The sequence below is a fragment of the Pagrus pagrus genome, assembly GCF_965226575.1.
Source record: "Pagrus pagrus genome assembly, chromosome: 8".
Taxonomy (NCBI): Eukaryota; Metazoa; Chordata; class Actinopteri; order Spariformes; family Sparidae; genus Pagrus; species Pagrus pagrus.
This window is the reverse complement of record NC_140192.1, coordinates 31,543,314-31,778,720: the sequence shown is the minus strand read 5'-3', so window position 1 is coordinate 31,778,720 and position 235,407 is coordinate 31,543,314. Positions and strand designations below refer to the sequence as shown.

Here is a 235,407-nt window from a genome sequence, read left to right as displayed (position 1 = left end):
TTGTCCTCCAGATATTCCTGGGGGGATGCTGAGGTGTTTAATGACCTGATTGATCCACGTGATAAGGCAGCCTAATTGCATGCTCAAACCATCTCGAATCAGTCTTCTTTCCATGCAAAGCAGCAGTGGTTTGCCACCTAGCTTTTTCCAGATGACTCCTCACACTGTCCCTGAGGCTGCTGTACCTGTGAGGCGAGAGCTGAGCTTCATTCCAACGCTCACATGCAGTCACAAACTTTTGGCAGTGAACTTAAGAATAAGGTTGTGTAGCCATGTGGCAGAATGCAGGGTGTAAAAGTTAACTCTGTGGTGCTTTGATTTAATGCAAACATTTGAGAATGCACAATGTAAAGTGAACTGATAAGGCCTAAAAAGTAGATGCTGAGTTTTTGCTGTTTTGTGGAGGGCCTCTGTCTCAAAATCTACGATTATACACTGCTGTAAAGAGTACCAAAGTCTCATACTTGAGTAAAAGTGTCAAAATTATATAAAAGGAAAAATTACCCATACACACTTGAGTAAAAGTCTTAGGGTATCTGCATCAAATGTACTTTTCTGGTAATAAATTGACGTAATCATCAAAAGTGCATTGTACATAAATGAACCTGTATGTATATACTGTATACTGTCCAGTGGTCAGATCCAATTTCTTTTTATGATTATCACAAACAGTATTTGTTTATCTGATTGCCCATTAGATTTAAAAATTAAAAAAAATTAAAAATTAATTTAAAAATGTGCTACTTTGGCTCTGATGCAGCAAACTGCAAAGTAACTAGTAACTAAAGTTATCAAACAAATTCAGAGAGTAAAACATACAATATTTGCCCCAAAAATGTAGTGGAGTGGAAGAAAAAGTTGCATAGAATGGAAATACTATAGTTTAAGTTCTCCTCATTATTATTATTAACGTATAAGCAACAGGATATATACACAATGTTGTTTGAGGAATAGTACTGCAAGTCAATAGGAGGTTCACAACTAAATCTTACCTCCTGATGGGTTAATGCAACCCTGATAGCTGTCATTAAATGCAGTACAATATTGGTGTAAGTATAAAGTAGTAGCTTAATTAAAGTACCAGTTCTTCAACTACTGCACTTTGTTACTTTTCGACATTGGTGTCTTTTCGTTATATATCTGCTCAGGAATGCTGGTTTAGTCATATCAAGGCAAACAGATGTGCACCATAGAAAAATATATTATGGTCAGACCTGCTTTGAGTCTTAATGGTATAAACCTGCATGAAGATGACATTTCCATGAAGCCACTAGAGGGAGCCTTTGCCAAGCACTGATGAAAGCTGTGTGTGTGGCTGATCTTTCATTATGAGAGCGCTGAAGCGTGTGAACTCAGCTGTGATAGAATAACTATTTTTAGAGTCATTTCCCACTAAACCTGCATTGATGTTTTGATCATGATTTATGTGGCTAAGGAGAGAGTGAGGGGTAAGTCAGTGTACAACAACAGAAATCCTCATCGATCTGTATTCTACCAGCCCAATGAATACCATTCTGCCTGAGGAAGAAGACATTACATTTCCTTTCAGAAGTCTTGTGGGAATAACACACTGCTATCTTTCTGGTAAAAGCCCTGTTTATGCAAGGCTGTAGTCCACTCAAGGCCGCAGGCAGGGAGGTACTATAAGAAGATAATTTCAGTGCTATGGAAACCAGTATTTACCAGAGAGCAGCTGAACACTTGTCTACCTCTGCTGAGGTACACAACACAAGCTTATATAACCAGAACATCTTGTCAAGTAGAGGGAATCCCACAAATCTCTCTCAAAGGTGTGTTTTTTCTCATGAATTGCCATAAACAGTACGTCTCTGACAAATGAGCTTTACAGGAGTGCGAGTGTAGTTAAGATCCTGAGGTTAGAGTGTGGTGCTTTTGTTCCAGTCTTGTATTACACAGGAGCTTAGTATTTTTCACAGTAAGACACTTCACAAGATGTTCAACAAGTTCTGTGGTCTTGTCTTGATCTTTCTAATCTTGTTTTCATCAGAATACAATCAATTAATGCACTGAACAACAGATTTTATATTCCCATTAATTCAAGATTTAAGATTAATTTGCCATTATTCAACACAAGATTGTATATTGTGTTGCATAGATATTGTTTAGATCAATGGCAATGGCGGCTGATGCTGCTGGTAGTGCTTTCATATTTCGCTATACTTTTTTACACTTTTTTAATCTGCTTTTTTTTGGCTTTCAGGTTTGGCTTGCTGAAAACACATCTTGCCTATGACAGAAATTAATTCAACAGCATTGGAGAGGAAAGCATCTTTCAACCATTCAGCCAGACCCGCAGGACTGCCCCAGAGATCATTCTAGTCCAGCTTAGACTTAAAGCAGCTCCTGGATAATATCTGACTGCAGGAAAAATAAATGGAAAACTCAGGATGGCCAAGCAACAGGCATAATGTTACTTATTTCTGTTTAATTCCCTGAGCTACATACACACACGCTCTGTCTCTCTCTCTCTCTCTCTCACACACACACACACACACTCACACACATAAATATTGCTAAGAGTGGACTATATGTTTACACTGACCAGGAGGGGACTTCTGTTTCTGGTCATTTTGAAAAAACAAAAATAGAATAGAAAACTTACTTTCAAGGTCTTTGACCATAATATTACTTCAAATGTGTTTTTAAATTGTTTTTTAAAAGAAATTGCCAAGAGGGGAGTCGCATCCTTCAGTGATGTCTACCTATCAAATGGGGGGCACACCACTTACAGGATCGTCCCTGTATTAAAATGAGGGGCCAAGCAGAAGGACAGGGAGTAATAACTACTTCCAATAAATGAAATCCAATGAAGGATAAAATTATCAGTATAAAATTAGGAGGAAACAATGCTCAGCAGGAATATTGTTTCCTTTCACTTTTAATTAATTGCTTAGAATGGATGTATTATCAGGCTATTTTAGACCTTTAAAATTGTACAGTCCCTAGAAACTCCCCTGACAAGTATTTACAAGCACAGGATACATTTCACAGTGTACTTCTGTTCTCTACAGAAGACTATTAGGGCCAGGGATGAGGAAAAAAAATGAGAGGAGGAAGTTTTTTTTTCATTATGCACTTCATTATGCAAAAAAGTCAAAATGTTGAGAATAAAGTTGAAATGTTGAGAATAAAGTTGAAATGTCGAGAATAAAGTCGAAATAAAAGTTTTTGAATAAGGTCGAAATGTCGAGAATAAAGTCGAAATACAATTTCGGGTATAAAGTCGAAATGTCAAGAATAATGTTGAAATATAATTTTGTGAATAAAGTCGATATGTCCAGAATAAAGTCCACTCTTCTGGTCCCTCAAATCTAGTTAGGGGAGCAACCTGGGAGTGACTGACAGCTGTGCGAGCTGCCCGAGCATCCGGTCTCTGCCATTACTACATCCTTTCAATTTCAGCTTGCATGAATGCGGCCACCTCTTCCATGCTTGTGTGGTTTCTCCTTCTGAACAGACAAAGTTTTCGGCACAATCTCTTCAAAGTCCTAATACTGAAACAGAAAATCAAAACTGATGTTCTTGTGAAATCCTGGATACATTCAGTGACACCTGGGCAACATTATATTTACATTCAGACATTAATCTGACATGTTTCAGACCTGTTTGAGTCATATTGATATCTGTACTTTGATGGACATTTCAGATGATTAAAGCTATGGTCTACGATTTGAGAAAGATTTGAAAAAAGCATCCCCCCCCCCCCCCACACACACACACACACCCCTCCCCTCTGTGCTCCTTAACCCCTCCCCTCCGAGCTCGTATCTCTCTCCCCTCGGAGCCTCCCGCGACACACCCCCTCCCACAACAAGCACCAAGAGCAACAAGCCGGCAGAAACCAAATACAGCCCAGCTTTGAATGCGGAGTAACGATGACGGATTCACAGGTAAAGTTATTACAATGCACGTTGAAACTAACGTAACTCTTGTAAGTCATTACAATGTCCACAGCTAAGCTCCACAGCCAAGCTAGCGTAACGTCATTAGCATGTTACAGCTACGTTACGTTACAGCTACGTAATAAGTTCCAACAGCTAAGTTAGCCACTTCTAAAAGTTATTGAGAGCCAAGAGACTAACAGATGCTGCCGTCAGCTTTCATCACATTGTGGCTGAAAACTAAACCTGTGTGAGCCTCGGACCAGCTGTGTGTGTCCCAGCTGTTGTCTGAGTAGCACCAGACCGTGACACAAACGTGCCCGTAAACCGTAATCTCTTGTTTATGACAGATAAGACACACAAATACACACATCGTAATGCGTTTATGATAATCCATCATATTGATTTAGCAAAGGCTTCGTTGAAAACAAATGGACAAGACCGGGAGGAGGGTTAGCAAAACAGCTGAGTAGTGACCGGGCGAGAGGTTGTTATGGAGAAATAAATCCGGACAAATAAAATAAAAATCCGGAAATAAATCCGAAACCCCTCCGCTTCGCGTTGAGGTTTCATTCATCCATTCATTCATCTTACGTGCATTACTTGCTGCTTCATTTAGCTGCCACGAGCAAATAAATAGGCTGATTTGATGTAAACATGATAGCAATGTTAGCTTGTTGTTAGCTTACAATGCTAACATAGAGGCTAACGTCTCCGTCGAACAAATAAACAAGTGTTGACAATACTGCAGAGACAGATAATGTCTGGACACCGTCTTATAACACAGAAACAAACTAACGGCAGCTTTCACAGTCATAGGCCACCCAGTGAGCAAAGAGTGGTCTAGATCACGTCTTTTAGACATCATTTAAGGACATCCAAGACGTCTAAAAGACGTCCTCTGGGGAGCCAGAATGAAAGTTTTTTATACGTCTTTTCTGGACGTTATATGGACGTTTATGTGTTGTTTATTGACTAATTCTGGCTGTCAGTGGATGTCCAGATCATAGCCAGTATGAACGTCTATTATCAACTAATTCTGGATGTCAGTGGATGTCTAGATTATGGCCTGACTGGACGTCTTTTCTCAACGTCATTTATCGACTAATTCTGGCTGTCAATGGACGTCCAGATCATAGCCAGTATGAATGTCTATTCTCAACTAATTCTGGATGTCAGTGGATGTCTAAATTATGGCCTGACTATTGACATGGCCAGGCCATGATCTGAACGTCCATTGACAGCCAGAATTAGTTGATAAATGATAAAAAACTTTCATTCTGGCTCCCCAGAGGACGTCTTTGAGACGTCTTGGATGTCCATAAATGATGTCTAAAAGACGTGATCTAGACCACTCTTTGCTCACTGGGCAGCATCAGCATGAAAGTTATCTGTGTCACAACATCTACAATAAAGACGAAAGATTACCTGCTCAACAGAAACGCTGTATCAGCATCGGGTCATCGGGTCTTGGCCATATCTTCACGGACCTTTCGCCACCGTTCAAATGATGACCCGATGTTTATTCCGGTTTGAGCCCCCTTTATTTCACATCTCCGCTTTGTGTCTTTTCAGTGACAGACTTTCTTTCTTTGACTCTTTGTCAGTGGGGCAAGCAGAGGCAGCTGAACTGCTCAGGGCAAAACAACTGCTCAGGGCAAAACAAAGAGTGAGTGAGGGGATTGGATCGGAAAATTGATCCAATAGGAACCAATGCGGGCCGCATGGCTCCTATCCTATCGCTAGAGAGAATGGATTTATTTGGTTCCTTTTATTCTTCATATTGTGTGGGTCGTACTATTGGGCCATAACCACCATCTAAATGATATTAATAATAATGACAAATCTTTCAAATCGTAGACCATAGCTTTAAGTTATAGATGCAAAACTACAGAAAAGTAAAAGAAGTAAATTACATGAAAGTTGGTTTGTGATGTCGTAGCTGTGTGCTTACCTCTGCTGACCAATGGCATGCAAACAGAGGTTTTAGTTTGCTCCAGTTTTCATTATAGACCACTCTGCTGAAAGGTGTTGAAAAAGACTTTAGACAACTCTGCTCACTGTTTGAATAATTTGACTGATCTTATAATAGCTACACCTGTGGCATGTACTATGTGACCTGTTATCATTAGCAGCAACTGCAACTTTCAAATATGTAGACTAATACTAGACTATATAGACTAATGTTTTACATCCTGATGACATTCGATGGATCTTTGCCTGATATGTAGTATGGCAGACCAAGCAGAAAAACAAAGAAACATGCAGTAAGATGAAAATGTTATAACAAACATAACAAATGGTGCCTAATTTTCTAGTCATCCCCTCTTCGACTTACATCTCTCGCAAGGCAGTCCAAAATGTCTTTTAGTGACTGCTTCTTTCCGGACTTGGTTGCTGCTTTGTACGCCTCCAGCAGTCTTGGGACCAGACCATCAAGTCCTTCGAGAAAAAATTCCAGGAGGTCTACGGTAACAATCCTCTTGAATTCTGCCATAATCTGAGGACACAGACAGAAAATACTGATCAACATATTTCTCAATAGGACACAGTACAGTGTCTGACATAACATAGTTAACCCTTCGGTTGTCCTCAGGTCAAGGAAGGAAGGGAGGAAGAAGGAAGGAAGGAAAGAAAGGAAGGGAGTAAGGAAAGGAAGAAAGGGAGGGAGGAAATGAGTGAGGAAGGAAGGGAGGGAGAAAGAAAGGAAAGAAGGGTGGAGGAAGGGAGGAAGGAAAGGAGGAAGAAAGGGAGTAAGGGAAGGAAGGAAGGAAGGAAGGGAGGCAGGGAGGAAGAGAGGAAAGAAGGGCAGAGGAAAGAAGGGACAGAGGGAGGAAGTGAGGAAGGAAGGGACAGAGGGAGGAAGAAAAGGAGGAAGGAAGAGAGGAAATGAGTGAGGAAGGGAGGAGGAAGAAAGGAAAGAAGGGCGGAGGAAAGAAGGGAGGAAGGAAGGAAAGGAGGAAGGAAGGGAGGAAGCGAGTGAGTGAGGCAGGAAGGGAAAGAGGGAGGACGGGAGAAAGGAAAGGAGGGAGGGAGGAAGGGAGGGAGGAAGAAAGGAGAGAAGGGTGGAGGAAAGAAGGGAGGAATGAAGGAAGGAAGGAAGGAAGGGAGGGAGGGAGAGAGGGAGGAAGAAAGGAAAGAAGGAAAGAAGGGCAGAGGAAAGAAGGAAGGGAGGAAGGAAGGAAGGGAAGGAAGGAAGGGAGGAAATGAGTTAGGAAGGAAGGGAGGGAGGAAAGGAAGAAAGGAAGGGAGGGAGGGAGGAAGAAAGGAAAGAAGGGCGGAGGAAAGAGGGAAGGAAGGAAAGGAGGAAGGAAGGGAGGGAGCGAGGAAGGGAGAAAGGAAGGGAGAAGGGTGGAAGAAAGAAGGAAGGGAAGGGAGGAAGGGAAGGAAATGAGTGAGGAAGGAAGGGAGGGAGGAAGAAAGGAAAGAAGGGCAGAGGAAAAAAGGGAGGGAGGAAATGAGTGAGGAAGGAAGGGAGTATGGAAGGAAGGGAGGAGGAAGGAAGAAGGGAGGATGGAAGGAAGAAAGGAAATAAGGGTGGAGGAAAGAAGGAAGGAAGGGTGAAAATGAGTGAGGAAGGAAGGGAGTAAGGAAGGAAGGGAGGGAGGAAAGGAGGAAGGAAGGAACAGTGGGGTCAATTTGACCCCGGAGGATAATAGGAAGGTTAAAACTCTTTGTGAAATACAATTTCAGTCATGTGAATACCTGTCTCTCATGGAACAGAGCTGGCCATCGGGGAATTACTTCTGTGATGAGTGGCTGATCTCCAATGATCTCTACTGTGCGCCGAGAAAATGTGGCAACCATCAGATTCTCCAACAGCTGGTGATCATGGTGTCGTTTTTGCATTTCAGCCTCATTTTCTGGCATTTCTCCTCCATGTTTTCAGGACATTGTCCTTCAGGTGGATGAGGACAGTAATTCACCTCACCCTTCTTGGGCTTCTTGACACATTTTCCCTTCGAGCCTCCTCCTTTTCGTTTGTTTATGACCACTTCAGGGCATCCTGCTGCACTCAACTTTTGCCGGTAGTTTCCAAACTTAAATTTCAGGCCGTGAAACCGAAATACCATCCCTTTTCAGACCCTGGCTCTTGCAGACAGGGATGCTTCTCCACCAGTGCTTTGGCTCTCGTAGTGGTCCCTCTCAGGATAAGCAGTAATCTTCGACATACTGTCTGCAAGTATGTCAAGGATATCAGTCTTTAAACCTTTAGGAATCACCATCACAGATCCATCCTTAGTTTATCTACAGTTTACTTCTCTCAGTTGCAGCTACACGTCGTGTGAGAACTGTGGAATTGGGAAAGGGTCAGGCCATTTGACAGAATCCCCACTACTGATAGCAAAAACCTTTTGGCATCATTTTGGCAAGATAATGGCCAGGCTTCCGGGCCCTAAATGGCCCAAAATAGGCAAGCCAAAATCAAACCAAAAGGAGGCCAAAACTCACCCAAAACTAATTGTGGCCTTCCAAAATACAGCCATAATTGTCCCAGAAGAGCCCCAAATCCCCACAATCCAGCCAAAAAGAGGCCAAAAGGAGGCCAAAAGGGGGCCAAAAGGAGGCCAAAAGGAGGCCAAAAGGGGGCCAAAACTAATTGTGGACTTCCAAAATACAGCCATAATTGTCCCAGAAGAGCTCCAAATCCCCACAACCCAGCCAAAAAGTAGCCAAAGCTAAATAAACCCGCCACCCCCCTGTGTCTATCTCTGTGTGTGTGCCTATTTGTCTGTCTGTCTCTGTCTGTCTGTCTGTCTCTGTCTATCTATGTGTGTCTGTCTGTCTGTCTCTGTCTATCTATGTGTGTGTGTGTGTGTCTGTCTGTCTGTCTGTCTCTGTCTATCTGTGTGTGTGTGTGTGTGTGTGTGTCTGTCTGTCTCTGTCTATCTTTGTGTGTGTATCTATTTGTCTGTCTGTCTCTGTCTATCTCTGTGTGTGTGTGTGTGTCTGTCTGTCTCTGTTTATCTGTGTTTGTGTGTGCGTGTCAATGTGCTCCTGGCTTGGTCTTCGCTTGGTCCTGGCGCTTCTTCCTCCCGCCGTCTCTGTCTCCAGCCCAGTACAACCATTTCTTAATTGATTTGGCAATTTCATCGTCGGTGGCTGAAGAGCAGGCGGGGTTTCTTCTCACAGCGGCTAAAAGTGATAGTATATACAAAGACAACATAAACAGACTTACTAAATCCACTATAACCTTGGAATGCTTCATTAAAACTTTAATACAGTTATTAAACTTACCCACTACCACAGCTTTTAGCTGAAGCCTGTCAAAGGCCAGCTTTTGATTAGCACCACTCCAGGTAATTTTCAGAGCCAGATCGTTCATCATGGCTCGTCTGAGGATGCCCCAAACTGTGTCTTTCACAGTTGCACCTCCAGCAAGTCCTAGAGAGGTGACCTGAAAATAGTGAAAGAGAATTACCAGCATTGATTTGCATTGAACTACCATTACCTTACCCTACACCAAGGGTTTCAAACTCAAATACACCGTGGGCCAAAATGTAAAATTCGGTACAAGTCGAGGGCCGGACTGGTTCAATGTTTAAAAAGGATGGTTGCTCTCTCCAGCCGGTCTATCTGTAGCTCCTCTGACAGCTCCACAGAGGAGCTGTCAGAGGAGCCTCTGCTGTTCCTCTGGATTTGGATTTTGGCCGGATTTGGCCTGCGGGCCTTGAGTTTGACATATGTGCCCTACACAAATCAAAGGCAGTTTACCAATTCTTTTGTCAGTCCAGGAAGGGACTGCAGGTCTCCCTCCAGGGCCATCAGCTGCTCGATGTTGCGAAGGGGGAAATAGGAATGGTGACGCTCCATGTTGGTTGACCTTCCATCATGCTATGCATGGCAGCATGGAGGTCTTGGACCATTCTTATAATGATTCCTCTGTACAGGTGGATCTGTCTGTTTCCCAGAAATATAGTAGGTAAATGACATCATCTTTACCTCTTTCCAACGAGGGGGACCGCAGACACCACAGAATGTATGATTATATCCTTTTATGATCGTGCAATCAAAACATGCGGTTATAATGGCAATCTATGGGACAAAAATGTCCCCTAACAGTAAATTAAGGTGAAAAAGTTCAAATCTAATACTACACAAAAATGAATAATGCATAAAAAAAAATGTTTTTTTTACTAATCTTTGACATATCCAAGACTGTGATAACAGGTCAAAAATCTCTGGTATATTAATCTGATACAGCCATCGTTTTTAGAGGACGTTTTCGTCCCTAATAGTACAATAGGGAGTTTCTTTTTTTTAAACGATACCATGGCTTAAACAGATTAATCAAGGTGTAGTAGAGGGAAAACAACAAAGCTGCCCCTAGTCTCGAGTGGAATCCTAATATATTTTCTCATATTACTGTCAAGCCTTGCACATTTTAAGTCTGATGACAGACCTGAAACAACAAGGATTCCAAAGTCAGAAGGATACATGAAAAAAAATCTCCTTTTTGGTGTACTCCTTATACACTACATAATAAAACCCCTCATGCAGAAGTATATTTTGTACCAAAGCAACAGCACTGTTAATTCCAATGCAGTTATCACTACATGAAGTTGTGATAGTCACACCATCAATCAATAAGCGCTTAAACTGTTTTACAGTGTCCATTAAATGAGGCACAGGTCCTTCTCTGTGCTGCCCCTTTGCTAAAGTTTTCTGTTTCTCAGTTATGGTTTCAGCACCGGTGCTGTCCTTTTCTGAGACACGTCGGATTATCTGACTCAAAGGACTGTGTGGTTTCCTGACCATTTTCTTTAATTTATAGAGATAATTTTCAAAAGGAAATCCAGATATGAGATCTAAGTGGCCCTGAACCTTAACATCTTCACTGAGGTGGACTAAACCATGAATGTTGTACACAACAAACTGAGCGCCATATAGCTGACTGAAATGGTCCACAAATGAGCACAGTAAAGCCCTGGCAAAGTCATTCATCACTAAACATAATGATGGGCTAGCTAAAATGTGAATGGCAACTGAAAGCAGCATGAAGTTCTTGTAGACCTCCTCAGCCAAAACACCCCTTAAAACAACTGGACCTGTGTATAATAGAAACCGTCTCAGTTCGGTTGCTTTCCACCTCAGTCTCTCTTTAAGTGCTCTTGGTTTCCTGGCAAACTCAGCTGGTATAAAGGCTTTCAAACTGATCAGTTTTTCCGATATGACACTGCACTGACCAGCAGATATGCGGCAACATAGAGGTCCAGCACTTCCCATCCATAGATCTAAAAGCCTGCGTACTACACCAAGACATACCAAATGCATATAGTCATGGGGGAAACAGCTCACCATGCCAATATTCAATTCAGTAAAAGGTGAGTGCCCCACATGATGATCTTCATCACTACAGCATTTGAAAAGCTCGTCAGTCCTAGGAGCAGCATGCATATCTGGGAAAGTCATACGATGGTTCATGTAAAGACCTGACAGAATACATTTGTCACATCCAGAATACCCTGTGTGAGACTTAATGGCTTTAATGTAGGATCTAGCGGGAGCATCACATATAACTGAACTCACTTTCACAAAAAAAGTCTTTGCACCAATGAGAAATCCATCTTTCAACTGTTTGAGCTCATTTACAAGAGCACCCAGGTACTCAGGCAAAGAAGTTGGTTTGGATACACCACAGAACAATGCAATCAGTACAGGTCCTTTCACACAGGCATGTTGTAACATGCCCAAGATGGGCCAGAACTGCACAGAGGAGCTTTTAAAAAGTGGTAGACCATCAATGTTCAGCTGTAATTTGAACACGTGTCTATCTTGGACTTTGCTTGACAGTTGCATTCAAGTGCATTCATGACACCAAAATAGTGAAAAGAGCCACCTGCTAAATTTTCCACCACATAATGTGTCTTGGTTTTCAGCAAAGAACGACCATCCTTTGGGAGGCTAGGATGGTAAACCCTGAGAATGGACAGCAGCGCTGAAAGAGCAACTAAAGAGACACCATACTTAATGGCCCAGTCTGATAACACAGATGCCAAGCTGGGATGAGAATCATTATCATCATCGAAACTTTCATCAGTTCCCACTTCACTGCTTAAATTCTCCTCCTCAGACATGCCCATATTACAATGAGAACTGTCAGCTGTACAGTGTGCCACATCATTTTCCTGAGCTAGCTCTATCCCGGAATTCTCAGGCATTTCATTTTCCAAGGAGCTAAGCTTAAGATCGACTCCTTTCAGGGCCCTCTTGCGAATGTTACACTCATCACTGTATGCCATTCTGCACTGAAAACAAAAAAGGAAAATAAAGGGAAAATGTAATTAGTTTTATTGAATGAAAAACAAACAAATTAAAAAAAAATGAATCCATGAACAATGTCAAAAATAGTATAGAAGATGTATAATCTGCTCAGTGTATTTTTTTAGAGAAACATATACTAAAACTACCACAACCTCATGGTGAAAGAAAATAAAATAGTGGAGGTTTGCTCCTAAATATTTGAGAGAATTAAAAGCAATTTGGTAGCAAAATGAAATGTTTAACCTTTAAATAACGATGAGGGTCAAACCTGACACATTTTTACATTTGAGAAGTAAAAACATTCCTAACCATTAACAAATAGCCTAATCAACATTGAAAATCAGAGAAGTGATGTAGGCTACAGTATGCAATAATTAAAAGGACTACAAGAATTTTTGGAAAGCGAGTATACCAGAATATTTAATTATTTATGTATAATTTATTTTATAAGTAATCCTAAAAAGAGTTATCATAGTTTAGATGTCTTTCTTTTAATCCAATGTTAGCCGGCTATATTTTATATAGTATAAATACTGCAAGAAAGTTGTAGTAGTGATGGTAGTCCAGTGGTTAGTCACTTTGTTAAATGTTTAGTTTTACACCATGGGTTTGCCAGTTCGCATCCCAGCCCCGGCACCCTTGCTGCTTTCATAATATGATTAGTGTGAATGCTGAAAGCATTTTAATTACTGTTACAGTAATAGAATCTGTGTACCCAGCGGATATTTTTATTGAAACGTGTAACAAGAGATGATGGGTAAACATACGTGATTAAATGTATAATGAAAAATACGCCATGATGATAACGATAACATTGGTGCGTGACACCCGGGGTCAAAGCCAGGGGGCGCACTACTTTGGGTTAGACTGAACGGGAGACAGACGATCAGCCACCATGAATGGTCAAAGTCTTCAAGTATGTTTATTGTTTAAAGTTGCTACAACTCAAAACACATCTTTCATATCATAGTATTACCATACTATAACTACAAATTGCATATTGAAACGATATGAAGGATGTGTTTTGAGTAGTAGCAACATTAAACAATAAACTTACTTGAGGACTTTGAGCAGCAAGGGTGCCTGGGCCGGGATGCGAACCGGCGAACCCATGGTGTAAAACTAAATTACTAAAACTACACAGCTGTCTTCTCCCTGGACTGGAGGGTGTACTTGACCGTTTGAATGGCATTGAATGTTGAAATGTTCATGTTTCCACTTCTATGGTCAATGACCTTATTCATCAAGCTAAAAGAAGACTCGACTCTGGGTCCATGAAAGATGCTGTATACATACTGTATCCAACGTCACCATTTTAGTCGACGAAAAGTCTTGGCATTTTAGTCTAGTTTTAGTCAAAGAAAATCCAAAGTATTTTAGTATAGTTTTAGTCAATAGTCTTTTTTCAGTCTTTGAAAGCAGATTGACAGTAATGTTAATCACAATTAATCTAGTCAAACCAATAGATTCATTTTAGTCTTTTTCTCACTCAGTTTTATCAGGCAGGAATACATTTATTGAAACACGTGAAATTACTCTGTAGCTCGTTTCACCAGAGAAGCTCTGTTTGTACTCGCCGCACTTAGCACAGAGCACCACACACACACACACACACACCCCTGGCAGCAGCGCAGGATGAGAAAAAAACTGACGCGCATCCAGTGAAGGCACTTTTTGGATTGTAATTTAAAAGTCTGTGACGAAAAAAGAGCCACATTGTATTAAGTTTGTATTTGATTAAGTAGATTTCGTCTCGTCTTCTTTCGTCAACAAAAAATGCGTGTTAATTTCGTCACAGTCAGTGTTTAAGGGCATTGATTTCGTCTCGTCTTCGTCTCGTTTTCGTCATGAAAAAAACCATCGTTGACGAATATTTTTCGTCTCGTCTGACGAAATTAACACGCGTGGTGAATCGATAAGACTGAAAGAGCAGGCACTCTTTCAGTCTTATCGATTCACCACGCGAAAAGCTCCTTCTACTTCTTCTTCTTCTTCTTCCTCGTGTTTAACGGCGGTTGTCGTCCAGCCAAAGATACTACTGATTACTACTATCCAGCCGTTTTGCCACACACACGCCTCTAGCGTTATGGCGGTGAATTGCAAGTCCTCTGCTCCACGCTCCCAGGTATAGAAATCCATATCCGCTCCCGCTCCGCTCCGCAACACCCCCCCCTCCCAAAAAACATTTTGTCATCGGTTCTACACGATTCACGTGGATGACCTATGTTGGATTCAAAACGGCGAATTTCGCCGAAAGGTGAGAGATTTGCATGCCTGCAGGCTAAGGAGTTGTTATCCAAGACATGAGACCTTTACGTCATCACCTTCCCAAATATACTTTAAGGGAAGCATCTGGTCCTGTCCCATCCTGTCCTGTCACTCAGAGCTCAAGAGGTATAAGAAACACACAGACACTACACCACACAAAACCTGCAAAATTTGTCCACATTAAAGGACACCTGGAACCCACCTAAGGAGTGTGCAGCCAAGTTGTCAGCAGCCACATACAAAATGGTCCCTTTTACATTACAAGTAAGTTTCTCAACAAACACACCAACAGTTTCTCGATATTGAATGTCTTTTATCAGTGGCTCCAAGACACTATTATACCCATAAATTTGATATGCTCAGTTTTGCACAGTAAAGCTAGGTAAATTGATAGTGACAGTGATGACTTGTATCTTCTTGGCAAATTGGCAAGAACCCAATACACACCACAAACTCTGTGTTTTTTACTGGAGGTGCCCAAGGGATTACAAATTTCAAAATCGTCAATGTACAAAGTTATACATAAACTAACATCTTCATGTGAGAGAATTGGATTTCTTTTAAAGTAGTCACCATCCAGACATGATGTGTAATGTCCAGACTGTTCAACTGGTCTGTTTACTCTCAACTCATGCAATACCTCCCTCTCTTTTCAGAAGTTCAGAAAGTAATTTTAGAATAGGGACATAAACAACAGTATGAGACCTTTTTTGTCTACTCAAAACATATTCAACAGGCTCAATGACAGTAAAGTTATGTCTATAAAATGCCTGCCTTTTAAATTCAGTGCCAAGAGACCCCTCTCTTGAAAGTAAAGAAAGTGGGTTGGCACTCTGTAATGCTTCAGTCAATGATGCTGTTAATTCCTCCGCTGTGCAATTTTGCTCCTTCAAAATACTTTCAACTGTCTGTCTAGTTATTTGTCCCGCACATTAACCAACATCAAATAAGTCATCAACAATTTCTTGAGTTGCTGTCTGTGACACATGAAGGACTGCTTGCAGGTGAAGAAAAAGGGATGCAATCCGCCGCTGAATGGAATTCTGTACAGGCTGAAATTCAGATTCAGACAATAAATCCGATGACACTAAATTGTTCAAGTCTTCCTCTTCATCACTTACAAAGGCTTGACTGTGACATTTTACAACAAGGTCAGGTTTTAAATCAACAAACTTAGCATCATGATGATATCGACTACTGTGGGCAGTAAAAGTTGAAAATACACTTGACTTAAAAGAGCACCCCTTAAATGGACAAGAGTTCTCAAATGTCTCTTTAAATTAAGAAAATATTGCTTTATGTTGGTTGGTGTGGAAAAAGTACAAAGTTCACTGCATAGTCTAGCAACTGGATTTGATCATTTTTTATGCTCCTTGATATGTTTTGCAAAATCCACATGGGATTTGAGCACAGTTAGACAGCTGGGGTAAATGCAGCTCAAGCCCCGTCTTCCACGTCCATGTCCGCCTTTGTAATGGCTCACTATTGTTCTTTCACTGTAAGTGGCAAAACTGCAAAACTTACAACTCCACTTCATCCACAGTCGTAGCCAAACTTCAATGAATGGACCAACAGCACCTAAAACACACAACATACATTATTAGAGTATGGTATAAAAGCCTTAGTCATGTGAACTAGAAACATGAGCAAAAACATCACAGGGATGGTTCAATTTTTTTGAAGTGGGTTTGTATGAGGTTCTAATAGCGTATTAGAGACAGTAGACAACTCTCTGCTCTCCCCCAGTACGTCATACCAGCGCACAGTGCTGGACAGATGTAACCCAGATCTCGAGTTTAAGGGTGATAAACTAATTACTAAAGTGAGACTGGGCTTGAGTTCGTATTAAAACAGGGAAAAATGATTATTATAAAAATATCTTAAATGACTCTAGGTCAGTTTTCTAAGTAAATTTTAAGGACCACCACGACTGTGTTTTTTAAAGACAAAACCTTCACAGGTGTTTATTTACAAAGGAAAATAAATCAAATAGGTGTTAGCTTCTCTCTCAGGAAGTGAAATATAAAATAAAATAAATGCACAATATACATACAAATGAGAATTTTCTTTAAAGGCAAAAATAAAATACAGACCCTTTAAATTGTTTTAAAATTAAATGAAATCGTTGCCTTTCACAGTTTCTGGTAAACAAAACAAATACTATTTCTATTAACTTTTAGGCATTCACATTTACCACATGTGGGCCCACACACAAAAGACAAACTCAAAACTGTTGCAGGCCTGTGATGACGCTCGGGTGCGGTGAGGCCTAAAAACTGTTAGGGCCACTTCACTCAAGAGCAGAAAAATAAAAGCACGTGCATTGTCATGTTAGTTCGATACTCACAGATCCAAGCGACAGAAAAGGGGATAGCAGGGGGACATAAGGCAATAGCAGTCACAGATGGGGTGATGGCAGGCACAAGTCCAAGCACAGCAACACACGGCGAAAAAATCCCGGGAAGAAGACAACCGCAGAGAAGAAAACAGCAGGGTCCATCCACCAGCAACCGTCTCAACCTCTCTCTTCAGTGTCCGTCTCCTTTAATTACATAAACTCTGTTGAGCCATAATATCATCACGCTATATCATATTGACTTAACGTTAACTCATTTTAGCATTTAGAGATTAGCAACATGCTAAAGCTATGCTATCAAACACGGGATGCTACGCTAGTTAGCGGGTGGCTAAATACATTGCACTCCGGTCTTTTCACTACAACATGAAGTTACAGCTTACAAAATCACGGCACATACATTATATTTACCTTCTGCGAGTCACATAAAAGAGCAAAAACCAGGACCACGGGTAGTCGACCTCGATAACTCTAATTGTTTCCCACTCTGAACTCCGGACGATAGCTTTCTTCACGACAACGTCTGGGTCTCTCCTCTCGCATGCGCACTCATAGATATATACATAAAGGCTAGATGTCTTACGGCGGAGTCTAGAACGTCCTCACAGGTCGGCCATCTTGGTACAGGTTAGCTCTCTGGCTGTATCTGTGGAACCTGAGGTAAAGTCAGTGATCTGCACAAACACTTACTCTTATCTCGCTGAAACCTTGATGGATTTACAAACAGTTTGGTTTCTTACAAACGTCATTAACGTGGTTATAATTCTGGATGCTTGAACATGTTGAAATCGCATCTTTTCTCTTTGAAGAAATCATCACAGTTTTAGTTTGAAGGATTTTTAGCTCCTCTTCTGGGTTTATAATGGGTGTGTATTGCGTGAGCTAGAGTGGGTGACATCGCTAGAGTGGAGAGCAGCTGCAAAAACTTTAGAAAAAACCCTCTTCAGCTTGATTTGGGTCCCACATCTTTTACTTCACATAGACAATATATACATAGAAATGTAGGAAATCTTGTTGGCTTTCAGATGTTGGTCTTATTTCAGATATAGGACTTAAACTTTTGGCTGTAGAAGCCCTCGAGCGACAAGCGCTCCAGCAACTCCCCCATAAGCCGCAGTGTTAACTTTGAGCCTAAATTTCTGGGGGGAGCAGACGGTACCGGTTTTGTCTCTCGCTCTGGCTCCCTCATTTTTTCACTCTACAGAAATAAAAAACACATCACACGTTCAGCAATGTCTCCTATTACTCACTGTATACATATTTTGGCCATAACCATTACACTTTTGTCTAGACCTGCAGGTGTTTGGGAGGTGTTTTCTCATTCATCCTTATGGGGAATTTTTCAAATGTCATTTTACTACTGCTTCAGCATACGTTCAGCTATAGAAACCAGTCAACTATCAACATGTTCAGCTTTTTAAGCTCTTTCAGCCTTGTACAGTTCAGCTTTTTAGCTTTTCAACTTTTTCAAATATTAAGCTTTTGCAAAAATAATAGTAATATGGAAGCAAATGTAAAAATCCTCAAATCCTCTTCAAAACTCATCCACTTTCAACCTCTTCTTGTGTTAAAATATTTTCATTCAAAATTGGAAATATGGACTTGTATGGTTATTCGTCTCAAGGCCTCAATTATTCATAAGTATGCAGTGTCATAAACACATCTCTGTACAGGGTGGGGATTTCAACATGCAGCATTTCTTGATGTATAGCCTATTGTAGTCTACCTATTTTAGAACATTCTTCTATTTTTTAGAACATAACATAATTATTCATAAGTATGCAGTGTCATAACTACATCTTTGACGTTTATAACAAACCAAACCGTTTGAAAATCGGTTGAAAATTGAGCAAGTTATGGTTATTTAAAAAGTACATGTTTCATTACAAACACAATGTTATGGGTGAGCGAGCTACCTGTACCAAGATGGCCGACCTGTGCGGACGTTCGACTCCGTTGGCCAGCAACGCGGACGAGACAACTAGCCTTTATATATATATCTATGTGCGCACTAACACATCACACTAACCTGCGCCAATAGTCCCGCCCCTTACCAGCGAATACATCCTGATTGGCTCTTGAACTCGATAACAACCAAAAGGAAAAACAGAAATGAAATGATTGACACATGACAGGTAACAAGTTAGGTTACACACGTAAATACTGCTTGCTCATCTCTTTTTATGCGCTCAGATCAGGTATTTTATCCACTTAAATGAACTTAAAGACCTTAAAGTGCGTGTAAAGCAGCAAAAAAATTGTGTTATGAGTTTGTCACACCACAGTAACATGTATCATTGACCACTGAGCCAAATTTGAAAGATTAAAAAAGTTGCTAAGTATATAAAATTAGGTCTCAAAATCATGGAAAAACAAGCACTTCTCTCTGCTGTGAAACGCTGGGGGCGTGTCAGTTAGAGGCGCTGGAACCACGCCCACGCGCGGGAGGGGAGCCCTCTGTGTACTGCACAAGGACGTAGCCTAGCAACAATGGAAGCTAGTGCTAGCAGCATCATCTGAAGGACCCAGCACTACCTGTTTGAGCCATCAGAGCCAGAAACTGACTGAGTCAGACACTGATAGTGCTCAGCCTCGTTCCTCACAGCCTCCATCAGAATGGTAATTTATTTCCCAGTAATTTAAACCCCAGTCTACATATAATTCCTTGTCATAGCTATATTGGTGCACATAAAATATTACCTGTGCAGGTGCTCTTTCTCCGGTGGCCGTGATGGTAGCAGCCGCTGTCGGCGGACGGAGAGGCTCGGTGGCGGGCACGTAATGCCGGTGGCCGTGATGGTAGCAGCCGCTGTCGGCGGACGGAGAGGCTTGGTGGCAGGCACGTAATGCCGGTGGCCGTGCTGTAACTATCGGGGGTAAAGTGGACACTGCAGAGACTGGTGTTGGTGGTGATTTTGCACAGTAGCTCCTCTTGACAACATCGATCCACCATTTCCTTAAGTTGTCTCGGTAGGAGACTTAAATAGGCTTAATGAGCCGTTACCCTGCACACTGTGGCATCCAGGAAAGATGCATGAGCTACGTGGAGGAGACATGACTGGTTAGCTAGCTGCAGACTAGCATAAGCGATGCTATCCGAGACTCGAGAGCTAGCGGAAAACCACCGAAGCTAATGCGCTGAACGTATTTATACCGCTTCCGCAGCAGGGCGGGGTTTATGCTAAGTAACGCGGCTATGATTTCTGACCCGCCCATTAAATCCTGAACACAGAAATGTTGAAACACAGTTTGGCAGCCTAGCTCCATAACTAAATTATAAATGGCTGAATGGCTTTTTACATGTTTTAAGGAAATACATTTATAAGCTATTTAATGTGTTTAGAAGAAAATGGCTGAATTTGCTTTACACGGACTTTAATACTTATTTATCTCTTTAACTGTAAATAGTCTATTTTATTAAACTGTACATTATATTTATACTTTTAAACAGCATATATTTTAACCATTTTTAATACCTTTAACTGTACTTATCATGAACTTATTTGTAAAACAACAGGTTTTAATTCAATTTTTATGCACTGTACCCTTTATGAATTTTGTACAGGGCTACACAGATATACAGGAAATAAACAGTAGTGAACAGTCCCACTCGTGATGTGCGAGTCATGAACGAAACGTTCAAAACTCGAGATTCTTTTTACTGACTCGGGAGTTACGAGTCATTGGCTGTGTCCGAAATCACTCACTTATTCCCTACTCCCTTCTCACTATATAGGGAGTCCAACATAGTGGACTATATAGTGAGCTCATCGGCAGAAAGAAAAAAGCACTTTCGGACACTACTCAGGCGCCGTTAATTACGTCACTGCTGTCGCACAGTTGAAACGTCATACATCAACGCCGGTTGTGTCCCTAATAAAATTAATATTATTGAGTCAAAACACAAGCAGTTTATGTACATCCCGATTATGTATAAATAAAATATATATATTATATACGTGTGTATATATATACACCATTTTCGCGCCACATCTTTTGTCTCTTTTGTCTTGTACCGTGCGATCAGAGCTGTTAGACCCCACTTACTTACTTCATTCATTCATTGCCTACTTCGTTTCATTTTCATAAGCCTCAGATCTTCCCATAATGCCACCGAACATTAATTTATCGGTGTACTTACTCACCATCATCCACATGATTTTGATGAGGAGGAGAATACGCCTCCAACAAACGAGGAGAAGAAGAGTGAGATTCGCGGCTCTTGCCAATCTTGCGAGATGTCTTCCCATTGTAAGTATAAAGATGAAGGATTTTACATTTATACAAGACATCTAAATCATTAATGTGTTGTCAGTGTTAGTAATTCACTCGTGTTGTCAAACTACACCCCCTCCTGTTGAAACAGACACGGCACAACTTTGTTCATACATCTAATGGGCTCTATGCACAGCTCCACTACTTCCTGAATTTAAGGCAGCTCCTTTTTTTCCTGTCTTACATAATTGGACAGACTGATTAATCCAGGTGTAACCGAGTAGTCACAATGATCAGTCACACCTGGATTAATCAGTTTGTCCAATAATATAAGACAGGAAATAAAGGAGCTGCCTTAAGTTCAGGAAGTAGTGGAGCTGTGCATCAGATGGATTGATAAATAGATATACTTTATTCATCCCTTAGAGGAAATTCAGTTGTACAGTAGCTTATAAAAAATACACATGAATAAATAAGTTAAAATAATTTTTATTGCACATTTCATTTTATGACACTGTTATCTATGTTTTTATTTAATTTTACATTTTTTACAGCTTGACCGACCATCTCACTATTGCAGAGTGAACCACCAGATTCCTGTTTTGGCCTTATATTTTTATAGCCAAAGTGACCTCCGCCCGGACTTCCGCCTCTCAAGACCCACAGTCAGGGCCGTAGCCACCATTGAGGACACCGAGGTCATGTCCTCGGTACTTTTTTCCTTAAGTTTCGTTTCATTAAAACCGAAAGTAAACACGGTCGCGACGTGACTGCAGGTCTATTTTTAGAACGGCAATTAAATGAATCGGAGCAAAGATGCAACGTAGTGGTTAGAGGCTGCATCAATCCAAGTTATCATTTGTTGCAGCAAGAAAGGCAGAGGATGATCAGGCAAAGAGGAGGAAAGGTGAGAATTGTAATAAGCTGAGAGAATGAGAAAAGTAGCGAACGAGCCTACAGATGCAACAGATAGCCAATAGAGATGCTAAGAAGCCTCAGCAGGATCTCCACTCTCTCTCTCGTTCTCTCTCTCTCTCTTTTTCTCTCTCTGTCTCAAATCCAAATTCGCTTTATTGGCATGAATGTTATGAGAACTATGTTGCCAAAGCATCAAGAATCAAAGAACCAAAACAAATACAACTCACAGAATCAAATATATACAAATAAAAAAATAAAATAAATAATAAAATAAAATAAAAAAGTATATATGCATTTATACTGTATACCCCGTGTGTGTGTGTGCTGATGAAGTGCTGTCTCTCTCTTATACACAGATTGGGTGTCATTAGGCAGTTACAAGTTGTTATATATAATGAAAAATATATATATACAGTTCATATGAAATGATGATGATAATAATAATAATACATAAAATAAAGAAATGAAAAACAACAACAACAATATTAGATCATAGCAATAATGGTTGTGTCTCTCTCTCTCTCTCTCTCTGTCTCTCTCTTTCTCTCTCTCACTCACTCACTCACTCACCATAGCCTATACCAAACACTTCATGTATACAGTTACAGATCATCTTAGTTGTAGTTTTTTGTGAGGCAGCAACACCACACACACACACACACACACACACACACTCAAATACTTCAGTTATAATTTTATATATATTTATTTTACGATTACAGCAACGCAGTCATACAAAGACACACTAAAATAAATGTTTCATCAGCAACATGGTACTGTGTGTTTGTTTTGTTTTTTCCGGGGGGGGGGGGGGGGGGGGGGGGGTCCTGCCGAATGTTGACCTCGGTATTTCAAAAATCCTGGCTACGGCCCTGCCCACAGTGGCTCATCTTGTCCACGTCCTCCGCTCTCCATTTGACCACGGCTGGGGTCATGACCTCGAGGTTCTCGTGTTTTTGTTTTGGCTGGCAAGTGCAACGTCCTACTGTGTTGTGTCGAGAGCTTTTGGCATCCCACGCTCCACAGTCCACGATGTCATCCACAGGGTTGCTGACAAAATAATCACAATAAAGAACAGAGTGATCCACTTTCCATCCCCTGATGACCTGCACAACATATTGGAGATGGCTTTGCACGCTTGGCTGGATCCCCAGCATTCGCCAGGGTTGTGGGCAGCATTGATGGCTGCCATGTCCGCATAAAGCCACCCAGTGCAGAGGCGCAGTGTTATTTTAACCGCAAACTGTTCCACTCCATACAGTTGCAAGCCATGTGTGACCACCAGTGCCAATTTTTGGACATATTTGTTGGATATCCTGGCTCAGTGCATGACTCGAGAGTCCTAAAAAATAGCCCTCTGTATGTCCGCAGCCTGTATCCACCTGAGGGGTACTGCATCCTTGGGGATGGTGGATACCCCTGCATGTCCCAACCAGTGGCCCTTGTCACACCTTACAGAGAGCCTGTGAGAGGTGTGGTCGCTGGGAGGTTCAACCGGCACCATGCAAAGGCCGGTTCAGTCATAGAACGGGCCTTTGGCATCATGAAGACCAGATGGAGAGCGGTTTTCTTCAAGGCTCTGGAGGTGCAACCTGCATTTGCAGTGAAGGTCATTGCTTGTTGTGCCATCCTGCACAACCTCTGCATCAGAGATGGGGACATACTAGAGCCAGTGGATGAGTTTCCAGATGATGGAGGTGAGCAGCATCAGCAGGGCCTGCATTGTGGGGAACAGCTGCGTGGGCGCATCGCTGCAGCGCTGTCTGCACCGGACAACACTCCTCGAGCTCTTCAGGAGCACGACTACAATTAAAAAAACTGTATATTAAAAAAAAAAGGAAGTACAAAGTTAAGTTTTTTGGTTAGATTATACATCTTAGTAGTTAAGTTTTAGTTTCAAATGATATTATAGTGTGTTAAAAGTTTAATAATGTAATCGTTGATTTGTTAGTTAAAGAAATGTTAATGTTAGAATTTGCCTTGTAAATATTAGTGAATCAGTTTTTGTTTTTGATAATCATTGTTAGGTATTGTATATAGATGAGTTCAGTCATTGCAAATCAGTTTTATAAAAGAACATTTTGTTAACACATCTGTCTTTTCGATATCTATTTTAAATTTTTTCAATATTTTTTTCTAAAACATTTAACAGCCTCTCCTCCCTGGCCTCAGCTCTCCTGTCACTCTCCTCTGCCCTCTTCTCTTCTCTTGGTTCAAGTTGCAAGTCAACAAATTTGTGAGACATGCATTTACTAATTTGTTATTTATTCATTCAAATGAATTTACATTTATATTTTGTCAATTATTTTTTCGAGGAGGTTCAATAGCCTCTCCTCCCTTTCCTCTTCCCTTTTCTCCCTCTCCTCTGCCCTCCTCTCCTGCCTCTCCAACAGTTCTAAGACAGGGTCACGCCGCTGTCTCTTGGGTGGAGCTGGCTCTTCAGACTCTGATTCCTGCTCCTGCTCTCTCTCACCCTGACCCTCTGGCTCTGGTGGCACTGAATCAGAGGAGGATGATGCTGAGACTGGAGGGTTCTCCCCCCAGGCTGAGGCAATGAGGCAAGGAGGCTGAATAGAAGGCCTCCCACCTATTGCCTCATCCATGAGGGAGAACCACTTCCAAGTCCCGGCAGTGGACTCCCCCGATTCAGTGCCACTCCCAGTTGGTGGCTTCCTCAGCTCCTGCACACATTGCAAAATACACACATTTGATGTGTGCAATTAATGCAGTTTTCCTTTATAATGCTAAACACAGCAAAGAAAATATACAAAAAGGGAAAAGTCACTAGAACTGTAGTTAATTATGATGCATCCTAACCTTGTACGTCTTCTTCATGTTCTCCCACTTTTTGGCCGCCCGGGAAGGAGTCACCACCCGAGTCAGGCCCATTTCTTTCAGCACAGCTCTACAAAATGCAATAACAAGTACAGGATGATAAAAACAACAACAATTAACCTATCATTAATGCTGTCAGTATCAAATGCTGATGATAAACAGTAATTTAGTCAAAAGTCTGTGTCATTTTACAGTTGTTCTCAGTTTTCATCTTAATAAGATAACGTTACTGCTTCACAAGAATATGACATAACTCACTCCCAACCGGCTGCGGAGGCGAAACGTTTGCCTGAAAACAGGCGATCGTTGTCCTTCCTCAGCCGGATCAAGGCTGCCACATCATCGTCGGTCCCTGCGAGATTAAAATAAATTGACGAGCTTCTCCAGGCCTTATTTGACACTTGAATGTAATTTTGCTAACGTTACTTATTAATTATAATAGGTTGTAGTCAATTTTTACTCTAGCTTAATATGAAAAATAGCATTACCTGTAGTACTATGCTCGGTCGTTAGCCATGATTGGTGCCGTAATGGCTTAATGTGCACCCGCCAGTACATTTTTAAATATTTGACAGTATTATATATTAAGAAATGAACTTTGGAATCAAACGTTAAACGGAAAAATACTTACATTTATAAATCAAATTTTCATCCCGTCTGTCCGCCATTTTCAGCGGAATGCCCGAAGAAATTTTCTGGCAATGCATGATGGGATATCTTGCTTCGGTTAGTGACCATCGGATGTTCACTACATTTCACGGTGCATTGTGGGACACAATGAGTGCACTATATCCTGATCACTATACATTCGGACACCACTACAAAATGGCGTAGTCACTATATAGTGCACTATATAGTGATTAGGGGGTGATTTCGGACACAGCCATTGTCTCCATTTACTCGTTCAGTGACTCACCGCTGCTACCGCCAGCTAACTGCAAAGAGGAGACATGCCACACAACTGTTATTCTAACTGCAATTGCGTAAATGTATCAAGCTAATTGCTGTATAAGCTCCATGGCTGAAGCAACGGCTCTGGTCATTGTTTCAACTCAACTCCCCTGTCTCCTCTCTTTTCTCCCCTGAGCTGAGCTATATCACAGGCTGATACAGCAAAAGAGCGATTGACTGACCCAGTAGCTCCATCTCACAGCTCACTCGCTCTCCCTCCCAGCTCGTAGAGCCCCTCCCTTACCTGAGAAACTCGCTGCTCCGCACCTTTCAGGACTCAGGAGCTGCAACTCGTAGCTCACAGCTCACTCGCGCTCCCTCCCAGCTCGTAGAGCCCCTCCCTTACCTGTGAACCTCTGGGTGACTGACTCAAGTCACTCGAAAACCCGATTCATTTTAGTGAGTGACTCATACAAACTCGGTAGTCAGTAAAAGGAATCGAGTATCTGTTGAGATATAATAGTTTTTCTCCACCAGTCATATGCTACTTCACATTGTTCACTTAATGAAGTCCCCATATAGAGCTGTACTTATCCTGTTGATAGATGAGGTTGACACAAGCATTGACCCCATGCTATGAAGGGTTAAGGCATTGGAGAAACAAGCCAGGATAAGAGAGAGAACACAGCTGCCTTTGTCACCGTAACAAAGTTGCCTGCACATGATGACCTTGTAGTGAGCAGTATCTGTCTGTGGAATGATAGCAAGTGTGCCTTAGAGGAACTCAAAGTAGTGCAGAGCAGTGCAGGATGAGACAGGAAGAGAACAGGAAGAGGGAGGGTCTTTCTACAGGGTGATGTCTTCACGGATTGGAGGAATCGTGTTGCCAAGAGGCTGGGAGCCAGCCTGTGCATCAACGACAGGAGAGCCAAGTCTAAACCACGGCCTCCTCACCTTTTTGACCAATGAGAAGTTACAACACCTCAACTGCAAAACTATAACTGTTACTGTAAAGTGAATATCTCCATCTCTTTCTGGGCGATGGGTTACAGAGACTGTGATTTGTCTAACAGAGAAAGGTCCATGATCATGCTTGCTTAAAGCAACACCCGGTAGCTTTTCGACCTTAGAATAATGTTTCTAAACTCAGTTAAGTGGTAGAATAACGGTTAAATGGATGAACGGTGACGCCCCTGCAGCCTGAGGGGGGTCGCGCAGGTAGAAACCGCACTGTGTAACTTCCCAGAGCGGGTAGGAACATACCTGACGTAAAGAAGTCTAGTGTGACCTGCTTTACGGCACGTTTATTCGTCTGTGGATTTAGCCAGCAGCTACTTGGATTTTTTGTAAACCAACGCCATGGCCAAGCCAGCTAAAAAAAAACAAGAAGGTATTGTCAGAGGAGGCGAAGAAAAGAAAAAGAGAAAGTGATATAACATGAGCCGGACATGGATAAATATTGGACCAGCTTACGCTTGGTGGTGCGAGCTGAAAGAACTGATGGCGACCTAGCCTAGATGCTACTGGATTTGTAAGTCATATATTACATATATACATATTTATTATCTTACCGACTTTTACTTTGAGTTGATTTGTTGTTATGTGGTGTTCATTGGGGCACTATTTGTCCACAGTTTATAACCATAATAAAGCTGGGAGATAATCTAATGCTGTCCGTTTCCATAGCTTGCTCGTTTTCATGTAGTGACTGTAAACGATGACTAACTTACTAAAACACTATGAACGTCTTGTCTTGTAAAGTTGCAGATTTCTTAGTTCATGCAGATAATCAACATAATTGTTGAACAGTGTGGTCGGGAGGTAACGTCAGGCTATTGTTGTTATCGGTATCGTTAGCATGCTACTTAGCTACTGTTGCCGTCCCGAGTTGGTTGTAGTTATTACGCCAAACACAACGTCAGCTTGCACGTTTTCATGTAGTGACTGTAGACGGTGACTAACTTACTAAAACACTATGAACGTCTTGTCTTGAATAGTTGCGGATTCCTTAGTTCATGCAGATAATCAACGTAATAGTTGAACAGTGTGATCGGGAGGTAACGTTAGCATGCTACTTAGCTACTGTTGTACCGAGTTGGTTGTAGTTATTACGCCGAACACAACGTCAGCTTGCACGTTTTCATGTAGTGACTGTAAACGATGACTAACTTACTAAAACACTATGAATGTCTTGTCTTGAAAAGTTGCGGATTCCTTAGTTCATGCAGATAATCAACGTAATTGTTGAACAGTGTGATCGGGATTGGGAGGTAACGTTAGCATGCTACTTACTGTTGTCATACCGAGTTGGTTATAGTTATTACACCGAACACAACGTCAACTTGCGATTGTACTTAGTAACTCCCGAAAACGTAGTTATATTTTCGGACGTTACTAAACACATTCAAGCCCAAGCGTTGTGTTTTGGAAGTAACTTAGTCGGTGCAATCACTACAACCAACTCGGTATGAGAATAATTCTAGCATGCTAATGTGCTGTGCAGCCTATATGCTAACAAACTACCAACTGCTCTCTCTGAATCTAGCTTGTTGTTGGCACTTGGTTGAGGTTTTTTCAGACGATTTCGTGATTCACCGGCTCTGTCAACAAGAGGCTTTTGTTAAGCCCCTACTCGTTACAAACAAGACAGCATACGCTACGGCTAATTGCTAACAAAACGGACACCGCACGCACAACACGGGCCATGACTAATTACTGACACAGAGCCTCGTGCGCAGCCGCTAACTCAACTAATTGTGCCAGGACGGTCTTTTCTTTCACATCCCTCCCCTCTCTTCATTGCTCCATCCACAGTAGGTGTGGATCGGCGCACTGATTGATGGGCGGCGCTGCGCATTTTATTTATACTGGTCTGGTCACACCTGCGAGCCCTCTCTTCCTTTCCCGTTCCGCTGGTCCTCCGTGGTGGCTGTGGCCCGGCGTGGCAGAGCCGGTGCAGGTGTTGGTGCCTTTGTTGTGTGTCTGAGTGTGGTGGAGCCCTGTTTGGCGTGGCGGATCATCTTGGCGCACGTTTCCTCCTGTAGTGCAACAGGTATGCGCACCGCTGTCCTTCCTCCCACTTAGTGTGCCACAGGGCGCATCGGTGACACGGTTCTCTTTTTTTATTGTAGTGTGGCGGACAGCTGTTGGCGTGGGGCCGAGTTACCCCGCTGGGAGCCCTCCTGGGTGTGGATTGTGCCTCCTCGTGTAAGTCAGCGTTGTCCGCCCTCCTCTTTTTCTTCTATCCGCTGCTCGACCCCCGGCTAATTAATATTCTGTGCCACAGTTTAGATCAGGCCGAAGCCGTGCAGTAACTCTGCTACCTGGCCTGCTGTGACGCTGCGCTGGTGAGGTCCATTCAAGTATTAATTCATCGCCACGACTCCCTGGACGACGCTGCTGTTTTTGATTGGCTCCGTTGTTTGGCTGCTGCAGACTTTATGCAGCTATTTTATTCTCATTTAAACATCTATTTTTGCTGTTTTCTTTTTTTCTGGTTTTTCTGGGTTAAGTTTGCATCCAGCATCCCCCTCCCAGAACTATTATCAGAGCCCTGAAATTCCTGGGCTCTCTGGGGGCTGCTGTGTGGGTCTGTTATTGATTTGATGAACAGCTTGATTTATTAATTTGGGTATTAAGTGTGAATTTGAGTTATTTTGTATTTTTTTCATTGTTTTTGTTTAACTGTATTTGAAGATCTAATTATATATATGGATATATTTTTTTGGGTTATTTTGGTTTCTTTTTCACAATACTTTATTGTTGATTTTGGTGTGTGTGTGTGTGTGTGTGTGTGTGCTTGCCTGAGAGAGATGCCAGTCGGACTGTGAGGCCATTTTAATTCTCCCTCTCTCCTTGTGGACAGGTGCTGTGAGCCCAGAGCAGCGACCCAATCCCTGGTGGTGGGTTCTTCACTTCTCAGGCGTGTGTGTGCAGTGTCACGGGTGATATTATTTGTTAGTTTCTCCCTCCTCTTTGGTTCCGGGCCGCCGTGGCAAGCCCAGCCCTGTCCATCCACCCGCCCCCCTTTTGGCCCAGAGTTTATTAATGTGAGACGGTCTGGTAATCTGGAAACTTAAATAAAACTGTATAATAAAAGGATTTTTTTATATTTTGAACACTGTCTCCTGCCCAGTGGTGATTCATGAACCTGTGTGATCTTAAAGCCTCTCTAAAAAGTAGTAACTATTTCCTGGGGCGAAATTCCCCAGGTGGCGTTGTTCGGCAACACTTATCCCTAGCCTCCACCCCGCCACATAATGTTACTAACAACACAGCATACGCTACGGCTAATTGCTAACTAAACGGACGCTGCACGCTCGTACACACACACACACACACACACACACACACACACACCACAGGTCACGACTAATTACTGACACAGAGCCTTATGTGAAGCCGCTAACTCAACTAACATCACAAACAACACAGCATAAGCTACGGCTAATTGTTAATTAAAGGGACGCCGCACGCGCGCGCACACACACGACACGGGCCACGACTTATTACTGACACAGAGCCTCGTGTGAGGCCACTAACTCGTTACAAACTGGTAACATTACACCGGTACCATACAACGCGCCATGAATGTGCTTCTGAGGGGGTGAATGTTATAAAACTCTTAATAATTTCTTGCATTTCTTTTTACTGAAAGTTTAAAAAGTAACGTAAGTTAAGGCCTGAGGACTGTGACTAATGGTTACACTCCGCTTTTCCGAAACCCCACTGTTCCGAAAATAGACTTCCATTCATCGTAATGGTGTGGTTTCCCATTTTTTCTAAAGACCCCGCTATTCCGAAAAGGCTATTGTGGAACCCCTGACCCTAACCCCTAACCCTAACCATATTGGGAAGTAATTGGAACTTGAAAGTCGGATTCAGAACAGCGGTGTGTCGGAGTGGGGTGTGTTGGGATGGAGGGGTTTCGCAATGGAGGTGTTTCGGAACGTCAGGCTGTTCCCGTAACTAATGTTTGGCTCGACTATCCTGTGTTTAGAAATGTTACAGACATAAATGAATACCTTCAGAACCAATTTATGAATTGGGTTGGATTAATTATGTGATAAATGCAACCACTTACCTTATTTCATTGTTCCTCGCCTGCTTCCCGCCTGTTATCCTGCCATCCGCCATTTCTCTTTTCACCATTCTCAATCTGCTCGGCTAGTGTACCTCTTCTTCTGTTAATAGGCAGCTGCAACCAGGTGGAGCGCCTGCTCAAGTTTTTAAAAATATTATATCATAATTGTTAGTTGCTTATCAGATCAAGACGAAATTTCAACAAGCACTATTAATACGGCGCATTAATATTGCTGTCACACCACGGTCATGATCAGTTTCTGAGAGATCCGGTTAAAACTGAAAACTCATATTGTTAAGTTATGTTGACACATTGAAATTTCCATTTCACTGAACTGAAGTTGGAATACCAATAACTCATTAAATTAAGTTGAAATTTCATAACTCATTATGTTAATTAGAAGTAAATGATAGAAATAAGATATGATAACTTATTGAGCTTAAAGTCCGTGTAAAGCAAATTCAGCCATTTTCTTCTAAACACATTAAATAGGTCATAAATGTATTTCCTTAAAACGTGTAGAAGTCATTCAACCATTTGGAATGTAATTATGGAGCTAGGCTTCCAAACTGTTTTTCAACATTTCTGTGTTCAGGATTTAATGGGCGGGTCAGAAAGTAACGCAGCTATGATTAGCATAAACCCCACCCTGCTGCGGAAGCGGTATAAATATGTTAAGCGCATTAGCTTCGGTGGTTTTCCCGCTCGCTCTCGAGTCTCTAGCATCGCTTACGATAGTTTGGAGCTAGCTAACCAGTCAACCAGTCAGCTAACCAGCCATGTCTCCTCCACGTCGCTCTTGCATCTTTCCTGGATGCCACAGTGTGCAGGGTAACGGCTCAGATAGCTTATTTAAGTTTCCTACCCACGACAATGTAAGGAAACGGTGGATCGATGTTGTCAAGAGGAGCTACTGTGGAGAGTTCAAAATCACCACCAACACCCATCTCTGGAGTGTCCACTTTACCCCCAATAGTTACAGCAACTATCACCAGGTAAAGTCTGGATTTCTGAAGAGTCCGTTGACGCTGGGCAATGGGGCCGAACCGACCCTCTCCGTCCCCGGCTTGCATCCTCCTGTCCGGCCGACAGCAAGTGCCACCATGACGACCACCGGCATTATGTGCCTGCCACCGATCCTCTCCGTCCCGCTGACAGCAGGTGCTCTCATCTCCGCCACCGGCATTACGTGCCCACCAGAGAGTGTAAGTGTGTGCTTATGTTATAAATATTGTATTCGTTTAATTAAATGCATTTTGCTGAAGGTGCAAATCCTGAAAGTGATTTTACATCGTGCATCCTGTCATGCCCATGTAATGTTAGCAAATGTTATTGCATGTAATCATAACATGATTTGGCCTCATTCCCTGAGCGGAGTCCATCTGACAGCACAATGATAATCCACAGGTAATATTTTATGTGCACCAATATAGCTATGACAAGGAATTATATGTAGACCAGGGTTTTACATTTGTGTGTATTGTAAAACATGGACCGAGGGACACCTAAAATGAGCGCCCTGAGCGTGTTTTTTTTCACAGAAGGGAGCAGCTAGCTTAGACGGAGTCAATATGTGAGTTATCATTTTCTGTGCGCATGCAGCATACATGATTCAGTTATTCAAAACTAAAGCTACTCCACAGCTGGTATTATTTTGGATTACTGTCACTGTTGCACAAATCTGCTCATTTTTAACAACAACATGCTTTTGTATAGTTAAATCAATAGTAATGCATCATATTCTAGAAGATGATATATATTTGGCGCCTTGAGAACCGCGTGTCTATAAAAGGTCTACTCGTGATGTCAGCTCAGTAACAATGCACTTTCCAGCTGATAAAAAGAGGGTTTTATATTACCTTTTATTTAGAATTTAGGAAAATTGTATCTGCTTTCATACAATCCTTCAGTTCATCATTCAACATAATCATGTGGAGATTCACTGTACAGGAAATTTTATTCTGAAAAGTAAGAGTAGATATAGATAAAACAGCATAAAGTATAAATGCCCAAGTAATGTACAAATAACTGTAAAGTAAATGTATTATTGACATTCCATCACTCCAAGATTTATTAGACAAGTAATTTTCACTGTTATCTCGTTTTGACAAAGCAGTCTCCTCCAACCACAAGAGAGGCAGCGTGCCAGTGTGGTGACGTAAAGAGAGACACCAGGGAAACTGGATGTCAAACAGACCGCTTTGTGGGGAAAAGGACTGTGGCAACACAACTGTCCAAAGGAACACTTGTCAACAGAAACAGTACAGGTATGTGTACCTGTTCTTAGTTTGACTTTTCAAATGTCTGTGGTGTTGCCATATTCTGGGTATAAATAGCATAATAGTTGAAAAAAACACTGATTGATTATTACATTGCTATAATACATTATCATAATTTGATATATTATATTTTCCAGGTTCTCAGGCTACAGTATCGAGTAAGAGTGTTGCTGTGGGTGACACAACATTCCAGTTTCTTCCACTACAATCTTCAACTCCACTAAAGCGGAAAGCCTTACCTGAGAACTCACCAACAAAGCGTCCTCACTTGGAGTTTCCATCTATTCAGGAGTCTGAACCTAGTGTCAGCTTTGTAGATCCTGATGACTCCAGCTACCTCCCCATGTCTGAGTCAGTTGACACCACCAGTGAACAGTAAGATAACTTTGCTTGTTATAGATCCTTACTAATCTTACATAATAGTAACAATGAATTTGTCAACATATATATTGTCACATCAGCATTTACTTTCTGATATACTTTGTAACAACTGTTGCCTGTGCTTTTCTTTGTAAATAGAGCAACAACCAAGCCAGTGCAGGACATAGTGAAGTATTTGGTGTTCAAGGAGTGTCTGCTTGAGCTTTTTAAAATCTGCCCCACCTGCTCAACAGTATGCAAGGTAGAGACATTTGTAAAAGGAACATTCCTTTCTGTGACCCAGAAGTGCCTCCACCAGAGTTGCTTCTACAGCAGACAGTGGAAGAGTCAACCACTTCTGGGCAGCTCTCCTGCAGGGAATCTGCCCCTGTCAGCCGCTGTATACTACACAGGCTCTTCTTTCATCCAGACTAACAAGGTTTGTTACAACAATGAAATAATGTAAACAACTCAGGGTGTGCTTCTCCCACAGCTCTCTTTTCCCCCTTGCTAAAATATTGCTCTACTCACATTTCCGTTTCTAGGGCCAGTGTATCCCACAGTGCTACTGAGAGATGTAGTGCATGTTGTGAACATTGTTTGAGTGTGACTGATTACTCTGATTTTACATTACAGGTGCTGAATGCAATGCACGTGAGAACCTTCACAAGAATGACACACCCTAATCATGTGCATAACTACATTCTGGCTTCCGTGCTGCATAAATGGCGATCTCACCAGACCGACCAGCTTGAGGAACTGAAACAGAGGGAAACTGTATCTCTTGCTGGTGACATACGTGCTGACAGTCCTGGCCGTTGTGCAAAGTATGGCTCATATTCCTTGATGGATCTCAAAACAAACAAAGGTGTTGATATCCAACTTGTACAGGTAAATAGAGACTAAGTAGATGATTTGCTTGAACATTTGTTGTTATTTTTAAATGAAGTAACTTTGTTATGTCTGTTGATCCACAGAGCAATGAAGTGGGAAGCAGTGTCTGCAGGGAAAAGAAAGGGCTGATCCGGAGTTTGGACTTCCTTGAAAAATCTGGTGTCAAAGTGGCTTCCTTGGTGACAGACCGACACAGGCAGGTCCAAAAACAGAAACCAAACATTGACCACTTTTATGATGTGTGGCATTTATGTAAAGGTGAGATAATATGGAAAATGTAGTTTATTTATTATTTGTATGACTGCTAATCCTGTGCAACTTTAACACCCACTGCCACAAGGTGAAATTGTGGCAAAACAGCATAAAAAATCACCTCTACTGGTCAGCATGTGGTTCACCTAGCGGAGAGGTAACAGTGGCAAAGTGGACATCACTTCTGAACCACATTCAGAGTGTGCATGTTCACGACGACCCTCTGTTCCCTGAGTGCCTCCACACCCCTTCCAATGATAAGAAGAAGCGGCTGAAGCCTGGTATCCCATTATTCAACAGCATTTATGTATTTTACTTATACTTCTCTAATATGTTCTCAGCAGCTATACACTAATCAACACATTTGCAACTTTTTCCTCCTCCAGCAACAAAGCCGACCTACAGGCTGGAGAAGGTGCTCATGAACAAGCGCATTCTCAGTGATGTAAAGAAGCTGAGCCCTCTCTATCAAACATCTGCCTTGGAGGGGTTCCACAGCGTGATTCTGCCCTTCGCACCCAAAAATTGTGGCCTTCTCATACCTGGGAATGCTCTGCAGGTAAATTGTGCTGTAATCATGTCAATATTGTGCAGTTAAAAGATTCCAGAATGCAATTTGACTTGTGCGTTATGCAAGTGAAAAACTGACAAGTGAAAACATTACAACATTTTATGTCTACACTAGTGACCGTGGCACTTGAAATGTTTTTGTAGTAATCCAATACAAATCCTTCTTTTATCAGGCTTTACCTGGCTGCATTGCATTTCAATGAGAATTCTGCACGTAGCCAAGCAAGGACTGCTTCAGGAGAACTGCGGTTCCACATTAAATTTCCCAAGGCCAAGAGAGGGGAACATGTTGTGTCCGTGGTGAAGACAAGCTATACTACAGGTTAAGTTGTCATCTCTATGTATAATTCAAAACCTTTTCACCCAGCTGGCAACATTTTGGGAAGACTTGAGTGACGAGGTATAAATATCTAGGCTGTAAACACAAAAATTCTATATTTTTGCCATTGTGCCAAAGTTTAGACTGTATTAATTACTCCAACAATGTGCTATGTTTTGTGCTCTCTCCTTTTGTTTTTAGAATATGTCACTGAGCTTATGGACCTCCTTTTTAATGAAATCGTCCATGACCCTGCACCCTTTGTCGCTGAGATGAAAGCAGTGTCTGTCCCTGGATCCCTGTGCTCACAGTATGAGCGACCTGAGAAGGCAGATGCAGTTGACAGCCATGTTTCCAGGTTCACGCTCACGTCACGCACACCAGGACATGATGAGTCAACACCCACCTAACCCCACAAACATGTAAGTCACAGCCACGAGGTATGTTGCAGTGGTCATGATGACAGCCTAATCTGTCTTTTCATATTCCTGTCTTTTTTTCTTTTCCCCATGTACAGGTCTCAGAGTTACTCAATAATTAATTTATGAGAAGTTCATTATAACATTGGATACATTTTTAAACAAATAAAAAAACAAACATGAAGACTAAACTAAATAAATTCTCAATATTTAAATGGGGGGTTTAAAACCGGTGTACTCCCCATCTTCATCTGGGTACTGGGTTCTGCTGTATACGGAGGACAACACAGGAAGGGATGACAACCCGGTTGTCCTTTCCCAGATATCCCCAGCACCACGACACAAAACTCCTATAGGCCAGATAGCGAGCACGCCTGTAATAAAAAAAAAAAATCGGTTGGTAGGTTGTCCTCTGTGTGATCAAATTTGACACTGTGGAGCTGTCTTTCATAAAACATTACCAATATGTGTTGTCTTTATAGAAGAACCTATCTGAAACCAAGTTAAACTTGTTTGATTGATGTACTAAACAAAAACAGCCTTTCCCTCCACATTTTGTCATGTCTTACAGATCGGGACCTCAGAGGATGAGTTTGATTCATCAACCTGATGTCTGCCTCATCATATTGGCTGAATGGATGGACAAGAAAATGGACAGCAGTTTTTTTTTAATTCCATGGAACTTCCACGACCACACAGCTACATTTTCAGAAAGAATTATCATCTAGTGATTAAAAAAGTCCAATCATGTGCATTTAATATATACATCTATATATCAGTGTAATGTACATGTTGGTTGATTTAATATGTTTAGAGACCCATGTGAAAAACAGCTCCAGAATGAGCCAGTCTTTATTGTTAGCAATCTGTCCTACATGAGAGTGGATATATGGCTGAGGAAGATGAGGGATTAAAGGATAACTACCGTTTTTTACAACCTGGACCTTATTTCTGGCAAAATATATGATGATTTACTCACCCAGATAACTTTGGTGTCATTCGGCGTCGTTCGGACGAAATTAGATCCAGTGTAGCGGCGATATATCCATATAATGGGAGAGACGGGGCAGCGACACACAGCCTCTATATAACGCATTATCTGCCACGAAACTAGTTAATTTCATCAATATTTTGTTATGAAATGCTAGCGCTATTCCCCTCTGAGTCCGGGCTCGTCCGTTATCAACATCCGGGGTCAAACTAGCAGTAGCAGCTACAGGTAAACAAGCCGCGCTGTCGCGGGTGCGCGCGCAGCTCAGAGACGACATCTTCCAGGTCAGAGGTAGTAGATCAGCCTACAGACCCCGGATGTTGACAATAGACGAGCCCGGACTCAGAGGCTAATAGCGCTAGCATTTCATAACAAAATATTGATGAAATGAACTAGTTTCGTGGCAGATAATGCGTTATATAGAGGCTGTGTGTCGCTGCCCCGTCTCTCCCATTATATGGATATATCGCCGCTACACTGGATCTAATTTCGTCCGAATGACGCCGAATGACACCAAAGTTATCTGGGTGAGTAAATGACCATATATTTTGCCAGAAATAAGGTCCAGGTTGTAAAAAACGGTAGTTATCCTTTAAAATGGTTACAGTCAAGCAGTACCCTTTTTTTTTTTTAGTTTATATAAAATACACTGTATACATTAGTCAACATCACTAATATGATTGTATAAACAGTGCAAGTTTATTCTCAGGTACTAAACCTTACTGGTCTTTGAAAGGCATGTCATTTGTTCAACAGCAGTGTAATTTAAAAACATCCAAAATCAATAAAAAATATTTTATTGTCTAACTTACACAGATCTTTCCTTTGCCTCCTGTGGCCCATGGTCTGCCTTATAAATGTTCAGGGTATTCTGCAGGGAGTAGGGGTTCAGGCAGACTGGCTCAAGGCCTGGATGAAGAGTCATGCAGCGTGGCTCTTCAGGCAGCTCTCCACATCGATTATGCTGCTGTTTATGTATTCATTATTTGAATGAATACTGTGACAAACTGTTTTTCTTCACATACAGCATTAAGCTCTTTGCAGCAGACATTTTCCACCTCTGTGGGTATGGCTCTGCATTCTCCACAATCAATCAAACTTTATTTGTAGAGCGCTTTTCATACATGTAATGTAACTCAAAGTGCTTTACAGAAATTAAAAGCAGCAGCAGCAACAATTAAAACAACAGCCCCCCCTCCATCCCACCCCACCACGCACGCAAGTGAGTAATAATAAATAACTAAATAGTGATAAATGAAACAGGGCATTAACAACAGGTATTGCAGAACTGAGGAAACGCTATCATCGATGTATTTCACTGAGGAGACACTAGAGGCAGTAAAATAAATAAAATCAAGATAGAATAATAAAACTCTAAAATGACACCAAGGTTTTTTACTTGGTTAGCCGGTTTTAATGCCAGGGCGTTCAATTTTGTATTAATCATCTGTCTTTGAGCTTCAGAACCAATAAATAAGACCTCGGTTTTGTCCTGGTTGAGCTGAAGAAAATTTTTTGCCATCCAGGACTTGATATCTAAAATACAGTTAAAAAGGGCATCGATTGGCCCTGGGTCATCAGGAAACACGGCGATATACAGCTGTGTGTCATCAGCATAACTGTGGAAGTTGATGCCGTGCTTGACGTTCCCAAGTGGCAGCATGTATAGGTTAAAAAGTGTTGGACCTAAAATTGAGCCTTGCGGGACACCACAGGTAATTTTGTAGCTCTTAGATGAGTGTCCCTCCATACTCACGAAAAATGTTCTGTCAGTGAGATAAGATTTAAACCAGTTAAAAACAGTACCAGAGATTCCAACCTGGTTGCGAAGTCTATCTAAAAGAATTGAATGGTCTACTCTATCAAAGGCTGCACTTAAATCAAGAAGTACTAAAATAGATGGTTTTGTCCTGTCCAAATTTAACCTGAGGTCGTTAACAATTTTTGCTAGTGCAGTCTCAGTGCTATGGTTTGTCCTAAAACCTGATTGGTACATTTCATAGATTTCATGGGTTATCATAAAATCATTTAACTGATTAAAAACAAGTTTCTCTAAAATGTTGCTTAAAAATGGTAGATTGGATACTGGTCTGTAATTATTAAGTATGGAGGGATCTAAATTGTTTCTCTTCAGAAGGGGTTTCACTGTGGCAGTCTTAAGTGCTGTAGGAAAAACACCCATCTGAAGAGAGTAATTTACATTGTTAAGTAACTCATCTTTAAATGATCTATAAAATGTTTTAATAAAGAAAATGGGAATGGGATCTAAAATGCAGGTTACTGGTTTTAGTTGGGAAGACACTTTGCCAAGCATCTCAGCATCAACCAGGACAAACTTCTCTAGTGTTTCCTCATGTAAGAACAAAGGTTCTGTAGTGATAAAATTGAGATTCTGGTCTTTGGATAAAAGTGATCTAATGTCATCTATATTACTTCTGAAGTGATCTGCAAAATCTTCACATTTAGAAATGGACGACTCACTGCTAGACTTCATAAAAACAGGGTTAATAAGATGGTCAATTGTTGTGAATAGGATTTTGAGGTTGTTCCGGTTGTCAGCTATCAGTTTTGAAAAATGTGATTGTCTTGCATCTTTGATTGCTTTATTATAAATGTTCAAATGCTCACGGAAAATTTGGTAGTTCACGGTTAATTTGTCTTTTCTCCACCTTCTTTCTGCTCTTCTACAGTTTCTTTTTAGCTGTCTAGTTTTTTCATTACGCCAGGGAGGAGTTGGATTGGTAGTGATCTTTTTCAAAGTGAGTGGAGCACCTGTGTCATGGATTGATCTCATTTTACTGTTAAACCTGTCTACTATAAAATCATATGAGGCGGGTAAAATGTCTGCAGGAGTGTCATGTAAAAGATTAATAAAATTTGCAGTCACTTCATTAGTAAGATAGCGTTTCCTGACACTTCGCTCTAGAATATCCTGTTGTATAAAATCACAGACATTAAAAAAGACACAGAAATGATCAGACAGACCTACATCAATCACTGAGGAGATGTTAACAGACAGGCCATGGGTAATTAAAAGATCCAAAGTGTGTCCTCTGTTATGGGTAGGCTGGGTAACGTGTTGAGTAAAATTTGTAAAATTGAGTAAGTTTAAAAATTCCAAGGTAAGAGTGTCTGATGGATTGTCCACGTGTATATTAAAATCACCTGAGATAATGACCCTCTCGTAGTTTGTGTGAATGATTGTGAGAAGTTCTGAAAAATCTGAAATAAAAGAAGTGCAACGTTTGGGTGGTCTGTAAACTGTCAAACAGAGTGTGGGAGGGTTGCTGAAAACAAAAGAGTGATATTCAAAAGATGTGTAGTGTCCAAATGTAATGTCCTTAAAACCAAGTGATACTGAATGGATGGCTGCCGTGCCGCCACCTTTTCTGTCTATTCTATTCGTAAATGAAAAATTGTAATTCAGTGGTGAGGCTTCAATGAGTGTTATTGGTCCATCAGTGTTCAGCCATGTTTCTGTTAAAAACATGCAGTCAATATTATTATCTAAAATCAGGTCATTAATTAAAAATGTCTTTTTAAAAGAGATCTTACATTTAAAAATGCCATATTCAGGGTCAGGGGTGAATTGGCAGACAACTGTGTGTGTGTGTATATGGGTGTAAGATTAATAAAATTCACCCCATGAGTTGGTTTACTGTGGTGGTGGTGGTGGTGGTGGTGTTTCACTTTAACTCTGTTAGTGATGTGGACAGGAACAGGAAAAGCTGTATTTTGATCTTTCCATAAGGGGGAGCTAGTGGTATCAGGTGGGACATGGTTTGGTGTTGTTGACAGAGGAAGGGCAGGTGAGGGAGGGGACGAGGAAGAAAAAGTAAACAGTCATTCACGTGAAGTGGATTGTACAGCATACTGTAGATTAGCCGCAAGCATGCGGCTACCCAACGTGTTGGGATGGAGTCCATCACTCCTGAAGAAGGTTGAACGCCCCCAAAACAGGTTAAAATTGTCAATAAAACCAATGTTGAGGGCACTGCAGGTAGACTGGAGCCAGCTGTGGAGACTGAGTAATATGCTAAAACGCCCTGCTCCACGGGCCACTGTGGGGATCGGGCCAGAAATAAAAACAGACTTACCACAGGAACTTAAAAAGCATAAAAGATCCTTAAAATCCTTTTTGGTCAGCTCTGACTGCTGACGAGCAAAGTTGTTGGTCCCTACGTAACTATCACCTGGCTGATAGAGGAGGGGGGAGTGAGAGCAATGGGAGGCAACCGCCATTCCGACATAACGCCATTCCGACATTAGGCCCTAATTGTCGGAATGGCAACACTTAAACCTTTAATGAAACATCCCATCATTCCGACATTTTTTGCCTCCTAAGGTCGGAATGGTGGTATTTATTTCTTTTTTAAATGTCTTGCCATTCCGACACGTCTTTTAAAAGGGTTAGGGTTAGGGTTATGGGCTGCATATAATGGTGAAACTTTGTCGGAATGCCGGGACGTTCGCATGTAGGAATAGTGGTATGTCTGAATGGTGACATGTCGGAATGGCGGTATGTCGGACTTTTGGGATGTCGGAATGCCAGCATGTAACCGAGAGCAACAGTCCCGGGAGCTTCTCCAGGATATCGGGTACGGTGGCTTCAGGGAAACAGTGAGTGACAGCATTGAAAAAGCAAATATTCCTGATGATGGAGTCCCCGGTTATCAGTGTGGTCGGGGAGAAGAGGGGACGAAGATGGGGAGGTGACGGCTGTGGACTCCAATGGCCTGGTAGAGCGCGACCTGCTTGCATGCTGGTGGTCTCCGGCTGGAGGTGGGCAGGTGGGGGACCGGGGGGCTTGAACCCGGAAGGAGGATCCCCTCTTGGCTCAGGGCAAGGAAGACATCCAGACCGCCTGAGTACAGCGTCCTTTAACATTTTAGGGCGAGAAGATGCTGTTGCTTCGGTCAATGGCCGTTTATCCAGCCTCACGGCAGAGTGGCAGGCTGCCTGAACACTTTTTTCCCGTAGAGGTGCATTGACAGTGTCGGCAGGTGTCGTTCTCGGCGATGGGCCCAGACGAGGGCGAGTCGGAGCAGTTGGGGCGACAGCTGGGTCACCTGGGTGGGCCGTGGCATCATCGGACAGTACCGTGTAGAGGTTGGAGAGGTCCAGGTGAGGTGGCGAGGCAGACTGGGCCATCCAACTGTTCCTACCAAGGACCACCACCTCAGCCCAAGACTCCTGATGGTTAGGAGTTGTGCTTTTAATCTCACTGTGACTAATATTAACCATTTCAGTTGGTCTCGGACGCAGGTATAGTCCCCGCATGATCTACTCCGGTTGTGAACTGCCAGTCGGTCTTTTGCAATGAACTGGCATCACCATGGCCCAAAACACGGGTAATGTTACCCCACTTTTGAGATTTCTACGAAATCGGGGTGTACCATCTGCTCAATAACAGCAGAATCTCGCCATGTCTCAGCCCAAGCACGAAATAGAAATTAATCAAATTGTGTAGCCTACATGAGCCATATTCCTCAAGCCGTTCTCCGCACTCTCTTTCATAGATGAGTATCACGTTATTTCATGATCAGTATCACGTTATTTCATGATAAGTATCACGTTATTTCATGATCAGTATTTCATGATCAGTATCACGTTATTTCATGATCAGTATCACGTTATTTCATGACAAGTGTCACATTATATCGTGATACTGATCAGTTTTCATTTTTTCTGGTGTGGCAGCAATACGCTTCTGTAATTGCAACACACAGCCTGAGTAAGACAATATGCTTCAACTGTATTGATAACTTTATTTGGCTAGGCTATAACGTTTCTAGTCAGAATAAACGTGTGACGTATGCCGTAAAGCAGGTCGCACTAGGCTCCTTTACGTCAGATAGGTTTCCTACCCGCTCTGGGAAGTTACACGATACGGTTTCTGCCAGCGCGACCCCCCTCAGGCTGCACAGACGTCACCATTCATCCTATTAACCGTTTTTCTACCACTTAACTGAGTTAAGAAACATTATTTTAAGGTCGAAAAACTACCTAGTGTTGCTTTAAAATATATTGAAATATTGGAAAGTTGGTCTTCATACCTTCAGTTCAATGACCATTGTCAGCTACAGCATACAATCCACCATACCTGGGCCTGAAAAAGATGGCGCCATGGACGGCAGCCACGGTGTGTTGGTGTGCGTTGTTTTGTCTTGTTTTGTTTAATTTAAAGTGAAACTCTCGCCAAAATGCAACCTAGGCTTTTGAACCCGAGTCAAAACTTTGTTTAAAAGCATGATTACGACGAAAAAGCCACTTTTAAGATTTGCCGTACTTTCGTTTTCGGGTCAAAATCATTTTCAATTGCGTGCTAGGGGCAACATTACGGTAGCATCAAAATCGCTATTTTTGAAACACTAAGAAGACTCGACACAACATGAAACTTTGCTCGTAGTGTCACCAGGGTCTCTACACATGAACATGAGCATTGAGAACATTGTTTGTGTACACAGAGTTTACAAAAGAAGGTTTTTGAACAACTCACGTTAGCAGTCGCTTGTTCCGCTCGCCACCACAAACAATTTTCTCAATTTGACTTTTCTTCATCTTCTGTTTTGTGTTTTACGGAGATATGGCTCTGCAGTTTGATACCGGACTCTGCGCTACAGCTGGCAGCCTTCCAACTCTTCAGAGTGGATCGCGACACAGAACTTTCTGGCAAAACTAAAAGTGGAGGTATCTGTTTTACACTAACAGTGGCTGGTGACAGTGATCCTACAGCACTGTTCACATCATCTGGGAACATTCATCATAAACTGCAAACCCTTCTACTCCCCCCTTGAGTTTGTTTCATTCATTCTGGTCGGTGTTTACATCCCACCGCATGCTAACGTGCTAGCCAACCAGATACTGCGTGTGGAGAGGACTAACCCAGACTCTTTGGTGATTGTGCTTGGTGACTTTAACAAAGGTAACCTCAGCCATGAACTACCCAAATTCAAACAGTTCATTAATTGCCCGACCATAGAGAACAATATTCTGCATCACTGCTACACCACAGTCAGCGGTGCATATCATGCCGTCCCCCGCGCTGCACTGGGCCTCTCCGACCACGTCATGGTCCACCTGATTCCCTCATACAGGCAGAAACTAAAGCCCTGCAAACCTGTTGTGAGGAGGTCAAAGCAGTGGACTAGTGAAGCTGTGGGGAACCAGCAGGTGTGTTTGGACTGTACAGACTGGGACTGCCACCAACAGTCTGGATGAGTATACAGAGGCTGTGACGTCATACATCACCTTCTGTGAAGACTGCTGTATCCCATCACGCACCTGGGTGAGTTATAACAATGACAAACCCTGGTTCACAGCCAAACTCAGACAGCTAAGGTTGCAAAAGGAGGATGCGTTCAGGAGTGGGGACAGGGACAGGTTTTAAGAGGTCGAAGTACAGCTTTAGCAAGGCGGTGAGAGAAGCTAAACAACAGTACTCTGAGAAACTCCAACACCAGTTCTCAGCTAACGACTCTGGTTCTGTCTGGAAGGGGCTCAGATAGATTACAAACTACAAACCTAAACCCCCCCCACTCCGTCAACGACCTGCAACTTGCAAATGATCCGGTGCAAATGAACTGAACGAGTTCTACTGTCGCTTTGAGAGACAAAGGGACAGTCCTGACCATCAGCACCGGATCCCCCCAAGGCTGTGTTCTTTCTCCCCTACTCTTCTCCCTGTACACCAACGGTTGCACCTCCAGTCACCAGTCCATCAAGCTCCTGAAGTTCGCAGACAAGACCACGCTCATTGGGCTCATCTCTGGCGGGGATGAGCCTGCCTACAGGTGGGAGATTGACCATCTGGTGACCTGGTGCACTCAAACCCACCACCGCCCTTGAATCTTTGCATTACAATAATGCTGAATTTGTACAACCTTTATTTTTTATATGTCTTATATTTTATCTTCCATCTTTATTTATCAGTCATCCCACACTTTTTGTCTCTGTTTGTTTGTTTATATTGTATATATTATAGTCAGTGTTTGTTTATTGTTTATTGTCTTCAATGTATGTAACTTATGCACCAAGACAAATTCCTCATTGGTGTAAAATCCTTCTTGGCAATAAATCTGTTTCTGATTCTGATTTCTGATTCTGATTCTGACTCATACTGCTGGCATTTAGGGACTGACACAGGTATTCACTATTGGTATTCACCATTCACACTGCCATTCAGTGCGGGAATCATGCGCTGATACTCGCATCTGTGTGTCAGTCTGATGTCCCACACTTCAACCCACAAAGCAACGTTACAGGACCAAACAACAGTAATGTGGTAACTGGTAGTGTCTTTGGCAACTTATATGAGGACAAAAATACCACATCCATACATGAAAAAGCCTCTGTCATCCTGTCTGTCATCCTGTCTGTCCTACTGACTCTTTGTCACATTTCTGCCTGAAAAACAGCATCTGTCCTTGGCAGCAGAGCCAGGTGGCTCCTGCAGTTGAATGGCGGTGATTATGTGATGGGATTTAGAGCAAAAACCCATGTCTTTGTCTCCTTCTACTATTATATTGTTGTAGTTACTGTCTCTGGAAACTTGTATTGAAAAAAAATCACTGCAGTGGTCAGCCCTCCTGACCGAGACTTCAGTGAACTTTCACTGAGCAAAATAAGTAACTTTGTCACTTTCCAGGATGCATGGTGGGTCAGGATCTCAATCACAACACATTATAACTGCATTTATATGATTATAAACTACATGTTTAGATTAACAGGTGGACACTAATAATTACTAATCACGATCGTTTGTGGACACCCAGAGCTGTACGATAACACATCTACTCATACTGAAACAGGACAAAAAAGGAGCTGTTGTGGGGAGAAGTGAGCAAGAGGCTACCTGGTAAGGCATGTCAGCACAGCATAGCTCTGATCGATCCAAACTCCATTCAGGGAACAATCACTTTAAAAGTTGTTTGCTTGTCATCTGGCCAACAGACCTGATGAAGCATGAATTCAGGCTTTTTACAAGACGGCATTATGATGTTGTTATTTCAGCGTCCTTCTGATTTAATTATTGAGTCAAATCACAGAGAAATCTCTTCGATTTGGGTTCATACCGATGTCATTGTCATTTATCGCGTTTGGTCTGAGCGCCATAAGACCTGCACAGGCTAGAGTGTGGGACTGCTTAACAACTTGACTGTGGATCAGATCAGTAGACCTAGTAATTGTATTCACATTGTAGTAATTGCAATATTATACTTTTTGTTGCAGTGGGTAATGTGTCCGGCCAACAGAGAGATGAACAACCAATTAATCAGATAAACACAAAATTATTAGTCAGCTTCCTTTAGCGATCAATTTCATTCCATAAATATGCTGGTAGTTTTACATGATTGTAATCTTTGAAAAGCTCCCCAGTCACTTTTCCTACAACAGAAGTTGTACTAGATAGCACAGAGTAGGTAACAATTCCACATCTCAGACTGAGACTTCTTGATACAGGGTGGACAAAAGACAACAAAAGAACTTCTATCATGTGCACAACAATTAAATTACAGTATGAACCGAGCTGAGCAGAGCATCTGTCTGATAAAGCTGCAGGATCTGGATAGCTGGTCTGCTGGGGAAGAGTTGGTGTGGAATTGGTCTCCTCCAGTCTCTGCTTTATTCTAGCTGTTTCTCAATATGCGTTCTTCTCTGTACTTCTGTTCTTGTGGACTTGAGAAATGTCATCAGCGCCGGACCAAGTACTGTTCCAATTCAAAGTTTGCATCTGGCCAAGTGCGGTCAAATACCCCGGATGTGTTCTTGCCCCACCCATTTCATCGAGGATGCATCGGTGGAGACTTGTGTGGACTTTGGGAAGTTACGTATCCCAGAATGCATTTCGTGATAGCAATGGCCGAGGAGCAGGCTCACAACTGTAAGTTACAAGTTTTTCATTTTTATTTTAATCAGTGAAAATAACCGGAAGTTGAAGTGCCGAAACCAGCGAAGACGATGACGTCATCAAGTACGTTCCTGTTCCAATTGCAGAAAGACCGTCCTCCCGTCCCCCGGGAGTTCGTTCTTCCAACTGAATTCCGCAAGTCCAGATTCCCGGAGTTCACAAGTTCGAACTTGGCGTACTGGGTATTGAGAAACAGCTTCTGTCTATTTCCTATTGCATGTCCCGTTGTTATGATGCTGCACCATTTAACAGCACTCAAATATGCCAGTAAATGCCAATAAATGTATAACTTCATGTGCCACAGGTTGTAATCATCCAAAAAACAATGCAGGCAAAGAGTGAATCAAATCCTGTACATTAAAATCTTATAGATTATAGAAATTTAGTTGCAGCGGGCATTGTGAGAATAATCTCTCCACCAGCTGACTTATACCTTGTATTTTAGACAAAGTGATGTCTCCCAGTACCACCATTTCCCCCATTCGATGTTAAATTGTCGTTCTCTGGCAGTACATTACCGTCAATATTCAAAAAGGTCCTTAATGATTTTTGTTACTGGGTGTTAGGTGTGGCCAAATGTCAGTGCTGTGTGTGTGTGTGTGTGTGTGTGTGTGTGTGTGTGTGTGTGTGTGTGTGTCCTGTCTGCGCCCTGCTCTGCCTGAGCTCAGGTGTTGGCAATCACCTGAGCAGGTTAAAAGGAGACAGCAGCGGGGCGGCTCTCTCTCTCTCTCTCATTTGCAGGTGTGGTGCCGGAGGAGGGAGGTGGCGCTGGCTGCGCAGTCTTTTGTGGTCTTCCTGATTTGCGTTTGGTTTCAGTTCCCCGGCCTGTTGGAGCGCCCAGGCTTCGTTGTTTTCATTTGGGTTTGAGTTCCTGGTAGTCCTGTTTTCGTGTCCTTATTGTTTTTCCTTTATTGCTTAGTTCTTGTGGTTAGGCAGTTTTAGTCGGGAGGAACCCCGGATGCGACGGTCGTGGCAGGCTGGTGTAACCCGCATTTAGTTATCCATTTTATTTATTTATTTATGTATTTTGCGGGTCCACGCCCCGTGACCCCGAACTTCCTTTAATCGCGGGTCACAGAGTTTCACTTCCTCTTCCGTCTCCACTGTGACTGTGGCATGTTGCTGTTGGCGTCGCAAACATTTGACTGGAGCGCTCTGAATCAAGCACCGTCAGCCACTGGTGAGTCTGTTGCCGACAAATTTTAAATCACATACTGTCCGTGTAATTGCTCACTAACGCGCTGTTTTCGCCAGAATCGTTATTGAACGCATCCCATTCAATACTCCATCTGGATTTCCTGTCGGGCCGCGCATGGAAGCTCAGCTCTGACCACTCGGTTCGAAGGTAAAACGATGATCTTTGTTTAAAATGAGACAGCCGAATTGTAAACAATACTTTAGTTTAATTACTCGCTCATGTGGTCTAGAGCATTATTCTTGTTTTGAACAGTTATGTCACTTTTCTGGTTGACTCTACAACGTCTATGAGGTTTGGTCATCATTGACATATTTGTGAACGTAGCTACGTGTTTAATGAATGAATATTGCGCAAATTATTGAAACACTTGAGTCTTACTCTGCTTGAGTAGTTTGAAATTTAATATTGAATGTTTTTGATAAATTATAAAAAGTGCATTTTGACTTTTGATTTTGATTTTTTTACTTTGACTGTGAATATTAACATGGTACTAAGGTGGGTTGGTTACTATTGTACCTTTGATTTATTAAAGACAATTAATTAATTAAAATAATTAATTAATGCATTCGTATTTAGCATGTATGTTTATGCATACATTGATTTTATTTTTGATACTGACTTGGTTATTTCAAATGGAATACTTATGTGTATTTTGGCTTTTTAGGTCAGGTTTTTACTGGACCAACTTTGGATTTTCTTCTTGTGGACCATGATCCATTCATCCCAACTCACATGGCGAGCTAGATCAACAAACTGGTCAAGTTTTACTGGACCAACTTTGGATTTTCTTCTTGTGGACCATGATCCATTCATCCCAACTCACATGGCGAGCTAGATCAACAAACTGGTCAAGTTTTACTGGACCAACTTTGGATTTTCTTCTTGTGGACCATGATCCATTCATCCCAACTCACATGGCGAGCTAGATCAACAAACTGGTAGGAGAAACTCTCTCACACCTACCGGACTGGACAAACCTTTTTTTTTGGATTGACTGGATACGAACTGAACGTTTTTTTTCCTCAAGAACTTTATTGTGAAAAACTAAACAACAAACTAAATCTATTGTGGTGTATTGGTTGTTTTTGTAAATAGTTCTCTGAATACAGACACTCAAACTGCACGACGGTTTCATTCATTCACAATCCAGGCTCCTTTAAAGAACAGGCTTCTGTTGTCGCTATTGTAGCCGTAGTCTACCGCCTAGCCCATATGCGTTACACTGGTCTGGGGTATCTTCTCTCCTTTTGTTCATTTTGGCCATGAACTCCTGCCCCTTCTGTTTTGTTTTGTTTTGTTTTGTTTTGTTCTGGGTTGTTTAATAATCGGGGTTTGGTTGTGTTTGGCTGCGGCCGTTTTGCTTTAATCAAATAAATACTCTTTTGTTATTGACTGTGCTGAGTCGGCGTCCTTTATATGTTACTGGCCTCGTTGTGTTCGAGTGTTTGCTTTTGTTTACGTTAGGGCCGTAACGCTGGGCATACAGGTATAATAATAGGTTGTCACTGTTTTCAAAATACACAGGGTGGCCACCTCATTTTAATACTGTGACGAGCTTGTAAATGGTTCAACCATCCACCAAACCTAAGCCTTTTTTATTTCATTATAAAAACAGAATGACAAATCAGGCTTGAAGAATATTTATGGAATTACTTAGTTGAGATTACTTGCTACTCTCCTGAAATCCTCTTTAGTGGAGTTTTTTTTATTGTTGTTTTTAGGTCCGAACAGTTTAAAGGTCAAGCTAAAGTCTCATGTAAGTGAACACAATGATCTCACCACTGATCATTTTATTCTTACTTCATCCTGGTTGTTACTCTTTTCTTATTGTTATCCATCCATGTTGGAGTGTGAGTATCACTCCATGCTATCCAAGAGGGAATGTGTGCCATAAAATACTAGCTAACAGGGGTATGGCGTTATATTTGAGTCAAAAGTCGCGCGAGCGATAACACATCTGCACGCGCGCAGATCTCTCTGCGCGAGTGAATTATTTCGTGTCACGCGCGCAGATTTCACCGGCCGCGCACACTTGTTTGATCTTCGCGCACATATTCAGCAACAGAGTGAAGCAGAGGCAGGTGCGAGCGAGTAAAAAACAACAGCGACACGTACAACAACACTGTGCAGCTGCTTTGCGCGCGCTGGCTCGCTCCCGTTCTCGCTCTCTCTCTCCCCTGTGCTCGCTCGCGGTGAAGCTCTGCTCGCTCGAAGCAAGACTTTTGACACTTTGGGGGCGGAGACCAAGGCTGACTCCGGCCCTCCTATGATTGGTCATTTTCTGGCTTTAAAATGGAGAGGAGGAGGAGAATTCACTTGGATTATACTGTAGATATCAAGAGTTAGGGTAGTATTTAGTGGTACTTGGGTGTTCCAGCAGCACAAGAACATAATTGGCATAGACATAGAACCAAACATGAAATTTATGGTGGTTAAGAATAAAAAATACAGAAAGAATAATACAACAGAAAAAATATATAGAAAAAGAGCAGTGCAATAAAGTCAAAGTTAAATGATAATGAAAAGGCAGTGAGGTACTGTATATACTGTATAGTACACAATAAAATGTATAGGCCAATGACATCTTATGAGATGTTGGTTTATGAATATGAGTAATAACTAATAAGAAAATTTGTGCACTGAGCAATGTTATTCCTGCCCTCCATTGTTTTCATTTATCATCTATTTGACCTTCAACAAAATGTCACTCACATACAATTATGTATGTAATAACTACTTTCATTTCTTCTTCTTCTTCTTCTTCTTCTTCTTCTTCTCCTCTCCATTTTAAGGCCAGAAAATGACCAATCATAGGAGGGCCGGAGTCAGCCTTGGTCTCCGCCCCTCAAAAGTCTTGCTTCGAGCGAGCAGAGCTTCACCGCGAGCGAGCACAGGGGAGAGAGAGAGCGAGAACGGGAGCGAGCCAGCGCGCGCAAAGCAGCTGCACAGTGTTGTTGTACGTGTCGCTGTTGTTTTTTACTTGCTCGCACCTGCCTCTGCTTCACTCTGTTGCTGAATATGTGCGCGAAGATCAAACAAGTGTGCGCGGCAGGTGAAATCTGCGCGCGTGACACGAAATAATTCACTCGCGCAGAGAGATCTGCGCGCGTGCAGATGTGTTATCGCTCGCCCGACTTTTGACTCAAATATAACGCCATACCAGGGGACTCCTGATATTCCTCCTAAGTATTATTAATGTTGCTGTTTTCTTCTATTCATCCATGAATCCATCTATTCACATTTCAACTTTATCCTCGTTTTTATTTGTGCTCTCATTTTTAGTTTTAATATACTTACTTTTGCTTTTAATATACTATTCTGCATAATAACAGATCTTCTTTCTGTATTGTACATCAACATTTAATTACATTCCTGTAAGTAAAGACTGAGCACAAACGTAGTTTGAAAATTTGATTTACTAGAACTTTAAAATCATTTATCCTCATAATAATTGCCACTTGATGCCAAAGTGTTGTCAGATCAGTTTTTAGCAATTCATTTAAACTGAAATGAAATTATGTTACAAGTGATTTCTTTTTGTGATTTTATCCTGGTTTTTCCAGTTTTCTAGAAAATCACTACTTTCCTGCTCTCTGGGTAGCCTTTTATTTTGATACAGTGTGGAGCTTGAAACATCCAAGTTTAGCCCTCTCTATTTTGATGTAAAAACATAATAACAAATCATCATTAAGAGATTGGTTTCTTCAGTCAGTAGCCTGTTCAATGGCCTCTCTGCAATCTGAAACACTTCCTGGGGCTGCAGGCCACTCATTATGCAGGAGTGTTAAAACCATCGTATGTGAACGGATCCTTAGAATTCCTGCTCCAGCCTGCCAGGAGACTGCTCAGTATGAATTTAAACACTCACACACCTACAAGTCCTCTCTTGGCAAAAATGAAAAAAAAAAAAATAACCAGAAGGCTTTAGACATGATTCTAGCATGATTTAAGGAAAGTCCAACAGGGGACCTTAAAAATGGGACCCGGAAAAACAGAAATAAAGCAGAAATCTGACAGCTGGCGTCTGGCTGCCTTTCATATCATTTCCAGCTCACTGGGGATTCAATATTTTCCAATGCTGAGCCCTTTGTCAATATTTGAAACATTTAAACATTCAATATTTTAAATATTTTATCTTTTACCCCAGGGTTAGAAATTATTTCTGAACATTATTTCACAAACCCAAAGTCTTGTTGACGAGATCAAGGAATAATCTTGTGTGGTTAGATAATGCAAATTTCATAAAGTGTAAAGTTTGTTTTATAATTGCGATCCAAATTCAAACTCCAACACATGTTCCTCTTATCTTCCTCCATCTATGATGAAAAACAGTAGAAACTCTGCAGCATTGGAGTCATGCTGCTAAGGGAGAGAGGAATGTAATTGAAATAAATGGAATTTTATTCCTGATTTAAAAAAGAGGAATAGTCCAGAGTATCAGATGCAGAAGCACCACTGCTATAGCTGAAGAGAGAAATGCAGGAGTATTACTAATTACGCTTTCCCAAATGCATTTCCAAGGAGAATTAACTTTTTAACGTTTTATTGGGTGAAAGTGAAATTCACAAGTGAAATGATTTTGATACTGATTGGAGTGATCAGCCTGTACTGCCTGCACTGCAGAAATGAAAGTCACATTTGGCAAATTAAAATATTATTCATGTTGACCAACTGTTTCTCAGAGAAACCCACACATTAATTAGATAGAGCAAAACAAATCCACAGTGAAGGAACAGCCTAGCCGGGTGTTGTGTAAATTCGGCTTGCTTGACCATTCAGGAGAGATGAAGAAGACTCAGAGACACCAATGACTTACGTTGAAGTAGTTTATACAAGGAGGTGATCAAGGATCAAGGAGGAACAAAATAACAGCACAACTGTATACACAGTGCATTGTCGAGTCAATCCCTTCTCTAGTTTCAGGTTATATCCTCTAAGCTCAGGAACGTGGGAGACAGGGAGTCTGCTACAGCAGATAGGTCGAAGGCAATCCTATGAGTTTACATACACAACAGCCTTGGTGTGTCAGAGATCTGTTTTGTAAACATATCTACAGCAGCTTCGAACTGCTAAGTTTGCAAATACATACAGTACATACACTTTATACAGGGTATGTATGAAATCTTATCCTGTGGGGCCAGAGAGTTCTGGGCCATAGATTTTTCTCCCACACTGGGTAAGTAACACCTGCTGTAGCTGTAGTCCTGAAAAGTCACAACAGTTTCAGTTACTAGGAAACAGTAAAGAGCAGGGCTGGATGAATCTGTCTAGGAGCTATCGGCCCCCTCTTCTATCATCTTATAAGACGATTCGATATGCATCTAGACACAGTTGCTCTAATACAATTCAGGGATGGTACATTTTAAATACAGGACGATTCAGTAAGATTCCGTGCGAATTGATACAACACAATGCAATCCAATAAAGTTCTTAACATTTGTTTAATGTAGTCATGAAGACATGAGTAGTGCTTGCTCATGGGATAAATGTTGGGTAACTAAATAAATTAATTAATTAAGGGAGTATGTAAACCTGCTCAATTTGGAAAGTGTCATGATATGTCTTATTGTGAATTTAGCGCTATACAAATAAAGGATGATTGATTGATTGATTGATAGTCATTCATTTTCCATCATCCAGGGAACCCAAGTATTTTTGTTACTTTATGGCATGGGGAAACAATAGAAGACAAATGTCATTTTGAAACCACACTGAGGGCAGCAATGAGAGTGATGACTGGTTGCACTGATGTCACTAATGTCCACATCAGGATTGTCCTCTAGTCACTGGCTGTTGCCAATCATGATTGTGTTTCTGACTTTTTGACTTCTTGTATGAACAAACATTTTGACATTATCAAGCATTAGCATTATGTTATGATTACCGTAGACCTTACAGAGTTGTAGCAGGAGAAACTGTTATGCTGTGTGGTGCAGGGCAGAACCCAAAAGCGGACAACGAGGCAGGAGTAGAGTGCAGGAAGATTTGTTGATTCTTCACAATGAAATATGAAGGGCAAGTTGTAGCGAAACTCCAGCTGGAGAATCCGTTGGAGAGGAGAGGAGAGGTTGCTCACTGTGGCACTGGTGGACCTGGTGGCATGTGGAGGCTCAGGTGAGCTTGTGGTGAGGGTGCTGGCTGCAGAGGTGCTGAGAGCTGGGTTGTGGGGCGCGGGGCGACTGGTTGAGATCGCAGATGAACACTGGCGGTGAAACAAAAGACAATTAGTTTTCTACGAGAAGACACAAAATTCACTGATACAAGGCCTGAAGAGTTCGCTGAGCTCTGGGATGACAGGGGAATCTTGAAGAGTGCGCCCACTGCAATACCTGGGACCGGACCTCCTCCGGAACGAACAGGCGGTTTGGTGAACCTGTTCCAGGGTCAGGGTGTCTGCGCTGAGCCTCCCGCACTATAGTCTCTTTCTCCCAAGTAGTGGCTCCAATGATCCAGGGGGAGGGCACGATGGGCTCGGGGTCAGCTGTAAGTGTGTCTGAGGTGAAGAAGTGAGAGAGAGCATCTGGGTTCCCATTCCGGGAGCCGGGTTGGTACGAGAGTGTGTAGTTGAACCGGCTGAGGAACAGGGACCAGCGGGCCTGGCGGGAGTTGAGTCCTCAACTGCCTGGATCTTAGCGGGGTCCGCTTGGAGTCTCCCCAGGGCTATGACGAAGCCCAGGAAGCTGACCTCAGTGGAGTGGAATTCGCTTTTCTCAGGTTTCACAAACAGTTCGTTCTCCAGGAGCTTCACCTGTTGAATGTGTTCGTCTAGATTCTGGGAGAAGATCAGTATATCATCTAAATAAATGAAAACAAAGTGATTCAGCATATCACGGAGAATGTCATTTAACAAGGCTTGAAACATAGCTGGGGCATTGGTAAGGCTGAAAGGCATCACCAGATACTAAAAATATCCAAGTGGTGTCTTAAATGCGGTCTTCCATTCGTCGCCCTCCCGAATGCGAACAAGGTGGTTAGCGTTGCAAAGATCCAGCTTGGTGAATATCATTGCATGGCATAAAGGCTCGAAAGAGGAATCAATAAGGGGAAATGGATTATTTTTTTTCACCGTGATGTCATTCACACCCCAGTAATCGATACAGCGGCAGAGGGTCCCATCCTTTTTGCCAACAAAGAAAAATCTCTCTCCTGGCATGAGAGGTTATACAGACGGCTGGAGTGGAGTGGCTTCAATGGGAAGGCGTGTCTGTTCAGCCAAGGCGGCGTCAATGAAGTTATCGTCAGCGCCACAATGAGTCCACAAAAACATGTGTAACCTGCATAAAAAATCAGGTCACTAACCCTGTATGTCATTTAGACACTCTCAGTGCATCTCCTGTACTTCCTGACTTCCCCTAAGTCAAGTATCGCCTGAAGAAGTCTGCACCTGTGTGCGATGCAATTTTCCTCTAAAATAACACAAAGCAAACAGTAGCAGATAGCCACGGATAAATGGAAATAGACGATCCGCAGGCAGACCCGGTAGTCACAGACAGATCCAGGTTTCGTCTCGATAAGCTGTGAGCTGAGGAGGATAACCCCCTTTATGAGAATTTATGCTTGATGACCCTCTGGTGAGTTAGCAGACTGCTAGCCGGCTGTTCGCTAGTTGACTGGAGGAAAAAAAATGAATGTATTGTGCTATTAACTTGGTTTAAGTTGGTCTATGTTACTTAATAAATGTCGTAAGATGTTTTCCAATGTTTTCCCACGACTTTCGTGCACTTTATATTGTAGTTCATTGCTTGAGAAAAGATTGCTAGCTTTTATGCTAACGCTAATCACGTCCGCAATATGCTAATCACTAGCCCGAGTTGCTAATTGCTTTATTGTTTGTTGTGGTTAGCCCATGCTAATCGCTAAGTTAAATCTAAGTTTACATGTTTTGCAACGAGAAGATTTCATTAATTTTTTTATGCCATTTGAATTACTCATTTTGTGTTATTGGCCACTGCAGTGGGTAACAGTGCCATTAAGGTGTGGTACATTTCATGTTTGATTGTGTATAAAAATTGTAATTCATTTGATATTAAAGAGTTAAATATTAAAAAGGTGGATTAAAATAGCTAAAAATGTATGATATAAGTCAAATAAAGGTTAAAAAGGATGCATAAATCATGTGTCTCTTAAAAATAGTACTGTTGTGTATGGTAATTCATGAATAATTGGTTACATTTATGGTTAGAACTAATTCATAATAATTCATTTTAGTGTGTGTATGTATTGCCTTGATGCTTGGTGATATATTTCATGCCTAGAACTGAGAAAATGTTGAGATCTCATAAGGAACTGAGACAGAATCAGATGAAGATCCTTACAACTTTGCACTTTCTGTGTAGGTTGTTTTTTTTTTGCTAGTCTGATCAACTGTCAGAGAAATAGAGAGAGAGACGATTAAGGTGGCCAGCCCAGCCCAGCGATTCTAAGTGAGAGAGAGTGTTGGAGATGTGGTGTGGCCTGCAGAATCTACTTTGAAGACTCCAGATCATCTGAATCACACATTCTGAGAACAAATAAGACACACACACTCTTCACCTACCCGGATAGTAGAGATTGAGGATGAAGTTGATGAAATTGATTGATTGAAGTAAAAAGTACAGCTAAGCTGTCAATGTTATTATTTGTTGTGCATCGATATTAAAGTGTCACCTGTCCAAATGAAACCACACCCACTCCTTTTCATGAGTAACTTCCTGGTGCAGCTCCTACTGGACCTAGAGTGTGATGTGATGTCTCCTTAACCTAAAAGTCAGGACCAAAGGTGCTACACATGAATGGGAATTGAATCACATGACCACTGGAGGGATGCAGGTTAGATTGAGGTGAATAAGAGGGCTAGAGTTTGAGGAAGTCTGGCTCGCCAAGGTGCCCTCTTTCAATGGCAAGCTGGTCCAGGCTGACCACAGTAGAGGCACAGCTGGCTCGAAACACAGCGTTGATGTCCCTCAGGAGATAAACGGGTTCTTGACACTTGCATGGGCTCCTCCAGGGCAGTAGGGGGAGTTCTGGGGATCCTGGGAGAATGTGAGAAGTTCTGGGGAGCTGGCAGAGAGTGAGATATCTGGCTGGGAGTGGAGCTAGCAGATCTACTGCTGGTAGAAGCCCTCTCTCTGTCTCTCCCTAAGACAGTTATCCAGGCGTATAACTAGAGAGATGAGTTCCTCCAAGGAAGCTGGCTCCTCAGACAGTGTGCTGTTAGCAGACAGTGTGTCTGTATTCAAATTAAACTATAGGCCAACTTACGTAAATGGTCAAAAATATTCTCTGTTGGTTAACCATTTCATTGTTCAACATTAACATTCCTAATATGAACAATGTTATTCTCAAATTCTTCTAAAATAAATGTTTTATGATAAAGGAAAGGCACTCAACACATTTCTTAGATCTCACCAAAAAACACAATGTGTTTGAATGCAAATATAGTGTAGCGGGTTGGGCGGTAGGTGGCCTGAGTTTCCCAACATGCTTGAGTCAGTCTGTTTGAGGCCATAGGTGGAAGTAAACTGTGTTTAAATGTGTTCTGAATTATAACTAATGTTGCGTGTTATGCAGTAGTTCGTGCTAATGTCTTCTTCAAATTTTTATAATAGATTATGGTTGCTGTTTGGGTAAAAAACAGTGTTGCACCATGAGTTGAGTAGCACACACGTTTCATCTCTCTGCCCGAGTTCTTGCAACAAGAAACCTAAGTCTGTTACATTGGTGTCAGAAGTGGTACACAAGATAGCAGCCATGTTAGAAGCAAAAGAAGACCTCATCACAAGCCTACACCTCTTTGAGGTGCCTGTCCAAAGAAGAGAGAATATGCGGCCATGGTGGAGACGTACCCTGAGGAAGATATAGGTGGCCTGCCAAATGGATCCAGTGATCCCCAGCCAGTGGCGGGAGATTAATGCTGAGGGATCCAGCAAGGGGTAGCTAGCCCACTGCTGCTGACAGAGGCATTGTGAAGCAGCCCTGCCATTCCTCCTAAATGGGCAGTGGCCAAAACACCTCCACCAGTGGTGACAGCAAGAAACAGCACCCCACTTCCCCTACACACGGCACTGTGCCAGTGCCATCAGAGGGTCCCCGACAGAACACGATGAAGCTGCTACTTTATGTTGTGAAAGAGTCAGTTGAGCAGTTGAAACAGCGGTACAATTGCCCTCACTCTGGAATGCAGCATGGAACATCAAGTGCACCAGGCAGACCAGGAGGCAGCGACGACGAAGAAGCTACCTATCATGTCACCAGTGCACCTCCAGAAGGACCACGACAGGGAGGTGGAATGACTGGTGGTCTACAAATGGACATTATTGGTGTGGAGAGCTAGGCCACATCACATCCATGACCAATTCTGGTTAGCCAACATACAATATACACATATCATTGGACTGGATCTGCTGGTCAAGTGGGAGGCCGTGGTGGATATACTCAGAGCTACATTCTACCTGGGTTCTGAGATCATAACAATCCACATCACTAGTGAAGAAGGACCGCAACATGCCTCCACGCTATTGAAGGCCCTAGAGTCCCCCACTCCTTCACCAGCAGCCAAGGGGCCAACCATGGCCTGCCACCAGCTGGAGACTCCTCCACACTGTCACCATCAGCTAGAACCTGTCTGTCCATGGTGCTGCTGCCACCAGCCTAGGGGCTAGGGGTGGAGCCGAACCCGAATACGGTATTCGGGAAGGCACAAATAACGTGTTTTTTACAAATACTTATTTCGAACAAATACTTTAAAAAATATTTGTATTCGGGAACAAGAAAAACATCATATCAAAAAGCTACGTTTCCTCATGAGACGGCAGTACATGCCCGGATGAGTGAGTGAGTGACGTTCAGTAGTCAAAACACCGCTGTTCCGACCCCCCCGCCCCCGCAGCTGTCCATGGTGCTGCTGAACCAGGTGACGTTGTTGACACTCTGCGTTGTGGCTTGTCAGTGAAACGCGCGCTGCTCAGGGACTGGGCAGATCTGTCCCACTTGCTTTGTCCCTCACTGCGTTGGGAGATCTTCCACAGACTAAAAGAAATACACATTGTTTCTCTCCCCCGCTCCGCTCGAGCGCGGCTGAACGCGGCTTGAGCCCACTTCACGGGCGCGAGGCTGCTGCAGCCGGCGACCCTGCTGACAGCAGACCGGGGGAGAAAAAAAATTCTTTGCTCGGTGCTTTGGTTGGGTTTTAGGCAATGAAGAGAAGAGTTGGTAGTTGGTTAAGATTAGTAAAAAAACCAGGTAGAGGCCAGAAGCATAATGACCGTTAGCTATAGGCTACTATGTCATATTATTTACAGATCAAGTTTAGTTCTTGGAGCTCTGTGCATTAGAAAGAACAGTTCTTTTAAGTATTATTTGTTTTTATTCTGTCTGCTCAACGTCCTCCAACAAGGACGGGTGGTGGTGGGGTTCATAATGTTCACAATGATATTTTATTAGTTGTTGGTTTAACCATGGATGAGGTAATGGCTGTTATGTTATTTTCTTTTCAATGACATTCCTTGTTACATGTTCATTGCTGGATTTATGGAAAAACATCAACCAATATTGCATATCCATAATTATTATAATGGATAATTAAAGAATACTTACACTATAACGAATATTAGAAGTGTAACTCAAAAAAAAAAATATATTTTACGCCTATTTTGAATTTTACTCGAATACAAATACAAATACAAATACTTTTCCCCCCTCAACAAATACAAATACAGATACAAATATCGGCTGCTCTGCACACCCCTACTAGGGGCTTTTCACCTCAATGCCATCACCCAAAGACAGTGGGTACACGAATCATAACCACCACTTCGAGGGTCCACTGTGTTAGAGCCACCAACTGGGGGGGTCCTCCGCCCAGCTGCCGGCAGCAAAAGGTTGACCCGTGCCATGGGAGCTGCGAGTTCTTAGAGGCAGTTTCAGCTCCCTCAACCTCTGCAGCAGCTACTGGCAGGTGGAGTTGCCACTGAAGGTACAACACAAGACTGCATTTTCCATTGGCCAAGGGATGTAGTAGTTTAAGGTGATGCCCTTTGGCCTTTGCAATACCCCAGCCACCTTCGAGTGTCTCATGGAGAGGGTCTTGGTTGAAATTCGCCAGAGCTGCTGTGTTGTCTACCTGGATGATCTCCTAGCCCAGGTTGCAGCCTTTGACAGTGCGCTGTCCAACCTGAGGGGATGTTTTCCACGCTAGCCGCCAGGCTGGTCTGTGTCTTCACCCTGTCTTGTTGCCAGTGCAGCAGTCCACCAACAAGTGAAGATGGCAGTAGTTAGGGACTGGCCTCTCCCCTGCAACATTGGAGAGCTGCAGATGCTTCCTAGACCCCTTCCCTACGCCATCAAATGTTTCTAATAGATTATGGTTGCTGTTGGGTGTTGCACCATGAGTGAAGTGACTCACACGATTAGTGACTTCCCACCTGTGTGGATGCAATTTGTCTAGTTTGAAAGCTGCAAATTAAAGAGCATTTCCTGCGAGTTCATCTCTCTGCTGGATTTCTTGCAACAAGTAACCTAAGTCTGCTACAATAGTTTTGTTTACCTTTTAATATGTAAAACTACATTTTCACACACAACCCCTAAACAAGACAGAGCCTAAAGACTAAGAGATAACGTAGCTTGAGCTAAATTGAAACTATGATTTAGTTTTGAATGTTTTTATACAATTTTCCATCTAAACAAATTTTCACAAGCCAACTGACAGTCAGCCTGAGGCTTCCTGGGCCTCTGGGAGTCCTGAGCCAGATGCTCACATTGCCATGTGGAAAATAGAGCCTTGGTTAAGAGAAAGTGATCAGCAGTTCTCATCACTGCTGCACCATATTATGTAAGCTCTTCACATTAGCTACTGTCATAGCTCACATTATTGGGACTACTTTTTCCCTTTCAATTCAGTAAGCACCAGGGATGTGGCTCACAACTGTTTGGATTATCAATTAATCTTGAATATTCTCCCTAATAATCAATTAATCGTTTATAAATCATCTTTAAAATGCCAGAAAATAGTGATAAACACCTATCACACTTTCCCAGAGTCTGACCAACAGTCAAAAACCTGAATATATATTCAGCTATTCAATTCACAAAATCTTATAATCAAAATAAGAAGGACCATCAGTCAATAAAGAGACACACACTACGACTTCCTGTGAGGAGGTGTCTAACTGACTTCAATTTCACTCCTGCCATTTACTGACGCAAGAAATTGTGCAAACAAAATATAGATCTTCTGTCACCTGAGGACAACCCTGACACTGACTCTAATCCCTCAACAAAGTCCCTCAACATATTTGATCAGTTTTCTGCAAAGAGTTTGGTGTGTATAAATCTGCAGATTGGTGTATTCTCCATAACTTACTATAGAGATCCATATGCCATCTGCCTGAATAATATTTTACATTTTGTGGACCACAAAATGACAATCATATGAGAGAAGGAGCTGGTTATGCAACTGTATATCTTGGCCATAGATCTAGCAGACAATGTTCTGTTTCATGTGTCATTGTATTGAATCATGGTAATGCCAAGGGCTTCACAGTTCAACACTAGAGTGCTCTGTATATTTTTCACTGTGCAGCAGCTTCTCTTTGTGAACTGTGACATATGAGTCATTAGGGGTTTCTATGGCTTCTCTGCTCTAGGCGAGCTGGAGGCTGGAGCTTCTTTGAGCTGTATGCCTGCACTTTACAGCCTCATCCAGACACTGCACTTTTCAGCTCTTCACTCTGCTTATAAAATACAAAAACCTCTCTGAAATAACAGCTATTTGCATTATGGTTGCGTTATGGAAGCCGGATGCTGTTTGATGGTTCTTAAGTTGGCTAGCTGAATTTGTTTGTGGATTACAGGTACTGTACAGCGATGGCAACCTTAGATCATAGTAAAAGGTTGCATAGTAAGCTCATATAAGGCTTCACCAAAGCTATAATTAATTTACAGTGGAGTCACATCAGACAGACAACCAAAACAGCCTAATCAAGTGACCGAACAATGAAAAGGTACATATGTCAGAAATGCATTATCTGTAGATTAGATAGCTGTACATGTCAGGCTCGTCCACATGCATCAAACCCTATTACTTGAAAAAAAAATAAAAAATCATATAACGACACTGATCGTTTATTGGCAACAACATAATAAGTTGCCTTCCTGGCTATAGGATTGGGGCCCCTTCTAACTAAAAAGCAATTTGGTTTTCTTATTTTATGCTAACTTGCATGTACCGCCAGTCAAATATGAGCTGCTGTAACCCTGTGATTCCACTGGGCACATCTCTGTTACCTGGTGTGTGCACCGCTGTTTTGTTCCATCCTCCACATGACTTCATATCCTAGGGGAATGTTTCAGAAGTGGAGCGTCATGCCTGCCTGATGTTGTTGACTTGCTCAGATTGTGTTTATTCCATCATTTCTCCTTGATTTTTGTGATTCTACTGTTGTTGAGTAGGCTGCGGAGTTAAATCGTTTTGTTATTTGTCTGTTTTAAGTGTGTTCATGTGTCAGCTCATTTCTTTAAAGGTGTGATGTGTGTGTGTGAAGATTCGCCACCTTGTCAAAGGTTGCTCCAAATGAATAGGGGCCTCATATCACCAGAGTATCTACCAACTGCTGCTCACTAAACTGTTTGCTGTAGATATTGCTTGCTGTAGCAACTAGCTGCTGCTAGCTAGTTTGAACAGTTAGCCACGCAGCTAGTGGCTCTACTAGCTGACTGGAGTCTGCAGGGACTGCAACAGGGCTCAGCTCTACCAGGCTCAGCAGCCTCCCAGTCAACACGTCTGGACAGCAGACTAGGACCGAACCTCCAAGACTGATGGAGGTCAATTTACAGACAGGGGATACAGTATGGAGGTGATTTACAGCAGGTCTGATCAGGACTACTACTCTGGGCGTGTTAAAGACAGCAGGAGGATTAGGTTTTTTTCAACCTTGATTTATTCAGCGAGGGTTCACTGACAATGATGTTCTCTTTTTCAGGAACACCCTGATCACATTCACCCAGTTACACATTCACACCTGGTAGCTGCTCAATACAACCACAGACTGTTGGCATTTGAGCAGCTCCACTGAAGCCTTTACAGTTAAGGGCCTTGCTCAATTGCTCTATTTAACCAGATAACAGGTGATTTTTGGAACACTAAAAAGAGAAAGCTAGGTAAGCTGGACAGGGCTAGCTGGTTAGCATGCTAACTTCAGTAGATATCTCTACAACACAGCACATCTTTGAGATGATGTCAACACTGCTGGTTTTTCTCACTCTGTTGATGATGTAAGTTAACTTTTTAGAATCTTTTAAACCAAAATTTGACCAGATCTACACATTGCATCTTTTAGCCAAATAATACAACACAACATGTATGGTTAGTTTTATCAGACTTGTTTATTATGTCGTCAGGAAATCTGTTTGGGGGATATCTGAAAGTATTTCACTCGTTTTGCCTTTTGAAAAAAGAAAGGATTGCAAGAACCAATGCAGGAATAAGTGACTTGTTCTGAAGGATATTTTTGTGCTGAGACAGCTGTGATAGGACATGGGAAGGGAAACATATAAGAGATGTTTTCAGTTACATCAGCCACAAAGGGGTTACATAATTGTGTTCAACAAAATTCTCTAACTTTTCACAATTTACTGTATATACACATCTATAAATCTATGTGCAGCCTTTTCTGTACAAGATATATAATATTCGACCAGTTTGCATTCACAAAAAAACAAAACATAGTCTGATTTAGACAGCATTTAAATAGCACAGTATTGTCACCGACACTTCATACTTGAATCCAGACACTTCAGCATTGCATTACTCATACATCTTATCACTAAACTCCTACATTTCTCTACTAATCGGTATTATCTCACTGTAGAGGGATTATGTCATTAGATTACAAAAATATAATATAACCATCATTAAAAGAATCAGACCAAAATAAATTTTTGAAAGTATACTACTTTTTTCTCAATCTGGATTACTTGACTCCACTGTATTACTTTGGATCATGGTTACAGTCTTGAAAAGAACAGATACCAAAATATGTCTCAGCCCAATGGAACCACGCAAATCTTTCTGAAGGCACAGACCAAATAAAAGCCACATAGACGACTGACTGTTCTGCTCTTTTCTACTGCAGAGGTTTACAACCACTGTGTGCTGCAGGCAACAATGTGCATCTATTAAATCAGCTACATTGCATTTACTGAGGTGTTCACGGCCCAGGATGGAAATTAATCAGTAAATACTTTAACTCCATAGACCATATTTAACAGAACCAATTGGGAAAACATTGGTTGAAATAGGGGTCTTGTAAAGTAAATCAAAAATAAATGAACTGGTTGGTGACTCATAAGACTCAAAATTGGAGTAGATGAGACAGAGTGAAGTGTGAATAAAGAAAACACTAGATCCTTCATTTACCATTATGCAACTGATAACATCTTTTTGTTAGAAGTGGTCATTTACTAACTGCTTAAGATAGTGTGTTACACAGAGCCATCAGGAACTCTCCCTTACTCTGTGTTCCAGGCAACTCGGAACCCCAAAATTTCTTATCTACTAGAAAAATAGCTCAGTGGGAATTCCTACATGTAAACTGGGGGCATGTCCATACACCCCAACTTCATGAGAGAGCAGATCTCTGATGTCACACAACAATGGCATCACCCATGCGGAGGGGGTAGGATGTATTTGTAGACCACTGTATCTGTATTAGGCAACTGAATTTAATATTTAGATACATTTCCAAGAATAAAAGTACCATAAAAAAAACATTGACTGGAACACAGCATTAGAAACTGTTTGGAGAAGGGCAGGCACCATTATTGATTTCAAACTTAACAGTCACTTCTCTCGCTGGTCGCCACACCCAAACAATTTTCTCAGACATGACTCCAGAGCCATAGAAGGCTTTATACAGCTGCTTTCACATGCTGAGTAGTACATCTAATCACTAATACAATTAATTTGATGTGTTAAATCAGTGGAATGCCCCGTTAAAGGGAAACTCCACCAATTTAACACCTTAAAGTGTGTTTACAGGTCTTGGGCAGTACTACTTTTTCAAACTGTCCATAATGATTCGATCAGTGTTATATGAGTGCAAACCAGTGGACTGCTTTTTAAACCTGCAGACTTCATTAACCACAATGCAACAGAGCCACTGAGTGAGATCACTGAAGGCAGTTTATCAGATAAATTAAATTTCACATGTGCAATATTACTCCCCAAGACCTGTAAACACACTTTAATATGTTACCCTTTAACTGTAAGTGATCCTTCTCTGTATACCACCGCAACACTGCAGGCTCGAAGATTGCGTCAAGAGCAAATACTGTAGCTTCAACTCAAAAGCAAATCTACAAAGAAACACTGCCATGAATTGAGTTTTTTCACATCACTGTGGAGATGATCTAATAATAGCAACAACATCATCATACAGTTTGGGAGAGTTGTTACTGTGTTAGTGAGCGCAGTACTGAGTACACTCTGAAGTATCTCTGAAGGGCCTCAGGCACAGATACATATTTGGTGGCAAAATCATGAAAATATACATGCAGTCTAGTTTACTATGTGAAAACTATTATAACAGCAGTCTGATAGAACTTCAATAACTGACCTTCAATAAATCCTACCTTCATGAATTGACAGCAGGGCTGTTACATTACAGAAGCTGCATTAGTTTTAGCTGGCTTGACCTAATAAACTGGCAAGTCAGTGTCATTTTTGTATGACCAATGGGCACACAGCAGCTGTGTTTTTTTTTACTAGAGCTAGTAAGACAAATTGCTTCCTCCCACAGTCAGCGAGTAGTATGGCTTTCTCACTTGGTCATCATGTCTTCGTACAAACCTGAATGAGGGTTGGTCTTCCTGCTTCTGTTCCGCACAGTGTGTGCACACCTTATTAATTATAATAGGATACTCTAATCTGATCAGTGTTTCCTGTGCAGTACATTAGCAGCCCACTGATTCATTACTGAGTCTCAGTCCTCATCAGCATCCCACAGAGTGCAGGATATGGATATGCTAATACATACAGGACCTTCATTGATCTCTCCTGTGTAGGTGTTAGGATGTGGTTTCACATGGAGCATGGCACATCCTGCACCCAGAGGACGTGAGAGAAAATGTAAGTGAGGTGAAGTAGTATTGTAATCCTGGAAAATATTAAACACTACTGTAAACTATTTAATATTATAAAAAGTTATATTCATGTAGGGACTATAAGCAATCTACATTATATACAAACTATCATATCGATAATGTTTGTGTTATAGCTATTGAATTACATATGGCTAAAATACTGAAGAGATGATACAAAACGGACATATATAAAATGATTGTAGTGGGTTAAATGTATATACGCTTTGAAAAGAAAAGCACCAATTTGGTCATCGTGAACACGCTGCTAATGTGTAAATCTGTGGGGACTGAGTTTGATGAGGTTCAATTTCCATATCCGATTAGTTGATTAATGTCAAGTACATTTAAGAATCTTAAATCCTCTTAATAAATTGTCTTCTAAGGCAGACTAATGGGACATACTGTAATTCTGTCAGTTGGTTTTGCCATGATATGCTGGTTGAGATATTGGAATTACAGGTTTTCATTCACAATATATCAGGGGATAAATGATGCCAACCATGAGTCAAACAATATTTGCAAGAATGTTTGTTAAAGTTGTCTCAGAGAATTTTAACTTCAATTTCACAACTTTGTGCGTTAATGAAACCTCTGCTGGGCAGAGCTGAACAGCCTAATCTAAATCTTTTAGAATTAGACTTTAGTCTAATTGACTCAAGTTGAAAATTGAGCAGGGACAGAGGGAAGGTAACATCATCATCATTGTCACTGAACAATAACATACAGTAGGCACACTTTCATCTCGGGTAGAAAAAAAATGCCTGTTGATTTATTATTTATTTGAAATGATGACTTTTTCCGAAACCTAACCAGGTAGTTTTGTTGCCTAAACCTGACCAAACTGCGACTGAAAACTGAAAAACTGAAAATATTCTTTTAAATACCTGAAAGGATAAACTCACTGATTCTAAGAGTCAAAATCAAGAACGTCTGACCATTAGAGGTTTGAAGCTTCACTGGCCTCACGATTCAATTTGATTGCGATTCACCTGTCAACGATTCGAAAGAAAAACAATTCACAATGCATCTCAGTGTATGTCATCCTCAATGATCTATACTACTGCACATGGCTACTTTTCATCATTTAAAATTCCCCTGTTATTCAGTACGTCCTTCCAACAATCAGACTAGCAGTCTACAAAATAAAAGCTGCATCTTTTCAATACATAAACTTTACAAAAACAAAACACTGATCCACCTGCAGTGCCTTTCACATTTGTTGTAATCTACAATAATATTGTTCTCACATGGCAGCTTTACGATAAGGCATTTATTGACCCCCTTAGAGTTGGGCAGCAAAGTTGACCGCGCCTCCTCAGATCTTGGCTGATTAGCTGGGCTGCTGTAACACTTATTATTTATGGCTGCAGACGTTAGCTTCAGGTGAAAATGGCTGACGATTAGTAATTGTTGTGAGGCAGAAGTCACAGTCATCATGAGTCTCGTCCAGTCCGTGCTTCCCTGCATTCCGTTTGAAAAAAATACTAGGTGAGTCTTTTTAATCACTCTCAGATGATCTCTGCCTCCCTCCGACATCCCTCCTACATATGTAACGTTAGCCTAATTTTCGCCCACAGTTCAAAGCATGGGAGCAACGTTGCAACGTAATTTCATTGTCCAGCAGAGGCCGGACAGTCAACAATCACCATGAGCTGCAGACTCTTTAAGCTCTGTCTCTGCATCGATGCAGAATCTTCAATGTCCTTTTCACGATGCATCTTATAATCGAGATTTTTCCACACTTTTACTAACAACAGAGGAGACACAAACTCTGGTCATACACTCAAAACCACGGGCTGGGACAGTCACAGACTCAAATAGTGCACTGCTACATCCTGCAAACACCCATCCAGGTGAAATACCACAATTTTAATGGACCCCTGGGTGGACACGCTAATTATCTCCCCTTGTCAAGTGCAATGTTGTGACGTGCACCAAGGTTAAGGGCACCGGCTTGTTAAAACTTTTCCATTCATCTCTGTTCAAGCAGTGTGAAAACATTGTTTAGTTGCACTTTTGTTTGAGATCGAAAGTTACCATCATAGTGATCGTCATATCATAGTTGTGTGCATGACAGCGCATTAAGGGACTTTTAATGTTGTCTCGTTAGTGTTCACTTTTGGTTTTACCTTCAGCTAATCTGGCTGAAGTGCTTGTTTGCTGTCTGGTCATGTTTCTTGCCCTGTCTGACTTTTTGTTCAAAGATCACAGTATGATATACAGTACTGACTTTAGTTTGAAATCTAAGGAAACAGAATTAACATTAATAAAACAATTGCAAATAGTATTTGACCCAGGTATGACATTTATGGCAAACATCAACGCAATATCCTTTTTTAAATTTCACTTGTGCAAATCTCTGTAGAGTGCAATCGACAAATACCTGACACATGTTTCCATAAATCCTTTTCCTGAAATTAAAATGAGGGCCATAATTATAGGACAACATTGTGTGGTTCAGTTCATATGATTCCCTCAAAGCAGTAAAACTGTGTCTTCTCCTACTAAGCTGCGTAAAGTGCAAAGTCCTCATACTAGAGTCCTGGTTCAACCACCAGGAAGTCAATGTGGTCCTTCTCTTTGGTCTTGAAGGCCTCAGCAATGATCCGAGCAGCATCCTTGTGCTCCCGACCTCTCAGGGAAATGCCGTTGACCTCCAGGATGACATGACCCACCTTCAGCTGGCCGCAGTTGTGAGCCGATCCTCCTTTCTGTCAACAGGGATATGAGGGGAAGGTAGGAAGGCATTTCACATTTTTAGAAAGATTTTTTTTTATGGTGCTGCTGTTATACTTAACTTACATTACATGACGCACAAGGCAAGTATTATGTTGTATTCAAACCCAACACAAAGTGAATTTAGCCTTGTGTTACTCACGAGTGTGACAGCGGGATCATTTGTGTTTACTTGGCCAAACAGCCAGATTAATTTACTGTACATTAGCTAAAGGCTGCAAGCAATGGCACCCACCGCCAGGGTGTGTCTGTGTGTCTGTGTGTTTGAATTCAAGTCAGTCTCTCACTAAACTCAGCACTCACCAAAGAGTCCTATTTTCTCTTCTTTTACCCCTCTCCTCTCTGTAAAGCAGTTCGGAGGGGCATTCGGAGAACAGCGGAGGCCCTCAAAGCAACTCTTTTAAAAGTGGGGCGTTGAGGTGAATTTGGGGGGCGTTTGCATTTACACCAGAAATTTACAAGACATGCTGAAACATGCATCTACTTGCAAGAATGTGGTGTGCAACATTCATAAAGTATACCTGTTTACACTAACACAACGAAATGAGACGGTGCATTGTTTAATAGCAAAATGACCCTTTACTTGAGTGTTTCTGTCAGCTGTCTGCAGCACAGCTTTATGTGGCCTCCACAGGAACGGAACATCAGATATCCATGGCCATAGCCAGCTATGAGGTCCAGACCTTGGTAAATATTTCCTAAATATTAAAATAAAAAAAAGCAGCGCAATATAACTGTATAACCAGTAGTGGAAACATCTGGTCAGTCCTTTAAGTGTCTGTATGGCAGCTCTACTTTTATAAATCTATTATTTTATAAATTCATGCACAATATGTTAAGAGTTGGTCAGCTGGTCCATGTCTGATGGAGCTCAGTTATTCTACCACAGCCACGCCTCCCCATGACTGTTCAAAGTAGCAAAATGACAGAAGCTGCAGCAGGAGGATGGCTTTCAAATTGAGCTGACCGCTAATATTTACAGATGAGTTGCCAGTGCACAGTGCAGCAGGCTGCCGCTGTGAAGTCATCAGAGCACCGGGCTGACACAAAGCAGTAAGTGTGTCTGTTGTGTTAAAACATATACGTTTTATGTATACACAGTTTAGGTGCTTCAAAACTACTATTACTCTTGCTTTCAGCCGCGATGTAGCGAAATATTCAAGCTAACCTGGGCATTTAATTAGTCACGCTCTGTGGTTAAGCCTGATGAAGAGAAAAGCAGAGCAAGCTATACAGTAACCTCCCAGCTGTCATCAGACAATCTGGCTCTATTGACACCTTTTCTGTCAGTTACATTTGTAAACTGTTCCGTTCTGTTTTGGTGACATCTATTGCACGTCTGTCCTTCCTGGGAGAGGGATCCCTCCTCTGTGGCTCTTCCTGAGGTTTCTTCCATCATTTTTTCTCCTGTTAAAAGGGTTTTATTCTCAATATGGCAAGTTTTTTCGCACTCGAATCAAGGGTCTGAGGACAGACGATGTCGTTCACTGTACAGACTTTAAAGCCCACAGAGGCAATGTGATTGTGATATTGGGCTGTTTAAATACAATTAATCTGATTTTATGCACATGCAACAAAGACAAAGTACTGATGTAATGTTTGTACCACAGAGGGTCTTGAAGACATGAAGTCAGTTATGTCATCAGCTACGAGACATTTTCAGAAAGATAACAGTGTCATGATTTGGAGTTATTGTGTGGGTTTTCTTTCGTGCTTGATGTCTTTTCTGCCTGTGTGCTTTTCAGGTATGTTTCTGAGGCTGGGCGTGTTTTCCTAGAAGGCTGGAGCTCCCGCTTCACACACACCTGCAGCGCGTCTCATCATTAGCCCCAGCTTAAATACCCTGATCTGCTCTTCACTCAGATGCCGCCAGATTGTTTTTGACTGCACCATGTGGTAGATGAATTCTTCAAGTACAGATTTTGCCTGTTTGTATTTCAACTCTAACCCATATTCTCCTTATTATCTCCAGTGTTGGCGTGAGCCTCTAACACCAGCTTCAGCCGCCTCCCAGCCTCAGCTGCCTTGAATCATTCTGAGCTGCTCACCAGCCCACGGACTCACCCACTACACTCCACCATGCCGGCTCACACACCACTCAGCGCTCCGATCCGAACCTGTTCCACGGAGCCTCCCCTCTACTCTGTGGCCACATCTCTAATCTTAGTGTCTTCATGTGATTGGACAGAGCAGTTGTGCAGGTCACACCACTGGATTTTTTGAATTGCTCTGACTCAAGTCATTTTGAGCACTTTTGTACTTTATTTGAAGTAGCTATTTTGAGCACCACCTTTATTTCTACTTGAGCAGGCCTGCTTGTTTTTGTAAAGTAACAGTACTAATACTTGAGTACAGTTTTTTTGCTACTCTATTCCACTGTCTCTAGATATCAAACTGACAGCTCTCAATAAGACAGTTAACTGTGCAGGAGAGACTGAATGTATAACAGAGATGAGGAAAACTTGAATTGAACTTGAAGGAAATTTTCTTTTTATTTAAGTACAAGACAATCAAGACTTAATAGGTATTAACAGATGATACCTCCATAAAACGACTCCATTTAAAAAAGAAAAAAAATCTGGACCTCACTAATTTCTAAACCCTGGCTACAGCCCTGAGAGTATCATCTATAAAATTGCACCAAGATGGCCTTTATTGTGTCAACTCTTCCTTCGTAAATAATTTCTTCCTCTTGAAAGCATGCAATTTTTCTCTGTGATACACTGAGTGCTGTGGTATTGCCGTGCTTACAAATTAATTAGTGGAATATTCCACTGTCGAAATTCCCAGGAAAGCAACTTGGCATCTAAAATTCAGAAACACACAGTAGCTCTAGTAATGTCTGTTTATAAACTGTACACACTGCATCACACTGAGTGTGGCGTCTGGTGTGAATGGGCTGTACTTCATTGTCATTGTTTTTCTTGCAGTTGTTTAAAACAAACAGCCAGCGGTGGAGCTTATGCAGCGGATTGTGAGCCAGAGTTGCCCCAGTAAGCACACCACCACTGTTGTGACTGGCTGCAGTGTCTCATTAGGTAGAGCGGACAGACCAGGTGGCGGAGCCCAGAGACAATCTTTCAGCAACGGATGCACAGGAGGATGATTGACCCCGACAGGAGCAGCAGCAGCAGAAGAGAGGCCGATGAGGTTGGTGTTTATCCTTCTACATCACCAGAGCTGCTGTGTGAGTTTACAGTTTGAGTCACGCTTAGAGAACACAACCAAAGCCAATCAATTAGAGGTGAAGTAGGGTCTTGTGAGAACATGTGTGGGATCCATAATAAGTGTCCTGATTCAGTGTCTTCTTGTTTTTCCTGTTTTTATTTTGTTATTATGCCCTCGTGTCTCTTCTTGCTTTTCAGTTCCTCACCTGTTCCTCTTCCCTCCTCACTCCACCTGTTCCTGATCCCCTCGTTAGTGTCTGTGTGTGTGTATATAGTCTTTATTCTCCCTCATGTGTTTGTCAGTTCGTTCCATGATGTTCCCTGTTACTCCGTCATTCTGTGTCCTGTGTAAATCTGTGAGTTCCGTGTTGTTTAATGTTACTCTGTCTTGGTCCGTCTTCCCCTGTGTTGCCTCCCAGCATTTCTTCCTAGTGTTTCCTCCAGTGTTTCCTTGTGCCTTCCGTTTTTGTATGTTTCTGAGTTTGGTTTCTTGTTTCACATTTGATTTGAACTTTGCTTTTCTGTTGCACTTTGTTTAAGCTTTTTAGTTGCTATTTTGTTTTTGGTCCTAGTGACTAATTTTTGGTTTGTATAGATTTCTTGTATTTTCAGCTTTATTTTATTAAAGTTCACATTTGGTTCCCCTATTTCCTGCCTCCCGTGTGTTGTCACCTTAAAAAAGGTTAAGAACCGCTGTTACGTTCACGAAGTAAAGTACATTTCCCCTCCAGCTCCAGTCAGCATTACAGAGCATAAACACGGGACAATGGAGGCCACCTTTTTAATTCCAATAGCTAAAACGTTCTCTGTTACCCCGATGGTAAATGGGAGCAAATGAGATGAACTTCACATATTTGCATAATTGCATCACGTCATTCACTTCGCTTTCTGTAGGTACACATCATTACAAGACAGGTTTTCCTGTGATTTTTAAAGTTATTGTACAGATTTTTGATATTCATTCAAAAAAATATTTTTGGCATAAAGCTGGATGTAGTCGAGGACTTCAGTATTAAGTTGCAACACTTGCTTTGTAATGTTAAATAGGTTTTAAGATAACATTGTTCAATACATAGTCTTTAAAAGTCCCATATTGTAGTAGCTAAGATTTCAATATTTTTTTTTAATTATAAAGCAGTCTGGATGCTATATTAACATATTGTGAAACTATCAAAATGCTCACTCCATGGAGATATGCACACAGCCTGTGTTCAGAACCTTGTTGTGATATCACAACTATACAGTCATCACCCCCAGCCACGCCCCCAGTACAGCCAAGGTGACAAAAACACCTGCGGAGCTGATGTGGAAACATGGTGCATGGTGCCTAGTGAGGCCTGTGAGAGGTGGCCCATCAAAAAGACCTCGTCTTAAAGAGACAGGCACTAAAACTGTACAGACTGAGGCTGAATAGAGGTGCTGCAGCAATGAACGGTATTAAAAAAAAATGTTTTTGAAAATCAAAGCAACGTAAATATTTTCTAGTAGAACACCAAAATAAAAGCATGAACCTGAAACTGAGCATAATGTGGGACCTTTGATGCATGACCACACAAGCCTGCATGCTGGAAATCCTGTACTGCTTACAGGTATTTTTCCAAGGGACAATTTGGCAGATTTTTTTGATAATTTCAGCTCTACAACTACAAATACAATAGCTGGTACTGTCTAGAATAACTGAGTGTCAAGATTGTAAGGTACACTGAACATGCTGACTGATACAGTATATCTCTTGTAGTACTGTCTTGTGGGATTGGGCAAATCTTTTCAAAAAGTGCTTTTAATATTTAACAACTCTGGCATGAACGATGCAGCAATGGCAACGAAGGCAGCTTTAAAACACTAGAATCATCAGCACAAATCACAAGTCATTGTCCCTCCTGGTTGAAAGGATGTTTTCTCACATTCTTTAGCTGAATTTAAGAAGTCATCTAGTTGAACCAGTGAGCTGCTGTCATACTTGACATTTAGAATTTAAAAAGCTTTGTCAGCTGTTGAAGGAAGTGAAGGAGGATCTGAGATGTCTAGATAACTGAGATAAGTCATTATCAGTAGAGTCTCGTCAGGAGAATCATGTTACATGACCTTTTGCTCTTGCCCTAGAGGCAGTCTAACAGAGGCCACAGGATTAATCTATTCATCCATTCACTGATCCTTCCTCCACTCAGGACAAACAGGACAACTGCAAAACGTGTCCAATTTAATCCTCAGCGGTAAGTACGTTTATTTGCTGTGACATTCAATTGCAAAGTAGCAGCTGAAAACCTCACTGTGGGGCATTCAGGCCAATAATAGTGAATTTGATTCTGCAGACTGGCCAAGAAACTCTGAGTAGGATAATGAATCAGACACACTCTCGGCTGCTTCTACAACCATCACTAATGTGCCTATGAGCAAGGCATTAACTCTAATGCAGCAGCTCCTAGTGGCCAGAAGACAAGGCTGAAGTCATAACAGGCAGTTCCCTCTTGTACAGGCTGTAATGCATCAAAGGATTTAGAGCACTCCAGCAGGCAACATCAGTGTTTTCATTTAGTTCAGAAATGTTAACACTTGAAATATTGCACATATTTAAAGCGATGAAAGGAAACAAAAAGTTGGTCAGTTCCTAAAGAAAACCGAGGATCTTAGATTTGATGACTAAAATGAGACATTGAGATTAGAGAACTATTTGAGGCTGAACACACTGTATTTAACATAGCCACTGTTTTCTCCTGACAGCTACACACTGACAGTATTTGGTCAAGCATCAGACCACCTGTCACCGTTCAGGATGTTTTCAAAGCTGCCAAGAGGCGGACAGGATTGACCAGCTGTTCCAGCCAGGCAAAGCTGGGCCTAATCACACACACCATAAACAAGGTTGTTAAGTAGCATGCATATTTTCTGCATTATATTTATTCTGCTCATCTTCATTCAAAACAGATAAACAGACAGACTCAGTATAGAACTTTAAGTGGCTTCCCCACCGTGGGGGTGAAACCTCTGAGTGGGTGGGCATATGTGTGTGATGGATAAACACTCAAGTCACAAAAGCACTGCACTGTGTTTGCTGCCATGAAACTTGCACAAATAAGACAAAAAGAAACTTTGTGATTTTCCACGCAGGGTGACCAGCACTCCTAACTGCAACATCAAGTAAATAACTTTGTGGTTCTCTAGTGCTGTTTGCATGTATTTAAATGACAGACTATGCATATATGCAGCACAAGATTGCTCACTTTCTATGCAGTAGAGCAGGGATTCCCAAAATGTGGTGCGCGCGAGCTGCCGCTAGGGGGTGCGCGAGTTGAAAAATGTAATGGCGGTCTGATAATTACACAATTACAGTGTTTTTTCCCCACACAATAAAGTCGTGTAAATAAACATTTCCTTTGTAAAATTTAAAATCAAAAACTGTAATTTTAATTAATAAATAAATGCAGGCTATTCAAAATGCACTTCATCTTAAAATTAAGCATAGAAGAAGTTATCTTCTTCTACGCACTAGTGCACTAGTATGCATATATGCGCACCTAGCTTGTGGCCTCTACGACTCATTCATTCTCGCAAATATGCTCAATTGGCTGAAATCAGGGAAACTGTCAGGTGAGACATCTAAAGTCAAAGTTAGTGATGGAGGAGAAGAACCAAGAGAGAGTGAGGAATCGGAGGCAACAGAGGAGAGAACTGCAACGAATCCGGGAGAAGAAAACCAGCGGGAGTCAGAAAATGATGAGCGGGAGGAAACCGCAAAGGAGGGAAGGAGATGGCAACAAGGCAAAAGAGGTGAAGAGGGTGAACACCAGACGGGGAAAAAAAGAAGGAAATATGACGAAAATTATCTGGGTCTGGGCTTCACTTGGATTGGTGATACAGACTGCCCAAAGCCGCAGTGTGTGGTGTGCAGTGAGGTTCTAGCAAACAGCTGCCTGAAGCCTTCTTATCTACGTCGCCACCTTCACACAAAGCATGCTAATGTAATTCAAAAGCCCCTTACATTTTTTAAATCAAAATTGGAGGAGTTGCAAAACAGCCAAAAACAACTGCAGTTTCATTCATATGTTGGGTCTACAAAAGACGCATTACGGGCTTCATATCCAAAGAGATGGTGGGATGCATGATTGGAGAGAAAGAAGCAAAAAGGTTAGACATGATTCCAGTATCCAATAACACTGTGTCGCGCCGCATCGATGCAATGTCTGAAGACATCCTGGCTACATTAGTCAGCCGTGTGAAAGAAAGCAAGTTTTACTCTCTGCAAGTAGACGAGTCTACAGATGTGGCAAATCTGGCCAATCTTCTGGTGTATGTCCGTTACCTTTTTGAAGGCACGGTACAAGAAGATTTTTTGTTCTGTCGGCCCCTTGCTACCCGAACAACAGGAGAGGAAATCTTCAATTTAATTGACGTGTTTATGAGGACCAACGGGATCGACTGGACACGCTGTGTGGGCATTTGCACTGCCGGGACATTAGATGGCGGGGAAGCACACAGGGCTTATAGCTCATATCAGGAAAGTATGTCCATCCATTCACTGGTTACACTGCAGTGTTCACAGGGAGGCCTTGGTTGCCAAAAACATGCCAGCTGATCTACTTGCAGACCTGAATGATGCCGTGAAACTGGTGAACTTCATTAAAGCTCGCCCACTAAATTCAAGACTGTTCACACTGTTATGCAATGAGATGGGCAGCGAACACAAAGCATTGCTGCTGCACACTGAAGTGCGTTGGTTGTCCCGCGGCAAAGTGTTAACAAGGCTTTTTGAACTGTGACGCGAGCTTCAGCAGTTTTTTGAGGACAATCCGTTTCATTTGGCTTCCAGTCTGCATGACGAAGACTTTCTGAAGAGGCTCGCCTATCTGGCGGACATATTTTCTGCTCTGAATGAACTGAATCTAAGTCTGCAGGGAGTCAGTGTTACCGTGTTCAACACACAAGACAAGATCGAAGCTATGATGAAGAAGCTACAGTTCTGGGCGAGCTGTGTGAGTGGGAACACACTCCTGTGTTTCCCTACGCTTCACGAGTTCTTGGGGGAAAATGACGTGCACCTGGGTGAGCATGTGAAAAGTCTCATAATTGAACACCTCAACCAACTCGCAGAGCAGCTACGGAAATACTTCCCACCTATAGACACATCTCAAGCGTGGATTCGCAACCCATTTGAAGTTTCCCTCCCGGTCCCACAGTTGTCATTTCACGAGCAGGAACAGCTGATCAAGCTGTCATCTGATGGGGCACTGCAGTTGCAGTTCAAACGAAAGCCACTTGTGGATATTTGGACTGAGTCAATGCCATCATACACAGTCCTGGCAAAGCAGGCCTTGAGAGTTTTGATGCCCTTTGCTACAACTTATCTATGCAAGGCTGGTTTCTCTGCTCTGACAGCAGTTAAGACTAAACATCGGCAAAGACTGGATGCTGTTGCGAAAGATTTGAGGCTTAAACTGTCTTCAATTGCGCCAAACATCGGAGAGCTTTGTGCCAAGATGCAGGCCCACCGGTCGCATTAATGTGGGTAAGTATTTGGCCAAATGGTATTGATATTATTGCTACAAATACACTGGAAATACTCACACATCCCTCCTCCCTGTTTCTCCCTCCCTCCCTCCCTCTCTCTCTTTCTCTCGCTGCAGGCTGAGCCACCTGCGCTGCACTTGAAAATCCTCAGGATCCTGTTTTATTTTAGTTTTTTTAATCTGTTCCCGAGCCATGCTCTTTGTTATTTATGTTGTGTGTAACTTTATTGCAATTTAATTCAAATTACTGGCGTTCTAGTTTTATTTCCATAACCTGTGTTATGATGACGGGGTTGTGTTACTGTAGCTCCACGGTCATTTTTGTTCAACGCGGCTCAAAATATTATAACATTTTCCCCAATTTATCTGCTTTCTGCCTCTGATCCTGAGCCTGTCATCCATCCTCTTTGCTCTTAAAAGTGGAAGCTTGCGCATAACTTTGTTGCATTATATTGAAACTGTGTTACAGTGTTTCAGATTAATTCAAATGCCAGAGCGCATTATTGTGATCGTGATTATTTTATTATATGTGTGTTCTGGTCATTTGAGCATGATTAAACATGCCACCTTTAATATGGCTATAAAAAGCTTGTTGCATTTTGGTTTTTTTTGAAGGTGTGGGGGATTGGGGGTGCGTCAACCCGGTTGGGACATAGAAGGGGGTGCGCGGCTAAAAAAAGTTTGGGAACCGCTGCAGTAGAGCCTTCTTGCAAAAAGAGTTGAGTTCACCAACACCAGCATCAATGGCAACACACAGTTACAGAGTGAATGTTATTAGCATTAGCAGAGAGTTTGTGGCAACTGAAGTACATTTATATGGGGTGTCTTATCACCAAAGACTTTTCCTAAAATAATTGTACTCTTATGTAGTCTCTCCTGATTGAGAAGAAGCCTAGCTAAATTCTATCCTATTGTTACTTTCCTGATGTCACTCATCCATTCTCATTCCTCTCTCCATCTTCTTCTGCGTCCTTGTATCAGCTGATAAGGGGCGTATACTCTTCTACCTCAATTTGTATCAGCCAGTCTTATCTGTTCTCCTCTGTTGCTGTCAGCAGTCATTTACTGTAAGCATGAGTGTTAGAATCAGACGCAGAACAAAGAGAAATTGTATGCAGCCATGAAAAGATTATGGGTCTGTTTGTGTTGTAATATCATAAGCGCAATATCTATATGAATCAGACCTTGAGGTGGGGTGGATAGAAGATAGTAGCTTGCCAGCTACAGTAGGTGACAAACAAGCCCTGAAAGGAGTCAGTACTTCAGCAAGCTTCTAACCAAGGGTGGGTATTCATATCACTATTTATTGTCCCCTGAAGGTGCCACCAAAAGTACTGTTGTATTCAATGTATACAGAGGAAATGCTAATGACTACCAGTGGTGGAAATGAGTGGGGAATGTGAGGAGACGCCGTTCCACAAGCATAATATATTCAGTATTTTGTTTTTGTAGAGCGCTGCTGTGTTTTCGCTACTCCCAACCCAGAAGAGAGATGTCTCTTCCTCTCATGCCTGTCATCAGAGCGCTGTGAGAGGGGCGGGGCAGCTCTCTCAGCCTGCACACAAACACACACATAGACCTGCTCTGATGACAGTGCACCAAAAAGTCTGATTTAACTTTACTAGAGTCATTGCAGACAATGCTCATTGACACGAGGGCGCCAGTCTTTTGCAAGAGTGGGCTGAAACCTGAGCAGTCTTTCCAAACAGCTAGTGAGGCAGAAGGATGCACAGACTGACTTAGTTCATCACTCGTTTCCCCATCCACCTCAGGTCTTAACACGGATGGAACACACATATCACAGAGTTAACTACACAAACATGAGTTAATGATAAAAATCTAATCATTAGCCCGCTGATTGTTTAGCTATAAATATTAGTGTTTTCCTAAATTCAGTCAGAAATGGTTGTTCAGAAGTTCATAGTTCCAGTTTCAGAGTGCTCGGAGAATCCTCTGTATGGCAGATATATTGGGTTGAGTCCATAAAGAATTGAAAATGAAAAGACCTTTTGTTTAGCCATTTCTGCTCAAGGAGGTTTGTTTTTGCTTTTCATCCACAATGTTACTGCTGCATTGCTTCCTGATTTCCCAAGTACGGGGCGGGCCAAGGGTCATAATGTGTGTGCGTTAATCGTGCATCAAAAAAAAGTATTGCATTCAGAGGAATTTGCATTAACACATTATTATTGCAATAACCTTGACAGCACTAATATACATATATATGTTTTATATGTTTATTATAAAATATATAGGTTGATGAAGGTCATCCAGGTGATGCTAATTCTAAATGCTGTATTGAAGGCAACTGGACTTGTTTCAGTTTCTTGAAGACGTTTCACCTCTCATCCAAGAGGCTTCTTCAATTTTTAACTAACTGGAGGGGAGCTGCAGGCTTTTAAGCTCTGTGTGGGAGTGTCCTGACAGAGTCATTAAGGACATGTGTGACCTCTGAGTTTCAGAGTCATTGGGCCACTTGTGGACCATTGACCCAACCGGCCTTCATGTGGGTTGCCAGGGCTAGGTGAGCCCAAGTGTGAACGGACGTTAAGATGTCTGGGGAGAGAACTCAGTACTGCATTGTAGGTGGGTGATAAGTAATGTCTTAGGCCACCTCCTCTGTTCAAAGACAGTCATTCCAGTTTGACATAGATGGATCCCTTTACCCCTCTTTCAAACTTCTTCTCTGGCCAAGATGTTTACATTGTTGTCCTCAAAGGAGTTGACCCTCCTGTGTTGTGCCATTCATTTATGGAGAGGTTGTTTTGTCTCCCCAATGTACAAATCTGTGCATTCCTGGCTGCACTGAACACCATAAACTACATTACTCTGTTTATGCCTGGGTGTTTTGTCCATAGGATGGACAAGTTTCTGTCTCAGCGTGTTGGTAGGTTTGAAGTGAGCAAAGTGAACTTTATTAGATTATAGCCCCTTGATGCGATAGGAATATAATTGGCTAAATGCGCTTGCATTCATGTGCAATGTCACACTGATTATAGGGGACATGTTTGACGAGCTGCCAAATGACTGTGAGGGTCATCAGCATACTGACTGGCATTCAATGTCATCCACTGTCCTGAGATTCACATAGGCCTGTGAAAGGAGTCATTGTTATGCTGCACAATCACAAAAACTCCTCAATGATGGCCTGCTCATAAAAGAGACAGAAAGGCGTGGCTGGGTACTGCTGAGGTGACCGAGGACACAGCTCGTTCAGTGATTAGCTGATGTTATCGCCTCTCACCCTCAGCCCAGCACCTCTGATATGGAAATGTACTGCTTTGCTTTCTCTGCACTTTGTTGGACTTAACAAAGTGTGAAAGGTGTCAGAGAGACATAGCAACAGGAGGACTTGTATTTGCAGATTGCTGTCTGAGCAAAACAAATGAATGCTTATAATCGCATGAAGGAAGATTCTATTCTATTATACAAAGAAGGAAATGTAACTGCACCAGGGTGAACGTCTCCTCTGCATCATTTTCAATTCAAGTCATGTACAGTAAATTTCAAAAGAAAAGACACTGAACATTAGCACAAGACAATAGCTTTGAACCATGAATCAGCCAGGCCCTACTGTACCGCGGTCTCACCTGAATGGTGACTATTCGTGGCAAAGGCTGCCGTGTGTTGGCTCCCCCCTCGATAGCAATGCCTAGGGTGTTGGCATTTTTCACCACTCGTACCAGGGTAGCACTGGGAACTGGGACTGGTGAGCCTGTCTGCTGGGACACAAAGTGAAAAGGTATCATCAGTCAGAGCGGGGCTGAACTTTATATTGTTACCATTGCAACATGTTGTGGATGATATCCACAAACCATCTCCAGTAATTGATCTAACTTTCTGTACCCACCACTGAACTACTTCTGTCACCCCGAATGTGTACAGCTAGCTGCACCACCTTTTGATGCCTCTGAGTACAAACTGTCCAAAAGTTCAAATTCATTCACCCCAACTTGTAGAAACACTTCTCCTCGCTTGAATAAAACTTTGTACAAACCTGTTTGAACCAATGCAGAGTTGTGTTTATCCACTAATTTGGATTCTTGGCTCTTAATGCATACTGATGTAAGCCTTTTTGTGTTCCGCTGCTCCTGTTATTTAAGGTTACTTTGTCTGAATGAACTGAATGTTGAAGTGAGATAACTTGGGACAGACTCAATGTGTGAGGCAAAGTCTGCCACTATTCATTTACTATGGAACACAAGCTACTCCATCCTGAAGGCATTGTAGCCTGCAGCGTGTTATGAGTGTCACAACATACGTATTAATAGTGTATGAGGCTTCTTACCTGCTTCTTACTCTTTATGTTTTGAACTCAGTTATATAATGCTATTGTTTGTGGATGAAATATGTTCCGAGTGTTAGAGCCTTGGTCCTTAAACAATCTGTGCCATGCATCTCTTTTAGAATCTACTACAGTGTTTTTGAATTTAATTTCTCCTTCCTACTTCTTTCCTTGCATGCTCTAATTGAAAGGGACAAGATTATTCCAGGTGACTCACGGAAACTGATGTGCACTGGAAGCAAATTTTACTCAAATTTCATTTTCTTCAGTTCAATTTATTTGATGCATTTCCATTTCCTTTTCTCTGCATGAAAGACAAAGAAGGTTTTCACCCAGGTGTTTGGTGGCCAGCAAGACAATTTAGATGTCTGAATTCAATCCACAGATCATACTCCATGAAATATCTTATTAAAGTTTCATAATGACAGGAACAGAGCTTGTATTATTAAAAAAATATTTGCAAGTACATTTTTTTTCTATGACACAATCTTCTCCTTGTATGCAAATGAGAGACAGAGTGTGCTTCATTTTTCTCTTGTTTGTTTTTTCAGCTGTTGGTTTGATTGGTCTGCTGTCATACAGTGATGAGCTCAATCGTGTCATCACTATGAGACAGCACAGTGTATAATTCATCACATTGTTGTTACTGCAGTGCTTTTGATTGGCTCTGAGGCATTTAATTCCATAAAGGTGATGAGAGAAACAGAAGCAGTGATCCAAAGAGCTGAAACCATACACTAATGAGTAGTTAGGTTTACATACAGTTAGCCACCTCGGGACAGGACAGCACCACAGGGAATCTAATCACTGCGTATTCATGACAGCATGAAGCCTTCACCTGTCTGGTGGCAGCTGGAGGAGGTGCGTGGGCCCCTGGCTGTTCCAGATGGCTCTGCTGGTTCTTGCTGGGTCGAGGGCTGCCGTCCTTACTGAGGCCTCCAGCCTCAGCTATGTCCACCCCGCTGTCCTCACTCAGGGTCTGGCCACTGTCTGACAGCTGGGAAAGGGTGGCCCCTGGATGGGACATTATAATGTCAGAGTATCAAGAGGCAACACATGCAGCACCAGGGTTGTTGTCTGTTCTTGGAGAGTGGCCTACATTTACCTCAGCTGCAGAGCGAACCTTCATTCCAGACAGACTTTATAAAATCTAAAATCTATTCTATACAAACATTTGATCACATTTCATTATTATTTCATCATAAACAATCCAGACAGGCACTCCAAGAATAACAAAATGTTTCCTATTTCACAAGAGCGACCAAAACAATGTTTTAACTACATAGTGTTACATAAAGCCACCAGTTATGATTTCATCATATTTTAGTATGAACTCTATGGATCTCTGTTTTAACCTCTCAGGATTATGTTCATTTTCACAATACATTCCAATATACAGCACACTCACGGCTAGGGATGTAACAATACCAAAAACTCATGGTACGATATTCATCACTACTGTATATTAAAAAAAAGAAGAAAAAAATGACTTGAGCTATATGCTTTCATAATAAATGTAATGTGCACACTGTTTTTTTTTTCATATACAATTTGTTTTTTACTTTTTACTTGAGGCATTTCTGCTTTCCTCTTTAGGAAAATAAAAGTAGCCGGCCATAACCCAAGCCTGTGTAAAAAGTAGCCATTGGAAAACGATACAGAAGCCAGTTGCAATCCCTCCCTCCCTCTGGTTGTACAGCACGACTACCAGGGCACCCAGGGGGTGTGACATGGGAGGACAGCCGAAAACAGGCACTCGGCCGCGGGTCACACCAATATTCCTCCATCTTGTCGTCCACCAGATGACCAGGGCCACGAAAATCTCTGTCAGCATCACTGCCACAGTATTATTTTCTGACTGTATGTCCAGTGGCGGTCAGGTGTAAAAACAAACAGCCAGCGGCGGCGCTGATGCAGCAGATTGTGAGCCATAGTTTCCCTGCCTGTAAACACACCACCTGGCTGTCACAGCTGCAGTGTCTTTAAGCTTGTTGGGTGAAGCAGACAGGATGAAGAGCAGCGGCACAGCAGCCCGCCCTGCAGAAGGCCCGTCTTTATGCCGCCTTTGTTTGTTCACACTGAGCCAAGCAGCGCTGGCATAAAGCCGCTCCAGTGGGTCATTTCATAAGAGGCGTGACGGTACACATCATAACATTGAGATCTGTGTGGTTTTTTTGTTGTTGTTTAGATTAACAGGGGGAAACGAAATGTATCCACCGACTGTTTATAATCATATGGATGCTGTTATAATGTGCTGTGATTGAGATCCTGACCGACCATGCATCCTGGAAAGTGACAAAGTTACGTTTTTGGCTCTAAATGACATTTATGACACTCACTCGCGAGGGGGGATGCTGGTTTTTTCTGGGGGAAGGTTACTGAAGTCTCAGTCAGGAGTTGCCAGAGACAACACAATAGTGGAGGGAGACTAAATCACATCACTTAATCACCGCCATTCAACTGTGGGAGCTGCCTGGCTCTGCTGCCAGGGACAGATGCTCTTTTTTGCGCAGAAATGGCAGACGCTCATGTAAGATGCTGAAGACACTTCCTGCCACCACATTACTGTTGTTTGGTCCTGTAATGCTGCTTTGTAGGTTGAAGTGTGGGACATTTCTCTTTTATTTGATGAGTGAAGGATCTGTTTAGCTGTCAGACTGAAAGCCATCGGACTGACACACTCCTGTCCCGCGCTGCCAGCTTTTCCATTCACACAGACATCATCTCGCCTCTATTGCGGCTCTGTTACTACCTCTGGTGATGGATCAGAAGCAGAACGAAACTGTCCGTCACAGTTTATGAAAAGGTGAGGACCCAAACGCAGAAACACACAGGAGGCAGGCAGGATTAAGAACTGAAAACGAGCCTTTAATGAAAAGCCAAAAAACCACAAATATATAATCCAAAACCAGGTGGGGTAGAATACCAAAAAATACAAAGTAGCAAACAAAAGCTAAGACAAAGTATCAACTAAGAAGAACAAAGTACAACTGAATAAAAACAAGAGGAACAAAAAAACAGAAACATACCACGGGGTAAAACAGGGAGATGCTGGAGATCACTGGAGGGAACAGGCGCAGGTGAAACACAGAGGAACACAGGAGAACACAGGGATGAACTGACGAAGACATCAGGGAGCACACAGACTAAATACACACAGGGCTGATTGACGAACAAGACACAGGTGAATACAAAAAAGGGCGAGAAATCACACAATGGGAGGAACTAAAAAGTAAGACACGACACATGAGGGCACAATATCAAAATAAAACAGTAAATAACAGAATCACAAAACCAGGATCATGACACTGCCCCCCCATTCCGCCTCTAACTTTCACACAGACGGTGACGCGGAATATCAGCGCAAGATTCCTGCCTTAAAAAGGCATTGTGAATGGGGCTGTTGAGAACAAAACCAACAAAACCAACCAATCAGAGGCGGAGTAGGACGGGTCTTACAAGAACAAGTCTGTCTTCTTGAGCAGCAAGACTGCGCCTTCTGCTGTTCAAACAGAACAATACAATGACGAGGAGAGATAGTAGAATGCATTCATACGGCTTTCCCTTGTTAGATCAAAGAACTTTACGAGCAAAATAACCACGTGATAGGTTGGTAGACATCGCTTGCACTGTGCAACATACAGTACAAGCAGTTACGCATTACTGGACTTCTAGATTTCTTAACATTTTCTATTAATTGATTTTCTTAAAGGAGAATTCCGGTTATTTGACACCTGGACCTTATTTATAGGGGTGTGTGTGCTGGTATACTCACACAGACGATTGTAGCGCAGCTCGGAGTCCTTCGGAAGTTATTTACATCCAACCGATCGTGACCGCAGCTCACCGGGGCCACGGCAACGGAGCTTTTAAATATGAGTTATCTGCCGCGAAACTCGCTCATTTTACCTACATTTTGTCATAAATGGTCAGTGTTATCATCATGTTAGCTCAGCTAGCTTGTTGTCGTCTTCACCCAAACAAACTTTTGATGACGTCATAGGCATGCGCCGCCAAAACTCAGCTGATACTCTTTGTACCGTGCCGTCCACGCTGTTTTACGCTCGGCTGCACTGCTACAAACATGGTTCGCCATTGTGTATTTCCACTTTGTCCAAACAAAATGACTAGTTCGTCAAAGTTCAGCTTCCACCGGCTTCCTTTGGACTACCCGGAGTTACTAAAGCTCTGGCTTGTTGCGCTCAAAATGGATACGAATATTGAAGTGGAAGAATTGAAGCGGGCGAGTCATCGGGTCTGCAGTGCTCACTTCGCTCCGGAGGACTTTATTCCCACGAAGCCAAAGAAAAAAGGCAAGCAACCACAGCGTCAGAACCTCAAGAGACACCTCTACATCAGATAAATATTCTGCCATGTTGCACAGAAATAGCCGACGAAAACAAAGTGAAACAGCTGAGTTTTGGCGGCGCATGCCTATGACGTCATCAAAAGTTTGTTTGGGTGAAGACGACAACAAGCTAGCTGAGCTAACATGATGATAACACTGACCATTCATGACAAAATGTAGGTGAAATGAGCGAGTTTCGCGGCAGATAACTCATATTTAAAAGCTCCGTTGCCGTGGCCCCGGTGAGCTGCGGTCACGATCGGTTGGATGTAAATAACTTCCGAAGGACTCCGAGCTGCGCTACAATTGTCTGTGTGAGTATACCAGCATACACCCACCTATAAATAAGGTCCAGGTGTCAAATAACCGGAATTCTCCTTTAAGTTATTTTTACATGTTTCATTCAAAACTGTATCAGTTCAACTTTGATCACAACAGGATCGACCAGCTGGCCCTTTGATTGGAAGGGTTAACCCTTACACTATTAACTGGAGCTAAAAGTAGCTAAAAATCTATTTAAAGAAGGCAAATTAGGTGTTTGGAATCAATGAGTTAATAAAAAAACATGATACTGATTACAAAGATAGACTCTGGAGTTAATGCTGTTGTAATGCACATTATGCAGAATGTGTCATGTGAGTTATCAGGCATAGATAAGAACACATATTTTTTGGGACCATAGGGGCTATTATTATTTGATAGTTTGAGACTGAAAATATGAGCTTTTATTCGAGAATTCACACCAGAAGTAAATCAATAACTCAGCGACTAAAAAGCACATTTATTTCCTGTTGGCAATGTTGTTGTGGGTACTGGTGACAAATTATAATATAATTTAAAAAAAAATGTATTTACACAGCCACAAATTGTGTACCTCGTTGCTGTGGTCTGGAGTCTGCAGACAGCCGGTTCATGTCTGTTATGATGATTTTCTGGGTGAGAGCAGGTGAGCAGGGGTGGTCAGGACTACAGGGTGGAGCAGCAGGTGTGATGAGAGAGGGGCAGGGGGAGGCACATGGTGAGGGACGGGGTGAAGGATAAGGGGATGGCATGGGAGATGCTGCTTTGGAAGAGCACGCAGACTTGGACAAGATGGAGGATTTCTCATAGGAGCTGGATCTGGAAGAGAGCTTGACAGATGCCTCTGGCTTAGCAGAGCTGGATGAGTCCCGGTGGTGCAGGAAGCCGGGGCAGGTGTGGTGTCCAGAACTGGGCCGGCTGTGGTGAGCAGCCTGGTGGTGGAAGTGATGAGCATAATGGGGGTGGTTGTGCTGTTCAGAGTCGGAGAGCTGGAGGGAACTCTGGCAGGTGTGATGGAGTGTGTTGAGGGAAGTATGGAGGGTGGCACCAGTGCAAGTGTGGTGAACAGAGGCTGGTGAGGGCTGGTGGATGGTGGGGAGGGATTTGAGCGACTTATGGAGGCAGTCGTGGAGCATCCGAGTGGGGCCGGTGAAGAGCAGGCTGGAGCCAGGCTGCACCAGTCGTGCTGCAGGCTTCCGGTTGAACTCCTTCTCTCTGGACAGCCTGCTCTGAGCCTGCAGAGGAGCAGCTCTGAAGGGTGGAGGAGATTCAGCTGAAGCCTGCAACTTGTCCTGCTAATGAGAAAAAGGCAACAGTATATGTGAATCCCACATCAATCAACTACTCTCTCTGAGTCTAACAAGAAATTAAATGGAAAAAAAGCTATGTTATGATACTGAAGATTTCAGTCCTGGTTGATTCGTTACTATCTGTGGTTACTAACCTAATTTTCTTTGTTTTCTGAGAATAATATCAGAAAATCTACCTTTCAGTGTTAGTCTTGCAAAGCTAGACCTATTTCCAGAGGGCTGTGTCAGCCCTGGAGAAATATGTCTGACTGCACCTATTATCATTCTGATATAGGAGGAAAAGCACCCTGACTTGTTTGTATTTCTTTAAACCAATCACAATTGCTTTTTTTTCTGTAGCGCCAAATATCATTGGTACTGTAGATTGCTTGCATATATGGATCAAAGCACCCTCTCAAAATCCATTCCCATTCCTCAACCTAAAGCTGTATCACTATTAATGTCCAAATACAATCAGAGGCACCTTGCCATCTTTTGAATGTCATGGCCTGTTGGCCAGGGAGAGCAAATGACTTCTTTGTGCTACAGAATAAATCGGTGGGGATGCGTCCAGCTCAAGGAGCTGGTGGAGATGGGTGGCTGATTGGTAAATGATTTGTAAAAGTTCAACTTTTATAAAACTCGATTTTATAAAAATGTAACATAGGTGACCGAGGTTATGCCATTATTCCATGGCTGATGACCCCCCTGGTAAATCCGGGCACTCTTACAACCACCGGCACGATCGCACCCGCTCCATGGTAGAGCACACAACTGGAGTGCTGAAGGCCAGGTGGATGTGCCCTGATACTGTGTTTTTGACGTTCTTGTAACGCCAGTGTTGATGCTGTGGGAGGTCACATGTTTACGTTGTTTTATTTGATTTAACAATACCTAAAGTTTACTGCTGCTGAAATTCTTCCTCTTCTTCTTCTTCTTCTACCCTTTTCTGGTGGCATCTCTCCAATCACTGGCTGTGTCTCAATTCAGGGGCTGCAGCTTTCAAGGACACGGCCTTTGCGGCCCATGAAGGCCGGGTCCTTCGGAGAGACCTTGAAGGCCTCGTCCACCGTTGTTAAATGGGACGGTCTAGCCGTCGGAGTATTTCCTGGTTGGCCACCAGATGTTCCTGCCCTTATATTACCCTTACGTCATGATTATGAATGAAGAGATGCATTAAAGTCTATTTTGGTTCAAATCTTTAAACATGTACATTTATTTGTGTGTGTACAATGTGTCAGATCTAAATTGAATTATCAACATTACAAAACAAACTTTAACCCATTGGTGAATAACAACTGTATTTACCATAGCATTACCAGCGTCACGTATTTTAACTGAAAGTTAAAATTTGGAGGTTTTGAAGGTCTTGAAGTTTAACATATCTGGCGTTGGATGTTCAAATGACTAAAAACAGAGTATAAACCCATTACTTAAATTTGAATGTCATGTCTGCGCCACTTGATGTCGCCATTTTCTCTTGCTTCCTCTTCTGTTTCGGGACTGAGCAGCGGCGCGCAAAGGATTTTGGGATATGGGAGGCCGCAAAGGATAGTAGCGGTACGTCCTCCAAAAAGAGGGAAGGGCAAGCTGCATTTGTGGGCTGCATTTGAAGGAGCCTTCCAATTGGGACAGCCTTCGCGCGGCTTTGTGACGTAATTGGCTTCAAATGCGCCCTTCGAGGGGCTGCAGCCCCTGAATTGGGACACAGCCTTTGTTGATGTGTTACACCCTCCCCCCTTTCTGATCATGTTATGCCCTGATGTCACTTAGGTCGGGTTCACACCTAAAGGTCTGTGAAAGGTCCGTTTTTTTATCCGAACCAACGCGAGGATGATACATTGTTTCAATTTTGAGTCGGTCCGGTTTGCGTTCACAAAGGCCAAACTTAAACGGTCCAAAATCTGTAAACAAAACTCACGTGGCCGCAACGCCCTTCTGTTGTTGGTCAAACTGTTTAGGCGGGTAGTCAGCAAATCTGTACATCAGATCAGCAGCCTACTGTACATCATGGAGCGTCTGCTTATTTTTACATTAGTGCTGATCTGGAGCGCTTACACACAAACTTTAATAGACCCGAGTATGAACGCCTCATAGAGCAGTGGGCATTAATAATGTCTTGATCCATGCATTTCGCCGAAGACGCTATGCTATCCGACAATGAGGGCCTACCATAACGTTTTTTCTACACAAGCGGGACCAGTGAGGGAAGCAGACAATCACAAACGTGTAAAAATCACAAAGTTGGCTCATCATAAAAGCAGCTCTTGTTTATAGAATCCATGCATCTCCTTGAATGAATGAACGAATGAATGAATGCCCCTATACTGTAGACCTTGCCCCCCCCCCAAACGGACCGCACCATGGGGCAAACGCTCCACAGTTTGGTTTAACCGGATTAAACAAGGCTAGTGTGAACGCACCCTTACTCATTACCCATTTGTAGTGCTGTCCGCATGTCTAGTGGGAATTATTATACCCTATATAGTGGACTCAAAGTATCCCACAATGCATCCCGAAAAGAATAGTATATATATTTTATATATAGATATATATAATCGGGATGTCCATTCAAATGCTTGTGTTTTGACTCAATAATAAGGTATACTTTTTAAATACTCGTTTTAATATATATTTAGGTATTATTATGGATAGTCCACAACCGGCGTTGATGTATGGCATTTCAACTCTTTTCTTTCTGCTGATGAGCTCCCTATATAGTCCACTATGTTGGACTCCCTATGTAGTGACTAGGGAGTAGGGAATGAGTGAGTGATTTGAGAGAAAATGGCGACATCAAGTGGCGCAGACATGACATCCAAATTTAAGTAATGGGTTTACACTCGGTTTTTTGGTCATTTGAACATCCAACGACAGATATGTTAAGGTTCAATGGACTATAAAACCTCCAAATTTCAACTTTCAGTTAAAATATGTGATGCTGGTAATGCTATGGTAAATATAGCTGTTATTCACCAATGGGTTAAAGTTTATTTTGTAATGTTGATAATTCAGTTTAGATTTGACACATTGTACACACGCAAATGAATGTACACGTTTGATAGATTTGAACCAAAACAGACTTTCTTGCATGAACACCTGGTGACGCAACCAGGAAATACTCCAAGGCTAGACCGTCCCATTTAACAACGGTGGATGCGGCCTTCAAGGTCTCTCTAAAGGACCCGGCCTCCGTGGGCAAAGGCCGCGTCCTTGAGGGGCTGCAGCCCACGAAGTGCGCATTTGAAGGCCAATTAAGTCACAATGCTGCGCGAAGGCTGTCCAAATTCAGAGGCTCCTTCAAACGCAGCCCACAAATGCAGCCTGGCCTTCCCTCTTTTCGGAGGATGCACTGCTACTATCCTTCGCGGCCTCCCATATCCCAAGATTCTTTGCGCACCGCTGCTCAGTCCCGAAACAGAAGAGGAAGCAAGAGAAAATGGCGACATCAAGTGGCGCAGACATGACATTCAAATTTAAGTAATGGGTATTTTGTAATGTTAATGATTCAATTTAGATTTAACACATTTTGTCGTTAATTTTTGTACACACAAATAAATGTACACGTTTGATAGATTTGAACCAAAACAGACTTTAATGCATCTCTTCATTCACTCGTGACGTAAGGGTAAGGGGCGGGAACATCTGGTGAGGCAACCAGGAAATACTCCGAAGGCTAGACCGTCCCATTTAACAACGGTGGACGAGGCTGTCAAAGACCTGTCCGAAGGACCCGGCCCTCGTGGACCGCAAAGGCTAGGTCATTGAAGGCTGCAGCCCCTGAATTTGGACACAGCCAGCCAGTGTCTGTTGTTTTCTTCCTCTCTCCAGGTGAGCCTGCTCTGGCTGATTGAGGAGTCAATACAGAGGGGGAAGGGACTCAAGTCTGTGTCGTTTTCCATTCCTGGCCTGACAGCAACAGCAGCAGCAGTAGTAGTTCAGACTGGCCTTGTGTAGCTTTGATTGTTTGTTCCTTTGCCTTTTCTGGTGGGTCCGGTGGTTCAATTTTGTGGTGCTATTTCTAAGGGTTGGACTGAGGTGTCTTCCCTTCTTTGGTTCTTTTTTGAACAGTTGTGTTTTGGCAACTTTGTGGACAGCTTATCTTGGTTTTGTGGTCATAGTACTTCTTGCTGTACTGTGGATGCAATGGCTTGGTCAAGAGGTTGTAGTTGGTTTGAGGCCGTTTAGTGTGGCAGTGTTTTGTGCTGTTGGCTGAGTTGTGTTGATACTGGAAAAAATGGAGCTCAAGTTAGCAGAGTTTCTTGAGTCTCCTTCACTGGATTTGTTTGATCAGTGCACTAAAGCTTATCTGGGGTTAATTGCTGATCATTATGAGGTAGCTGTTTTCGAAGCAAGCTAAGACACAGGCTATCAAAGCTGAGTTGTATGATACCCTAGTGGATAGAGGGATTTTGCCCCAGTTGCAGAGTGCTCCAATAAATCCAGAGCAGTCAGGTCAGTCTGAAGCAGTAAGACTCAAGTAGATAGAAGTTGAGTTGAAGCATTTGGCTTTGACAGAGGAGTTGTACTACATGAAGGATCTTGAAACTAAAAAGCATGAACAGCAAATGCAAACTTTGTGAGTAAGAACATCTGCTTGGTTCCTCCTTTTAATGAGAAGGATAACTATATAATCTTGTTTGAGCGGGTGGCATCTACATTGAAGTTGCCGAAAGGGGTGTGGACCTTGTTGTTACAATGTGTTTTGAGTGGAAAAGCACAGAAGGTTTACTCATCTCTTCCAGCAGAGGCTAGTCTCGATTTTGACAAAGTAAAAGTGTCTACTCATATGAGCTGGTACCACAGTCTTTTATTTTGGAAGGAGTATTGCCATTCAGTAATTCTGCTGTTGGTTCTGACATTCCTGTGCTGGGGCTTGGCATGAAGGATCTAGAAGTGCCTTTGCATACACTTTTGGTGGTGTCTAGCCTTGTGTCAGGCGAGGTAGCTGTTGGGAGTATGTCCTGGTTTCCTGATTAAGGGGGTTTCCTCCTTAATGGGGAATGATTTAGCTGGGGGAAATCTGTTGTTACTCCTGAAGTGACACCAATCCCTGTTTAAACAGTGTCCTGAGCTTGCTGAGAAGTTTCCCAGGGTTTTTGCAGCTTGTGTTGTTACTCGGTCTTGGTATAAACAGGAGGTTGAAGTTGACTTCAGTGACACTTTTTTGTGATCCTGGTGATCATTCCCCATTTCTTCAAGAGGCTGGTGGGTGTAAAGACGTGGGTGCGGAAACTTTGTCTGGGGCTGAGAATTTGTCCCTGACTCGTGACCAGTAAGGTGAAAAAAATAGTGATGCTACTCTATCTCCCTTGTTTGAAGCTGTGGTAGCTGGAGATGAGGTAAAATCTGAGGGGGCTCCCCAACAGATGTTTGCCATACGGGAGGTGGTCCAGGACTCCCTGGGGTTTAGTCCATCAGAGTTGGTCTTTGTTCATACTGTACATGGTCCCTTGAATCTTTAGAGTGAGAAGTGGCTGTGTGAAGGCATGGAGAGAAACTTGCTGGACTATGTGAGTAGTTTCGGGTTCAAGCTGCGCCATTTGTGTGAGATAGCTGGGGATAATCTTGAAACGGCGCAGGCAAGAATACAGGGGTGGTTCGATAAGCACACTAAAAGCAGGGAGTATTCAGATCATGTTCTTTGGAAAAGGAAGCGTTGGCGCTTGTCACGGCCTAAGAATATTTTGAGGTTAATGTCAGTTCGGCTAATGATCCGGTACTGGTTTATACCAATTATAACCCGCTTGTGTATCGGCATAGGATGTGGAATAAAATAGCCAAGGATAATGTTCTGGCTGATGCCTTGTCGTGCCTGTAATCAGCTGTTCCTGAACAGTGTATCCTGTGAAGCCTAAGTTTGTTTTTTAACTACTGCAACTTCTCAGTTTACATTGTTCAGTAACTTAGGGTGGGGGTGTTACATCCGCTCCCCTTTCTTATCATGTGATGCCCTGATGTCACTTACTCATGGTCTGTTGTTTCTTCCTCTCTCCAGGTGAGCCTGCTCAGGCTGATTGAGGAGTCAATAAAGAGGTGGAGAGGACTCAAGTCTGTCTCTTTTTCCATTTCTGGCCTAACAGCAGCAGCAATTCAGATTGGCCATGTGTAGCTATTATTGTTTGTTCCTTTGCCTTTTCTGATGGGTCCGGTGGTTCAGTTTTGTGGTGCTATTTCTGTTGTAGGGTTTAGTTTGGGTAGCGTAGAGGGGAAGAGCCCAGTTTCGACGGCCCTGTAAGAGTTTGACTGACTGAGGTGGCTTCCCTTTTGTTCTTTTTTGCCGGCCCATCAGTTTGTAGTTAGTTGGGGTTAGTTAAATTTAACTTTTGATTGATCATGTTCTGTCTGTGGTAATAAATTATTTTTTTGACCTCTTGACTCGTGTAATTATGTTGGACCTCTTTGGGCCACAAGCTTTCTTTCGGGGTTGTAACAGAATGTAATGAACATTAGAGTTTCAGAGGAACTCCTGATGGGGCTTTCAACTTCAAGTGTTGTTATGTTAATCTAATCTACCCTCTATATATTGGAGCACCGTGGTTTGATTCATTTTAGCTACGTTCACACTGCAGGTCTTAATGCACAATTCCGATTTATGGCTCAAATCCGATTTTTTGTTTGGCCGTTCACATTACCTCTTTAAATGCGGCCTGTCTACGGATTGCTGTGTGAACAGCTCACGCTCCTGAAGTGACCCGCATGCGCAGTTGATCATTGATGACATCACGCCACAGCGGTGTTTACGGAAGCGAACATGGCAACGGCAACCGGTAACGTGGGACTGTATGGCTTAATGCTAAAAACAGTGTGTGGCGGCAGCCGGCAAATTTGTGAGCGGGTGATATCACGACGAGGAAGAGGAGAAAGAAAATTCATATTTTGATGATGGCTCTATGCGGAGCATAGACTAGAGCATAGACGGAGCATTCACTGCTGTCCTCCATGTTTGTTTTGATTATGTTCGTGGCTCCCGCCCGCTTTTCAATCAACTTTATTTGTCATTCATTTACAAAACAGTGCAGCGCGGGTCAGAATGACGTCAAAGTCGCATTAAATGCGACCTGGCTGTTCAGATTGCGGTCGCATTCAAAAAAATCTGATACGTATCCGATTCAGTACCACATTTAAATGTGGCCTGAATCTGATTAGAAAATGTCAGATACAATGCGACTTGTGCTGTTCACACTGTCAAAAGCAAATCAGATATGGGTCACATATGAGCGAAAAAATCAGATTCAGGTCACTTGTAACTGCGGTGTGAACGTAGCATTAGTCTCATTTCTAAACCAAATCTGATGCTTGAGGTATGGAGTGTTAACAATGGACAAACAATGAAAGCCGTTCACAGACAAAACAGTTATTCTTGACTGCATCTTTTTTATGGTTGATAAACAAAGAGTGACACATACCAGTGCAATGTTTTGTAAGGCATTAGTGTTCTCCTCCTGCTCTTTTTCTGTCCAAACACCAACGGAGCCATCAGTCTGAAAGAAACAGTATGAAGCATTGTAGTACTGCAGGGCTCAATCTGCAATAATAACCCTGTATGGTTCGCATTAGCCTACTTGATGCAGATGCCAGATGGATGGGATTTGCCCCACAGGACAACATAATGAGTGCAAGAAAGTTAAGACAGTTAGAACAAAGTGTTTTTTCTGTAACAGCTGGAGGCTCTATCGTTTCATTGCTACAGAGCAGTGGTTTTCAAAGTGGGCATCAGGGAGCGGCAGGAAATCCAGGCCGAGAGTACCTTTTTATTTAGCTATTTCAGTCAATACAAATTAGCCCGGGCAAGGAATGTGTGATCACGTGTTATAAGCATGGCTATTAGGTCATTAAGTAGTGGGAAACAAGTAAAATATGATGATCCATACAAATCAATGAAAGATGAAAACAGGAAAAACAGGTTTTTCTGTGTCTCAGACCACATGAAATAACTGAATAGTCGGATACTGTGGCCGTGTCTCAATTCAGGGGCTGCAGCTATCAAGGACGCAGCCCACGAAGGCCAGGTCCTTCGGAGAGACCTTCGAAAGTCGCGTCCACGGGGTTAAATGGGACGATCTAGCCTTCGGAGTATTTCCTGGTTGCGTCACCAGATGTACCCGCCCCTTACCCTTACGTCACGATTGTGAATGAAGAGATGCATTAAAGTCTATTTTAGTTCAAATCTATCAAACGCGTACATTTATTTGTGTGTGTACAAAAATTAATGACTAAATGTGCCAAATCTAAATTGAATTGTCAACATTACAAAATAAACATTAACCTATTGGTGAATAACAACTATATTTACCATAGCATTACCAGAGTCACGTATTTTAACTGAAAGTTAAAATTTGGAGGTTTTATAGTCCCTTGAAGTTTAACATATCTGGCGTTGGATGTTCAAATGACTAAAAACCGAGTGTAAACCCATTACTTAAATTTGAATGTCATGTCTGCGCCACTTGATGTCGCCATTTTCTCTTGCTTCCTCTTCTGTTTCGGGACTGAGCAGCGGCGCGCAAAGGATCTTGGGATATGGGAGGCCGCGAAGGATAGTAGCGGTGCGTCCTCCAAAAAGAGGGAAGGGCAGGCTGCATTTGCGGGCTGCGTTTGAAGGAGCCTTTGAATTGGGACAGCCTTTGCGCGGCGTTGTGACGTAATTGGCCTTCAAATGCGCCCTTCGAGGGGCTGCAGCCCCTGAATTGGGACACAGCCTGTGTCTGTCATGTCTGCTAGTTAGCAGTGAGTCATGTGCCATGATTTCTTTGTGAAGAAAACTTTGTCTACACCTCAGACCTGCAGACCACACCCTGCAAGGGTTATTCCACCAAGCAGTAATAATCCCTTCACTGCCATATTGATAATACACATTCTTCCACAGAAGCCATTTTTACATGTAACAGTAGGATGATCACTAAACTGAATGTCAGCTGAATTATATTTAGCAGCTTCATGCCGGCTCACTGTCACAATCATCACCAACCCACCCTCATCGGAAAAACAACCATATGATCGACTGTACAAGCAGCCTCAGCATTGTTATTGACATTACTGAGGCTGCGACCTCTAGTGGCTGTAGCAATTACTAAGGCAGCAAAGGTGGACGTCAGGTGACTTAGTAGAAAGAGCGAGTCTGCATAGCGAGGAGGCCAAGGCAGACAGCTGGGTAAAACAAGCACAGGACTTTTGTTCAGGAGAACGCTGTTCATGTCCAGTGTGAGACAAGGAGTCAGCGGTGGGTTATTTTAACTTACAAATGTAGTTATGTCACATTTAACATAACTAAAGTTATGTACGTAATGTATGTACATATGAATCTGAAGTTAACTGACTTATATACTTGTTTCAACCTAAACCACAATGTTTTCCTAAACCATTCCAAATTGTGACTGTGTGACGAAGGTCCGGTGCATCTGTTGCTGTTGTGCTGGGAACAGTGATATGTCATTTTGGTAATCACTGGAAATCAGCCTATTCAGTTGTGTACTGTACAGTAGGTAGGATGATGTGTTGTCATAACTTACTGACACTTGAATAGAACAGGGCCATCGTTACTGTTGTTGGTAACACCTGTGCTTTTCCTACTACAATATTTGTTATGTACTCTGCTAGACTATAAAATGTCAATATTAGGGGTGCAAGATATGGATTTTTTCAGTAGATACTGAAAACTGATAATTACCTGCTTCTCATGACTGATTCCATTACCAATAACCAATAATAATTTCATATCGTTTTTTTAAAAATACGTTCATAACCTGTATTTTATGCACCCCTAAGGGTGAAAAGGCTAAGATATAGTGGGTAAAGATGGATGATTTATTATTCATAGCTCTCGATTCATTGTGTTAAACTCATAGAATTTCTCCATCTTCTCCGAAAACACTAACACTTGTGGAATACGTATTGCAAGTTGCAATTGTGTTGTCTTATCTGAACCCGAAAAACAACTGCCATTCCAGCAACATCATCAGGGGCGGAGCTAGAGGGGCGGCCGGGGTAGCACTGGCCACCTCTGGAACCTGATCGGACATCTCAGGTGCCACTCCAGTTGATTGACAGGTCACTGCATGTCTCGTTGAAAGAAGCGCGATTATGGAAAGGCAAACGCGGGAGGCAGAATAAACTTATTTCAAGTCACTGGAATGGATCGAGAGGACCTACTTTCAGTAAATACATCATTTTGAAGTAAGTTTTAAAGTGGTTTCCTGATGAGTTATTGTTTTAAACTATTGACAATTTGACTGCACATTTAGAGAAGAGATTTTGTCCCCAATAGTTCAACTGTGCGAGTAGGCTCCTCTCTCTGTTTACATTGTCTGTCATGTGACAACATGGCGTTGATGTAAACAAAGGGAGCTCATAGCAATGCATGCAAGGGCTCCAAATGACCATGAAAAGGTAAGGAAACAATATTAGTTGCATTTGATTGCAATAGATTTGGGATTTGATGGAATATTGAGACACAAAGACACAATTTGACACGTTGACTACAACATGTGAAGTTTGTCTGCGTGTTTGTTTGAGGGCTAACGTGAGCTGGTTAGCTCAGGCTAAACTATGCTTGGTATCAACGGAGAGGCGTCTCTGGTTTCAGAGGAGACCAAACATGGTTGGTGTTTAGAGACTGGGCCCTGTGTACGATCCTGTTACATGCCGACTGTTGCGTTATCATAATATGATTCATGAGTTATGACTAAACTATTAAAGTTGTTGCCAAACAAATGTTTTTGGACAAAATACACTTGGACTGTTCTTTTGGTACTGTTAGGGACTTTGAGAAACATTTGAAAAAATGGACCATTGCAGCGTTTTATTAACTTTGTACAGGCAGTTTAATTATGTCACCGTTATTCCAGACCCGGTACTGGGTCCATGGGGGGACCCATGTCTTGCTGATGACTACAGTGATCACAGTAGTGTGTGTGTGTGTGAGAGAGAGAGAGAGAGAGAGAGAGAGAGAGAGAGAGAGAGAGAGAGTGAGAGATGCATCTGGGTTATGAAAATTGTCAGGAAGGCATGTTCCTTAGTTACAGCTATTCTAAATGACTATCTTACAGCCAACCTGCATAGAAAAATCTATCTAATGAGACAATGCTGTGTCATAACACGGTTGCCACAATGAATCTTACTGTTTCTAGCTGAGTAACTAAGTGACTGTCAATTAAATGCAATTAGCTTTTTTGTCGAGAGGTTGTAATTTCACAACCACAATAATGAGTGTCACAGCACGGGCAATTACACAGATACACACAAACACCATCACCAGCTTTTAATAGCAGCACCAAACAGCTAACCAGGACAAGATAAATGCACCCAAAGAACCGTAGGCACAAACAGTTTGTTCAGGCCAGCATGGTGAAGCAGAGGAAAATAACCCACACTTTGTTCAAGCTAAAACCTAACAGTTCTGTCAGATCAAGTTGATCTGGTGTGTCTTTTAGGAGCCAGACTGCTGGACAAAGTGGATCAGAAGCAGAGTGTAACCTAGCAGAATGAGGTATTTGTGGATTGATGTGGGCCACAGTGAAACATCAATACTACATAGTCGCTGACCTGCCACAGACGAGCTGCTCCATGTCATAGACTGATGCTAGGAGGCTGAGACTGTGAGAATGGAAAAGATGATATGTGCAGTGACACACACACATTATATGCAGGGTTTGGAGGGTTACTGTGAGGAACTGTGAATAAATAAATGTTTATAGAATGTAGGCAGTAACCTATTCCAAGTGTCACTATATTACAGTAATATAACTTGATTACTCTCCGTTACTTTTGGTTTACCTGAATACCAAACATATGTAACACGTATATGTATATGTTTTAGATGGATTCAGTCACACTTAGCTTGTATACAATTTTGGCTGACCAGAGAGTCACTCTCCAATATCCTGGTGCTTACCAGTATGGAAGCCCTGAGGGGCAAGTGAGAATTTTTTTTTTTCCTGGTGCTCCATGGTGGGGAAGGAACCGGAGTTGGTGCAGGAGGTAGAGCGGTACCAACTAGATATAGTTGGTCTCCCCTCCACGCACAGCAACGGTTCTGGAACCAAACTCCTTGAGAGGGGTTGCCCAGGGTGAGAGGCGCTGGGCGGGTATGGGGATACTCACAAGCTCCCGGCTGAGCCGCCGCTGTGTTGGAGTTCTCCCCGAGGGACGAGAGGGTCGCCTCCATGCGACTGCAGGTCGCTGGGGGGGGAGGCTCTGACTGTTGTTTGTGCGTATGCACCGAACAGTAGCTCAGAATACCCAGCCTTCTTGGAGGACTTGGGTGGTGTCCTGGAAGGGGCTCGACCAGGGGACTCCATAGTTCTTCTGGGGGACTTTAACGCTCACGTGGGTGACGTGGGAAACTTGGAGGGGGATGATTGGGAGAAACGGCCTGCCCGATCTGAACCCGAAGGGGGTTTTGTTATTGGACTTCTGTGCAAGTCATGGATTGGCCATAACGAACACCATGTTCGAGCATAGGGTGGCTCATAAGTGTACCTGGTACCAGGCCACCTTAGGCCAAAGGTCGATGATAGACTTTGTGGTCATATCATCGGACCTGCGGCCGTATGTCTTGGACACTCGGGTGAAGAGAGGAGCGGAGTTGTCAACTGATCACCACCTGGTGGTAAGTTGGATCAGGTGGCGGGGGAGGCTGCCAGACAGACCTGGGAAACCCAAACAAGTAGTGAGGGTGAGCTGGGAACGTCTGGCGGAGGCCCCGGTCCGTCAGGTCTTCAACTCCCACCTCCGGAAGAACTTTTCGCTCATCCCGGGGGAGACTGGAGACATGGAATCAGAATGGACCATTGAATGGATGCACTTTTTTTCAATGGGTTTCACACGCAGAGAAAAAAAAAATCTTTCACTCAGGTGCTTCCGTATACCAGACCAATGGGTGTCAGGTAAATAATAACTGTGACTACTACAGGCATGCAGAGAGAACACTGTTCCCACTGAGGTTGACATTTGACGCCGATTGGCCAGTCATCTCCAGAGCTCTCACCCATGCTCACATTTGTTATTTTGATATCTTGATAAAATATTGGAGCTCTAAACAATTAATTTCTTGCATGAAAAAATGTCAAAACATTATTTAGTGACACTGTAATAGTTATAGGATGAAAATGATTAGATGCAAAACGCCTGCTGGGATGCTTATTTACCCCAAACTCACAAGTCAGCTCATAAAATACCCTCAAAAAAACAGTGGGGCAAGAAACCTTCCAGGCATTTGCATTAAATTAAGAAAAGCCTCAACAGCTTTGTTGAGTTTTGATTAGCATCCAAAGAGGTCTGTTTCAAATGAACAACAGACTGCTTTCAGTCCACAATAAAGAGGTGCAGTCCATTTTGTTAATTACTAATCAAATTATTAACAAGCAGCACTTTGATCCCAGCCAGCCGGCATAGATTGTGAATTACATTTTGCTTGTCGTAAATCATTTTAAATCAATATTTGTTGTCAGATGATTTGGTAAGCAGCCATGTAGCAAGAGGGTGCAGAGTGGTGGTCATTAGGACAAAATAACTCTGATAAATTCCAGCATGAGAGTTTTCCTGTCAGTGCCTAACCTGCTCTATTATGAATTGTTTATATGCATCTTCCAATAATGGCAAAGTGATATGAGACTAGAAAATAGAAGGATCAAAGCTCACATTATTAAAATGGATGTACATTTTCAGGCATAGAAAATAAGGGATGTACCGTAGCAGGGACTGTGTGTCCTGCATCATGGATCACAGGGGCTGCATGGTTGCAGAGGCCCTGTGGATGCAGCACTCCAAGGCCTCCATGCCAGGCTTGGTGGGCCTCCCTCTCATGGTGCACCACCAGCCTGTCGTACAACTCCAGATCCTGGGTAGCCACCAGACTCCTCACCTCAGACAACATGGACAACTGGGGGGAAGGAGAAGAGAAAACAAAACTGGGATAAGAGCATACATGAGGGAATAAAGCAGAAAACTGCATATATACACAAATCAGCCACAACATTAAAACTGTGCTGATGGGTGACGTGAATAACATTGATCATCTCATCACAATGCGATGTTCTGCTGGGAAACCTTTGGTGCTGGCATTCATGTGAATGCCACTTGACACGCACCACCCATCCAAACACTGTTGTGGACCAAGTACACCCCCTCATCACAACAACACTACCCGATGGCAGTGGCCCCCCAGCAGGACAATGAGCCCTGACACACTGCAAACACTGCTCAGGAACAGCTCGAGGAACACAATAAAGGGCCCAAGGTGTTGACCGGGCCTCCAAATTCCCCAGATCCAAATCTGATCAAGCATCTGTAAGAAGTGCTGGAGCAGGTCTGATCCATGGAGGCCCCACCCCCCAACATACAGGACCCAGAGGATCCACTGTAAAACGCCCTGGTGCCAGACACCACAGGACACCCTCAGAGGTCTTAAGTTCATGTCTTGACAGGTCAGAGCTGTTTTGGCTGCACAAGGGGAACCTTCACAATGTTAGGCAGGTGGTCATAATGTTATGCCTGATCGGTGTATATATATAATGTATATGTTTTAAATTATTCAAATGTTGTAGATTGTCACTTAGTTTTAAAGCTGGGCTTGGTAAGAATGTAGCAACTAGCAATAGCAAGCTACATTTTGAAAGTCTCCCTCCAGGCCTGCCTTCAGAGCCAGTCCTCCAAAACACACGAACACACACTGCCTGACTTCAGGCTGCCCTGTAGCTTGTTCGCTATGTTCATCAAGCTCATTTTAGACTAACAAATACACAAATAACTTAAATGCAACAATCATGTCAAGACAAGCAAAAAAAAACAAAAAAACAAGCACCTCAGTCTTCCTAGCTACCTAGCACAACGGATACTGCTGAAGCTGTGTGCTTTAAGCTAACGTTAGCTGCTAAAGGAGTCGCTGCTGCTGCTACTCACTCGCTCTTTAGCTCAGTGGCTGTGTGCTTTGTGCTACTGAGTTATCAAGCTGCTGAATAACAGGCTCAGAGGCTGTGTAGCCTGTACATCACATCAATGTCATCGCTAATCCAACTACCTCATGTCTCATTCACATGTAGGAAATACCTAGCATTATCATACCGAATGTAAACAACAAACATGCCGACTGTTAGTACTCACAAGCTACCTTGTTAGTATTTGGCTCCACTTTCTCTGCCATTCTTGTGCCACTAGCTCGCTAATAGCTTTCACAACACATCACCAGTGGAAGACTGGTCATGTGCAATGAGTGCTGGCAGGCTGGTATGTAGGTAGACAGACAGGTAGCCTATCCAATCGTTTCATACAAGCCCAACAAGATGATTGGATGGGCTCATTAGAGGCCTGCAACAGCCACAGATCCTGGATGTTTTTCTTTTCTTTTAGTTTGTCAGAGCATATGATTTATTGATTAGTGATGTCGGGATCTTTACAAAAGGGCGCCTTACTAAGAAGTGGTACCAAAACCTTTGTGTACAAAATTCCCTAGCATGGTTCCAGACATGTCTGAATAGGTGAGTTTTTTTCATGAGGTACCTCTGAATCACAGGCTCTAAACACCTCTCTCTCTCTTTGACCTCACAGAGACCAGCTGTACAGTCACCCTTTTGTACCTTTGCATGTGTGTTGAAGAGCTCAAACAGAGCCATGGCCAGTGGCTCCACTCCTATGTGACCCTCCTGGTACTCCTGGAGGTAGTAGGCCATGGTCTGCCTCTCTGGCTCTGTCAACAGCATGAAGGCCTGCTGCTCCAGAGACACCTGAGCACCTGGCGGGCCCACGCCTCGGTATACTGCTGGCTGGACGGACAGATATGTCGATTCATGAGGAAAGAGAAATGGAAAAAAAAAAAAAGAGATAAAAAATGAGGGTCACACATGGATAGGATAAGAAGAGTTATCAAACTCTACAAGCCCAGCAGCATGCAGATAGAAAGTCTTCAGCTGTGCGACATCCTGTACACACATGGCAGTGGCTGAGCTTATCTCGCTCAGGGAAAAGGCAGCACTTCAAAGCTGCAGGGGCGAGTCAGTCAAACTTGTTTGCCTTTTAAGACTTCATCATTATCTTCATAAGCAGCTCGACTCACTGTTGGTAGATTGAGTGAGTCTCAGCTAGGTCCTGTGGCTTTGTGCCGACTGTGAAAACCTTTGTAAGGAATAAAGAGAATAAATAAGACCCTACAAGCAGGGAGAAAGCTGCTGGGAGAGATTTTCCCTCCCACAAATCTTTAGCTGTGAACGGGGCAGAAAAATAAATGGTTCATTACATGGTGGAAATGGAATGTTTAAAAGCCTCTGCATGAGACGCTTTAACTTACACAGCTCTGTGATAAAGGAGCTCAAGTAAAATACAACATAATAAATGAGACTGCAAAAGGCCCTTAATGAGAAAGCTAGTTTCTGTGTATAATATAAAAAAATATGCATAACTGAAGCTGTATCCTGAGAGATGGAAAACAACACAAGGATGAAGCTCTTATTGTAATTTGTTGAATTGGAAAATCAATACTTCATAAGAGTTTGTAGCTCGAACTAGACCTTGAGCCTCCCTATCTCAAGTTACAGGATTGTCTTTATGTGTACTGACATGATAAAGAAGGAAACAGACCACTTTAAAGCTCAGGGTTAGGGGCAATGATCACTTTGACATCCCGGACAGCGACCCTCTCCCAGATATGATTGTATCTGATGTGAGGGGCCTGTAGCTGGGGCCCAAACTGAACCAAATCAAGTCAGTCGAATGAAATGTGATTGTTCGAGGCAACAAGGACACAGTTTATCCAAATCCTTTACGAAGGCCATTGTGTTGCCATTTACTGCAAAAATCCATGGGTATAAGAAGCATGTAGCTTGTGTTAAAACAGTACAGGACTTCTCTACAGATAAAAAAAACAAACAGCTACTGTAGGAGGAAGATAATCTGGGGAGGCTTTGGTCCAAATATTTGCAGCCTGTCTTCATTCTGTTTGATGTCAGTGACCTATGTGTGCAACCTAATCAACTGTATCAAGTAAGTCTACTTGATCTTACATTCAAAGCTTCCCAGCCTTGATACTAATCAATAGACACAGGGATAGGCAAAGACAACTGGCCGCAAGTCCTAAAGGACAGAAACACAAACTACAGGACACAATATGCTAATTATGATTGCCTTTAAATCTCATTGAAATGACAGTTCAAGGGGGTTCAGACCTGGTATTGACATCCATCCTCAGTGATCCAATCACAAGTGACAGCTTTATGCCCTCGAGTGACTCCTTGTGAGCTGATCCCACTTCCCCGCTCTGTATGCAAATAAACACGTACATCACTGGTACACAATGACACCCTCGGTGTTCTGGCTCTGCCAGTTATTCAGTGTTTTTTGGTGACTCCTGCTGGTCACCTATCAAACGCATGATGTTTTTTACACAAAGTAAGACATATCTACATGAATAACATTTGCTGAATTATAAAGAAGGCCCAAACTGTTTAATTTCTCATAGATACCGTTTCATAAAGTTTCTCCTAACTCACTCCCTCACAATGTGGAATTCCTTCCCTGCTGAACTGACTGGGATCCTTTTAAACAGCTTCTGATGGAGGAACAGTTTGTACTCATGAATGATCTTGTGCTTCATGTTTTTTGGTGTTTTATTGTTTTGTATTGCACTTTGTGTTTTATATTGTACTGTCTGTACAATCTTGATCTATATTTCCTGAGTGTGTTTGTACTGTACTTTATGTATTTGTTGAGTTTTATGTATTTTAAGCCTTGTGTGGTGTTCATATTTTTGTTATGCAGCCAGTGTTCGGGGGTCTGGTGGACCCGCTGCATTTTTGGGTTTTTAATTCAATCAAACAATTTTATGTTAAAATACTCAACAGATGTTTACTTCATCCCAATTACAAGCAATATAAACAGCATATATGGTTAATATTTACCCTTTACCTTTGTTAGATCACATTTATGTGAGTGCTACTCGTTTTGAATAAAGATTGGTTCCCGCAAGACAGAGGGTATAATGTGCGGGAATGTGAGAGCAGACGGTGTTGGTGTTTGAATTTTGCAACAATGTTGCAACCTTGTGCGGGAACGGCAGGGGCAGAAACACAACGCGCGCACACACACACGCGCATCGCGCGTCCTGGGTCCAGTGGACCCGAACATCCATGTATGTAATGTAAATGTGTAGGGGGGGGTGTACAGTGTGTGGTCATTGAAAATGTGTTCTGATATATGTTCTTCACAGAAAATGAGCCAAGGCCAAAGAGTCTGAGTTTTGAGTCTTTTGATAAAAAATGAAAACGGGTCCCACAGACCCGAACACTATACAAGGGTTAAAGGCCTGCCTAAGCACGGGCTTTGCAAATCAGCTTTGGCTATAAATGCTATAGTGTTTGGCAGGTTATGCACAGACGATCCTTCAAAGGTATAGTTGGTAATCCTGGTCAGAAACACTTTTTGTTATACTGGGTGAAATGGTCTTCCCACCCTGAGAGTGGTCCATACATAATGTGTTCAGAAAAAGGAACGAAATAAATCAGGCCTCTGTGGCAGCTGCAGGCCTGTAAAAACTCTGACCAATCTCTCCCTCTCGGCTCGAGTTGAAAGAACCAATCAGATGCCTTCATGTCTCGTCCTGCCTGCACCCCCCTCTGGGATGGAGCTTAGACGAGGTGCCACTTTCAAATCTTGCTAGCTCTCCAACATTACCAACTATACCTTTTAATACGGTCCAGGACACATGTGCCTACACACTGCTAAAATATTGCAGTCACATGCAAGCCTCTGAATGTGGTCTGAGTGATGTGATCTCAATGCATTTTGAGGGCATTCACACCTGTACTTAGAGCTGTCCACTTGTGATTGGATCACTGAGGATGTATGTTCTATACTGTAACATACAGTATGTCAGTGTAAACTGGAATATGCAGGAAAGGTGTCACTTCAAGAGGGATTTGAACAAATCTTTTAGGGGTTTGTCATTTTGTTTATAACCAAATAAATCAGAGGATTAACCAGCAAACTGTGAGTCTCTGTGGAACGCAGAGCGATGCAGAGCTTTAGAGGACTGTTGGCCTCCACCCACGCCTCCCTCACCTGCGCTGTCACAAGGAGAAGGAATTCATATATTAGACCTCAACCACATGCTTTTCAGATCTACACTGTTTGGTAACTGATATCAACCCAAACCTCTGACCCATGATATCGATCATGATATATACTCAGATCCTTTATTTAAGCAAAAGTCTTGCATTGACAGTGTTGCTTAAAGATATATTATGTAACATTTCTTATATATATTTTTTTTAGTTGTGTATCTACATTATCACAAATGTTTCTGATAGTTTAAATAAATATGTAATTTTTAGGTCATGTCACCTCAGGACCTCATGAAGCCTGTACATTTTTTGATTTGTTCTATTTCCTGTTTAGTCGTCTGTTGCTAATGATGGCTTTAGTAAACCAAAGGAACACAGCCTGCACAATTTTTCAAAGCTGGGTCCAGACGTCCACAAATATGAGAAGTTCATATGAGCTGTCACTACCACATCAACCGCAGATATCAGATGAAAAGAGCCTGTCCTGATCAGAAACAACTATCGAAAATAAAGGCAGCTTATTACGACCCATATGTATGTTTGTTGTAGGGCAGCTTAAGTAATTATTACAGCAGAAAAGGGGGAAGTGAGGAGAAGTAGTATAAATAGTGAACGGTCTGTATAGGTAGGAGGTCATGGATGGATGGACCATTCAGGAGAATGCTGTTTGTGTCCGGCGTGAAACCAGAATTCTATGTTGAGTTATTTTAACCAACTAATGGAGGGATGTTACATCACATACATAAGCTAATAAATTACCGAGGTAACGTAGGGATTTAAACCAACTTTGATGTTTACCTACACCTAACCAAGTAGTTTTAGTGTCTATACACTGGTGAGGATATTTCAGATTAATGTGTTTCTATTGCGATAAAATGTTATCTCCTCCCATCCCAAGCACTGACTTAACTAGTATGACGATGCAGCTTATTGTTAATGAAGTAATTAACACAATTTGCACTTACTACAAACAATCTAACGAACCATACCTGCTGATTTTCACTTTGCAGGTCTAGAAGCTGATTTATTATTATGAATTCAAATACAACTTTTTGTTGTGTTTCTTACTGATGGTGAGTTTTGGTTAACCGGGCTAGCATGCTGTGAGTCAGTAGGCACTTTAGTCTGTGTAAATAGTGCTTGATGAAGCATTAGCTTCATTAGCTAGAAAGAGGCACAACAGATTGTTAATGCACTGCACCTTCCATCTTTCCCTGCAAGGCAGCTGGATCCACATGATAGCCTGATCTCACAAATCCATCTTGCCAGGCTTCAAGCTATAAACTTCTGGCTGAACACAGTTGTTGAACCAATCAGTGTCCTACGAGGAAGTAATGGCAGCTACAGGTGTGGTTTAGGTTGTGATGACCAGTGAGAAAAGCGACTGTTTGTTTAAAAACAACAATGGCGGCTCCTCAAAAGGTCAGTGTAGACGCTGCTGTAGCATCAGTTCCATCAGAACTGGAGAGTATATTTCATTGAGGGAGTACAAAGAACAGTACTGTAGCCTTTTCTCTTGACTTGAAGTTAGCCCATCATAGCAATGATAGAGAGATGCTTTGTTTAATCACATGCCAAGTACTTTATGAAAGTGCCTGCCCTTTTCCAAACTGTTTCTAGCAGTGCCTTCCCATATGTCAGGCTACTGCCACTCTACATGAAGCTGAAACAATTGATTTAAACATGGAGATTCTCTAAGGAAACAGAGACAATACAACCAGAGGGCCGGCAGAAGGATGAAACCAAATGACTCCCTAGAGGAGCTGGCTTACATGAAAATCAGTTTTCGTGAGAAAAAGAAAACACTTTTTACATTTACACCAGGTCAGTGTTAAATTAATCTAAAACCTATTCTGACACAATGTGAATACAAAACATTTTAAAGTGGTAAGATACGTAACCATGGAAACATAGTATTGTTTTACGTTCCCTTTGACAAGAGCAGACGACAGCCGAACATGATTTCTGTGTGTATTTTAAGCAGCAATAAAGCATAAAGGACATCAGTCCCCACATCTGTATCATCAGCAGATGTGCCGACATGGGTCATTGAAATTTGTCTGTCTCATGAGAATCCAGCCTGAAAAGAAAAAACAAAAACAAGACTTGCCCCCCAAACCAGGATTGATAGCACTAGCAGTGACACTGAAAAAGTGAAATTTTCTCAGGTTGTGGTTTGTTGTTCTTGTTGTACTTAACACGCAGTTAGGTGATATTTTACATTCATAGAAATCTTTAAAAACCAAATTGTGATTTTCTTGTTGTCCGTTTTACATTCTCTCTTTACATTTTTTCTTAAAGAATATAAAGACTGTGTATCATTATTTTAGAATAGGTCGTCTTTTCACAACAACATAGAACAGGCAATGAAGAGGTGAGCTTGAAACTACATTCTTGACATTAGAAAAGCTTATCAGGTCCATGTTCTTGCTTTTTCATGACTGGTCAGAACCTCACACAGAAACTCTTCAATCTGTTCTACTCTCACAAATATGTCATTTATAGCATATCAAAAGTCCAAAGAAATCCAAGTGGTGGAAGGTACTGAAAAATACTGAAATTCTATTGTCAAAACTTGATTTGTTCACATCATCTTATCTGATGTTCAACAAAGGGTTCATTTCTATGAACAATTAACCAGAAAGTGTTTTATGTGAGACATGGAGTTGTAGGCAGTACAGAAATTCCTGACCCGTGGATGCATAAGAGGGTTTTTAATAATGTCATATTCCAGGTATTCCTCAAAAAAACTTTTTTTACATTTTAAATGTACCTTTTATACTTTTTAAGATAGTGTAGTTTTGTGCAGTGTTGTGCAAGCTTACATATAACAAGAGCTAGGTCAAAGTTCACGTCACACAGATTAAAATGAATTAGTTCACGTTCATTTCTTCTCTATCAGCTGCTTTATAATCGGGCAGAAGCAGGAAAGTGCCAGGAAATATTTTCAACCACTTGGCACTTTTAGGATATTTTACATGTGATAGAGGAGACTTTACTGAGTAATAAACACAAACTTTTATTTACTGGCCATCAACTTTGTGAGCATCAAGCAGAGTCTTTTTCTCCTCGTCCTGCTGTAGTCCTGCTAGATGTTGGCTCAGGGCAGGGTCTGCCCGTCGATTGCAGCAGCTTAATCTGAGATGTTGTGGTGGAGACAAGTCTCTGTAAAGATGTGAGTGGCTTAGATTTCTGTTGAGTCTCATTTGTCTTGTTCATCTTCCGGCAACCAGACAATAGCCAGGCGCAGACCTAAACTCCAGCTGGATTAGCATTTCTGCCACCCTGGATCTCTCCCCTCTCCTCTTTGGGGTTGGATAGTTGAAAGATGTAGCGGGCAGTTGTGGTTTCAAAGTCTGCTGCTCTTAATCTAAAACCCACGCTTTCTTCTCTAATGCTGATGTATATACAGTATTTCTGTCATAAAACTTGTTTCAGCAATAAAGCCCAAAAAATAACAGTTAAACTGAGGCCATTCTAATATTAATCTAGGCCATTATATTGTGGACAGTGGCCATTTCGCAGGATGTGTTCAGCATGAACATTTTGTGTTGTTAATAACAGTTTGCACATTCATTATGAATGTTTCCTTGTTGTTGTGATTAGTATGTTAATTGTAAATGTTTATTATTTTTAGGCAATAGGGTTAGTGTGTGTACTGTAAGTGTGTGCGTGTCAGAGTTGGGGCCCTAATTATAAGCCAGCACACTGCATACACTAATAAGCTGCTTTTTGATAACTTGTCCCCATTTGAGTCACTTTGATACAAGCACTGACTACCACATGTCCTGTCCCTCAGAAGCCTTTAAGCTTTCAGAGCAGCATGCTTTATACTCTGCTCTTGATTCATTAATGGTTACCCTGCGGCTGTGAAATGCTTGTTGGACATGCATTAAATCAACAAGGCCACCCATCCGATTACAAAACTCATTAGGTCTCAACTGCTTGGGGCATAGAAATGGAAGAATAGCTGCTTAATTATAGCAGAGCCTTTGATGCAGAATGTGTTGGTTTTCTGCACATATTAGCATGTAGCTCAACTGTTTACAGTGTCAATGGAGACCATTTTATAAGAGGGACAATGGGAGGGAGGTGGCCGAAAGAGCAACAGTGTATAATAGATAGTCTTGATCATTACCATTACTGTTACATCAGAATGTTCTATATCCACAGACATGGGGTCATTATGTAACCCAGGCCACAAATGGTTAATAATACAGAAGAGTCATGGCCAATCAGAATGCAGATTTGCATTTGGTGAAAAAACATTTTTGGCTGCACATTGGACGGTTCAGGCCTCCACGCCACACATTCATTCCTGATGATGGACAACTCGTCAGGCATTATCCCTGACTTGACCCACCTGGCCGAACCTTTGATATTTTCAAGTAAGCTTACACGAACCCACTGACATCACCGTAAGATGGCATACACTGATCAGACGCTGGGTGACACTGTGGGAGAAGGACCTTCTATTGGCCAGTTAAAGGAGTGTGAACACTTTGTCGTAAGCTCCATAGATGTGTGCGAGAGACACCCTGCTCACCGAATGAGTGGAACTCCTGAACTGGTGTGTCGCAGTAGAATTTAATTTTGAAAAATAAATAAAAATGGCATGCTATACAAACAAATTGTGTACAGGCTTGGGGTAAACCAAGAGAGACGGGGAAGGCCTCCCCTTTCTTGTCACATTACATTACAATCTGCTCACATACGGACAATAAAAAGTGATTAAGACATGTAAATCACTACAAATTGGCCTCTCCCAAAAGCCACTCCCCCCAAACCATGAACGTGCACCGTCCGACAACTGCCAAATACCACCGACGAGGTCCGAGTCCTCAAGAGCGGTGAGAGAAGAGTGTATCGGTGCACTGTTTTCATCACGGTTCCAGGGCGGCATTCCGAACGTTCACTTTCATGTTTCGGTGTGCCGGCCCTTAATTATTTTTGAAAGAAGGGTGCCATTCCAAACCTGAAACCCTAACCCTAACCCTTACCCGGTCAGAATGGCGGACCGTCGGAATGGCGGTCCTTCGGAATGGGGGTCGCCCCTCTTTCATCACAACATCTAACTACAAGTAACCACCTCAAATCTCATTCACCAGTAAGTAAACACCTAATATCATATTAAACATAAACAACCAACATAGGCATTGCTAGTACTGATAGCTGTCAAGCTAGCTTTGTTAGCATTCAGAAATTGTTTTGAAAGTGTATTTTGATGTTGTAACTCATTGCTGCTTAGCTAGCAGCAGCTGGCTATGGTAACGTTAGATAGGGCAAAGCTAAAACATCAAGATTAGTGGTGGGCCTGCTACAAGTTTCTTCTGTTTCCCTCAGTGATTCACAGACAAACGTGAATATTGTATTGGACTCATGATAATATGATTTTTTGCATGTTAGAGCTTCCACGAAGGGCACTGTTGACTCTGATGACGAAGACATGCCAGAGCGGATGAGCAGATGTTCATACACTGAGTAGAAGATCTTCAAGCTCAAAGGATTGCACATGAGCAGGTCAGCATCAAAAGTAGAACATTACTTTTTTCTGATAAACACCACCTACCAATATTTGTGTTTGTACAGTATATTGACCAGGCATGTACCTTGGACACACAAGTGCCCTAATCAGAATCCCATTTTTTGCCAACTAGTTTCCACAATTTGAATTTGTGTTTTGGTGCATAACAATAAACACAGTAAGTAGAAAAATATAAAGAAAGATAAAGGGCTGGTACTTCAAAAAAATGTAATATAAACTGGGACATCTGTACAGTTTTGTCCAGGAATGTCTAAAGTATTGAACATTGTAGGTGTATATGTTCACAGTGTGCTGAGGACAGTCGAGCTCTGTTCCATAAAAATATCTAATCATGTCGCTCATCTGTTGCTTTACAGGCCAGAATTCAAGGTCCACGTTTGGAGCAGTCACATCAAGTGTTGAACTCTGCCTGACGCTATTTATTTCTCGTTCTGTATTTACTCCTTGTTTTGCATTATCTCTAAATTGTTTGAATAAAGTCTTGAACACGATAAATGCCTTTTCTTTACACTTCCAGCATAAACAACCAACCGTTCTTACACTTTACATGATGCACTAATGATAACAACTGAGTTAGGTTAGACTCTTGCTTATTACATTTTATGGAAAACATGTAAATAAATAACACTACAAAAATAGTATACCTTTTATCATTTAGACAATATACAGTGCAATTGGCACAAACAACTATACAGGAAGGACGTCCAGAGGTTTCTTGACTGATTATAAACACAGATCAGTGTTGGCCAACAGGTTAGGCTGCTGATGTCACAGTCCTCTACTGTTTTGGCAGTGATTGTCCTGTAGAAAGAATGGCACAATTACTTATCTGACAGTAAATACAGCTTTTCAAAGACCTTGAAACTACTTTCAATTTATTTTAATGCCACAATGTTGGTTGCATTTTATTGAGTGACAAATATTCCTGAAAACAACCAGAAATAGCCTCTGTTACATCAGAATTGTGCCATTTACAGTCATTTGAAGTACCTGGCCTAAGAGAAAGGAGTTCCATCATCTCTGCAAAAATTATAATACTTACAGAAAACTGGATAAGGATGGAGAACTAAATGTGTTTACAGGACATAAAGTTACATCTGAATATGTTTTTGGGGCATACAAATGTTATTGATTCTCTCGAAGACAACACAGGACTGTTGCTATGTTAAAAAAAAAGAGTAAAAAATGAAGTCTGGGGTTAGGGGAGTGATGGGAGCTTATGTGATGGGTGGCGTTTAGGCTAACATGCGACTGTTAGGACCAGTACTTGAAGCATTTTCTTGGTGCAGCTAAAGAAATGATGCCATTCCTTTTGCTGCTCGGCTCTGTGTGAACAACCAACGGTGGAGAATTAGCGAACCTCCGCTGCGGCGATAATGCGGCAACTCCGTGTGGTTTAAAATGCAATATCTGGCAGTGTACTTAACCACTCAACTATCGTAACACTCCTACACTGTTGTACTATATAACATGTCCGCTAATATTAAATTGAAAAGAATCTAAACTACGAGAACTCTTTTTAGGATTACTTAAGATTAATTATACATACATATGATGGCGTCCTAAATAGCTGACTATTCAAATAGCTGGCTAATATGGTAAACTGGTGTATTTTGAGAGAAGCAGTTTTACGAACAGACCATATACCCGCCCCTACGGAGCACTCAAAAAAAGTGCGAAGGAACGCACCCAAGGCGGCATCCGTCATTTGATTGGTCCACACTCTAGCTGTCTCCCTATTGGCTGGTGAAAAACAATATTTTAAGGGGGGGACGGCCTCGAGTCTGAGCAGACTCCTCAACCTGAGAGGAGGTGCTTGTTCTGAGTGCGTGCACATTAGATTTGAGCGCGCAGACTTTAGATCTGAGCGAGCACAGGACATATTGAATGCAAGCGACATTTTTGTGTGCAAGAAGAAGATGTGTGAGCACATGCATGTGATTTTTGAGTTCAAGCACACATTTTGAAAGAAAGCAGCAAACATCTCAGTGCGAGCACAAAATGTGAGCGTGAGGAGAATAAATCTGAGCACGAGAAGGAGCTGTGTCACTGAAAAGGAATGAAATCATGCTCTCAAACTGAAAATCTACGCTCTTGAATAAAGACAGGATAATTCTTCCATAATCTGCTTACAACTACAATGCAAACTGTATTGTACTACAGTATATGCAATCTTCCCAGGACCTCCGAACAGTGGACCTGGCCTCTCACACGTGTAGCACACAAGAATTAGTCCGCCTTTCACATACAGCTCGTCTGGCTAATGTCCAAACAGCCCAGGGTAGCAGGGCATGTGTGAACACTGCTATATGGATCAGATCCACAGTACGTGTAAACGTTGGCTTGCGTGTAAACGTTGACGTTACATGTAAATATGTTTCATACAGCAATAGTCTATCATAGCTAGCTAGCTAACATTAGCTACAAGCTGACGATGCTAATGATGGGCTAATACATATGACAGCAACATAAGGAGCTAACGTTAGCTACGTTGACAACATAATGCAGAGTAATAATACATTTCCCCAACCAAAACAAACCAGCTCATTACCTGTCCAACAGAGACACAGCTATCATGGCGTCCGTTTTCAGGCCTTTGACTCCATCAGTTGTCTCCATCGTTGAACAGCCACTCCAATGTTGACTCTCATTTCACCTCTTGAGCTCTCCACCTTCTTTTTGTTTGTAGCCTTTTCCAGGTCCGTCTTTCTTTTCTTGCTCTGTTTGGCAGTGCTAGCTGCTTTAGGCACAACTGGTAATTAAAAGTGTGGCTGTACTTTCTCTGCCATTCTTGTCCATTAACAACTCCAGCAGTGCATTTCATAGTTTTCAGTCACGTGGCTTGGGCACTGACCTGGAGGGCAAAACAGTAGACCAAGATTGCGGCTCATACTGGACTTCCCGTAGAAACATGGCAAAAGCCGGTAAATTTCCCCTCGCATAGTTATTCAGATCACCTGTCAATCATAGAAAAGGAACGATATGGACATAAACTGCAAGTGTTGGGCACTTGCGATCCATATACAGCACCCGCCGCGGTATCTCAGCCGTTAAAACTGCCAGGTCCCTGCCAGAGCTCGACTTAGGTGACGTGTACCTTGTGGAGAATCGCTCACCTTATGCTGCTGCCAGGATGAAGGCTTATAAAAGTATGGACAGTTATATGTATTTTTGATCTGGATGGGTAAATAATGCCTCCGTTCGGTTCTTCATTGTGAAAGCAAAGGTGAGTAACTAACACCATATATTAGGGGTGTCATGATTCTCCAAATCCTCGATTCGATTTAATTTTCAATTCTAAGGTCACGATTCGATTCAATTCTCGATTTGTACTTTTTTTAAAGCACAGGTTGCTATGCCATTTTTAGACTAGACTTTAATGCAATAGCTATAATATCTGACCTTTGTTCGCAATGTACCACACTACATTGTTAAATTTAAAACATTTATTAACAACATAATGTAACAATAACTTATATCTTCAGTCAATTGGAAACTTAAACAAAATAACCTGCCATCTAGTTTCTCCTTTGTAACTGCAGTCTTCTTCACAGACGATGACATTCAAATTCACAACAAAACAAACAAAAAAATAAAACAGCCATGTCCATAGTCTTCTCTGAACAATTAAGTGTCTTAACAAACTATTTCTGAACAGTTGGACATATACAAGGTGCGTAAGGTGTGAGTGGGCGAGCGAGAGTGAGGGAGCGTGCGTACGTGCAGACAGTGAATGAATGGGAGAGGAAGGAGAAGTGAAAGGAGTAGCAGTAGTAGCGACAGCAGCAATAAAGTGTACAATACAGGCTGCAGTTTGGCTGAATAAAGGCGACGGCTCCTCAAGATACAGCAAAGCTCCCTGGTAAGAGGACGTTGACTCGCAGCACTTCAACACTTGTGTGTTTTTTTCCCCTTGGCAAGCCGACCGGACGTGACATGGGGGCGTGGCAGCATCGACGATTCTATTTTTTTTATCGAAGTTCGAGATTGTGAATTAATTTCGATCGATTTCGATTTTAAATCGAAATCGTGACACCCTTACTAGATATTGAACATTATCGTATTAATATTATTATTGTATACCCTGGACATCACCATAAAAAATCACCAACAAAGTTTATCGGTCTAAATACAAGCTTAAAGGTTTAAAGGGTTAAAGGGATTTCCAAATCATTGCATTTTGAGTTTATTTGCAGCTAACGCAGCATCCCAACTATTCAGCTAACTGGCCAACTTTAATTCATCAAGACCACTGCAGTTGGTCGCCTCGATACACAACAACAAACCATGTCAAAATGATTACAAACAGATGTGACTTATGGCTAAAAGAAGGATAATTAATTAATAAAAGTATATACTTGTGTTTACTTGAGCTTAACTTTGATGAAGTGTTCGCTGCAAACATGTGTATTTGGACAGCTGCCATTGTTTGCCCCCCCCCCCCCCCCCCCCCCCCCCCCCGGGGACAGAGGTGCGTCCTATGGCACAAATCCACAATCTCCTCCTCTCTGGGTTTTCTTTTTCAGACAGAATTCAGTGGAAGCATAGCCCAGGCTTGTCTGTTAGTGCATCCGATAGCACAACAACTATCAGGCATTTTGGCAAAACAAAACTGATTCTGAACAAAATGTATCACTTGCTTTCTGTTTCGGTGGGCAGCAAGAAAAGATCTTTTGTCCTCCAAGGGGGCGTTCCCCTGGGAGCGTGACGTCACGTGAAAACTATAAATAGACTCCGGTCACATGCAATGAGTGATGGGCGGAGTCAGTGCAGGGTGGGCTTGTAAGGACAGGTTGATAGACAGGTAGGCTGTCCATACAATATCTTAGGGCCGCTAAAATTGATTGGATTGAAGTTTTGACAGCCCTGCCGCTGCCAGAGAGGATGGATTGTTTTCCTTTCTTTTCCAAATTATTTTATATTTTGATTGCTGTCTGGATGTTTAGAGATTGTATACAAATACAATAAAAAAATGTTTCTGAACAGAATTACCAACCCCAGCTTTAAGTGTTTCATACTGGAACACATTTTAAGTATGTTTTGTTTAATTTCCACTAGAAGGACCAGTTTGAAAAAAATAATAAAAAATCCTGTGTTTGACCTGTAAAGCTTTGAATATAAATGTGTTAAAACAATGCCCTTATTATTATTTTTCTCCACTTTGTTTACTAGTTTTTATATTTGAAGAAAAAACATTATATATACGAAACAACAGGAGAGAAACAATGCACCTTTTTAATCTTGGAAACAGGTTGCCAGTTTGATTCTCATACATTTCTCTGCTTAAAGGAACACCCTGTGGCTTTGGAGAAGGAATTCAAAGTCAGAATATTAATATTTACAATATTAATGAGGTAATAATACAAAGTGAATAAACAAGCTGTTCTCAGAGGTAAATAAGGTCCCAGATTACTGTTTGAAGCTAGAAAGGTGGCAGGGTCCGCCACATATAAACAAAGTTAAACAGTATAAATTGTGTTGTCCTTTAAGGTCAGTTTGTTTATTCAGTTCATTCAGTCATGAAAACAAAGAGAGTTTGTTTATTCAGTTTGTCTAGGCAGAAAAAAATCAGCCAATGAACATCTTTCTTTTCTCATTAACATTTCTTCAATAAAACTACAGAGTGCTTCTTTAAACAGCCTGGGTTATGTAATCAGAGTATTTTTGTGCTGCGCCACAGACATAATTAATGAATGGGCAAACTACTGGGCTACTAGCCAAATGATCACAGGGCCAGAATGAGGTTGTTTACGTGCCGCATTCATCAGTTGAACAGTTCTGGTGAGAGAGTGTGGTTACAGTATGATCCAGGTCCAGTTTCAGTCTCTGTTAATAATGCTCATAATCCGTTGTCTCTGGCTGAGCTCTTTGTGACACAGGAGAAGATGACACACAGTACCAAGATAATTTGTGAAATTGTCATGAAATATAATCTACAGCATTAGTGCATATGGACACACTTTTAATTTTGTTCATGGCTTTTAGCACGACTGTCTTCGATGACAACACCACTTGTCTATGACTCATCGAAACACTACATTTAGGAGTCAGAGGAAGGTGGTCAGGGTGGAGATCAGCTGTACAACACCACAATCCAGTCTGTGGTTTGGGTTAGGCAACAAAAGCACTTTGGTCATGGTTAGAAAAAAATATTTTCAGTTTGTCATTAAATGTGATCTACAGGACTTACTTGGTTAAAGCTAGTTTTAAAGACAGACTGTTGCTGACTGTTTGCCTTCTCTTAACTCAATCAATTAGTCCAGATGAGAAAATGCTTTTCCCTGCCTCAGCATTCAGTGTGTGCTCGAGCTTCACCCTAAGTGATTCCAGTGGAGCTGTTCAGCGTGAAAGACTGATGGACTCTGCAGCTGCCAGTGTTTTGATGTTAAGCAGGTTGAAAGATCATTGCCTGCATGAATCAAGGCCAGTACAAACATTGATGACAGGTCAACTCATGAGACAAGGCCAGGCTACAGAGTCTGGTTCCGTCCTCTAGATTCCCAGCAAAAAATACTGAGTAAAACAATATTACCCCCACAATAAAAAGCATCTTCATACAACGCAAATATTCTTCTCTACTACATACCAGAGTTTTGCAGTGAACAAATAGACCCAAGGCCAATACCAAAGGCATTGTATCTCATAAATCCAACAATAAACAACTATTGCAGAATGAGCTCAGTTAATCTCATGAAATTAATTGACAACAAATAATATCTACACGTGGGTGGACTGACAGCACAGCACTTGGCAGCAGAACCACAGGCAGATCTGGTTGGAACACCCTGCAACAATAAAAGCCTTCAAATGTATCTGACTAAACAGCTAGCAGCTAGCTAAGGTCATTGGTTTAATTGCACTTATTGTATTTAGTTGGATTTAGCTTTAACATTTGTACATTTAAAAGTTCAAACAAACAAACAAACAAACAAACAAAAACAAAGTGAAAGAATGCAGAAGCAGTTTTGAGTGTCAGCCCAATGATTGTTCACAATTTGTTGCAACAATCTAAACATGATATGCGGTGCAGAATATATTAATTATTGATTACATATTTCAATACTTATCTGTTACAGAACCTGTATACAGGTGGAATAACAACTGGAGGGTACTTACTTTAGTTGCTTGCAGACAAAGGTGAGATGCACTGCAGTGCTAAGCACAGCAGACAACCACACCAAAGTCACTGATCTGCTACGTGATACTAACACCTTTGAGACTCTGAGGCGAGATCCTACCATTAGCTACAAAAAGGTTATAGAATATCTGTAAAAACTGGAAAAGGACAAAGCCATTTACAGTGAGCAGAGATGGGTGTTATTGGCAACTGACTCCATGCATGGAGAAGCATAAGTACAGCTTAACTTGATGAACTGACATTATTTATGTAATGTATTTATGTAATTTTTTATGAGTGAAAATTCATTATATATATATATATATATTTTAACAACTGAAACTGTTGCCAGAATCATATTGCCAAGTAGGTTTTCACATTTCACAAGGAAGTTGCCTTGGTTTTTTGGTGCATAACATTGTACGGTATATTGTACATACGACATATAAAACATAATACCTTGTGTACAATAATACATAGTAAATATAATGTACCTATGGTTTCACCCTAAGCACACCTGCCAGACTAAACATGACACGCTCAGATGGAGATTCACCAAGTTGGACAATCTGTCAGTCAGCTCAGAAACATACATGGATACGGAGGCTGGTAATGCATGGCTGCCATTCTTACCTGTCCTAACACAGGTGTAGCTCGGGCGGAGGATGGTCTGCAACAAAGAAGACAACATATTTAAGAAACAAACTGAGAGCAACACATAAAAGTACTTCAGTTCGTACACATGTTGAACATGAGCAACACAACAACAACACCACAGCCTACCCAGCCTGAGGCAGCACTAAGGACACTTGAGTGTAATGAAGTGTAGAGCTGCCGACTGAGCAGGTAACGTCTGTGGACGTGCATTGACAGCCAGAATTAGTCGATAAATGACGTTGAGAAAAGACGTCCAGTCAGGCCATAATCTAGACATCTACTGACATCCAGAATTAGTTGAGAACAGACGTTCATACTGGCTATGATCTGGACGTCCACTGACAGCCAGAATTAGTTGATAAATGACATTGACAAAAGACGTCTGGCCAGCCCATAATCAGTTGATAAAAAACACTGAAAAAAGACCAAAGAAAAAAAGATGCCAGTTGGGGTGGAGAGACAGTAGCTGTGTCTCAATTCAGGGGCTGCATCCTTCGAAGGATGCGGCCTTTGTGGCCTCCGAAGGCGAGTACCTTCGAAAGCTGCGTCCACCGTTGTTAAATAGGACGGTCTAGCCTTCGGAGCATTTCCTGGTTGCGTCACCAGATGTTCCCGCCCCTTACCCTTACGTCAAGATTTCTGCCGCCCAGGCCCGCGAAAATGACGATCTACACCACTTGACGTCACCATTTTCCTTTCTTTCTTCTGTTTCGGGCGCGTAAAGGATCTTGGGATATGGGAGGCCGCGAAGGAAAGTAGCGGTGCATCCTCCAATAAGAGGGAAAAGGCTGCATTTGTAGGGTGCATTTGAAGGAGCCTTCGAATTGGGACAGCCTTCGCACAGCGTTGGCCTTCAAATGCGCCCTACGAAGGATGCAGCCCCTGAATTGAGACACAGCCAGCATGGCTAAGAGACAGTGTATGCATCTTCCCATGGCCATATAAACGTCTATACAACGTCCAAAAAAGACGTATAAAAACTTTCATTCTGGCTCCCCAGAGGACGTCTTTTAGACGTCTTTGGATGTCCATAAATGACGTCTAAAAGACATGATCTAGACCACTTTTTGCTCACTGGGTGAGAGCCACCTTGTATGATTTCCAAGGCAGCAGCAGGCAGAGAAATGTATACCTCCCAGAATTCTCAATCAGGTCCAGATCCATTAGGACTGGGAGACAGATGGGTGAGGATGACAATGCTCCTCTGCAGGGAAAGGATTTCATGTCCTCGACCTACACCCTCTGTCAGTAACGGAGCTGCTAATACATGAGAATTTGTTCACAGGACTACCATATGGCAGCGTTTCTGTTGTGACTGATTTTGTTTTAAATGAGCTTAATGAATGATGTTTCTTTCCACCTTTACATATCATATAATTTGAGAACCAGAATATTCATGGTGTGATAATACATTTTCGACAGGCCTTCAGACCAGTCTGATTAAAATGAAAGGCTGTTCCTAGCAGTTGCTGCCAGCATCAGTCAGGTCAGTTTACCGCACAGAGATGGACGATATGAATCTGATTATTTCTTAAAATTCACTGCAGTTCAGAGTCCATACGTGATATCTTTGTAGCTGCCGTAGCCCTGCTGTGTGGTCACATTATTGAAGAGGTGTGCGAGAGCTTTAGTGTAGCCTACAGCTGACTGTACATACTGTAACTTCTTACACATCTGCAAATCAACCAAAATGGAATGATACCATTTCTTGTTTGCTTTAAAGGTGTAATTTGCAGAATTCAAAGGTATAGACAGGGGACAGGAGAGGGATGAAGCAGCCGAGGAGCGAGCGAGAAAAACTCAAATTCAGGCTATTGTTTCTGTTAAGTAAGGAAAATACAGTAGCTGTATGAGTGTTTACTTTGTTGACATTTTGTGAGTTTGTTTTGTTTACTCAGACCAAGTAGCAAACTTTTATGTCTCGCAGCTGAATCTCTGGAGCTATCAGACTACCACCTCTTGAAGTACAAAGTGGTATTATGAGACAGGAGGGGCCAGGGCTAGCTGGTTAGCATGCTAACTTCAGTAGACATCTCTGTGACACAGAACATAGATGTCTCTGACAGAATGTCATCACTGTAATTTCTTTACACTCTCTTCAAAGCTACTGATCCTGTCAGTAACACTGATGATCCAGTACGTGTAGTTCAAATGGAGAATTTCAAGTTAAGCTTGTTTATATACTGACCACCTTGACTATAGTGCAAGCTATAGTTTTTAGGGACACAACCTTTAATTAATGTTGGTGTTTTCCCCAACTGTCTTAACAGTTAAGTTGTAGACCTGTGGAAAAAATAGTGTGTGAACCAGGTCTGTAAACCACATGGGAAAACAAAGGAGAACAGCTCAGTGATAAGTTACAATGATGCCTTTGCTCTAATGCCAGTGACAGTTGTAGTATTGATTTTATTCAGCAAATATGTCATTCTACCTGCGCATAATGCACTCACCTTGAGCTGCAGGCACTGGTACTGACACCAGCGTGGATGGCAGCATTGACATTAGGGTTGGTGACAGAACTTGGGTTAGCTGTAGCATTGGTCTCAGCTATGGTCTGACTGCAGATCCATTTGGTCTCATCCACCACTGTGCGTGCATGAGGCAGACGGCCCACATCCCTCACCTTCATCAGCAGGTGGCGCCCTGTTTTGAGGATGTGTACTGCCTCATCATGGGAGATGGTGGCAAAGCTCTGGCCGTTCACTTCCAGGATCTGGTCTCCCACCTGTAACAGACCGGTTTAATTATAACATATATAACTTGTATCAGATTTTCTGTCAATGCAACCTGTAAACTGTGATTTGCTGTTCTTTCTGTACATGCGACATCTATTGCATGTCTGTCAGTCCTGGAACAGGGTTCCCTCCTCTGTGGCTCTTCCTGAGGTTTCTTCCATCATCTTTTTTTTTTCCCTGTTAAAAGGGTCGTTTTTTTTCCATCAAGATGACAAGTTTTTCCTCACTTGAATCGAGGGTCTAAGGACAGAGGATGTCGCTCACTGTACAGACTGTAAATCCCATTGAGGCAATGTGATTGTGATTTTGGGCTATATAAATAAAATTTGATTTGATTTAATTAAAAAAAAATATATATATATATAAAAAACTACATGCTCATATCATCTTTGCAGACTCAACTGTAGACAGTACACACATAAGGATCAGGTATGAGAGATCTGCTTTTTTTCTGAGAATTCTTAATGACAAGTCAAGTTGTGGTTGGTGAGTTTAATGTTATCCATCCTTTTTTAATGTCCAAAGATCTAAGTCCCATGTAGCCCAGAATTATGGACGGTGTTACCAGTGTATTGGTATAAATAGCCTGGACTCATTGTTTTTTTTGTTTTTTTTTTAAATATGTGTTTATTACTTATTTAAAGTTTCACAAGAACACAGAAATAAAAACAAAACAGACATAGCACAGCCATGGTGATACCAATAATAACAGTCATATTAAAACTAAATACAAAGCAAAGCAGTTGAAAATATAGTTAGCAGTACAAAAAATATATATCTCTCTCTTTATATAAACATACATATATACATATAAATACACACATATAAAGACTAGATACACACATAAACTGCAAAGAGACAAATAGAGAGAAAATAAATAAATGAATAAATAAATAAAAAAAGAGAGTATACACAGTAAGGCACCTTAGAAACAACACACTAATTTACACCCTGAAAATATTTCATTAAAGGATCCCAGATCTTATCAAACACACCTCGTCTATCTTCATTATAAAATCTCAGTCTCTCAAGATTCATCATGTTTGCCATTTCACTCATCCACAGAGTCTGTTACTCCAAGAATGGCTACGAGTGGATCTGGTTCCAAACTCTTCCCAAAAGCCTCCGAGAAGCAATGAAAGATGTTTTTCCAATATGTGTGAAGTTTACTGCATAACCAGAAAGCATATGTCAAATTATTGATTGTGGATTTAACTGTGCAATTTTTGCCTGGAATAATAGTCTGTGCAACGTCTTAGACTGTATAAGGTTGTGTCTGACATTAACAGAACAATCATGTATACTCCCTAACCATTCGTCCCGGACCTCATCCTCTAATTCTACATTTAACTCGTCCGCCCATGCCTGTTTAACTTTTGTTGTGTTTATCAGAGATCTGTCATGCAGGATCCGATAGAAAAAGGAGACGGCCCTGCGAGTATTGGGATCAAATCTATTCATTGCCTGGTGACTCATGCTCATCCAATGTTTCAAAGTTGGGCATGTGATTCCTGACATACTGTAGTCTCGGATTTGTAGATACCTGAAAAACTTGATACAGGGATATTGTAGACCTCTCTCAACTGTGCAAATGAGGCAAAGTTCCCTTTAATATATAGGTCCCCTACATTACAGATACCTCTCCGCTTCCAAGTGGAAAAAACGAAATCATTAAAGGATAACTACCGTTTTTTACAACCTGGACCTCTATATAACGCATTATCTGCCACGAAACTAGTTCATTTCAGCAATATTTTGCAGATAATGTGTTATATAGAGGCTGTGTGTCGATGCCCTGTTACACGCATTATATTGATATATCGGCGCTACACTGGATCTAATTTCGTCCGAACGACGCCAAATGACACCAAAGTCATCTGGGTGAGTAAATGACCATATCTTTTGCTAGAAAAAGTTATCCTTTAAGGCCGGGTGTAAAGGAATGATTTTCACAAATCGGAGTATCCACATAGATCTTTGGAGCCTTAATGAATAGTTTTATTTGCTTCCAGATTTTTAAAGTACTGCCAACTACAAAGCTTTAACTAAAATATGACATATCAACTGTAGTGGGGCTGTTGAGGAGAGCAGGTAAGGAAGATTTTTTGCAAAGAGAACATTCAATGAGTAGCCATGCCGGACATTCTTGCAGTTTCCACCACGCAAGAATGGATAAATGAGCTGCCCAATAATACAATTTAAAGTCTGGTAGGGTGAAGCCACCTGCAGCCTTTGACTTTGATAAGTGTTTTTTTTAGAAATTCTGATGGCTCTATAGTTCCATATGAAGGGTATAATAATTGAATCTAGCTTTTAAAGTAAGATTGAGCGATAAAACAAGGAATTGACTGAAAGAGATGGAGAAAGCATGGTAGTACAATCATCTTAATTGCATTAATCCTCCCAACCAAAGAGATTGGAAGGGTTCTCCAAAAATCAATATTACTTTTAATTTGCTCGATTTTGTTTTGCCAATTTACTCTTAGAAGATCATCTGGATTTTTTGTTACAATTATACCAAGATATGAAAATGCTTCATAGGCTTTCTTAAAAGGAATGCACTGCAAGTAGGTCTTATTAACCATTGTAGGAACTGGCATCAATTGGCTTTTGTCCCAGTTAATTGAAAATCCTAACAGGCTGCCAAAGTTATTAATTAAAGTCAGAAGGGAGGGTATTGATGTTTGTAGGTTGGAGATGTACAAAAGGATGTCATCAGCATATAACAAGAGGTGATGTTTATGCCCATACATATCGATGGAAGATATTAGAGAGCTTTGTCTGATGCTAGCGGCCAGCGGCTCAATGACAATTGCAAACAAAAAGGGGGAGAGAGGACAACCTTGACGTGTCCCTCGATGGATTGCAAAGGTAGGAGATATAATTTGGTTAGTGATTATTGAGGCAGTTGGGTGCGAATAAATGATCTCAATCCATTTCATGAAGGAAGGTCCAAATCCAAATTTCTTGAGTGTAAACATCATATAAGGCTTCTCCACTTGATCTTATGCACGTTGTGCATCTAAGGAAATGACAGCAGCCTCTTCGGTATGTTCTGTGTACAAAATATTGAAAAGGCGTTGCAAATTGTAATACATTATGTCTACCCGTCATAAAGCTGGTTTGGTCAGAATGAATGATAAGACCTATGCATTCTTTAGCCTATTGGCCAGAATTTTACCAATAATTTTAGTTTCAATGGGCAACAGTGAAATGGGACAATGTGATGAAACCACTTTGGGGTCACGGCCAGATTTAGGAATCAAAGAGATATTGGCTTTATATAGTGTGGGCGGCAGACTTAAGGTCATCCTAGAATGCTTCAGCATGCGTAAAGCAGGGGTGATATTCTACAACCAAATACTTTAAAGAATTCTACACTAAAGCCATCTGAACCTGCTGCCTTGTTATCTGGGTAGGAGGAGATAACTGTATTAATCTAATCTAGATTAATTTCAGCATCTAGCGCATTAATTGAATCCTTTGACAATTTGGGTAAATTTAGATTTTCAAAAAAACATATCTATAGTTTCATGATCTGGTTCGCCCTGAGATTGGTAAACACTTGCGTAAAATTCTGCAAAACATTTATTAATTTTACAGGGTCCGTCAGTAGAGTACCATCTTTTGATTTAATACAATGTATAGCTCTAGAGGCCTGCGATTGTCTTAGCTGACAAGCTAGCAGCCTGTGGGGTTTTTTGCCGAGCTCAAGTATCTCTGTCTGACTTGTACTAGTAGCTTAAAAACATTTTTGGACATAATAGAATTATACTCGTACTGTAAAGCAGTAATCTTATTAAGTAATTCTGGTTTATGCTCTGTTTTGTAAGAAGCTTCTAGATTAGTTAACTGATTATCTATTTCACTCAACCTTTGATTTCTTCTTTTCTGCTGCCTCATAAGATATTATGTGGCCTCTAATACTGTAACAGCCTTCATGGCCTCCCATAAAGTGGAGACATCAACATCGCCTGTATTATTGGTATTTAGGTATAGCTCCATTTTATCAGAGAGATATGAGCAAAATTCCTTATCCTTCAACAAGGCATTATTTAAGCGCCAGCTGTATTCACCCTTTTTGTGGTTCATTTTAAGACTTAAAGAGACAGGCGCATGATCTGATATAAGTATAATATGGTAAGTGCAATCAGCTACTGAAGTCATCAACTTTGATGTCAGATAGATTTGGCATAGTGCTGAAAAGACTCTGAAAAAAGGTGGGATCATCATAATTGGGCCCATACACATTTGCTAAAGTTAATGGTATAGAGTTTAATGTTCCACAAACTATTAAATGTCTGCCCCTCTGGTCAGAAATAGTCTGGGAGTGCATAAAAGGTATATTTTTCCTTATCAAGATTGCAACATCTCTTGATTTTGTGCTGAAGTTCGACTGATAAACCTGAGATGCCCATGAAGGACAAAGTATCTTCGCTGCTGTACTCTTGTGTGTTTCCTGTAGAAAACCAATATCAGATATATATATCTACTATATCTACATATACTTTCCTTCTCTTAAATGAACTATTAATCCCGCGTACGTTCCAGCTGATTATTTTAATGCTGCCGTTACCGTGCCTATGTGAATCAGTTAACGTAATATATACTGCTTAGAGGAATCTGTAATATGACTGTGGCAGAACATAAAGTAATAATCTGAACAAACAGATGTGCTGAGAAAACCACCCAAAGAACAATAAAACCCTCCCAAAGGACAGAACAAACCCAGGAGCAGCGCTTCCATACCCCAAATCTCTCTCTAAACCAGGGAGACAGACTCTCCACTTCACAAATGAAAAAGTAATTAAGAATAGAAAAAATAACATTCAGTCCTCACCCAAATCTTAACGTGAACATATTTTCTGGCATCTCACTTGTTGAACGTAGCTAACATGTCTCTTGATGATGCCGCTGTTGACACATGTCAAAACCAGGAACATAGTTTCTTTAACGGTCAGATGCAGCAGCAGTCCCAGTCCCCAGCCTCTTGGCGCAGGAACTTTTCTGCTTCAGCTGGAGTGTCAAATGTGCTGGTGTTGTTGTTAACTGTAACCACGAATCTCGCTGGGTGTCTGAAGCCAAATCAATTTTTCTGGCTCTGCACTTCTCTTTAATGTCTTGAAAAGCCTAGCATTTCTTCATGGAAGCAGACATGAGGGCGGGGAAAAATAAACACCGGGCGCCCCTCATATTGTAGCGGAGCCTTCTCCCGAGAGAGCCTCAGCACCAGCTGTAAGTAATGCAGTTTGGCTATAATAGCCCTCGATTTACCATCTTTAGCCAGTGCAAGGCTCCAGTGGGCACGGTCCACTTCTATTGGTTTATCGAAGTGTTCATCTCCCAACAGCTTCAGAAGTAGCATAGTCATAAATTCCGTTGGCCGCCCGCCTTCAGCTTTCTCCTTTATCTCAACTATACAAATGTTTTGCTGGCCTGAGCGAGCCTCCAAATCTTTGAGTTTAGCTTGTTGTTGAATGCATTGAGATGCTAGGCTAGTATGCCGCATCTCTAGCTCCTCAATTCGTCTCTCATGTGATTCGGTTGCAGCCATGGTTGAAGACATTCGTTTGCTGACAATCAGATAGAGACGACTTAAGGCTCGAGAGAGTGTCGTTGAGCTCGTCGAACCACTTGTCAACTGTGTTACTCAGCGTGTTTATGGCTGCCAGAACTTCCCCATGAGCAGAGTTGGCGCTAGCATAATCGCTAGCATTAGCATTAGTATCTCCTCGGCTCTCATCAATATCAATTTCTCCGAAGCCCTTTTCACATCTCTTTCCTTTACCTGCCCTTTTCATTTTATTTGGTACGTTATAGCTAACTTCAAATATGTAAAAGCAAAAATTAAATGTCTCAGGGTGAGGTAAAATGTGAAGTCGAGGTAGAGCTCCCTGCAAACAAGTCTACTTATACTGTGAACTGTGTATTTATACTATGAACTGTGTATTTATACTATAAACTGTGTATTTATACTGTGAACTGTGTATTTATACTGTGTATTGTGAATTTATACTGTGAACTGTGTATATACACTGTAGAGGTGGGTGCAATTCATCGATGTGGCGATGCATCACGATGCGTCACGTGACGATTCGGCATCGATTAATTAACGTCGATGCTTTGCTAGGTCCGCGCATTTAGACAGAAGGCGGCAAATTGGCGGTCTGTTTTGGTCCGCCAATTTGACGCCTCTGAGGGTACACTTACTGCCGCCTCCATTGCTATCTAAATCCGAGGCGTCAATGTGCCGGCAATTGCGGGACATGGGCGGAGGTGTCGATAACGTGCACTGTTGTGCGACCCGCAGCCGGGAGTTTTAAAACCAGGAAACAGCTGATCACAGCAGTCAGTTCATCACTTCATCCGCGGATGTCAAGATGAGCAACTGGAAAGCCGCTGAGATCCGGGAGATGCTACCGTCTCCTCGGTCTCTGTAGCTGACAGCTAGCGGACACAACCAAACAGCTAGTAGCTGCTGACTGTCAGCTGTTGTGTAGCGGCAAGCTACGAACGGTCGCTACTTTCAAATTAAAAGCCCCCCGCCCCAATGGGGCGCAATGTAAAGCTCTTATTTTGAAGACAACTTTGTTGTCACTGATCACTGCCCAACTTTGTGCTTCACGCCACGTCACGTCACATGTTTACGCCTCATTAAATCCAGGGCTTGACTGTTTTCAGTGTTTTCCGCCAATAGAGGGGGCTCTCCTGCAAGTGGAGCTTTCCCGGGTCAAAGTTAAGTAGGTCAAAGTGCAAATGTTTACATAGTCATAAAATAAAATATTTTGTGTCTTTGAAAAATACAAGTCAAATGTTCAAAAAACCTTGTTATTTACTTTATGAGTGTAGTTTTAGAGGAACTGAGTTAATTGATAGGCTATTTATTTACAAATATAGCCACAGATGAAGACAAAATCAATCTTGTATGGAAAAAAGCATTAAAAATTGCAATAATCGAAGAATCGTGGCCAATAATCGAACTGAAGCTCCCATAATCGAAATCGAATCGAATCGTGAGGTACCCTTGTTGGAACACCCCTAATACACTGTGTACTGTGTATTTATACTGTGTACTGTGAATTTATACTGTGTACTGTGAATTTATACTCTGAACTGTGGAGTTATACTGTGTACTGTGGATATATACTGTGAACTGTGGATTTATACTGTGTACTGTGGATTTATACTGTGTACTGTGGATTTATACTGTGAACTGTGGATTTATACTGCATACTGTGTTTTTATACTGTGTACTGTGTATTTTACTGTGTACTGTGTCTGCTCAGAGGCACAGGAACCATTGCAACTCGCACAATGCGTTTATATATTTATTCACTATCTGCCTTTGTATTCAGTGATATTCTGATTGTGAAATCTTCATCTATAACCCAGAATGTGACTGTGGTGTCTTCTGGACACTGGAAACTATCTTTAGACTAAACGTTTCAGGGAAAACTGAAATGATGTAACATGAAACCTGACGCTCAGGAATGATCAGCCTGACGTGTTTAAAACAGACCATGGAAAGAAAAATGTTTCCAGTAAATGAAGAAAGTTGTTTGTGGTCCTTAAGTTCTCCTACAGTCGGGCTGACACATCTTAACTCGCTGCTGCACCAGAAAACAAACTAGATATAAAACTTGATGGTGACACACTTGAGTTGAATCTGTTATCTGTCTTCACTCCGGTATGAAACTCCAGTCATGTTGTGATGTATCAGATCAGTCTGATCCGCTGCAGCGTCCAATCAATGACTGAGGGGGCGTGTCAGCCGGTATAAGACTTCCGTGAAGGCAGCTCCCCTGTGTCCTCGCTCCTCAGAGATCGATCCTCGCTCCTCACTCCTCGCTCCTTGGAGCACAAATAAGAGAATTGGGATGGCCTGCAAGATGGTGGACAGGAACTTCCGGAAACGACAAGGAAGAGAAATGAGAAGCACCTAGTCCCCTCTGACATTTACACACTTAGTCCAGTGGCTGTGAAGCACACAGATCCCTTTTTTAGAGGAGTCGGTGTCTTTCCTTCAGTAAGTGGTCCACAACAGCGATAACGTCATCACCACTGTCAAACCATCAATCAGACCACTGAGCTCCTTGTTCATCTTGAGGAAGAGCTAGTAGGGTGTTGGACGAGTTCAAATCTGCATTTCTGGATGGCAGCCATCGCCACTGTAGACCTGTGGGCTCAGACATGCTGACTTGCAATTTTCAATTACCCAAAACAGAAATACCACAAAAGTTATTATCCTCAAACTTTCTGCATAATCACTCATAGAGTTGAAGTACAAGTACATGATATGAGAGCTGTGTAACTCATCTTCAACTTTTGGCCATGAACTTATCAATCACTCCTCATAGGTACCTGCAACTTGAATCCGGTTTCCTTTATTGTCAAGTGTCCAAAAATCATGGAAAAAGTATATCTAAGTGCACCACTATCACAGCAACACAAGTCAGAGATAAACACACATAAACTCACTGAAATCTCTGAGATGACCGACACTATGCGTGCCCTGCATCCCAATCCCTGATCCAGATTTTTCTCATTGTAACAACCTCAGGCCACAGATTTAAAACCAAACAAGGAACTGAAATCCAAGGTTGTTGCAACTTTCCCAACACGTTGAGTCATCTGCCACACACAGACACCAATAAACATGAACATGAATGCTGCACTGAAGCGAATTATCTTCCTTTAGACTGCCAGACAATAGGTGAAGTCTTGACACATTCTCAATACAGTGTCAAGGAGAATATCACAGATGAGACAATGCTGTGAAAGTTATTCATCAACAGACTGCAAGAGAGGAAGACCACTCAGCGGTCACTGTTCTGTGGTCTAAGACTAAACACTCATGTCTCTTTCATAATCAGTGTCCCTCTTCCATTTCTTAATCCATGATATGTGGGTCTTCCTCTGATAGATGATTTTTTTTTGGTTGAGTTTAAGACGAGGGCGGTTCAAGACTGACTTGTGTTTCTAAAAACATATAGGCTAAAACCGAACCAAATACATGGCAGCTAGTCAGCTAGTCCTTCTGTTAGTGTAATCAATACTTGGGTCGGGAGCAAGTACTATCAACCACTGGATAGACTGACATGAAAGTATGTAGTAGTATGGATAGTCCCCAGAGGATGAATCTTCACGATACATTCTACATTTACATTTACGGCATTTAGCAGACACTTCACGTAATTCATGCATTCATACACTGATGGCAGTAGCTGCCATGCAAGGTGCCGACCAGCACATCAGGAGCAGTTTGGGTTTCAGTATCTTGCCCAAGGACACTTCGACATGCAGACCAGGAGAATCGAACCAGCGACCTTCCGATAACAAGACGCTGGCTCTACCCTGAGCCACAGCCGCCCACATTCTCTGCTCTCTGAGGCTGTATTTAGACACAGCAGTGAGCTGTGAGCTGAATGCTAATTTCCCTGTGTTAACATGCACATCAGTGGTAAAGGGGGACAGTGTGGAGTGAAATAAAGTTTAATGAATATGACTTGTGTAGGGAAAATAAGCAGTCTGCAGTTGTGCTGACCTTTATTTCCCTGAAATACAACATGGATCCTTTTTCATTACCAGTAGGAGATTCCCCTTTCAGCGTTAATGATTGGTTAAGATGGTGGAGTGGGGGTAATTCCATTAAAATGTACATTCATGCTTTTCAGAAGATATTGTCTTTCCTATGTGAACAACTCATCGGCTTTTCTCTCGTACCATGCTCAGGACAAAGGGTCAGATTTGAAAATAAATATCTCCTGATCTAATGGCCAGTTTGCCATGGACTTGGCTGAGCACATGGATGTTCGCAAATAGAAGAGCCCTTTTGAATTTAAAGACCCACAGCACATAGCATCGCCAGGACAAACCGAAAGAGTCAGTATGCTTCAAACAAAGAGCTTGTCCACTTGTCAAACACCTTCTGAAACCAGTCCAGTGATTGGCAGCATGGAAACCCTAACCCTAACCCATCATTATGTTGTGTGATGTGTTTACCACTTTTGTATTTTTGACTGGAAGAGAAATGCTAGCTTATAGGAGGTATGAACAATTGGTTCTAATTTTGATCATTTTGAAAGAGAGGTTAGCACCTTTTTGGCAGGGAAATTCTTACACATACCATTATTCTGGTTAAAGGAAGACTCAAACAACTTTGTATTCAACTTCTACAAAGTTGGGGGAATGACATGAAACAGATTAAAAACAAATGGTCCAAATCAAATCTGCAGAGGCTGATACAGTATATCCTGATTTTAAGTCTCTTGATTTTGTCAAGCTCAAAAAACCATCTTATCCCACATTTCCTTTTAATACTACGTTTTTGTCAAATGCACCCTGCCTGGTAACCACCAAGGTCTTTAAAACACCATACAGGGTTTCCACCAGTGTATTGTAAGCCCGACGGCCCACCAGGGCTAACCTCAAAAAGGAAAAAGATGGTAAGCTTCTATGATTTAATGATGCAACAATTACATTTGTATGAAGCGTGAAGTGTATTGTGGACTTTCTATGCCGTCACTCAGATACATAGCATCAAACAGCTCAGTGCTCAGTCTGTTCATCCCAAAACCCTGGGCCCTTCAGCATTCTGGACAGTGACGACTTTCCCCGGAGCTCACGGTGCAGCACAGAGCCTGTTCTCCACTGCTGGAAACATGATGTTAATAACAACACAGCGGAGCACTCCACTTCCCCTCATTTTGGTATTCTTAAAGAGGTGGAAGTTAACTAAAGTAAAAAGGCAGTGAACCATTTATCTTACACAGCATACCGCAGCAAAATACTAAAAATAGTGCCCCCTTTTCTATATATTCAATTGAGAACTGGTTCTGAATCAAGATACTGAATCGATAGTAGTCGAATGAGTTTTCATCATCTTGAAGCTCATTTTCAAGAGGTTTTTTTGAAAACCACAGTAACAGTGGTTTGAAACAGATAAATGATGGGAAGGCTCAGCAGTGGCATCTATTTGTTAAGCCTGCCCCCATCAAAAGATACTTGCTGCTGGAATAGCAACATTTCATACCTCACACCACATCACAGACTCAATAAAGCTCCTCCAGTCACAAAAGGCATTTTTACTGTTTTCACAGACTTGTTAAACTTTATCATGACCAGTGAATTGCTCCATTTAATAGTGACTGGATGCATCAGGGAACATATTTTCTTCACTTTCTTCTTTTTTTTCTCCCTGAAGCAATTTAGCCAAATGAGAGAAAATGTTATTAAGCAATAGAGAGTTGTCTTGTATCAGCTAGTGGTCATGTCATAGTAAATGTAATTGGGCATGTTTACTTCAGACTGGGATAGAGAAGGATGTAGCTTGAAGCAGCAAAAAAAACAGCTTCAACTGTATCACAGCAGGACAGTAAGAGGCAGGAATTAGTTACTGACTTCTTTCCTTCTCACCTCACTGAACCAACATGATAATATGAAGCAGATGCAGCTTCATACTGAGCACTCTAAGGATGAGAGAAACCTTGATTTACATATTTTGTTCACAATCAGAAGCATGCATATACATTCCTGGCTATAGGGGCTCAAGACATTATCCCTTTACCCTCTGTGGCAGAAACCAGCTTCTGTACAAACAATACAAATGTATCACAATCAACAGACATATGCTAAGAAATAGTAAGTGCCACTCCCTACCACTCTCAACTGATCGGGGCAATATATTATCCCCTCCACTCTCCCTGCTGTAATGATTTAAAAGATGAGTTTCATTGATCGTTCATGAAGTGTGAAATAAAGTGTGTGTGTGTGTGTGTGTGTGTGTGTGTGGGTGCGTGCGTGTGCATGTGCGTGGGTGTGTGTATGCAGCTAGTGCAATGTAGTCCTTTTCACAGAGAGAGGGCAAACTGCTATTTTCAGCAGCAGGAGCAGTTTGCTGGCCTGCAGTGGCCTCCAGGTGGTTACAGAGAGAAGAGAGAGGCTTTTAATGACACAGGGACCTTCCAACATGGTAGAGCTGTGAAAAGGATATGGTCAGTATGAATCTGTGACAGGATCATTTTGGGGGTGTTTATGGGCTCTCTGTGGTGAAAATTCACATGCACACAAAATTGCATGTATACACATGCATAGGCACTCGAATCAGTCAGTGTGATGAGTTCATTTCAGGCACAAATCAGGTACGTGACCAAAGTATTGATATACTAATCATTTCCATTTTCTATTGATATAACAGACTAGGTCACAGGTTTAACTGTTATGAGTGTCACTGTGTTAAGAGATGGGAGTTGAGCTGAGATTTCCAGGATGTCCGTGAACATGTTATTTGCTCAAATGCTGTGAAGCCTTTCAGTCACTTCAGCTACTTATGACTTAATTGTCTACACAGCAATCCTGTCATTTGCAGAGGGATGTTGTTATTTCTTATAGTTGGGGAGCTCTAGATAGACTTAAAGCAGGAGCCCAAATGAGATACTAGTGCAGAGAGCACACAGTAAAGTAGACTGTCTAAACTTGGGGTAGAATGATTATCTGGCCAATATTCAGCACTTCTCTGATTATCGTATTCTGTAATTTGTCTGTGAGATCGCAGATAAAATAAGCTAATTTAAAAATGTGCTTCATGTCACAATTAATACCGTATATGAACAATAAAATAATACGAATCTGCAAAGTAACTAATAACTAAATGTATCAAATAAATGTAGTGGAGAGCAGTGTTGGGGAAGCTACTTTGCAAGCGTAGCTTGTAAAACTACATGTAGTTCAGTCTGGCAGTAGTTTGAACAAACTACATTTCTACCCCTGGAGAAATGTAGCTTGTAAAACTACTGCTAAAAAAAGTAGCTTTAGCAACTACTTATACTCATTATACTCATTTAACTCAGCGTTAAATAAATCAACATATGGTATATATGAAACAAAATATAATAGCCTACAAAAAATTCACATGCCAGCAGAAATATGCCTCTCAACTCAAGTTTTATTTTTTAAAGAACAAAAGCTGACATTTTTGGTCAACATCACAGGAACTTCAGAGGCACTAACACTTAGGCACTAGAACTAGATGCCAGGGCAGAATCACTTGTTGACACGACACATGAGCAGTCTCTCAAAGTTTTTATCAGACAGCTGGTTCCGTTTGGCACTAAAGACATCTTTACCAACACTAAAAAGCATCTATATCCAACATGTACAAGCTCAAATATGGCCATGGTTGGGCTGGCGCGTTGGGGGCGCATCGGGGGTAGCGGGATGGTTGTCCATGACGTGCTTGTGCCATATGAGCACTGCCTTCCTTGGCATAAAGACCCACCCACTCTGTGAAGCATTTGAGTGCTGCCAGGGCAAGCCAATCAGAGGCAGCGTTGGCTTAGCATGTCATGACGTTTCATACTTTTTTTCAAAGAAAAACAAAATAAAATTTATATTATTTGGGGTTTTTTTTATTAAAAAAAAAATATTTCATGTTATTGGCCAAAATTGTAGTTTGTAAATTGAGTAGTTAAACTACAAAAAATGACCCAAAAAGTAGTTGAAATACTGCAGCACAAAATATGAATGTAGTTTAACTACCAGCAAGTTACAGCAAATTGTAGTTCAACTACATGTAGTTTAAGTCTCCCCAACACTGGTGGAGAGGTATAAAGTAGCAGAAAAAGGAAATAAATAAAATACCTTAAAATTGTACTTAAAAACAGTACTTGAGTAAATTGTACTTGTACTATCGCTGGTTGTTCTAAATTTAATCACTAAGATCTAAATTTTAACTGCAAATGAATATGGGTTCCAAAAACCTGTTATCAGTCCCATTGTTTTCTAATAAGCAGTATCTGCCCTGAAAAAAAGCATATCGTCGACTCCTAGTCTCAACTTATAAATGTAAGGAAATATTGAAATTAAAATGTAAGACACATACATTAACACCCAGCCTAATCGTAAACTAATCCTTCAGAGTGCTCAAAGCCAGCTACTCAATGAAAGAGTGCAACAGATCAATTTAGACATCGATGCACATACTGCTAAGATTGACCGGGCATTTGAGGAACTAACATTACTGTTACCAAGCGAAGTCCTGGAAAATGTCTACAAGTTTGTTAAGAAGGCACAGACATCACAAAACACTCAAGGTAAGGAATGGCAGACACGAAAATTCCAAACTTTACAGACACATCAAAGCATCTCCCATAGAACCGAAGCTCTCACCTGGAGAAATAAGGACATCAACAACACAGCACATCCAGACATAGCGGGGTCCGCCCGCTATTCTGACATCCCGCTATTCCGACATGTCTCCCACAATGACAAAGAACAATGTCGAAATAGTGGGACGCTTGAAAAATAACTTTAATGCCGCTATTCCGACAATTAGAGGTCACTGTCTAAATAGCGGCATGTCGGAATAGCAGCATGTAACCCACGGCAGCGGAGCTGATAGGTTTCTCTCTAGTCTGTGTTAACTTCCACTGGCTCCTCTGCATTGCGTATCTGTTCCGTCCCGGCTCCGGCAGTCCGGACCCTGCCGGAACAGATACGCAGGACTTCTATTTCTGCCGGATGCCGGAGTACGACGCAGCAATTCGACTGAATTCAACACAGAGTAGACAGGAAGTCACACAACAAAACAACAACATAACATCCGGTTAGTTTTCAAAATAAAACACTATATATAACACATACAACTGTGGTCGCGCGTGATTATGTAATTATCGCGGGAAGTCCTCAGTCTTGCAACTCCAGCTGTCCAGCGGTGCTGCGCCGTGCTGCACTCAAAACACAGCCAGTGGGGGTTGCCGGACGACGGAGCATAACCGTACCAGATTCCGGATCTGGTACGGTTATGCTCCGTCGCAACGGACATTTATCCAGTGGAATCTTTGGGTTAGCCATCAGAAACAACAAGCTGGCAGACACAGAGGCAGAACAGCTACGGTTGAAGGTATCAGCTGCTCCTGCTAATGCAAAAGCATCCTCCTCCAACCTCACTACTGAGGAAAGGAAGACCCTGGCAACACTCAGAAGAGACCGGAACATCACCATCTTGCCAGCGAACAAAGGGAGATGCACTGTAGTGCTAAACATAGTGGATTACCTCACTAAAGTCACTGATCTGCTTAGTGATACTAACACCTATGAGACTCTGAGGTGAGATCCTACCAGTAGCTATAAAAAGAAGGTTATAGAATATCTGCAAAAACTGGAAAAGGACAAAGCCATTGACAGACAATTGTATTACAGACTGTACCCCGGGGAAGCCATCGCATGTATCTATGGACTCCCCAAGATATACAGACTGGACTCAGACGACACAATGGTTTCTTATAATGTCACATCACTTTTTACATGCATTTCCCACCCAAGAAGTGGTAAAGATGCTGAAGAAACGCCTGCTACAGGACAGCACTCTGTCCAGCAGAACCAACTTCACCCCAGACCACGTTTGTGCCTTACTTGACCTCTGTCTGACGACCACCTTCTTCCAGCATGGCTGGTTAGAACTGAAGAAGTGAAACATCCTCAAGAAACTGAAACATGTCCAGTTGCCTACAATACAGCACTTATAACTACCATGACCCGGATGACCGAGAACCTTCATCAACATACCTAAATATGTAAAAATCCAAAAGCAGCAACCAGAACCCAAAGCTGCATACATTAGTAAATCTGCTTGTTTGATGTTTGAGAGGCTAAAAGCAGTGGCTTCGCTGCCTCTGGCCTGTATTGTTGTCGTTACAACCACCCAACACCCAGTTATCAGTCTTTTCATATCCACAAATACAACCCAATTCAACCAGTGTCCCCCTCAGATCACTGGTTATCAGCATGTATCGTTGTCCACGGGAAGAAGCATCATGGGACATGTGTTAGCTGCAGCTTATTAAAGTTAGATTTACTGACAGGCTGTAATCCACTACTGAATAAAGGGCCCATATTGACTCATATCACAGCAGCAGTGTGACTTATTCCTACTCTTACACTCTTTATATGAAGAAAAGAAGCCTCTCTGCTCTGTTGCCTGTCAAAGATACTTTCCAGTACAATGGACATGACACGACCTCTAGATACTTGGACTGAGTACACACACACACACGCAGACACACAGTGAAAAAAGTGTTAGGTCATGAGGAATTCAAAGAATATTGAAATGTATTATTCAGAGTAAGAAAATATGTCTTATCGAAACCAGCTTGTGAAATAGTATTCAACAATACAGACACCGTATTGAATATGCTGGTCTTCATATTTCTAATCTGGTGTCAAAGCAACCTCTCCAAGGTCAGAGAAAAGCCTCTAATTGAATGGATTTAGAGCAGATTTATATCACTTTCTAATGGATATGGCTGAGTGTTTCACTCTCTTAAAGTAATGAATGGGCAACACCAAGTGTCACTGAGTTGCACAAATATAAATGAGTAATATGACTTTCACCGGGCCTATTCATATAGAGCTGCAATGATGGATCTTCTACTTTCCCAGCAATGCTGACTTCAGGAAAATTTTACATCACAATATTAAACTGTGTACAAGGGTACACTGCTGCTTCCAGCTTCACAACAGCTGAACTATAAATCTTCGGTCCTTTTGTTTGGCATTCTCTCCTAAACTGAACCGAGTAAAGAACTATTTTCAATATGTTGAAGTTATATTGTATTTGCAATGCTATTTTTAATCTGTTTCAAGACCTCCCTTAAAACAAAACCAGTCCGGCTAAAGTCTTTTTGGCCTATATGTGGATGACATGGGATGCCACAAATGAAAGAATTCATGAAATTAGTTTGTGATAGAGCATTTCCCGTGTAAGCACACATTTTAGCCCGGCAGTGCTATACAACTATACAAAAAGACAGGAGGACATTTTCTATGGAGAGACAAAGTCGCTCCCCTTTTGGTTCATTACAGGACCTTATTTCAGAAAAAAATATGGTGTCATGAATCACACACATGATGTTTGTTTAAAACATAATTTTTTAACTCGAGAAAACCTCCCAGTTTGTCAAAAAATGGGTAAAGCATAAGACCCGAAAATAAGCAATTAGAAAGACTACACAGCCAACAGTCATATAAGTGACATCTGTTTGTTAAACACTCATCAAAACCCATAACTGAGGCTGCTCCTGTATATTAGCAGCTCACAGAACTGACCAACTCTCCTGTAACATTACTGCTGCTGTCAATGTGTCCAGACTTCGATTTTCACCTTTTTCATACTTTTTCTGTGCTGGGCTGAAGGCCATGTTAGTGGTGATGTATATTGTGAAAGATTGTGTGGTTCACTGAGCAGTTTCTCAGAAAACTGAACGGCATTTTATTACCTTTTTCAACAAACTTGCCATTGAATACTATACAATTTATTTTTTGAAATGAGGTCCCATGGGGCACACCAGAAGGGGCAGGACTCTATGTCGGTGTCTGGTCAGTGTAGCATTAGCTGTTTGGCGTTGGGCCTGTGTCCACATAGAGAAAGGCGCAGCGTCTTTTCAGAGTGCTTTTTTGTGCGGCTGCTCCGAGCATTTCAAGTTGAAAATCTCTCAGCTTTTCAGAAAGGTGCTGGAGACATCACTGTCGCTCCTTTTCTTTTTCCTGGCCTCGGCAATAATATTATACAGTGGCGGTTGTCGAGATATTGTTGTCATAGAGACAAGACGCACGTAGCGTTTTTTTCTCTCAGAGCACAAATGCTTCAGCTCATTCTGAACGCGCAGCCAGTGGTTTTCTGCCCGAAAAAAACACTATGTGGACACGGACCCACACTGTCCAACTAATATCACCTTCCTAAAGGTCTCACTACATCAAGGGAGGACATAGAAATAATCTAGAGATGGAAGTGTTGAAACTTTGAACAGTCTCCTCAAAGAAATACATGGTGGTTGCATTCAATGGTACCCATGAAAAGTGACGTGTAAATAATGAAAAGGAGATCTCTGGAGATCTTGAAGTTCGAAGCCTGCTTAATTTGACACCTCCCCAAACTTGGTCGATCCCTTAGGCTGTCTGTTTCACAAAGATACACATTGTGCCTAAGTAAAGGGGTTTTCAGACACTGTGAGATGATTCAATTCTGAAAATGAAACTATTGATAGTAAATGGGTGAAGAGCGGCATAAGAACTAAGTTAAAAAATAAATGTCATGATCCTCATCATGGCAGCCCTCCCTTCTCCCTTTATATGTGCGTGATTTTGTCATTCCCTGTCTGTATTATTCCTCCTGTGTCTCTCCCCCTGTCTGTTCTGTGTGTGTGCAGGTGGGCGTGGTCTCCTTCCACAGGCAGCACCAGGTGAATCCACTCCAGTAATCAACCCTTCTATAAAGCCTCTGGGTTCCCTCCTTCACATCACCAGATCATTTCATCAGTCTACGTGGTTGTTTGAATCCTGACTCCTCTGTGTTTTTGCCTTTGTGGCCTGTTGTTAGCTTGTGTAGCTAATACCTCTGTGTTCCTCCCATCTCCCCTCAGATTGCTGTGCTTGCCTCGTGATCTCCCGTTTGCTTCTGCCCTGCCTGCCTGTGAACCTGCCTGCTGCCTGCTCTCCTGTGTTTCCCCTCAGTGTGAGTACGTTGAGAGACGGACCCCACTGTGCCGTGCCGCAGCGCCGCCATTACCCCGTGGCGGACACCGCATCTAGACACACTCACACTCACCCTCACTGGGGACTTCACAAGCCACAGTTGGAGCCTGGGACTACGCACCCCCCCTCTCCCTTGCACTTGTTTTGCACATTTGAACATTAAAGACTTGTTATTTTCAGTTTAACCTGTTGTTTGAGTCATGCATTTGGGTCCAGACTCTATACAAATCGTAACAGAAAGATGCGTGGGATCGTGGATTCCCTTGCCAATCTGACCTCAGGCCCCTCCTTAGTGGAAAATCAACTGCAGATAAATAACCCACCCGTGCCTAATCTCTCCCCAGCACTACCAGTGGGCACCTTCCATCCCCGTGAGCCATTCGTTCCAGCCCCTGAACGTTAAGACTCTTTCCTTTTCCAGTGCTCCAGTAGTTTTTGAATTACAACCACTGACTTATAGTATTGACCGAGCTAAGATTGCTTATGTGTTGGGTTTGCTCATGGGGAGGGCTACGGCCTGGGGGACGGCTTTTTGGCATAGCCCACTCACTGCCAGTGCCACTTTTGAGCTGTTTTCCAACGATATGACTTCTGTTTTCGACCATTCCCTTACCAGCCACAACGCTAGCAACCGACTGCTGAGCTTGCGCCAGGGCTCTCTTAGCCAATTACTCAGTCGAGAGTCGTACTGTCTAGTGGGTAGGACAGAGACTGAGTTTGCAGGAGCTAATTGCATTAGCCATTAAAGTGAACAATAGGCTAAGAGCGACGCAGAGTGAGCAGAAGTTGTGTGTATATACCCCTGGTACTGCTGCTTCCCCTACTGCTCCACATAGGCCACCTGAAACCCAAACTGCGAACAATAACCAGTCTGTTGCTTCCCCAAGACAAGAGGAACCCATGCAGTTGGGTCGGAACCGGTTAACACCAGCAGAGCGCAGTTGGCGCTTCAAGGAAGGACTGTATCTACTGTGGACAACCTGGACACCAACTTGCCACCGGCCCACAACGTTTAAACCCAAGGCCTCACCAGTCACAGTCAGGGTTCTGGTGAGTAGCACTGTGGTTCCCATGTTACCCCATAAACGCATCAACATTGTTGTTTTGCTAAATGGTGAAAGTTTAAGACTAGAGGCTCTCGTTGATTCAGGCTCTGACTCCAACCTGCTAGATTCCCAGTTTGTTGAACAATCCCAGATTAAATCCTTCACCATTGATACACCCCTTGTGGTCAATGCGTTAAATGGTGATTTACTGGCTCACATCAAACTGAGACACTATTACTGTTGCTAGCTAGTTATCCCCGTGAACAGATGTCATGTCATCTTCTCACGCCCCTCTAGTACTCGGGTTACCCTGGCTCCAGAAACATAATCCTGTCATCGATTGGGCAGCTGGTAGAATCACTAGTTGGAGTTCTTTCTGTCATTCCTCATGTCTCAAGTCTGCCCTTTCCCCATGTTCGAATAAACCCAGTGCTGCCCCACCAGAACCCCCTGATATCTCCTCTGTACCACCTGTGTATCACGACCTAGCGGAGGTGTTCAGCAAGCAGCGGGCCCAATCTTTACCACCTTACGACTGCACCATTGAGCTACTGCCTGGAGCCCCGCTTCCCACCAGCAGGCTCTACAACCTCTCTGCTCCTGAGCGAGAAAGCATGGAAACCTACATAACGGGACTCCCTGAACTCGGGCATCATACGCCCTTCCTCTTTTCCTCTTGGTGCCTGGTTCTTTTTTTGTGGGCAAGAAAGATAAGACCCTGAGCCCCTGCATTGACTTTTGGGGTTTGAACAATATCAGTTAAAAATAAATATCCATTACCCCTCATTAACTCTGCTTTTGAACCCCTCCATGGCACTACAATTTTCACCAAGCTGGACCTGCGTAGTGCCTACCACCTGGTGCGTATAAGAGAAGGAGATGAGTGGAAAATGGCATTCAACACACCCCTGGGACATTTTGAGTACCTTTTTTGTTACGCTGTTTGGATTAACAAATGCACCAGCCATATTCCAAGCTATGGTTAACGATGTATTAAGAGACTTCCTAAACCATTCTGTGTTTGTATATATTGACAACATTTGGATTTTCTCCCACAACCTCGAGGAGCACATTGTGCGTGCGACAGGTTCTGCAGAGGTTGTGGGAGAATAAATTGTTTAAAGGAGAGAAATGTGAGTTTCATGTCACTTCTGTTTCCTTCCTAGGGTACAGTCTGGAGAGCAGGGAGGTGAGGACGGATCCTGCTAAGGTCCAGGCAGTGACAAACTGGCCTCAACCCAAGTCACGCAAACGGCTCCAGAGGTTCCTCGGCTTCGCAAATTTCTACCGGCAATTCATCAGACTACAGTCGGGTAGTGGCCCCGTTAACCCAACTCACATCTCCCTTTTGTGTGTTGTCATTCCCTGTCTGCATTATTCCTCTCAGTCTGTTCTGTGTGTGTGCAGGTGGGCGTGGTCTCCTTCCACAGGCAGCACCAGGTGAATCCACTCCAGTAATCAACCCTTCTATAAAGCCTCTGGATACCCTCCTTCGCGTCACCAGATCATTTCATCAGTCTACGTGGTTTGCATCCTGGCTCCTCCTTGTTTTTGCCTTGTGTCCTGTTGTTGGCTTGTGTAGCTAATACAGCTGTGTTTTCCCACCTTGCCTCAGATTGCTGTGCTTGCCTCATGTTCACCCATTTGCTTCAGCCCTGCCTGCCTGCTCTCCTGTGTTTCCCCTCAGTGCGAGTACGCTCGAGAGACGGACCTCACTGGGCTGTGCTGCAGCGCCACCATTACCCCGTGGCGGACACCACATCTAGACACTCTCACTCTCACCGGAGACTTCACGAGCCACAGTTGGAGCCTGGGACTACGCACCACCCCTCTCCCTTGTACTTGTTTTGCACATTTGAACATTAAAGACTTGTTATTTTCTGTTAACCTGTTGTTTGAGTCATGCATTTGGGTCCAGACTCCATACAAATTGTAACAATAAATGTCCTTTGCTTCACTTCTATCACTCCTTAGGACATGAATTGATACTACACTCAATAGTAGGGAGGATCACACAATCTGATTAACCCAGACCACCACCTTCTCCCTCTCTCACACACAGAAAACATCAATTTCTTTCACCCTCTCTCCTTCCTGCTTTCATATTTCTGTCAGAGGAAGTCATAAGCTCCAGTTCTGCAGCTTGACCAGCCAATCCTCCATGATTAGAGAAAGTACCTCTTCATCTCCCTGTCAAAGAACCTGACAAGTGTCACACTGCATCTTTCAGGGGACCACATTTGAATTTTTAGAGTGCCTTTCAAGCTCTGCTTCTTTCATCTCCCTTCTCTCTGCCTTAGTCTGCTTTTCCAAGGTTTCCCAATTGGTGTGGACGAGCAAGGAATCAAACTAAAATAAATAAAAGTTGATGTTTTATTTTTATCCCCAAGTAGGCCACAGTGTGATATTATCATAAAAGCCACATTGAGCTTTCAGCCATATTGTTTACAGGTATGAAACACTGGCGTCTGTTCTTATTGCCTCAGGCAGGTTGAAAAATAGCACAGAATTAGAGTGACCTGCTTGTTGAGGCAGAAAGCTGACCTGAAAGCACACAGCAGAGATTTAGCATGGCTAATAAAGCATTTCTGCAGGCCTGTCATGGCACTGAAGTCAGCTCTCTGAGTGAGGCTGTAAGGCAGGTAGCAGATGTTTGCAATGCTAACAGGTTTAGCAGACTAATAAGGAGCAGGTGGCATGAATGCTAACAGGTTCATCAGAATCAGGTAGCAGGTGTTAGCGATGACAGCTGGCACAGCACCCAAGATCTTCATGTCAGCAATTTATTTAATCCATGACTAAGACTTAAAGCACCATCTCAGACTTTGTAAGTGTGTCAGGGTGTTCTACCATAAATCAAATGTACTGTATATCGCTGCAGGCCTTTTAGATGTTTTAGATTTCTTAAAACATTTTTTAGATTTTATTTTCACATCATCGGAAAATCAATCTAAAACTTAAACCATCACAGTAAAAGTCATGTCTGCTTTTAATGTGATCAAATTCTGTAGTGATGCAGGGCAAAGCTTCCAAATCAGTCTGCACTTACAGTGACAATACTACACAGCAGTAATATGACTTTGACAACAAAAACAGCAGACATGATGTTCATTTTGATAGATGACTGTATTTCAAGCTTTTTTCAATCCCTGCAAGCTTAGAATTGTCATTGTCTGGAAAGCAGATTGTAGTTTACAGCTTTCATGAATACTGGTATGCTTCAAGATTTTTCTTTCGAAAGTTGAAACAGTATGATGGACTTTTTCAATATTTTTTTGTATATCAGCTGCTTGTACAAAATAAATTAAAGTCTGGCACCTGGCACTCAGAAGCTTTAGTTTTTAGCCATACTCGGCTATAATGTATCAGAAGACTGCCTGTGAGTCAGACTGAGCCGGAAATTCCACTGGTTGCATGCGCTGCGGAACAGCTCTGTTACGATTTTGCTCCGTGCTCTGTCATTTGTCAACCCCCACCAGCTGCGTTCTGAGTGCAACACGGCGCAGCACTGCCGGACAGCTGGGGTATGCGAGGCCGAGGAGTTCCCGCGATAATTACAGAATCACACGCGACTGCAGTTGTACATATGTGTTATAAACACAACAACAAACAGACAAAGGGTTAGTGTTCCCAACCGAAGGATTAGAAGAAGTGCTTGGATTTGTTTCTTTTTTGAGACTTTTGTGCTGTTTTATTATGAAAATTAACCGGATGTTATGCTGTTGATTTGGTGCCCTACTTCCTGTCTGCTCTGTGCTGAATTCGGCTGAATTGATGTGCCATGCTCCGGCATCCGGCAGAAATAGAAGCCTTGCGTACCTGCTGCAGAAGGGTCCAGACTGCCAGAGCTGTAACGGAGTAGATATGCAACACAGCGGAGCCAGTGTACACACATAGGGCTGGATCTACTAAAGGTTTGCGTGTATTAAAACGTGTGCAAACTGCTTGCAGGAACTCATACGGTTTGTATGCGTAATTGCGCACACATGGCTGCGGTTATTGTTGCAAGAAGGAGTCGCCGAAACAATGTAAGGAGACGCCGAGAGCCTTTTTCAACCTTGTGTGAACATTTTTGGGATAAATGATGAAACTATCATTAGAACATATCGCCTATCCAGTCTTGCCATTTTGGAGCTGTTGGAGGAACTCAGAGCGGATTTGGAGCCAGCTACGAGAAGGAGGCTATACCTGTTATACCTGTGTAGCCCTATGGAAAATTAGGCCTAGAATATAAAAGTTCATAGATTCATAAATAGAATATGAAAGTTCATAGATTCATAAATAGGATTTAAAATGTTTAAAAACTATTCAGAGGTTGCATATTGCATATGGTGTAGAAGAAATAGGATTTCATGGTTAAGTTCAAGTATTTGGCTATTTACTTGAGGTAAAATGTATTCTATTTTCTTAACTATCAAGTTCATGATGATGGTAATGTGTTAAGAATATTTTACTTTGAAAAGTAGGAAAAAAAAGGAAGTCTAATGAATAGTTTGCTTTACGTTTATTTTCTGAGCCAATCCGATGTGAGGCGAAGGGTCGAGAGGAAGAGAGGAGAAACGAGAGTGAGACGACAGGTTGTAATATATGCTACATAGCACTGCTACAGTTTTACGTGGACAACACGTCCAGTTAGACTTTACTACTGTAAATGTTTGTAGACAGATGGCGAGTGTCTCTTACGAGAACATTGTACAGCCGTGTAGTTGTGTTAAGTTAAGTCGGGAAAATCGGACTGAGACACCAAAGTGCAACAGGAAGCTAACGCGGCTAGCGCTAGCTTATTAGCCACGGACTTTGTACAAGTGTATCCTGCTCGGACACATTGGTTATACATCGTCCGGACTGCTAAGTTAACTACATCGAGACCAAAGGACTGAGGTATCCAGCGGACAGCGGAGGACTCTGGTCGCCAGACATCTCAGGTGAGCTGTACTGAGGACGTCTCTTCTTTTCCTGGATTGGCGCGCTGTCGGTGAGGGCGGCGGCCATTGTTTCAAGTGTTTCTCAGCATTGGAGCGCAGTGGACATCTTGTTTTTTGTTTCAACGATCCCAAGCTTCACATCAGGCCTGCAACGTTTGAACTGGTAACTCATCGGGTACCCATAGCATTATTTAAGCTAAGAAACTGCCGGCTATAGAGTGTAATATTGAAGGTTTTTGTTTAAAGGTCTTTGAAACTGAATATTTTGGTTCTGGTTTTCACAAGGAATTTTGAGGTATTGAAGTTAAAATAACTACCAGAGAACTGGAAAAAATACTTTTTTGTTTATTAAAAATTGTGTGCAGATGTTTATATTTTTGGTGCTAAGTAAATAGTTAAATATATATCATTGGCAATTGACTGGTTTCTTTGAAGTTAAGGCTTAAGGCTAGTGTCATTAAATCAGAATATTCTTGCTATATAGTAACTATAAGAAGGTCAAAAGACAAAATAAACACACACCTACTGTTAGAGATAACATTTTATTAAAAGAACTCAGGATAGCTACCCCTGTTAATTGCCAGAACAGCAAAGGGGCGCTACACCTGCAATAACAAAACTCCTTGCAAGTTTACTATTATTATTATATTTATATTATTATACGCCAATTTTTCTTTTTTTTTTCTTCTGATGTCTTGGTATCTCCTTTTCACTTCATCCACTGTTTGCCTGTTTTTTCCAACAGCATTAACTTTTTCACCAATTTTTTTTTCCCACACGGCGTTCCTTTGCGCGACCGTCAGATTCCTTTGCTGCAGCTCATTGAAATGTTTATTCGCTTCCTCTACCAACACTTCTAATTCCAAAGGGTCCAATTTCACTTTGCGCTTTCGCTCTCTCAAACTCGCCATGCTGAAAACCATGAAACACGCTAAACCCTCATTCAAATAGGCGTGTCTCCAACACGTTTGCACCTGTTGTCATTAACGCAATCACTCTTAGTAAATCGCCCGCAAACCGCGGTTCAACCCCACACGCAAATTTCTAGATTGCCCACACAGATTAGTACAAGCAATTTGGGATCTTAGTAGATCTGGCCCATAGACTGCCGTGGCGGATTGGAAACGGACGGAACATGTATCTGGTGGAATTTAGGGGTTACCCCTTAAACTAAAGCTTCTGAGAGCCAGGTGCCAGACTGTCATTTATTTTGTACAAAGCAGCTGATATACAAAAAAATATTAATATAATATAAAATCGTAACAAAGCCGTTCTGCAACGTACATGCAACCAGTGGTATTCCTGGGTAAATATCTCAACAACAAATGTATGAATTAAGTTGTTGATCTCGTGATTTTTCATCCAGTTCTCCGATAACTGGATTATCTCTAACTACCATCTCATCTAATGATATTCCCAATCACCTGGACTGTACTTTTTGTTTAGTTTTAATATATTAAAAATGTGCATGTGAACATGCTAATATCCTACATGTGGTATACACTTTACACATTGGGATCTGATCCCTTAGACCACACTCAGTGGTCAACTGACTTTCCGTCCTCTGCGAAACAACCAGAAGGGGCCGCAGCAACAGGCAGAATGGATTCTTGTGGGTGGAGTACACACAAGAAACATGCCTTTGGACTTCCACTTGGTTCACTGAAATGTACATTATGTTTTAGGGCTCTTTTACCTGCATGCTAAGCAGCTGATGTCTGTCTGTCAAACAATCTGTTTCAACTGATTTCACCATTGAACTAGTAACTGAAATGTCCCCAGACAAAGCTGCACAGTTTTGAGAGTTGTTGCATGAAGAGCAACTTAAACGTTGCAAAATGGCTAGCGCAAATTCTACATCATTCATGCCTTCTTGTAAATTCAGCATGAAATATGATACAATAAGTTGTTGCATCTATCAGTTTGTCACACCATCGCTGTTCCAGCCAGCTACTCCCTGTCCTGTGTGTCTTTTAAGGTTTAATATAACTTTGATTTGGGTTCAGGCCTGATAAAAATTAGTAAGTCTGAAAAACACATTTCCCATTTAAACTGTAGCTTGTTCTACAGTGTTAAAAGCACTGATCAGAGTTAATCCCATGTACTGGAAATGGGACAGTTTTAGTTAATGTAGGAATGTACAGCCAAACATAGTGGTGAACATAATAACGGCATGAGTAAAATCTAGAATCATTTATTTTATAGATAACTTCAGGTAATGATCCTCTGCAACCATCTCAAAGATCTCATTCATTTACTCAAGTTTAACAGGTTTTATGGTGACATACTCTGTAGAGGTGGGAAAAATTATCGATTCTAAGATGCATCGCGATTCGGCCGTGCACGATTCTGCATCGATGCAGCGACGTGACATAATCGCTTTTTTCCCCCCTTTATTATATTATTTTTCAATATCAGCGTCAATACAACAACAGAAATGGAGGATGGGGATACGGCGCGAACCATGCGAGTAATCAAAGATGCACCCATTACCTTTAAATCGGACGTCTGGGCTAATTTCGGCTTTTATGAACTTGATGGAAAGCTTGAGAAGACGCACGCTGTGTGTAAAGTCTGCCACACGAAAATAAAGTACTTTGGGAATACAACTAATATGATGAAACATTTGGAACGTTTCCACCCTGTGAGGACTTCGGCAGCAACAGCCACGAAAACAGCGAGCACATCCCAGCCAACAATTGAGCAAGCACTGACAACATTGTCGTCCGCTTCAGAGAGAGGGAGGAGGATCACCCGTTCTGTTGCATGTTTCATTGCTAAGGATCTACGGCCCTATTCGGTGGTAGAAAATGTCGGGTTTCGCTACCTCCAGAAGACACTTGAGCCTCGGTATAACCTGCCGACAAGAAGACACTTCACCGTCACTGCTGTGCCTGCATTGTACGACGAAACCAAAGCCCAGGTAATGGAATCAATGAGTAAAGCTAGCTTGTTTTGAAAATTGAATATTTGCACTCTTAAATAGGTAGGCTAGGCCTATGCTATTTGTTTTGGTATACTACATGTGAAAGAAACACTTTGATTTGCGACAGTATTTGTTTACTATTTTTTTGTCAGTGTGTGATTGCAAAGTTCAGAAGTACCCTGTCTTAGAGCTGCTCTACTGAAAACCTTATTTGTTCATATTATTTTAGTAATTATAGGCAGCACACTTTAAAAATTGCAATTCACTACAGTGGAAAGGGATATCAGGGATATCGAAATAATAGTTCAAAACGTATCCGACTGCTTGTAGAAGGGGTGAAAAATGAGTTGTGCACAATGTGCAGTAATAAAAAAAAGTGAGAAGAATCGTGATGCATTGCAGAATCAAATTGAATCGTTAAGCAGATAATCGGAATTGGAGCGAATCGTGAGGCAGGTACTGATGCACACCTCTAATACTCTGTAACAATGCTATCAAGACAGTTGTGTTACCTTTAGTGCACAGGCATCTGCAGCGGATCCAGGGTCCACGCCAGTGATGTAGATCCCCAGCCCATACTCAGCACCACCCCTGATCATTAGGCCCAGAGAGCGACCATCGTCCATATTCAGGTTTACCTGCATAGAAAACAGAAAAGAGTGGTTGGAGACCAAACTATTAGGTGAAAAAATGGTGCACCGTGAAGGAGTCAGATTTTAATGTCCACCTGTGGACTTGATGCAAGAAGGGGGAAAGATGCAGCAGGGTGTTTCAGTAATAATCAATGAGGTTTGGTATGGAAAAGTATGTATATCAAAAAAATTATTAAAAGTTTTTAAAGATAGATGTTGGTCATTTCACTTTGTTATTGTTGGGCCTTCATCAGATATTGCAGACAAAGGAGAGGCCTGTAAGGAAACCCAGAAGCCTTACTACTAGGCACTCCTAAACCAGCATGAGTTTTCAAGAACAAACAAGAACACTCTCATCCAAAATGAGTTGGAGTTTTGAGTCGGACGGGACGCACGCTAGTCGCAACAAGCGACCCAAGTAAGAGGCTTTTGTTTGGGCAGAGACAGATAGTATAGCGTGTGCTTACATTTTGTGTGAAAGCACTGCCGAGTCCTACCTATGGTATAACTGTGTTGTTTATATGTGTTATTACGCTTTCTAGGAGCTTATGTCACAATGATCCACTCAGTGGATAACTGCGTAATCTTGCCGCTGTGTGATCACTGTACGTCGTATTTTCTGTCTGATCAGTGGACGATAAGCGAACCTTGGTCCGCTTGCCGCCCTCCGATTTAGGGAGAAACGACTGTGTGTATCTCACGGCTGTTGTGTTATTCGTGTTGTCTGATACACACACACACACACACACGCGCACACACACACACATACAGGTCTACAATCCTTTCCTATGTCTGTGCTTGCTTATGTTGCTTTGTAGATGTGCTAGTTGTAGTTAGCGACTGTTGTTTGTTAAAGTGAGTGGTTGGTGGATTGAGAACAAGCTTTAATAAATACTGTTGATTATAACTGAGCATTTTCCTGTGATTATTTTGCACAATTGGATATTATAATAACAGCTGGTTGAGAGGTCCAGTGTTCGGATTTACGCCTTCTATTTCCTTCATTATTGATATACCTGTGATATTAACAATTTGTGATACATTTCAGGCATTGAGACTAAAAGCATATCAATTGATCATTGATCCCTGATTCCAGGGTGGTGCTCCGGTGATTATTAATGAATAGTAATAACATACATTTCATTGATTAACATTAATACCTTTATTAATATTCCCATTGAATTTCAACATTATAAATGTCTTGCGCGAAAACGACTTTAAAATAAACTGTCGTGATGCATCATGTAAAATCCTTAAATGCACAGCTAGGCCTCTATCAAAACAAGAGTGTTGACGTCTGTGTGGCGAGGACTGGCTGCAGCTGGGGGCAGAGCTCAGCTGCTCAGTTCAGGAGAGAGTCAGGTACAGAGCCAGACCTTCTGGAGGCAGATTCTGCTCTGATCCAGAGCTGTTTACCGCCGGGAGGAGAACTCAGAGATGACTTTTAACCGGTGTTGTCGCAAGTTTATTAGTTGGTGGAAAAATTTCGACACCTCGGCAACCCTAGTGAGATGAACCATGGTAAGTAGTTAGAGGTTGATAATAATTGCTGTGCTGTTAAAAAGAAGACTCAAGTGTGAAGAAATTATAATGAATGGTTGAAATATGTATTATTCTGCACCAGTTGATTGAATGTGCACTCATCAGTTGAATCACTGTATTGTAGAGTGTAAAATGTAACCAAAGATACAAGAAAAGGATCATGTAATCAAATGCTGTATACATCAGTTGTATTACTTTTAAAGCACTTTTAGTATTTTAAAAGAAAAACAGTTAGTAAAACAATGGAATATATCAAGGAGTCCAAAAACGGCTCACAAGCTGCAGCACGAGAGGGAGGAGTTCAACTAAAGTCCTAAAGTGTGTTTAAAATATAAGTACATTGTGTGTTTAAAATATAACTACGTTGTGTTTAAAATATAACTACGTTGTGTGTTTAAAATATATATACTAAACTAATGTTGTTTAGAGAAATAACTGCAGAATAAAACAATAAATGTAAAAAGAATATAATAAACAAAATAACGAAATAATAATTATAAATAGAATAAAATAACATTTATGATAGTAAAATAAGTGGATGATAATACAGATATAAGTGTAAATACATATGGATGAAGGAGATAGCAGTGAAGATGAAATTATATCCGATGATTATTACACCACAGAAGGAGATAGGGAAACACAAAGTGTCAGAACTCATTTTTGGCTTGTTGTAACAAGGTAGAAGCAAACATCAAACACTACAAAGCTGAAGACACAAGCAGTATAAGAGAGGGAAAACGAGCCAGGGAACGAGAAGTGCTGAGATTGTTCAGACAGGCTACACAAAAACATGTGTTGAACATCAAAAAAAATGCCAGCACTGCAGAGCAACAAGGGCCAAGTGGATAACCAAAATCAACAAGCCGCACCCACTGCCCCACATTGGCCAGCCCCAGCCCCATACGCACCGAACACAATTGAAGGGTGTAACACAACTGAAGCTCCATCAGAACAATTCCCAGTCCAGGGAGCCCAGAGCAGAATGGAAGGTGAAGAAGAAGATGGCTCTAGCATGTGCACTGGCGGCAGAATATCAGGAATTGCGAAGCCAGCACCAGAGGGAGCCAAAGAAGCAAAGACACAGGTGGGCAAGTAGCTCGAAGGAAGAGACATGCTATGCCCACAGGATGGGCTGAGAGTGGATTTCTCCAACAACCCCACTCACAGGTTGATGACGGTACAAGTAACAAAAGAGCCTGTCACCCAAGTCCAACCGGCTGTATATTGGGTCCAATGGCTCTCAGCATCAGAATTAAGACGGAGATGAGAGCCTTGGAAAACTGGATAGTGAGACAACTGGGAGTTGCATACGAACCACAAATGCCACTGTATTGCACCATGATGTATGATGAGGCCCAGACACACACAGACTATAAAGAGTGCAAGGAAGAACTGATCAACAAAAAAGCCATTCTACATGGTCAGCTTGAACATACACATAGGACCGCAAGGAGAAGCGGCAGCGGTGACCCTTCCAACTGAACTGCAACTATGGTTCCAGGTCCCAGGCTCCACCCCACGTCACTCTCATGATAGCAGATGGACACAAATCACATGTCCTCGGACCCATGATGAATTACAGATGCAGCAATGGCTACCAACACAAAATAAGGATGTTTTCACCACCGAAAGTGAACAATATATGAGAATATCATTGAGGGCATGTGATGAAGGGACAGCAGAAAAGTGTTAGTGAGTAATAGACCTCCCACGCAGACAATGGCATCAATAGAACAGGATGTTCTGCTCAAACAAATCAACCTTAACTCAACCTGTCCAGATCAAGCCAAAAAGTGGGATAGTGTTGCCATATCAGAGACAATATCCTCTAAGACAACAAGCTGTAGACGGCATCAGGCCAACAATTGAAGGCCTTATAAAGGCAGGTGTACTTATTAAGACTCGTAGTCCCTGCAATACGCCAATCTTTCCAATTAAGAAGCCACACTCAGATGATTATCGATTGATACATGATCTGCCAGCTATCAATGCTATTGTGGATGTTGAAACACCCATTGTCCCAGACCCCCATACGCTACTATCAAACATCCCACCATCAGCTCAATGGTACACAATAACTGATTTGTGTTCCGCATTTTTCAGTGTACCATTGCATCCGGAGTCACGATATCTGATTGCATTCACTTATCAAGGTCAATAATACACGTATACACGGCTAGCACAAGGCTATGCCCCCCCATTTTAACAAAGTATTAGCCAATGATTTACAACACCTAGATGAAGCAAGTACAGTGATTTAGTATGTAGACGATCTCCTGATGTAGTCCCAGCAAAAGAACAATGTGAGAAAGACTCAATTGCAGTGTTGACTGCATTAGCAAAGGGGGGACACAAAGCAAGTAAAATCAAACTACAGGTTGAGTATCTAGACAGAAAGCTGTGTGGAAATAACATGAGCATAGCTCCCTCACAAGTTGAGGCTATAATCAAAGCTCCTAAACCACAAACAGTTGGACTAATGTTGTCTTTCCTGGGGATGGCGGGGTATAGTCGTCCATGGATTTGTGATTACACAATTAATGCAGCCCCTCTGCGAGGTCTAATCCAAGCAGCAGGTCAAACAAAGGCCTCCACTGAAATACAGTGGACAGCGGAAGCTGACAGGGCCTTTCATGCCCTAAAAACAGACATGCAGGCCGCTCCAGCACTGGGAAACCCTGACTATGCTAAACCATTTCATTTGTATGTTGCAGAAAGGGCTGGCTGTGCCTGTCCATTGTTGATGCAGGAGACTCCAACTGGTAAGCAACCACTGGCATACTACTACTGCACTAAATTAGACAACATTGAGGCTGTCTCCTAAGTCTGCCTCCCTGCAACCGGGGACTGGCAGCAACAGTTTTTCGCTCTCCAGAAAGCCTCAGCGATAACGATGGGACACTCAACCATCCTGCATATGCCCCACCAAATACATGCTCCCCTCACCAGCCCGGGGTTTGTACTCACACAGACTAGAAAAACATGTCATGAAATTTTGCTCTCAGCACCAGAACTGAAAATTCAGCGTTGGTGGACACCTGTAGATGGATTACCACCTCTTCAAGCCACAGATGTGTTTCTGAAACCACGTGAAGATATGCATAATCAGCCAATAACAGCATATCTGACTCTATTTTTAGATGGTTCCTGCTTTAAAGACACAACAGGTAACCACTGCAGTTATGCAATCATACCGCTATTGCCTGATGACACTTTTACACCAGTCCAAACTATCAAACTCGCCCAGCTATGCTCAGCACAGCTTGCAGAAATTAAAGCTTTAACTCCAGCATGTAAACTGGCAGAAGGTAAGCATCTAAATGTGTACACAGACTCACAGTAGGCATACTCAGTCTGCCATGTGCACGACAATATCTGGAAACAAAGAGGTTTTCTTAGAGAGGATGGCACACCTGTGACACATAGGGAAGCCATCACAGCACTGTTGGAAGCCATTCATCTTCCAACTGCACTAGCTATTATCAAGTGCGCAGCACACCAAAAAGTAAATTCCCTAATAGTCAAAGGTAACAATCAAGCAGATGAGGACGCCAAATAAGCTGCAACCGGCACAGGAATACGACCACTGCTGGTAGCTGAAGACTGTGAACCTCTCACCATTTTAGCGTCTTCAATAACAGCCCAGGACAAAGCAGGCATATATGTGTTGTGGAATTTCGGCTCGCTTGACCATTCAGGAGAGATGAAGAAGACTCAGAGACACCGATGACTTACGTTGAAATAGTTTATAAAACAAGATCTTGGAGGAGCAAAATAACAGCACGGCTGTCTGCACAGTGATGCCATGATAATCCTAACAAGTCTTCCCAAATGCTCAATTATACCTACAGCTTCAGGAAGCATCCCTCCCATACATGGTTATCTGTTTAACAACATAGCAATGGAGGTAAATGTAGAGTTTTCCCATCTCTAGCCAGAGGAGTAGGAGGTAAATAGGTCACAGACACTAAGTCTGCTAACATAGATTGATCAAAAGCCTCCTTACGAGTTTTACGCAGTCAGCTTGGCCTTGGTTCGTCAGACATCTGTTCTGTAGACATATCTACAGTAGTTTTGAATAACTAGGTTGCAGAGACCATGAGATATAACCTCATAGAGCACTCTTCACTATCCTTATCCAGACTTTAATGTCTGTACAGGATATGTATGACCTCCTATCGTATGAGGACAGAATGACCTGGGAGAATCATAAAAGAGGTGCTATTAAAATCACTCAGGATGGACCACAGAAAGGCTTTTGGCGCAGTACTCATGACTGCCTACTGCGCTATTGAAACTTGCTATTTGTGATGCAATGGCTCCCCCCATTGCGCAAGGCGGGAGGTGATAAGACGACATCAAGCTGTTTGGTAGGCACCATTTTTGGCAAGTACAGTAGACAGAAAATTAGCAGAATGTGATGTTTGTGCACTAACACATCTAACACAGCATGAAATGATAACAGGGAGACCAATGCCGGTACCCTGTTTAAGAGGTCCTTATGACGGACTATCGCTTGAACGGTGTGAACAAGAACTAACAAATTATCTACCACACCAAACGCAAATACACAAAGTTATATTCCAACAGGTAAAAGGTGCAACCAAGGACAGAGACGCAGAAATCCCAGATGCACATGTAACCCGCCTTAGCTCTAATTGTTGATTTTTAAAACTAGGAGATACAGATATTTTATCAGTGCATGAATTACCTTGTGGGCCAGGAAAATCAGAAGTCTAGATCGCTATAGGAGAAAGGGGCATTAGCAATATGCATTGAGTGACAGAGTAAAGAATTCACACGACCAGCAGGTAAGTTTTAAGTGTGTTATATTGTTTTGATTAAAGAAATAAAATAAATAACAAAATGAATAAAGAGAAAGAAAAAATGTTTTACAGTGTCAACACACACATATGAGATATCGACCACAATTTCCAATAAATTCAGTCTCTGATAAATCACAGTCTCTGTTTTCGGTAGCTCGCCACGACCACTGAGGTCCCTTCTACCTTTACAGAACAGGAGGAAATCCCAGCAGAAGAAGTAGTCTTTGTGCAGATCTCAAACCCAGGAATCCATACACAAGAAAAAGACCCAGCCTATAAAGGCCAAAAAGAGGGTTACTATATCAGTCATGTAAATAAAATATACTTCTAAATGTAAATAAATGCATATAACACATATTATACATGTACATTATAACATTGTTTCTTAAGAACTGTTTTAACCACTCCTTACTGTGCTTTTAAATGAACTGAACACAATATCAACGTCAACATGAGCCAAAATGGCGGAATATTTCTTTACGTTCATCTCCTTCCTTTCCCTCTTTTTTCTCTACTGCCGCTCACTCTCAGAGAAAATAACTGAGCGGGGGGTAATGTACATAAACACAGATATATAAAACAATTTTTTAAACACTATACACATGAATTTAATGCCTCACTAATCCATATTAACATTAGCAGATGCACATTTCAGCTCCGTTCATCGGACTTTTATCAATAAAGTTTAGGCTACTCACCAGAGGCTCAAACTTCACATAAACACACACACACTCCGGGCACAAGGAAGAACACACGGCTCGTCTGTCCAGGTTCCGCTTTTTTAAGAGACAGGGACATGGGAGTTCAGTAATGTGTAACCTCAAAAATATAATTTAGCGAAGTACAATGTGGCTAATGGCCGGAGCTAGCGCCGTAGCTGCTAATAACACAACTCACGTTCTCCTCCGTCTCCGTCACAAAACACACGGTCCGCTTCAACCCACGGCAAAGGAAAAAGGCTTCGCTCTCTGCGCCGACGATAAAAAGTTAACTCAGACTTTTGCAATATCTGGCTTTCTTTCACAAAAAGAGTAATCTCTGCAGCCGAAGCTTAGCATGCAGCCATCTCGACGACGGTCAGGCAGAGAGAGAGAAAAAAAAACAACACGCCTGCACGTACAGCCTGACGGCATCTGATTGGTTACTCTACTTCACATCACGTGAACTCCTCATGTCACCCGAATCTTTTACACTTCCAGAAAGGCACATTCACCACACTTAAAACAAAACATTCTTTTAGACAGATGTAAATAAATGTGTGTATATTAATCTTTTTAATCTATTTATTGAAATATTTATGATTTTATCATAAATCCTATTTATTCATTTTATGTAAGATTATTTCAAATCAAACTCTATTTATTTATTATCTGTCACAAAAAAATATGAATTTATTTATTTATTGATCTAATCAATTAATCGATAGCTGGACTAGGATAAAGGGCCTAGTAACCTGGGTTACACCCTCCCCTTCTAAAGGTGTGTATGTCCCATTACACCCACATGACTATGAACTGGCCTTGGGGTTACATGGAGGATGTCTGCATAGCCAGGGTTCTGGAGTGCATCGGCAAAAGCAAGGTTGAGGCCTTGGAAGAGTGACTGGACTATAGACAGCAAGGGATTTCCCAGTTGACCATACTGTAGTCGTTCAGGTTGTTCTCTACGCCTCTGGGAACGTCTGGGAACACTGTCACCCTCATTCTCTCCCACGATGACTGGAGAGGTTCCTCTTCCAGATGTCCCAGCTGCGGTTCCCTCATTGATCCTGTCCACTGACACATCCTCACAAGGGTTATTGACAGAGCATCCTTCATCCTTGCTGCTGTCACTGAATGACAGGTCTGAGAAAACTGGAAGGCTTTCATCCATAATGTTTGGTTCTGAGGGAGACTCAGAAATGCTCGGCTGAACAGGTAAGGTCTCATCCTCTTGTCTTGAAATGTCAGAGGGGGTGTCCTGAGAGTTTCCAAACAGAGCTCTTCTCACTTTGGGGGGATCAATTTCTCTGTGCCTTGAGGTGACCTCAGCCTCCGGATCAACAACTGCTGAGGTTCCTTTCCATCCAGAACAGCCTGGTCTGTCAGAGCTTGGCTCATTTGAGGTGTCATCCCCGAAAGCTGGAGGTTTCTCTGACTCGGATGGAATGATCTCCACAGGCATCCACTGTACTGTCCCTCTTTCAGGTGCACGTCTCTTTTCTCTGTCTTGTTTTTCCATGATTAATGTCTCTGTCTTTTCTTCCAGGTCAACAGGAGCAGGAAGCCAACCAGCTGAAGACAAGGTGGGTTGTTTTGTCTCTCCAAGACGTCTCTCCCTAGCAGGTGCTGTCTCTGGCCGGGTCAAAAGTCTTGTTTCAATGAAGTCAGAGTTCAATGTCTCTCCAGGTAAGTAGTAGTAGTAGTCACCGTCTTCCGACTCTGAATTGTCATCTGCCACCTCAAACTCGGCTGCGGCTTCCATTCTCAACTGTCTCCTTGTTCTAGGTTTGCTGATTGTCGGCTTTGGAGGTTGCTCGGACTCTGCCACAGGTAAGAACCCACACGGCAGCAAGAGGTCACGGTGTAAGGTGCGAAGTGGTCCATCTTTTCCCTCTGGCTTGACAGAGTACACAGGTAGGTCACCAGCACGTCTGACCACTACGTGAACGTCTGGTTCCCATTTATCGGCCAACTTGTGTTTCCCTCTTATCCGAACATTCCTCACAAGGACGCGATCTCCTGCCTCAAGAGTGGACTCGACGACTCTCTTGTCAAACCGTTGCTTGTTGCGCTCAGCTGTCTTTGAGGCATTCTCCGTGGCGACTCGGTAGCTTTCCTCTAGGCGGCCCTTTAAGTCATGCACATACTGGGAATGTGACTTGGGTTCACAGCTGGAAGGGAGGCCGAACGCCAAATCAACTGGGAGCCGGGGTTGTCTGCCGAACATTAGTTCGTAGGGACTGAATCTGGTCACGTCATTCCGCGTGCAGTTATAGGCGTGCACTAAAGGCTTGACAAATTCTCGCCAGCAAGACTTGTCCTTGTTTTCGAGAGTGCCCAACATCTGGAGGAGGGTCCTATTGAATCTCTCCACTGGATTCCCCCTGGGGTGGTAAGGGGTAGTCCTGACCTTTTGAATGCCAGCGATGGAACACAGCTCTTTGATGGTGCGAGATTCAAAATCTGGACCCTGGTCACTCAGAAGCTTTTCCGGAAATCCATAATGCACCAGAAAGTTTTCCCATAAGCACTTAGCCACAGTCTGCGCTTTCTGGTTTCGAGTTGGTATCGCGACTGCGTACTTAGTGAAATGGTCTGTCAGTACCAGTATATCTTTTGTGGTGCTCCGATCAGGCTCCACCGATAGAAAATCCATGCAGACCAGCTCCAAGGGCCTGCTGGCCTTGATGTTACACAAAGGAGCTGCTCTTTCGTTTGGAGTCTTTCGGCGCACACAACGTTCACACCTCTTGATCTTCTGCTCTACATATGCGGACATTCTAGGCCAATAGAATCGTGACCTCACGAGGTCAAGGGTCCGTTCTATGCCTAGATGGCCTAGATCATCATGTAGGCCTCTCAGTGCTGTGGCTCTGAGTTCAGTTGGTAGAACAAGCTGGTGTGTGACTCGTCCATTTTCTTGCCGTGCTCTGTACAACACTCTACCTCTCAGCTCTAGACGCTTCCATTCTCGGAGCCACAAAACAAGTTCTGGAAGCTCTTGTCTCAGGGTGGGTGAGGGCATGTCTCCAGACTCCTTGTGCTCAATGACCACTCGGAGATCAGGGTCGGCCTGTTGCTTTGCTCTCATCTCCTCTTCAGTCCAATGACCAATCACAGGGAGTCCATGATCCTCCTCCTGCTGGAAACCACTGGGCAGAGCATCGGAATGGACGGCGAGAGACTCGACCAGTGCGACTGATGGACATGTGGAGTTTTTGTGGGACCACTCAACATCATGCCTCTCACATATGGCCTTCACTGCATCTGGGAGAACAACATCTGGACTCTCCTGATCCTTCAGGCAATGTAGAGTGAACTGTTTAATCCTTTCACGCTCTTTCCTCGACACAGCATCATCTTGGAGCTCCCCATGTGGTCGACGAGAGAGTCCGTCTGCATCTTGATTCTGAGTTCCTGCTCTATACTGGAGCTTGAAGTTGAATGTCGATAGAGCTGATAACCACCTGTAACTCGTGGCATCCAACTTCGCGGAGGTCAGGATGTAAGTTAAGGGATTACTGTCGGTGACGACAGTGAAGTCGGTACCATACAAGTAATCACCAAACTTAGCAGTGACAGCCCACTTTAGCGCGAGGAATTCCAATTTGTGAGCAGGGTATTTCGCCTCACTCTTCGTCAAACCTCTGCTTGCGAAAGCAATGGCCCTCATCCGTCCATCTTGCTCTTGATACAAAGCCGCACCAAGCCCTGTCGTGCTTGCGTCAGTGTGAAGGACGTATGGGAGTTTGGGGTCTGCAGATCCTAAAACAGGCGCGGTGGTGAGCTTATCAATGATCTCCTCGAACGCTCCCTGACATTCTGGAGTCCACCTCGTCCCAAAGGATTCCTTCGGATGGAAGTACAGGTGAGTTTTTCCTCTTCCTTGACTGTGTTTCCTGAGGGGTGGGTACCCTGCTGTGAGGTCATTTAGAGGTTTGGTGATCTTTGAGTAGTTCTTCACAAACCGTCTATAGTACCCAGAAAAGCCCAGGAAAGAGCGCAGCTGTTTGAGATTCTCAGGTACTGGCCAGGTCTTTAAGGCTTCAATCTTCTGCGGATCTGTCTCGACCCCATGCTGGGAGACAATATGACCAAGATACTTAACGGAGGTTTGGAAAAACATACATTTTTCTGATGACAATTTTAAACCATACTCTTTAAGTCGGTGGAGGACCTGTAGTAATCTTGACTCATGTTGCTCCAAGGTATCCGAGAAGATGATGAGATCATCGATGAAGACCAGCGCCTCCTTGCGGTTGAGATCTCCTACACATCTCTCCATCAATCGCTGAAACGTACTCGGCGCATTGGTAACCCCCTGTGGCATTCTATTAAATTCCAAGAAGCCCAGGGGGCACACAAACGCTGTCTTCTGTTTATCAGCCTCTTCCATTTCGACTTGGTAATAGCCTGATTTTAAATCAAGGACTGAGAACCATTTCGAGCCAGTCAAGAGGGAGAACACTTCCTCTAAGTTTGGTAGAGCGTATGCATCTCTTATGGTCTGTGAGTTGAGTTTCCGGAAGTCGATGCACAACCTCACAGAGCCATTTTTCTTCCGCACGACAACAATAGGAGATGCGAAGGGGGACTCGGACTCACGTATGACACCAGAATCTAGCAGCTCTTGAAGATGTTTCTTAACTGCATCTACATCGTGTGGATGGATGGGTCTGGGTCGGTGCTTGAAGGGAGTGTTGTCGCTCAGCTTGATGTGATGCTTTACTTTGTTGGTATGACCAAAGTCCATGTCGTGCTGAGAGAAAACCTCAGGCATGCTATTGAGCAGCCTTGTGATTCGCACTTTCCAATCCGGTGGTAACGGGGAATCCCCAAAATCAAACTCCATCTTTTTGGTTTCAGGAGCGGTCAAGTTGGCGGAGGGCTCCTTTCCCATCACCTGTTGAACGGCGTGAATTTCAGCCAACACTGTCCTCGGAGGAATGGTGACGTCATGTTGGGTCTCATTCCTCAGCAGGATTGACATCGAGCAAGGGCGCTTGACAGGTAAGGTGCACAGGGAGCTAGCAACCAGCAATCCGCCAGGAAGGGACGACACAGATGCGGCCTCTACAACTGCCCACTTATCCTGGTGAGCACCACTCATGTGGACCTGCCCTTCCACAACGGCTGTGCTGCCCGCTGGCACCACTTCGGGGGTGTTACTCCGCGCCTTTATCAGCCCAAGAGCTCCAGTACCTGCCTGCTTTTTCCGTACTTCAAGGATTTTCAAAACCACTCTGTAGCCAGGAAGGAATGACTGAGGGCGACAATCATGCCTTTCAACATAGCTGGAATAGAGAACGTCTAATGAATTGGTGCCGATGAGGATTTGGGGCACACTGCTCACATCAGGGACAACCAACACTAACGTAGGGACTTCAGTCTCTTTTCCCAAAAACTCCTCTGGAAACAACAGGTTGAGTTCTACGTACCCGAGGTAAGGCACGGCCTCTCCATTGGCTCCCTCTACTTGCAGCTCTACATCCAAAAGGTCGTCCAAGGATTTCAAAGAATGATGGGACAGGTGAGTCTGGAAAAATGACAGCGGGATAGTGGTCACCTGAGATCCCGTATCTAGCAGGCAGTTAACTTTGTGGCCTTCAATGGTGACTTGAGCAGTGCATTTTGTTCCAACCAGCTTGGGCGGCAGTATGGTGGAGGTGGTGTTAGCATTACCACACTTGCTAGTCACTTGCTTTGTTTTTCTAGGGCGTATAGTTGATCTTTTAGTCCCTGTTTGCCCTGCAACAGGGGCTTCTAGTAGTTTAACTGCTGGATGCCAGTGCTGCCATTTTGCTGATCCCATTGCCGTTGTTTCTCTCTAAGCAGCTGTCTCATTTCCTCGACGAGGAGGGGATTGGGTTCACTCTCACAGTTGACTGCCAGGTGAGCGTCTCCACCGCAGCGGAAACAGTACCATGGGCGGGGCCTGCTGTTTGCTGTTGGCCCTGAACTGGACTGTCCGCTCACTCGCTTGTTGGGCGACTGGTGTCGAGCTGTCATGGAGAAGTCTCTTGAGAATGCAGACGATGGGATCTGATGACTCTGAACTTGGGGTGGGCTCACCTGTGCTTGAAGAAAGGCAAGCTGATGTTTCAATGCTTCAATCTCTGTTGCTTCTAGGTGGTCGCTTTTAGCTTCCTGAGTTGCTTTCCTCATTTCTGCTACTTGTGCTTGAATGTCAGTAATTTGTCTTTTCAATGTGCTGATTTCAGTTGTGTCAGGACAGTTGACTTTGGCTTTACGTGGGGTTGCAGTCTGCATGACAGCAACCTGGGCTTGTATCTCGTTAAGCTGTTTCTTTAAGACATCAGTATCAGTCACTTCTTTCTCAGGTGTAGCACAACTGTATGCAGCTAACTGTTGTGATGCAGCTCTGAACTTTGGGACAGCAGGACTTGGCTTGTGTAGTCCAAGGTGTTTTTTCATACGGTTATGTTTACTTGCCTGTCTGTCTTCCTCTGTTCTGATCAGAAGCACCAGTTCAGCAAACGAGGGCGGTGCATTTGTTTTCCGCTCCAGCTGGAGATCAGCGATCAAGCCATCATTCCAGCAGCCTCGACAGAACTGCTTCAGGAGGTAGCGGTTTCGTTCACTCTCTGCGATACCACCTCGTCTGACCACAGCACTCAGAGCAACTTGCAAGCGGTTCAGGTAGTCAGAAGGCTTCTCATCATTGTTCTGCAGTGTTCCCATAAACTTGGCCAGCAGCTCATCTCCATCCTCTACAGAGCCATAGACTGAATCAAGTAGCTGAAGATACACTGATGGCAGAGCTTGAGGGCTGACATGCTTGATAACATCCGTAGCTGGAGGCAATAAGCTGTCCAAGATCTTGCGTGTTCTGTGCAGGTCAGACATGGAGGGATCTGTCAAGAATAAATCAACATTTGCTCTCCAAGTATCAAAGTCAAGTTCACTGTTTGGACGAGGAAACTTTCCAGAGAAAGGTCTGAGGCGAAATGAAGAGTGCATGGGAGACATAGCTTCATTAGCTCGCATGACATGTTCAACAACGACCCGTTGTACAGCAGGAGGATTAACATCACTCATGGTAAGTACTGAATGTGTCACTGCAGCACTGTCACCAATATCACTGGCTTTGATGGACTGGGACACTGGGTATTGAGTGTTCAAGTTAGCAGCCATGCTAGGTGATGGGGCGGCTGTCAACAGAGCAGGCTGCAACTGACCATTCACACTGATAGGTAAGGACGTTACCTGTGGACTCGGAGTAGCGGCCTCGAGCCTTCGCAGAGCTGGTGTTGATGCTGCTCGGGCATCACCTCTCAATCCACGCTGCTCACGACTGGGTGAAGGAGATGGTGGGAACACAGCTGGTAAGTTCCTGACTATCTCAGGTGAGACAGATCCAAGCAGAAGAGAGGGCTGTTGCGTGACCTGTGGTGGCGCTTTAATATTTTCAATCTCCTGACCAGTTGCATCAGATGTGTTTAACTGAGAGTCTTCGACTGGTGCAGTGTCAGCGGGGAGGTTCACAACTTTACCTGCACTCATCTTCATCAGTTCCTCTTGAAGTACACTTTCAAATGACTTCCCACTTTTATCAGCTATGGCTTGCAGTTCCTCAAGATACCCCTTGGTGGCGCTGCTGCTAGCAGTGCTAGTGTAAACACTATCTAAGGAGAGCACCTTAAAGGTAACATTTGCATTAGCTGAGCTCTGATACTCTTTTGGCAATATAGGTCTAAATGTGTGCATTGCAGAGCTATTTGCAAATTCCACAATGGAGCAGAGATGATACTCTGATTTTGGATCATCAATAACTAGTACTCTGTTAATAGAGCCATAGCGTTTCAGGTGGCTCTCAAGCTCCTCATCTACTTCAGTTTGAGTTAACCCAGTAACAATAACTGAGTTACGAACATTTATCTTTTCATCTTTCACTATATCCATTGTACTATATTGTTGCTTACTCTTTTACTCGTGTCACTCAATAATATTCCACTTTCTCCTGGCTAGCTCGCCAATTTCTGTAACCCGCCTTAGCTCTAATTGTTGTTTTTTAAAACTAGGAGATACAGATATTTTATCAGTGCATGAATTACCTTGTGGGCCAGGAAAATCAGAAGTCTAGATCGCTATAGGAGAAAGGGGCATTAGCAATATGCATTGAGTGACAGAGTAAAGAATTCACACGACCAGCAGGTAAGTTTTAAGTGTGTTATATTGTTTTGATTAAAGAAATAAAATAAATAACAAAATGAATAAAGAGAAAGAAAAAATGTTTTACAGTGTCAACACACACATATGAGATATCGACCACAATTTCCAATAAATTCAGTCTCTGATAAATCACAGTCTCTGTTTTCGGTAGCTCGCCACGACCACTGAGGTCCCTTCTACCTTTACAGAACAGGAGGAAATCCCAGCAGAAGAAGTAGTCTTTGTGCAGATCTCAAACCCAGGAATCCATACACAAGAAAAAGACCCGGCCTATAAAGGCCAAAAAGAGGGTTACTATATCAGTCATGTAAATAAAATATACTTCTAAATGTAAATAAATGCATATAACACATATTATACATGTACATTATAACATTGTTTCTTAAGAACTGTTTTAACCACTCCTTACTGTGCTTTTAAATGAACTGAACACAATATCAACTCAACATGAGCCAAAATGGCGGAATATTTCTTTACGTTCATCTCCTTCCTTTCCCTCTTTTTTCTCTACTGCCGCTCACTCTCAGAGAAAATAACTGAGCGGGGGGTAATGTACATAAACACAGATATATAAAACAATTTTTTAAACACTATACACATGAATTTAATGCCTCACTAATCCATATTAACATTAGCAGATGCACATTTCAGCTCCGTTCATCGGACTTTTATCAATAAAGTTTAGGCTACTCACCAGAGGCTCAAACTTCACATAAACACACACACACTCCGGGCACAAGGAAGAACACACGGCTCGTCTGTCCAGGTTCCGCTTTTTTAAGAGACAGGGACATGGGAGTTCAGTAATGTGTAACCTCAAAAATATAATTTAGCGAAGTACAATGTGGCTAATGGCCGGAGCTAGCGCCGTAGCTGCTAATAACACAACTCACGTTCTCCTCCGTCTCCGTCACAAAACACACGGTCCGCTTCAACCCACGGCAAAGGAAAAAGGCTTCGCTCTCTGCGCCGACGATAAAAAGTTAACTCAGACTTTTGCAATATCTGGCTTTCTTTCACAAAAAGAGTAATCTCTGCAGCCGAAGCTTAGCATGCAGCCATCTCGACGACGGTCAGGCAGAGAGAGAGAAAAAAAAACAACACGCCTGCACGTACAGCCTGACGGCATCTGATTGGTTACTCTACTTCACATCACGTGAACTCCTCATGTCACCCGAATCTTTTACACTTCCAGAAAGGCACATTCACCACACTTAAAACAAAACATTCTTTTAGACAGATGTAAATAAATGTGTGTATATTAATCTTTTTAATCTATTTATTGAAATATTTATGATTTTATCATAAATCCTATTTATTCATTTTATGTAAGATTATTTCAAATCAAACTCTATTTATTTATTATCTGTCACAAAAAAATATGAATTTATTTATTTATTGATCTAATCAATTAATTGATAGCTGGACTAGGATAAAGGGCCTAGTAACCTGGGTTACACACAGCAGAGAATCGAACCAGGGGACTGGGTCTACGTAAAGGTATTCAAACGAAAGTGGGACATGACACATCACCTCCATAATAAAATATTTCATCTCTGCAAATATACGAACCGAACCTCAACACAGTGAGGTAAGGCACCTCATATAAAAAAATTATACATGTTACTTTATAGAACTGATATAGTACCATATTCTAGGTAGGAAGTCAAGCTCCAGTTGATCTATGTTCACACCTGTTGGGTAATGAGGGAAAAGGAGTTGGAATACCACTATAATTGACACTATAACCTGTACCTGTATAGGTGAGTACAGGATAGAGGATTAAAGGATGGATAGTGAAAATAGATGCCTCAAGAAACTCAGAGCAAAACCATTTTCACCTAGTGCTCTCTTATTTTCTATAACAATTATATCGAGATATACAATTGATAATTAGTTGATATATATATATATATATATATATATATATATATATATATATACCTCATGATACATGAGGAGGTTAGTTTCCACCTGGGAGAAGCTTTTATAGCAGAGCAGAGAGTGTTGTCTGCCGCCACCAAATTGTCAGAGTGATGCAGTTCAAAGTTCACTGCCTTCAATGGGTCAGAGAAGAAGTGAATGGACTGGTGATAATTGAAGTCAGGACCATCTCACCTCATACTCCAACACTGTTTTCAAACTACATCACAGGAGCACAGCTTACTTCTGCTGGAATAACCAAAACCATGTGAATATACCATAGAATGTATTGACCTTTGACCATAAGCAACAAATTACTATTCACTGAATGCCTTAAAGCTGGAATTTGTAGAATATGTGAAAAACGCATGAGACTGGGATGGAAACAACTGGGCTCCCCCCTCCCCTCCCTGTTTCGACTCCGTAGCTCCACACCTTTCTTGTGGACGCACGACTGTAGCGCTAGGAATATTCACGTCGGAACTTTTCTGTCATACACTTGCCATGGCCGAATTACAGGTAAGAAAGTACTTGACCGTTCTCTCGTGAACACATTAAACGTATGAACAAACAAACAATACTTTTGCATTGTTTAGAAGAGCGATCGAGACCGACAACAATTATTTCTTGCTACATCTCAGCATGACATAGCCTACATGTCTGGCACTAATAAAGCCATGATATTTGTCATACTGACGTGATATTTATACAGCATAATCTAATGACAACAGCAACACTTATATATCACGGGAAAGCGGTGTGAATGCTAAGAATAATAAAACAACATATAACACTAAAGTAAACAATTACCCCCACATGCACAGACAATCGGAGACAACCACTTTATTCAGACACTTCTTTCTTTTCACCGTAACATGAAAATAAATAATAACTGTCACATCCATATCTACACGACACACGTCCTCTGTATGTCGTGTATATATATAACGCTACTGACAATACATTTGACGTTGACTTTGGCTCTGACTTGCTTGTAGCTGTCGTGAGCCTTTGGCTACGGTTAGCATAAAGCTAATCAACTCACAACATTACTCATCAAGTGTGACCACAAAACGCCTGCTTTATTAGATTCACGGTCATTTCAACTACACAGCCAATTACTACCACACATTTAGATTATTAGCTACGTAAAACTTGCATTGGAGGCTCACCTGTCCAGGAGAAGAACAGCAAGCTCAGTATCCAACTTCAGCCCAACGCTATCGCTCAGCTCTCTCCACCTCAGATATGCTTGTCCAATGTTTACACGCGATTCATTCCATCTGTTGTCACTCTCCCTTTTAGAGTCTCGTTTCTCTACATCGGTCTTCCTTTTTTTGCCTTGCTTAGCCGTGTACGCTTTAGTTGATAATGCCGGGATAGCGGCCTCTCCTGCCGGGACATCCGCCATTGCACCTTCACCACCGATGGAAGGTGAACGCACATCGACTTTGGTCGAGCAACCAATAGGAACGCCCAAAACAGCTTGCTCTGTAAAATGAACTGTGATTGGCTGAACACTGCCGTCACGGCACTGATTTTTTAAAGCCTGAATACAGAGCCAAGAGGAGACACAGAAGTGCAGTGTTCTGTCATAACACTATGAATTACAATATGCTGAATGGTTATTATTGATTTTTGACCAAATGACGCCAGAAATAACTTACACACTCCAGCTTTAAGGAAAATGCTGTTTCCAATATGTCATGTAAATTAAGTATACACAAACAAATGTGTGTAATTTTGTGCAAGAAGATCATTTACTTAAGACAATTAATGTGTGGACAGGCGTACTATTCAGGCGTATATATAGGACACAGACTGTACAATACGTTTATTCAGTACTTTCTGTCCTACCCATCTCATTTAAAAATAAAAAAGACAACATGTACTTATAAAAACAAAATACTCATAAATACAAACGCAGCAAAAGAAAGCACCAAATGAACAGTAGACGCAGCACCTTACTGTACATTAAAAAAATACATGAATTCAGAGGGATACAGCAGGTCATAATGTGAAAGCCAGATGACAGTCCTGAATGAAATGTTATGATAATGTTCTTGTAATTTTTTAAATGTCAGCAAACAAGAACTTCACAAAATATAGCTTGGAAATCCATGTGACCGTGACATATTAGGCTCGTTTGAGATCAGCCAGTCCTGCACAGATCGCAGCATAATGCATGTCGGTTAGATTTATGTCTGACTTGATCCTGAATTTGCTCTGACATCATGTACACATGGGTGATCTCACGGGTTCGAGGCGGCTGCAGTTTCTGGAGCCAGGCGCTGCAGTTGCTCTCCACCGACTGCAAATGCCTGATCTAACAGCTGATTGGCTTAGATGTTGACCCAACTTTATGATGTTTTAGAGAAACTTTTTATTTTAGCTGAAATGGAGAGATTTTGATCTTTGAAGGTCTATTCTGTTAACAGAAGACATGCTGTGTGGCAGGTGTGGAGACTAAATAGCCCACAGTCATATTATAAACAGCACACAATAAATAATTGTTGTCTATATAAACATTTGACTAATTTAAATCAGCCTGTAATATATTTCATAACAAAAACTTGTGTTTCTGACAGCAGCAAACTGATATGAAGCTGGTTTACGTGAGAACTGATGTAAAATGGAGGTTGATTCATGGACAGAAATCATAGATGGCCTGTGTAGAGTTTTAATAGTCTGTGGTGTCATAATGAACAACAACTGAAAACTGTACAGACTGATCAATGTGTCTGATAACACCAGGAATCAGGTTTGGTACACAGGAGATCAGTCAGTGGAGCAAACATAGACAAAAGGATGAGGCAGAGGCAAAAAGTCAGGATCAAAAACATGGTCAAACACTAGAAAGGCTATCACTAGGAGAAATGCCGGAACGCTTGCTATGGGGGGACAAAGACGAACTGGCGAAGAAGACAAGGAGCACGCAGACTATATACACAAGAAGGAGGGGATAACAAGGCACAGGTGTAACACATCAGAGAGGGGTGGGAAAACACATAGGGGCAGGAAGGGATCTGAAACGAGAGAAGACTTAGACACCAAATTAACAGGAAACAGAACTAAAAGACAAGTAAAAACAAAAGCATGGCCTGAAGACAGACGAAACATGACAATTAGAGGATATTCTCACAAAAAATGGTTGTTTGTTGACTTTAAAAGGTTTTAAACACTTCCAAAGCACCAGAGGTTCATATCCCATATAAATTATGCCACTTATGAACAGCTGAAGCTGAAAACATCTGGCATATTATCTCTTTAAAAAGCTTTGTACACATGCAACTGGTACACAGCAACATTAGCATTTATTTGTTCTCATTATGAATGTAAATTTCAATTTCAATTTATTTAGGATAACCCCTTGAGATGCAGCATCTCGTTTTCGAGGGGGTCCCAACACAAATACAAAGATTACACAAAGTATACATTACAATAAGACACAACAGACACAAAAACACACTGCTCTACCACTTCCACAGCCCCCACGCCCCACGCCCCACCCACCCAATCACACACACACCCACTTAAACACGTACATACATACATACATACACATATACATATATATATGTACACATATACATGTAGGTGTAACCACATTGCAATAGAGTGCAACATCAGGAAACAAAGTACCACAGAAAGTTATGGGGAAAAGATAAATAAATAAATAAATAAATAAATAAATAAATAAATAAAATAAAGAGAAACACAGAAACAATATCAAAAACAAAGACAAGTTGTTCTTAAATGGGAAAAAACATTTGATCGGAAAATGTAAAAGGAGGTAATGGACTTTAAAAAGGGAGGAAGTTTATTCCAATCAGATGGGGCTTTGAATTTGAATGACTTGCGACCTATTTCTTTATGAATTTTAGGAACTGTGAAAAATGGATTAGTCATATGTCTAAGAGGGTATGGAGATGTATACTGGACCAGGAGCTGTTTTAAGTATGGTGGAACAGTTAAGTGGGTACATTTAAAAAGAAACAAGACCCAGTGAAACTGACGCCTGGACTTTGGATGAAGCCAATTGAGGGCCTCGTACATATGGCAGTGGTGAGTTCTGAATGAACATCTCAAGACAAATCTACATAAGGAGTTGTGTAAAATATTAAGAGGTTTGAGGATGGAGTCAGTGGTGTTTTGATAGACAATATCAGCATAATCGAGTATGGGAAGTAAGAGTTGTGAAATTATTCTTTTCCTGACTTGAAATGAAAAACAGTTAATTGAACGATAGAGAGAACCCAGACAGCCATAAATTCTTTTACAAATAAAATCAATATGTGGTTTAAAAGTAAGCTCAGGGTCCATCCAAAGACCAAGGTACTTAAATACATTTACTTTCTCTAGTGGAGTACCATCACTAAAATTAATAAGTAACTCAGGTAAGTGTGATAAGCCATATTTTGTGCCAAACACCATGCAACATGATTTTTTCATATTGAGAACAAGTCTATTATTTTTAAACCAGTGTTGGACAATATTAAAATCTTGTTGCAAATTGTACTGGATTTGTGATATGTCAGTATTGGAATAGTAGATAACAGTGTCGTCAGCATACAGATGAACATGACAGGTAGTGCACAATTGGGGTAAATCATTAATAAAAATGGAAAAGAGAAGTGGACCTAATATAGAACCTTGTGGAACACCTGTATCAACTAACATTTGACTGGATTGACAACCATTAACATAAACATATTGATGCCTATTGTGGAGATAAGAATTGAACCAAAGGACTGCATTCTGGTTCAGTCCAATATGATGCAGTTTGTCAAGGAGAAGGTAATGGTCAACCATATCAAAGGCTTTGGAGAGATCAATAAAAATTGCACCTATAAGTAGGCCAGCATCAAATGCTGAAAACAAATCATTTGTGAATTTAAGAAGAGCTGTAGTTGTGGAGAAGTTAGGTCGGAATCCAGATTGATATGGAGATAAAATGTTTGCTTGAGTGACATAATTAAATAATTGACGAAAAATAAGTTTTTCAAAGATTTTTGCTATTACTGAGATTATAGAAATAGGTCTGTAATCATTTACCTCTGTTGAGTTTCCACCTTTGAAAAGAGGAACAACTCGAGCACACTTCCATACAGAGGGAATACGATGTGTGGACAGGGAGAGATTAAATAAATCAGCCAAAGGATACATCAATATATGAGCAGCAAGTTTCACAAATTTAGGTTCTAGACCATCTGGACCAGCACTACAGTTCTCTTTCATCTCACAGATGGCATTGTAGACGTCAACAGGCATAATTTTCCTGAAAGAAAACAGGCTATTCAAAGCAGGGGAAGTAGCGTGTTCAGCCATGGTATAAGGGGTAGTATGCAGTGAACGAGAGACAGATGAGAAGTGTTCATTGAAAGCATTAGAAATGAGAAAAGGATCTGAAATAGTACTATTGTTCATATGAAGCTGATTGATAGAGCTTTTGCTGCCTTTGTTAAGAATATTATTCAGATGACTCCAAAATTGCCGAGGGTTATGGAAATGTTGAGAAAAATTGTCATTATAGAAATCAGATTTAGCATTTCTTGTTTTGGTTTTACACTGGTTCCTTAAAAGTCTATATACTTCCCAGTCATTGGATTGTTTTGATGAGCGGTATTTTGCCCACGCCATATCCCTGTCCTTGAAGAGGCTTATAAGGTGAGAGTTGATCCAGGGTAAATGTGAACCTTTAACTCTAATGGTTCTCATTGGGGCATGTTTATTTATTACATTGGCCACTTCACAACAAAAGAAGTCCCAGGCATCATCAACATAGGGAATTAATTGAAACCTGTCCCAATTAATATTGATTAGGTCATTTATGAAATGGTCTGTGTTCATCTTTTTACATTGCCTGAATTCAATGTATTTAGGGGGAGATCGAGGGATTTTAATTTTCCAGACACAATATATAAAACAATGATCACTAAAGCAGTCAGACATTACACCAGATTTGATTATCCTTTCAGGATTTGTAACAAGTATCCAATCTAATAAAGTTGACGACCGAGGAACAACTCTAGTAGGTTCTTTTATTAACTGGGTGAGATTTGCACCATGAAATAAATGTCTATCAGTAGTAGAGGAATGGCTAAGCCAGTTGCTATTAAAATCACCCAAAATAATCAATTCACTACGTTTCTCAAAAGAGTTAACAGTTGACAAAATACTTTTCATAGAGTCAGCAGGGGCCGAAGGAGGTCTGTATATATTACCAATAGTTAATGTTTTGTTTTCATGAAAGATAATGTTGGTAAAGAGACATTCAAAATTAACTGGTTCGACATTAGGAGTGACACATTTTGAGTTAAGATGAGACGCAACATAGGTTGCAACACCACCTCCTTTGGAGCCCCTGTCAGCTCTATGAAGCACAAAGTTATTTATCTCCAGCTCATTATCTGGAATTCTTTCGTGCAACCATGTCTCAGAAAGAGTAATGATGTTAGGCTTATGGATTTGGACCCAAGTCCTGAGAAGATTAATTTTTGGTGCAAGGCTCCTAATGTTAAGGTGAATTATCTTAAGACCCTTTATATGATCAATTGTACCTTATTTGAAAGAGCAGGAGTATGGGAGACAGGTGGGGGGGCGAGGAGAGGAGGGGGCGGGAGAGCAAGAGCAGACAAGACAAACACACACACACACAGATAAACAAGGTGGACTGACAGACACACATGTGCGCGCGCGCGCGCGCACACACACACACACACATAGACAAAACAAACGAAGACAAACAAACAAAAACAAAAATAGAAAAATAATAATAAGCAGATTAACCAAGAGAGGACAAGTAGCCACAAGCTCAGGCTGCATGAAAAATTAACAGTTGCTTAAGAAAAGAAAAGAGAAAAGAAAAGGGGCCATCATAGCATAGCCAACCAGACCACAGAGATCTGCAGTATATGATACTGCAATAATGCACATACTACATTCACCATAAGCAAACAGAATATATGAAAAAAGTCAAAATAGGGAAAGTTCAATTTATTAACAAAAAGTGTCCTGAATCCTGAATCAGGTGTTACGACAGTAGTCTGCAGCGGGTCGATTGCGACAGATGACGTCATCAAAAAATTCTCAGTTTACGGCAAACAAAGTCACATGCACCATAGTGCTCTCGACAGCGAGCCAAAAATTGAGTTCAGAAAAGCGTTTCTGCGAGAGCAACTAATCAAAAAAAAAAAAAAAAAAAACTGAGATCACGTAATATAGACTGTATAAGTCATTTGGCGATGCTCAAGGACAAGTGAGTAGATAGTAAGCGAAAATGAACGGAAAGTAGGAGAATGGATTTACTCACGGCCCTAACCCGGAGAGGAGGAGAGGGAAAGATCATGAAGAAGAATTTCAACTTCTTCTGGAGATCGAAACAACTTCGGTTTCCCATCCACCATCACTCTCAGAGTAGAGGGATACAGCAGAGAATATTTGAAGTCGGCAGCAAAAAGTTTCTTTTTAACGGGATCAAATTGACGCCGTTTGTGGATGAGAGCAGCACTGAAGTCGGGGAATACATGCACCCGAGCACCCATGTATGCGAGATCTCCTTTCTCCCTGGCCAGGCGTAGAATCCTCGACTTGTCTTGAAAGTGAAGGAACTTAACCAGAATGGGACGAGGAGTGGACCTGTTGCTGCTGATGAAGGTTGGAGAGCGGTGAGCCCTTTCAATAGCAGGTGCCGTGGGGAAGTTATCCTTGCCGAGGAGCAGCGGGATTAGGTCATGAATGAAGGCAATCATGTCCTTTCCCTCACGTCGCTCGGGTATATTAATAAAGCGGAGATTAGAAGAACGGCTTCTGTTCTCAGCATCATCAGCTTTTTCTTTCAGGTATGTATTTTCTTTTTCCAGAGTTTCCACACGCTTTGTCAGATCAACGATGTTGTCTTCAGTAGATCCAACTCGGTGTTCGAGCTCGGTTACATGGTCATTCAGAGTTGATAAAGCTCCTTGAATGTTGTTCAGACCAGCTTGAAGAGTGTCAAGTTTTTTGTCAAAATGAGCAAGCAATTCAGTTTTGACACTCTGCATTGCATCACAGAGTAAGGAGACCTCAGCTTGCTGCATGGCGAGTGTCAGACAATTCGAGAGGCTGGGAGGAAACAAACAAACCCTCTACCAAGGCTCTAACAAACGGCAAGATTTACTCTCCTTTCAACCCTTGTTTGGTCTCCTGAGAGAAATATCTGACTCCACTACAGTATGTTGACCAATCAGTCGCTAACTTTATCTTTATGCTGTTCAGTGATGGACCAGAAGTGTTGAGTGGGTTTATTAGCTGTCTGCTGCTGCCATAATTTTCTTCACAATACACAGTCATCTGATCCATTGGCAATATAGAATATTTTGATCAGTGCATTTGTCATATTCAATTCAAAACACGTTTTCACAAATTAGGCTCTAATCAAACAAATCATCTAACTTCTAAAGTCACTGTTGAAAGTTAAGTGTAACCACCACAAAATGAGAAGTGATGGATATTGTTTAACAACTGGAATATATCTGCCACATGAACTGACAAAGATCTGTGTTCTCCTGCTGTAGGGAGGCCATTTTTCCTCTGCACAGTCACTCTTCTCAGGCCTCTGTCCAGAAACTCCTCATCTTTGAATGAGTTCTCCTCCAGGTCATCCAAACTCATTTCAATGGAAGCAAATAGAAGCAGTTTTCTGCTCCTGAGCAGCTTTTGGAAGGACCACCCACCAAATGAGCCCCAGTTCATGGATGGAGCTCTGCATGAACAGTGCTGAACCTTTTTGATATAAATTTTGAGGCCTGCTGAGTTCTGAAACTTTTCTGACCCAAATATTACACTTTCACTATCGCCCTTTTCAAAGCAAGTACATCAAAACACTTGGGAGTCATCACAAAGAGACTCTTGATTAATGTTGGTCCTTAATTACACTTCAGAAACAAAGCTCTAAGAAGTTACTAATAATACAATTACATATACAGTACTCTCATACCGGATGAAACAGAATGTTCATTTCCATAATGCTATGTAGCCATTTTAGATCAATCATCATTATTATATAGTTCTAAAACATAAAATTAAATCTAATATGAGGACCATTTTGCCAGACAAGGACAGTAATTATGTACTGGCTCTTACAAAAGCAAAAATGTATTTAGATTTATACTACTATATATCATATTATACTATACTTAATGTCATGATGGCATGGTCAGCTACAAGGTCTTTGACTTAATTTTACTCAAAATGAAAACAGTACAAAGACAATATGTTTAATGTTTGACCTCATCAGCTTCATTGACTTTTGTAAATATCTGCTTATTGTGAACTTGAAGGCAGGAACACGTTTCCAACAAGTTGTGACAGCAACAACAACGAACAAGGAAAGGTGTGGAACGCTCGTTTGGAACATTCCACAGGTAAACAGGTTCATTGGTAACAGGTGATAGGATCATGATTGGGTATGAAAAGGGGCATCCTTGAAAAGGCTCTGTCGTTCACCTTTTAGCAGGGATGGTGCGGATTTCAACACATGATTGTGTAAAGGAGATCACTACATGGGCTCAGGAACACTTTGTAAAACTGCTGTCAGTAAATACAGTTCATTTGAAAATGACTGCATTGTTTTTTTATTTGCACAGCACCCTAACCCTAACCCTAACCCCAACTCTTTTGGAATCAGGGTTATGAGTCTTGATTTTCTTGAGTTTTCTTTTTTTAATCAAGAATTTACCAAGGTAACCATAGTAACAGGAGTATTTTTCAGATGACTCTAGTAAATGTGTTCCTGGGAAGCAGCTACAGTCACAGGATTGTGGTGGGTGACTGTTGTGGGATGAGTCTGTCTTCCAAAATGTCACAACACCAACTGTCCTCTGAGAGCCACATTCCAGCCCTGAACTGACTGCTCTGAACTGACATGAGCGGGAGGATAATTACAAACACCTCGGCTCTGAATCTGACAGATACTATTTCAAGAACCTGCAACAGTATCTTTAACATTTCAGAGTTCTCCATTTTAAAGTCTGCTCTACTCTTATGTGTCTGTTCAACAGATGTTTTATTCATTTGAATTGGACTGCCATCACACACATACACACATGGTTCTTACCGTCCTCTCCTCCATGCTGTGCCCTTGCCTCTGGTTTGCCTCATGGCTGTCTGGCGGTGGGGAGACACTCCGGCCCTGAGGGTCCACCCAGCTGTATACGTGGTTGGTGATGTAGCCTCCAGGAATCCGACCCATAGAGCACACTGACATTGCTAGCTTCTTGCATCCCTTCAGCACCTGTATCAGCAGAGGAAGGTGAAGCTGTGAAAGAGCCACATACAGCACGACTCATGATGACACACAGCAAGGGGCTCTATGTTACAATTTATAGAATTTTACATGTATTTTTTATTGGGCATATTTGAGCAGATTTTAAGGTGATGTGAAAAATAAGACCTTCCTCGTCTCTCTCTATTGTCTAAGCCTATGGACGATGTGTGCATAGTTTAATGCTGCTGCACTCTGGATTTCTATGTGAAGGACTCGAAGGACATGAAGTACATCCTTTGGACTGCGACAGTCCAAAGGATGTGACTTTATGTTCTCGAGTGCCTCGTCTCAGAGCCTCTCTCTGCTATGCTAACAGAGAGCAACAGTAGCTAACGTTGGCTTAGAAATGGAGTCCAGCAGCATGAACTATTGACCGGCTGCCATCACAACACACAAGTTCCACAGAGAACCTTTAAGGCCAGAACCAATAAATATAGTCTTTTATGGCATTGTACACATGGATATAAATAATCGCTCTCTGTATGCTGGAAGTTCTTGACATTTCGGTTGCCAAAAATACAGAGAACATTTATATTTCACAGATCTGGTCAAGAAATGTTTCCCCCTTTGGAAACATTTTCAGCTGATTTTAATAATTAAGTGTGAATATTTAAGCTTTTTGTTCTTTATCTGTCATTCTATTTAGATTTCTTCTAAATTCAACATAAGTCATGTTTTGCCCATAAATGATCTGCAAAAGAAGGATACAGGCTTAAATATGTCCTTAAAGAGCAACTTAACAGCCATGTTGTTTCTGTTGACCTCGAGTGGTTTAACATCTCCCCTTTCTGCAGTGACGAACAAGTGTGCATCTGGACGTGTCAGCACACTGACTGACATTATTACGTTATTGTCCTAAATCCCTCCCATTTTTGCTCTGTGGTCCAATAAGAGTCGATCAAGTTTGGTACCTGGATCAACCTCGGTCAACTTTCCTGTTTCCTGTTAAACGTATATGTGCTATGTGTAGGGCTCATCTATGTTGAAAAAAGTTAAATAGATGGTTACCTGCACCTGTACCTTGATACACTGACCATGTGGACAGCTTTTTGTTTCTTCTGTCCCAAAAACTTGAGACAAAATTGTGTGTTTTCAAATGTAAAAAGTGGATGAGACTGTGTGGTCGACCTCACCATCAGCTGAACATCATCACCATCACCAAAGACACATGTGTTTTCTCAAAAGTAACATTGCCAAGTAAATTAACAGAATATAGACGCCACAATCTTCATGGACACATCACATTATATATGGTCACATCTTAGTTTAGATCATGTAAGCAAAACGCTACCTAACTAGCTAACTTGCAGTACATCAAGGGGAGCTGGCCTAATGTCAGTGCACCAACATCAGCCAGGTTTGCTTCTTCTTTATTTCTATGGTTGCTGACATATTTTTAAGAATTTTAGGAATTATCTTTAGCGAAAAAATATCAAGGCTTCTCATCTCTTCTCTTGGCCTTTTCCATTCATGTCAATACAGACTGAATGAGCCTGAACCTAGTAGGAATTAGTGGCAGAGCACTGACAGGTGGAAAAAATGAATTCTTCAAAACCTCAAATTATATTCAGTGACAATGTTTTTAAAATTCTTTCTTCCTACAATGACCGTGCATTAAGATTACAGCTAAAAGACAGAAACATGAACTGCTGAAGCTCACTCATGAAAGTCTGATGATGAACGCCCCTCCACCTTCCTGGGAGATAGTTGACTTTGATGGGCTATGGTTGAACTGAGAGAGAGCCTACACCTTTTTTACTGCTGGTCTTTTTCTGAAGACTTCTGCTGTTTCCAACCACAATGCATGGTGGGGCTTTTACTTGGACTTACTGCTGATGTGGACTCCAAGACAAGCCTCTTTTTACTTTCTTTGCTTTTATTATGTCTTTTCACACCCACACATATGCTTTATGTTAGAGAGTGACTGTGGCCTTGACACTAATAAAGAGCTGATAACTGGTCATTCTGGTGAGGCTGGATAACATCCAGTCCAAACTTATTAAAATTATCCCCTGGTCTTTCATAGTTTGAGTTTGTGGTTCTGTTATTTCCTGTTTTATTTTGAAGATTTGTGTCATGTTTTGCTTTTCATTTCCTCCCTTTGTGTGATTTCCTGCCCTTTTTTCGTGTTCACCTGTGTCCTGATAGTTAATCAGCCCTTGTCTGTGTAGTCCCTGCTGTCTGTCAGTTCGTCTGTTTTGTTCTGAAACTGTTCCTGTGTCTTTGTGTCCCTGCTCCCATGGTTTGCTTCTGGTTTTTATTCCTTGTGCTTTTCCTGGTTTGTGCTTTGTCTTTTGATTTTGGCTTTGCTTTTCTTGGTTTGAACTTTGTTTAGCTTTTTGTGTTTCATCTTTGTATTTTGTATTTTTTCAGTTCTTGGTTTTACAGCTTTCGGTATTTAAAGCTTGCTCTTGTTCAGGTCTTGTCTGGCCGTGTCTTGCATTTGGGTCCCATTCAGTGTGCCGTGACATGTTCTGCAATGTGGGTGCATGTAATCCCAGTGTGGTTAAGTTAGGCAAACAAAACAGTTTTGGGAAATAAACCATGGTGATGTATGGTTATGGTTAGGCAACTGAAACACTTGGTTAATCTTCAGGAGAGATCAGGGTTACAGCATGACAGTCAGACACGCCACATGCCCATCCACCACTGGTTGCCACTGAACATTATCTTTGGACGTAAATGCTGAAGTGCAGAATCTTCCAATATGAATGTTATTTTAAGGATAGTGGACTGGTCCACGCTAGCACACAAACAATATCTGCACCAACATCCCTTTGCCTCTTTCCCGCTGTTTTGACTGTTGTTCTTGTTTGATAGAGGGTTATTCTACCGAATAGTGACTGTGAGAACAATGCCCTCCGGTCTGTTGGTGCACAGGCATTGTTTTGAACCTTTGCCTGGTGTTGAATCATCGGAACCTTTCATTGTTTGTCCTTGAGTGATTTCATACTTTCAGCTCTGCTATTTAAACCACCAAAGCTCCCTCGCCTTGTGCATATGCTGTCACATCATTTAGTTGTTTTGTGAGAGAGGGACAGAATTAGCGGAGGCTTTGAGGCCATGGCGCTGACTATCACTGTGACTCACACAGACGACAGCCGAGACACAGCAAAGACACCAGGAAACAAAGAGAAAGAGAGTTGGAGTCGGGTCATAGATGTAATTAAAGAGATGTAAAGAGATTCCCCTCCAGTGCTTATTTCTTCAGTGAAAGCTACAATAAAATAGAATTGGTGACCTTTTCTAACAGCAAGAATGAGGCTAAAATTATGAGGACATTTTCATTAACATAAAAGCCAAACAATAGGTTGAAGATGGACGAATGGACATTTTTAATCAATTACTGTTAGTCTCTGATCGTAATGTAAGCCAACGAGAACTACTTTTATCTTCTGAAATATTATATTTTGAGAAAGCATCTCAGGATTTATCAGGACAGCTTCTTCACTGTAAAACATACTATTTTACTGTATGAATCTGGACTGTGTGTGTGAGCTATTGATATGTAAAAGAGCACAGAGCTTTAATTAATATTACTCCCTCCCCACCCCCCACCCACCACACCCCACCAAAAACAAAACAAAAAACAAACAAAAAAAAGATATGCATGCACTTATATATTCCTACCTTTAGCACTTACATCATAGCACTTATGAAAGGTATCCTTGATAAATGGCAGCTACTTTGCTCAGAAGAGGACTTGAATATTGTTTTCTATCTTTTCTACTTTATCAACGGTGATATGTTGTGGTTTCTTTCTTGTGACAAATGTACTTATTGTGAGTCGCTTTGGACAAAAGCGTCTGCTAATGCCCTAAATGTAAATGTAAATGTAAATGTTATATTAAATACCTGTCAGTTGTGAGAGAAATTCTCAAATGTCCCTTATTATTTTGATATGTTGTTCTATGAAACTTAATATTGATACAACATTATTATTTATGTAAAGTGAAATCTTGTGTCTGTTGGCTTCAGACATGAGCTCTGTCTTATAATCATCTGGTGGCATAGTATGAATGGATGTATTCATGTAAAGAGTATATGGTATAGTGTGCTGTGAAAACTAACATAACAGGAACTCAGTTAAGGAGTTCGTCCTGAAGGGGGTTTGTGAAGCCTCTTCTGTGTATATGTGTTCTGAGAATGGGCGCACAAAATAGGTTGATATATGACACACAACAATGGTTAAGGTGTATAGGAAGTTTTATGTTTATCCTGAGGTGATGTGTAGATGCTGGGAATGTTGTTTTGAGTGAGCTCACATGTAATCTTTTAACTGATATAATGAGTATTGTTTTTCTGCTAGTATAAAGAACTGAAAAGAGACTGCCTCTCTTCAGTCATCATCTATGCGCTGCTGATGTGTGACTCTTGCTTGCAAGCAATAAAGAACTTATAGAAAAAAAATTATTGTGTCGAACTTGGTGTTTTGATCAACTCTCATCTGCACTAGACAAGTGAGTGATTTTTAGTTGCCATGACACAGTGTAAGAGTGGAATAAAAAATCTATATGCATAAAAATCATGCTTTTTTCCTCCTAAGATTCAGAATCTATTTACAAATGTCAAAAATGTATTTTATTTAAAGACTGGATAATCACCTTTGCAAGATGAACATTAAGTAATGTTAACGGAGCAGAGCAGCGGTCAGCAGTAAGAAACAAGACCAGCTGACAACCACTAACAAGCTAACAAACACACTCTGCAGCATTCAACACCTTCAACAAACTCTGTGGTGAAGAAAATAACTCTGCTCAAAAACTCTGCTTCTGTTCAGCATCTTGTCCAAGGAACCCCAAAGCTAACAGTGCAGCAGAGAGGCTTTTTTCACTGCTGGAGCACAACTGCTTATTTTGTTATCCACATACACACATGCATGCTTTCATATTAATTCACTGACTAATTATTGAAGTGAACTTTTTAAAATTTAAAGTATATTTTTTCACATGCAGTCAAACAGAGTTGTTGATGGGACAGATGATTGTGAAACAGCGGGGCAGAGGGTCCAGCAGCCGAGTATCACATCCCCTTCCCTCAGCGAAGACGAGTGCCACTATTAAATACACACCAGGTCCTGGCGCACCTGGCTCTTAAAGGGAATGGGAGACGACACTTGGATTGGTTTGATTTATGTTCCGCCCAAAACACACCCATGACTAATTCACGGTCTAAATACAACCTCTTTGTGCTGTGCGCCACACTCAGTGCCCAGATTATCCACCGTTTGAATAGCAAATGGGAGTTGGACACACCCGAAACGCACTTGTGTCATGACCTCTTCCACCATCACCATTTTTGGCAAAATCTTGACCCTGAGCTGCCCTGTACTATTATCATCTGAGCCAACATAAAGGACAAACTGTTCCTGTGTCTTTGTGTCCCTGCTCCCATGGTTTGCTTCTGGTTTTTATTCCTTGTGCTTTTCCTGGTTTGTGCTTTGCCTTTTGATTTTGGCTTTGCTTTTCTTGGTTTGAACTTTGTTTAGCTTCTTGTGTTTCATCTTTGTATTTTGTATTTTTTCAGTTCTTGGTTTTACAGCTTTCGGTATTTAAAGCTTGCTCTTGTTCAGTTCTTGTCTGGCCGTGTCTTGCATTTGGGTCCCATTCAGTACACCGTGACATGTTCTGCAATGTGGGTGCATGTAATCCCAGTGTGGTTAAGTTAGGCAAAGAAAACAGTTTTGGGAAATAAACCATGGTGATGTATGGTTATGGTTAGGCAACTGAAACACTTGGTTAATCTTCAGGAGAGATCAGGGTTACAGCATGACAGTCAGACACGCCACATGCCCATCCACCACTGGTTGCCACTGAACATCATCTTTGGACGTAAATGCTGAAGTGCAGAATCTTCAAATATGAATGTTATTTTAAGGATAGTGGACTGGTCCACGCTAGCATACAAACAATATCTGCACCAACATCCCTTTGCCTCTTTCCCGCTGTTTTGACTGTTGGTCTTGTTTTATAGAGGGTTATTCTACCGAATAGTGACTGTGAGAACAATGCCCTCCGGTCTGTTGGTGCACAGGCATTGTTTTGAACCTTTGCCTGGTGTTGAATCACCGGAACCTTTCATTGTTTGCCCTTCAGTGATTTCATACTTTCAGTTCTGCTGGACGGACCCAGAGATGCTTGGAAGCATGTGGGCAGTTATAGTTACGTTGTTTGAGGTGAAGGCGGCATAAATGATCCTTTTGCACAGAACCATCTGGGAAGTCCTCCTGGGGAACTGTTTGGAGAAGGGCAGACACTTTCAAAAAGTACTTTTCAGATGATTGAACAAACAATCTGTCTATCACAGTAGATGATGGGCTAAGTTCAGCCAATCAGATCAACAGTAGGAGAGCACTACCGCCATTGGAGCCCATTGTTAAATCAGGCTTCATTGCCATTTCTTGCCCTTCTTCCAATAAAGAAATACTCTCTGATGCTATAGCAGCAGCTACACTAACCTCTTGAGGAGCCACCATTGATGTTCTTAAATGAACAGTCGCTTCTCTCCTAGTCGTCCCACCTAAACCATGGCCTTAGCTGCTTGGACTTCCTCATGGGACGCTGAATGGTCTGAACAAATGTGGTTCGGCCACAAGCTCATAACTTGAAGCCTGGCAGGATCGTTTGCGTGATCCTGTGATCTCAAATCCAGCTGCCTGGCAAGGTAACTGTTATGCAGCAATAATGTGTGAAAGCTCATTTTACCAAGCAGGGTTGGGAATGACAACTGGAGTTATTCATGGGAGTGAAGTGTCTTTAATAATTAGTTTTTTTATTTTTAAGACTATACTAAAATAATTCTAAAAAACCAAAATAGTTACTTTAACTACTTCATAAAAATACTAAAATTAATCAAAATTAGGTTTCTGATTAAACAGTACTCCCATCAGGATGGGGGGATTTCATAGAGGATGTTTTCATTGCCTTTTTCTTTTGCTTTTTTCTTTTAAACCTGTCTAATCCAATGGTTACACATCATATATACTTTTCATTGTCTCCCACATGTTTCTGAAGAATGTAGTTTAAAACAAAGGTTTTCACAATGGTTTGAATCTATTTTTAGTCAGTGTGATATTTATCTAAAAACAAGCACTGAAGCTTCGGCCCATCTTCATTGATGTGAACACATTCAGCAGTTTCTGAGACATGAAAGCTGCTTACTTTATGCCATTGTCCTGTCCCCATTTCTTTCTTGTCCCTTTTGCTTCTGTTAATTCCTGCTCTTCCATGACACTCTGGTCCACAGGAGCCTACAATGAGTGATCATGTTAGGGCATAGTAACTTGCTGAGGCACACTTCAATATGAAACACTGCTGCTGTAGCAGGGTCGGAGTTGAGATGGTTCTGCTGCAGGATGGTCCCTATAGACATTAGGGCAACGTGCCACCCTGTTTTTAGATTTTCTTTCTTATTCTCTGCAACTGTCTGCCGTAGGGGTTTCATTGTCCCAGAAACCAAGAAAATAATTTTGGACAACTCACATAATAAAGGCCAGAATTAAAAAGAGTCTGGAGTCTGCAACTGTCATTTAGTGTTTTATGTGATTTATGATGTCTCTCTGATCACTGCTTTGACACTGTCACAATGTCAGAGATGGGCTTTAGCACTGCCCTGTTCACTGATCCTGAAACCCAGATGAGACTTAAAACCACAACCTGTCTTTCCAGCAACCCTGACACATCAATATAATGTCCATATACAGAGCCCAAGTGAAACTGAACTTCTGGGTTCTGTTACACAGGTGAGAAAGATCATATTGACCCTTGTATTAACACAAATTACTATGACATGTAGAATGGTTCGCTCCATTTGTTGTACTACTCATGTAATATTTCTGTTTTAACCAGCCAAACCATTTCCACAACCACAAGCTCAAGACCATCATGGATGAACATCACCAGTTTGACAGACTGAGGTCTGGTCAACATGATGTCAGGAGCCTGAAGGGGATCATATTATGCTTACTAAGCTTACAACTCAGATTAAAAAACATTGAGATGCTGTGTAAAACATAAAACAGAATGTTATCATTTGCTAATCTTTTTTGACATATATTCAATTTAAAACAGTACACAGACAAAATATTTTTTTGTTTGACCTCTTCAACTTCATAGTTTTTTGTAAGTACATGTTCATTCTGAATTTGACACCAGCAACACTCAATAAAAGTGTTAGTCAACACAGTTCATTGCAACTGGTTGCATTATGTTTAAATTAAGTTTCCACAGCGTTCCAACTGTTTTGGGGTTTTTCCACATGTGACTATACAAAAGAAGAAACTGTTGTCCATCATCATGTTCACTGTTAGGGTCCATGTTGACAGTTTTTTTTGGGGGGGGCAGAAAAGTGCTGGCTGTGCGCTCAGGAGCGCTGAGATTTACTCAACAATATCTTGACAACTGCCGCTGTATGGTCAACACCGCCCTTTTGTTGTTTACTATCCGTTTGTTTTTTTATTTAACATCGGGACATCAGAGGAGGATGTGGGTGCCTGACATGATCCATAGGAGACAAGAATATGGTGAATATTAATGGATAGACCAGGAAAAAGAGAGCTTTCAACGCAAAGCACTGGTACTGTGAAAAAAATGCCATGTGGACTGGGTCCCTTAGCATCACTTCTTGAAGCGCCCCACTATAGTGCAGTAGGATAAAGAGTGAGTGCTTCAAAACTACCTCCATCGTACCGGTGCCAAAACACTCCACTGCAGTGAGCCTTAATGACTTCTGCCCAGTTGCACTCACCCCCATCATCACGAAGTGTTTCGAGAGGCTGGTCCTGGCTCACCTCAAAACCAGTTTGCCAACCACACTGGACCCCTTCCAATTCGCCTACCGCCAGAACAGGAGTACGGAAGATGCCATCTCCACGGCGCTTCACTCCGCCCTCTCCCACCTTGACAACTGTAACACCTTTGTGAGAATGCTGTTCATCACCTTCAGTTCAGCATTCAACACCATCTTCCCCTCCAAACTGATCACCAAACTCAGTGGCATGGGCATCAATACCTCCCTCTGCAACTGGATTCTGGACTTCCTAACAACATACCACAGTCTGTTAGGTTAGATAACCACACCTCCTCAACCCTCACCCTGAGCACTGGCGTTCCACAAGGATGTGTGCTGAGCTCCCTCCTTTACTCCTTCTTCACCTATGACTGCAAACCTGCACATGGCTCAAACACCATTGTTAAGTTTGCAGACGACACAACGGTGATTGGTCTCATCAGCAACAACGATGAGTCGGCCTACAGGGAGGAGGTCCAGTACCTAACAGCGTGATGCGCAAACAACAACTTGGCTCTCAGCACCAAGAAGACCAAAGAGCTCATTGTGGACTACAGATAGTCAAAAGTCAGTTTCTGGGTGTCCACATCTCTGAGGACTTCTCTTGGACCCTCAACACCTCCACCCTGATCAGGAAGGCTCACCAGCGTCTCTTCTTCCTGAGGAGACTAAAGAAGGTCCATCTGGCTCCTCAGATTCTGGTGAACTTCTACCGCTGCGCCATTGAGAACATCCTTACCAACTGTGTCACAGTATGATGTCTGCGAAAGGCGCGCAGCATCGTCAAGGACTGTTCTCACCCCAACCACAGACTGTTCACCCTCCTCCCCTCCAGGAGTTACAGGTCTCTCCACACCCGGACCAGTAGGTTCAGGGGAAGTTTTTTCCCTGCGTCTGTCACCCTACTGAACTCCACACCCCAGTGACAACCAATCGACTGACCAACTGCACCCCACCCCCCCACACTCCTTCCCCCAGTGACTGACCCCACTACTACACTACTCTTGACTATTTTACACTTCATCTATACCCCCCCCCCCCCCCTTTAGTACTGCTAATTACACTTATATACTGTACAAACTGTATCTTCCTCTAGTACTGCCAGTAATATTTATATACTATACATACTGTACCTAGACCAACTACGCTCTATTTAAATACTGTACACACTGTAATATCTGTCTTTGCTGCACTATTTATACTGTACATACTTTGCACTTTACTGCTTTTTGCACTTCTGGTTAGACGCTAACTGCATTTCGTTGTCTCTGTACTTGTACTGTGCACAATGACAATAAAGTTGAATCTAATCTAATCTAATCTAATCTAATCTAATAACAACTTTATAAGGTCATAATATGTCAATGTATTTAAAGATGCATGCAAGTGGCAATGCAGCTTTAAACTCTGATTTAGTAGCTTTTACTGAACAACACGTTGGTTGCAGAAGATGAACCACAGTCTTTGGTGTCAAAGTTATGTATCTGACAATAAAGCAAATCCCTATCCGTCTGTCTGTCTGTCTGTCTGTCTGTCTATGTGTCTGGCTATCTGTTTGTGTGTTATTCATAGATCCTTGGAACCATTCATCTGATCTACTTCACACTTGGCAGGTTTGTTGCTGTTGACCGGAGGAAGTGCAGTGTGGGATTAGGTGGAATTTGGACATGCAACACGTTTAATATTAATACATTTTAAATAAATGGCAAACACTGCTCTGTGCAGCAGCGGGGGTGCGGCTTCAGCGCTCTGGCTTCTTGGTTCTGCAGACTGAAGCTGGACTCACACATGATCCCTCACATATGATCTCATGGGGAAGCAGATGTAAACAAAATGGAGATTAGCGTAATGCAACAACCCACTGTTGTTAATGTATTGCAGTGAGAAAAAAAACAGAAGCAGGAGGTTAAACAAGTGTGGATGAGAGGGGAGGGGTTGGAATGTTTATCGCTGCTCGGCTGCACAGTCAGCTGCTCTGGGAGGCCTCTCTCATTGGTTGTTGTGGTCTGATTCAGAAAGTGCTGATGTAATCGTCCAGACTTTGAATTGTAAATACAAACAGGTTTGATATTATCAGGGTGGCCCTGATGAGTCTGTGAGCAGTTCAGGAGGCGTCAGACTGGATCTGTGAACCCATCACATTACCAGATCATCTGTGCTGAACAGCATGTTTTCACAGGCACTGGACTAGTCTTAGTCTAAATCTAAATCCTACCTTACTATGAATTGGCCTCCACATTGCCGAAGATCAGGGAATCAATGAAGAATTATTATTAACAATATTTTTTCCCTCCTGTTCACCACAATTTATCCAATTACTGAGTATTTTATGTGTAAAACCCGTCCTCTGCTCTGCTTGTCACCCTCCCAAAGAATTGGTGATGTGAGGTTTATGGATGGCCATCCCTGTAGTGTTGGTGGATGTTCAGTGTGTGTCTCAGCACTGTGACTGCAATATGTCATTCCAGCGGTGCCACTGCCATAAATCAGCACCTACTGAGATTCTTTATCACTGACAAAAGTAGCAGACGTGCACAAGGACTGTGTGTGCTGAGTCAACGGGTCGAAACGCTCCAGCACACACATGTTCCTACTCATGAACACCATCACTGAATGCATTGTTAATGCTCTGTACTGCTCTAAGAGGCAGCTGACCATCAGAGCTCTCAGAGCTGTACAGATGATAAATGGCTGATGATGAGTGAAGTGAGAATTTCATCTAAATTCAATTCAAGTCAACATCACCTCCTGTCACCATGAAAACAACCACAGAGAAGTCTGAAGATAGACGGGAGGTCTTCACCTGCACTCCTGTGAGTTATATTTAGATGGCTTAGCTAAAGCTCCTCCTCCTTCTTCACTTTGAAACTTTTTTTTGTAGCTATTCTCAAAGTGGTTATTTCTTGAAGTGCTTCTCTGTGCTTGTTATGGACCATGTTAAACATCACACTAGTGAACTTTGATTTGATCCAAAAACTCTGTGTATGTGCTTCTGCATTGTTAATGTTGTTATGTTATCGCACAATGCATTGCCAAAAGAAATTGGAGGGGCAAATCAGGAAAAATTGTGGTGGGGCAGCTACAGGCAGACTTTGAAAGTATTAAAGGAGACATAAGATTTTACGTTCAATTATTATTATTTTTTTTACTTCAGTGTGTTCGGTTCTTGTGTATGTGAAAGGTCTTGAAAGTTAAAAACCCAACATTCGTGCAAGTGGAAGAAAAGACTGCTCCTGAAATGCCTCGTCAGTAGTCCTGCCTCTAATTCTTTGTGACATCACTACGTCACCTTGTCACACATTTGAATATTTTATGTTTTTATTAACGGTTGAACTGAAGCTAACTGGAGGATGAAAACACGACAGAGCCATCTGGAGACACGGTAAGCAGTGGCCCGCAGTTGAATGGCGGTGATTATGTGACGCGATTAAGAGCAAAAAACTTGAACTCACCATGTCTTTGTCTCCCTCTACTATTGTGTTGTTGTAGTTAGTGTCTCTGGAAACTTGGATTGAAAAATAATTACTGTGAAGGTAAGCCCTCCCGACCGAGACTTCAGTGAACTTTTACTGAGCAAAAAACTTGTATGGTGGGTCAGGATCTCAATCACAACACATTATAGTGTTTCCCTCACCCTAACCAAGTGTTTTTTGTGCCTAAACCTAACCAGAGCATAAGCACAGTGTTGTCACAACATAAAATTGAAAAAGAAAATTGATCATAGGCCTTAAGAAACATAAAGCTTCAACATATAAAACCTAAAGTTTTAAAAAACAAACGCAGATGAAGCTGCCTGCTCATGGTGCAATAAGGTGACAGCAGAGAAGAAAATGACAGGGATGGGAAGCTAAATACAGCTATTTATGCAGCAGTCTTTTAACGGCTCCATCATTTGTGTCCTTGTCAGGTGTGAGGCTGCGCGCTGTTCATTAACCCCACTCCAGCTACAATAACCTGCCCTGCACTGTCCCCTTTATAGACATGATGAATTGGCTTACTATATTGTAGGCTGAGCCCAAGGCTGAAGTTTGTGCAAGCTTTGACAGGGTATAATTCACTCTGCCAGCCTTGTCAATAACACAAGCTGTATTTCAACGCACACTCCCAGGAAACAGTCTTCATCTCAGTCTGTCTGAGCAGGCTGGGCCTGGCTTATTAAACAACTTTAAAGAAGATGCTGTCTAATAAACTGAAAAGATTTGCTTTGAATTAAAATCTTCATCTTGTGAAGATGGACCACCTACTTTACAAAATAATCAATAAGACAAAATGTGTATTGATTGTCCTTTTGAAAAGGAGAGTTGGCCAATTATTTTTGGTTGACAACATCGTAGAAGTTGCAGTTATTATTCTTCATATTTATGTATAACTGATGATAGTTGGGAGTAAGGGAATGGCTTTCTGTCTAAATATTGTATTGTACTTTAGCTGCAGAGGGAAGAAAAAGTTCTGAGAGCAGAGCTAGATGTCTCTCTGCAGAGTGTCCCTTTTGGTGGTTAAAAGTCCCAAAACTACCACTGCCGAGGGGCCCTTTAGCAACTCGGTAAATATCAGCAGACGACTGTGCTCCTACTTAGAGGCTCACAGTCCCTGATTGTGGTCGCACTTGTCAGCTGCCAGGAGAGTAATTGGCTAAAGAAATAAAGTTTTAATTGAGTCCTGTTTTCTCTAATTAAAACACAGTGCAGAGATGAGATTGTCCCTGACTCTATGTGACACAGAGAGATTCATGCTTGCTTTTATGTCCTCTCATTTTGATTGCTAAGCCTTATTTACTCCCTGAAACCATTAGGCAGTGGCTCAGCTCCAGGCTGACAGAATGCAGCAGGGCTTTTTACACCACGAGTCAACACCACAGTCACACCTGCATGCATCATTACGTACATGTTTAAAATAATTCCATAATTATAGACTACATTTCAGACTCCAACATGGTATATTAAGAGTTCTGATATTTGGCACAAGCCACAGCATTAAGTGGACAATCAATTACCTGCATTTTGGAAATGAAAAAGAAACATGGCAAGTGGACTGGTGAGTGAATGATTCTAACAGTATGTCTGACCTCAAACGTTAGCTGACTCAGCTGATGAGCTGCTGGCGCTGACTCTACCAGGCCTCTTACTGCAGTCGCTTCACTCAGCTCTCAGCCCCTCCTATCCACAGGGAGAAACAATGCAATCCCAGCAGATGGTTCCAGTACACTAAGTAGACTGTTGGCATGCTCATCGCCTCCAGCCTAAAGACACTGCAGTCCCACAAACACCATTTAAACAGGGACTCAAAGGGACAAAAGAATGGACCAATGTCTCTACATGAAGGCACTTTATACGAAGAAACAGTAGAAAGGGTGGGACCGATGATGCGCCAATAGACTCTTTTCAAGGCAGGAAAAGGATCTACAGTCGTCAGGCAAATCCATGCAGTCAGTCTGTCCAATAATTTCATGTAAATTAATAATACACTTAAAATGTCCTGAGAACATTCATGCTGCCAAGGAGATAAACACTTTTTTAATGAGCTTGTGACCTTTCCTCTGGTGCTGAACTTCACAGTCTTGCCAATGTTGCTTTTCTTAGTGACTTAGAAAAGAAAAAACATTGGCAGTGCCTTAGTAGCCCAGTTGTCATGCGCATGACAGGTAACTGCAGTGTCAGTAGAAGTTGGTATAATTACAGCCAGCAATTTTATTTTTCTATGCTGTGTTGTTGCATTATTTTGCTGTTGCAGTGTAACCAAACTTCCAGATTAAACACATTTACTTGGATATTATTGTCTGATGTAAAAATCTTTCATAGTTTACAGACTCACTTCCTGCCTCATATTTGACTCACTGTGTTTGTGTATTAGCTCAGCATGCTGACAGTTTCTCTGCACAATGAGGAATTATTAACGATTTCAGATGTGCTCACGTTCAGATTAAGGGCCAAGATACTGAAGATTTCCACCTGCCTGATCATTGGACTGCTCGTGGTCTTGCCACTAACTCTTATTTTGGAGAGCATGAGGTTAACATCTACCTCTATTTCAATATGAAAAACAAGTTGTAATAAACCATAGATTTACTCTGAGTGCTTCACACTTTTAGTATGATTTATGTACTGGGTATTCTGCATTGCATGGAAAACATGTGCCTCAGAAACTTTGACTTATATCTATGAATGAAATGTTTGTAGATGATTTTTTAAGAAATACAAAATTTCTACACATTTTTGGCACAGCAACATCACTGTATATGGGTGCTGTTCACCTTTCTGCTGGTCTACGCCTCTGCCCTGACTTCATGTGTGATAGATGATCGTCGTCCTGCAGCTCTTCCCAGATATGTCACCATTACAGTGGCACAACAGCTTTTTATTGGGACATGGAAAGTTCTCCATTTTGCCAGACAGCTCAGTCGGTTCTGTTTGGAGAGGTATGAGACGGGATGATGGAGAGCTGCTCTGACAGATGATCAGTCTCAAAGAGGAAGTAATCATAGATAGTTTATTTGCTTTATCATCTGAGAGCAGGGTGTGAAATATAGAAGAATCTGCAGGACCCACATATTCTTCTCTGAGTGGTCTGTCTAAGCACCCCAACAGAAGGCCGCTTATCAATATAAATGGGTCAGTGGTAGAGTAGGTGAATGGAGTGTTATGAATGTTTGAAAACCACAAAACCAGCTGAGACTATGTCATTATGGAAGACGAATTACACTTCCATTTCCTCATACAGTGCTCAGGCACCATGGACTGTGAAATGAGCAAACACTAAAGGCAAATCATCTAATTATCACTCATTAATTAGCACAAATCACATGAGCTTTACTCCCAACCACCATGAATTATTGTCTAGCTTGAAGTACTGACTGAGACATACTCTTCTCAGCTGTTTGTCAGGTGATTAGTAAAACTAACAGTTTGATTTAGTCAATCAAGTGTTGATAAAATAAGACATGCTATTATATATTAATGTTACAAGGTTGTTATTGATTTTTGAAGCAAGTTGTCTTGTTATTTATATTTCAACACATCCGCATACATAAACAACTGAATAAGTCAGTCCCAGAACAACAGACTGTTGCAGCACACCAGCGACAGGCGTACCTGACCTTCGTTGTAAGCTGGCTGTTTGGTTAGGTTTAGGAAAACATTGTGGTGTGAGTTGAAATTATGTTAAATAATACATTCTGTACATCACTGCAATTACCTCATGTACGTGATGCAACTTCACTACATTAGTTAGTTTAAATAGCTCACTGTTGTCTTCTGGTTTCATACTGGAACACAAACTGTGTTCTCCTGGATACAAGTCCTGTGCTTGTTTAACCCGACCATCCATCCCCAGCCTCATCCCTGAGGCGACTTTCTCACTCTTTATACTACTTCTCTTGACTTCCTCTTTTACTGTTGTAATAATGACTTCAGCCACTGGAGGTCGTCGCCTAACAAAAAACAAAACAAAAGAAAAGGTTGTAATAGGCTACTTTCACAGTTGACCTACTATATGGTCATTTTTCTTTGTGAGATAGTTTAATATTGATTAAAGGCTCCTTTATTTGTTTTATTGGAGGGCCCACATGCTGTGAGTGGTGGCTGGAAGTTGTCAGCTCACCCCTTTTACTTGCTGACAACCGCAACTGCCGTATGTACTGAAAACATCTTTGTGATTTGTTTCCAATATTAAGTTATAAAAGTAACCTAACCCAAATCAGAGTGTATATTAAATTACATGAATAGCCTTATCATGTGTTGTGACCCCTTGATGCCACCTGGCGTGTGTGACGCTATTTTGTTCCGTCCTCCACGCAGCGTCAGAAGTGGAGTGTCATTTGTGACTTATATTGTAGACTTGCTGAGACTGGTTTTGTTTCATCATTTCTCCTTGTGCTTCTACTGTGGTTGAGTACTTCATTAAACTGTTTGTTATTTGTCTGTTTTAAAGTAACAATGAGGAACTTTCAGTTTTTATTGATTTTAGCACCCCTTTGGACAAAAGCAGTACGAGCTGTTGCATTTTTTTTGGAAGCGAGTGACAGAGAGACAGCAGGATGAATTTTATATAATGTATTTGTATGTGATTTTATATGTGATATATGTGATCGGACCCGAGCACAGGCAATAATAATAACTATATAAAAATAGCAGTCTTTTCGCTGATGGTCTCATTTGCTGTTACAGGTCATTTCTTTCTGAGGAGGCTCAGGTCTTCCAATGTGTGCACGGCTGCTACGAATGTTCTACCAGTCTGTGGTAACCAGTGTCATATTCTTTGCAGCAGTGTGCTGGGGAGGTGGCATCGGGAGCGGTGGGGCCATCAAGCTGAACAAACTGGTGAGGAAAGCCAGCTCTGTGGTGGGGATGAAACTGGACAGTGTGGAGGCAGTGACAGAGAGGAGGATGAGAGGAAAGCTGCAAGCTATAATGGACAATCCCTCTCACCCTCTCTACGCCGAGCTGAGGCAAATCAGGAGCACGTTCAGCCACTCATCCAACCACATGCCTCAAAGCGCTTTCAAAGGCTCTTTCATACCAACAGCGATCAGACTACACAACACCACCACCACAGCTCCGTACACCTCCTATCTCCACTGATTAAGGACTCAACCATACACTTCATCTCGCATAAGCTGTGTCCCAATTCAGGGGCTGCATCCTTCGGAGGTACTGTCGAAAGCCGCGTCCACCGTTGTTAAATGGGACGGTCTAGCCTTCGGAGCATTTCCTGGTTGCGTCACCAGATGTTCCCACCCCTTACCCTTACATGACGATTTCTGCCGCCCAGGCCCGCGAAAGTGACGATCTACACCACTTGATGTGGCCATTTTCTTTCTTTCTTTCTTCTTTTTGGCAGGAGGAGCCTTCGAATTGGGATGGCCTTCACGTGGCGTTGTGACGTAATTGGCCTTCAAATGCATCCTTCGAAGGACGCAGCCCCTGAATTGAGACACAGCCAAAGACTGATTGTTTTTTTGTTATTCTTTTTATTTATTTATTATCTTAGGAACCCTGCACAGAGCACATTTGGACAGGTACATTTATTATATATTGCACACGTCATGTACACACAAGGACAGTTACTGTATATAGTATGTTTATCTTTATTCTAATAGTTTATTTATTATATTTTTTATTCAAATTGTTATTTTATTCTTTCAAATATCTCTTCATTTATTGTCTCTATTTTTTGAGACTTACTCTTGTACTGCTACTTATTTCCCTCTGCACTGCTGTGTTACCTGCAAATTTCTCCCAAGGAGGATCAATAAAGGAACATCATTATCTTTAATAATCAGAGGAATCAAGAGACTGTTTCATAAAGTTCCTTGTAGTCAATGTGTGTTTATTGTTAGTATTTCTGACTTCGTTGTGCTGTAGATCCCGAGTCTGCACCGGGTGTTTTATTTTGAAAATTGACCAAATGCAATATGCTGTTCTGCTGTCTGACTTCCTGTCTGGCTTGATCTGGTCAGTGCAGCCTGTCCACTTCTGTCAAAAATAGACTTGACACGTATTCTCCTCAGAGCAGAGCAGAGCAGAGGGACGTTTCTGAAACGTGTAGTGGTGGAAAGACGAGCATTGGGCCTCATGCAAGAAGCAATATATAAACAAATTTTCTCTTATTTTTGTTTGTATCCACGTTTTTCTCTTACTTTGTTAGTACCCATTGATTTCTGGGATTAACCAATGTTTTCTTATTTTTGCTCTTCCCTTTTTTTTCTCGTTTTCTCTTTTTTCTCTTCCCCCTGGAAGAGAAAATTGTAAGAGTGGTCGAGAGCACTCTTACCAAGGAAAGAGAAAAACATCCCGTTTACACAGTCCACAATTTGTTGTCCAATGCACGACAACACGTTTTAAATTATAGGAACATAACATTTTTTTTTTTTTTTAAACGCTTCATATAATCAAATTTAGATTATTAGCCTATATGTTTCAGTGGAATTTTAGTGACTGGATTGTTGAATTTGTGGTTAAAAATACTATTGGTCAACTGATCCTAATTAAGACTATAAAAACCCTGGGATGATCGCCTGTGCTCAGCAGCTGAATCATGGCTTACCTATAGCTACTAGATGCTTTGGCAAACCAGGCCTTATGCAGAGATTGCACAGATCTGTTTGATGAGACACATGAATGACTGCTGACTCGTTTCAGATAGCCACGAGCACTGCCTTATGGATTTGTGCCAGTCAAATCCCATGCCTCCACACCTCCAAGTACTCAGTGCACTCTGAGTTTTGGCCACAGGATCATTCCAGAGAGAGATAGTATTGAAAGCGATGATATCACTCATGCCCCAGTACATATCATTACTGTACACGGCTTCTCAGCAAGTAGAGATTAAGAGCGCGTTTTTGCTGTAGTGCCAAATATCACTGGTCCTGTAGATTGCACGTGTATACGGATCAAAGCACCCTCTCCAATTCCTCAACTGAAAGCTGTATCACTCTATTAACGTCCAAATAACATAAGATGCAAACTGCCACCTTCTGAATATCGTGGCCTGTCGGCTAGGAGGAGCACACACCTCCTTTGTGCTGCAGAATAATTCCGTGGGGATGCATCTGGCTCCAGGAGCTGGTGGAGATGGGTGGCTGATGGGTAAAAACCACCATCCAGTTTAAAAATGTAACATAGGTGACCGAGGTTATGCCCTCACTCCATGGCTGATGGCCCCCCTGGCAAATCCCTAGACCAGACAGGAGCGTTCATAAAACCACCGGCATGCGCGCACCTGCTCTGTGGTAGAGCACACAATTGGAGTGCTGAAGATACTTGATACTGTGTTTTTGACGTTCCTGTAATGCTAGTGCTGACGCTGTGGAAAATCACATGTTTAGGTTGTTTTATTTGATTTAACAAAACCTCAAGTTCACTGCTGCTGAAATTCTTTCTCTTCTTCTTCTTCTTCTTCTTCTTCTTCTTCTTCTTCTACCCTTTTCTGGTGGCATCTCTCCAATCACTGTGCCAGTGTCAGCTATTTGCACACGGCACAACACCTGCCCTTATATGGCCTTCAGTGGACATTACCTATGCTAATTACAATCAGCCTCCAATTTACAATCAAGTGGGATTCATCATCTGAATGCATCTGGAGTTGATTTCTCTTATTTTTTTTCTTGACAAAAAAGTACTACAAAATATAAGAGACACTTGTCCAATGTCTAGAACATACGTATTGCTGCGCAGACGGGCCCAGTGGAATCTGGTGGTGACTGTCGGTAAGTTGTCATTACATACTGTATGTTCTATTGAGTGAAGTTTAATCGCTATGTCTGTTAGCTGATGTAGCAGTTAGCTGCTGTGCTTAATGCACTATTGTTCAGAGGATTTTTAAATACAGTAAATCATGAGTTTGAATTATATAAAGGCTTAAAGTTATGCATATATAGGGGCGTGGCTGCTTTGAGTTACAGCCAGCATCAAGCTGTCAGCCGGCCTTCACCTCAGCTAATTCAAGTCACAGATCTTCAACTCTCGGCTGTGTTTGTGGTGTTGGACCCTTTTGGAGTATTTAAAAGGCAAATATTGAACAAATAATATGTCGTTCTGTGCAGCTAATTGTACGAACAGACCGGAGTGTTTTGAACTAATGAGTGACCCTGTTAGTGTTAAATGGCAGACAGCTGCTGGAGCTGGTGAACTCTGGAGGGGACAGCTATGGGCAGAGCTTCTGATCAAGGAGTCAGAGAGTTTGCTTTTTGAACTTTTGTCTGTAGCAATGAGCTGCGGAGGTGCCAAAATGTCTTGTTTGACTGTTGAATGGAGGGAAATGTGCTTCATGAATGTACAGAGAAAAGATGGAAAAAAGAAAAGACAAAACTGAACAAAAACACACACCCTCGGTGCCGGTTGTTGTTTGCTATCTTGTGGCTAATATACAGTAAGGTGTTCTGGTAATTTGCCTTATTACTTTAAAGATTGTATGTTCTGAGGACCCTCATGTAACTTCTACATACCTGCTTTCTCACCACACAGGCAACACAGAAATTAAGAGAAAAACATGGTGGTTCTAATTATGTGTGGACCCATTATCAACCATTATTACAACCAATTATCAGCCCACAAGAAACAAAGTGTTTACTTCAGCTCAACCCTAAGCCCTGAGTCCTCAAAGACGGGGACCTCATACCACCAATTTAATCTGGTTTCCCCATTCATTACCTCTGACAGCACATGGCCCAATTACAGTCCTGATAAAAATTTTAAGTATTGGGCTATTCAGCTTACTCAGAGAAAAAGAGTGACCCAGATGAACTAGACAGAGCAATGGTAGTCTGCAACTAGAGCTTCACTAACGAATGACAGACAGGAAATGCTGCATGACAAAGAAAGTCTCCGCAGGCGGGTCCATTGACTTTATTCAGCTTTGTATCACATAGTGAATTGGAGGTTAAAGCAGAAGTAGCTGCTTTCTATTCTGGGCCCAATGTTTCTGCAGGCTCAGAGTCATCCAGAGCTAGAGAGAGCCAAAGATCAACACCATAACCGGCAGAGACGAGTGACATTCAAGTGTGATTTGGGCTATATATCCATCCCCACGGTGCTCGAGCTGGGATGGAGTGGGTGGGAGAGGAGCTCTCAGCAGTCTTGTGTGGAGCAGGATGGGTGGGTGGATGAAGAGAGGGAGGGAGGCAATTGTTGCTATGATAAAGGTGGTGGATGGGTTTATTTTTATGCTAGAGGAGAGGTGGTGAGCAGGACTAGAGGCTAGTACAGACGTCAGTGCTGGTCACTCAGTCTACAGGGGCCTCTCTGAGGGCCCTTTAGTGCGACTGCATCGCTACTTCAGCCTCTGAGCATCGCTTGTGCTGAAGTCACTGTCAGTTTATTCTCTGCTTGTCTGGAGATGAACGTATGGTCCAAAATAGTCCAAATCATCTGAAGTGTCACTTGTTTCTCCAGGTTACAATGCTAATCTTTGCCTGACTGGAGAACCTGGAGGAAAATAACAGCCATGTTTAAAACAGCTCCTCTGACTAATGTTGCATTCATGTGATATCAGACTTACTGGAAATATATATTGTATATCATATCATATAGAGACATGACGCAGAAGTTCCTTTAAACTTTTTGATCACCCACTTAGCATCATGAGTTCTGGAAGTGTGACAACACAGTCAGCAAAAAGGTTTTCATATATACATGACAATATAGTCATATATGTAACAGGAACATGCAGAAGTATTTTATCAGTTTCTACTCAGCTGTTGGTTGCAGTAGCTACAGTACAAAGCAACAAAACGTAAAAGGGTTAATTGACAACGTAATGAACATGTTACTGAAACAATATATTTCTGTCTTATGTCCCACCTCAAACTTGAGAAATAAATAAAGTTGAAGGTTGAAGTTTAAGCTGTCCAGTTCTTCAGCTCGGTATTCCCCCTCCGTCTGAAACGCTCTGTTTTAGCTCCTGTCTCTTTAAGGCTCTCCGCCCAAATACCCAGTCTGCTCTGGTCAGCTCACACACACACACACACACCTGAGCCAGCACTGCTAATATCAACAGAGCAGCTGTGCTGAATTAATTCTTACGCACTGTTAGAATGCCCGAGCGGCCAAAGGAGGCAATAAGGAGATTTTTCCACAATTGACGATCCAAAGACACTTTTATTTTTCTCAATACTCACAATCACCATTCCAACACCTACACCAACAACCAACACTTTCAGACTGACTCCTTATATACATTGTTTCCTCTGGTAATTGAGCTGGACTATACCATTCATACAGGTAAAATCAGAAACATACACATATTTAATAACCACACTATTTACACAACCCATTACCAGAAAATATATATCATCTTAATAACTATTAACACACCCCAACATAAACCTCATAAATACCCATATCTATCGTACATTAATTAACTACATATTTACACACCATGAAACTCCCCTCCGCCTATATTCCCACTTGTTTCACTCCCTCCCGGAACTATAAGGTGCGCGTGTTCCTGGGGAACTCTTTTGCCCGCACACCTTGGGAGACCGGAAGATCCGGAGGTAAGTTCATGCCAACTTTCAGTTCTTACATTTGACGTTCCTTCAGTTCGCTTGTCATTAATTTATTGACCAAGGTAAATCGACCTAACTGTCTCCTTCACCGGTGAACACCGGAACGCGTCCGCTCCGTGTCCCTCTCCGTGCAACGATCGTCTCCGTTATTGTGATGTATCCCCCCAATCCAGTCCTTTAATCCATCACCTGGTGCGTCTGAGTTTTATCCAATGCGTTCATGCTTCTGAGTCTTTTACCTGACCATCCTCGTACACGTCACTCTGTGCGTAGTGACGGCGGCTCGTCGTCACACGCACCAAACAGAAATGATTCAAATGTGTGACATGGTGACAGTTTTCTGTGGGAGAGAGAAGCTCCCATTGGTGCAGACTTTGACCTTTTTAACTTTCAAGACCTCTTGCATGCACAAGACAATACGGTATATAAGACACTGAAGAAAAGGAAAAAAAAAAAAAACTGAGAAAGCATAGGTGTCCTTTTTTTACTTATTTGCTATGGCAATGGCAGCGCATGCAGAGGTATGGCAGTAGCTTCTCCAATTAAATGGATTAAGAGCAGCAGACTGAGTCGTAGAGCCATGCTAATCCAGCTTGGTCTAAGGCCACTCCTGGCTAATGTCTAGTCACGGGAAAGGAAATGGACGAAATAGCTCAGGCTGACAAATCAACATTAAATCAGAGACTGTGCCCACAGCGACCTGTCTCCACCAACATCTCGGATCAAGCTGTTGGAGAGGAGAGGTGGACAAAGTCGAGTGGAGAGTTGATGGATAGTGTTGAACTTTTGATATGAAGATGCCAACCACGTTATCATCACTATGTTATTGCTGCTGCTCACAGTGAGGTTTAACACAAGATAAACCAACAAGTTGTAGTTAAAGAAAGATACATTTATTAAATAATCAGCAAACAAACAAATTAACTGATGGGCCGTCCAAAATAAACAAAAGGGCAGCCACCCAGACCAACCCACCAGGGCCGTCAGATCTCGGGGCTAACCCTCTACCCTACAAAAGGAACAACTAAACCTACTTGAAATAAAGCCGTGAAAACTAGACTGCCATACTCATCAGATAAACAACAAGCAAAAAACAAAGAAACAAAATACCACTGTCAGCTGGGAGGCTGACTGACTGCATCCCTCGTCAGCGTCAGGTGGATTGAAGTAAGAGCATGAGCAAGAGAGGCCAGAGCCTAGTGCCCTACCCCCTCTTATTGGATTTTACCATTCAGGCAGACTGCTATCACCTGGCAAGGCAAGAGGCCAATCTGCAAGAGGGAGCATGTAACAGTAACAGTGCAATGCCTATAAAGTACTCACCCTCTTAATTCCCCCCCCCCCCCCCCCCCCCCCCCTTTATTGCTTTTATAAATGGAATCATGGTCAATATACAAAAAATTTACAAAAACAAAAAAGATTTAAAGGAGACTCTTTAATGGCAAAGAGGAAACAGATTTCTACAAAGTAATGTCAATGAATTAAAAATATTTAAAATAAGTGATTTGCATAAGCATTCACCCCCTTTAAAGTGACTGATTAAATTCAACAGAGGTCACTGACCCGAAGCATACAGGGAGCTTCACAGAATGTTACAAAGACAACAAGGTGAATGTTCTGGAGTAGCTGAGTCAAAAACCAGACCTCAATCCGATAGAGAATTTGTGGCTGGACTTAAAAAGGGCTGTTCACGCCCGATCCCTGTGCAACCTGACAGAGCTTGAGCAGTTTTGCAAAGAAGAATGGAATAAAATTGCAGTGACCAGATGTGCAGGCCTGATTGAGACCTATCCACACAGACTCAGTGCTGTGATTGAGGCCCCACAGTGCACCTACTAAATACTGACTTGAAGGGGGTGAATACTTATGCGATCACTTATTTTACATTATGTATTTCTAATTAATTGACATTACTTTGCAGACTTTACTTTGCACTGTTTTCAATTTGATGTTAAAGAGATTTTTTTGTACATTTTTTGTTTTGTATATTTTTTATATGTTGACCATGATTCCATTTATAAAAGCAATAAAAGGGGAAAACAGTTAAGGGGTTGAATACTTTTTATAGGCACTGTATATATGTTCTGTAATTTGTGTAGCATGAAGTTTCCAAACTCTCACCCCCTTCTGTGTTGTATAATGACAAATACCTCATCTTGTACCTTGTATATGCTTTTTTATTTCTTAATTTAGTCTATATTAAATACAGAAGATGTTGTGTGTGGGTGTAGCTGATTCAAAGTTGTGTAAAAGCAACTATATTCTAGTAATGTACAACTGCTTCTGTTTATCATTTATATCAAGAAACAAATAACTGAATGTGTTTTTCAAGTAAGGTGCCCAACACTGGTAGTCAACGGTGGTCATGAACCCCTCAGCTGGTGAATCCAGCCATTAAAAAGACAGCAAAGACATCCATTCCTCCAAGAGGTAGTATACCTGCATTAACTAGTGTTTCTTTGCTGTATTGTGACAATGCACAAAGTGTATTGGCCTTAAACTTCTCACTTTTTATTTCTTTACCCAACATCTGCTATTTTTTTCAAAGGACAGACATAGTGTGGTAGTGCTTTTGGGGCTGTTACTGTCTTTAGAATCAAGTCAAATGTGTTGGATTAATTTGTTAATAAAAGCAAATACACTGTAAATGTAATTTACATATGCATTATGCTTTTATAACTGCAAGCTCCTAGTGGTCACACAGATGCTCTCTCTCTCTCTCTCTCTCTGTGTCTCTCTCTCTCTCTCTGTGACTCATGCAGTGATGTATCCCATGGTGCATTAGCTTCACATAATAAGGTGGTGTATGTGTGTGTCTGTGTAGAGATGCACACATTGTACATTACAGTACAGGAGCACACAGAGAGGTGAACAGTAAGACAAATCTTCTGAAAGCTGTATACTGACTGATTGTAAACATGTTGACTTTTACATAGAGGTAAACAAAGGTTATGTGATGGTGCATGTGTGTGTGTCTGTGTGTGTATTTCTTCCTGTGCTATCCGACGCTGTAATGGTTTACCATGTAACTGTTTTTTTTTTATTTTTTTTTTTGCTGAGTTTGTTTGTGTGTGTGTGTGTGTGTGTGTGTGTGTGTGTGTGTGTGTGTGTGTGTGTGTGTGTGTGTGTGTGTGTGTGTGGCCAGTATATTGACTTAAATTGACTGTCACCTCAAATCTCCTGTGCCAGCAGCCTTCATTTACTTGTTCATCTATCACAGTTACTGCACCTGATTCCTCTGTCTGTCTCTCTCTGGCTGTCTCTCTGGCTGTCTCTGTCTCTTTCTGTCTCTGTCTCTCTGTCGTTCTATCTTTTAAACCTGTGTACATACGTGTGCATGCGTGCAAACATACACATATGTACACAAACTAAGATGTCTGCACATATGCAGCCACCTGCATATAAAATGTGAACATTCTAATAAACATTCTGTTTTATTGCATCATGGGTCTGACTGTTGTGGCCATTACCATCATCATTTCTATTGATTATGGTAACACTGTGATTAAATAGAATCATCCTAAACGTGTTCTCTAATACAGCCTCAATAAGAGTTAGATGTGCACTACAATTCTGTTTTCAGGTCTTAACCTGGTTTCGATCCTTACTAGTGCTGTCAAAAATACAGATTTTTCAATACATATGATTCTGAGTATTTGAAATGGTTGCAGCACTCATTGTATACAGACCTGATACATTCACATTCTCATCTCTCAGACAGCCAGTTAACACACATGCACACACATCAGTGCTTCCACTAGTGTAAGACCAGCAGCCAACCAGGACCTTCTGAGGACTTTGTCATGGTGCCATCTATATCTTCGCTGGCCAAGTGAAGTCTTGAACCCCCCCAGTATGTGCACCAACGTGCCTCTCTCTATACATAACATACACAGCCCTCTCTCTCATTCCCCATCTGTGTATGTTTGTCAGAGGTGGTAGGGTGTCATACGCTGATTGGAGCAGGAAAGAGATGGGGAAAGGCTCCAGTATCGATAGTTCGATCCATGTGATCTTCCACTGCGGCAGGTCTCACTTCGTCCAGGCTCCTTGTGGTCCAAGTTCTGCAGCCCTTGCCCTTCGCCTCTGCTCCTCCAGGTGTTGGACCTCCACTTGGATCATTTCTCTCCTCTGCCTCTGGTCTGCCTTTCTCCAGTGCTGGAAATGCGTGGTGCCAAGTCCTTGCCTGCCTATGCACGGGTTTCCAATGACATTCTTCAACTTCAGCATGCTCTCTGCCTGTGCCACTGCGGTGTCAGCTGCTCACTCACGGCCTGATCTGACTCCAGCACCCCTGACCTTTGCATCGCTGGAGTCATGGATCACCACAGCCCTCTTCCGCAACTGATGAGCTAGCTTGGTGGAATACCGTGCCACTTGCAGAGGTGTTTGTTCTCTTCCGTACTTCAAAGATTGTCAGTAGCCACTTGAGTCTTGGTAGGAGACCATGCTGGAAAACTTCCTGGTAGACCAGAACCCTCAATCTTTCTTAGCCACTCATCTGCCCACTTCTCTGTCTGGGAAACATTGCTTCCCTCAGAGAGCGAAGCATCATACCACTTCATGAGGCAATTTATTGGGCTTTCCTCAACAGATGGTATAGCCTCCTCTTGGACTCGAAGCAGGAACCTACTGGTCACCTTCACATTTCTGATGACAATGCTTCTGTGTTGGAATTTCATTTCTGCCCATATTGGCACGTCATCAAGTGCCTTCAGAATCAACCTTGAAGTCGTTATGGTTAGGTCATCCATAAAGCCTCTTATTGGAGGTTGGCCAAAGTCCATTATTGGCCCTCTGGTTTCTTTCCCTGCTGCTATTATGAGCAGATTCATTCCCATGATGAACGGGGAGAGCGAGATGGTGCAGCCCGTTACAATTCCCTTTTCCAGATAATTGCCACTGAGGGCTGAAAAGGGCAGTCTTAAATCGCATCTTGAATCCTCTGAAGCTGGTGATCATCCCTCTGACATGGTGGGGGATACGGTAGTGTCACGGTGCCACCATGGCAGCCGGGTTGCCTTGTCCTGTTTCTGGTTTTCCCCTGTCTACCTTCTCCCCCTCCTTTTTCTCCCTCACCTGTTCCAGTGTGTGTTTGTCTGTGGGCGTGGCAGCAGCAGTGGCAGCAGCAGCAGCGAAGTGGCGCACCTGATTCTCATCAGCCCATCAAGCTCTGCCTATATTACCCTGGTCTCTTCACTGCTTCAGCGCCAGATTATTCTGTCCCGTATGGTGACCACACTGTGCCTCAGTATTAAGTTCTCGTACACTTAGTATTTCTTGTTCTCGTGTTTGCTCTTGTGTTAATGCTCCTGTGTGTTGGCTCGCCCAGCGCCTCTCCGCTCTGTTCCTGCTCGCCGGCTCCGGTCTACACCTGCCTGCCTGGTCACCTCACTCATGTTACCACCTGAACTCACCATTGCAAAAAAAATCTTTTGCTTCCTGAAAGTACTGTCTGTGATCTCTGCATTTGGGTGAGCCCCATGCATTCATGCCACTGATAACTTCTATCAATTTATGAAGTAATCCACTGAGGGTTTGTAACTGGAGGTTTCCAGCAAAAGGCCAGCATGTTTTTGGCAGCAGTGATGCCAAGTACGATAATATGTCTATTCAAACATGTTCATTTTAATGAGGAGCACAGTGGGATAGCATGGCACAGCCACATCCAGTACATCAGATAGAGTAGCTCACAACTCACATACGTGCAATCCCTTACAAGCCCCTTCAAGTACATCTAAGCACAAAGTGCAGTCTGTGGATGATAACTGTTTCATGAGATAACACTTAGAGTTAAAATTAATCTGCTGATGATCTGGGTTTTGAGAAGCAATGATCAAACACCATTCCTTGTCTCAGTCCAGCAGATCCAAAATAGTGTCGCAGCTCCTTAGTCCACCCAAGTATAATGCAAGGAGCCTAAGAGGAATAATACAGAACAGAGTGAATAAAGTTGAGAAACCAAACCTCTTCTTTGACATGAATTTTTCAGAATGGAGTGCAGGGGATGAGTGGTGTTCCATGGCACTCTGTATGCTTTCATGGATGATCGCAGTTGAAGATACAGAAAAAAAGGATGAGCACTGGAACCGGTACAGTAATTCAGTGCAGACTGTTCTACTCGTTCTAATACTTGCCTTTACCCACTTGATTATTGATCAAAAATGTAATTATGTTAATATTTTCTCAAAGTACTATCCCTACAGCATTATCACATTATTAAAAGGAGTACTTAGTCAAAATACTGTGATATTTGATTTTGTTGATCAGTCTGAACATTTGTGAACTGTTTTTAAGGAGTTTTCAAAATATTGAGATATTTAATGTCTATCGCATTATAGCTTAAAACTATCAAAGAAGTGTTTTAAGGCTCAGCCCTAATTTGGGAACACACACAGACACACACACTGACTGGTTTCTATTTTCATGCATATGCACACACTTCAGCTCACACACACACAACATGGCACATAGCATATACACATGCATATACTGTACACACACAGAAGACACACCTGTAAAGTGTCTCTCTCAATGGCACAGACACATTATACTATGACAGCCGTTCTGCTCTCTGATCTACTGTAGCTACAGTGCGTGTCAGGCTTCTCCTCCACATCAGGGAGCTGATTCCCATCGGCCTCTCCCACACACTGATGCCTGTTATCTAGAATATGCGCTTTGAAAAATGGAGAGCTGCGCAGAAGGACACTTAACAACAGCAGCATCCAGCAGTGGAGTTTTGATATGGCGCCAAGGGAGCCGAGCAGCCAACGAGGTTTGTTCTAATAACAAGCGGTCATATTATGTTGGCCTTATCAAACTGACTGCAAAGGATAACTTCACTGACTGAAATACTTCCTCTGCCTCCTCCATCCGGTATGGAAAAATCTGAGGGAGAGTTTCTTTTTTTGGAGCTTGCTGAGGGTCTGATGTGCTGGTATAGTCATTTGGTCGTGATTATGTAATGTTATTTCTCCACACACAGGTAGAATGAAGCAGTCATTGTTTAAAAATAAATTCAAACAGTGGCCAAAGTTAGAAATACAGCACACTGCTGTCAATATCATATTCAAATATGCCTGATTCTAGAAGCTGACCATGTGTGTTTTGTTTTTTTACAAAAGTACCGTCTGATTAAGATTTGACTAATGTTTCTGATGGCTAATGCAGACAATTCTTTAAACAGTTACTTTGAGAGTTACTTTTCCCATTGAGGATAGAGACTTCTTTTGATATTTCTGTCTGGGCCATAGTGGTAGACTGACTCACTAGAAAATTGCACCAGACTGACCTAGTGCCTGTATTACCCACAATGCAACTTAGCCACTTGAGTGACATCACTGGAGGCAATTAATCAGATTACATGCAGCTTCCTCTGGAGTCACAAAAGACTTCATTCTACTTTTTTCACAATGCAGTCGTACTCCCCAACACCTATAAGCACATATTACTGTGTAAAATTGGTGGCGTAACCCTTCAAGTTAATACGGCAGACTTGTTAGCAAACAGTTGCGTGTTAATACATCAAGCAGTTACTTAGCAACATCATTCATTTGGAGTTGTGTTTGTGTCCACCTGATAAATGTCCAAAATTCACTCTCCTTTAAGCTCTGTTTTTGGTCTCCTTGTGGGCAACATCCACCTGTATGTTCACCAGCTAGTCTCTTACTGCATTTGTCTGTCTCATGTTTGGTGCTGAGCAGACCGTGAATTAGAGCCTTTTCTCTGAAAATAGCTGCCTGCTGCAGATAAAAACAGCACTACATTTGCAGCCTGACAGCTAAACAATGTGCTGGAACTCAGTAGAAAGCTCCATAACGCTCATGGCTGCTGTAGATTCAGGTGATATTCTGCGTGGGTTCATCATAAAAAGCGACCCCTTTCATGTTGTTACATTTTCAATTATAGTTACATTAAAGAAAATACAATTTCAGGTCAGGTTGTCCAGACGTCCTCTGCCGCTAGGCTCGGGCAGAGGGAGACCTTCATCATTATTCATGTATCATACAGACTGGATGATGCTTGTTATTTCATGAAAAGCTGTAATTCCCCTGTTCCTCCTCCCCCAGTATTTCTTACAAAATGTCCCCACGTCTCTACGTCTCAAGGACAGCATTCACCTGCCTAGTTGTGAAAGCTTTGGGGAGACATTTAATTAGGATGAAATCCCAGGAACATCTATACCACTGTACGGCTGACAGACAACCTGATTACCACAAAAGGGTTAGCATGCCATTAAGCAAATGTCTATTCAAAGTGATGACAACAAATACCACCAGACAGTGCATATGCTATCAAGATGGAGTGATGCAGTCAACAGAGCATTGGAGGAAAGATTCGCTGCAGACTGCCCAGCAAGAATCATGTATGTACAGACTGGTTAACATAATGCATCACTGGTCAGATGTTATGTACTCTACAGTAACTAAGTTGCTCTGCTCTATCAGTGTCAGTCCAATGAATGTACTGAACACAAAAATACTAAGTTCATCTTTATGACTGTTTAAAGCAACATTATGTAGAAATTGTCATTTGTGCAATTAGGTGCCACCCACAGTTTCTGAGTGCGCCACCACTGTAGCAAATACAGGTGTGTCAAATGTGCAGAGTTGGCCATGTAAGGAATAGAAACACTTGTATCCATTTAATCAGGGTTTCATTAACTAAACCTGGCAACGAGGGATGGGTGATTCTGATCTGATACTCAATAACACGATGGTACAATTACTAATCAGAATCAGAAGGAATCAGTAGGAATAATATTCCTACCGATTTTTTTATCATTAACAAAAAGGTAAGAGCTTTGTTATCTGGTGATCTCAAATGTGCCTCAAGCCTGAGAATCTAAATTAAAACTGTTGTTCTCCTGTGCCTTTAATCCATTATCGTCTCCACTGCACTTAAATTTCCTTTGTTGGCTTTGGGGAAACTTACAACTTATCGTTATTTATAATAATATATCTATACAAATCTCATTCTATCATAATTGTTTTTATTTAGGATTTCGTTCCTTATTCTTCTTAAATTCCATTCTAATGTATTTTAGATGCCTTTATATTGTATTCTAAAGCACGTTGAAATCCTTTAAACCCATATGTTTTAAATAAAGATGCCTTCCCCTGTGCTGCAGTAGGGTTAACCCTAACCCAGTAGGCTGCTAAATATGCTCACCACTACTGGAAAATTAATGTCAATTCATTTGTAGGCTTTAGAAATATATGCTTTGGCAAGTCATGTCATTGGTCAAATGTTTTATCAAAGTTTTTTTTAATTTAATTTTTTTGTTTCACACCAAACTGTGCAATAGACCCACCAGTCTGTCTGAGTTATGTGGGGGTCACTAATATATTGCCAACAACCACTATTTCATCATGAATAAAGGATTTCTCAATGTAATGAATATTTTTTACTTTAATTATAAAAATAGGTAAAAGAAACATATTTTCTGCGCACCATATTCTAATTGTCCGTCTCTTATCCTATTCGTCCATCTCTGCCCTAACATTAGTTAGAGTTGGGATTAGTTATTTTAGAGACCCCCTGCAAAACTCAGATTATAACTCGACCCCTGCTGACACCTCAGAACATCATGTTCTCATTCCATGGTCAAGTTAGGTTAGCAATATTAAACGGAACGTAAGGATTTCAAAATTATAGCACAATAAAGACTTGGTCAGGTTTCAGAAACAATTACAGTTTCTCCTTTCAGAGGATGCCATTGCCACAGTGTTAAAGGAGAAAAGGAGGAGGGACTTTTATTTTATCCAGCTGACTATGCATTAGCTACAGTGCGCACCAACATCCACCAGGTGTCACATATGAGCAGTGACTACAGTGAAAACATCAGGGTCCAGAGCTTCTCTCTCCTCCCACTGGAACCAGACACACTGTTTTATTTCCTCATTGACTCAGTCCGTATCAGAGCGTATTAATTATCAGTTTACTGTGTGTCCTGGTTGGATACTAGTTTGTTATTCTAAAGTTAGGGTTAGTGTATTGCACATAATGTGTAATCATGCATCGGCTGCATGCCAAGCTGCCGCTGGACAAACCTTTATTTTGAAAGCCTACAAACTAGATCTTGGTGTTGTAAATAGTATAGGCTATAAACAGTAAGCAACATCTGAAATTATCATCACTAATAACGAATAAGCAATTATAATGTAGCCTAGTAAAGCTTAACAGTGCGACCACCAGAGCTGCCAGCTTCCAGCTACAGCTGCTGTCCAGCCCAGCGGACATGCACTGGTCTCTGTGAGAGCTCGCCCGTCATGTTCAGGTAGAACAATTATTGTAAAACACTTACAGTATGACTATTTTCATCTCATGTCAAGTGAGAACAGCAACAGACAATAAAAAAGGCTCAAAATCAATGCGCAAATACAAAAAATAAACGCGGTAAATAATGAATCAATGCTAGTCGACTGCATCAACGAGGTGCAGCAAACACCATCTCAGTTTGGGATGGGACTCATCACTATTAGGCATAGGTCTAAACAAAACACACCGAAGATTTGACCTGACCGTGGCCCTTTCCCCGGATTGGGACGATCTGTAGACCTGTTCAAAAGCGGTAACACTGGCTAATCATTCCACTGTATTTATTTGTATAGGCCAACATAGTTTTATTTCTGTATTTAGCCCTACTACACTGCTTTGTTTTACATTTTATTTGATGATGAATAAATCCATCAGTAACTGAAGAACCACAGTGTTGTATATTTCCTGGAGTGTGTGATTTATACAAAGGAAGAAATAATTTTGTACAGTAACACTACAAATATGTGCTGGACAACTGTGTCAGCAGCTTAGGAAACTCAATATTGATGGATAACATGGATTCTGATGACCTTAAAATGGCATGTAGGGCCTACTTATAGACATTCAAATGACAACAATCACAACATATTAACGAAATCACATTATCCTAAATCATCCCAAAAAATTATGCATACTGTGCTGAATACAAGGGATCTTATCTGTATTTACAATGTAGACTGATTCTGCGCTCTACAGTATTCACATCCCATCAGCCCATAGCCTTACGTGATGTTTAGCGTTGCTATGGCAACAAGTGACAACTGCCGTGAGCACATATTAGCTAGTTTAGCCCCATTGTCTGAATAACAATAACCCATGAAATTACACTGTGGCATATTTGAACAAAATCAACAACAGCCACCACCAGCCATAGTCCTTACAACATTAACTAATGTGTTGTCACAGATTAGATTGTCAAAATTATAAAAATTACAGCTTTAATCCCTGAGGAGCTACATTAGCATGAGTGACTGTTGCGTGTAGGTATGCAGTTACCTACAGTTCCCTCAAACAATGTAATGAAGATGCGCATCAGCAGGGATTTATAAGTGGGTATGTCGACTGAAAAATAAGTAGTTATATACCGTATACCTGCACCACTGGTTAAAGTTACACTCTGCCACGGCTAATTAACAGCGATCTCCACACTGCCTTCGAGCTGGGTGTAAATATACCTCAGACTGTATGTTTCACTTACAGGCTTATGCAAGTACAAACAATGCTAGATCAATGCTCTCTCTGCAGAGCAAACACCACTGAAATCCCCCACAAATATCTACTCCCATTTTAAGTATCATGTGGCTAGGCAGTGTTTGTTGGTACTCATTCCTCTGCAGAGAGTTTGCAGGATTAATATTCTGTCAGAGTTTCTCAAAAGGATACACAACTCTCACAAGGGTAAGAGAGAAGGCTGGAAGAAAGAGACAGGAAGAGGTCTGAGAGGAGAACAAGAGGAGTTTACACGAGTGTGGCAGGTCAAGTCAAGGTGACAGCTGAGACAAAGGGAAACAGAGCGGACAGTGACGGATCTGTAACGAAGCCTCAGACAGATCTATGAGCACAGGGACCATGAAGAGAGCAGCACTGGGGTAAAACAGGATACTCCAGCAGAAAATACACTGTAGACTAGGGGTGTAACAATACATGTATTTGTATTGAAGCGTTTCGGTACAGGACGTTGAGTTCGGTACAGGGCTGTGCACAGGTGAGTTTCCAGAACAGAAGTTGCGTGTGTTTATTTTCTGCCTGCAGCTACACGTGCAGCCCGTTTACATCATGGCTAACGCTAGCGTGAAACCAGAGCTTGAAGACCCTCCCTTGTCGCTTAAGTCTCCTGCTTGGGAACACTTCGGCTTCCTGGTTAAATATTGCAACGGAGAAAGACGAGTCCGGCACGGCGCAGTTCGGCCGAACAGCTGGAGAAACGAAACCGAGGAATTCCCGTGATAATTACATAATCACACACGACTGCAGTTATACGTGTTATAAACATAACACGAAGTGTTCCCGACTGAAGGATTAGAAGAAGAGCGCGTATTTGTCTCTTTTTTGAGGTTTTTGTGCTTGTATCAACATGGGGTGTTTTATTTTGAAAATCAACCGGATGTATTGTTGTTGTTTCATGTCAGACTTCCTGTCTGCTCTGTGCTAAATTCGGCTGAATTTCTGCGTTGTGCTGCGGCACTTGAAACGGCACCACCCGAGTGTGAATATCACTGCTACAAGAAAAAAAATTACCTTAGTGCAAACGCAGCTGACTTTGGCAATCAAGCAGCCGCTCCCTAGCAACTCCGCCCGTATGAACAACACACCAGTGCAAACCTGGCAGAGGGACTTAAAGAGACAGTGAAAATAATGTATTTAACTTATTACCAGGCAGCACTTTACAACAGTATTCTATTTTTTTATTTTATTTTCATATTTTGTTACATGTTACAATAAATTGTTGGTTTACAAAAGTTCAGAATAAACAACAAGCAAATTTATGTTTTGCATTTTGTTCTCGTAATGAACCGAACCGTGACCTCAAAACCGAGGTACGTATCGAACCGTGATTTTTGTGTATTGTTACACCCCTACTGTAGACTAAACTGACTCCCGTCAGTGCTCCGTCCAAAGCCCCGCCCCCACAAACTTGAATCAGACAGTCCGTCAGCAGGACAGAGGAGAGCCGTTAGCATTGGGCTAATACAAGCTACAAAAGTAGCTAAGTTGGCTAACGTTACATATTTCATGAAAATAACAAATCCCCCCGAAGCAAAACAACTAATTACCTGTCCAACAGAAAGACAGCAACCTCTGCATCACTTCTGGAAGTGCTACCTTTGGCTGCATTTCCTCTGCCATTGTTGTCTCTTGCTAACTGTGCTTACTCTTCTTCTTCTACTGTTGTTTTATGGCTGTTGGCAAACAACTGTTAGCTGTGCATTACCGCCACCTTCTGACCTGGAGTGTGGATCTCCTGCTAACTCCATATGCAGTGTGCTGAATATATCCGGCAACAGTGACACGTGATGAGTGCGCGCAGGGAGGAGGGGGGGACAGAGGGGGGTGCAGGCAGGACAGACATGAAGGCATCTGATTGGTTCTTTCAACTCGGACCGAGAGGGAGGGATTGGTCAGAGTTTTTACAGGACTGCAGCTGCCACAGAGGTCTGACTTATTTCGTTCCTTTTTCTGAACACATTATGTATGGACTACTCTCAGGATGGGAAGACCATTTCACCCAGTATAACAAAAAGTGTTTCTTAACAGGATTACCAACTATACCTTTAAAAGACAAAAGTGTTTGCTGTGAACGGCTACACTCAAAGCCTGCTGTACTTACTTCCCCCTGACTGCACCCCACAGCTTCCACCATTTCCCGTAAAATTCTGTGTTTTCATGGTTTTAACGCCACTGTACTGCTACACCCAGTCTGACTCCTGTCATATACTGGGATTCACAGCCAGCTAAACTCTCTCTGACATTGCATCCTCCAAGGAACAGGCAAGAGTTGTGGTTGGACAGGATTTAATGCCAAAAAGTGTGAAACTGAAAATAGACATAAAGTACAGAAAAGCATTGATTAACAATCGATGCAAAATACTTTGTCATTTAAACGAGTTGACGTGTAACGATGGAGATGGCGGATCTAGTATTTACAGATCTACGGCAGAGCAGAGTCTGCGATCGGATCTCGATCGTTGTACTAACAAAATTACAGATTGTGCCAAATGCCACAAACAGTTTGCACTCTAACAATGATAAATAATAGTTCACTCACTTATATTGCCACTACGAGGGCTGCAAACAAACAGCTGGAGGAAGAGTTAGCATCTGAGCGCTAAAAACATTTCTCTCAGTATGGAGCAGAAGAAGAGCAACTTCCTGTTACCTCACTTCCTGTAACTAGGTATTGGCTGATACAGACTATGGGGAAAACACATAAATAAACAAACTATGCCCTCTAGAGGCCCGACAATGCTACTGCAAATGCAAATACAAACAGTTCCAACACACTCCCTGCCTGGCATTATTTTAAAAATGCCACAATAACAAATTTACATAATCTAATCTCCTGGAGATACACTCTGAAATGGGTCTGAGGAAGGTCTTTTTAGTCTTGTTGTGGGTAATCTTGACCTCCAGCTTCCTGACAACTCCATCTTTACTTGGGAGAGCCTTCACTATGACTCCTGTTGGCCATTCATTTCTTTTCAGTTGCTTGTCCTTCAAAAGAACAATGTCTCCTTCCTTCATGTTTGGCCTGCTGAGCTGCCACTTTTGACGACTCTGGAGCATGTTGAGGTATTCCTTCTGCCATCGAACCCAGAAAGTGTCAGCAAGTACTTGAACTCTCTTTCACTGATGTTTAAACATGTCAGCTTTGGTGAAGTCTCCCGGGGGAGGTGAGAGTGCACCAAACTTCTGGGTGAGTAGAGTTGAGGGGGTTAGGATCAGAGGAGCTTCTGGGTCAGAGGAGACAGGCACTAAAGGTCTTGCATTAATTATAGCTGTAACTTCAGCCATCAGTGTTATCAGAACCTCATGAGTCAGCTTGGAGTGGCTTGCATGTAAGAGCATTGAATCCAGGATGTGTCGTGCAATTCCTATCATGCGCTCCCACGTGCCACCCGTGTGGGATGAGTGGGGAGGACTGAACACTCATGAACATCTCTGATTGAGGAGGTAATTGTCTACACTCACCTCACCAGGCTTTGGAGGATCCAGCTTCAGCTCCCTGGATGCACCAACGAAGTTGGTCCCACAGTCTGCCCTCAACTGCTTAGCAGTACCTCTGATCGCAAAGAATCTGCAAAGTGCATTGATGCAAAGTGCCATGATTTGCTGCTCCTCTCTGCCTCGTAGCTTCCTGCAAGTCACACATCTATGGATAATGCTGCTAATACACCTCCTGGCTCCTACTATCCACAAGCCACTTGCTCTGACAGCTCCCTCAGTAAAGTGCCTTCCTTGATGCTTTACAGCCACATGATGATGACGGATGAGCAGTGTAGCAATGTAATGCTTGCCTGGTTTAGAAGAGGGTTGGCTTCATGACTTGACAACTTTGACTCTGCAAGGCGTCCTCCAACCCGCAGAAGGCCATTTTCATCAATCACTGGATGAAGCTTGTGAAGAGAACTGTTGGAGGACAGATCTCGTTTTGCCATGATGCATTTCATTTCTTCTGAATACACTTCGTGCTGGACACATCTGATCACTGTGTGTTCTGCTTGACTTAAAGCTTCATCTGTGAGACTTGTCTTGCAGAGGTGCCAGCCTGCACAACTGGTGTCTTCTCTAGATTTGATCAAGCTGTGAGAGATGTGACGAAGGTGAGCTACTGCTTTGATGAGGGATGTCCACTTAGAGAAGTGCTCAAAGCATGCTGAACCCAAATGATTTGTAGACACTGTGGTCGCAAGCACTGTCACATTAGAGTAAATTTCAACATCTGACTCTGGGTCGATGAGTTCAAATGGGCCTTTCTCAGGTGTTGTGCTCTCAGACTGTAAAAGAAACGCTGGACCACATAACCACGTGGTGCTGGTGAGCTTCCCTGCTGCTACAGACCGAGAGCCATGATCGGTTGGGTTGTGCTCTGTTGAGACATATCTCCATTGGTCTGGTAGGGAAGATTGCTTGATTCTCTGTACACGATTGTTTACATATACGTGAAATCTTCTGTGCTGATTGTTTATGTATCCTAACACACTTTACTGTCAGTGTAGAATGTAGTTTTGTCTATTTTCATGTCAAGTTCTTGTGTGAGGAGCTCTGACAACACCACAGCGAGCACCGCGGCGTAGAGCTCCAGTCTGGGAATGGTGAGCTCTGGTACTGGATCCAGCTTGGCCTTACCCATGATGAAGCCGACTTCACTGTGTCCATCTCCATGTGTCACTTTCAGATAGGCTGCTGCAGCTATAGCTCTGACTGAAGAATCTGAGAACATACAAAGCTCAATACACTTGGCTTGTGAAATGGAGGAGACGTGTGCGAGGGATATGCAGTGCATGAAGATCCTGCAGCAACTCTTGCCAGCTTCTCCAGCCATCATACATGTCAGGGGGTAGGGGGCTATCCCACTCAAGGTCACTGTTGGAGAGCTGTCTGAGAAAAAGTCTTCCTTTGATAGTTACAGGAGCAAGGAAGCCTAGAGAATCAAACCGGCTGTTTGCAACGGAAAGCACCCCACGGCGAGTGAAGGGCTTCTGGCTCTATGGAACATGGAAAGTCAATGTATCAGACATGATGTTCCAACTCACCCTCAAGCTGCGCTGGACAGGAAGCTCATCGGTAGAGAGATCCAGATCTTTCATTTCCTTGGCCCTGTCTTCTGGGGAAAAGGCGTTCATCACCTCCACTCTATTGGAGGCGATGTTATGGAGACACAGATCAGAGAGAGTGAGCATCTTTTGAGCTCTCTGCAGGACATCGACAGCCTCAGCTTCAGTTGGAAAGGATTTCAGGGCATCATCAACGTAAAAGTCCTGTTCTATGAAGTGTCGTGCATCACTGCCATATACCACTTCTGCCTCCCATACTACCATTCTCAGCTCGAAGATTGCCACTGCTGGAGAGGGACTATTTCCAAAGACATGGACTCATGCGGTAGTCTACCACATCCTTGCTGAGATCGTTGTCTTCATACCAGAGAAAACGAAGGAAATCTCTGTGGTCTTCACAAACAACAAAACAGTAAAACGTGTTCAATGTCAGCTGTTATGGCAACCGGTTCCTTTCGAAACCGGAGGAGCATGCCCAAAAGGGTGTTGTTCAAGTCGGGCCCCTTAAGCAGCACGTTGTTGAGGGACAATCCATCAAACGGTGGTAGACGCCAAAAGTGGGAAGATACCATCTCCCTTTATCCTTATCACAAGGTGGTGCAAGCTCTGCATGTTTGTTATCAATCATTTTGATCTCGACAAAGTATGCTCTCATGTCTTCCTTCTTGTCAAGCGTGTGGCGAAGAGACATAAGCTGCTTGTAAGCATAGGGTCTGTTGTCAGGGAGCTGACGCCTGGGTCTCCTAAATGGTAATGGTGCAACTCAGCTGTTAGTTTCATCTTTGAAGACTCCTTCCATCTTCTTTAGAAAGATCGTGTCTTCAACAGAAGGTGCGGGCTGGTTGTCGGTAACAGTGCGGCAAAAGACAGTCTCTCCTAGATTCTCTGCAGTGGGCTTGGAATGTGGGTTTGGAGGTTGCTGCTGTTGAGGAGAGGCTGAAATTCTCTTTCACACTGAAACGGTTGTCACAGGGGTTGAGAAAGCTGGGGTGTCCGTTATCTAACACGTGTTTTTAGAGCACTCACTTTAGTTGGCTTGTGAGCGCTGCCGAGGCACACATCGCCGATGACAACCCAGCCCAGGTCAAGCTTCTGTGCACATGGGTCATTGTGTCTGCCATTCAATTGTTTTCTCACCTTGTGAGCTCTCATAAGGTTCCGTCCAATGAGCAGGAGGATGTCAACATCTGGGTCGAGGGGCGGTATCTCAGCAGCGATTGACCTCAGATGGTGGTGGTGATGTGCAGCCTCAGGGGTAGGTATTTCTTCCCTGTTATTAGGGATGGCATTGTATTCGATGAGTACAGGGAGAGGAAAGTTGGAGGAAGAGTTAGCATCTGAGTGCTAAAAACATTTCTCTCAGTACGGCGCAGAAGAAGAGCAACTTCCTGTTACCTCACTTTCTGTAACTAGGTATTGGCTGATACAGACTATGGAGAAAACACATAAATAAACTAACTATGCCCTCTAGAGGCCTGACAATGCTGCTGCAAATGCAAATACAAACAGTTCCAACACAACCACGAATCATATAAATGAGGTTAACATTTTTCATCTGGATGGAAGTTGTTCACATGAAAAGTAACAAAATTATAAAAAGTTGGACTCTGTCTCATAATTCATAATATATGTATAATTTATAATAATTAATGAATCAATTATAAATAATATTATAGATTAATAATAATCAGTAATACATAAAATAATGTATAAGTAATTCTACACAAGATCATCTTATGTGCTTCCAGCTCAGCGGTCCAGCCATCATCAGTGCCTCTCTGATTCCAGCCTGCTTTTTGAGCTTCTGCCTGTCTCAGTAGACCCATTCACATTGCCCTTTGAGTGCAGGAATCATTCTCTTATCACATCATCCTCTGTGTGAAAGTTTCAGATACGGAGAGGGGGGGAAATTTCGCTGTGGCTCTGATGCGGAGGTAGTATCAGAGCCGCAGCAGAGGAGAGCCAGCATCTGTGTGAATGGATACGCTGCAGGCCCGGAGCAGGGGCGTGTCGGCAACTTTTATGAGGACAATCATCCTGTCTGTCCAACCAACTTCATCACATTTCTGCCAGAAAAACAGCACCTGTCCCCGGCAAAAAACTTTAACTCACTATGTTTGTCTCCTTCCACTATTGTGTTGTTGTAGTTAGTTTTGAAAAAACAGCCTTCCCGACCGAAACTTCAGTGAACTTTCCCCCAGAAAACAGCACCCTCCCCACGAGTGAGAGAGTCAGACAGCGTCCTGTTTACTGATGCCAATCATGTAATTATGTAATTTAGAGCAGAAAACTTAACTTTGACACTTTCCGGGATGCATGGTGGGTCAGGATCCCAATCACAACACATCATAACAGCATCAGTATGATTATAAACAGTCAGCGGGTACATGTTTAGATTAACAGGGCACTGGGGGAAACATGTTCACAAAACCACACAGACGTCAACATCATGATGTGTACCATCACACCTCTTTTGGATCCGCAGCGCCGGCGTGCTGTATGAATCGACACACTGGTGCGGCTTTACGCCGGAGCTGCTTGGTTCTGTGTGAACAAACAAATGCAGAGAGTTGGCAAGCCTTCGCTGCAAAGATAATGCAGAGTCTCTGTGTGAAAAGGGCAAGTGTCACATAGTGCCCCCTGGTAAAGCTGATTATTTAGGGCCATTGTGAATCACCCAGAGAACCTGACATGGAAAAAAAAGAGAGGCAGCTTATGAGAAGTTCCGGTGCACCAGAAGATTCCGCTGGAGGACGACCAACCGCAGCTTGCTGACTCTCCAAATGACGCTCAGACAAGTATCCATTCCTTCATTCTACAGGATTCCCAATTATGAAATATGAGTTGGTGTCCCTTTGGCTCTGAATTAGATTCTCTTTGAGCTTAGGAGAAATACGGTTAGGGCTCCGTTAGCATTAAATTATTCTCTTAATATTTAAATGCTTTCACTCAACCCGCAATTTCACCATCCGCAGATATTTCATTCATAAACTTGTTACATTAGTCATTACAGACTCAGCATCCTTCTGTTACCTGTTAATCTTGTCATTTGTTTAATTTGCCTTTTCATTTATGTACTCTGAACTATTTAGCCAAATAAATATATTTAACTGTATGCCATTGTCTGTGGAGGTTTGTTTTAATGTGGAGAACCAATGGTAACTGTGTGTAGAAGAAATTACTTCAGTTATGAGATTGACTAAATTGATCTGAAATTGATTAGAATTGATTGATATTGATTCAAGTTAACCTTGTCAAATTTGATTAATTTCCTCCGGATTAGTCACTGTACTCCTATACAGCAGGACATACGAGGTGTATTCAGTTGGTTCACCTCAACCTCACCTCACCACTAGATGCCACTAAATCCTACACACTGGTCCTCAACACACAAATGTGTGCACACAAACTATAGGCCAGTTGTCTATGGGAAAAATGAATAGGACTTTTAATGCAGAAACAAATGGCAGTCATAATGTAAATCTCACATCAGGACTCTTATTATCTGTAAAACTGTGATGTCACTATAACCAGATCATATGAGTAGAAACCCAAATATAAAATAAAATAAAATAAAACAATGTCCTTCGCCCACAATAACTTGAAAGTATTCTATTAACTAACTTTTAATAAAGCCTATCTTGTTCCTACTGTGTTCAGGGCAAGTCAACTCATTAAATTTCCCACAAGTAATTCTTCACAACACTGTTCTTACAGAACTGCCGGACTAAATCTAGATTAAATACACTTATCTTCACAAATGAGGTCCTCTGTGTATGCAGCTACCTACCGTGACCTTTACCACCCTGCTGGTAAACAGCTTTGAAGTCACGCTTCATACGAGGGGAAGTGCCTTGGTGGAGCAGGCCTTAAATGTTAGCAGCCTTATTAAAAGCTGTAATGAATTACTCAGCTCTTGATGAGAACAGGGATGTGGTCCTGGAGCTTGCAAGGTCATAAAAAATAGTTCCTTAGACAGCCCTGATACATGCTGCAAATAAAACTTTGATGTCTCGGATAATAAAACAACACATCATTGGGGGATATTTTTAAACACAGCAACAACTGAGGACTGCAAGTATCTTTTAGATATCTTTCAAGTACAAGTATCTGTCCTCCCACGTGTTTTTCCCTCTCTCACGTCATATGTCTGTTACACAAGCACAACAATCAAAGTCATATCAACGTGGACATTCAGGCAAACAGCACAACAAGACGAGATGACAATAGCAGGCACTCTCTGTAAATTACAGCATCTGTCAATCACAGTCAGGCCACGTCAGACAAACCAACGCTTTTACGGTCACATCGGTCTCTGCCTGTCCACCAGATACCCTCACACTTTTCCACCTCTCCCAGTCACCTGACTCCCACATCTTTGCTTTCCTGCCACCTGTACCTGAACTTGAACTAACGCTTGCCACTGGCTTTGCAGCCTTCTGGCCCAGTTGTAATGGCACCACCATACTCTCCACCTTGAGTGCAGTGGTATAAAGAGCAAGAAAATCAGAGTGAGCGGAGGTCGGGGGGGTTGGTCGGGTCATACACTGGACACTTATGAAGACCGTGTTTCATGTCCTTTTTGTGACCAAGAATCAACAGTGATTTGTTATTTACGTTGTAACTTATGTAACGTATGTTACGAGGAGTTGGGAGTGAGGACATGTTGCAACCAAGCATAAACTTCATTTGTTTTGCCTTTTCCCACGCAGCTTTGTCATGTGTGAACTGGAAACAAAAACAGCTGGATGGAAATGAATTTTTTGTGATAGTATGGTTTCAGAAGGGGGCCAAGTAGTAGGCCTTTCTTAATGTAGTATGTGTCATGTCATAAACATTAGCAGCTTCATTAAACGCTTTTATGAATTACTCAGCTCGATGAGAGCAGGGATGTGGACATGCAATTAGGGGAGAGCCCCCGTCTTTAACAGGAGCTGAGAGTATCAGCTACATTCACATCCCTCTCAATATTAATGGAGTCTAACAATGAACAGCTCACTTCCCAAGAGAACTGTAATTATGGATAAGCTGTAAGCACATACTCTCTTAGTCGAAACAAAGCTGGGCAATATTGTATTCATTTGTTTACAGAGAAGAAGAAAAAGAGTATTTAACTGTCTGTCTGGGGCCATTTCAGATAAAGTGACATTGTAAACATGTCCCATTACCTTAAAGGAATAGTTACACATTTTGAAAAATTAGTATTTGCATTCTTTCTGTATTACGTACAGATTCTGGAATCTCCTCAAAAGTGCTTAATAAATGCTCGCACTGGGTGACAAAATCAAATGTCACAGTATTTTTTTTAGGGATGACTAAAAAGGGATGAGCCTTGGTACTTGACAAAATATCACCACAGTGAGATTTCTGATCAATAATCATCCATAATGTGGATATAATGAATGAGTGGGTAAGGACAAGTATTAGAACAAGTAGATCAGTCTTGTTAGTCTAAAAATGGCATCAATTCACTGTAATGCAGCCTTTAAAACCAGGAAAAGAAAACACTGATACAAATCATCATGTATTGATAACTAAAAATATATAGTTTCATGTCATGATATCAATAAATTAACACATTGCCTCACACTATACTGGGGTTGGATCAAATTAGCTCTATGCCGAATTGTATACAGTACGTCTCATACAAACAGTAGATGTTTATAGATGTATATGGCAGTTACCATATAAACTCATATCATATGTGAAATTGGTTATCATAAGGCTGAAAACAATAGCATCATTGTAGCACAGTTTCTCCATCCTCCACGGAGTGCATATGAAAGTGCTGTGCAGTAATTAAGCCCTATAACCCACATTACTTGTCTTCACTAGCAAGCTTCTCATAATTAATCAACAAACTTTCATTGCATGCGTTCTTGTACTTTAAACAAATTGAGTAAAATTGACTACATCATCATATTGTTAACCGTGGAGAGGGTATGGTTTAAGACGGAGCTTGAAGACTTCTGAAGATTAATTAACATGAAAATGATTTTTGAGGAGCTTATGGATATTGTTTAACTTTATTTTTCCAGAGGTAAAGTTGGAGCAGCTGTTTTCAGATGTCTGGCTGATGCAAGTTTTCTGCAGGAACTCTTGGACATGTTTCTTCACAAAAGCTGTACAAAAGTGCATAAAGAGGAGAAATAAATCATAAACTTATTGCAAAGTGAACAGGCAAGAAGCCACGAAGGGAGGCTTCTGTATTTTCACCCAGAAGTAGTCTATGGTGAGGAAAACAAAAGACGTCTGCTGAGTAATCTGTGGAGAGACCTGGATGGAGCAGGGAGACAGAGCTTCTGCTCAGCTGCTGGATACCAGCCAGCTCTGGATGCGAGAGTCTGGTGCATAGGAAGACCTTCTGGAGGAATAAACACCCTGAGTCACTTTTGATTCTGTTCTGATCCAGAGTCGTTTACTCACCCCTATTTGGGGCAAGTAAAGCTTGGGTTATGCATCTGCGTTGAATCGATCACGTACCTACGCTGTACCTATAATCTAGCCTGCACTGTAGCCTGATGTGTACCTCCCCAGGATGTAACTGCACGTTGCAGCAACGCAGACTGCAACAACTGTGACTGGTCTGCTTGGGGGCATCGCATTATCCGGCTTCTCCCTCGGTGCTTGTTGGTGGTGTTTATATCGTTCCTCGTGTCCTGTAGTTTCCCCAATAAACACATCACCCTGCTTCTCCTCCGGAGCCCCTTCTCATTACAGAGAGTCTCTGGGTGAGAGACAGCGGAAAAGCTGGATGACTGAAAGGCAGGCTGTCCCTCCACGAGCAGCCCGGTGGCAAACACTGGCTTGCCAAAACCAAGTTGTTCAAAATGTCTGTATAGAGAGGCAGCCCTCCCTGCTGACACTCTGCCTGTCTGCTCTCTCTAGCCCAGAGACACAGCGGTGAGCCGAATGAGTTAGTGTGTTAAAAGGGGAACGCACAGCTGGCAATCCAGTAGAGCCTACGTGCAACCATAAATCAACCTAATGCAAATTAACACAAACAATCTCGCAAAGTGAAAATTCCCTTTGCTGGTGTTGAACACACCATTAAATAACCACTATTGCTGCTGAAAAAAAATAGAAAATGTCATGGAAGAGGTAATGTTATAAAGTTTTATTTATGTTACATTTAGTCTTATTTAGTGACAGGCGCCCAGATGAAACAAACCATTACTTTGTGTAAACTTGTGGCTTTCTCTGAGTTTGAACATTGTCGGAAACATTTGGGATAACGTAAATACAAAACTCAAAAGAATGCTGACAGCTAAACAGCAACTCCCTATGTGACAAATATCTGGGGCTGCCTGTTTGTCTGATGGCGTGAACAAAATAAGATGTAAGTGTGCTGTCAGGGAAAAGGAGCTGTTCAGCTTGTTTTTCTCCTCATGCTGGCCTGATTCAATAAAGCCTTGTATCGGCAGGTGAAAAAGCCTCTTTATTTGCTCTTAAATAAGACGTCGCCCAAGGCCTGAGCCATTCAGCCTCAAAAAAAGGTGTTGTTTCTCTTTGAAAATTGCTGGCGTGTATTAGAGACTGACTAAGTGAAGAAAGTTTGCAAGGTCATTCAGACACACTTGCATCTTAATTTGTTCACTCCATCAGACAAACATGCTGCAAATAAAACATTAATGTCCGGAATAATAAAACAACACTTCATGGGGGATATTTTTAAACGTAGCAAAAGCTGAGGAACACATTGAGTTTGCTGCCATGAAACCTTTGCCTCATCTATTCTGTTAAGTGTCTGTCCTCCCACATGTTTTTCCCTCTCTCGCGTCATATTTGCACAAGCACAACAATCAAAGTCATATCAACATGGACATTCAGGCAAACAGCACAACAAGAGGAGATGAAAAAAGCAGGCACTCTGTAAATAACAGTATCTGTCAATCACAGCCAGGCCACGTCAGACAAACCAAAGCTTTTACTGTCACAACGGTCTCTACCTGTCCACCAGATACCCTCACACTTTTCCACCTCTCCCAGTCACCTGACTCCCACATCCATCTGCTCACCTGTGTCCCATTCAGTATTTATACCAGCCCATCTCCGACCGCTCCTGGTCAGATTCTCCCTGATCTGTACCTGCTCGTCTGCCTGTACCTTTTACCTAACCCTTTCCTGTTTATGAGATTTTTGTGCCCCGTTTCCCCAGGCCTGGTATCCAAATGTAGTGCACTTGCAAAATATCTAGATTTGCTATCTAGATATAGATAGATATGCTATCCTTCAAACTCACATTCTTGGGAGCAGCATAAACATATACTCATTTATTTATAATATTATTATTTACTTATTTTCATTTTGAAATGTGTTGAGAGCCAGAAGTCCACACAGGCAGCGTTAACTGCCCAGCAAAAAAATATAAAACTTCATATCCAGCCAAACCAATCTAACATGCTAACAAACACTGATGATGCATCAGATAATGCAGCTCTCAGGTTTCATCATGAACAGGCCAGTTCCTGAGAAGACAGTCATGCCATTAGTGGGTCCTCACGTCCCCACATTTCAGCAAATTGAGACATTATTTTTGATACACATTCAAAATATGAAGTTAAAACTAAATTTGATGACACGATAACAGAATGCATACAGTTTTCTACATACACACAAACACAAGACAGCTCCTAAAATATCCCTGATCTGCTGGGTGCAGTTTTATGAAATAAACATCATTGTGAGTGCAAGCAAAATGACAGAGGGTGATGAAATTAAAGTATTTAGAAGAAGAAGAATCTTTACTTTATCACATACAATGTACAACATAGTAGAGGTCGACCAATAGTGGATTTTTAAAGGCCGATATAATAACGATAGTTGGAAAAAAAGGAAAAAGTCAGTAGCCGATTAATAAATATTATATTTAAAATATTTATATATAAATAAAATGCCGATTATCTTTTGTTGGTGAAAGCTGGATGGGTACAACATGGAAATTAATATTCATATTTTAAATGTAACATTGTTGAAATTGAACAATCTTTGGAAACGTGTGATTTAGTGGTCTACATTGTTGGAATCTGTTCTCTTTACAACGGACGACGAGCTGACTGTGGCTGAACCGGCCAGGATTACTTCTGTTGCTCGTCCCGTTACATTGTTAAATGCCACTCTTACAAACCATTAATGTTCGTGCATAGTCCCTGGGTCTGGAGGATGCTCAAGTGTGCCATTTCATTTCATGAATGGATGGATAGTTACGTGGTTGGATTATTTGGAAGAAAGAACACCACATTGATAAGTTCAGTATGAAGTGATGTTAACAGAATGGTTTCTGTTCCTGCCTGCCTGGCTGCTCTCAGTGCCCAGTCCCTATCTTGCACAGGTGATGGTGTCACGTTATATAATCGAGACTCGATAAACTAAAAACGGGTCAGATGAGAGAGGTCTGGCTATATGAGACTAGATATGACTTGAATGCCACACTTGTCAGCCTCCAGTAAAATCGGCTGTTCCAATGTTTAACGTTGCGACGGGAATGCGAAGATTTAATGTTAGCCCATATTTTCAAACCCTATGGCCAGAGTAATGCTTGGAAGGTATTTCATGGAGTGGAGAAATTACTTTATGAAAAAAATATCTCTGATGTGACGTTGCTCTACATTGAAAAACAAGACATTAATAAAAGTCTGTCTATGGCTGCTGCATATCTAATGGAGTGGCCTCAAATGATGATGACTGACTCAGAGTATCCTCCATGTAAAATGGTGCTACGATGGTGGCGTGGGCGGTGGAGGCTGCGCAGCCATTGGCAATTATTGGAGCCAATTTCAGCCCATATCAATAGTTTGTAAAAGGTCCTATCCGTGCTGATTAATCAGCCAAACTGATTAATCGGTCGACATCTACAACATAGTGAAACAAGTTCTCTGCAGGAACAGTGACTGCCAACCTACAAGCACCCGTACATGACCCGAGGTCAACGCGACTGACCTCAGAATCAACCTATTTAGGTGTTTTTGATGATGGGGGAAACATACGTGAGCATGTAGAGAACATGCAACCTCGTCACAGAAAGGCCCTGCCCCAGCCCGGATCAAATTTAGGACCTTCTTGCAGTGAGGCAAAGTGCTACTGAAAGATGTATGTATAAGTCTCATCTTGTGGAATGCTGCTGTTAGCCTGCTAGCCCTGAAATGTATGGATGAATGTGACAAAGCACTTAGTCGGTAGGCTAGAAAACCACTATATAAAAGCAAGTCCATTGAGTTTGATAGATGTTGTACGACATCAGTTCTTGGTCAGTAGATCAGCTCTATATTCCATGGAGGAAGAGTAAAAGGAGGTGTAGTCACAGTGAGTGGGCTGAATGAAGGGCTGCAGGTGACAGGTGTTACTGCTGTTTAGCTGAATGTCTCCAACACATCACCATGAAGCCATAGCTGTGTCTGCAGTACAGACCATCATCATGTTTGCTTACAGGGGGAGCAGCACAAGTTCAGACACAATTCAAACTGTGGAATCTTAACAATATAAATCTATTCTCTTGTCTCACCTCTTATGGCTTTACTGTATGTGTCATTTGTTTTGAGAGGCTTTCTACAGCAGGGCCAGAACTAATCTGTTGCTTATTCTTGCAATCATTTGATTAATCATTTAGTCTGTAAAGTCTCAGCTATTCAAACGTAAGCTTGTGATATCGGGGCTTCTGGAGACTTGGATTACAACAGAGTACGGAGCCAGCTGATGTTCTCTTGGTTGTTTTTTCAATTTTAAAACAAGTCCCCAGCTACTTCCGTTGTTTAGGAGAATGCTGCAATGCTGTAACTGTGACGCTCCAAATGTTTTGTGGACTAGGAAACTTCACCTGACTTTCTATCAGCATGGGGGGACCAGATGATGACTGGATTTTCATTTTTGGGTGAACTCTTCCTTTAAGTGTAAAAATATGTTTCGGTGAACTAATTCCATGTTTGACCCTCTAACAAGTGATTCACTTCATACAGGAAGCAGAATACTGACTGCGACCTCTACTGTCTGCAAGTGCAGTATAATGTCAATTCATCAGCAATTATGACCTGTGTGACATGAAAACATGACGAAAGTTGTTGTACACCATCGCTGATGTTGTCCTCTTTTAAAATCAGTGTTCTTCATTCCATCTGTTTCTGAACATTTGAGTTCATCTTGGTTGGTTGTGCACAGTGCTTTAAGCTCCAGTCAAGTGGTGTAGAAGAATTCATAAAAAGGCAGAGGCCGGACTGGAGGCAGCTTCCAACGGACCTGAGGGCCACGGAGGAGGCAGCGCTGCCACAAACTACACTTGTTTTGTAGGGCAGCACTGCATGGCCCAGTGCTTCTGATGCATGTTCTCTGTGCCTGGAGCATAGTGTTTACATCTGCACACATGTAGCCTACACACACACACACACACACACACACACACACACACAGAGTCAGTGGACTATTCCTCTTGTTACCCTGAGGTTGTTTTAGAAGAAACTATTATGAGCACTCAAAGTCATGCACGCGCAACCATGCATAAGACCTACCTTCACCGCCTCTATGTGAGTGACATTTTCAAACATGAACTCGTTCACGGCCACGATCTGGTCCCCGACCCTCAGTCCTTCTCTCTCGGCCGACGAGCCCGGCTCCACCAGGGACACGTAGATGCCCACGCCGTGCTCCGATCCCCCACGGATGCTGAAACCCAGACCCTCGTGGCTCCTGGACCGCGTCAGGGTGACTTGGCGCACTTCTCCAAAAGGGCTCTCAAAGAACGGCTGCGCCATGGAGGCCGACAGCTCCGCGGCGGCGGAGAACCCGTCCGGACAGCCCGAGGCGAGGGGCTGCTCGTGGACGGAGCTGACATATTTCTGCAGAGTTGAGTCGCCGTCGTCTCCAAAGCCCTCCGCGCTGCCGTTGCTGGGGAGCAGGTCTGTCTTCAGGTAGAGTCCCTCGGACGTGTACTGGTCGAACAGCAGCTGGTCGGACCTCGGGATGACCAGGCGCAGCATGGGCAGCAGCTGTCGTTTACCGGGCGTGTTGAGAATCACTTTGAGAGTTTGGACCAGGTCGTAGACGTTGCGCTTAGCGTGGTACACATTGAGACAGTGGATGAACTGCTCTCTCTCCAGGTCGCTGAGCAGCAGGTTGAGAGCGTTGTGGAGCCGCCTGACGTTTGCCGAGAGCGCACGGCCGCCCGAGCCGGTCGAGTTCACCGATGTGTTGAGCGAAACGCGCTCCAGATCAGCGCTCATCCTACAACATAACGAGGAACCAGAGCATCATACAGACCGGAGGACGGATCGGGCATTTGTTAAAGCGATCTTCAACTCGATCCTCCCGTTTGAAAGCAAAACGTGACAAAGCTCACCGCGCATCGGGCAACTTCAACAGGTAACCGCTGATCTACGCGCGTAACGGCGCTGCGGTGCGCCGCACACGTTGTGTCAGCCCGAAATAAACCATTTCTCACCCGGTGCCTGCGTTCTTCTTGCACTGTACAAAGCATAAATGTTCCTTGCGTTTCGCTGTCTTTTTTTATGCCAAGTACAACAGAGGCTGCCTTCAGCGGGACGAACCTCAGCTATTCAGTGTCCGGTGTAATGTCGGAAAGCTCGCGGATTTAAATCTGTTGCACGCTCTCTTTATCTGTTACTGTAAATAATAAAACGGTACCTTAAAAATAATACACAGCCTCCTCCATGTTCATTCCGTCCACAGAACAAACTCCAGAGTGTGTCAGAGCATTCTCTGCGCGCAACTGGCAGGCAGAGCTCAACTGGATGCTCTCAGACCCTCTGCGTAAAGGAAATGACGCAGGTGTGTGTGTGCGCGCCTTGTGTGTATGTGTTGCTTAGAAACTGACAACACTTCTAACCCTTATTTAAATGGTTATTTTTGGCAGGGCATTAGTTGATGTCATACATTGTTGAGTGGAAGCAGGAATAGCAGGAGTGTAAAGTGAAAACAAAGCGGTGAAATCAGAATTTACAGGTTTTATTACAGTTTCTGGCACAGAAGCAAGCGAATCCCTGCGTGGGATGCCTGTCATTATCTGGACAATTTCAAAGCATATGATTGCTCTGTGTGTGTGTGTGTGTGTGTGTGTGTGTGTGTGTGTGTGTGTGTGTGCGGTTCATGCAGATGTCAGTAGGTGTCTGCCTGTCAGCCTTTAAGCTGATCATGCTGCATTATAGCAAATGCCTCCCTCAGACTCCTTGTCATAACTAGAGCCTAAGGCTATATTTATCTACATCTATTTTTAGGCGCCAAGAGTTGTCTGTCCCTCATGACAGTAACGATTTCCCCATCTGGCCCATTCACATAATGAGAGTCCCATGAAAAAATTCCTGCCGCACCAGGATGCTGCTGAGGAGACCAAAGACACATGAATGACACTTTTCACCATGCATCAACATGGTCCCCTTCAGGCTCTGATAAAGTGCAGCCAGTCTTCCATTCACTGACTGACTGTGTGGAATTTTTAAAAATCTGTTATTTTTAATGCAAACAAATGCTAGATAGGAAATGTACGGTGGCCTAGAGGGTCAAAATACACAGACATTTCAGAAAATACAAACACATTTAAGAAAACACAACATTTCAGATCACCTAAACGATGGGACGACACTTGTGATTGGACGTTCAATATCACTTTACATTGTGGCAAAAAGGTGAGAACCGAAATGCAAAACACTGAGGAGGCAGACGGGATAAGAAACAAAGAGTCAGTCCAGGGGTTGACCAGGAGTTTGTGACCAAGGGCAAAGGCCCTATGGAAGCTGAGCTGAGGCGAAGGCGGAAGCCCTCTGGAGGACGAGCAGGAGGATGTTGGCTGGGCCACCGACGGAGAAACACTGGAGGATGTTGGCCGGGACCCCTGACGCCAGAACTGTAGTAGCGAAGGCTGGGACCCCCGACACCGGAACTGGAGTGGCGAAAGCTGGGACCCCTGACTTCAGAGCTGGTGTGCTGGGAAGGCTTACTGCAGGTGGGCTGGGAAGGCTTGGCTCGGATGTGCTGTTGTTTGGACAGAGCTGGTGTGACGTGGCCACGTCCGCCATCTTAAACACTCCATGACGTAATCTTTCAAGAGATCACTTCGGCCACCTTGGCTCTCTCTCCCTCTTTGTCTCTCTGACTCTCTCTCATACACACACACACACACACACACACACACACACCGCATGCTTGTTGGTTGTTGCTTGGTTTGTCTTAGTGTTTTAGTTTCATAGTTAAGCTGCTGTGGTTGAATGATAGATGTTTGTTGATTGAAGTATTGCTGATTATTGATCAATTTGCTAACATTCATAAATTCTGTTATATTGTACAAAGCAGTTTTCTGTCATTATTCGTGCATATGCTTTGTGGTAACTGCTGTTTGTGATGGTCAGTGCTTGGATTCATTTCCTTCACTGTTCTTTTAATTTTAAATATCTTGACATAATATTTTTTTTAAGTGAACCCTTCTTTTGACACTGTTATTGGTCTGGTTATTGGTCCCTGATTCCAGGGTGGTGCTCCGTGTTATTGATTTGATAAATCATTTTGATTATTAATTTTAATAATTACTATTGGTAATCATTAATTGCTAATAACCACACCTGCCCTAGGTTTGTACCATAACAGCACATAGAGGCGAAAATGCTTTTCAATTTGCCTCTCATTCACAAAGCACAACAGAGAGGTAATACGCAAGGTGCCTGACCATTGGGAGCAGATGTTAGGGGGTGTGGTACATTCAATTTATTGCTTCCAAGCCTCATTTGTGTTTTTATGAGACAGAATTTAAATGTATTTTTAGCATGGAATGTGCACCCCTCCCTCAAACACAAACACTGTCCCATATCTGCTTGTTAAAGAAGCCGTGGGAGCGTATTATTTCTGTGAGGTGTTACACAAAGTATGCAGACATTACTTTATAAATTCCAGAGCTGTCAGTGGGGCGGGAAATACATTAATGCCTATTAAATAACAGAGGGTGGTTACAGCCTTAAAGATTACATGAATTATCTCTCTCTCTCTCCCTCTCTATTTTTTTCTCTCAGCCACACACAAAGACTGACTTTTCACAAACACTGTATAAGGATTATTTCATAGAGCGGTCTCTGTATGTTCAGATTTTTTCATTTGTTTGTATTTGTTGTTATCATTAGTGCATTATTGAGATACAGTACATGTACAGTATATTAGGGAAGGTACGTGTATTTGTACAGCACCTTTCATGAACAAGGAAATTGAGTGCTTTACATAAGACATGAAACTTTCGCGAAGGAAGACGACTCTTTCACATGCTCAGTCCTTTCTCACACCATCCTATCATTCACTCCTCTCACTCATGCTCACTCATAATTGTCTGTCATTATCTGAGGCCGTCAATTAATTCCAACTGCTCGCATCAGCCGGGCACATCCATCCAATCCTTCACTTTTAGCCTATCATCTTGCTGCTGTCTTTTTAAATACAATTGCGTCCTGCCTTGAGGCATTCATGCGGCAGTTTTGCGCATGCCCTCTGCCTCCCCATCACTGCCCAGTCTTCACAGAGTCACCAGCTTCATCATTTCATCAGCCTATCTTTCTCAGAAGAGTCATCAGCCACCACCAGTATCTGGACTCTGGGCATGGGTGGGTGGTTCCTTTTTTGAACCATGATCCTCTTACAACCCCAGGTGTATTAAAGGGGACATATTATGCAAAACTCACTTTTTCCTTGCTTTAGTATGTATATTTGCGTATCTGGAGTGCCTCCCCACCCCTTAAGAGTGATTTTCAACAACTAAGTCAATGTTTTGTAAACTACCGGAGTCAGGAATTGAGTCTCTAAACGAGCCGTTTGGATTTCACCCGGATTGTTACGTAACAGTCCGGGTGATTTGAATACTCCAGCCCTCGCGCTGGGTATCTCCTCCCACACTACGCCAGCTACCTGAACGGGGATCCACCATTTTCTCGTTCTTGCTTACTTGTACGCGACAGCCTGACCGCTACCATGTACAACCGGATGCACGGATCCTCATGTTTCGCTACATCGCCTCCCTACCAAAGAGGATATCAGAGCGAAGTGGCTACTTTTTATTCATCAGAGAAACGTCCCAGCTTTAGTGAGCAAAAGCGTTATGGTCTGTGCCAGTCACTTCACGCCGGACTGTTTCAGCAACCAGGGTCAGTACAACTCTGGCAACGCCACAGGTGATGTAAGTATTTATTTAACAGTATAGTTTGTGTTACTTTGGCCATTTAGCACACGAGCTAATGCTAAGTGTCGATGTAAATATGAGGCTGAACTAACGTTACATGTGAAGTTATCAACTTTGAACATGTGGAGGAGACGGTATGAAATGGTCTCAGTTGTTAGCGGCCGGTGAGCTACTGTTCCGCCGTAACACACAGAGGAGACGGAATGAAATGGTCTGTTATTCATGGCCAGTGAGCTACGTTAATTTATTAGCATGTTGTGCTAAAGGACAGTGTATTAGATGCCCAGGAGTAACTTGGCAGTCGAACAACTTCCTGTGTGTTGGTATACATGTAATACGTGTGTAGCGTTAGCCGTAGCGTTAGCTGTAGGCTACAGCTAACGGTACAGCTAATGCTACAGCCTGTAGCGTTAGCTGCTGGCATGAGAGACCAGACCTGAGAGCACCAAAACGTTATCTGCAGTAAAGCAGTCACTACTTTGTTTTGGAGCTGGAGACAGGGGCTACCTGCTACATGTCTGCTGTGCTACTATCAGTTTTATCCTCCTGAGACCCGGCCCATTCATTTATGTCCTTTATAATGGACATTCTGTTCACCTGTATCTTCCTTAAGTATTTGGAGTTACCCTATCAAGCCCTAAAGTATTCTGTAGAGGACATCCTGGGCTTTCCAGTGATGTGTCATGTGATCGGATTGCATGCTGGGAACTTTACTTTTTTCCTCTATCAAGATGGCTGGCATACCAACAACCACATTTTATGGAAAGAGGAGAGGTAAGTCAAATATTCTTTATTTATTGCTATTTTTACCATGATAATTATATATATTCTTGTTCATAAACATGTTAATAACAATATTTTTACATCTGAAAACAGTTTCATTATTTCTGTTTTGAAATAACAGTCATTTAATGAATGTCAACTGTAGTGGACGCCAGGACTATTTTAATGTACTTAATGACTGCACATTGTTGTAGAAGAAAGAAGTGAAGCAGAGAGGATTCTATACCGGATAATAAAGGGAGATTCAGATTTGGAGCTTTCAGATGAGGAAAAGGATGAGGAGGATGAGTATCAGCCTGTGATAGGAGAAGATAATGATGAAGAAGGAGAGGAAGAAGATGCAGGAGAATCTGATGAGACAGAGTCAGAGGCAGGACAGTCGTCGTGCTCTGTGGGCCAGGACTAACTTGTATGTTTTATTTAGTTTCATGCTAATATATTAAATTTTATTATCATGTTAGATTATTGTAGTATTTGTGCTATGTGTAAATGCTGTTAAATATATGCAAGTTACCTAAAAATATGCTTATAAAGTTGGTCAATAGGGAGTCATATCACGTCCATGACACTGAAATTACTGCATTAATCCAAATATTTGTGAAAAAAATTAACTGTTTCTCATTTTATTAACTTGAATTTATTTGTGTGTTTTTTTCCATCCATCATAACAGATTCACACCTGTGCTACCTGGGCTTCCTGCCTATCAAGATGACCCCAAAAGCCGTGAATACTGGAGTCCAATCCAGTACTTTTCACAGTAC

At 42.2% G+C, this 235,407-nt stretch overlaps 1 protein-coding gene and 3 long non-coding RNA genes across 10 annotated transcripts; 3 read left to right on the top strand and 1 right to left on the bottom strand.

Annotated features, from left to right (window-relative positions):
* Window positions 1-47,420: 47,420 nt before the first annotated feature.
* LOC311260877 lies at window positions 47,421-49,318 on the top strand. Its single transcript, XR_014623068.1, has 3 exons — window positions 47,421-47,907; window positions 47,982-48,072; window positions 48,590-49,318. It is a non-coding gene; the product is annotated as an uncharacterized lncRNA (long non-coding RNA).
* Window positions 49,319-52,766: 3,448 nt separating this feature from the next.
* Window positions 52,767-230,402, bottom strand: whrnb (whirlin b). Of its 6 annotated transcripts, none has more exons than XM_084359805.1 (12): window positions 229,208-230,402; window positions 178,113-178,289; window positions 150,709-150,834; window positions 122,487-122,761; window positions 120,013-120,049; window positions 103,244-103,429; window positions 101,359-101,550; window positions 95,078-95,152; window positions 86,954-87,674; window positions 82,570-82,745; window positions 81,037-81,165; window positions 52,767-54,127 (listed from the first exon to the last, which is right to left on the bottom strand). In XM_084359805.1, exons 1-12 carry the CDS (start codon window positions 229,916-229,918, stop codon window positions 53,795-53,797), a joined length of 3,138 nt encoding a protein of 1,045 aa, XP_084215931.1. In that variant the 5' UTR covers window positions 229,919-230,402; the 3' UTR covers window positions 52,767-53,794. The 6 variants fall into 6 exon arrangements, with proteins under 6 accessions (XP_084215931.1, XP_084215932.1, XP_084215933.1 ...); XM_084359806.1 differs by having other exon boundaries at window positions 86,954-87,671; XM_084359808.1 differs by lacking the exon at window positions 52,767-54,127 and adding an exon at window positions 63,276-68,753.
* LOC311261298 lies at window positions 71,817-75,106 on the top strand. The gene is made up of 2 exons (XR_014623130.1): window positions 71,817-71,928; window positions 74,667-75,106. It is a non-coding gene; the product is annotated as an uncharacterized lncRNA (long non-coding RNA).
* LOC311261297 lies at window positions 141,085-144,207 on the top strand. 2 transcript variants are annotated; one of them, XR_014623128.1, is made up of 3 exons: window positions 141,085-141,279; window positions 143,512-143,658; window positions 143,733-144,207. It is a non-coding gene; the product is annotated as an uncharacterized lncRNA (long non-coding RNA). The 2 variants fall into 2 exon arrangements; XR_014623129.1 differs by adding an exon at window positions 142,835-143,205 and having other exon boundaries at window positions 141,085-142,349; window positions 143,512-144,207.
* Window positions 230,403-235,407: the final 5,005 nt, after the last annotated feature.

What these genes read in the sequence shown, in the direction of transcription:
- whrnb (XM_084359805.1), bottom strand. Translation starts at nt 229,918, where the DNA reads ATGAGCGCTGATCTGGAGCGCGTTTCGCTCAACACATCGGTGAACTCG. An exon ending in ACAGCATGGAGGAGAGGACG is followed by an intron (nt 150,835 to 178,112) that starts GTAAGAACCATG and finishes TTTTCTATGCAG; the next exon opens with GTAAACCTGAATATGGACGA. An exon ending in CACGAATAGTCACCATTCAG is followed by an intron (nt 54,128 to 81,036) that starts GTGAGACCGCGG and finishes TTTCACCGCCAG; the next exon opens with TGTTCATCTGCGATCTCAAC.